At 39.2% G+C, this 245,197-nt stretch overlaps 1 long non-coding RNA gene across 1 annotated transcript; it reads right to left on the bottom strand.

The window, feature by feature from the left end:
- Positions 1–64,324: 64,324 nt before the first annotated feature.
- On the bottom strand, positions 64,325–234,651 carry LOC116665773. Its single transcript, XR_004322439.1, has 3 exons — positions 234,387–234,651; positions 222,482–222,566; positions 64,325–64,374 (listed from the first exon to the last, which is right to left on the bottom strand). It is a non-coding gene; the product is annotated as an uncharacterized LOC116665773 (long non-coding RNA).
- Positions 234,652–245,197: the final 10,546 nt, after the last annotated feature.

The following is a 245,197-nucleotide window of genomic DNA, read 5'->3' as shown; positions in this document are numbered from 1 at the left end:
TATGGCATTTTAAAGTTTGATCAAAGGAAGAGCCGTTCCTTTCCAAACCTTTGTGTTAAAATACGCTTTGGGCCATAGGCTCAGCATGAGGGCAGGGGCAATGGTGGATTTGGAGGGTCAATGCCATTTGATCTGTGAGGATGCCTGCTGGCTCCTGCAGTCCCGTCTCACTGCCTGGGGACTGGGACTTCTGTGAAGGATGCTTCACTTGCTCAGTAGGGCCAAAGGTCAAAACATAGCAATACTTGGGGAAAGAGTTCCCAGGTCACGCCTCGCTGTAAGTGCTTTCCCTCTTTCCCCTAGACACAGGGCACACACTTTCTTTTGGATTGCAGACAATTTTTAGATTTTCTTTTTCTTAATTTTATTGTGGGAGTTTGTTTCAAGCATCTCTTCATATCCTGCTACATACTATTTTTATGACTCAGTCAAAAAGCACACAAAGAGAAATGTTTTGATAAAGTGCTCGCTTCCATATTTCTTTGCATTCAAATCAAATCGTCTGAACACTTCAATGGAATCAATTCTGTGGACAATGTCACTTTGGAAGCTTTCATTGCAGTGAAGAATTGCACACTCTCAATACTTCCATAATTGCAGGTTTTGTTCATTTTTTTATATAGTTTTTGTAATCCAAAGAATATTTTGCTAGATTTGCACAGATCTCCAATTGAATTTGAAGTGAAGAAGTAACTCAAAAGGAATATGAATAGCACTTAAACAAGCATACAGCTGTAAGTTACCCTGTCACTGTGGATGATCCTTCTTTCCTAGGAATGTATTTGGATTAGATTTGACAACTACATTTTCACATTTTTATGTTTAAATTTTTTAAGAAGGCTGTCTACTTTTCAATAGTTAAAAAATACTTGCTTTTTTTCTTTTTATCTTCTCTTTTTTACTTTAAGCCTCTATTGTTTGTAGAACCCTCTCAGAAGCTTGGAAATAAAATGTCTTTCCCGACTAGTGGAGTCCTTTTTCATTTAGAACATGTTGCCTTAAAACCAATCTTAGTTTCAGTGGTCCTTCCTTATTTCCATATAAGATAATCACGACTTTGTGACATCAGTTCAGCTAAAGAAAGGACACTGCTTTGTTCTTCTTGTCCTTTAGTAGTAGGTATTGTTTCATTCTTTCATTCATTCAACAAAGTCTTATTTTGTAGACCCTGTTTCTCAATGATACAGAATGAACTTGTTACCTTCTTTGTATCTTTCAGTCTTTCCAACCCCGTTCCAAAATATCTGTCCTGTTGCCCTGTAATCACCTATTTACCTCTAATGTCCACCCATCTCCCAAGACAATGCAACAGAATGTTTCCTCTCCTTCAGGGTTGAGAGAACAAAATAAAAGACAGAACAGGAGATGGTGCAGTGCTGACTGTCAATGGCAGGTAGGCCAACCATGGCCATTTTGGACAGACCTTGTGTTTAGCTAGGTTGTATCTCAGAGACCAGTATTTCGGGGGATGATGGAGAAAATGCGAGAGCAGATTATCTACATCGCTTGGAGAATTTATGGAAAAATACACCTTGAAGTTGCCCAGAGTATATAGCTCTGTAGGTCAGGTGGGACCTGGTCAGGAGTATTTAAAATTGCTCCTGGGTAACTGTGCAACGTCCTTCACCTCTTTTTGAGAGCCTCTGTAGGACAACGGGGGTGAGTTGGGATCTCTGAGCAGAAGGCTGGCTGAATCTGGTAGGGGGTCCGGAGGACAGATTAGGAGCATATAAACCTGGAAGCATGCCAGGACTTTTATGAAAGTCAAAATGTGATACAGAAGTATCCTAAAATAATTCAGTCTACTGGTGATGGAAGAAGGCCTCCCTGGTTCCTCACAGGCTGGTCTAGTCCACCAACATCATCTCTGACCTGGAGGACTGAAACAGCCTCTTAACCATTCTCTGCCTCCTAGTCTCTTTTCCACAAAGAAGCCAGAGGGATATTAACGCCCAACTCAGACATGATTCCGTAACTTAAACCTCTTCACTGACTTCCCACAGTCTCAGAATAAATTTCAGTTCCCCTACTTTATGCTAAGTGACCAGGGCCCTGCAAACCTCTTCAGCTTCATCTTACTCCATTCTCCCATCAGTGCATTGTGATCCAACCACCCTGACCACCTATTAGCTCCTCATGCAAACAAAATGTGCCCCTTTTCCATCTGAAGTAGCTCACCCTTTGTTGGTTTTCTTTGTATCAATTACAACTCTAGAAACCAAGTTTTGCTTGTTGGCTTTTCCTGTGTCTGTGGGCCTGACCGCCCCACCAGAATGTAAGCCCCAAGGGGACAGAGATCTCATCTTCTTGTTGTATGCCCAGTTCTTTGCACTTTGCCTGAAACATATCTATCAATACTTGAATGAATGATGGGGCACCAATATGGCAGACGGATCAGGATTTGGTGACTGACTGGAGAATGCCAGTGTGAAATTAAGCTTCCTTACCTGAGAAATGGAGTGGACTGTGATCTTGGTATCTGGGATTGTGAATTCAAAAGGGAGAAGTGGTCTTGGCGGCGGGGGTGGGGGGTGGGCAGCGATGTTGAGTTACGTTTGGGTTGGACTTGTAAAATTGGAGGTGCTTGTGTGACCTGACAGCTAGGTGGAACTAGGTAATCAGAAATATGGATCTGCCACTTGCTCACTACAGAAGCAGGGCTGGGCATGTGGGTAAGAGTCATCAGACGGTGGTTGAAGTTTCAGGAGTGACTGTACTTCTAACTGGGTTTCACTGCTCTCTCCCAACTGTAAAGGAGTATTTCATTGGTGATGTGAGTCCCTCTGGTGTTGAAGAGTAATGCTGACTTTAGTTTTACTAATAAGGATAACTAGTAAGCATAAACCTTATCCTTGTATGTCAAATGCTTTGAAAAAAATAAGAAGGGAATATTAATTAATGCACCAATTTTTTTCCTTCAATTAATGAGGCTTTATTTTGAGCCCATACTGTGTGGGAGAATATGTACTAGATACATGACACTGATCTCATTCCTATGAGAAGAAAAAGCATGTGCTACAATCCCCATGTTACTAGACCAGACAGGCTAGGTGTCTCCAACACACACACAGGAAGTGACTGTCAAAGCCGGAGGGAAACACATCTGGTTTCTCCCACCTTGGTAAAGGGCTTTATCTTTCAAACTTAGATTATAAAGCTATCAGCAAGGACTGTTCCTCATAATCAGTGACTTAGCTCAGGCTTGGCAGCAAGAACTTGGGATGGACAGCCCCCAGCCCCTATGGGTTCAGTGAAGCAGCCATTCACCACAGAGTGGGATAGTGCACTCCAGACACACGTCTGCACACCCAGCCTGCCTTCCATGTCCAATGTGATACATGAGGCAGGCTGTGGATTCTTTCTGCTAAGGATTACAGTCTTTCTACAACATGACTGTTGAAAACCAAATACAAAAGAAACTGATTAGGCATTTCATAGTTGTCTGTGTTATGTTTCACAGAGAAGTTTGGTATTTCATCCTCTTCGTGCGACTAAAATTGTGGGGGGATGCGGGGAGAAAAGGTCAATGACGAGAGCCTTTGTCAGGTCCCAGTAGACTGGAAGTGGGAGTTGAATTCTCATTTTGCAGACTAATTCACCTACTCATTTTATGATCAGAGGCTACCATCTTCTTAAAAGGGCCTTCCTCATTCCAGATGTTTTAATACATTTTGACACATGATTTTTCAGTTCTTTGCCACGTTAATCAACTGATGGCCAGCATGTGGTCATCTCTCGTAGGCTAACAGAGGCAACTCTAGTCTAAGGCTCAAACCTCACAAACCTCAAATCTTCAGCTCAAGACTGAAAGCAATATACTCCCCCTTGTTGGATGTAGCATTCAATTCATCCCTGTGTGTAAAGCCTGGCTCCGACACTTACTAGCTGTGTGACTTTGGCCAGGTACCTTGACCTCTCTGACTTCATTTCCCACAAACGTGCAATGCAGATAACATCGCCAGTGTTGGTAACGAATAAATGAGCTCATGTTTCTAGAGCCACTAAAAGTTCCTAGAACAGGACAAACCCTTAAAATAAGGCAGCAATTATACTGTTACTGTCAGTATTCTTCTCCCAGTGCCAGGTGGCAGAACAGTGTAAGGGAAGCATTGACCACCTCATGATTCTCTTTTCCTTTTCAGAATCAGTTCACTCTCTCATCTCTCTCTACTGAGCCAACAACAGAACATAGCCTGGTGCACCATAGTTTGGGATAGGCAAAGAGATGACCAACAATTTCCTGCCACCAAGAAAAAATTTTTTTGTTAATAACACTAATCATCTGATGAACTAATTCACCTGTTTGGCTACAATGTGTAGCAAGATATTGGCAAAGCGCTGGATAAAACAGCTTCCAAATGTTCCATTAGAAGACAATAAATAAATTCATATGATTATGAATTACATTTAACTGGGTAGAAACTATGTGTCAAGTGATAGGGGGAATCTGGATGAGCTTGTCAAGAACTGCACACACTTTGGCATTTTTAATATAAGGAATTTCATACTTGATATATCTTTGCTCATTTGTTCAAACAATGGTACTTCTTTTTAACAGACATAATTCTCTTGGAAATATTTAGATTTGAAGACATATAATTTCATGAGAATGCTTTTTTTAAAATAACAATCCCAATGAGTTTAATTTAAGCACAATTTTTACTTCATTTAGCACTCCGGAAGTTGGAAATTATTTTATGCTATGGTAATTTTCTCCTTTTTTTTCAAACACTAACTGGGATATGAATGAAGCAGTAGTGCTTGGAAATATAATTTTCAAATTACTTTCTCTTACGAATTAGTAAGGAGGTGGTCAGTTTGATGATGGTGACCTAGCAAACTAGACCAGTGAGGCACTCACTCTTTCTTATTTTATCTCTTTCGATTCCCAGCACAAAATAGGTGCTGAGTAAATATGTGGGGCAGGAATATAGGGATGGATAGATAAAGGAAAATAAATCCTTCATTTTATGGTCTAGGTTATCATAGCTTTCTACACTACTGGAAATGTACATGTGAGAATTCACCCAAGTATCTTCCCTCACTCCCCACTCCCAGGTTTTGATAGGACCATTATAGTGATTTGGAATTAGATTTGACATGACTGGATATTCACCCAACACACACTCAGATCAGACTGGGCCCTGATGCACTGAGCAGATCAGTGAAGTACCATCTTATAATCTATGTGACTTGCCCTGGAAAGTCCACTTAATGTCTGTGGGTCTCATTTTCTTTATACAGTGAGGGCATGTAATCTCTGTCTGGCATGCCTCCTAGAACTCTAGGAAAGATTGACCTAGAATAAGAAAATAACTAAATGTGTAACTTGCTGCACAAATGATTTTATTGTTGTTTTTGCTGTTCTTTGGGTTGTTTCCGACCATAAACCAGATTTTATAGCACCTACAGAAGATAATCTCAGATCCAAAAGTGAAGGCAAGGGAGCTTTGGCTTCTCTTTTGAAGACTTTGATCCAGCAGCCCCAGGGCAGGCTTTAAACTGCTTCTGAGAGACGAATACTGCATTTTGTTGTGTAAGGATTGTGGCCCCAGGGGCTCTCCCAGATCACCTCTCCACTTTGCTGCGGATACTCAAGTCCCTTATATAAAATGGCATATTATCTGCACATCCTCCTGTCTACTTTAAATCATCTCTAGATGACTGGTACCTAATACAATGTCAATGCTATGTAAATAGTTGTAAATACAATGTAAAAACTATGTAAATAGTGGCTGGCCTGCAGCAAATTCAAGGTTTACTTTTTGGAGCTTTCTGGAATTAAAAAAAAAAAATGTTTTTTTTTTTTTTCCCATCCACGTTTAGTTGAATCTGCAGATGCAGAGCACACCAATGCAGAAGGTCAACTGTGGTGATTTTTAGGGGTATCCTGGGAGTCTGGGCAACATCGATGATGTCCAACCAGCCCATTTATGGATAAGAGAACTGGGGTCCTAGAGGATAAATCATCTTGCTTCAAGAATCAGAGGACCAAGAAGAGGATCTGGAAAGAAAACATGGATCTCTTGCTTACGACCTTACCCTCAGTTCTAAGAAAACTGAACTCCAGAGTTACCAGGAGTTAGTTACCGTCGAGTTAGTTTTTTCTTTTTTCTTTTCTTTTTCTTTTTTCCTGCCGTGTGTCTCTTCCTATCTAGATACAGACTTTCTCCTTACATCCACCACTGCTCTGGTTGCATGTCACCTTCTCAGGCCCCCGTGGATCCATCACCTTATATAAAATGACATCCCTTCTCTCTGAGTCCCTTTCTAAGCCCCTTATCTCATTTCTTTCCCTGCAATTAGCACTACCTGACATTCTAACTGATACCTATGTATTTGTTTTTTGTTTGTGTCCCTGCCCCAATGTAATGAAAATTCCATGAAAACAGTGGCTTTGTGTTGTTCTTCCCTGCACACACAGACTCTAGAAGAACAGTCCCTGGCATATATGGGGGCTCAAGAAATCACTGTTGAATGAGTGAATAACAAGAAGCATTATTAACCCTAGGTTCTTAATTTATAGATTGAGTGAGACTTCCTTCAACCTGTTCTTTTAGTCCTAATTATTAACAGCACTGAGGTTGTCACCCAGATGAGGATCAGAGAAGATGCAGTGTAACTGCACTCACTCCTTGAATACAGACGTTTCAGATACTCAGAGCAGTGATCGATCAGCATTTTGTAAACTCCTTATTGGGGTTTTCCCTCTAGCTTTCCCAAAATCCAAAAATCTAGAGCACCAGAAAGCTAGGCATCCCTGGTGCTAAAAGAAGAGACTCCAGGTGAAATGAATGCAGCTCTGTGTGAATGTACAAAGGGCTCTTCTGGCCATTTTTGCTCAGGTCCCCAGTGTTTAAGTGAGAGGAAGCTTCAAAATCCCATTCTAATGACCCCCAAGGATGTAGAGAGCTTTGCCAGGAAGTGAGTCTTTAGTTAATGAGATAGATTTTTGTTTAAACTAAGAAGCATTATTAAATCCAGACTAGTTGGTAGGATGAAACTGGCTGCTAGTCACTCTGCGAAATGCTGAACACCTGCTCTTACTTCTCATGATTCCCGCACGTGATTCCCACCCTCAAAAATCAAATGGACAATTTATTGGCCGCCTACACTGTTCTAGAGATTAGATTCATTCAACATTCATGGTCCTTCCCTTTCAATTGTTCAGCATTATCCTAGAACTCCAAATGGAATAGAATACATTCTAGATAATACTCAGTATGTGGGAATTTTTTTTTTTTAATTTCCAGCCAGATCATTGAAGTCCTGAAGATCCAAACATCCCATAGCCATATTTTTGGTTTATTTATTAGAAGCGAGTAGGGACAGGCTACTTCTTATGGGTACACTAGTTCTCCCAGAGACAGTCCTAGGTCTTGTCTGTGGTTCTAGAGTAATTTTTTGAGTGCCCCTTTCATTCTCCAAAATGACCCATTATAGATAATCAGTTATGTGGTCATCCTACCAATAATTCATCCTACAATGTATTGACAGTGTTAATGGGTTTTCAGTGGCCCACAGAGACTTTTCCTACAACTGCAGAAAGGTGATCAGCCTACTGTAGGGAAGGAGAGAAAAGGAAAGGGACATGAGCCTCAATCTCATTAATCTCAGAGAAATACTCCAACATACCAACCTCTCCCTTCTTTGCAGGCTTACATGTTAAGACTGATTCTTAAAATGTAACCTTAGCCCTCTTCCCCAGGATAGAGAAACTGAAAATTAAAAAAGAGAATATTGGGTTCATGTTGTTTATATAGTTTGATGTCCCATATGTTTCACTTAACATAAGAGCAGTATTCAATATCAAAAAAGGGGTTTTTTTAACCCTTACTTCAATTACTTCACAATACTATACTGTGTGGATGAACCATCACTGACTTGTTCATTAAAATAGCAAATATTTATTAAACACCTTATTATAAGCTGGACACTCATCAGGGCCCAGGGAAAACAAAGGTAGCAAAACAGATCAAGTGCCTGCCTTCTTGAGGATTAAGTCACTGGGGATGTTCAGACGGTAATTAAGTATTGACACGGGCATACAACTTGACAGGACAAATGGCCTGATTCCTCCAGCTACTAAACAGTAACAAACGTGATGGAGGAGGAACCAAGACTTAGGGGATAGAACAACTGAACAAAATAGCTTGGATCCTTATTTAGTCTTACTTGGATCTTTATTCAAATAAACAAAATGCTGGGGGAAAAAAAGACAAAAAAAAGTTGAACACTGACTTGATATTTGATGTTATTTAATATTTGAAAATAATTTGACATTATGCTATTGCTATTGTGATTCGATTTTTAAAGTTTTTTTTTGCAATACATAGTGAAATGTATATATTGTATGTATTTATATATATAAATACATACATACATATATATGTGTGTGTGTGTATATATATATATATATATATATATATATAATGATGTCTGAAATTTACCTCGTGCTCTCTTTGGCAGCATATATACTAAAATTGAAATTTACCTCATGTAAGTTGGGGCTGGGATGGGGTGGGGAATGGTAGGATGTATGGATGAAACACGGCTGTCCATGTATATGGGTAATTTTTGATGCTCTCTGATGTGCGCTCACTATAGTCTTTTTTTTTTCTACTTTTGTTTTATATTTTCCATAATAAAAAGAAAGAAAGAAAGAAAATATTCATCTGGCTTTACTGCTGTTGTTGTTCTTGATAAATTAGTGGAGCAAAATCTGCCATCCCAAAACATGTTTCTTTGGCATAAGGATCAATGTAGGCTGACCCTTTGTAAAGCCCAAAAGACTTAGGAAGAAATTCTGGCCTTCTCCCAAACCACCTAGAGTGTGCCAGGAAGGGAGCCATCACCATGGATAACTACAGGGTGAACTAGGTGTGTAGACAGAGGAACCTAGCAAAGTCTGTTGTTAAAATTCCTGTCTGTGCCCCACAGTCTCAGCAGGCAAACATTTGTTTTTCCATCTGTATGTGAATTGCCTTCCTCCCCATGAAGGACCAAACCACTAGCCCCAACATCCTCCTTTGTCTTTAGCTCAAGACAGTACTTAAGGTGAGGGCTTCAGCCATTCTGGCAAGTTACTCAGTTTTCCTGGGTCTCCCCTATGTATACATGTTATTACATTTTGTTTGATTTTCTCCTGTTAATCTGTCTCCTGTCAATTTAATTCTTAGCCCAGCCAGAAGAACACAGAAGGGTAGAGGAAAATTTCACACACACCCCCGACAATGTCTTGCCCTCATCCCAGACCAACTGATTCTGAATAGGGTGGTACTTACACATCTGTATTTTTTTAAAGCTGTATCTTATCTGGCAATACTGGAGCCAGAAGAAAAGGGAAAAATTAGTAATACCAATACTGTTTTTATTGAAAGAGTTGATACTTTCTTTGTTATGTATTTTTTGCATTAATTTTGATTTTCAAAAACAAATTTTTTGCACTAAATTTTGTTCATCTGGATAATTGAATTTTCAGAATTCCCTTACATTTTGCACCCAAGGGCCTCACCCCTGGGATTCTAATGCCTGTCGGGTGGGGGCTGAAAAGCCTTCTCCAGTGACTAGTCTAGGCCAGCTCTTCTCAAAATTGAAAGTGCATGTGAACCAGCTGGGGATCCTGTTGAAAACTGACTCAGTGGGTCTGGAATGGAGCCTGGGATTATACATCTTTAACAAGCTTCTAGCTGACGCTGACGCTTCTGGTCCACAGACCATATTTTCTGCAACAAAGTTCGGAGCTGTTCTGAAAGGTATGAGGTAAAACGCTAGAGCAAAGACAACTGAGCTAGAAAGGCAAAGAGAGAGAAGGGGAAATACCTACGTGAAATATGGCAGGTAAAGGGATCCTATCTTTAATATCCAATTGGCTCATATAAATCAATAACGTCCTAACAGATAGTAAACATTATGAACAAAGTACAAATGAGTAACTGTTCTGACTAGCAACAGCCCGGAAAAATCATGTATGTCTCGTCACTGACTAGTTATCAAATCAATACATACTAAGGTAGCACTTAAACTGCTGTATTTCAATGAAACCAAGATAAAAACAAATAAAAGCAGCTAAAATTATGCTTGTCCTGGCAAGAATTCAGAGAAACAAACACGCTCGTGTTTTGATGGCAGAAGTGTAAACTGGTATACTATTTTGGAAAATCAACTCGGCAATCTGAATCATAAGCCAAGATGTCACAAGAGCAGTCATACTGCCTCTGAGAATCTACTCAGGGATGTCACCCAAGTACGGAACAATATGTGCATGTGTACATTCACAAGAGTGTTGGTGGCATCAGAAGGAAATTAAATGTCCAGCAACGTGATATGAGCCAGGTAATTAAGGTGCAGTCTCTCAATGGATTATGATGTAGTGATCAAAAGGGATGACTCAAATATGACTAAGTAACATGGTGACATGGTAAATGCTTACGACATGTTAAATCGAAGTGGGTGGAGTCTCTGCAGAGCATTATATGTGTATCTTGATTATACAGTTTAAGTGTATAAACTATTTTCACGTGTGTACATGTCCGTGTTCCCATGTTTGTTTGTGTTTTATTCTTCCTCCACGTGGAAGAAATTATGACCTCTATATCAGTTAGAGTTGTGCACAGAAACAGGCTGTGTGTGTGTGAGACACCTGTATGGAGAGAGGGAGTGAGAGAGAGAGAAAGGGTAAGAGAGAAGAGAGAGGTTTATTGGCTGACGTGATTGTGGCGTCTCGGCAAGTCCAAAGTCTGCAGGGGAGGCCGGCAGACCGGAGGCCCAGGGAAGAAGAGCTGCAGCTTGAGTCCAGAGGCAGCAAGCTGACAGAATTCCCTCTCCTTCCAGGGACATCAGTCTTCTGCTAGGAAGGTTTTCAACAGATTGGATGAGGCTCACCACATTCTGGAGGGTGATGTACATTGCTCAAAGTCTACTGACTTAAATGTGAATCTCATTTTTAAAAATACCTCCATAGAAACATCTAGAATAATGTTTGATAAAATATCTGGGTGGCCTAGACCAGTTGACACATAATATTAAGCATCAGTCTGCAATAGCTCCAGGTTTACATCATGCTTCTGGTTCATAACACCAAGGAATAAAAAGAACACCTCCTCCTTGTTGGTTCCAGCAAAACCCAAGAGGAGACTGGGCTGGCCTGGAGTACGTGGAAGTCCTTGACCCAGTCCCAGTGGCAGGCACCTGGGTCTCACGGTTGGACAAGCCTCCATCACACAGTGGGCAGGAAGAGAGGCAGTCTCACTTGCAACATCGGGGATGGGTTTCTTGGAGAAAAGGGGCACAAGAGGAAGGAGGACAAGATAGGCGTGTTGAGCAGACACAAGTGCTGATGTTCTGACTAGAGTTGATGGCAGAGATCATCCCAGCCAACCGGCTTGGACCCTTCAATATGGCATTAATATTGTCTCTTTAAAATCACTTCATTTTCCAGATACAGTCCTTTGTTTGTTGAAAGGAATAAGGGGGACGATAACAGATGTCTGTCCTCCCTGGTCACATCACAACTATGGAATTGTTTCTAGACCTGAAACCCCAGGTGTCAAAAAACACTAACAAATTGACATCTATCCTAAGATCTTGAAACCACTTAATAAGGATAAGGGCCAGAGGTCAAAGTCCTGGAAGCCTAGAAAATAGACCTGTCTGGATAGGTGTGGGGCTGGAAATGCTCCCAAGGATTATCCTGTGGGATGGGGTTAGACTCCCTTCAGGTGGGGTAGTGGGTGGGGGTAATAATAAAAATTATCCTCAGTGTAAGGAATTCATGTATTTGGAAAATAATAAGCTCCCCATTACTGGTGGTATTTAAGGGGATGCTACAGAATCACTGATTAGGGACACTGCTTATACATTGATTGTTGGAGACTTAGACTAAAATCTAAAAGCCCTTCATTTATGTATTTTTTTTTCCAGTTCCAAATACTCTGACTAAACCCAGGAATGTTAGAATTGTGTGTGGGTATTATAGGCCTAAACACCTATATTTATCAATGTTACAATGCTTATTTTGATGGAGCTCCATTGTAAGAAAACCTAGCTTTTTCCCCTCCACTAAAAAAATAACTGCATAGAACTTTAATATCAAAATATTTAGTGCTTTGCCCTTTTGTTTCTCTTGAAGAACATATTTTTTTATTCAACCTTTCATTTTCAGAAGGTATTCCTCATTTTTACGAATTGCTAAAAAGGGTAACATTTGAAAACTAATTTCAGATTGTTTTTCAAAAAGGCCTGGACCTATAGCTACTCAGTGACTTCCTCTTCTAGTGATTTATGGGCAGAAGTGTATCGCTGGTGTTGTCCAACTAAATGACAGTGTCCTGTGTTTAGTTCTGTATTTTTTCAAAACGTGTACCTTTAAGCCTTAACATTTGTTAAGTATTAAAATCATGTTACTCTTAGATTGAGAACTCTGAGGCAAATAAGACACTGAGGGAAATGCAAAACAATTCATCTTACAACATACATTAAGAACAATTAAACATCAATTTAATAAGTGGGGACCTACCAGTTTAAAAATTTCTTTTTTAATAGGTCAAAATAGCTACATATTGGCAGTTTCTGTGTAATAACAACAAGAAGAGACAAAGATAAAGAAGAAAAAGATAAGAAAAATAAGAATAAAGTTAAATATTAAGTAATAAATTAAATGATAAATATTTATCAACGTATGAATTAAAAATATGAGCAACCCAATAATGATCAAGACTTCAATTGTGATGAAAATATTCATAACCAAAAACAAAACAAAAAAAGAGCCTAGATCTAGCCTTCATACTTTATACCAAAATTAACTCAAAATGGCTAATAGACCTAAATGTTAAGACCTGAAACTATAAATGTCAAGAGGAAAAAACTTGTGACCTTGGCTTAGAGAAAGATTTTTTTTTAGTCCAATCCATAAAGGAAAAAAACCTGATGGATTTTACTATCAAAATTAGAAACTTCTGATGTTAATAAAAGGATGTGTCACAGACTGGGAAAAATATTCACACTCAGATATTTTGTGTATTGTATCCAGAAAACCTAAACACATCTTAAAATTCAATAATTAGAAAACAAACAATTAGATTTTTTTAAATGGACAAAAGTTCTGAACAGATACTTCGCTAAAAAAGACGTATGGATGACAAATAAACACATGAGAAGACGCTAGACAGTATTAATCACTAAGGAAACACAAACTGAAGCCACAGTAAAATCACTACTAGACACCTCTCAGAGTCAGTAACATAAAACAAACAACAACAAAAATATCAAGTGTTGGTGAGAACATGGACCAACTGGAATTCTCATACCTTGCTCGTTGTGTGCGAAAGATTATAACCGATGTAGAAAGCTTTTCAGCAATTTTTCATAAAGCGAGGCATACCTACTCTGCAGTATTGAACCAAGTGAAATAAAAACCTATGTTCACACAAAACCCTATATATTAATGTTTATAGTGATTTTATTCATAATCACTAAAAACTGGAAAGAGTTTACAATGCTCAACAACTGGGGGACAGATAGACTGTGGTACCTCCAATAAAAAGAATGAACTATAGACACAGTTAACAACATGGATGGATTTCAAAAGCATTTATGCTCAGTGAAAGACACCAACCTCAAAAGGCTACATACTGCATGCTTCCATTCGTATGACCTTTTGAAGACAAAACTATGGGAACAGTAAGCAGACCAGTATCTGCCAAGAGTTGGGGGTGGGGGAGAAGTCGGCTACAAAGAAGGATGGGGGATTTTCTAGATCTTAATTATGGTGGCATTTGTCAAGACTAGCAGAACTCTGTACTTAAAAGTGTGCATTTTACTGCATATAACTTTCACCTTAGAAAAAAGAAATGGAAAAAAAAAAAGCATTAGGATACAAAACGCTGGGGCCTTAATAAACAAGAGCACCTTTATCTTGTGCCATCCTCCCAGCAGGCTTCCTGGTCCAGATCCCAAATCCCAGAAGGTGGGGACCCAGCCACTTGGCATACCTATGTGTACTTAACACAGGATGGGCTTTCTGCCCAAACCAGGCAGCTTCTCAAGCTGCCAGGATGTATTCCTCAACTCCCATTAATCCCATTAAGAACAAGCCGATGACTTTAATTTAGATTCCTGACTGAACTATAAACTACATTCCATCTGTTTCGAAGTCTAAGCAACAGATAGGCCAACACTTCTCGGGGAGGAACTTGCTTAAATGCCCAAACTGGGGAATTGGGCAGCTGAAGATGTTTGGTGCCAAACCTCTGGTGATTAGGGAGCTCTCCTTCAGTTCGAGTATGAGATGGGATATTTTCCTGATACGTCCACATTCATCACTGTTAGGCCCATCTGGCATTCGTGGGGGTGCAGAAGGGTTACTGCATCTGTTCATATCGCTGTGTAAGTGTATTTCCATCGTCTGTGTGTGCAGTTCTGCTCCAGGCTAGCAGGCTTGCCCCAAGCAGTCTTGCTCGTTCCCGACGTGGGCAGACAGGAGGGTTTTACAATCAGTGCCTGTGCTCTCACATTTTACTTGCTACTTCACTTAAATTTAAGAAAATACACTTTTCCAGTGGGGCTGGGGACTTTGCTTTGTGACCAAGAGCAGGACTATTCGAGCCTTATCAATTATTGACCAGTTCTAGGGGAGAGGATACAACAGAACTCTGAAGTCCAGGAACCTATGTGATGAAACAAATTATTGAAGTGATTGTCCCGGCTAAATAAATTGTCTTTGCTGCATCACTTTCTTTCCCTCACTCACCCTCCAAGGCAGAGCCTGCCTAGCCCAGCTGGTCATTTGGGGCTTTTAAGACACAAAAGAAGGGGGAGAGCGGGAGTCTGAAAAGAAATGAGGCTCTTATGATGGAACTGGGGGAAACAGGTTTCAGGGAGTGTCGGTCGAGCAGAGAGGTGATGGGGTCATTAACGTGTGCAAAGAAAATGAATGGAAGAGAAAGTAATATTTTAACCTTTTTGCTGTGATCTACATTCAAGATGTGTCAGAAAAAAACCTGAGCTCATTTGCAATTAATTTGGGTTACTCAACTTTTGCTGCTTTTAATTATGTTGTTCCACTCTAAATTTTACCAGCCGTCTGAGCTTGGGTCATGACTAGGATGAACTTTTGCCTTAGACCTGGTAGCCACCTGGCCTTTCTCCTGTTTCTCAGTCCTGTATATGATCACTGAAATTTAGTAAATTTTCCTAAATACACATTTCTTCTTTTAAGTATGTCCTTTAGGACCATTTCCAGATACCTTAAATAATCTGTTTTTGCCTCGTTTTAGTTTTTTATAATTCCCACCAGTTAAGTTGTCCTTTTGCTGGGGAGAGAGTCCACTGACTTCCTTACTCCATCATTTTGGAGGTCCTGGGATGATTTTCTTTCCACACAAGTACATAATATACCAAATCAGGGAGTGAGCGAATGCTCTGGCCACACGTATCTCCACTCGCTTACCTTATTGCTCTGATTTTACCTATATCATCTTCTATCTCTTAAGCTTGGGTTTTTGAAACTCTGTTCCAAATTCACCCCTCCCCACATATACCGAGTCTTCATTTATCTTTCTGCTCCTTCTATGAAAATAAACACAGTTGAGAGTGTTTATCTAGTTCTTTCAAATCCTTGGCTTTATTGCTCTGTAGCAGATTTTTACATGCTTAGTGTATGGAAGGGGCTTAAATGTTGGTCTCCTTCCTTCCTTCTTTCTTTCCTTCCTTCTTTCCTTTCTTCCTCCCTCCCTCCCTCTCTTCCCCTGCATCACTTACCTATTATGCCAAAGTTTAGATACTAACCAAACCTGTATTCTCTCCCTTGCAAGACTATTCCACCTCTGAGGGTAAGCACACTCATTTTTCTTTCCCTGACTTTCCCATAAAGCCAGCACTACACTTTTCAGGTGGTAGGGACTCAATACATGTCTGTTTACTGATTGATTATACACAGCAAAACTGCCCATGCTGGAATTCTTCTGGAGGGAGGGAAAATAGAGAGACAGTGGTAAGAAAGAGACCAGCATCAGATCATGTACGTTTTAGCAGCAGACCGAACTGTGGAGGAGGCCCCTAGGCAATCTCGCTTCCTTACCTGGTCTAAGTCTTGTGCTGGATGATCGGGGTACATGAGAGCTGCAGGCAGTGGAAGACCTGGTGCAACGTTAAATATATCATCACAAAACAAGAAAGAGCCCACTCAACGTGGGAAGAATGCACTGGCCTTGCTAAACACGGATTCCAGGAGTTGGTGAAAATCTTGCCACAAACCTTTGCTGAGATAACAGAGAGCTTGCAGTGCCAGGTGCGGAGACCTTCCAAAAGCAGCTGATTTTGAACCTTGTGGGAAACCAAACTTATGCCAAAGAAAGGAAGCAGATAGGAGTAACAGTTGAATGAAGACCAAAGTTTGTATCACATAAATTAGAAATTTCTCTTTAGCACAACGCAGGGGTCAGGAGCACCAGACAAGTTACGGAAATACGTATGTTTATTACATATTAAAGTAGCCAGACTCTCTGTGCTCTGTGGGTGGGCTGGAAATGACCCTGACCAGGGAGGAAGTGCGCCGGCCTCTGTGTCTGATGTTGCGTGTGGGCTGAGAAGCCTCAAACATGAAATTTATGAGGCCCCAAGTTTGATAATGAAAGCAGGCAGATGGCGACATCTGGGCTGTGTGCTTGTGCACCAAACATTGCCCCAGCAAGGACAAGAGAAACTTTTTGATGAGAAGGTGTCTTTAAAAAATCTACTGCAAATATTATACATTAAAAAAAAATGCTTGTCCATCCAAGAGTACTCAGAATATTCAGTAATGTACAAAGAAAAGTTGAACACAATCCATATAGAAACTACTGTCAATATTTCAGTCCTTTTTCTCTCCTTCACTCTGCTGCTTTTGCTTCTAGCCTATTTCCCATGCAGGTTTTACACAGTCATGATCATATTCCATGCACATTTCTGCACCTTGCATCTCTCTCCTAACAATATATCATATGCATTTTTTATGTTACCAATTTTCCACAAGCACCATTTTAATGGCTGCATAACAGTCCATCATATGGACATGTTATCATTTAATAATTTCTTTCATTATCTATTTAAGGTTTTTTATTATATCAACAGAATGGGAAACTATGGTATGATAAACATATTTCTGCAAATATATTTAGGCATGTTTATTTTCCCCTATGTCTTAGGTTATTTCATTTGGATGGATTTCTAGAAGCAGAACTGCTGGCTCATAATAACCTTGTATGAACATTTTTAAGACTCTTGATCCATTAATGCCAAATTGCTTTGCAAGACTTCCGCATCAATTTACATTTCCATGCTGTGTGTGGGAGTTCTTAGAAAGATAAATATTAAGACAGAGAGAGAGAGAGTATGCCAGAGTCTCTAGGTAAGAATTAATGGAATGAGCTGCTGGGCTTCACCCAAAAGATGAAAGGAAATATCATCCTATCAATGATGTACAAATAAGAGAGTATTCCTGGCATATACCTGAATAATAAGTGGGTGCTTGTTCTTGGATAATCACCTTTATTCAAGAGCCTACTTCTATACCACTTCTATGGCATCTTCCCACATAACTCCAGTCAAAACAGGTTACTCTCTTCCTCGAAGATATTCTTTCAGGATCTTTCCTCTGATCCTTCTTCTTTAAGTTAGTTCTAACCACAGTGCTGACTCAAGGTCAGGTTCATCCCAGGTACTCCCGCAATGTTTGCTGAAATTAATTTGTATGTCCAAAGTCTATGGCAATATGAAAGGAATGGAAGCAGGAAGAAAGATGAGCTGCAGATAATTATGAGGAGACAGGATGAAGTTAGTGAATCAGTTTGTTGTGCAAGGTTAGCTTTTTCTTTGGTCATGATGAGAAAACTACTGGCATCAAGATTTTCTGAAGCAGTTGGGGAGGAGAGACTAAAGAGAATGGGTGTAGGCGGGGGTCATCCCGCATGCGGGGAAATAGAAGACTGAGTAAGTCATACCTTGAGAAATGTGCTGGAGTTGGTGTCTTGCGATACAGTCTCAAGGGGGTCCCCTGTAGGGGGTGCTGGGGATGGAGGTGAGGAGAGTGTTTCTTAAAGGGGATGGGGTCTCCAGCTATCAATGACCCTGGGATGAAGCCATCTTGAGTAGGAAAGAACCAGGGTGAGAAAATCTCCTGATTTCTGTAGAGACAGTCGGTGTGGCCTGTGTTTCAAGCAAGGGAGGAGTAGGCTGTACTTCCTTCCGCTGTAATCAGATCCTCAACACAACCTTCATGTCCCTCGCTGGCCATATCTCTGCAGCCCTATGTGGATCTCAGGGAGGATCTTACCCTAGGATGGGAGGAGAGGAAAGGAGAGGAGCACAGAGTGGGGGCATGCATAGAGTTGCCATCAATGCACAGCTTTGCCCAGGCAAATGGGGACTTTTTCAGGGCCACTGCCAGAGAGTGAGCTGAGGTCAGCTAAGTGAGGAGGTGCAGAAAAGGCCAGAGGACCTGCTCCTAAGCACGCCTGAAGCATCACCCTAGGGACCAGTTAAGATGAGCTCATGGTTGCATTTGGCATGACCAGTTTCCAAACACAAAGTGTGGAAGGAGCTGTGGTCACTGTAACTTGTGTCACACAGCAACGCAACAGGGACAATTGCTCTTGTCGGGTTTTCTCCTCCTCCTGCTACAGGACTTGCACATATGGAGACTTAGTAATTACTTTTACTTTATAAAGTCAATGGATATTCATGCATTTCTCAAGAGATGACATATATAATTTATATTAAACATATGTATTAAATTCTGGGTCAGGAAAATCAGATTCTGGCCATCTATAAAGAAATGTTCAAAGAAAAGAAGAAGAAAAAAGCTTAAACAGGGAAAAATTGATCCTTTGCTTTCCCGAAAAAAAGTAAAGCATAAAACCTATGAAATCAATTAACCAAGATGCTGAAGACGTAGAGGTGCTGCAGATCTGAACACATTTACAAAGTGAAGGGCAGGCATTTTACTAGAAGTTTTATGAAAAAGACTTTGGTTGGCGAGATATGATTATAAGTGACTGAGTCATTTTCTTTAGTGTCGATTTGATACATTTACTGCTAATTAAACATGTTTGAAATTAAAGCAAGTTAGCTGGGAATGGAAAGACAGAGGCAAACTTGGAGAACAAAGACTTTTCAAGGCACCAGAAAAACTGACATCATTTAAGTGTGTGTGGGGGTGGGCGCGGGAGTGGATGCGATACACTCAGAGTGCAAAACCCACCTTAGGGAGATGAGAAGGAGAGAACCTGAAGGAAAAACAAAGCTCCCAAAATACAGGGGTCATAGCTATTGTATAGCTTATACTGTTGAGAGAAGAATCTTACATGTGCAATATAAAAGTAGCCTACTTAAATAAAAACATTACAGGATGCAACTAAATGCCATAAAAGTACACAAAAATTATAAAATTAGAGAAGCTTCTATCACTATTAGTATCATTTGGTAAACGACTACTATTCCGTCAGGAGACCATCCTTCATCTCTGCATGTACAAATGCCACCAATCTCTGTTACATTTCAAATCAAAGACTCTTTCCCCCTTCCCTGGTCAACAGTGCTTTGTATTCCTATGTCACTTAATTATGATGATTTCTTTTAGACAGAGTCAGTGTCTCCTCTGGAGATCCCTACTTCAGAGTTTTTAATGTTTAGTGGGTGTTTGGTAAACACAGGTCAAATGTATGCAGGAGAAAACCTTGTCATTTTAAAGTGTTCATGAATTTTAGTTTCAGTAATGTATTAGTTGTGAAAGTAAAGTCCCATTTAAGGTAGAATTACCTTGGTCCCCTTCAATGTCAATATTTGATAGCCCTGTGAATCAAAGGGAAAATAAACAGCCCCACTGGTGAGCTTTGATTGACACAGCCCATCTGTTCTGGGTAAAGATCTGAGCTCAGCATGGGGATGGCTCAATCAATAGACCACTGGAGCCTCAAACCCATCTTGGAGATGTCTGAATGCCCGAATGGAAATGTTGACCTTTCCTTGTTGGAAACTCACTCCCCCATTTAATGAAGTTGCAGCTGCAAAGAAAAGTGCATGGTCAGCTGGAGTCAGAAAATAATTTCATACTGATTGGATGTTGATCATTCCTGACATCAAATCCCCTACCCTGATGCTGTTACTCCAGACCCTCATTAGAGGGCATAACCTGGAATGGCCTGGTGTCTAGCTCCTCTCTGATGCAGAGCCAAGAGAAATGAGATTTCAGAAAGACCAGCAAAGGGACAAATCACCCATCCATTCTCCGAGGGACTCAAAGGTGGATCAAACAAGACACTGAAAAGCTGTCACCTGAGAGGTTGCAAAGGAGATAGAAGAACACTAATGTAAAATTCTGGCTTCCCTCCACTTTCTAGGAAGAGGAAAGGTGACATGTTCCTAGACCACACAGATCTTAGAAATGGATGTTGAGGACACAGCTTTCCTGGGGCTCACGTTGAGGTCCAGGGATTTTTCACTGAAAGCTTTGACAGCTGGGGGAAAGCCAGGTTTGTTCAGTACTCGTAGGATGAAGGATACATATTTTGAAAGAGAGATACCGGAACAGGTGCCGGATTCTCTGTCTCATAAATGCTGAGTCTGTCACTCAGTGAGAGTGATCGCTCCCTGTGATGTCTCTGAGTAGTATCTTAACAGAACAATATGAACTTTTCTCTCTGACCTTAGGAGATTGAAATAGAACCTAAGGTCAGAAAGGGTCAAGAAACTGGATGTAGTTTGTTTGTTTGCTTTTAAACGGTCAGACCAGAGTCATCCCAGCATGGACTCAGCCCCCTTTGGAGGGAAAGGCATGAGCTCACATCATCAGAGGTGTCCAGACTTGTTTTTAACGAGACTTCTCTGCAATGTTAGCAAGAATCGAAGACACTTGTGAGCGAGGAATGGACAGGGCAGTGGTTTGGGTGTCCTTCAAGGCTCACTTCAATCCCCAGAATCTGAATCTTAATTTAATCACCTGTAATATGGGAATTTAGAAACATCCTTCGCTCACAGAGAGTTCATGAGAATTGAACATGCCTAACACTGCATGCCTATGGCAGGACCTTAATTAGCGGTGGTTCTCTTCTAGACAATCCAGCTTCCTGGAGTTGTGACTAACATTTTAAATACATGTTGTACTCCAAGGTGTCCACCTGCAGTGTCTCGGGAAGGAGAAATTTTAATAAGTGCATACGCTTACAATGGTGATATGCTGACATTTAAAAGCAATAATATTTGAACTGAGCAAGGAAAAGGGCGGCACCCCATCGTGACTGCCCTGTGCAATCACCTCGACCCTTCTCTTGTTATAAGGCAAGATTATGCACCCAAGCCCAGAATGGCACTGCTTGCTTTGTTTGCAGGTGAGATCTAAGTTCAATGCCAGTCACTGATTTTTTATGGTCTTGTTTCTTTAATGCTGCCACCAGAAAATAGAAATGAAAATCTCATGATTTTTCTCCATAACACTCATACTCAGAACTCTGCAAAGTATGAAACTCAGTCCTAGGAGAGCAGTGTCAAAATAAAGTCCTCAGTAGAGACACAAGGAAATCATCTTTTTCTTTGATTCCTAAGGGATGCCTGTGAGTATTATGAAATTTCACTAAGTGTTCAAAAAAACCATTTGCTTAACATATCTTCAGTCTGCAAGTTAATGCATATATTTCTTCTAATTGTAAATAAAATATCAAAAAGAAGTGCCCTGCAACAAAATAAGATTATGATAAAATATATTTGCCACATACACATCAACTAATGGCTTAAAGGAGCAGCATGCTAGCACTTTTGGGTATAAAACTATATTACACAGCAGCAAAAATTAACACAGCATGGTTCAAAGTCAGAGAAATGAATCAATGACACAGAAGGAAAAACCCATATATGTAGGTACCATATGACTATAACATATCACTGTATAAGTGAAAGGAAGGGACCATTTTATAAATGACATTTGTAAAATTAGCTAACTTTTGAGGAAATGAAAATTTCCAAGAATCTTTTGTATTTATATACTAGTATAGATTCTTAATGGATAAAGGACTTAGATTTAATACAATAAAGCAAAGAAAATGAAAATAAAATCAATACTTTATAGATCTTTTGAGGAGAGAATACTTATAAATTTTGAAGTGATATAAAGTCTTAAAGGAAATTCCAACAGTTTTATCTCCTATAAAGTGAAAATGTTCTCTACAGTAAAGTAAAACCAAAAAAATTTTAAAATTTAGATTTGGATTCAGAAAACAAAAAAGGCATGAAATCATCAGTGAAGGTGATGATATTTTAAAAAATCTGTAGGGTTTATATATATTTATAATAAAAACAATGCAGATTATAATAGATATATTAGTACAGAAAAATTCTCATGGAAGAACAAATTGCAATCAGAAATCAGAAAACAGACGGGACATTTTCATCTGCTATATAACCAAAAACAGAAAAATGGAGCAATCTGGTGTTTTAAACTTGTGATGAACTGGTAACTTGTTATGCTATGGGGGAACAATGAGAATCAATAGAAACCTTTTGGATATTAACACACAAAACATCGAGTCATGAAAATATTCAAGCCCTCTGAAAGCTTGATTATTAATATTAAGAATTAATATTAAGGAAGTTATTCAGTGGCAAACCACCTGTTTAAAAAAGTGTTAATATCCAAAATATATAAAAAACTCCTCAACTCAATGACAAAAGAATAAGAGTATCTGAGTAAGAAATGGGTAGAGAAACAGAATAGACATTTTCCCAAAGAAGACAAATAAACGGCCAACAGGCACAGGAAAAGATGCTCAACATCACTTATCCTCAGGGAAATGCAAATCAAAACCCCAATGGGCTGAAGCTCACACCTGTCAGATGGCTTTCATCAAGAAGACATGAGATAAGTAGTGCTGGGGAGGATATGAAGAAGAGAGAACCCTTGTGTACGGTCGATGGGAATGTAAATTGGTCCCAGACACTATGAAAAACAGAATGGAGTTTCCCCCTAAAATTAAAAGTAGAATTATCACGTAGTTCAGTAATCGCACTTCTGGGGATATACCCAAAGGTATGAAAACAGGATATCAAAAAGATGTCTGCACCCTCATGTTCATTACAGCATCACTCACCATAGCCAAGATACGGAAACTACCTACATGTTTGTCCATGGACGAATGGACAAAGAAGATATGATATACACACACATACACACCGCACACCTGAATTCACAGGTCAAGGAAACAGCTGTAAGTTTTTCACTGGATTTTATCCCCTATCCTCTTTTTATGCATGAGTTTGTATGAATTTTTTACAGATAAGATTATACTATGTATGAAGTTTTAACAGTACATTTTCCTATCAATCTTGTATTTTTGGTTGTTCCCATATTAATTAAAAAATCCCAAGATGTAATTTGCATTGTTTTTAATTGTTTGCTAGATTGTTTTAGTTAAAAAATTATAATTACATGAAGAGGGATAGGGATAGTGAAGTTGCCTGGCTTGTACACGGTTCCATACAAAGTATGATGATTATATTTAATCAGATCTGCCCTCAGAGAAGTTGTAAGGCTCAAATGAGATGAAGCATGTAAATTCTAGCATAATCTCTGTCATTCAGTAGCAGGTAAATAAGTGATTAGAGTGATAGGGGCATCTTTTGTCATATTACTTGGTTTTAGTTCTGGGTTCCTGGAATAACTTTAGAAACATAAAGGTGAAATGGGTGTCTGATTTGCATACAATTGTAGGATGCCTGGCTGATGTCTGAGAATTATTTGGTATGGGGAACTCTCCACACATTTGGTGACCAGAAGTGTCAGAAGTGCTCTGGACATAGGGTGTGAGAGTAAAGAAGAAACCTTCTTCTTCAGGGTATTTACTCAATGATTTCTTTAGCATAAATTCCTAGGGGTGATAGGCACAGAGCACGTGTTAAAATTTTTCAAACATGTCATTAACATGTCATTAACAAGTAAGGTGGTACTAGGCTCTGCTCCTATATAGCACACTGAGGGTACCAGTTTCCAAAACTCTTACCAGCACTGGGTATCGTGCCTCTTAGTCATTCATTCATTCATTCATTCATTCATTCATATTTGCCAAACTGATAGTCAAATAATACCTTTTTAATTTTCATGCACATGACTACAAGGAAGCTGAGACTAATTTACAGGCTTATTGGCCAATGTGTTTTTCTTTCATGTTCAGAGTGTCTGTGCTTCTCCCAACCAAAGCATGTTGCTTTCCAAAATCTTAACTTCTCGTTTCCATCGCTGTGTTGCCACCAGGATTTCAGACTCTGTATTCATAATGACAAGGACAGCAGAAGGCTCTCAGTTGTACCTTTGGAAGGAGTGACAAGCATCTAAGTATCCTGTGAGGCAGCGTGGGGCCCTGGGGCAGCCAAGTGTCTGATTCATGTCTTTGCATTTCCTGTCTTGGAATCCCTTTTGCTGGTGAGCCTCAGTCCCCTGGGAAGAGAAAGCTTGTCTGCTATGTTTCCTGTCTGGTGGCTATGTGGGTGTTGGCTCAGCTTCCCCCAGAACTCCCCCAGAAATCAGGACTCCTCCTCTCTTAGATAGTTCCTACTTCCAGGGGAGGAGAGGCTGGGATGGGAAGAACCGGGCTGTCTTCTGCTTCAGTCGTACCAGGTGAGTGAGGAAAGAATGAGTCTGGGTCTTCAGGACTTATCAGGGGTGAACAGGCGAGAAAGTCATCGAGACCATTCAAGACAGACTGGCATCTTCACAGAGAGAAAGCTGGGCTACCAGTTATCAAACTTCCAATTCTCTGCAGGAGGTGATGGTAGGTTTTATATATGCCATCATTTCACCTTTGTACCTGGTGGGCAAGAGGTGTGCATTATAGTTACCATTTATAGATCATGAAACTAAGCGTTGAGCTTCAGCTGTTTCTTTTTGTCATGACTCTGATTCCGTCTGGCTTTTGACTGTTTTGTCTCTCCAAATCCTAGCAGATTAAGAGTCGCATAAGGAATTCACCGGCATCTTCCTCTCATGTGTGAGGCAGCACCTGCCTCCCCACCCACACTTTCACCCCATAGGGGTGGGAGCCGGGGGTCCTTCTCAAGCCACAAGCAGCAGGATCACAGGATGGCTTGGCTGTGGTCTGTGCCACTTCTCCTGTAAGATGCACCAGAAGTGCCCTCACCACCTTCCCCTACAGTGGAGCTCAATGGTACAGTAAAAAACTAAACACTTGTTTCCTTAAGCTTTTACATCATCCCTTGTGTGTTCCTAAGAAGTTTTCTTACTGTCTCTGGTCCTCTCACCAGGGAGCTTGGAACACTCAAAATACAGCTAGCTTTGCTATTGTCACAAGACTGTCTGGAGCTGAGCTCAGCTGGGATGGTGACCACTCAGCCAAAATAAGAGAATTATTCAAAAGCAAGATCAAGAGACATCTAGTTGTTTGGTATAAACTATCTGCTGCTACAATTTCTAAAGTATCTGTTTTCTTTGAGCAAAACCACATCCCAGTATCAATCCCTGCTTTTCTGTATCTCATTTGGCATCTATGAGAGAGTATGTTCTGCTCGGAGCCAAACAGTAAGTATTCTGAGTACCTCTCTGCTACAAAAACTATCCCATTGTATTGAAATCTGCCCCCATCTACTTGTCAGACTCCTCCAATAAACTTTTAGCCTCTTGGGCAGATACTAAAGTGTTTTGATCATTGTAACTCCAGCCTCTCATGCAGCACCTAATCTGTACATGAATAATTATTGAATGATGAATGAATGAATGAATGAATGAGTGAATGGATAGACGTTGCCTGTAGTTCCCATCCTCTGACAATAAAGTTAAGGGTCAACATTTTCTCCTTCTGCCAAATATGTAATCTCAAACAGACAAAATGTTGGAGACATTTGTAGCTAGGAGGGACCTTTAAGAAATCCTATTATCAGGGACCTTTTTATTTTCTAGATGTCTAAGAATTATGGCCAAAAGGGTCTAAAGCCACAGGGTACACTAGAGTGATAGTCAGACAGCTAGGAAGCTAGACAGATACTGTCTCTCTCTGTATCTAAATCAACACACATATCTATACATCTAAGCACACACATGTACTTATGCACATCTGTTTATTCACGTGCACATGTACATTTGTATATATACACACTCACATATATTTTATTTAAACTGGTTCACTTTTAAAGAATGCTCATTGAATGCTAACCTTCCCCCCTGCCCCACCATTCACACACACGCACACGCACACACACACACACACACACTGTACTAAACTCTGAGGATCCCTGATTTAAGACACTAGCTTGAGGATATTACGACAGATGTCACGGCGGCCAACCAGAGGCCCACTGTGATAATCCAGGCCGAGAGGGACAAAGCCCCAGGCTAAGGCAGCATGGAGAAAAGGGCTGTGATTGGGGGCCGGGGGGCAGTGTGTACTCAGGAGAGGAAATCACGGGGGCAGCACTCTTGCTCCTCCTCTTCTGGGAGCTGATGGTGCCCTGAGTTTGTCTGTGACAGCCTGAGACATTCTCTTCCAATGAGAGACCAGAGGGGCCTTCCTTGGTGAGAACACGTACCAGGGAGAGTATTGTTTCCAGCTCTTGAAAACTTAGAGCTGCAATTTATCAAAAAGTCCTAAAATCTGAAGTGTTCCTGCACTGAGCAGATGCCCCTCCCTCCACCCTCCTCCAAGGGAGCCGACCCAGAGGCCGGTGACACAAAGCAGTCCTTCCTCTGGGAACTGAAATCATGTGTCCCGAACAGATCCCCAGGCGCCTCTGCTTCACTTGTCTGTGGAGTTTCCTCTGGCCTCTGGCCTCCCCTTTCACTCCATCCGTCTTGTCCGCCTCTGAGTGCCAGAGGATGAGCTCTTGCTCTCATCCTGGCCTCTGCAGGCCAGCACGCTGCCCCAGAGGAGACTCTGGCCTCGCGCTTTGCTGCGGACTTGCCGATGTTTTTGACCTTGACCTCGCTCCCTCTGAAGCGGGGCTTTCTGGCAGCCCTGTCTAGGCTTATCTCTCCCGTCCCTGCAGGGGTGTCAGAATATCCGGGGAATCATTAATCAAGGGCCCCAGCCTGACATCAGCTCTTTAGAAGCCCTCGGGGCCTTGAGTGCATCTGGAGGTCCAGACAGACCTCACTCGGGGGCTTTTATCCACAGATCCTTCCCAGAGCAGCAAGCTGATGGATGGCATCATGAAGAATTAAACATTTATGTGTGGAAGACCAGAAAGGCACGGGAAGAAAGGAGTTTTAAGTGTGTGTGCTTACTGGAGGAACATAACTGTATCAGCTCGGTGGCTCCTCTAGATAATGCCAATTTCCTCCCATTACTACGTGCCGGTAAGGAAAACCACCCCCATGTACCCTCAGTCCCTGGGCTGTAGGAACTTAAGCTGCTTCTCCATCCAAACAACCGCAAAGGACCCAGGATCCCTATATCGTCCTCTTTGTTGAAGCACTATGCTTTCCAGTTTGCTCCCCAACCACGTCTCCCTGCCTAACCCTGCAGTGCCTCTCTTGTCCCAGACACAGTTAGAAGCAGCCACCTCACTTCAGGGAACACTCTGGGGGTTAGGAGCGGGACAGTGATGGCCCCTTTGTCTCATCCACTGTGTGTCATGATCAAGACACGATAGTTTAGAATCAATACTCTGTATTTTAGGCTCAAATCTCTTACCATGATGGCAACTGTTTCCTTCACAGAATCTTGACGAACGGCCCCATTATGGGACACAATTCTTCTAAAATTTAGAGCAGTATTTTTGCTTCCATTCCTCAAATGAAGTCCAAAAGTAGGTCTGTGGGGTCAGATACCTAATTCTTCATGTTTCTAAAGTGGTTTAGAAAAGTTACCTGCAAACTTGAGTAGCTGCATTGTTCTAAGTAGAGAGGTGAACTGCCTACTTTTTTATGATTGGAGAGTTCTTAAGCATGAGAAGAACTTTCCTAATGCAATGCCAGCCTTCTCCGTATGGTGGTAGAGAGTGAGGACACCTTCAGGGCCCCGGGTGCCTCTACCCACCCCACCTCTTTGTCTCACTGTCTGTTTCTGTCTGTCTCTCTCTCTCTGTCTCTCTCTCTCTCTCTCTCTCTGTTAAACTGGATCATCCCCCTGAATGTGTGATGTCCTGAGTACCTGGCACAGCCCAGGATGCTATGAGAGGAACCGCCCAGAGAATAGGTAAGTTATTGGGGAAGCATTAGGGATTTGGAGCCACACAATATTTGAGCGCAGGCTTTGAAGTCTGCTAACAAGATTTAATTGTGGTTTGATCTCTGTAGCTCTGAATCTGAATTAATGAATACCTCATTAATAAAATGGAAGTAATACTACCTATTGCTTTCAACAGATCAACACTGATAGATACCAATAGATTCTTGAGACAGGATGGGTAAGTACTGATTTACTATTAATTATTAAGATAATAACTATCATAAAAAGAACCACAGATGATATTTTTTCAAGTAAAGTGTCCATCAGTTTTACAGATCTGACAGAGGGGTGAGAAATGTCATAGTGGAATTTATGAAACTGCTGTACAGAGACGTAGCAAGGAGTCCCGTATTCAGGAACAGCAGTTTCTGAAGCTCAGTAATTCTCAGTGGTGGACATGGTGACCCGGTGACATAATTAGGTCCAAGCTATAAGGCTGAACGGGATTTCTTTTGATAGACGTTGATTTTTGCATATTTACAGTGTCAGCAGGGTTGGAAGACACTGAAGAGCTTAGCTCTCTCTGGAGAAAGATCTACTCTCATGGGCTTAGTTTCACCATGTGGCCAAATGGCCTCAGAGGTTGAGGGACGCTGGGCAAGAAGGTGAAGGAAGCCACACTGGTCATACACTGTACACCAGGCACTCTGCTCGGGGCTTAAACATGATTCCTTGTGTCTTTACAGCAACTTGAGAAGTAGATGCTGTTTTGGTGAAGCTTTTCCTATTTTCCAGAAGCATCATATTTTAAAGCAAAGAATGTTCTCAAAATTAATAGCTATTTTGTGACATACACCTTCCTTTTACCTGCCCTGAAATACTTCCATTGCGTAACCTGGTCTTGATCTATTCAAGTTCAGTTCCGTTCCTGCCAAAGCCTTCGGGACTCCAGGGTCTTTGATCTTACCTCCTTTTATCCTTTGGGGTTTAAGATAAACTTTATCATTCTTATCAGATTATCTGCACAAACACACACATTGTAGAACTAATCACACTGCATCCTAACTGTCCACTGATGGGTCTTCCTACTTCCTGAGAGTAGGAATAAGGCCTTAACCATCTTTGTACCCCCAGCTCTTAGCATAGTTATTATATAGAGGATGTATTCAAATTGCTGAATGGGTGAATTGATAAGTGGCATAGATAGCCCTGGGTGAAGAACAGCAGGATTATGAGGTCCACCCTTCCACACCAGGGTGATGATCTGTTTGATTTGTTTTAGAATCTTCTTTTAAGGAAGCAATTTTAGATCAATGGGATGCTTCCCTGACAACTTGTATACATCACAAAAGAAATCAGAATAATTTACAAAAATTTCACTTCAGCTCTCACCAGTCATTTTAAATGCAATCTAACATGAAGGCATTCCTTGATGATAATGAGCATGGGTGAAGAGGGAAAACCGGTTTTCTGTAACTCAGGCTTTCTACAGGATAAAGTAGCATCACCCTTCTCGGAAACTACATCAGCATTATTATTATGGGGGCCCCCTTGAGATACTAGCCCCACCCACACACATGCATTATGGAGGGTCTACTCCACCCTGCTGTCAGATGGGATCCTGGTTAGCCATTTCGGTCTTCGTGAAAACAACTCTGGTGTGTGATCTCATACATAAATGGATATTTATACAGGGCTCTCCTCTACCCCAACCCATCAAACTACACTCCTTAGAGATTTCTCTTTGGGTTTTAATGTACTATCAAAGCGCACATTATCACGTGGTGAAGGTATTTTCCTCCACATGCTGCTGTCTGTCATAATATATAGTGTTTCCTTTATTACATACCAAGCTACTCAGATATGTATGACTGCATTATATCAGCACTTGTCTTCCTTGAAGAGTTCTGAAACAAAGGATACATTCGGAGGAGAATTTTTTTTCTCTCTTTTTAGAAAAAGCCTGTGAATTCAAATGAGGATAACAGGAATGACCAGGAGTTTGGCTTCTTCTCTTCTCTTGCTGGAATTTCTAATCAAAGAGACCACATTGGACATGTCTGTTTCAGAATCACAAATGTGGTCCTATTCATATTAGGATAATTCGGAAAGGTGGGAAGCTTTGCAATCCTGATCAGTCCTGGTATTCGATCTTGACAATATCTTCAGTTTCAACAGTGACTCCTATATAGTATTTTGAATAGGTAATAAACAACATTATCACTGTTGTCAGGCCAGTTCAAGGTTTGGTGACATGGCCATGAGTCTCCGCCATTCCATACTCCTCCTGCCTTACATACTAGCCCCTCCTGGATGATTGACTTTACTCTATCTACTCTATCTATCTGCACTATCTGCTGCGGGGCTGGAGCTGAGCTCTTTGAACTCATGTTTCATGTTACAATGCAAAGGGTGCTTTATGTTCCATGGCTCCTGCCTATCTCTTCAGTCTCTGCTATCACTTTTCCCTTCTTCTACTTTGTATACCACCCTTGAGAACTACCTAGAGACAGAATGATCTTAGACAATGTACTTAACTTCTCTGGCAGTGATCACGGTACCTACCACCTAAGGGTTGTTGGAAGACTAGGTGAATTTATGCACACAAAGTACTTCTGAGCATTTCAAGCCTATCTACAGTGCAGAAAGGTTGACTGGACCAAAAGGAGAGTCCAGATAGGAGTAAATTATAATAGAAGTAATGAGAGCCCAGACTGGAGGAGTAGCAGCAATGAAAACACCTAACATGTGTTGGCAGTTTACATGTCAGGTACAGAACCAAGCCTTTTACCTGAATTGACACCCTTCATCCTTGGGAGAACCCTGAGATGTAGGTATCCCTATTTTGAACACGAGGAGCCCATGGTTCAGAGAGAGAAAAACAAAGTAAACAAAATAAAGATTTCTTTTGACTGGTAGAACCAGGATTTGATCACCATTTATGTGAAGCAAAAGTATCAGTCTGTTTTTGAAACAGAGAAGTAACAGCTTGCATCGTGTTCACTGCTTATAAAATGCTCTCATTTTGTCTAACACACTTCCAAATCATACAGCAAAATCACAAAGAACCATATTTAAAGTCTGATATAAACAGGGATCTTATGATTTAAAGAGAAAGAACTGAAAATTAGGGGAACCGGCTCATTCATGAAATGAAAGACCATGCAACCATTTAAGGACTAGGCGAAGTGTATTTTGACGTTAGAAATTGTGCAGGGCACGTTGTTGAGTGATACAGCAGTTTAGGGAGCAGCCCGCATGGTGTGATGCCACGTTTATGAACTGAGCACGCATTCTCCCATAACCAGAAAAAAAAAATGTAACTACTTAAATTTGAAAATCAAAATAAACTCCTTTCCCCATGCTGGCCAAAACACCACCAAAGCCCACATTCTGTTAGTTTCTAATGACTGTCTCCTGTCCTTGCCCAGTAGACTCTATGAGGGCCCTGGTCATGCCTCTGTATCACTTTATCCCATCCCTTAGCACAGGGACTGCCATAGGGCGTATTTTCAAAAGGAAAAGGTTTTGTTTCTTTGTGTTAATAATGAATGTGTGCATATATAATGTCATACCTAGTCATTTAGACTCATCTGTCCTCAGTTTTCCTAGCTGTGAAGTGCCAGGATAAGAGATTTTCATTCACTAGTCTGTAGTCAGTGGAAACCTTTGCTCATCTGATAATCTTTTACTTTTGGAGTTTCTTCTTAAGACAATTAAACAACAGAAATTACCCATGTGTCCTGAGTTCCCATCTACTCCACCCCCATCACAGAGAATAAGCCTTGCTGTTGCTATGCCACCGGAGAAGCCAGAGCTGAAGGTCCCAGCTCTCGGGGCCAGGGGTATCACACTGTCCCTTTGCTTCCCACCTGTGATGAGAGGACCCCATCCTAGCTGTCTGCTAAGCCTCCCTTCCTTACCCACTCACTTGATCCACCTCCCATTTCCCAAGAGGATGTGAATGGACTGTATTGTAACTAGTCCTTGGGCAAATTCATTCTCTGATCAACAAACAGGAAAAATTCCTTCGAAGGGATGTACAAAGATACGAGGAAACAAGCAGGGCAGGGGCTTACCCAGGACAACTAAAGGCAGTGGAACTCAGTGGAATTCAAACCTTAGTCCAGAAGTGCAAGAAGAGATCATAGCAGAATATAGCACTGAGAAAAAGAAAATTGTTAATAAGACCACACACACATACCATCAAATGATGGGAAGAATGAGAAAGGTTTGGAAATATCGTGTGGGTTAAGCCAAGAGACATCAGTTAAAACAAAACTATGTAGCAGGCACCAGGGGAGGTCTCATATTTGACGCTGTCAGTAGCAGACTCGATAAAGCATTCAGAATAAACAAAAAGAGTTAAGTGCGAGGAAAACCTTTTGTGGCAAATTCTTTGTGGCGGACACACCCTTCTTCCCAAATCTGTTTTGAATATTTAACGCAGAGGCTTAAATATTGGTGTCCAGCTTTCATATCCTGTTCCATCCTTGTCCGGATTTCAAAAGGAAAAAGAAAAAAGAAAAAAGACAATGTGGGGCAGGGGAAGTCTACCAGAATTCTTCTAAGATAGATAGATAGATATTTTTTTTTCTTCTAAGACACTTTTAACTTTCTTTTATGTTTTCAATTCACCATCTTTAAGATTCACACCATTTTTTTTTTCTCTTGAGCTCCAAGTCTTGCAGAAATGGCGCACACACAGGTGTTCTGCCTTTGCCTTCACTTCATTTGTGTTCAGCTTTGCTAAGCTTGCAGATACCAGTGTGGGGACACTTGGAGGGAATGCAAATGGCCACCAGCATTTTTATTGATCAGAAGGAACATGTTTAAACAATCCTCAACAGATTCACAAATTAGAGGAGTCCCCACATTAGAATTTCATTCCGTGAGCACTTCCTCCCCTGTAATTGCGTGCTTGCTCCTTCACAGCGCGGACATTCTCCGGCGATCTTTAAATGCTGCAGCTGTTTTTCCCTGTGTTTGTCTCTTTTAGAGTAAACCATTAACTTGCCATTTCAATCTTCTAAAAATGCTTATGATTGACAAAACTTTATGAAACAGTGGCAAATTGGAAGAAAATGAGTGCCACGAACAAGGAACAGCTAAGTAGGACTCAGAGAGAAATTTGCCTTTGTGGGCTAACAGTGTAATTGACTGGTTAAATATATTAGAAACAGGTTCAGTTTATACTCCCACTCCTCTCTCTTTTTTTCTTTCTTTTTTGTTCCCCTGAGACTTAAAGTTGTACATTCTCATGTCATTTGGCTTTGCAAGGGTTTCCCAACTTTTTTCCAAGAACTTGAGGCATTTTTGTTTGGTTCCTTTAAAAATCCATGCCCTGAATACAGACGGTCTGGTAGGATAATCATCTTTGTCAACAGGAAGTGGCACAAAACCTGTAGCTTTCTGTTTCCTCACTAGCAATGAGGGGCTCTCTTAATCAGTAGATGCCATGTTAAAATACCCAAGCAAACCAGGAATCTAGGTGAACTGAACTTTTGTCTTCCTAATACTTGTGTGTTTTAAACTGAGGAATAATTGACATACAGTAAATACACACACTTTATTGTAGAGTTGAGTGACTTCTGACACGTGTATATATACTGCTATCTTGAAGGAAGTCAGACTTTTTAAAAGTAGACTTTGAAGCATTCGTTTTATAGCTCCTTTAATCCTTTGTAAAGAATCCATGATTCTAAATCTAAAATAAGTCTTGTCCAGAAGAACGGAATTTTGAAACTGTAGCTGGGTAAGTGACTGAAGGAAAATTCAATGGGGTATGATGACCAGGGTTAAAAATCAGCCACTTTTTCCTGGACTGAAATTTAAGTTACATAAGAGGTGCCAATTTTAGTTTTTCCATGACGACCCTTGGAGCCCCGTTCACAACTCTGTGTTCTGAAATAGAACACTAGCATCAGACAGAGCTAGCAAATCATTTGTGTACTTACTTATTCATTTATTTCTTTATTTTCCTTGGGTCTGCAGCAGCTAAATGCTGGTATAACCGCTAATTAAAACAGCTTTTAGACATTATATTTTTCAATTAAGATGCAATTCTCTAAAACAATCAATTATAGGTTATTACAAAATCTCAACGGGGACTTAAAATGCAATAGCACAAAATTAAGAAACTATAATTTGCTCAAAAGGGCCACCTTTATTTTGAAGTGTCGACTGGTGAACAGCATATGATCTTCAAAAAGTGTGGTGATTATATCTACTCCTTACCCGTGTCTGACTAATAAAGTATTAAAATAAACTAAAAGGGCAATTTAGCAATGTGCCTCTGATGTTATTAAATCAGGGCCAAAGAATCACACTCCTTATGCCAACTTGCCATAATTTATATTGCCCTGGTGATAAACACAGTCTGGGATGGTGACCATCAACTTTTGGAAAAGAAGCACGTGCTATGATGAAGGCCTGTCTTCCTCCGGATTTGCTAACACACCCCTGTCTGTACCCACATGTGGACACATGCATCATTCTGGTGCATTTTTCTCCTGACAGAAGCTCGTAGTGGGAAAATTTTCATTAGGCAAAAGCAGTGGGTGTCATTAAAAAAGAACAAGATTGGTATTGACTGTGGGAAGCAAAGTTCAGAGAGGGGCCTGCCTTTCCCATTACTGCTCTTTTTCATACGTATCTAATCATTTCAGGTCCTGACGAGTCCTTTGTATGCGGAATTCCTGCTTTAAATGTTGTAATACATCACTCCAAGGTTCATCTCAAAGAATGTGCTTCGAAGGCTGTTCCAATTTTGCTGCCGTAAATTTATTATTTAAAGAAAATGCTGTGACATACAATATTTTAGTATCTTAAAAATGCAGGAGGGCTAACACAGAGGGCAAAGACGGAAAGAGAAGATGAGCAATAACCTTCACGGGTTGTTACTGGAGCTGGATTTCCCAGGGTGGCCAGAGAGATCAAAAGCAGTGGAGGATCCAGAAATAACAGAGGAGATCAGAGGAGAAGGCCTTCTTTTGGCACTGCCCTGCTCCTAGGGCGATGTCTGAGGCAGAGGCCCCAGGGGGCAGGAGCTGCAGCCCGAGGCCTGGTCCAGAGCCCATTTCTCCTCTCAGATTGCCAGCAGTGCTGCCTTAGCATCTCACTGCCCCTCCTCCTGCCAGGCTCTGTGCCTAGAAATGCACACCCAGGGGTCTCAGGCTATGTCTCACGCCCACCTCCTGTCTTATCAGCAGGACAGAGAGTGGCTGGTTATTGTCTCTGGTCACTTCCCAAATACCCAAGAAATTAAAAACCAGTGCAGTCGGCTCGGGCCAAGTCCTGCAGTGGCAGGGCATCGCCTCCCCAAGAAGAAATCTGTGGCCCCGAGAAGCCATCGGTGATGTCAGCCAGCCTGGGTGTCTGTCCTCCGAGTCATGCACTCGGAGAAAATCTTACTCTCTGTGCTTCAGTGGCCTCATCTGTAAAATCACAGACCTGCTTCATGATGTCTGGACAAATCCACCACATATCAAAGGCAATATGCCTGGCACAGGGCCTGTCACAAAGCGAGGACCCAGTGTGTTACGTCTTTCTCCCCGTCCTCCAATCATCTCCCAGTATCTTATCTGTCTTTACTGTCCTACAGCCCCAGACAATTTGCTGACGCATCAATATACCCTTGGGGAGGGAGATTGGTTTCTTTTGCCCGAATCTTAAGGGTTTTGATGCAGGAGGCTTGCAGCTCTAACCAACTTTGACAAGCACACATTTTAGCACAGGGGTAGAGATGTGGATGTGACTGATATCCACAGCTATTTGCACATCCACACCTGTATCTACATCTGTATCTATATGTCCCTTTCTTGTTCTAAACTTCCCAGGGATCATATCCTGGATTGGCCTGTATATTTCATAGTGAGTAGAAGGGAAGGGGACACTGAGCATGGATTTTGGGGGGAAACAAAGAATCCAAAGTGAATTCTGCTATCTTTGTGAGATGGAGGAAGGGTTATATTCCCAGGGCTGGTGTTAAAGTTAACAGACTGGATCGTAAAGGAATTAGATGGATAACAAAATAAAAACATGTAAAAAGCCCTCTCTCCAATATGCAGCATACTCTCATCCTTACAGTGAAAATATCCCCACCTGAACGTATAAGTAGAATGCTCTGGTATTTGAAAGTGTGATGTGCAGAAGTGTCAGGAACTCTCCAGTGTTTAAATACATTTCTAACTCATCTTATTCCCACTTCATGGATGAGGGAATTGAGGCTGAGAGAACAAAGTGTCAGCCAGAAGGAAAGTGGTGGATCCAGCTGGGGGTCAAGATAATCCTTCTGGAATTCAGTCCGTAAGACAACTGCTCTCCTAAGGAGTCTTCACTCTGTCAGGCTTAGTGCTAAGCTCCTGGGCCCCAGAATCAATTAGATGCTGGTTCTGATCCCAATTTCCTCTTACCGTCATACAGCCTGCTAAGCTCTGCCGCCCTGGGGACTTCCGCTTCTCCATCTGGAGAGCAGAAATGACACTGTTTGCCCCATGAGGCTTTTGTGAGCATGAGATTAGAGAGCATTTGTAAGAATGTGTTTTGCCAAGTTTGGCGCATGCTTCGTGCTTTTAACAAATGCTGCTTTCATCTGCTTTCCCTTTGGACAGTGCTTTGGATAAATAAAGTAAACCTTACCCCATTTCTCAGATTAGGGTGCCTGGGCCACAGCTGCCGACAGCTTGCATGGCTTTCTGTTCGATAAAAGAGGCACGTGGGAGATTTATCACCCACATGTGACAAATGGGCCCTTTCCCTTTTCATTAGCTTGTGGCAGGCCAACAGACTGAAATTACAACCTGTCATCTCTCTGGATGACCTCTGAGCTATGGATCCTTGCCATTTTCTTAAATGAATATTCCACCTGTAGGACATGTACCTGCCAATTTCAGAGATCAATACTGTCCTTTTTGGTGGTCATTACAGGAACTAGTAACATCACCCCTCAAACAGCTGCTTGAGTCAGAGGGAAGCAATTCATTCTGTCCAGTGCAAACACACCTTGGCATTTTTGTTGGGAAATACAACAATCTCAGGGAATCACTTTCTCTGAAGAGCATTTCCTAGTGGAAGGACTATACACTCAAGGCAAGTTTGAGTCAGTAATTCGTATGGTCACTGAACTTTTAAAAAAATTTTTTTTAACCACCCATGGTGTGTCAGACTCGGTACTAAGCACAATAACTACAGTCAGCGCTACCTGGGATGGGCACACACAGGCACACACTTACATTATGTGCACACACACACAGGTGTGCATGCATCTCTCGCTACGTGTGGTAGAACCGCCGATTTGCACAGATGACATGCACATAAAGAGCTACTAGATGACCAAGTGTGTTATATGTCAAGAGGGAGAGAGAGGAATAAGCTATGAAAATCTAGAAGAGAAGAGAAAACACCACTTCCACATCGGATATACCAGAGATGCCTTCATAGACTGTAAAGTTTGGGAAGAATGTGGACAAATGCACATGAGGAAACAGAGGGTGTTGAAGAGAGAAGAAAAAGCGTAAGAGCGAAACGTGACTATGCAACAGTGGGCAGACTGGCTTTGGTACAAACAAGAGCAGGGGCTTGTCTCCCTTATCTTTGTTTCCTGGCACCTTTTGGCAGCACATAGTAGGTGCTCATTAAAGGCTTGCTGAATGAGAGTAGCTGTGGATAGACCAAACAAGGCTTGGGGACAATTTTTTTTATAATGACTTAAGAGTTACAGATCTGATCCCTGGGAAGTTCAGAACAAGAAGGGGAGATACTGGCTATGGATAATGGATCTAGATGTCAGTCACATACAAATTTCTCCCCCATGCTGAAATACGTGCCTATCAAGCACATATTTAGAAGTATATAGTATTTGAATGACAAGGTTACTTCATTTCATTTAAAATGTGGTCCAAAGTTCAACCTTATATTGCAGAAGGGAAACTGCCCAGAAGGTCTACCTTCTTCAGTAGGAAGATGCCCCTTTCTGAGCTGTCAATCCAACTCGTGGTTTGAATCTCAGTGTTTTGGAAGAGTCTTCATTCATTTCCGGCTGTTCTTTGAATGTGTGAAGGCCTTTGTGCTGGAAGACACTGAGATTCTCTAAGGCTGACCCCATCATCAGTGAGCATAGAGCAGGCCCCTGAAGCAATCCCCATCTGGTGTGCTTGGGAAGTGGGATGCATGCAGCCTGGAGGTGAGGCGGAGTGAAGGGCAGCACCCTCGTGGGCACTCAGCCTTTGACCTATGTCCCCATAAAACTGCACTGGTGGCAGCCTGATCTTTGGAGCTGGTCATGACTTTGTTGAAAGAAGGACTTTGAAAGAAGGCATGAAAAAAGTCTTCCACAGCAGCATGTAAATCAGTGAAGTTAGAACACTCTCTCACACCATACACAAAAATAAACTCAAAATGGCTTAAAGACTTAAATATAAGACAAGACACGATAAATCTCCTAGAAGAGAACATAGGCAAAACATTCTCTGACATAAATTTTAGCAATGTTCTAGGGCAGTCTACCCAGGCAATAGAAAGGAAAGCCTAATTAAACTTATAAGCTTTTGCACAGCAAAGGAAATCACAGGAAAAAAAACCAACCACCTATGGAATGGGAGAAAATATTTGCAAATGATGTGACTGACAAAGGCTTAATTTCCAGAATATATAAACAGCTCATGCAACTTAATAACAACAACAGAAAAAACCAAACAACCCAATCTAAAAATGGACCGAAGAACTAAACAAGCAATTTTCCAATGAAGACATACAAATGGCCAATAGGCTCATGAAAAAATGTTCAGTATCTCTGATTATCAGAGAAATGCAAATCAAAACTACAATGAGGCCTCACCTCACACCAGTCAGAATGGTCATCATTAAAATGTCCACAAATAATAAATGCTGGAGAGGGTGTGGAGAAAAGGAAACCCTCCCACACTGTTGGTGGGAATGTCGCTTGGTGCAGCCATTACAGAAAACAGCATGGAGATTCCTCAATAAAACTAAAAATAGATTTACCATATGATCCAGGAATCCCACTCCTGGGTATACATCCAGAGAGAACTCTAATTCAAAAAGATACATGCACCCCAATGTTCATAGCAGCACTATTCACAATAGCCAAGACATGGAAACAACCTATATGTCCATCGACAGATGACTGGATAAAGAAGTTGTGGTATATTTATACAATGGAATACTATTTAGCCATGAAAAAGAATAAAATAATGCCATTTACAGCAACATGGATGGACCTGGAGATGGTCATTCTAAGTGAAGTAAGCCAGAAAGAGAAAGAAAAATACCATATGACATCATTTACATGTGGAATCTAAAAAAAAGAGACACAAATGAACTTATTTACAAAATAGAAACAGACTCACAGACATAGAAAACAAAACTTATGGTTACCAGGGGGGAAAAAGGGTGGGTAGGGATAAATTGGGAGATTGAGATTTGCAGACACTAACTACTATATTTAAAATAGACAGACAACAAGTTTATACTGTATAGCACAGGGAACTATATTCAATATCTTGTAATAACCTATAATGAAAAAGAATATGAAAATGAATATATGTATGTAGATATATGACTGAAACATTATGCTCTATACCAGAAATTGACACAACACTGTAAACTGACTATACTTCAACTAAAAAAATAAGTAAATAAATAACTCTAAAATTAAAAAAAAAAGTCAGTGGCAAGTAGAAGAAATCTGACTCAAACTAACCTGGGGGGCGGGGGAAGGTTAAGGAGTATTTACTTTCTCACATAATGAGAAAGTCTGAGGTTGGAGCCAAATGTCTCCAGTGACTTTAAGAACACTGTCATCTCCCTCTCTTCTCCTCCATGTCTCTTCTCCTTCTTCCTCTCCCTTTCTCCCTGTCTTGGCTTTGATTTTCTCAGAGGGGTGCCCCCTGTCTTTCTCCCATAGTTAGGCATTCTCCTTGTCACTGGAAAAGACAGACACAGGCATACCCAGCTCCAGGCTTCCGTTAGCTTAGCTTCCTGAGCCTGGAGGACATGGAGAACATACTTTATCTGCACACAGTCCAGGCTGGTGACAGACTCATCATTGTGCACTCACTGAGGACACTGAGATGGGGTAGCCTGACTGTCCAGACCTGGGTCACACGTCCATACTCTGGCAAACAAGATACTATGACTGGCTGCCGGAGCAGAAGGACAGGTCCCAAAAAAGATGTCAGGAGTGGGAGGCTGTTACTAAACACAAGATGAGAAATGGGGGAAAGACTCTGGTAGCCAGCTGACTATGGTGAACAGTGAAGTAAAAAACATTTTCAGAGTCCTTGCTAATTTGGTAAGGATAGCAGGTTAGAAATAGAGCTAGAAAAACAAAGCTCTGGGCATAACCACAATATTCCAGCATGTGGCAGGTTTGCCTGATTCTGCAGCAAAGTCAAATCAGGATCTTCTGAAATGTGCAGTCCATATTCAACATCAACATTTTTTAAAACCACACTTAATTGGTACAGCTTTTGCTACAGGCATAGTCTTGTGTTCATGACGTAAATAGTAATGATGATGATGATATTCTCAGGTCAAAAATATACCGTAAGTCAGATGGGCTTAATCATAATGGCTGTGCATCCTCAAACCCTATTATGGTCCATAGAAGGAGACAGGAAATGAGGCTTGATAGGACAGGATCAGGGTGGAAGGAACTGACTTGGCTTTTAGCAATGACACTCAAGATACTGAGCATCAATGCTATGCCAAACCTTGTCCATGTCTTTTTATATTAAGTTCTTTTTTAATCCTTCAGAACTTCCACCAGGGAGAGGCTTTTATCACTTCTGAAGAGAAGACTGAAATGCAAAGAAGATTTTCCTGTATAAGGTCTAGGAGTAACCAGGTTAAAACCTATTTTGCCACAAGCAAACAAAAGCTAGCAGCAAGAGCACAGGATGTCATGACACATCCTTCCAATGCAGTCAGCATTATTAGAATGGGAAGACAAGGTGCTTTAGGAACACAAAGGAGTGAGCAAAAAATGCTGCTGGTCTTGAAGGGTATATAATATTAGCAGGAGTGAGCAGAGGAAAAGGAAAGCTACACATGGGGAATGACATCGCAAAGCCCAAGGTTTTGATCAGATATTCCCTTGTGAGCATCTGACCCCAAAGGTACTTGGGAAATGCACATTAAAGGAGTAAGTGAATGGTGAATGAATGAATGAATGAATACTTATTCATTCAGCATTTCTTACTTATAAACCTTCATTATTAATTCACATGATATATTATTTCTGCTTGAGTCGTTGATAGTTGAACAGAGCAATATGCTCCTCATCTCATTTCCACAAAGCTTTCCACAAGACTGAAGTCGAGAGTGTGTGTGTGTGTGGGGGGGGGGGGTGGTCTCACCCCTGCCCCTCCATAGCTCCTCCTAAGGGGTTTGTAAATCTCTGCCTATGCACCAAAATCCTTGTGTCTGACAAAGGAAAACTTCCTGTGAATTATAATTTGGATATTTTTTCAATATAGGGCAGTCAGAATGAAGCTTTGTGGTGGCCGCTTAATTTGGAGGGCATTAATTTTAGCCCTGCAAAGGACCAGTGGCACGAAAACAATTAGGATCTTTTGTCAAGTTAATTAAATTTTACTAAGTGTAGTAATCTCAGTGGGCTTCTTACACCAGAGGTAAAACTAATTAAAACGCAAATTCTTCCTAGTCTAATAAGGAGTTCTAACTCGGGTAGCTGAGGAGTGTTGTGCATACTGATATTCAAAACTCATTTATAATAAGATGAGGGCAAACCCTTAAATGGCTCAGTTCTGTTGAAGGCTCACTGGAGAATGCCAATAAATATGTTAAATTGGAGGCGGCCACTTAAAGAAAGGAAGGCAGATTGGCAAACATTGCCGGGCTCAGAAGAAAGACGGATCCTGCTTAGATAAGTTAGGATGGGAAAGCCCATGGAAATGAAGTATCCAGGTTGTATCTAAAAAGTGCCACTTTCCCTCCCAGGTTCCTTCTTTTCATTAAGGGCAGGCTGAGCTAATGGCAATTGCTTTTCCTGCAGTACTCTTTTCTTGGAAAATTACACGGAGCAAGAACGTTTAGCTCACAACGATTCAAATCAGTAGTTAATCCATTCCAAGTCTTCCATTGCACTGACAGACCCATTTTCAAGATGAGGCCATTGAAAAAGGCTTAAAAAAATCACTCTATTCCAGAAATTAGCAGAGTATTAAGATGGCAGTCCAAAATGGCTCTGTCTTAGCCTTTTCTTTAGAACCCACCGGCACCAATTTTTACCTCCTGTCACATGTGTATGAATATTTGCAGTTGAGAAATTCGAAATGATTGTTGAATCACAATGGGCAACCTTCACATAAACGTGGGCACACTTCAATTGACATGCTATTACTCTCCCATTGATTGAAAGTGGCAGATACCTGCTGACAATTTTCCTCATTTCTCTGTCTCATTTCACACCCTGTGGTCTGGCTCTGGCCCTCATATCCCACCGACTTTGGCACGTGCTGCCCTCCTAATCACCAAATCTAATGGCTTTTCTTGGTTGCTCCCACCTTCAAGCACGTTGGGTCATTTGTCACATGGACCACCCCCTTCCTCCTGACCTACACTGCTTTATTTAGTTCTGCGACACTGCTGCGAACACAGCAGGACCTGCTGGGAACAAGCAATAGTAAAGTCTCTTTCTGAGAAGGGGGGCTTCTTGCTTAGTTTTGCTCAGCAGGTACACCAAGATCTGCCTGACAATGACAAGTGATACTTGATAGCTACAATAAAACTGGAATATTTCCTTGTCCCATATCATTTTAGTATTTGCATTATGTAAGTAATACCTGCCCATTTTAAAACAACTAGGAAGAGCAGAAAAACAAAAGGAAAAGAAAAGGTGCATAGAACTAAACCATAACTTCATTATTTCCTTCTTTTCTTCCTTCTATCTTTCCTTCATGGTCTTAATGCGACACACATATCTATAATCATCTCTGTCATGTAAGACCTAGCCTGAGCATTTTTTCATGTCACTAAATGTATTATACGCAATTCAATAATGTGGAAAGAACGTGGACTTTTTCATTTGGCACATTTGGTTTTAAATTCCAGATCTACCTAATTATGTAATGCTAGGCATGACTTTATTTTTTTTTTTTTTTGGTCTAGATTCTTTGTAAACTAGGGATGATGAGGACTATATCTTAAACTTGATAATAGGATGACAATGGTTAATGTTTAAAACTTGTGTTGCTGTGTTGCTGGTATTATCATCACCATTTGGAATAAAAAAATACACTGTCCAATGGTTCACAATATTTCATATTGATATTCCATAATTTATTTGCATTCATCACTACTGTTAAACCTTTAATTTCTTCATTAGTTTCTCATACTAATAATTCTGGAGTGAATATGTTCATATTTTCATTGTTAAAAATTTTTACACAAAGAATATACAAGTTACTCCCTAGGAAGTCTGCACCAATTTCTCCTCCTGCCAGCTGTGCCCGGGTGTATTTAATCTCCTCTTAGCACTTCTGGCTACCTTGGTGCCTTCCGTAGGAAAAGGGAGGGCCACGCTAGCACTATAGCCATAATAAAGAACCAACGGTCCCACCAGAAGTCTTCCAGTCAAGGCTTCTGTGCAAGACTCAAAAACTTTTACTCCAACCAAGGTTGACTTACCAGCCTATACCTTTTAAGGAAACACGACTTTTTACAAGATTCTACCAGTGACTCTGATTAACTGCTCCCAGTTCTTCAACGTCACTTCTCTCTCCTTGCTCTGACATATAAGGAGGCCAAATGCTCTATCCTGTGTGCTCATCAGTTCTATTCAACGAGCATGACCGAGATGAAATGCCCCGCACCCTGTCCTCGTCTCTGGGGATACAAAGTAAGTATGTACAGCATTTTCCTTTGAAACACTCGCTATCTGATTGGGTGGGGATCCACAGAAATAGGCTCATCACTAATGACACTCCAAAGTGACAAGTGATATGACAAGTGGGGAGGCACTGGGACATTGAAGGTGAGAGGTAAGAAGAAGTAAAAAAGGTGATTAGATAGGAATGCTTTTCACTTGAGCTGGGTCTTTAGTGTTGAGGGTAGCATTGAGGGTAGATTTTATCCTGAGTAGACTAGGAAACCCAGCGTTAGAAACAGTTTAGATCCCTCCCATGCTGGGGAATGAATCTCTTACAGTTTGTGTGGCTGGATTGGACCCGGTTTGGAGGAGATGTGATGAGAAATGAGGCTGAACCAGTAGGGATATCATACCAAAGGGCAGCGCTGAAATGCCACTCTAAAGGGTCTGTATTTTATTATCTCTGTGTTGGAGAAACATTGTAGATTTTGATGGAATTTGTCTTGTCCATCAGTGGCTTAAATGGACTGAGATGTTTCTCTCAGCCATGGTGATTTTGGTGAAGCTAAGAGAGTTGGTTCACTCATCTAAAGCTAAGGGGAGGGTGCTGCTGCCTGTATGAATTCACAGTTTGGTGGGAGAATCGTGTGGCTTTACCATAAAATAAGCAAAAGCAAAGCTACGTATAAGGTAACACTTTCTTCCAGGAGCGTTACAAAAAGGGAAGATCCTAGGGGGACTGCCATCATAGACTTTTAATGATTGCAGGGCAGTAAGCTAATTACTGTGTTTTATCTTCTTCCTTCATAGAGCTCCAAGCTGAATGAGTAAACATAGGAAATTAATTTAGGGCCACGAACAAACAAAGCTACCAAAAGAAAAGATATATTAGGGTGCTCAAAGTTTGCATGTTAAATTTGGCTTTCCTTCCCAAACCCAAAGGCCTTTTATTTGTGCTCATGGGTTACAAGGAAAGCCAGTGTGGGGAAACCCTGCTCAGAGTCAGCGTTCTAATACGGTCAACATTTCTCCAATACAAACATTCTAATCCTGCCTCTATGACCTTGGCAAGTTATTTGGCCTCCTTAAGACTCAGTTTTTCCCCTCTGGTTTTGATGGCTTGGATTCAATTCTAGGGTCCAACAGTCAACCCATTAGCCACTGTAGACTATCCAATGCAGTAAAAACTTGAACCCTATTGATCCAATGCCTCTTTTTATAGCACATAGTTTATAAAATTCCCTTTATCATCCTGAAATGACATTCATAAATAAACTATCTACATACATAATTTTTGTAAACCAGCACAATGTCTTAATTGTGATAGAGAAGAGAAATTAAAGAAAATAGGTTATAACAAAGTAATAACTATTCCCCACAAGTTATTATTGTTAAAGATTAATAACTATTTCCCATAAGTTATAATGTCTGACATGACATCATAAGATATAATGAGGTAGTAAGATACGTCCATACATAAAATCGCCATGAATGAGACAGCCAAAAATGCAGACTGAAACAGATATATTACACCCGCAGCATAAACACCAATAGGGGGTATTTCTGTACCTAACATGACTTTCCAAAAAGTAAAGAATTCTGTCTTTTTTTTTTAATTGAGGTATAATTGACTTGGTACAATTTAAAAAATCTATCTTCCCCAATATACACAGAAGTGGTATTCCTGAGAAGTTCAGTAGATTTTAAAGCAATGAGATAAACTCCACAGGTTTATATATAAAATGGACTTGAATCTAGGTACCAAAAGTTATAAAGAGGTTTTACTCTACCTAACTACCTGGTGGACTTTCAAAAGTCACGAGGAATGCACAGTAATTTTTCATTGCACAGGACTGTTCTTGCATCGTACCTCGACCCCCACCCATTCAAATATCCGTACCCCTCATCATCATAAAACACACACACTGCGGTGCTCTCTCAGCTGAGTACCACAAGTCCAGGGTCTTGCTCAAACCATTACTTAAATCAGCATTTCTGAGGTTGAGTGTCCTAAATTCTGTAACATTAAGCATTCTGAAGGATTCCTGACTCCCAGGGAATTGGTTTGTCTAAGACCTGCTATTATGGGCTGAATTGTGCCCCCTCCGGAATTTATATATTGCAATTCCAACCTCCAGTACCTCAGAAAGTGACTGTACTTGGAGAAAGGGCTGTTAAAGGGGTAGTTATGTTAAAATGAGGTCATTAGGGCAGGCCCTAATCCAGCAGGAGGGGTGTTCTTATAAGAGGAGATTAGGACAGAAACGCAGAGGGTAGACCAGGTGAAGACACGGGGAGAGGAAGGCCATCTACAAGGCGAGGCGAGAGGTCTCAGAGGAAGCCCACCCTGCTTAGCCCTTGCTCGCAGACATCCACAGTATCCAGAATTGTGAGAAAACACATTTTTGTTGTTAAAGCCTCCCGGCCTATGGTTCTTTGCTGTTGTGGCCCTTGCAGATGAACACACCTACTTTTCTACTACTACTACGATTACTATCGCAACTTTAATTATTACTACTCCACACCCACCACTGTGACCCCCACCCCCACATCACTCTCAGTACTATTTACTGAACTTTACCAACAGTGTTTTGTTTGTTTGTTTTTAATAGTACTAACTGTCCTCGTAGCAAGCAGCTAAGGAAGCCAAGCCTCTGCCTGGACCACTCAGCTACCAAGTGACAAAACTGGGGTTAGACCCAAATACAGCCCGACCCCACAGCCCATGTCCTCTACTTCTGTACTGTATTTTCCCTCGTGTTCAACTGAACCATGCTTGAGGTACATCAAATATTTGGAATCAAAAGTCTGAAACCTCTTGGGCCACTGTTAGGGATTTCACCTATGAATATTCTGATTGTGAGGAGTTTTTTCAGAGATCTTGGCCAACTCTGCAACAGATAATCCTGAGATGGCAGGCACTTATCAATCATTTATAACATATTATAAGCGGTATTGACTGATTTCAAGGTCAAGTTCCCTGGGATCAAATTCCAGTTCTTTCATTTACAAACTTCTCTTGACCTCTCTGAGGCTCAGTTTCCTCATCTGTAAGATGAAAGTTCCCATCTCATAGGGTGATTTTGTGGTTAAAATTAATTAATTCATAAAGAGTTTAAAACAGGGTTACAAAATGAGAGGTGAGTACAAACTACCTAGGGACGTTACAAATGCCATCTCATTAGTCCTTACAGCAATTGAGAGAATTCTGCCCTCGCTGACGTTCAAATCAAAGTTCAGAGAAGTTTTGTAATTTTCTCAATGTCGCACAGCTAGTAAATGGAATATCTGTGTGACCCCTCAGTCCTCGCCCTTTCCAAATGCTCTATTCCTTTTCTCAAATATTTCCAAAGATCTTCTACATATTATAAAGAAGTAACACTGTCCCTCTCCCTCCCCTGCCCTACAAATAACCTCTGTTCTTTCTGATAAATGATGTATCTAGCTTTTTCATGGCAAGGTGAGATATGATATAAAGCTCCGAGGTTGTGTGGTGTGTGGCTGTTTTCTATTTTGCTGCAGAAAACACTCATGGGTTAGTTTATTCATTCAAATCAGAAATAGATCCCTGCAGCACAGCGTTTCATATGCCCCACAAAAATGTGTAGATGTAAAAGGGAAAATGTAATCTATCACCTGGATTTTTCTTTTGCTGTCTGGTGCCAAGTACTTGAAGATATTGAAACATCTATATGCTCAACAAAGAAAAAAATGTTTGGAAAAAGCACCATATTTTTCACTTTCCATTCAGATGTTACAACAGCATGTGCACATAGCCAGGTCTTTAAAGGACTTAAAACCTTCTTACCTTAATCTGAAGGTCACGTTGCACATGGAACTTGGCTGTGTCCACACCAGAGCACCGGAAATCACCGTATTTTGGTTGCATGAGAGAATTGTCTCCATCCCCCGCCCCCTGCCCCCCACCAGGCAGTGTAGGAATGTTTTCACCACCAGATTAAAACCAACATCAATTTGAATCTTGGCTCTACTGCGCTCTAAGTTCTGTGAATATTAATGGAAATTTCTTTGTTGGATGGTTGGCTGCTTAAATTCATCTGCCCTTTTTCGGTTGGAGTCATTCAGGCAATTAATGCTAAGCATGTGCTCACTCAAATAGGGGCCAGGTGTAGGGCACAGGCGTGCAGGCAGTGTTGTGTGTCTGAAGGTCAGACTTTGGAAATCCAGGACAGGAAGGATGGTAAGGCATCACACCAAGATCAGTAATTCTGAATATATTTTAGGTGCCAAGTGATACCAAGGCAGCAGACTTTTTATTTTTGAATGATAACCTTCAAATCCTAGGTCTAAAAACACCTGCCTCTGGGGTTTCACCTACTGCTTTTATGCTGCCAGTGCAGTCCAGGTGGCTCTTGTGGACTGCATCATTGCATCCACAGTGCGATGTAAGGTGTTGCCAGGAACACCAGTGGAGCAGGGAATAAGCATAAAGATCTGGGTGAGAAATTCAATTATCCCACACAATCACTGCGCAGCCACAGACCAATTTCTCAACCTCCATGTGCCTCTGTGTCCTCACTGTAAGATGTAAATAATAATGGTTCCTACCTTGTGGGGATGTCTGAGGTTTAGATGTCTTCTTAGAAGTGAAGTTCTTGGGAAAAATGCCTGGAACAGCATAAACACAGTTGCTGGTTACTATTTTCAGAGAGAGTTGGACCAAATAAACCACTTCAAAACAATGTCAAAATCAGAAGGATTAAAAATATTTACTTTCTAAGTCCACCTATCCAAATTAATTTGCCTGTTGCCACAGTACCTTTTGAGACAAAGAAGATGATCACAGGGGTCAGGCTGGGTTTGAATCCAGGCTTAGTGGTTCACTAGTGGATGGTTTTGGGGGGAACTGAACCTCTCTGAATTTCTTTGAACCTGTTTTCTCACCTAATATGACAATGATAACACTTGCCCATGGTATAAGACTTCAACAAGAACTTAAAAAGCAAAATATATTGCACTTTATAAATAGCAATTTAAATAAAGGATGCAGATCAACCCTCTCAGCCACTTTTCTCATCAGCCCCTGAGAGGCAGAATATTTCTTCACATACATAACTAATTCTCAGAAAGTTCCTGTCCTTCTATCCTGCAGCACCTTCACACACATGGTCAATTTTCTGCAGCGCCTTTCCCCTAGCTTCCTGTCCAGCACAGCCTACTCCCTCTTTGATACTGTAGTTTGCTTTTGAGAGAAGAATGGAGAAGCAAAGCTATGAAGAATGCCCTGCTTTTCGGTCAGATCCAGGGGGGATTACAGCTGTGGGGACCGGAACACCAGTAGAGCGGCTAAGAAAACAGGCTGGAAGCTGAGCAAAGAGGAGTCATCACAGGCAGAAGGCCTGTCCCGGCCTAAACAGCTTAGGGCCCAGGCCATTCCCTCAACTGCCTATCACTGAACAGCGCAAATGTCCTCTTGTGACACACACACTGCACACCAGCTGTGGGGAATGTAAACTGGTACGACTTTCCTGGAAAGACATTTGGCGATAGGCAGCAGCAGCCTTAAAAATGTTTGTGACATTTGACACGTGATTCCACTGACAAATATCAATGCATAAACAAACATGTGGACTGATAAATGGGGGCAAGATAGTCATTGAAATATTATGTGTTTCAGACCTAAATTCAAAACCCAACAATACAAAATTCATTAGTTACATTACATCTGTGAAATGGCCTTTTTCAGGCATTCAAAATTACAGTGTAAAAACATTTTTAATGATACGGTGTAATAATTGTGATGCAATCTTAAGTAAAAAAAAAAAAACAAAAAAGGAATCTTTATATGAATGCAACCCAAATTACGTGCAAAACTGAGAGAAAAAAAAAGTGTGCGTAATAGGGGAAAAAATAAAAACTACCCCTGAAAATAACAGTGGCTCTGTTGTGGAATGTCGGTTTTGTTTTTCGGTTTAGTTTTTGTATTTCATTTGTTCCCTAAAATTAACTTACATGAGCAGCAAAAATATTCCAAATGTTATTTTGTTATTCCTTTGCTTTAGTTCGGTAGCTCCCTGAGGGGTGTGGGTGGACTGGGTTACCAGCACCACCCCGGAAACCTCACATGTTGCTGTTTAATCTGAATCTCAGCATCCCTGCCCTGTCATTAGTAGTGGCTTTCGGATGGACCCTTGGGTGGTCACGGACACCCACCCCACCCTAGCATGAAAGGGAGCCAGGCGTAACATCTGGGTGTGGTTTTGGCTGCAGCAGGCACACTCGTTCGCATGTATGTGAATGTTTCTGGCTAAAGGCCACTCTTTACGAGGTGTCTGTGCGGGTAGTGTAGTAGGTGCCTTAAATGTCTTGATTCATACAATTCTGAAACTCCAAGACAGAGCCAGCCTGAGGGTGAGGTAAGACTCCTAAGGTGCAAAATTCAAAGAGGCTCTCAAAAGTTATGTGTGCCTCCTCGCATTTTACACCCTAGGTGCCTCTCTGACACCACCTTAATCCCGGCCCTGCTCAGAGAGGCAAAATAACTTGCTCAAAGTCATGGAATTGACAGTAGGTTGAGTTTAGGATCAGTTCCAAATTCAACTGATTCTGAACCCCACATCTTTTTTTTTTATTATATCCATCTGTAGATTTTTAGAAGTGCAGTGTAAGTACATAGAGCACTTATATTTGTGTGTGTGTGTGTGTACACCACGATGCAGATTTATTCCTATTTAAAGGCATAAAAAGATTGTCTATTTGATCAAATGGCAAGCACAGCGATCCAATATGAGCCATCTCCCCCATTCTGAAGGTGAGCACTGCTGTCAGGAATAGCCCAAGCTCCAGCCAGAAACTGACACACATGCAGAGGAGCCACATGGCCAAAGAAATATGACACACAAATGGTTCTCCCAGCAGTTCATGGATTCCGCCATTCTGTCCTTGGCACTCAAGACTAATGTAATGAGACATTGCGTCTTCCTCAGCTGAGCTAAGTTCTGGGTTCACAGAACAGTCCGGGACCCTAGGCCATCAGTTAGCAGCTCACTCATGGGCTAAACCACAGTGTGGCAGGAAGGAATTTAAAAAGAAACTTCTAGTCAATTTCATTTTATGGTGGAAATATAATGGGTGTGGACAAATCTCCCAGTACCCGAGAAAGGAGTGGCATCTCCTCCCTGCATGGGATGCTGTTCCAACACCTGGCAAAACAGAGCCCAGCCTTCCCATTCCACTTCAGAATCCTTGATGCAATTTTATAGTAATGGGTTCATTTTGCTGCACCCAAGGAATAGATAGGTTCTGTTTTAGGCAGGTCTCCAAGCAGAGAAATACCAAAGTATCTGTGTAGAAACAGAGAGTCACCAGAAGAAAAATTTTTTTAAAATCCCACAGTGTTTTTAAAGCCATCCGTGCATTTAGGAAACATGTATTAAGCACTCGTGTGCCAGGAACTAGGTGCAGTATGACTTCATCTACTCTTTCCTGTACACAATGAGATCATTATTTATTATCCTCCTTTTCCTGATGAGGAAACTGAGACTTGTGGAGGTTATATGTTTCACCTAACATTATAGTCAGGAAGTAATGAAACCATGATTCAAAACTGCATCTGGTGTTCTTTCCCCTTTCTGCCTTCCAAATACTTATAAAAGTGAACTGAATTTAATTGAATTATGGTGCTGTGCACACAAGTGATTAATACATGCTGGCCGAATGAATAGGTTAGTGACTATATTTATACCTTGTATCCATAAATTTAATATATGTTGTGCTGAGGGAGATGCCTCAATGGGAAGATGACAGTTAACAAGGTCATTTTCTGATATGGAAAATACATAAATGTGTACGTGCCTCCTGCATTTAATTTCCCCACTGCTTCTGAAATGGATATTTGCCAGTCAGCTGAGAGCTGTTACTCTTTGTTATCTGAAGGTACCGTACCATCTTGGTTGCATACGGTGCAGAATGAAGAGGGGAGATTAATCCCCCTGGAAATTTGCTCACATCTCCCTAGAAATGTAAAATGCTAAGGCAGTCAGAGGAGAACCCACTCCTGACTCCCACTTGCTCTCTGAATTCTGATAACTCACTTCCTGACCCTCAGTTTCCTTGCTAGTAAGGGGAAAGGCTACATGCAAGCTTTTCTCATCATTTCCACTCCTGAAATTACATGCAATCTTTTATACCCAGAATATTTGGAGACTGGTAGTAAGTATTGTGGCCTTAATCCAGCCTTTTTTTTTTTTTTTTTTTTTTTTTTTTACCAAGAGACTAGGTCCTTGTTAAAAAAAAAAAAAAAAAAAAAAAAGGTTGATTTTTGGTCTGGTATTGCTTATTTTAGTTGAGAAAAAAGTGGAGACATCACTTGCTACCTTCAGAGGGTCCCAGCTCGGTAGGGTCTTTTTGAAATTGCCAGTCTACCGCATAGTCACGTCACCCTTTCTCTGCCTAAGCTGTTATAACCCTCTAGTCACCTCCCGCTGATTTTTAGAGATACGATTTAGAAATCCTAATGGCTGAGGGGACCTGTTATGGTCTGACCCCCACCCAGTTCTCCAGCCTCAGCTCTTAATCACATCACAGAGCCTTTGTACCATCTGCCTCTCTGGCCTAGAACATGCTGATCCACACACACTATATATACATGGTTAACGCCTATTCATTCTTCAGATCACCACTAACTTGTACTTATTGGCTTCTTAGACACGTCTTCTCTGAGCCTTTGGGCAGCTTCTCACCTGACTTCTTTCTATATTCAGGCTTTGGGTTGCTTAATATTACATGCCCCGTTAGACTGTGACAGCGTTTGCTCAATATGGCATTCCAGTGCCTAGCACTGTCCTGAGCACCGAGTGGTCACTTAGGCGTTTGCTTAGTAAATGCATAAGCGATACGTAGCGCTATGGTCCAGCAGTAGGTCAAGTGATCAGACTTCTGGAGCTCTCTGTGGGCAGCTGTGGTATAACGTCGTGGCTCTAGACTTACAAAGATGAGCGTGCTGTGAGTCAAAGCTCTTCCACTGTCAGAGTCTAACTAGGCAGTCAGTGTAAATCTCTGGTCCTCTTGCTTTCCTCTCTGGAGAGGAAAAATTGCCACTGCTCCTGGTGTTTTTGTGACGATGAACGAAACAGTGGACTCTTAAAAACATGGAAGCACTATAGGCATCTCAGGAAATGCTCCCTTTTTTTATTTCCTAAGGGTAAGTGTGATCCTGATTGGCTTTGAAGAACAATTCATGCAGGGCATCCTGTTGGACTAGAGACAATGATGACCTTATTAATATATTAAGTGTTTACCAGGTTACTGAGTGCTCCAAACCACTATAGTCATGTAATTATGGAGCCCCGTTTCCTACGTTCCGTAAGTACTTTAATTTCTTTTGGAATTTAATTTCTAAGTTTCTAGAGTGCTATGCAGTTCTGTCCCAGAGGTGGAAAAAAAATAGTTTCCCTTATAAATGGATGATTGGTTGCCACGTACTTAGAAAGCTAAAAATGACATTCATAGTAATGTGAAGTTTCTCTGCATTTTGAAAGAATAGGAAATGCAATTCTACTTCAAATCAAAGCAAAGATTTTACCAGTGTTACCTTGTTAACTGATAACACTGGTACTGACACTAGAAGAATGCATGCATGAATTCATCACTTTACAATTTTCCCTCCATGGCTAATTTGAATGGGCATTTAAGAAGAAGAATATCAGGCTGTCTTGTTTTGAAAGCAAACATCATGCACCCACATGTGCACACACGCTCAGAAACAATAAATTTACTGAGAAAAAGATGTATCAACTATCAGTAAAATAGGAATATTAGTAGTCCAATGGATTATAGTTTTTGATTTAAGAAGAGAGGCAGGGTTGATAAACTTCACAGGAATTTCTTTAGGGGATTGACTTTCTATCAGATTCTGGCTGTACATATCACTAGGTGTGTGTGTGTTGTGTTTTTTCAAGCTTCTTTCGTGTGTTCCTTCACTGAGAAGGATTATGCCTGAAAAGTGGGTATTGAATTCCTAAACCTAAGGTTTAACTCCTAGATCTTCCCATTTTCAGGTCTATAACCAGGGACATATTACATAATGCCACCCAAATTTAGTACCCACATCTGAAAATCAGGATAAAATTAGGATCAAACCTCATGGGTATTTTGAGATGGTAGCTAATTAAACCCCTGGCACCGTATTTGGGACACAGTAGGGACTTGATGCATGTTGATTCCCTTCAACTAAACATTGCATCACTCTCTAAAAGCACTGTGGGAGATTAGAGAAGGTTTTAGACATTTCCGATTCTCATTCTCTTGGCTCCACTTAAAATCATGATTTTTACTTTTTTTTTTTTTTTTTTTTTTTGGTGGATGACCTTTCCGTAAACTATTTTATTGCTGGCAAGAAATGGTTTAATTAAAAATGAAAGTCAGAAAAGTTTCTCCTGGGATTCAAAGTGCTCCTGGCCTCCCTCAACGTCAAGTGTTGGCTTTTAGACAAGAGTACTGATGAAAAGAATTTTTTCTTACTGCTAGAACAACCCAGTTAGGGCAATTCTTCAAGAGGTGAGCTGTCTAGCCTTTTATTCGTGATTAGATATTTTAGTTTCAAAGTTCCTACTTTGAAATACACAGGTTGGACTTACAAAAAAAAAAAAAGAGAGAGAGGAAGAGAGAGATCATTTAGGGATTTAGAGACCTTTCTATTTCCTTGGAATATGTTATCTGAATGCATTTGAAGGAGGCCACTGAATTCTACCTAGAATTGCTGCTCTAATCACCCCCACCCCTTGGCCCAAATCTTAAAAAAGCAGTGGCCAACCGAGGCCCCTCCCAATCCAGACATCTTTGCACAGACATCTTCACATCTGGACCAGTCTTCACCCGCTGCCAGCATGTGTCTGTGACTCGCACTGTCCAGGTCTCCATGGCAGATCACTTCCTCCCATCTGTTGGATGGGCATGTTCTGCCTTTGGATAACTTCTTTCTTTCAACCATCACCATCAAGTAGTGGTGTCCAGGATGTTTCAGGACACCCATGAGCCCCTCAGAGAAGTGAGTCCAGCTTCCCTCTCAGAATGCTAGCTCATTTAATTCATTTACTGATTTGGGAGTATCTCTGCACAGTCCCCAAGAACTAGTAACAGATAGCATGCCTAATTTATGAATCCTTACTTATCAGGCTTTGATTTCCAGGATCTTTCAGGCCCCACACCACCTCTTCTGAGCTCAGAGACAAATGAAGGTGCAAAGCTTCTCCTCCTGACTTTGCCACGTGCTGTGGGGCCTGTGTGAGAAGCAGCAGCTCCACACATGCCAGGCAGTGGGTCCTAAAGTCTGGCTGTTGACCCATCAACACAAGAGAGCACTGGCTTCCTTTCTTAACCTAACACCTGCCGCCTAGGTAGCATTATTATTAATTCCTCCCACCTATAAATTGACCTTCAGCCTCTGAATGAGATCTTCTCAGCAGAGTTTTCTCAGGTCTTTATCTTTTAATAGTGTCAGGACAAAGACTGTTAAGAGAATTGCATCTAGAGAGAGAACTGTAGAAAAATACTCAGTTTTCTGAGCACTTCTTCATGGCTTAGGACAGCTGCACTCCTTAAAAGTTTGCAGAAACATTTACAGTTTCAGATTTACATAAGTAAGATGCCTTTATGGAAGCATGTTTTTGTTTAATTTTCAACAGGGTAGATATTGTACCCTTTGGATGGAAATGAAGTTTCATTTTATGTGGCAAAACTCTACTTTGTTAGTCATGGTTACGAAAGCCCTGTGTTGAGAAAGATCCTGAGGCTAAACTTGGGTTCAGTGGAACAGAGGGCTACATGTAATCAGAGCAGTGTGAAATGAATAGACATGGGCAGTTTCACAAATGGCCAGCCTGTGCTGGCAAATACACTTTCATTAAATTATAGAATCTTCATCCTTTTTGTATCTTGACTCTGCTCATGCTCTTTTGTATGGTTTTTTAAACATCCAGCTTTCAATTGGCACAGATATTATAGATATAAGATCTAAATAATATGTAAGAACTGCTCTTCATGAAAACTTATTCCATTAAATGTAGCATTTAATCCTCCCAAATTCTTTATATGGTATTTATAAACTAATGAGTCATTTATCAATTATTATAAATATTAATGATAAGAAACTATTTCATAGATACCTTGCTATTTAGAAGAAAAACCTACAGACTCTTAAAAATAATTTAAAAGAGTAGCTTGCATAATTTCTTAATCTCATATCAGAAACCCAAGGTTCCAAATTCTTGAATCACTATATTCAAAGTGGAAGTTTGAAGTAGAAATAAAATTAACACCACCTTTCCTCACTTTGTTTCCCCTTTACCGTCACAGCTCCTAAGGTTAGCAAACTCGTTTCTAGCCATACCCTACGTCTGAGTTCACAATGGTTAATTATTCCTTGACAAGCGATTTTTTTGATGCAAGATTTTTTATGGGAAATTACTTGGTTTTATCCCTAAATAGTAATGCACATAATAGTACCCACTTCACAAAACTGTTGCAAGGATTAAACATGTAAACCCATGTAAAATACTATAACAGTTATGTCACATAAATTTTTGGCTATAAAATCATGCCTAGTGCTCAAAATTCAGTTTGGCTTTTGACTACAAGTGTAATATACAGGTAACTTCCACATCTCCAAATCTGTATTGGTAGTTCTATTTGGGCCAATAATCAAACATTTCTTGAACAATATGGCAGAATCTTCCTTTCTTCCTTACTTCTGTATTTTTTTAAACTATGGTCAGGTTCCACATGGCCATCAGTAAGAATGAGGGTGGCCTGAAACACTTTGGTTTCAGCAGGCTTCTCCTAACTTCCATGTGAATATGTTTTCACAGGGATCACACCACCCTGAAGAATTACTGATAAGAGTTGGGAGGACGAGATGACGCAGAAGAGAGTGAAGTTCCTGTTTATCTATCCAGTTGTTTCTGTAGCATGCCTGAAACCCCCAGCCCCATGATCTATTATCCCGTAAGTCCAATAGTGTTTGCTCCTTAATAAATTTCAAGTTCCTTGTTTTCTCAATCCACTGTCTGGTCTGAGCTTTTGCAAAATTTCTCCCTACTGATTTTCCTATATTCATTCTTTCTACTCTCTAAGCTATCTTATCTAACCCGTCTTGTCCACTGGCTAATCACCAGAGTGATATTTCTAAGACACATATTGGATCACATCAATGCTTAGAGTCCTCTACTGTTTACCCATAGCTAACATTTATGAAATGATGTGGAAAAACCCTGGCGCCAGCTGCTGTCTGTCATTCTTACCTCAGATGTCCCCATATACATCTGCGTGACCAGATATAAAGAACTCTTTAGGGTCTTTCAAACACATCAAGCATTTCAAACACAGGCTCTTTCCCTATCGGAAGATTAGGTCTGGTTTCACATCTTCTGCATGCTCGTATCTCAGAAAGTTTAACTGCCAGTAAAGTAGGCAGAGCAATACTCTAGAGACTGCAATCATATAAAATGAAACAGGAGGGCACATCACACATCTGTGTTTAGTAGGGGGAAAAAAACTAAAAGAATAGGTGGTGATAAATAATGCTTGATAAGATGTGAAAAATCGCTCCAGTTTTCCTTGTTTCTTTGGCCATTTATAATTTCTAGTACTTGCTTTTCAGAATGTCAGTTACATGGCCATTAAAAAAATAAGAACAAGAAAAAGAGAAACTGACAACTTGTCTGCAGGTTAGCACAAAAGTACAATGGCACGTTAGCTATTTTGAGATGAGGAATTTAATGGATTATTTCACACGTTGTGTGAGAATTTGTCGTTCCCACCAAGTGATTAAGTTTAGAATGGAGCATTAATTAATTTGAATGGATGTTTGCTAGTGTGCCTTCAAAAAATATTGTTTCTGTATGTTGTATGAATGTGAGCTTTCATACAACCAACACACACACACAAACGCACACACAATAATCACATCAGAAAATTTTATAACCTGCTTTATATTCAACTTCACAAAAATCTTTCCTCCCCAACTCTCAGGAACTCTCAATACTTTCGGCTCTGCATTGACCACATCACCTGACCCTTTATTTGTTTGTTGGGGGCACCCTGGAAATGCTTGGTGAACTGACTTGCTCATAGATTATCCCAAAATCACAAAACAGGAGAGGCAGCAATAATAGGTGGTGGGTGCCACTGGACAAACCCTGCAGTGCCTGCATACACAACCTATGTGTGTGTAATTGAATGTGGAAATAAAAATGCATATCCCTGAGCTATTTGTTCTGGCTAGAAACGTGTCCTTTGTATCATCTTAAGGGCATATTATTCCAAAATCTTAATCCTATTCACTTGTCATCTTCATCTAGAAGGTAGAAGTGCATTTTAATGGCAGAAGCAATTATAGGAAGCAAACTAATATAGCTATTATTAAACATTTATTAAGGTCCCACTGTGGGGGGAGCCACTGATGCATTTAAAAAATAACTTTCTCACCATAACATTTGCACTCTAACATAACTTACTTTGCACTTATTTTTTTAAATGTTTATAGGAAATTATAATAGTTAAGTTTCTGCAATTCCAATGGTGGCCAGGGCAGAAGGAAATGTAAAAAAAAAAAAGTCATATTTTATTACCTTAAGGAGTAATGCTCTGTTTGGTCATGCTGACAACCAAAAGGCAATATGAAGTGCACACCAGGCTCCTCCTAACTTTGTGGGTTTAGAATGTAATCTGGGGTTCCCAAAGCCCGAGATACGTAGGGAATTGGTGTGCCAGGCTTGTATTACCTGGTTAGTGAAGGAAAGGAGGACAGTTGCTGTTCCTAAGTTGTTGAGGATTGTTAGGTGCAGACGTTCTTCTTGGTCATAGGGAGCACATAGTAGGAATAGCAGATACACATAGTAGGTGCTTTCAGGGGGGTTTCTGTTATTCTGTCTGTCCTGCTCCAGCAAGGTCTGTGCTGGACCACCCCATTTGGCTCTTGAGGGATTATCTTGCATGTTCCTTCTTGCACACATGCTGTCTCACATCATTTGCCTGTCCACAGAGTTTAATACCAATGGTGAACACTGGACTTGAGTTTCTGCCCTCTATTCTTTCCTTAGAGGAAGTTAGGAACCTCTGTGGGGATACAAGGGTGTCTCTTCCTTTTACATTATAAACTTGAGGACATGGGTTTGTTGCTGGCAACATCCACTTTTCTAGCTCTAGGAAGAAACAGGAGAGAATCAGACTGATGGGTAAACAGAAGTAGAGCTACAGAGAGAAAAGTAATAGGAAAGATAGATGGGAGGGGAGAGAGGGAGAGGAAAAGATGGGAAGAGAGAGAAAAGGAGAGAGAGGAAAGTGACATGAGAGGGTGGAGAGGGTGATGAGAGGATGATGGGCGTGCCAGCATCTCTTCATCTTCTGTGCCCCAATTCACCTACACCCACAACCTCCCTGGGTACGGGAACCAGTAACGACCTTACTTGTTTAAGCTAAACTGCTGTTTCCATTGCTTACAACCAAGGATCCCAACTGATACAGTCTTCAGTGATTTTAAATCGAAAAAGCATTATTATTTAACATTATTATTGACGAGGAATAACACCAAACTCAGTGCCAGGTCCTAGGTAACTAAAGTTAATTCATTTAATTACTCCATGACCTCATGCGTTAGAATGATTACTATTATCACCATGTCAGAGATGTGAGGCAGAGGAACAGGATGGTGAAGAGACTTGTCCAGAAGCATTCAGATACAAAGGGATAGCTCATCAGAACTTGAACTCTTGTGGGCATGCAAAACCCCAGGGCCGGGCTGTGTTCCTGGAACTCTCTGGCTTAAAGCAGTAACACCCCAAGGGGTGTGGCTCTTCAGAACTCTGAGAGAATAAATCTCAGAACTTAAAATATTACAGGAAAACCGAGTAAACAAAGTTGAGGGGAAATAGTTTAAACAAATACATTGTATATGCATTTTACAAACACTGAATTAATAATAATATTTGATGCTATATTATAAATTTCTTTCTTCTGTCCTATGCTCACTGAGGACTTTTAAGATCTTCTTTCTCCCTGGCCCCAGCTAAATATCCCTAAATATCCCTAAATGTATCTTGTTTTATTACAGGTAACATACGCACTAAAAAGCATTTTGGATCTCCATTCAAACATTTAATTCATTTCTGGTTTTCTGTGCCAGCTGATGGAGTTCTGATACCTATATCATCTCCCATTTTTATCCACCACTGAGGCTTTCAAAGCTAAAATGTGTTGAATTTTCTATTTTTCTACCCCTTTTCTATGCTCAAACTCCAGTTTTCTAAGCTAGAATTACTCAAATAGAACTCATGTTTGGAGAGGAATTCCAGTGCATTTTTTTACGTAGGGAAAATTAGTGATTTCATGTATCAAATGGCCTATGAAAGTTTTTTTTTTAACCTGAATTCTTTTTTAAAATTATCTTTTCATTGTTACTCTTAGATTTTTAGATTTTTTTGGCAGGAGGTATATGGTCTATTTATAATTATTATTTTTTTGATAGAGGTACTAGGGATTGAACCCAGGACCTTGTGTATGCTAAGTGCACACTCTACCACTGAGCTATACTTTCCCCTCCTTAAAAGAAAGTTTTGATAACTGCCCAGTATCCTAGTGGAAGGTACGGCAAATCAGGCAGAGGGGAATGGCTGGATGGCGGGAGAGGATCCTGACAGTTCAGCCCTAATTAAGTGAGCTGGTTATCTGCGTTGACTGGAACCAGACACTGCACGCAACACCACTGGCTTCATTCAAGGCACTTTCCTATCTGCCTACTCTGTGCCAGTCACCATTTGCACTAAGATTAGATCAGTGAGCAACAACAAAATCTGTGTCCTTTTGGAAGTCACACAGACACACACACTCACACACACACTCCTATGCTGCAGGATTGTTATTTTCTATAAAAATGGTCGAGAATGCATCTCTGATAAGGTAACCTCAAAGCAGAGATCTGAAAGACACGAGGAAGCTGGTTGTGCTGACGCACACGGGAGGAGTTTTCTAGGCAGAAGGATCACAAGCGAGCCGTGAGGGAGGCCGCAAGCCGACTGAGGCGGGTGTATTCAGGGAAAGGGATCACTTGGTGCATCCAGTTTCCTGAGTCTTCCACCCCTCATCAACTCTGCAGATGGGAATGTGCATATAGTGAATATTGTTCATAATCAGATGTGTGTAATTATGAATATGACCATAGTACTTGCCAGCTATCTTCAAATACTTTTGTTATACTTACGGAGCCCCACAGTTTTTAAATAGTTGATGTAGGGAAATATATGTTGGACAAATGTACAGATGACTTGGTGGCTGATGTCTGGGTAGGTGGAAAGAGAGTAATTGGCTGTTACTGGGTTCTTCTATCATGATTACTGTTAGAGTAAGCAAAGCCAAATAAACAACCTTCCCAAAATGTTGCTTTAATAACTGGTTCTATCAGGTAACTCTATGATTACACTTTCTCATCTATCTATCTCATTGAAACCTATGAGATGCACTTGCCTGAATTCTTCTCTATTATAGCCAAGTAACCAAGGCTCAGTGAGACCTAGAGTCTAGGTTAGTTTTTACAGTCACTGACAGATCAGGTGTGTGGACCCTGGTTTTCACTAACAATGAACCTCTAACCCTGTGCTATGAAATATATCTCATTCACAAATTCTGGGACAGAAGTGTTGTATATGGTATTTTATTCTTTTTCACTGTCTCTTATCATTTCTTTTTTTTTTTCTTTGCTTTACTTTTCTCTGTAAAATCTCTCATCTTCTCTCCCCTCCCTGTCTATTTAATTTATTTCTAGACTATTTCATGATCACTGTTCAAGGGCTACAAGTAAGGCAGAGAGGAGAGAACTTTGACAGGGTTTTTTGGTTTTTTTCCCCCATATGATATATGTATACTTTTCCACCCAACTGAGGTCCAGTCTGTTAACATGAGTTGCTTTGGCTAATGTAATATGAATAGATTTGACACTGGCCACATTGGAGCAGAAAGTTCAAGAACCATCATGGGTTTTACTAGGGCTTTTCCCCTCCACTAGCAGAAAACAGTTCCCAGGTAGAAGGTTGCCCCGGACCCTGGAGTGGAGCAGACACAGAGCGGAGTGACGAGAAACCCACAGACAAGACACACCATGTGTGAGAGATCAAACTGTGCTTACAATCCGTCATGAGTTGAAGGTTCTCTGTTATACCAGCAAACCCCAGCTCATGAATACAAATAGCAAGAGTACTTTTCAGGCTCTTATGAGCTTTCTCATGCCTCATGTCATTTGAGTCCCACGTCAATATTCTAAGCAAGTCAGATCTGTTACTATTCCCACTTTAGAGATGTAGAAGTTCAGGCTTAGATGGTATGTGAAAAAGAACAAAACACCCTCATCCAGAAGTGGGAAACGAAAGTCTTAGTGAAGTTCTCTTGATGTCTTTTCTTCTCCTTTTTTTTTTTTTTTAGCTTTCGGCCCTTAATCACACCCTGCCACATAAATGAACTCAGTCCAGCCATTCCTGGGCTCACTGGAAGCTAAACTAAGCCATTCAGGAATCTAAGTGCACTTATGATGAGGAGGACATGAATCATTAAACATTATCCTAGTGACCTGAAAAGTCATGCAAAAAGGCTTCCTCACACCATACTACTGGTTTATTCCTCCGGGAGGCCTCATCTCAAAGACATGTTAGCCCCCAGTCTTGACACAGAGCATCCTGTGCTGAGGAAGTGGGTAAGGGCCCCTCTGACTGTCAGCCCAGCCACAGATGGGACTGGCGGTGTTGGACGCTGGGGAGAGCAAGGGCGGGTCAGCAAACCCCCGTTTCTATAGAGAAAGAGCAGAATCAGAGAAATGATAGTGGTGGGTCCTGAGCTGATTCAGGCGGGGACGAGCCCACATTTGGGCAGAGGGACACTTGAGAATAGAGTCCTGGGAATCGGTGAAGAGCTGAGCCTGGGGTGAGATGGGGAGATCCATTACCAAGGAAACTGAGAGCTATCTAGAGGAACAAAGAGCATAACCTCCAGCCCCATGCGCTTTGTGATTCCTCTTTATGCGTCCATATTCTGGTGAGAAGATTGGACTGTGGAGCCACATTTTAGATGTTTTATTTAAGCTGTAATTTCCTCTCTTTGCTTTTTATAAAAAAAAAATTCTTTTTTTTTTTTTTGCATTCTGTTCATGTTACCTCAGAATAACCACTTCTCTTTCTCTCTCTTGAATGAGATACTATGACTACTTGCCAGAAATACCAAATTAATGCCCAAGTCGGCTCGATGTTCTGATTTCTCTTCCATGCTGACTCCGAGTAACAGAGCCATACATTAAGGAACAAAGCTCGCTGCCGGGGTATTTATAACCTTGTCTTTTAAAACATTTGGCAGACGTTCAGACCCTCCATATGTTCACAGTATTAAACTTTACCATAAAAGGAACATAAGAGTTACATTTGAAGAAAGCTGGTATTGTATGGTCTGAAAGTCTGGCGGTTAAAAAAAAATAATCAAGTCCAACTTAAAATAACAGACGTTCTGTGATCCTTCTGAAAGTTTAAATGCCACACAACAAAGTTCGGCTCTCCCTAACACTGCAGATGTCATATTTCAGGAGCATTTTTAGTGACTCAGAGCAGACGCACTGAGATTCTGAGCCTGGTTTAATAAGGATGCATTCCTGAGCGGTGAGGACTAGAAAGGAAGGCGACGGGTGGGGGCTGCACCAGCCCCAGTGGCACTAAGACTCCCTCCCAGCTCCACGAAAGCCTACAGAATCCAGGGAAGCCTCTGATGGGGGCAGAATCCCACCAGTGAGTCAAGCAAATCTATGGAGATATGGGAAGAAAATACTGGAATCCATTTTTATATTCAGATACAGGCATACCTCATTTTATTGTGCTTCATTTTGTGTGTTTTTTTTTTTTAACAAATTGAAGATTTGTGGCAACTCTGCATTGAACAAGTCTATCAGTATCATTTTTCCAACAGTATTTGCTCCCTTCATGTCTCTGTGTCACACGCTGGTAGTTCGCACAATATTTCAAACTTTTTCATTATTATTGTATTTGTTGCAGTCATCTCTGATCAGCGATCTTTGATGTTCCTACTACAAGTTGCTGAAGGCTCAGAAGATGGTCAGCATTTTTTAGACATAATGCTACTGCAGCATAGTGTAAATATAACTTTTATGTTCTCTGGGAAACCAAAAGAATTTGTGTGACTGGCTTTATTGTGAAATTTGCTTTATTGCAAATTTCCAGTATCTCTAAGGTATGCCTGTATCTGAACAGAACTTACATCTACTTATCTAAAAATGAGGAAAATATTCTTTTTCTGACACTCACGCATTGATTGAAGCTGGTGCTATAAGCTGCTCCATCCATCAGAGGATCCCAAGTCTTGAACAATGTCTGACATATCCTGTGAAAGGGTGAGAATTCCATAACTTAACAAGATTGGCAATTGTTCTACTGCCATTATGTTATGAAGCCCAGTAGTTTAGGGTGGTTCAGTTAAGTAGATTTATGGATTATTTAATCTGGGTTCAACTAAATTAACCCACTTAAAAAGAATTGGATTTTTTAAGTTCCTGAAAAGACAATATTGATTGAAGATAACACTAATAAGGCATGCAGAAGCAGATCACAGGACAAGAGAAGACACTGTTACTCTGAGGATGGGCCTTCATCAGCCACAGTTGAAGTTAACAATAATCGACTCAAATCAATGAAGAATTAGACAAACCAAAAGAAAGACTAAATGCAATGCAGTATTTGGATTCTGCAGTAATTGGATTCTGAAGCAGAAATAAGACTTCAGTGGAAAAACTGGTGAAATCCAGATAAAGTCTATAGTTTGATTAATAGTATTGTATCAATGTAAACGTCTTAGTTTTGATAAATGGTTGTATACATAATTAACATTAAGAGAAACTAGGTGAAGTATATAACATGAACAATCTGTACTGTCTCTGCAAATTTTCTGTAAATTCAAATCACTCCAAAGAGAAACCTTATTAAAATAATTCCAGACAAACTGTTGATAAAATAAACTAAAAATCCTGGAAATGAGAAAAAATGCCCATTAACTCTAAAGATGTTCAAAATTCTAACTAAAGAAAATGATTCAATTTATTTGCACTTTTTACTGATTTTATTTTTCTTCTGTTAAAGATCTCAATTATATACTCATAGAAATGTTTGGCAAAATATTTTAGATCTACTTTTATTTCCAGCTTTACGAAGGTAAAATTCACAAATATAATTGTAAGATATTTAAAGTGCATATGATGTTTTGATATACTCATACACTGTGAAAGAATTCTCCCCATCAATTTAATCAACACATCTATCATTTCACATATATACTTTTTTCGGTGTGAGTACATTTAAGTCCTAGTCTCTTAGTAAATTTCAAATTTCAATTATGCAATATTGTATTATAAACTATAGTCACTATGCTGCACATTACATTCAAACCCTATTCTTATCACTGAAAGTTTGTACCCTCTTAACAACCTCTATTTCCCCAGCCCTAACCCTTGGCAACTACTTTTCTACTCTGTTTTTATGAGTTCAACTTCTTAAGAAAGTGGTTTTTTTTTTTACAGACAAATCATTAATCATCTCTTAAATCTATGATAAACCTCATTCTATATATACAATTTATTCATGAAGAAATAGAAATAACATTTTTAAAAGTCACTTATGCAATGAAGAGACTATTTTGAGACTTTTTCTATTGCTATGTGATTTTTCTTGCTAAAAATGATTTACTTTGCCTACAAATCTATCAAATACTCACAGATAAAACATATATTGTTAACAAGTAAAATAGGGATTTATAACCTAAGAAAAAAACAGTTAGCAATAAATCAATAATAACTGATTTATGACCTTGGACTGTTCTGTTTTTCAAATAGGATTCTTTTGCCTAGGACAGCATTGTGATTAGGTGACAATCAGGAGAAAAGGCCAATTCGAACTAGTAAGAAATGTAATTGCTGTGTGACCAGCTCTTCCTTCATTAACCAAGCAACTCTTCCCCTTGTTTTCAAACTCTGAAAATCCACAACATCACTAAGCTGCAACAGTATTTTTAGAAACCCTTTCCAAAGCTTGGAAAAAGATGTTATGATGAAGACATGTCCATACTAGGAAAACCATTTCTAGGAATTCATTACAGATGACAACCAGAGATCCATTCTTTTGTAAATAAGGATGTTTATCATAGCATTATTTACAGTACCAGAAAAAAAAAAAAAAAGGAGTGATTTAAATACCTCCAGAATACATGACATTACAGCCATTTGAGTGATTATTACTCGAGTCTCATAATCCTGTTCCAAATATTATATAAGGATGTGGAAATGCATTCAGGATATTAAAAAAAAAAAGTCTAATGTATACATGCAAGGTGACTTAAATAGAATAACACAAAACCCAACAAAATGTGAACTTATTCCAAATCTTACTTTCCTCATTTGGAAATTGGAGATAATGATACTGCCCACCTCATAGGATAGTATGACAAGTGCATGAGGAAATACCTGCAAAATGCTTAGGAAGCCAGTCTGATTCAGCATCTTGCACAGAATAGGTGCATGTTGACTGAGGATGACGTTAATTGCCTTTTGAAAAATCTGGGCAGAGTCTGGCTGCTCGATGGACTCTGGGTATGTTATTTCAGTGAAAGAATTGGAGCTGGTCAATGCTTACAGGAAAGACTTATGCTTAATATGGATGCAGGGTCCCCCAAATGTATGTCATTTCCAAAGCAAAGCCTGCCACTGAAGTGTCTGCCTCTTGGAGTTATCTGAGTCAAGTCCATCTCCTAGCACACTGACCTGCATTTGCAAAGAGAGTTCAGAAGGTAAAATTACTTTGCCCCAGTTGTTCATCTCGGGTTCCATCCGTCATCCTTTCTTACCCCTCTTCTTCCTTTTCTTACCCCTTCTTCCTTCTTCTCATCTCCAGTACAACTGCCTTAGGTCTGCCCTCTCTCTCTGTCTCTTACAGTAACACTCATGTTTATATCCCTATCTCAATGCTATTTCTGCCCCACACAATATCAAATCTCCCCTCTTACTGCCAAATGCATCTTCTAAAATTCAAATCTGAGTAATCCAGTTCTTTTTTTAAAATCTTTTTTTTTTTTTTGGCTTCCTTTTTTCCACAGGGTAAAACTGATTGGTGCAGCATAAATACATTTATCATTGAATCTCAATATGCTTCTCAGATGCATTTCAAACCAACCTAGCCAGTCCATGATTTGCTTCTAGCACAGAAAAACCTGCTCTTTCTTGAGCACACTATTAGTTATGCCTTGCCTGAGGAACAAGCCGATTCTGTCTCTAGAAAGCACTAACTCTATTTTCCTGTCTTGTGAACTCTTGCTTTATTTTCCATCGTCAGAGATAGTCTCTTCCCGGAAAATTTCCTTCTCCTCCTCCCCCCCAGGAAACACGATTTCTCCTTTTTTTGCCTTAAAAACAAAAACAAAAACAAAAAAACAAAACAAAAAAACCCCTATGACTAAACTTCATATTATCTCATGTGGCATTGTAATTGACTGCTGTGTGCTCATCTCTCCCACTGGACTTTGAGCTTCCTGAGGGGTCTTCTGTTATTTATCTACATTCCCTTGCCAAGATCAACATTTCATACAGAGCAGGCCTAGAACTGATGGCTGATGATGTGACTGACAAATGCTTTCTGAATGGCTGCTGTGTGTGCAAACCGTCCACCATTCATACGCATACGAAAGTGCCTTCAGAAAGTCTCGGATAAAATGCAAATGTTACTTAAGTAGCATTCATTCTATTCGTGTGAAGTATAGATCAAGTTTGAATTTTCTTGGTTAATTTACCTATGGCATATAGAGATGTTAACTGGCCTCAGGCACAGATAGACACGGGTATTTAAAAAGTCATCAAAACTCTTTTGTGTCTGCTTTAGTTGAATTCATTCTTAGGCAAGCCCTCCCCACGTGGTGGTACCTGTAGACCACCAGGGGCAATGGCCCCTGTAGACCTACATCCTCCCACATAACAAGTCCTGAGAAAATCCTTATGTTCTGACAACTAATGAATGCAAACATTACAGGTGTGATTCTTAGTTTGTCCAGCGTAGGTCACGCCTCAATCTCTAAGTGAATCAATGTCTTTGCTCTGAGTTACTAGGCAGAAGTTAAAGACAAATAAAACCTCTGACCTGAGATAAGAGGGATTTTTTTTTAAAGGGGAATTTTTATTAAAATAGGAAACAGAGAGAGAGAGAGAGAGAGAGAGAGAGAGAGAGAGAGAGAGAGACGAGAACTATGGTATGTTGGACAAACAAACAAAAAAATAGTTGCCCAGACAGATTAACCTAAAAAAGATATTTCTTCAACACTGTAAGTTCATAAGAGGTTCCTTTTTTCCCATGTGTCTGCAAGACCCATCTCATGTACAACCTCCTTTGTGAAGTCTTCCACCAGAAGCCTGAGTCCTTGGCACCCGTGTTCCCCAATTCCTGGCCATGCATACACGCCTGCACAAGTACGTCCCACTGCAACTGTTTGCTCGCCATTGTCTTCCCCAGCGGACTGAGCACTCCTCAGGGGAGGGAGGGCCGGTCTACATATTCCTCTTCTTCTTGGGTACCATCAATCCCTTTTTGAACATACAGGAGCCTCTTTGGAAATGCTGTGGCTCACTGTAAGCGTGGATATACAAGGGGACACAACTTGAGGGGAACAGTAGGGGTTGTTTAAGAGGTGCTATGCCCTGGGCGGGTCTACCTACCTCACAAGACTAAGGCCATCAACGGGGATTAGTTTTTCTGACCACCTACTCTCTTCCCCCACCATGCAATGATATAGTAAAGAATCTACTGGGTATAATTCAGGTAAATCTGATTAAAATGACTGATCTGGACACTCATTAGCTGAGCAAGTTATTTACCTTTTCTGAGCCTCCAGTCCATCATAGTTGAAGCAGGGATTACCCGATTCATAAAAATGGCAATTTAAACATAAAATGATTCCTAGATCTCCACACAATCTCCCTACAAAGTCCTTTTTGAAAGTGCAGCCATCTCCCAGGCTAGCTTATTTTCTACGCCAGGCTATCACTTCGTGACACGGTTTTGCCTGCATAGTCTCTCTCTTGACTTTCTCCTGATCCCTGTGATTCGCTTCGTACGTGGTAACGTTATTCTTTCATTTGTTCAACCTGTATTTGTTAACATTTCTTCTGCACACATCTTCCCAGTGGGTATAATGAACATGTTTCTTCTTCCACTTTGCTGGAAACAGAAACTGGTGAGTGTTCTGGCTGCAGAATTCTGGGATGAAATCATGCACCCGATCCATTCGGAAATCTCAGCTATAGGAAGGATTTGGGTAACCCACAGGTTTTCATGGAGATATAAGTTTTCAACTCATTTGAGTAAATACGCAGCAGCATGATGGTTGAATCATATGGTAAGTCTATGTTTAGTCTTCTTCGAAACTGCCAAACTGTCTTCCAAGGTGGCTGTACCACTTTGCATTCCCACCAGCAATGAATGGGACCTCCTTTTGCTCCACATTCTCCCAGCATTTGGTGTTGTCAGTGTTTTGGACTTTATTTTATTTTGATAGGTGTGTAGCAGTCTATCCTTCCTATTCAAAGTTTTCTCATGGTGTCATCTGCTGCGACTTACCCTTTTTTTCCATGAGCCACAGTTATCACCTGTGACCTGGCTGAATGGCCTCCTCATCCAAAATCGTGAATCTCACATTAGAATCATGCAGGACCCTGGGCTGCATGCCATTCTTACTTCCCTAAATGTCCTGAGAGGCCTTGGGATCTGCACAGCTCGCAAGCTCCCCTGTGATTCTTAGGTATGTGGAAGTTTGAGGACCAGTATTGGGTTTCTTGTTTTGAACACATTAGCCACATCTCCTGCTGATGGGCTTTTCCAGAGGAGCCCCCCATTCTTATCACTGTGTCCTGACCCATGTCAGTCCTACTGGACACAGAGATATTTTGAAGCCATAACTTCAAGACCCTGGGCTTCCGGTTCCTTGTTTGAACAATCACACCGATGCTGTCTACCCCCAAGAGCATCTAAGAAGACTGAATAAAACAGCTGGTATAGGGAGCTCCTTGGGCCAAAGACCGACAGAAGCAGCTGCTCATTCAACTGCTGCCTTCCTTCCCAGTGACTTGGTTTCTACATATATCTGTTTGTGCAACTGCCCACACTATTACCTAATTCCAATAAATACATGACCAGCCTGGACCAATGTGTCTAAAACCCTTCTGAATCCATACCCCTTACCTGTCAGTTCCAAGATTAACCAAGTAAAATGGCAAGGGTGAAAGGCTGAGAACTCATCACAGCTGATGTATGCTAAATGTACTTAGTTGTTCTACAATTTCTACTTGCTTCAGAGAAAGAAATTAAGGGGGCTGAAGGGTTAAAAACCACATGGAGACTCTTTCTATCACAGAGGAGACTTTTACGTCTGTGTTAACAATGTTTGTGTGTCAAGTACATCTGAGACGAAGCTTATAGAAGAGAGACCCGGACTTAAACTTTTAGTTCACGTGATGTTCTCAGCTAGAAAGGACCAGGAGGATGACCCATTTCAGTTTGGCCATACTAGTTATGAGAAAACTGAAGTCCAGAGAAAAGAAGCAAGTTCATACTGCTATTAACGCAGAGCCGGGGGCTAAAACTCCTTGATTTGAAGAAGTTGTTAAAAAAAAAAAAAGAATAAAATAAAACCTGCCCTGGCTTCCCATCATGGGCTTAGCTCCAGGTTCAGCATCTGAGGTCTCTTGCTTCCACTTGACTATGTTGGTTCTTGGTGTCCCTGTTGTCTTGTGCCACTTCGACCCCAATCCCTTTGCTTGAAGAATCAACTGTGACACTTGAGGTTTACATCTCTGCTTCCTGGCTTCTCATCTGTCTCCCTTGGCTTCCCCAAGGCCTGATGATGGTCAATGTATTGCCCCAGTGGTGTGACCCTAATGTTAGAGCAGGCAGATAGCTAGATATGAGCAGAGAAAGGGAGACACAGACCAAATAGCAGGAATTGGGCAGAAAGGAGGGCCACACACCAAATGCAGGAAACCATACATCATGTAAGCATCAGGGGTTCCTGGGCAGAGAAAGAAAAGCAGGAACCTCTGGGCTGATAAGTGGTCACACCTTTGGGGGTGATAAGCGGCCCCAGAGGCGAACAAAGACAAGTGAGAAAAGGTGGGAATCTCCAGTGTCTGAATGTAACCTTTTGCTAATTATTCCCTCATTTCAACAAAATTAGCCTTGCAGATTAGAAGTACCCATCATGCACCGACACCATGACAATTCCGAACCAGACTAAATAAGGACAAAAGTCCCTCCTCCCTTTGGGAAGGTGGAGTTGGGATGAAAATCAGGGAATACAACCCTAGACTTTTCTCTCCCTAGTGAATATTTCCCCATTCATTTTTACACCCTATGTAACCAACTTGACAAAGAAACTCAGGGCCGCTGCTCACCTGAGCCTGCCCGCTCTCCCCTGAGAGTGTACTACCCATTACTTAATAAAACCTCACTTTACTTGTTTAATCTCGGTGTCCTGTCTCTAAATTCTTTCTGGGATGGAACAAGAACCTGGACACTGGCTACATCTACCGGCAACACTAACACATCTGTGCACTTCTATCCATCAAGACACTGGGCTCCCTGAGTCCCAGCCACACATTCTCTTTCCCCATCGTGTTGCCTTAGAACAAAGCACACCGTCTTCCAGCTAAGAGAATGATTTCTTACCTCTGCTTTCTTCTGAAAGGATTCACTTAAATATTTTTTTTACATTTATGCATAATAAAATGTAACCTTTTGGGTGGACAGCTCAATGTGCTTTGACAAATGCACAGACACATGTGACCACTACCACCATCAGAAGAGAACACTGAGGACTCATTTGTAAACTAACTGTTTGTTCAATGACATTTAATTCAATTCTTATTTCTTATTTCTAGGACTTATCTTATCTCTGTGATCACACGTATCTTAAACTGTGATCAAATCACAGTTTTTGATCTGGGTGAGAGATCCAGTGTAATTAACATAATTTGTTAAAATTTTTCCAATAGTAAAGAGGTGTAGAATTTTAATTGCCTCGGGCAGCCTGACTGCCCATAAGATATCACTCTTTTTCAGGCCTTTTAAAATAATGGAAGGACCTCATGGATCCCTCGTACTACCTTCAGTGGAGTCTAGACTCAGGTCTTAGGGTTATGAGTGTGTCTGGCCTAGAACTAGGTGAAAATGCTTTCCTTAAACCCTCTGAAGTTAGTCCAGGGGATCCCTCTGTGGGAGCATCCGGAAACTGTTACAAAGTTTAGAGCATGAATCTCTGACATATGAGGTTATTATTCCTGGCACAGTATCAGAGAGTTTCTTCTATCAAGTCATTTTGACGGCTAAGTCAGTATTGATCCTTGCATTCTCAAATACCAAAACCAACTTGTCAACGATAAAAAGAAAGTGGCCAGAGAACTCCCAGGAATTTCCTGCTAGGAGAAAAAAAAATCCTTGCTCTTTACTGTCCAAATGCTCAGCATGTTAAACCTCACTTTGAATCAGGCTCTCACACAAATAATGAGGTGGTAACACAATGCAGGACTGTAATAGAAATGGACTGAGTGAAAAAGAATTTCTCAGGATATGAACCGAGGTATGTATACAAAAACAGGCAGCAATCATTAATAAAGCTCATTTTTTGGTCTCATTTTCAATCTGTCTTTCCTGCCTGGTTGGAAACCGGGATTTTTTAGAAGGGAATAACACATCAAACAACACATCTGTGTGTTTAATGAAGGTGTCAGACTGAAGTTGGGTTTTAAAATGGAAATCCTTTGGCAAACTGCAGTAAGGAGATAAGATGCTTTTTATGGATTGCAAGAATTTAAATACTTTGAGTTGCTTTCACAGAATGTCCTTAAGTTTTAATAATATCCAGACATTCTTATTTTGCAGTGAATGATTAAGAAGAAATGTGTCATACACTGCCATAATTACAGAGAGACTGGCTATTTTGAAAATAAAGTAATGGGATCATAGACTTTTTTTTTCATTAATAGAAATGAAAGGAAATTTGGAGCCAACCTCATTCTACTTTTTCATTCTACAGATGAGAAAACAAGAGGTGAATTTCCTGCGCTCCCTAGATAATTAAATAATGACAAAGACTAGCATGGAACCAGGGTATTTGGGGACCACAACTTAAAGTCATGTTGAAGAAGTGGTCCTGCATGTACCACACAGGTGACCCATGGGTTAGAGGACTGACTTTTTTTTTTCAAACATCTCTGTTTTGCCCTGAATGCAATAAGAAGGTTAAACTTCTAGGGGAACTGGAGATGGTTTAAATCATAGTGGTGGTCAGGAAATAAGACTTTAAATGAAACCATAAATTGGTGAGGCTGTTTTGCCTAAAGAAATCAGCCGACAATTATAATCATACCAATAAAGGAAAACAGTTCGCAACGCAGGTTCTAACACCATGTCCAGTATCCTTTGTACTAGATGGACAATCCTGGGCTATGTCAGTCTCTTTTTAGGGTTCATTATATATATGTGTGTGTGTATATATATATATATATATATGTATGTATGTGTGTGTGTGTATAAAAGAAGGGAGATGTCTATTGCATACCATACCCCCCAAAATCAATTCTGGTCATAATGCCCACCTCGATGTAAAAAGTTAAACAAAAAAGCCTTTGGGTAAAAACGCAGGAAGGTATCTTCACGAATTTGAAGTAGGCAAGTAATCCTTAGGAAAGACACAGAAAATTATAAGCAATAAACTGGACTACACTACATTTAGGAATTTCTGTTCAAAAATAACCCTTTAGAGAGTGAAAAAACAATCCAAAGGATTGGAGACTACATTCACAACACACACACATATACATCTCTCCAACAATGGACTCGAATCCAGAATGCCAAAAGCACTGCTACAATAAGCAAAGGGCAGATGATGACCCAATTTTTTTAAATGGGTGAAAGGCTTGAATAAGCACTTCATGCAAGTGGATACTGAAATAGCCAATAAACATAGGAAACAGTGCTTGACTATCATTAGGGAAATCCAGTGAAAACTACCATGTAATACTGGTACACCCCAACAATGATGGGTAAAACACAATGGACCACAATGAAAAAGACAGATGGCACCAAGTGAGGCAGTGAAAAATGTGGAGCAACCGGCTAATCATACCCTGCTGGCTGGTGTTTAATATGCAGTCATTCTGAAAAAAATACAAACAACAACAATAATCCCTAAAGCTGATCAAAAGCACGCCTTATGATTCAGCAATTTTATCCCTAGGCATATAGGAATGTGTACATACGTGGGCCAAAAGAAATATAGAAAAAGCAGTCATAGCAGCAGTATTTGGAACCACCCAAACCATCCCAAATGTTTATGCACAGTAGATAGGATAGCTAAGTTGTACATCCATGCAGCAGAATACTGCACAGCAAAAAGAGGGGACAGACTTCAACTTCACAACGGTGTAAATGAATCTCATCAAATCATGCTGAGTGAAAGAAGCCAGTCCCCACAAAGTACACATTCTTTAATTTCACTTATATAAAGTTCAAAAACAGGTGAAACAAGTGAATGTTGCAAGTCGGAAGAGGGATTATCCTCCACGAGGATAGTGGCGAGAAAGGCGTCCAAGGGGCCTTCTGGGGTTCTGCTTGTTGATAGAGGTGCTGCTTCTACAGATGTGTTCATTTAAAAATTCATGAATTTGTGTTCTTTTCTGTATATTAATAAAATTTGAAAAAAAAGTGAGGGTGTCAGAGTTGAGAATTTCTGAGATAGGCTTTACTAGTCTAATAAATACTAATAAATACACTAATTATAAAAAAATTACTAGACCCTAATAAATAAACTAATTACAAACAATAATCCTGGGAAGCTTGCTAAAAATCACAGATTTCAGAACTCTATATCCAGAGAAAACTACTCTTAGGACCAGAGAGAGGTCTATTTTAAAATAAACTACCTAAGTAATTCTAACTCAAATAGGTACTTGGACTACATTTTCTAAAATGTTGTGATAAGGAGTCTTTCAATTTTAATAGTTTGAAGCCATGTGGCCAGCTAGCAGGTCAAGCTACTCATAAAGCTATGATGGTATCTTCAATAAGATTTTTGATGGAAGAAGTTAGCATGAAAATACATTGTCATGATGCCAGCTGCTGGGTTTGCTGTTTTCAAGAGTGTCATCTTTCTTGGGATGTTTTCCATTTAATAAATAGCTTTATAGGGATCCCAGAAGTAGAGGTGGGATGCAGAGGGGTTCTGAAAATGGGTCCAGAGCCCTTCTCACGCTCAGGTCATCACTTCCATTCTGGTGGCTGACAAAAGTGCACCTAAGTTATTACACTACAAGTACTTTTTACAGTATCCCAAGGAATGAGTTTAAGACCGGTGGAATACAAGAGGGGTTGTTCACATCACTGGCATTGTTTCCACTTAGAAAGACGCCAGAAGCTAGAAGTGGGACGATCTACCTGACTTCAGTACAGAGACCTGCTTCCTGGAACATGTCTCCATGGCTCCTGTGTGATCGCCAGTAATGAGAATCTTCTACAGTCCAGTGGTAATGGTGGAGAACACTGAATTTTGTGTAATTCTCCTGAGACAATCAACAAGAAGACATGCAATATCTTTTACAGTAAAACATTTATGCAGTAAACGTTTGTCTCATAAACTAATTTGTTTCATGTAATTCCATAATATGCACATCATGGAAACCACTGGTTTAATAGATGTAACTATGAAACAATTTCCTGGTTCAACATTGGTTCAAGACTATCATCGTTGGCAGAAATGATGGAGACATGGAAGGTGAGCGAAGCAATAAGGGAAGTGGCTTCATTCATTCACAGGACACTGGGAATACTTCTCCTTTGGCTGGAATTCTATCAAATTGGTGAGAAAACATTGCTCATGTTACTGTTTTTTGTTTTTTATTTTGATTTTGTGTAGTAACCAAGATCTTTGACTAGTAATATATGCACTGAATTAATTTTAAAAGGAAAATGATTTTAAGATGTTTAAATGAATTCAACAAATTTATGTGCATCTATACTTATCTCTAAGTCTGTCTTGTTTCAAGACAAGAATGAAGTTTCTTTCCACCATGATTCATCTGTCCACTGTAGTTTCCACTGTATTTTCTCTTGGCCCTTGAGTGATCTTGCTTCATTAATAAAATCTCTTTTTTCTCTATTTTCAATCTTTGTCTATTTTGGGGGCTCTTTGTTATCAGCATAAACACATCAAGTATTTTTAATTTTAAAAAAGTCTTACTTCTTTCCATTCCTTTGTTCACCTTTGTATACCCTTCCCTGCTAAACTGTTTGAAAGAACTGTCCAGTCACGTTGGTATCACTTCCTCACTGTTCAATCTCCAAGTCACTGGAGTCTGGTTAATACCTACATTATATCTCTGAAGCTGCTCGTTAAAACTCATCAAAGCCCTCCTCATTGGTGAATCCAGTAACTAATTTTCAATCACTCTCTTAATGTGAGGTTTCTGGAACATTTAATCTTATTGATCTTTCCCTCTTACTGAAGTTCATTTTTTTTCTTTGGATTCAACCACACCAGTTTTCCAGTCTCCTTAGTTACTTTCAGGAAGGAATTAATTTTTCAGACCATAACTTTCAATAGAGGGAAGGTGTTAGCCCCTCTATTCCTTTGAAGATGGTGTGGTGAGAGTGAACATTAAATGCTCCCCCTTCTCCATGACTGACTCCTTCACAAGAAGACATGAGACATGCTTGACAAATCTATTCACCTTGGGGTTGACTTACTTGATTGGTGAGATGGCTCAGACCCTGGATTTGTTTACCAGAGCATAAAGGAAATCCCTGGCTCTTTCTTTTTCTGCACACAGATATGACTGACTCAACTTACGCTCCTAGTCTTCAGGTGGGAAAGAGACCTGTTCCCTCCACATCCTTCTCCCAGTTTCTCACTTTTCCACTGATACATATGACAGGTCAGGCCTTTTAAAAATCATCTAAATGTACCCTTTTGTTATTTGGGGGTTACTGTCTGAGACAGAGGGCTAGTAGGAGGCCATTACATTTTTGGCTTTAGTTTCCAGGTATGTTTTTCAAACATATGAGTCAATATCACATTAAGTTAAGAGAATAGAGACTACTCTAGGGAATTCAAAATTTAATACAGGTTGGTATCTACAGACTTAAGGGTTACACAAGTGATGAGAGAGCTGAACAGTCAAGTAAGGCATGATGAAAAGTCAAAAAACAAGAGATTTCAGCAACATTGGGAAGCTTCTGTCATTCCTAGGGATGAAGGGACAAAGAGAGGACAAAGAGGTGTTAAAAGAACCCAGGAGCTGCATCTATCTGGTGAAAGCTAGAATCAGAGAGAGGGCTGCTTCCCTCCATGGAGAAAGGGATACTCAGAAGCTACCCGATTGAGGATACTCAGCCATTATCTTAAAATGCCCTCAACTATAGAGAAGGAGGAAGAAAATTCTGCTTCTTTCTTTCTTCCCACCTGCTCAGTTTTTCCACCAGTATTACACATTGACCAAATACACCCAGAAGCCCATTGGCATGGTGGCATGGGCAATACAGCTTGCAGGATACAGTCAGTGGTAGGGTTTTAGGAAAACCCAATTTTCTTAGGAGTAGTGTGTTTCAAGAGTTATTGGAACATAAATAATGCTATCTATTGATCCCCAGATGGCTCCTTGTGTCTTTCTCTATTGGTTATAATCTGGAGAGGTCAAAAGGTGAGTAAACTGCACTCTAAACTTCAACAGCGTCTTATAAACTTTGAGTGAGTAAACTGCTACTTCTGCGTCTACCCAAATATTGACATAAGCGATCCCCTCTTTGTCACTTCAATTGCCATTCTAAGCTGACACCCAATATCTATTTGCCCAGCTTTGATCTACTGCCTGAATTTCAGTTCTAAAACTTCAACAGTCTGATTAACTAATTTCCAAAATATCTCACTTGTGGGAAAAGCTGGTCCATTCAACTGAACACATCCCTGATAGAAAGCATCTCATTTTCTAATTTGTTTCTTTTCCTTTATTGCTTATCTTAATGAATGGCACCCACATCCTCCCAGTTGTGCAATCCAGGATCCCGGAAGTCCCTTTTACTCATCTTTTATATAAATCATTCAGTTACTTAAAAAGCTGCCAATTATGTCATCTCTCAAGCTCTGACCACTTTGCATCTGGTTGTCTCCTCCTGTCTCTGCTGCTGGTGTTCTTCCTCAGCCTCTTCTTTCATCAGGGTTATTGCAGCATCTCTAATGATACTTCTGGTCTCCTGTGTTTCATTCCCTTAGTCCATCTTTGATATGAGCTGTCAGCTTATCTTTTCAAAACAAAATTCTAATTATTTTACTTTCTTGCTTGAAAACTTCAAAGGCTTCCCACTATTTTTCAAGAGAAAAAGACCCAGTCATTTACTACATCATAAAAAGCTCCCTCTGCTCTGCTCCCTCCCACATTAGTTTCATTTCTCCTGCTGACTCATACTGATATACTAACAAGTGTGCTGGAAGCAGCACGAACAAGCACAAGAGCACTAGGCAATGCGGTCACACAAATAATGGAAGGTCGATCGTTTGGGCCTCGTGGGCCATGGGAAGGGTTTTAACGTGTGCTCTTTGTGAAATGGGAAGCCAATGCCAAATTTTGACCAAGTCACCACTCTAGTTAATGTATTTGGAGTAGATTAAAGGCAATCAAGGAAAGGACGAGGGAGACCCATATTAATCCAGGTGAGAGAGATCGGTGCCCCAGACTAAGGTGATGATGTTGGATGTGGTGAGAGGTGGCTAGATTGCTGCCATGTTTGGAAGGTAGAGCCAACGTGACTTCATGAAGGGTTTGGATGTGGAATATGCAAGAATGTTGGGAGTCAGGAGTCATTCCAAAGATTTTAGCCTGAGAAACTGGCAGGCAAAGTCATCATCACTGGGATGAGGAAGGGGAAGGGGAAGGGATTCAATCTGAACATGTGAAGCTTGAGGTATCTGTTCAATATTTGTGCAGAGATGGTGGTGACATTGCATAGGGTCTTGTCCTTCAAGACTCAGCTGAACTGTCACCTCCTCTCAGAAACTGTAAGCTGAAATGGGTTATTTTTCTCTCCGAAATGGATTTATTTTCTATATAAAATGAGTTCACAAATTTAAGGTTTTTGAATCAATGACTAGATGAATGAAAAGGAAACTAATGTGAGGACTAAATGAGACACAACAACCAACCTAATGTCCACTGAGAGCTTCTTTGCCCATGGTCCTGGGATGGCTCACATCCAGTGTCTCATTGAAGTGGGAACAGAAAGGCTAGACTATTTCAGACCAACGTAGGACACATCTGATGGGCCATTTTAACTACGGAAAATTCAATAAGATTGGTCAAGGTAGTCACTGAGCCAGTATTTTTCGCCTTATTCTCCCTTTGCCAACCCTGTTTCCTTCCTCTCTTTTTCACAGGTGTTGGTGCCAAGAGAACTCCCTAACAAAAATCAGCTACCCGGAGAAACAAACCTGCAAAATTGGTGCCAGTAGTGATCTGAGATAGCAGTTGATAAGGTGGTATTTTGGATCTAGATCCCTAGCTGCCTGGCTAGCAATGAGCACTTACAGGTGGTAAGCAGAATGCAGACAGTCCCTGGCACAAAGTGATGGACCAATTGTTAAACTTTTACTCATGGTGAACTGGGATTGTATACCAGCAGAAAAGAATGCATTAGCTCCTGCAGTGTGTTGGCCCTTTGATTAAAATGGGGGATAGAATAACCACAAGGACAATGGAAGAGAGTAGGTTCCTTTCTCTTTCTAAACAAATACAGCAGAGGCTGAGAGTGATTAATGGGTAATTGAAAGTCTGTTTGAAAGGATGGGCAGAGGGCATCCTTGGCAGCATACAAAGAGGATCTCATCTCCTGTAGCAAAACAGCAGAGCTAAGTAACATATAAGGGGACCAGGATTTATTTAGTAGGTTTACTTAAAATCAGCCCAATGGAAAAAAAGATAGCCTTCAGTGGTGCTGGAACAACTGGACATCCACAAAAAAAAAAAAAAAAAAAAAAGAATTTAGACACAGAATTCACACCCTCCATAAAAAGTAACTCAAAATGAACCATAGACCTAAATGTAAGATACAAAATGGCAAAATTCCTAGAAGATAGGAAAAAAACCTAGATGACCTTGGGTATGGTGATGACTTTAAGATACAATACCAAATACATGATCCTTGAAAGAAATAGTTGACAAGCTAGGCTTCATTAAAAATAAAATTCTATGCTCTGCAAAGGCAATGTCAAGAGAATAAGATAAGACATGGATTACAATAAAATATTTTTGCAAAAAAATGTGATAAAGGACTGTTAACCAAAATATACAAAATAACAAAACCAAAAACCCAGCTCTTAAAACTCAACAGTAAGAACAGAAACAACCTGATTAAAAAATGGGCCAAAGATCTTAACAGATACTTCACCAAAGAAGATTCACATAGAGCAAATAAGGATATGAAGAAATGCTCCACATCATATATACTAAGGAACTGAAAATTAGAACAAAGAGATAACTACTATACACGTATTAGAGTGGTCAATAGTATAAAACAGTGTTAATACCAGAGGTTAACAAGGATGCGGAACAACAGGAACTCTCATTCATTGGCTGGTGCAAAACTGTGGAGACAGTAAAAGATCAGTGGTTGCCAGGGGCCAGGGATCAAGGGACATAAATAGGCAGAGCACAGAGGATTTTTAAGATAGTGAAATTATTCTGTCCAATACTATAATGATGGATATATGTCATTGTACATTTGACCAAAACCATATAATGTACAACAACAAGAGTGAACCCTAATGCAAACTATGGTCTTAGGGTGATAATGACCTGTCAGTATAGCTTCCTCAGGTGTAGCAAATGCACCACTCTGGTGGGGGCTGTTGATGAGGAGAAAATATGCATGTCTTGGGGTAACAAGCATATGCAAAATCTCTGTACCTTTCTCTTAAATTTTGTTGTGAACCTAAAACTGCTTTAAAATATAAATTCTTTTTAAAAAAGACAAATCTGCTATGGAAAAATCAGAACCCTGGCTGGAAAAAGAATCAGACAGGAACATGTAGGTTGATAAATTCGAAAATCTTAATTTCCTACATTTCTCTGAACCATCTGAATTTGCAGAAGTGACCCATCCCTCCCTATTTAAAAGCTAACACGCTCTCCTTCCTTGAAGGCAATTCAGAGAACTCACCTCCAGAAGACAGCAACAGTCCCTCAGGATTTTTGTCATTGTTCCTAGGAGACACTCCTAGGGACACTCCTAGACAACAGACCTGTAGGTGCCTCTCCTAGACATCAGACCTTTAACTAGGGTTAAGTCACATCATAGCACAGCTTTAGATGTGCTGAACCTGGTAAGAGAGGCAAAAGACCATTCCCTCAAGAAAAGCCAAGCATAGAGTAATAGCAGGAGTTGGGGCAGAATGTGTAGAATTGGTTTCTGAGTTTGCTTGATTAGAGAGGTTGTTCACCTTAGCTCCAGAGCTCTTTGTAAGATGAGTTTTGTACCAGCATCACACCTTGACTTCTCCTTCTACCCTGTTCTTCCCTACTCTTCCACAGGTGTTGATTCCAAGGACATTCTCTAAGAGACATCCTGCACCCTAACTCACATCTCTGGGCCACTTCTTTAGAGAACACAACCTGTTCACACACAATATAATGTCTTTGTGAATGACTGCAAACAACTCCCTGAAGTACAGAATGTACACTGTAGTGACACCTATCGTTGTCCAAACCAGGAAAGGCCTCCTGAGGCCTGTCTGAAAATTGAATTGATAGCCTCACCAGTAGAGGGAGTCCTATCACTTGAATGAGACCTGCAGAGGTGAGATAACCGTGTGGAGGGGATGTGACACAAGAATTCTAAATTTTAAAAAAATGACCTCCTTTAGTAGCACAACTAGCTTTCAAACTCTGTAAAAGGAGCTGCTCCAGTTGAAGCAGGTCAAAAGTCTTGAAATTTCATTTACTTGGCCTTCTTTTTCCTCTTAGTGGCTCCCTTGAATCATTCTTGGGGAACTCTAGGGTTCTAAGGAGAACACTTTGAAAATTTCTGGAGTAAATGCTCTCACTGCTTCCTTCCAGTCCAGTGATTATATGGATTTATAATTTAGTGGGAAGCAAGTCGTCCAAAAGATCTGAAACAGAAAGATGTTCCTGGAGTGTGTCTGCTATGCCCTAAGCATTAGAGTTCTCTTAATTAGTAATTCATATATTCAGTATATGAACTATGATATAATCACGCTTAAATATGCAATCATTTCCCAACTTGATTGTAATAACTTGTGTATAATAAAAACAGGTCCTCCTTCATTGCTATGTTGAGTAAATGTTAAATTAATCATGGACCTATGCCAAATCTGCTTTTTTTCAAAAAAAAAAAAAGCAAATAAATTGCTTTTCCAAGACTGAATCATGCTGCCTGTCTTCCAAGAGCATTTTTGTAATTACTTCTTTGATTACCTGAGTGATAATATCAATATGGATTCTTAACCTTTAAACCAAGCCTTTGTTGCAAATACATTGGAAAAGATGGCCAATGATTTCATACTCCATGCAAGGGGCCAACTCTAAGCACTGCCCCAGTTCTATAACAGACTGAATGGAGCCTCTGATGAAAAGATGAGATAACAAAGGGAGAAATCTTGGCAGGAAAATTACTTTGCTTTGAATTCTGATGGCAAGATATCTTGAAAAAGCCAAGATTTCACATAGAGGTTGTTTTGAATGTGAAGAGATTCAAAAGTAATACAAAATTCACTGCATCATGTAGCTATAAGGTAATAAAGTATACAGATGTACACTATATGCAAGAAAACTCATTAGAATCACACTGTTTGGGGTACTTTGCAAATTTTCAAACATTCCTCAAGGAAGTCCTTTAATCTCTTAGAGAAATAGAGTTGTGGGTTTGGGAGGAAGGAGGGAACTTTCATGTAATTGAGTCTATGTACCTTTTTTTTTTTTTTTTTAAACAGATGAGGAAACAATTTCATGGAGAAGTCAAGTGACATATCCATGGTCTTATATCAAGAGTAGCAGAATCATGCACTGTCATTTTTTTTTAAACATAGTATAACCTATGTTTTATATTTCTATTTTGATTTAAAGTTGGTTTAAATATATTATTTTGAAATTAAAGACATTTTTACTTTGCCTTTCATTTCAAAATCTTTCTTCAGCTCTTCTTTCTCTGGAGACTTCCAAGTTTTTCACAATTGGATTCATTCAAGAAGGGTGCTCAGGATGAGGAAAGAATGAACTGAAATCCCTGGGATGAGGAACTCACCTTTTAGGATGAAAAGTCAGACATCAGTAATTTCATTACTGTGGCTTGAGAACTGAACACAGATGAGGGAGAAATATTTTTATCTGCCTTGTGTTTTAGAAGGAGTATAGAAGGAGGTGCTGAAGACTGGGGACAATCCAAGAATCTCTTTCCACGCAATGAGTGATGAGATTCTTTGAATCTCTGAGTATCAATATCAATTCAGAGTCTTTGCCCATCTGTCCTTGAAAAGTCTGGGCAGTCCCATTTCCCCAGTCTATGGTCACTTCAGTAAAGGCTCATAGGTTTCTCTGGGGGAAATTATTACAGTATATACTTGTCATCTTGTTACAGGGTATTTCCTTCTGGAGATCTGGCTGTTTCTTCAGTCAATGGTTTCCAAGTGTAAAAACTTGCCAGATAAACCTATGAGCAAAGAATCATCATAATTTCTCTGTTTAAAAGTGAGGTCATTTGGGGATCAAGTAACAAATAGAGTCTCGTCCAAAATGTGGCTTATGGTAGGCAGTGGTCCATTGATTTTGGACCCATGCAGTGGTCATTTTTCCAGTCCTCTAGTGTATAATGAGATTGGCATTCTTGTACGTTTCAGCAGCCCACACGTTATGGCCTCAGACTGTGAGATAAAAGCTGCCGTAGTGTAAAAGTTCAAGTGAAAGACTCTAAAATGGCCCCTGGTCCAGCCAGGATATCAAATCAAAACAGTATTTTTTGGCAAGGAGGTGATATGGCAGATCACGGAGATTAGTGCAATTCTTAAAGAGCTCCACTTAATGGCCATCTGGCCCCTGTGGAAAGTGTATGGATCCTGAAGAATGACTGCAGGCAACTCAACCAAGTAAACTGAAACCACTGTGCTGGATGAGGCATCTTCCAGGACAGAGCAATATAGCTTCAAAGCATGTGGCCATTGATTTGGTGAATGCATTTCCTATCCTAATTGGAAAAGAGGATGAACAAAAGTTCTCATTTATGTGGAATGGATGAAAATATACATTTATTATCTTGCCCCAGGGCTGAGTCAAATGTCCTATCCACTATTATACTATAGCCCAAAGAGATCTTGGTCATCTGGCTCTCCAAGAAAATATACCATGTTGATTTATTGTTCATAACATCATGCTAACTGGGCAAGATTAGCAAGTGGTGGGTGAGGGGTAGAGATAAACCTTACTAATATTCAGGGACAAGCTAAGGTCACTTCAATAAAGTTTTTAACAGTCCAGATGTCAGGGATATGCCAAAAAGTCTCCTCCAAGATAAAAGATAAATTGCTATATCCTAATTCAGAGAAGGAATCACAAAATCTAGTAGCCCTGTTTTGATTGTGAAGGGAATAAACTTAACACCATGGACAGTGGTGGTGTCTATATCCTGGATGAAATAAAAGGCTATTAGCTTTGAGTAGGGTGAGGAGCAAGAAAAGGTTCTGGTAGGTTCAGGCTATGCCGAATACAGGACTGCCACCCGGGCCATACGGTCTGGAAGACTCTGTGATACTGTATATGCAAGTGGCGGGGAAAGATGTAATATGGAGCTTATATCAAGCCTCAGGGGAAGAACTACATTGTAGGTTCTCAGAATTCCAGAGACGGTCACTCCACCTAGAGTACAGAATTAGACTCCTTTTGAAATACAAGTTCCTGGAATGCTACAGAGCCCTGGTAGAAACAGAATGTTTGATTGTGCAACACCAAGTAATCATGGATCCAGAATCAAGAGGTGGCCCAGCAAGAGGCCGTAAAGGTGGCCTGGTCCAGAACCAGTCCATCATGAGGTGGATATGCATCAATGGTGTGTTGGGGACCAAACATGAGTATGAACAGAAGCACAAGCAAACTGTATGAGAGGTAACCCAGACTCCTATGTCACCCACCACTGCCGCACCACCTGCTTCACCTCAAACATACTGTCATCTCCATTATGGATGGGTTGGCTTGATGGATGGCAGTTGCATTATAGCCTTATTCAGAGGTGGCCTTGAAAGACAGGGACAAGGGAAGATCTCCTGGATGGAGCTTTGGGTGGTGACCCTGGTGATGCACATTGTGGAGGAAGAGAAGTGATGCAAGGTAAAAATATATGTGGATTCATGAGCAATGGAAGGACGTATGGGAGTAAGCACAAAGTGTGAACATCTTCACATCCCACTGAAAAGGCACCAATCAAAGCAACAACATGATCTAGCCAGTTGGTGTTACCCAGCTTTTGTCAGCTGCCACCTCAATACTGCCATGATGGGCATATAAGTAAAGCAACTACAGCATCAGAAATGGAGGTTATGTATGGGCCCAACTGCACAGATTCCCACTTGCCAGGTTGACCTACTGTTGCCTCTGAATAGTTAACCCACCAGCAACAGAGACCAATGCCGAACCCTTGGCATAGTGCTGTTTCTTAAGGAGGCTAATTGGCCACTTGATGGAAAGTTGTCTACATTGCGCCTTTCTATCCTAGAAGTTTCATTCATTTATTCTAACAAGACAGATACATATTCTGGATTATGAGTTCGCTTTTTCTACCCATAGAGCCTCACTCAGCCAGCACCATTTTCCCAGGGCTTGTGGAGGCCCGATCCACAGGTAGGGAATTCTACACAATAGAGCATTTGCCTGGAGGGAAGGCACTTTACAAGTGAAGGGAATGCAAAAGTGATTCCACATACTTGGGATGCACTGGTCACGTCAGAGAGCACCTTCGAGAAGCAGCTGGACCACTGAAATGATGTTAACGAAGCTTTTGCTAAAGTGCCAGCTCAAAAAATACTCCTCATGCTGCAATAAGTAATGCTTAAAAAAGAATACTCTGCAAAGATGGATTGCCTTCCTCCAAAATGTACTGTATCCATTGAATTGAAATCACTTATATTATGCTGTGTTCTCTATATGGGCTTGGGAACAAGGGCTACTTAACCATCATTCCCAATGACCCACTGGGGGATTCTGTGCTCTCATCTCTGAAACCCAGAGCTCTACAAAGTCAGAGGTCCTGGTCACAAAAGGGAGTTCCTTTCACCAGAGACACAGCAAGTATCACATTGCACTACAAGTATGGCTGTTTATCTTCTAGGCACTTCGGGCTAATTGTGTCCAGGGACCATCGGGCGATAAAAAATATCGTCTTGTCGGGGTAACTGATTCTCATCAGCAGTAGCAGGCAGGCTGCCTGCTGATCCACAGTGTGGGTAGGAGGGTGTCTGTGGCACTTGATGGCCTGCTTGGGTGCCTCTTGCTTCTCTCTTGCCTGTTTGTGACTGAGAATGGACAGGACCAATGACTGCCTGAGAAGAGTGTGATCACCAAGAGCTCAGATTCCTCAGTAATGAGACAAAGTATCAGGGGGCTGAGGAAGCAGAGGAATTCAGAATGGATAGCTGAGGAGGAAGAAAATGAGTATTTACTCCTGAGACTGACTACAGCAACAAAGACTGCAGCTCATCCCACTAACCTCTATCTTCTAAGTTTCTTCTCAGGAAGAGGGGCCTCCCCAGATCCTTGGATATTCACGTAGAAGTGGGTCCATGAAGCACTGGGGTGTCCAGTGGGAACCATAGAAACGCACTGCTCTCCTGTCCCTTTAAGAAAGGACCTGATACGCAGCTAGGAGGAGCATGGTTAGCTGACATCCCTGATACGTTAACTTCTGCGCTTGAGCTGAAGTCATGTTCTCCAGGTAAGGACGGAGCTGGCAGTGGTAACAATGGCTTAGCCATTCCCATCCAATGCAAGACTCCTCTAATTAGCAATCTTTGTTCTAGACCCTCTCTTTGAACTGTTAGGTCTGTATCTCAGTTTGAGGGCTCCTCCTGCCTAATCCTGCTTTCACCCCTTTGCAATCACAGGTGCTGCTTCTTAACAAACCTTTTGCATTCCTAGTTCTGCTTCAGTGCCTGCTTCCTACCATAGTGGGTAAGTAGTCTCTCTCTGTTTCACTCTCTCTGTCTAAACCCCTGGTTGAGTAAGTTAGGTATGGACCTACTCTGCAAAACTAAATGTTCTTGAGTCAAGAGGGGAGAGTGTAGGAGACCTCAAACCACATCATCCAACACACTTTTCTCCAGAGCTCTGTCCTGGAGAACATTAGGCACCAACTCAACCATCACTAAAGCAATACTTTATTTTCCTCTGCCTTCTCTTGCTTAAGCTTTCATGGTAGGAGACTCCAGATTAAATATGAGACAAGATATATGTAGTAAGACAGTAGCTCTGAAACCAAATCAGAACCAGTGGTAAACATTTCAAATAACTATTATAGGAGCAGAGAGTATACAGCGGAAGCTGTAAGATGTGGTCAGAAAATGAGGTGGACAAGGATCACGGAGGGCTTTAAATGATGAAACGCTAAAATGATCTTCTTACCCAGAAGAGGTGAACTGAGCCCAGGGAGACTACTTCCTGGAAATTAAACCAGGTAATAAACTGTGGGTGCCTGATGAGAGAGTGGCAGCGGGAATAAAGAGAAAACGTAAAATATGAGAAATATTGAAGAGGCAACTCAGCAAAACGCATGGCCAGTTGGATGTGGTGGGAGGGAGCAGGGTGGGAGTGAGAAGTAAGAGTGCATATCAGGTTCAGGTTTGGGGTATGCTGAGGTGCTACTTGCTGTGATGAGGAATACAACCAGAGAAGCTTGATTAGAGCAGATATTCAGTTGGGTTTCACCATGGTGATTTTGAGGGGTCCCTGTTCTGTCTTGGCAGAGATAGCCAATGGACAGAGTGGATACACAGCTAGGTTCTTGCAGGCCTTTTTGTGTGTGGTATTCTTTGGGTGCATGCTAGCTATAGTTGTAATACGTGTGGTCCTCTCCCCGACAGTTAGATAAGCATTGATACTCTGTGTATATATGTGTTTTCCCCATGACTTGGAATACATTTCTCAGCCTTTAATAGAAGCTTAATAAAATATGATGAAATGAAGCAGCTCACAGAAGTGGGAGTAGGAATAAATGTATTTCATTTATAAGGAGGCCCAAATGCCTCCTTAGAATTAAGGCCAAATTTTCCATGCATTTTAATTTAATGAACCATTCCAAATGTTGGCATATGGACATCTGCCTCTCAATTAGATGTGCTCACATGTGCTTTTAAAATTGAACTGGACTTTACAGACACCTGAAGAGAAGTTGGGTTTTTCGTAGATGGAATCACATTTAATTTAAAAGTTTTCTAAATGTGTCCTTTCATCCAGGTTAAGGATCTCTTGAACATCATTGTTTATAGCTGTTTACCCAAATTCTATTGAGCACTTCTATTAAAATTTCCCACTGCAAAGGGCAGCCTATTTCACTGGACAGATACAATTGTTACAAAGGTTTCCTTATGTTGAACCAGGATTTCCATCTCCTGCTATGTTTAATGCTTGTTCAAACTTCTTTCCTCCTACATATAACCTTGTGTCTGATATTTGAAGGCTGTCCACCTCTTTCCTTGAAGCATCTATTTTCAAGGTGAAACATCTCTCATTTCTTCATTATTGCCTTTGTTAACTGACTTCCAATTCCCAACAATTTTGTCCTCCAATTAGCCAGTCTTCATTTTTTAATGCCTAAGTGTTCCTAGTTTTAATCATAAATCCCATTCCTTATTCTTTTAATCAAATTTATTGAGACATACTGTCTTCATTTAATTGTACATTCCAGTGAGTTTTGACAAGTATACACACCCACGTCAGCACAACCACAATAAAAAATGTAGAAGATGGCTCTCATCCTAAGAAGCTCCCGTAGGGCCCCGTTGCAGTCAGCCCTAACCTCTAGCCAAAGTAATGACTGACCTGCCTTCTGTTCCAATAGGTTAGTTTTGCCTGTGCTTGAATTTCACACAAAAGGAATCAATCATTCATTATATACGCTTTTGTGCTTTGCTTCTTTAGCTCAACATGTTCCTCAGATGCATCTATGCTGTTACATGTATCAATGGTTCTCTCCTTTTATTTTTCTTAATAGTATTCCATTGAATTGTAACACAACATGTTAAATATTTCACCCATTAGTGGATATTTGCAAATATTTGGGTGGTTTCCAGTTTGAGGCTATTATGAATAAAGCTGTTATGAGCATTTATGTACAAGTTTTTGTGTTAACATATGCTTGTATTTCTCTTATTTAAATACCTAGAAGTGAAATTGCAGGGTCATCCTTGGATTTTTGAAATACAGAAACAAAAGGCCACTAAATTACACCTTTCCTACGTACAGAACAATCCTCCTCTCACCAAGAGATGTCTAAAATTATTTCTTCCATAGACATGTGATAGGACTGCCTGTGTATACTATATTCAATAAAAGCACAACATTTTGGTATCAGGCAGACATGAATTTGAGGCTCAACTCTCATACTGATTAGGTGTGATATTTGGCAAGTTACTTAATTTCTCTAAACCTTAGTTTTTCTCATCTGCAAAATGGGGAGAACAGAAATACTTGCTTCATAGTTTATTATGAGCACCTAGTGAGATCTGAAAGATAAATGAAAAGCATTCATCCAGTGCTTACAGGTAAATGCTAAACAGGTAAATATACACAGTACAGTAAGTCTTAGAATGGCTTACAAAATGAGTTGTCTATAGGGCAGTGATGTGAAAAGTAGAGTGCTGCCTCAACACAAAAGAATGGCATGAACTATTAAAAAAAAAAAAACTATCTTTTTCAAAGGCAAAACAGGAGAGGGTGTAGTGGCATTTATTCAATGAAACCTTAATGTTTACAAATGTAGCAAGGTTTTCTTTCCTCTCAAGAAACCTCACTCCCACCCCACTGGAAGATTCATACTTGAGTCCCAACAAAACATCTCACAGTACAGAGCACTTTCTCAACTACTGTAGCTTGAACAAAGTACCGCACATTAGCCCGAAAGGACCTCAATCAATAGCTAGTTTGGGTTGCTTAAAGAGGTCACTCTTTAACTTGTAAGAATCAGTTAAAAATCAGGAAAAAAAAAAAAGAAAGAAAGAGAATTTAACACAATTTAACAATGATTACTGGGGCTCTTACCTTATAATTGCAAGCTTAGATGCTATTGTAAACAAGGCTCTTAAAGATGACTTTTAAAAAGAAAGAGAGTAAGTAGTTACATTTTGGAGGTCAGAAATACATGCTAATAGGAGGAACGGAAAAAGCACAAGCAACAGAGGAGTGTCTTATAGGAGTGACTACTGGGAGCAAGTGACAGCCTCATACAGGGGCTCAAATCTCTGACATTTGGATGACTTTGATGCAAGTGAAAATTACGTGCTCTAAAGATTCTGTCTAAACAACACAAAAGACACTGATCCTGAAGAAAGGTGAGAAGAGTTTGAGGTTTCATCTAAACGATTAGGGAATCTGTAACTACCTTAACGGGTTGATGCTTGACATATTTTTGGATTTTCACAGCGGGAAAACAGAAGATCGACTTATATTTGGGCAAATACTGTATTTGCTGCCCCTACTCTATGGAAACTAAATGTATTAAAACCTCATTCGATACAAGCCTGTGAATCAGAGACCACGGAGTCTTTTTTCAAAGGGATGGGAGCTGTCTGTCCACGGGCTGTGACTTTGATCATATAGAGACCATGGCCAATTGAAGTGAGCAATGCCAGACAGTTTGTTTTCTAGTTTAAAGAAAGTATCCATTTTGTTAGCAGTAGGAAGGAAAGCATGGGAAATGACTCACGAACAATTAAAAAAAAATTTTTTTACAGCGCAGGGCAGAAGTAGTGGATAAAGTGGGGATTAAGTTGCCAGCAGCACCATTTCAAAATTTTAGAAATTATCTCAGTATTTTGATAATACATTCAAAATGTAAACCACTGCATATATCAAAGGGGTCCCCCACCCTGCTGGGGGTGTGTGTGTATACATTTGTGTGTATGTTTGCATGTGTATTCATAGGCATATGTTTTTCATTATAGTCTTTAAGATTAGAAACAGGGAAAGAGCACAAGATCAGCGTAATTCAAAGCATTATGCATCATAACTTGGAATCATAAGCTGAAACAGGTTTGCCCAGCAATGGATTTTTTAAACTAATAACATATCCCAAACTGGTAATTGTCTCCCAGTCAAGAGTATATAGTGTTTTGATAAAGTCATTAAAATTATTGCCAAACATGAACATGAGTGCCAAAAGCAATTCTGGTAGAATCTAAATTTAAGAACCTTAGTTAGGTTAATCTTGAAAATATCTGCCAGATACTGTGTTAGGTGATTGAGATATATTATCTCAATCCTGAGAGATGATGGTCAGAGGGTCCAGAGTTGGTACCACAATGGCACCTCCAGTATACACTTGACAGCACGTGGAAAAAGTCATCTAATTTACAGCCATGTTTCATGTCTACATGGTTCCACCAAATAGTACATTGAACCTGGTTAAGAACTTGATCTCAAGATATAATCTGACCTTCTCCTCTGGATATGTTTTTTTTTTTTTTTTTTTTTGTATTTTCAAGCAGAGATGACGGGGGCATATGTGGCCAGGGGAAAGTGGATGTGAGGATAGGGCACCAGGTTGGTCTGGAATTCTGTCAGATCAACATTCAGGGCTCCATCAAACAGCTCAGAAAGACAGTCATACACTAACATGGTTTTCTTTCTGATTTGGCAAAGCAACAATAGACCTTATCTCTCTAAAGCCTTTGCTCCTTCAGTGTGATTCAGCTCATTCATTCAACAATCTTTTATGAAATGCATCCTCTGTCTTGTGTGTTGGTAGAAAGGAGGACATCTCCTAATCTGTGGGCATAGTTCCACGAAGCATATGCTCAACTGACTTATGCCAGGTTCAGTGTGACACTAAAACAACTGTATTTCTCCCCTGAGTCAACCCAATGCCTAAGGAACTAACTTAAAAATACACTGCAACATTTTGGAACAGAAAATGTGAATCTTAAGGTTTTTCATGTCAGACTGCCTGGGTTCAAATCTCAGAACTGCCTTTTATCAGCTGTGATGCATGAAACAGGTTACCAGACACCACCCTGCCTCAGTTTCCATTTGTAAACTGTAAACTAGAGGTAATCACTTTCTCACATAGATGGCGTGAGAATTGAGTGAGATCATCTGTGCAATGGGTATAATGCAGTTCCTAGTCTATATTCAGCCTTCAGCGTGTACTCAGGATGGCATCTGTCCTTCACTGGGTAACTTTACACTGGGTCTCAGTATTCTCAAGGCGAGTCTTGAGTCAGACCTCACCGTCTTCCATTTGCACCCTCTTCTGGTGTCATTCCTACACTTGGTTTCAGTTCTCTAAGCTTTTCATGCCAACAGCTAACCTTTTTTTTGGTGTCATCTTCAATTTTCCTCTTCTCAGCTTTACATACCACCCCACAAGAGGTAAATATTCTGGGCAAACGACTGGTAAGTGAGCATGGTTCATCAGATGGCAACTCCTCGGATTTGGGCATATCTGAGCTGGAGCAAAGTGAGGCTGGATGTTGTGGAGTCTGGGGCAGAGGGCTAAAGGCCTTTTGATTTCAGATACAGCTTGTGCAGTGTCTCTGATCACAGCTTCTGGAGCCTGCAACCACATACTCTTGCCCCTATTTAAATTCCATCTCTGCTGCTTACTGGTTCTATTATCTTTGGGAAGCTGCCCAACCTCTCCAAGCCTTGGTCTCTCTTATATAAAACAGGTGTAAGAATCATACCGTCCACTTGAGAATGTTGTGCAGGTTGACACCTGCAAAGTGCTTAGCACTGTGCCTGGCACATCCTAGGCATTTTCATCGTTCATGTGTATCTGATGCCCTGCCACACCACCTCGGCTCCTTAACCAGTCCCACAGGGGTGTGTGTGGTGCCAACAGCAGATATCTATTCAGCTGTGGACTCAGCTGTGGCTGCCTGGCTGGCAGTGTCTGGGAGTGCTGGAGAGCGAGGTGGCTTCTGTGTGGGGATCGGCAGCATCTGCACCTGGGAGAGTCGCCCTCCATGCCCTCTGGCATGCGCCCCACTCGTAAATTCTCCCAGAAACGGGGACACAGCTGAGCCCCGCTGCTTGTGGAAGCAGGCACACTCCCCCCCCCCACCTCCGCCTCTGCTTTATCTGTTTGGAGCTGGGGCCACAGCACCACTTGGCTCGAGGAGCAGCCACTGACTTATGATGGCTTTCCCAGCGGAGTCCCTGCAAGCATCGCGGCCATAGTTCCTCAAGGAGAAGGAGGCCTATTGCTAAGAGAGAGCCAAAGAGAAAGGAATGCTTATTTAAACAAATTTAGGGTCATTTAATGTGCCTCTTCAGAAATGTTCAAGAACTCCCATGGTAGGCAGAACGGCTTACCAAAGGTGTCCATGACCTAATCCCTGGAACCTGCGAATATGTTACGTTCCATAGCACAAAGGACTCTGCTGATATAATTAAGATTACAGACTTTAAAACGGTGAGGTAACGGATTATCCAGATGGCCCCAACCTAATTACTTAAGTCTTTAAAAGCAGAGAACTTTCTCTGGCTGGAACTAGAGGGTTGTGCCAGAAGGAGAAATCAGAGTGAGTCAAAGCATGGGAGGGACTCAGCCTCTTGTGGCTGGAGGTGGGCACTTGGACAGAATGAGAAAACATGTGGGCATCTGCGAGGAGCCACGACAAGCTGACAGCACCAGTGAAACAGGGATCCAGCTTCTACAATCACAAAGAATCGGATTCAGCCAACAACCTTAAGAGGCTTGGAAACAGATCACTCTCCACAGTCTCTGAGTAGGAACCCAGCCCAGGCGACACCATGTCTTGGCCTCGCAAAACTCTAAGTGGAGGACCCAACTGAGACCACCTGGACTTCTGACCTACAGAAGTGTGGGATAATTTGGGCTGTTCCAGGCTGTTAACTTTGAGGTAATTTGTTATGGCACCAATGGAAAACTAATAAAACATCTAAAGATGAATTTTCAATTATTTAAGGTTGATGTTAAGAAGGTGTGTCTGGGTCCAGTCCTGGTTTTCCTCTAGTCCTTTACTCCATACTACTCCCTGCAATGTCAAATCTCCCTCAGACACCACCACCACCGACTGCGTTTCTCCAGTGCAGGCTTTTCCAGCGGGGGCATTAGTCAAATCTGGGGCAGGAAATTCCTCATTGGACAGGACATACTCCCATGCATTGCAAGACTTTTGGCATCCTTGACTCCTTGGGTCCTAGATGCCAGTGGAGTTGCCCATTCATTGTGACAACAATAAATGAAATCTCCAGGAGTGTTAACTTTGAGCATCACTGTAACCAGTGTGTACATATTCAACCAGTATGTTTTGAACAACTATTAAGCACTAGGAAGTCTGGTAATACTGGACAATCTGAGTGAACAAAACAGAGTTTCTGCTTTGAAGGGAGTTACCACCTCAAGGTTAAAAGAAAAAAAAAATTCCAAGCAGAAGGACAAGCAAGTTCAAAGCCCTCTGAGTCAGGGAGAGCTTGGGGTTTTCAGAGGCCAAGAAGGTCAGTGGCTCTGGAACAGAGTAACCAGTAAGGAGAGAGGAGCATAAAGTGGCATGAGAAGATGGTCAAGGCCAGATCACACATGATACTGTGGGCTATGGGTGGACATCAGTATTTAATTCTGGTTTCAATGGCAATCTATCAGTAGGTTTTTTAAACAATTTTTTTCTGTGGACTTAATTTTTCAAAGTTAAGTTGTTAACATAATAAGTTCCCCTGTGTTAATATAACTAATCACTCAGATTTTAAAGCCAGTCTTGTCTATGCCTATTCTTCTCCACTGTCTTCACCCCAGATTACTCTGAAGCAAATCCCAGGTGTAATAAAATAAAATGTCACCTCTAAATAGCTCGATTTTAAATATTATAAAAACAACACCTCTTTTTTTAGGTATACCATTAATGTCATTATTAAACCTAAGAGGAACAAAAATTGTGTAATACCATCCACTGTGCTGCAGGATTTGGAAGCAGGGGAATCAGCTCGTCTGGTTTAGCTATTAGGAACCTCGCCTTGGAATCCTACGGAGGGTAGTGTGTGGGGCAGGAGGGTGGATGAGGAGGTGGGGAAACCTGTTCGGACGCTGTGTAGTCTTGGGAGGTGAGGACTGATTGCGGGTTAGCCGGAGTGTTAGTGATGGGTGGTGATGGCTTAGATGTGGGCTGGAAGGGAAAAGATGAGTTAAGGATGATTCTTGTGGTTTAGATCTGAGTGACTGGGGAGAGTACTGTGACATTCATGGACCAGGGATGGTGTTTGGGGAGAGGGATGTCAATAATATTACCAGCCCTATCCATACAGGCTTTTATGCTAGTGTCATGCACTTCTTGCCTTTAATCATCACTGTGACCGTCGCCCACACCATCACTTAAATTCTCCTTGGCAATCTAGGCTGTGCTCAACATGCTTCCTCTTCCTTTGAGGTCTTCTAGATTCTCCATTTAATAGTTTCTGCTGTTTCTGTGTGTAATTTTTAAAAATCTTAATAAATGCTTGTAGTTAAAAATCTTACTGGTGAAAGACTTGTCACAGAAAACAGCTGTGTCCTCTGCTGGCTCTGCCGTGAGCTAGCCCTCTGACCTGGGGGTGGGGGGCGAGTTTACTCCACTCTCTGGGCATCTCTCTCTGCTACAAAACAAGGTCATTCTAGCTGCCTTATTGGGTGGTTGGATGATAGGACATCTAATTAACACTGACCTTTTTCATACTTAGTTAGCACTAGTCAAAGACAGTGGGTTGCCACTGTCATCACTGTAGCTGACATCATTGTCCCTGAACATTCTCACCAAAGAGGAGAGAGTGATGGCATTCAATTAGGATTGTGCCATTTTTTTGCCGGGATCTGAGGGCAGTACATCAGACTCAGCCATTAGAGTGAGATGGCACCAAGAGAAATAAAACCACCAAGCTCCGCACACTGTGAATGGCTCTTCAATGATGCTGGGAGGAAGGCTTGAACTTAATACACTTCAGGTCTTAATTAATAAAGAGCAGGCATGACTTGAAACTGTATCCTTTCATATTAGCCTAATTTGTGTGAACTGCCTGCCTCTTCTGACACACACACACACACTCCTGCAATGTGGATGTGTATCTGACCTATCGCTTCAGTCATTAAAGCTTTGCCTGACCATTATTTAAGAGTTCAAGAGAAATCTCAGGATTTTGCTATGCAGAGATTTTATCGCAGCCACCCATAAATCCCAATTAGGTAGCTTGTAGCAGTCACAAGAAGAAGCACGGTTTCTGTTTGCTTCCAAGGGCTCATTAATGACGTGCCTTCACAATGGGTTACAGATGGAGGTGATGTCTCCAAACAGGACTGTTAGCAGATGGGTGGAGAGGGGTCAAAGGCTACTCTTTTCTCTGCTGCAAAGGTATGTAAGGGAAGCTCATGACCAACAGAAGACCGGAAGTTAGGACATGCACAATTCAGCTCACATCACCTCTCTCAACATTGATTTCTGACTCAAACCTGAATTTGTATCCAGCTTTTCATACTGACTAATTCAGAATCCTGGAAACACCTCTGAATATCTCCAAGCCTTCAGGATTTTTTTCTTATGCAAAAAGTGAGGAAGGACAATGCATTCCATGTGAGATTGCTGTAAAGTGCCTAGTACTGTGTCTATAATACCATTTTGTAATCAAAAGTAAATATATATATTCTTCTTTCTGTAGCCCTCCATTTCCTTGTCTATAAACAAAGGAACCTGCTTCCTGCAGAATATTTTTTGACAATAAAACCTGTAGTATGAACAAATGAAATTACACACACACACACTTAAATTCTCCTCCTGAAACCAAGTTTTCTCTTTTGCAATTTAGAAGTCAGTCTAGAACACTGACTTTCAGAGACACAGACGTACAAAATCTGTCAAGTGAGTACCAATGAATCAATTTAGAAGCTAAAAATCAAAGACGGAGGCAGTGAAAAAAGACAGTAAACCATATCCTAAATTGAATATAAACTTGAAAATAACGTTCTAGTAGAATACCCTAAACTCCTACTATCTGACAAATAGTTTATCTCTGTTATCTTGTAATAGTCTCACTAACCCTTCCACAGTTAGTTTGCATAGGAGGACATTAAGAGTCCAAGGGTATAAACAACTCACTTGAGGTCACATGGATAAAGAGGTAAGGGAGGCTTGTGACCCAGGTATGACTGATTCAAGAGACCACTTTCCCATGTAAAGCTGCCTCCCTTTTAATGATGTGCTATTTTGTATTAATTGCCAGTTATTTTCCTTAGTTTGAGTCTTTTATATCTCTGATTATTAATTAACTAATTAGGCAACAATTAACTAATTCTATAAATTCTGACTTCTAAGGATGAGTTGAATGCTTCCATGCCTTTCAGGGGCTCATAGTAGAATAAACTGACTCAAATCGAGACACAACACTCTAATGCACTGATGCTGGGGAGTGGACAGGTGAGAGGACCTCATGGTGTCTGGGAAGCAGAGTTCTGCAGTGGTTTTAGGAAGAGGTTATGCTTTTTAGGATATTTAGAGAGGGATGAGTTGTCAATCAATGAGCAGTGGAAGAAATAGATTTCTTCTAATTTTCCTGGAGAGACTCAGAAACTTAATAGTCTTGGGAAAGGAAATTTCTGTGAAAGGTTTATTACCTTTTTGGGGGACATTTTCACTATTACTTAAAAAACTTATTTAATGAGATACATTGAAGTATACTTGACATATTAGTTGCTGGTGTAAAACAATAATTTGATATTTTTACATATTGCAAAATGATCACCATCACAAGTCTAGTTAGCATGTATCACCATACATAACTACAAAAATTTAATCACCTTTTACACTGGAACTTCTGGTGTTAATAGTATTATTTCCCTAAATAAGATACTTGTACAAAAAATTTAGAGGGGGACAAAAAAGAAAAAATAATTCTTTAATTCCACTTCCTAGTAATAGCCACCAATAACATTCTGGTGATTTTTTAAAAATTTATGGTTTTCTTTCTATATACATTTGTTTATAGATCTGTATACTCTACATGTCATCCACTTTATACAAAATTAGGCTCACTTACTATCCAACTTTACCACCATTCTTTTTCATGGGTCTTTAATCATCATTATTTAAATATTCCCCCAAATCATGCTTGCAGATGTCCTCATTATAACGTTATTGACAGTTAATTAACATTTCCCACTGCTAACTTAACAGTGTGTCCCCAGTCCCACGAGGCACTGCATTCTGAGCCAGCAAGGACCACACTCCCATCGACCCATTCACCATCACACCCCAGCACCTCACCTAGGCTCTTGCACCCAGTGGGCACCTGGTAAACGTGTGCTGATGACTCACTGACATCACTGGATATTTATATTATCATCATTTTATTTTTGTTTACATATCCACACAGAACTCTAGTGAAAATTTCTCAACCCAAATTTTAGTCTCTTTGCTTCTTAATTTTTTAAATTTACTAGTTCTGGATTCGTTGGGTCAAAGGCCAAGGTAAATCTGTGATACTTTGATACATGTTGCCAAATTTGTATTGCCCTGAGGCTGTAAACATTTTTCTTTTCCCTCCCACAACTAATGTATGACAAAGTCCTTTCCCTGTACTCCTGCCAACAGTGGGTATTATTTATTTTTAATCCTGGCTAATTAGAGAGGCAGGAAATGCTATCTTATTTCATTAATGAGTAGTAAGGCTGAACATTTGCTTATGGGTTTGTAGTCATTTGTAGCTCCTTATGAATTCTGTTCTTTTCTTTGTTTTTAACATGACTTTGAGTTCTAGATTATGAATATTAATTTGTACAGAACTGTTCCTGATATATAGTTATGCTTTATACATAAATACATATTTAGTTATATGTATATGTGTGTATATTGATTGATCGATCTCTAGATAGATACCTATAAGCTAGTAGATATTTTAGTTATTGGGAAGAGCCAAGTTTGAGAATCATTGCATGTGTTTTAAATAAGGATACAGTGAAATGCTGTATGTAAGTACAATAATCCTTGAAATTTTTATTTTTAATTGTGAGTGATAAATTATATACAGGGCTGGGAGGCATAAAGGATTACAATTAAGAGCATGGACTCTGGATCAAGACTTCCTGGGTTTAAGTCCTGGCCCCTCTCCTTAGTTCTGAAGTGTTGGGAAGTAAACCAAATTCAATCTCAGTTTCTTGACCTAGTAAGGAGGGCTAATTATGCCACCTACTTCATGCTGGTGTAATGAAGATCAAAGTTTTTGGTAACTGTCAATACATAGAAATTGGCTGTTGTTCAGTTAATTTTAGCTAGTCTAAAAAAGTAAACAGATTAATTAAGCATACCTAGTGATGATTATGCAGAGGAGGGGCACAGAGCTGTGTGACAGAGAATACATGACGGTGTGGTGGGGATTGAAAGAAAGGTGGTGATCTACAGAAGATGGCTAAGGAAGAGCTCTTTGAGTCAGTGGCCAGATAAGGAGAAAGCCAGACAAATAATGGGGAAAGGAACATTCAGACCTAGGGAACAGCAGGAGCAAAAGCCCTGCAGTGGAAGGAAGTGAAAGGAGGCAAGTATTCCTAAGTGGGGGTAAATGAGCAGGAAAGTGGGGCAACATTAGTAGAAAAAGTGGGCTGAGGCCAGACTATTCAGGGCCTTATGGACCATCAGAAAAGACTTAATTCAATGTTACCTAGTAAGAGAATAACATTAATCCTTTAAATAAGAAAGGATTTTAGGTGAAATATATAGGAGATGCTTCAAATTGCATTTATTATACATATTTGCAGCAACATAAAAGATTGCATTTTAACACCAATGCCCATGAATGCCTTTAGGTCTTAATAGACCTACAGTTGTGGCTTTGACCTCTCTTTGCAGAGAAAATATTCAGCCATTATAATCCAGTGGGAATCCTCCCAGCTTCTTATCCTATAGAAGAATGTACTGTGTGCTGCCAATGTTCCCTCCAGGCTACAGGGTGTTCTTGTCTTGCTCCCCCATGGCATTAAGACTGTAACTTTTTCATACCCTTGTCCATGACTTGGCCCAGCTTTTTATCCTCTCTCTTCACATAGTTTAGCCATTGGGATCACATCTCTTTCATGTTGGTTGTTTTACATCTTTAGATCCCAAAGGCAGCAGCAAGAATGCTGGGTCATCATCAAGGTTAATAAACAATAATAGAAAGGAGACAGAACAAAACAAAAACATTGTTTGGTAACAGATGTCTGTATGAGGAGAATCAACCCTAACCAGCTTCCTCTGCTAAACCCTTATTTCGTTAAGCCTGGAGGGATGGCTTCTCATTCCTTCTTTAATCTAATTTATTGTGCTGCCCAGCAAGTGGATAATATAATACTTTCATCTTTATCCCAGGATTTGAGGGGGGTATTAATCAGTATATTTCTTCTTCAATCCTGGAACATCTGTGTAACGAAGATGTTAATTGACATACACTGAAACACTTGCTATTCCAACAATACATCCAACAACAGATGCAATACTGCTATTGCCAATGTCATGTTAAAAAAAAAATGAACAGCCTAAGAGATATGTAGACTACATACTTCATTGACCGTAACACTGATGTCATATGTTAATATGTAAATGACACTTCACAGTCATTTATAAAATATTTCACTATAAAATTTAAGAAGTCAGTACTGCAAACATGGAGAACAACAGAAAGAGCTCAGACTTATCACTCAGATCCACATGGGTTTGAAACCTAGCTTTGCCACTTGCTAGCTGCAAAGATTTTGAATAAGTCTCACTCTTTTTTCTCATTGTCTCACTGGTCTCCTTATATATTATGAAATAAAGGCATTGTTGGTGCCTCATTGTTTTTGTTGCTCTAGGAATTAGATAATGCTGTGCTAGTATTTATTGAGTGGGGACTGCTTATACTTTTATTATTCAAACCTCACAATATTCCTAGGATATTGGTTTTACAAAACCTGTTTTCAAGAAAGAAAACTAGTATTAGATGATTGGCCCAAAAGAAACAGGATTGAACTCAGGTCTAACTAGATCCAAATTTCATAAACTTTCCAATCCAAAGCATTGATATACATATGTAACAGTCCTTCTGTGATGCCTGGAAATTCCATCCTGCCTTCCCTAAGACCAGAACTCAAACTCAAGCAAACTGGGATAACCGGTTACAAAGAAATGTTTAGTCCCAAATGCCTTCCCCTTGAGACAACACCACTCAGATTTTATAATCCTAAAAGGTGGGTATTGAATTCAACTTTGCCTCCTTCTTTCCAGTGCTGCCTAGGTCTAAGGAACTGCAAAGTCCTTGGCACATCTGTCTCTGGTGTCATGTTTCTTACCATTTCCCCTTACAATGTCTGCTGCCATATCTATTAAATTCATGCTCATATAATCTCTAGTACAGATGAATAACCCCCCCTATTGTCAATGTTCTCCCCTCAGGACCCTCAGTATCACTACTGCCAGGGTGGGTGACTTCTGTAAATACAGAGCTGGTGTGTCACCTCTTACAAAGCTTGACTTACTTACAATGATTCCAAAGCCTCAACATGGAGACCTCGTCTTCTGTCCTCTGGCCCCTCCCTTGTCAGGTCTTCCTCCTTCCTCACTTGCATATACTAAGAGTCACAGCCTGCTGTTCCCCACTCCACTCACCAGACTTGTTCAGTCGATGTAGATGTGTCTTCCCATAACCTCTAAATCCTACCCGGGCTGATGGCTTGGTTTGAACTTGTATGTTCTGCTGTCCACACTTTCCCCAAATAGAAGAATGAATGGTACTTGATCATTTTACATCATTAAAGTTATTAAAGACATGCATGTTTTTTCTTTCTTGTTAGACTACAAGTTCCCTTAGGAAGAATCCTTGCCATTTCTCCAGAGATCGATCATGGTGCTCAGCACCTGAATCCACACACAGAACATGTGTACACGCACACACACATACACACGCATAGAGTGACCCTGAATGATTGAATCCATGCCCTCTTTAAGGGCAAGGGTTCCTGTTTTAGAGCTTCTAGCACAAGTCTTGAACTTCTTCTGATACCTAAGATCCATTTAGCCTCATAACTACTTCACCTCACTCTGAGAGTAAGGATCTCCATCCTTACTCCAGTATCTTTATGTGAGGTTCCATCGACCCACATCATCACGTTGCATAGTTACAGTGATTCTGGGACTGGTTCAGGAATGAGCAGTCACTCAACCAAAATGCCAGTGATTCCCAGAGAGAATCAAAGATTCTTATGCCCTAACAGGGATGTAATGGTAATTCCTGCATCTCTTCAGGGAGGTCACCTTCTAGAGTGGATTCAACACAGGAGAACCAGAGCTGAAACACTGAGGGAGAGGCATCCCATACTGATTATATCATTGTGCCCAGTGAGATCCAAGCCTGAACCTAGTCAGTTACACACCTCAAGCTTAATTTACGTGAAAAAACAGATTAAACCAGTTTGAGTCTAGTTTTCTGTCAGTTGCCACCAACTGAGTCTTATGTGTTAAGTGGTTACTGGTTAATTTCTTGAAGAGATTATTAAGGCAGTAAACAAAGCTGCCATTGATGGCTCGTGGAAGAGCCCTTAACAAGGAGGCTTTGATATTGGAGAGAGGATCTGAATATTAATTCCTGTTCTCTAGTGAGGGCAGTGAATCTTGGTCTGACCTTAAGTAAAAGCTAAACAAACAAGACTCTATCAACTCCTCACAAGTTCCTGTCAAACAGCATGAAAAGCACAACACTGCATAGCAACTGATGTGAAGATCTCTTACAGTGTAGAACTGCTTCCTGATGATATAGTTAGGACACCATGGGGTAAAGGTCAGGATGAGGAGTACAAGGTTAGAGGGTCAGGTCATTTAAATAGTATAGGGAGATGGTTGACAAGGACTTAGTGGACCTATGACAATGAGACATTACTTTCTCCCTGGTTCTCTGTTTTTAGTCAGTTGGGCTCTGTGGATCAAATCCTTTCGAATCTTGTCTATACCACTGTACCTCAGCCTCAGTATTTCCATCTATAAAATGGGACTAGTACAAATACATGTAAACTTTTAGCAAATTGTCTGGCACTCTAGGTTCCCTAATTCAATGATTCTCAAACTTTTTTTTTTTTTTTGACTTCAGCACACAGTAAGAAATAGATTGAACATCTCAATACAGGACACACCCACCCACACCTACACCTGAAACAGAAGTTTTAGAAAACAATCCTTATTCTTACGATGTCTAATACATCCTAGTATTTTTCATTCAAAATGTGATATTCTATTATCAAGTTAACAGTCAAAGTAAAATATTCTATTATGCCTTTTTATTTTAGAATGGCCATGATCTACAAAACTGATTTCAAGCCCATCAATGGGTTTTGATCAGCAGATTGAAAAACATTACCTTAGATCAATATATGGTGCAAAATGCATTCCAGGTAAATGTCTATTACATCTAAGCAGAGCTTTCGTCCTAAATCCTTGTAGATTCTCTTAACGGTAATGAACAAGGCTGCACACAGTGTCTTTTAAGTTCTCTTATGGGCCTAGACCTAGACCAGGAGTCGATGGAACCAGTATTTCATACCCTCTATCCCCTGGAAAACACCTCTGATTTTCACTCTGCTTCCCAAGGTGTTTCTTCCCACCTGTTTTGCTATGTTTTGGACTCATCTAAGATAAAACTGCAGGAGAATGAGAGGCTGGGGTTCTCATACTTCAGTTTGTGTAAGCATCTCTCAGGGAGTTCAGAAATACTTTAGGATGCTCAAAGATTGTATTTCAGTAGGTTTGGCAGGGGTTCTGGAGTCTGAGTGTTTAACAAGCACCTGGGGGTTTCTGATAAAAAGGGAGGGGCATAGGATGCTTGGATAAACACTACCACTCACGGAGCACAAGGTTACCCTAAACGCCACTGGCAGCAGAAGGTGAGGAATCATGCCATTCATGGCCAGCAGGAAAAAATTTCCTCAAAACCGAGGGTTGAGGATGTGGAGGGAGAGGCAGCAGGTTGCTTGCGTCTTCAGCATAATCTGAGAGTGGAGTGTGAAAGACCACACACAGGCAGTTCCCCGTCCCTCCTCAGCCCAGCTGGCTTACTTCATTAAGCCTAACAGGTGGCTGTGTTTATTAAATGATAAGAGGACTTAGGGATGTGAAGGGGTGGCAGGGATGGGGGCAGTAAAAGCAATACACAATCTCCAATCTCGTTATTTTTAAATGTGGGTGTTCCACATGTCGGATCCCAGCAGGCAGCAGCTTCCCTGTACCCAGGGGAACTGTGTTCCAGACTTTGCACTAGCGGGAGAGGCTTGCCGTGCCTTCGTTATTTCTCCCAACTCCTGCAGCTCTATTCAAGTGACAGCCTGTTGAGCATTTGCTAGAGTCACGTTTGGAGAAATCACTTGAATAGTCAGAGCTGTAGCTCAGTCACTGGAAAACTGGAGAGAGGACCTGGCTTCTCGTCCTTCATTCTCTGACAGAAACGGTCACTTAAGCACAGTTGACTGTGTGACGTCCTTTGGACCAGATGGCTTCCAAGGTCCCTTACAACTCTAAAGTGTCTAGAAATCTGTGAGTTATTGGGATACACATGTACTTTAGTTCAAAGCCTTCAGTAAGAGGTTGAGGAATAACAGAAATAGGTTGGAAATAAAATTTGACCAATGAATCCCAATGGTTCAGGTTTCTGTGAGTCAGCCTGGGAGGAAGCAACAGTTTGAAAAAAAAGAAGTTGTGGTGGGGGGAGAAAATTCAACTTGGAGCCAGGGCTAATGGAGATAAAACACAAATTCTCTAAACTCTTAGCTACCTAGCCTCCGGCAAGCCAATAAACATCTCTAAGTCTGTTTTATTATCTGTAAAATGGGAATAACACAGTTGCAAGGTGAAAAGTGTATGTGTTCCTCCAGCTAACTATCCATTCATGCATCCACCCACTGAGCAAAATTAAGTACCTACTGTGGCTGGTTTCTGAACCATTATTTGATCAAATGAGGGAAGGCAGAGTAGCACATGGAGCTGACTAGAATATCTGATAAATTATTGGCTGTGCTCTATCTGCACAGTTCCCCTTCCTCAGTAGCCTACCTTGTAATGTTCCCTCATTCATACTCCATGTGTCCTATCATATCCTCTATAAAAGAAATCCATCAGTTAGCATTCCTAGTCTTATACCCTCCTCCTCCTCCTAAGAATCCCACTTTTCTTTGAGAAACTATTCTGCCATCATTCCAGGTGGCCCTGGTGAAGCTGTCAGTCACACACCACAGAACTAGGAAAATGACCCAGGCTGTTCAATCTGAGTACTCATCTCTCCTGGCCATAGCAATTGGTCCAGGGAGGACACCTGACCCAAGCAGAGCCAATTATACCCTTCTCTAATGTTTACCATATGAATTCTGGCAGAGAAAGACTCCCTTTTCTTTTGGATGTTGAACCATAAAGTTTTGAGCTTCAGTATGCCACAGTTTTCCTTATACAAAGAGGAATTTAGAACTCAGAAACAAAGATGTCAGAGCCCTTAAAAGGTCATTTGATACGAAAACTGAATATACATATATATATGCATGACTGGGACATTGTGCTGTACACCAGAAATTGACACAGTATAACTGATGGAACTTCAGCTTAAAAAAAAAAAAAAAAAGAATACTTCAAAGACCAAAAAAAAAAAAAAAAAGAAAAGAAAAGAAAAAGGTCATTTGAGCAGGCAACTGGATCCCATTGTGCCTAAAGCCAGAGCGCAGACCTCCCAGTTCTGTTACTCAATGTATTCCCTTTCTGGCTTAACTTAGTTGAAGTTCAGTTTCTCTCACTTGCAAGTCAAAGAGCCCTGAATACGCCATCCTTCAAAGTCTGCCTCAATTTCTACTTCCTCATGTCATCTCCTTTGATCTCCTTCACCAGAGGTCACCAGCAGAATACATTTTCTTCCCCTTCTGTTGAAATTTTCCCTCTTACTGTTTTTATGGTTAATTGCACGCACATCTGTGCCCTCCTTGCATCCATCATTAAATCATCTACTTTCAAAGGAAATAATCTTAAATATTTATCATCAATATTGTTGTAATTAATAATAATTAAACAGTATTAATAGGAACTATTATGTGCCAGGACTTGTGCAAACTAATTTACATGTAGTATCTTATTCAATTATTAAAATATTGCTATGAGGTGGGTTTTATTATTCCCTTTTACAGATTAGACAATAAACAGGTTCAGGGAAAGTCAGTGATTTCTCCAAGTTTTTTCAGCAAGTGAGCAGAAAGCAGGGTTAGATCCAGGTCTGTCTTACTCAGTTGTGTCCTTAATCGTGTATGTGCACGTATGTGTGTGTGAGTGTGTATGTAACTCTTCGCCAATATTACAGTGGCCTGTATTCCACAGTGTTGTCCTATACCCTACACTCTCTCCCATTTTGGAGACCCTGGGGATATGCCTAGTGAAATTTGTGAATGAATGGATTGATGACATGAAACTGACAACCAGAGTGGCTAAATGACATGCAAAGGGCCTCACATGGGCCATTCATGGCAAAATATAGAGCCAAGTGTAGACGGCATCATGATCTTTCTGATCTCACCACTTAGGGCTTGGTACAAACCCTCAAAGCTATGAGTTTCTGAAAGATAAGCCCATTATAGAGAACAAGCCTGATGGATGTACAGTCCCAAAAAATGCATGAGGAAGGATAGAAACATTGCTATGCATGATTTTTTTAATAACTACAAAAAAATCCCATGTATGGGATTTCTGCATGTGAAAATTGATTGCGTTGCCAATGCTGCTCATCTCTTTAAACAAGCAAACTCGTCTTCCCTGGTGCTGCTACATCAGTAATAAATTGGCTCCTCAGACAGATCTGCTTGCAGGTTAGAGCTGAGATTGAATAGATAATAACTTTTGGGGTAGCAACGCCTGCCATGACAAATAATAAAGAAATTCATGACCTGCAAAGTGCAGGGTGATCGTGTTCCAAAAATATATTTCACCTGGTCCCCAAGCAGGTTCATTAGGTATCCAGGAAGCTGCAAAATAATATTCAGTACATATAGGAGAGGGGACTCAAAAAGAATGCTCTCAAGTGCAGATGAGCCTGTAGTTATGAAAACAGGTAGGTCAACGAGGGGCTTGCTGCTAAGTGCTGGCCCTTTGTCTGGGGACATGCCCATCTCCACAAGGGAAATTAAGCTGGATTTTTCTGGTAACCTTACACAGTGTGTCAGCTTTTGCAAATATCACAATGGATGCAGGTCACTTTGATAGGGCTTCAGTAAGTGGATACTCTGTTTTAGTTGATCATTTTTCTTCCTTAGAAAAATAATTGGGTGTCAACAGTGAGCTGAGTCTGCCAACTTTGTGTAAACATAAGTAAACTGAAAGAAGGAGGTGGTAAACAGAAGAAATTCCACAGAAAGGTGACAGTGTGGAGAGGAAGGAAGTTTCCTTTAGGAGCTGAGGTCAGCATTCATGTTCTGGGTTTAACATCATTGGCTGTGGGACCCAGATCATGTCACTCAACTGCTCTGGAATGTAGTTTTTCATCTTTTAAATCAGGAGGTTATATGCCAGCTAGTGCCTTTGAGTCTCTGCAAAATGGTGATTAAGATCTTACAAGTTGGGGAGGACCCTGGAGTGGAAAAGGAGTGTAATCACTATGATGATGCAGCACTGGACTGAGCTGGATTTTTTTAACCAGCTAGGCTGTGGGCCTTCTCAGTGAATATAAAAATGTACTAAGGCAACAGCAGATATTACACCTATACAAGGCATGTTAGATGCATCTCCAAAACTGGTAGGTAGTTTTTCCATTGAGTGCTCCCTCTGGGATCCCACAACCAAGCCCTAAGCCCTGTCCCATGCCTGTTATTAAAATATTACTGATCAGGACAGGAGGTATGTGAGCAAATTCTATCCCATCAGGGCATGGTCCTTGGTATCAGCATTTTTTGTCTCCGATTTTTTTTCCCCCAATGCACCTGAGATAGACTGGATAATGGTGGGCTTAGAACACTGTTGTGGCTCCCCAAGAGGTTGGCTCCTGCTCTCTACAACACTGGCTCGGTCAACACAACCCTTGGATCAGCAACTGAGTTCTTTCTGTTGTATTGACTAGTCCTGTCCTCTGCTCTTGTTTTGCCAGAAACTGGGCCCTTCACCCACTTCCTGTTAGCTCCCTGGCCCTAGTCTGGACCCAGTGCTTGGACAACTCAATCTGAACTCTGCTTTTCCCAGCTGACTTTGGGAGTGGCCCAGCATATCTGTAATGTCTTCACTGATGAGCTCCTTCCTTCAAGTTGTGCATCTGCGCTACATTTCCCTGACTTTCCCATATCGGACGCTGGACATTGGAACAGCTCAGTGGCTCTGTCCAGACTCCATCCTTGGGGAGGAGTGGGTCTGCTTCCCCAACCCTCTCCCCTAGGTTTCACATCTCTCCTGAATACCGTCAACCATCTTGCTAAGTCATAGGAAGGCTCAGGTTTGAATTTCCTTGATTGTACACAGGGGTATACAAGTGCTTACTTTAATAAATGTGTTAAGGACTCTACCAAAGTGATAAACACAGAAGCCTCTTAGCACAACTATCTGAACCTCTGAACTCCTCTCATGTATATAGGATGAGTTTTTAAAAGCCTGATGTCCATGTGCAAATATACAAGAATAAACACATTCAAATTGTTAAATTTAACATCTTGTTAAATTGGCACACTCTGGACCCAGAGGATTTCTCCTTTGCTGACAAAAATATGCTCATATTTTCATCCATATGAGGACTGTGGTACATACAATCCTACAACAAAGATACACAGTATACAACAAAATAGAGTTAACACTGCTGTTATTTTTTAAGAGAGTTATTAAGAGATTGTTTTGTAAAAAGTACTTTAATGATTAAAAGATGAAATAAGCACCTTCTGGGTCCATGTGCTAAATGGCTTGAAAAGTGTCCTGTAATTGGTATTATTTAATGGAAAACCCAAATGCTCAAGCTTTAGGTTTTATTTTCATCCATGTTTATACTGTAGACATTAAGAAAAAAAACAACAAACAAAACCTCAGCAGATGCAGACCTCAGAGTAACTTAATATTCTCCCTTTCCCTTATTTTAGAACAGGGATGTGAGGTGAGAACTCACCACAAAGTAACCTTATTCATTACATATTAAGCAATGTGGATGGGAGAAGAAAAAAACAAAAGGAAGTGAAACAAAACATAAACTGGGAAATCTGTGGTTTATCTACTTGATTTTCTTTTAAAATATTTTAAAAATTAGTTTTAATTACAAAAAGAAACGAAGAAAGAAATACACGTGCAGGTCATTCCCTTCAATCCTTTCTTTGTAATTCTAACCCTGTCCCAGGAGGTAACTTCTATTTTCAATTTGATATGTGTCCTTTCAATCTATTATATGCCATATATATCTGTAAAGTTATGTTTTGTGTATGTACTGAAACTTTGTTTTTTGTTTTATTTAATACTACTATATGATACGTATTATAATATTTATATTCTTATGGAACATGATACATATTAAATTGTATATATTTCTTTACAAACGTATACAAAACTAAATGTATATTATTCATTAATACATTAATAACAGACATTTATATATTAATCCACATGTAATTCCTATGGAATATAATACACTAAAGCAGTAAAAGAAAATATGGTAGATACTATATGGAGCACACCACAAATTCCTTTCCTGCTTATTGTGTTCAGTTGAAAGTAAACACTGGAGTTGGTATGACAGCCCACTAATGCTGGCCATTCAAGTTGTTTCCAAACTATGTCACAAGTAATGCAGCAATCAGCATGTGAATAGATATTTCAGCAGGTTATTGTGCTTACAAGAAACTGAAGTTCAATCAAGTCATTCCTCATAATAGGTGGAGGAGTTCAATTCAATACACAGGTATCACGGAACCCAGGAAGAGCTGAACAATCAGGTCCCAGATAGTATAGGCCCCCGATGGCCCTTGGTTCACCTGGATTCCAGAGGACTGAAGGGTGGGATATGCCACCCCAAGCTGGGCCTCTTTGACATAACGATTATTTTGAGAAACTACAGACACAGGAGAAGCTCTAAGACCAGAGTGGAAGTTACCCTTTCTGTATAGTAGAAAGGGGGCCCGTACCAGGAAGAGAGCTCTTTCCAGAGGCCACTTGTTCACTTGAGAGACTTATCTTGGCAACAGAGCAACCTTTGTTTACAAACATTCTCTCTTCTCACCACCCTGAGAGTTGCCTCTTTGAAGCCCCAGATCCTTATCCCTTTCCTTAGCTCAAGATGGCACATAAACCTCAATCACAGGGCTGTCTTTTGAGTCTCATATGTTTGTGGGGCACACATAAGTACAGATGTATGTAATTAAGATTGTTTTTTTTTTTTTCTCCTTTTAATCTTTTTATTACAGGGGGGTCTCAGCCAAGAACCTAGAAGGGTATTAGGAAAATTATTTTACCTCCCCTGCAGGATCATTGCGTCACACTCCCCATGTGCGTGGTGTGGACAGTTACCAGTGGTGCTTGGCTACGATCCAGATGCCTGATCCAGCTGCTGCGTGCGCTCTGGGTTTTATATTGTGATGTGTGAAATGAATCCAGTAACACACACATTACACACGTGAGGATTAAATGAGATAATGTCTGAAACAGTCTTTGAAAACTATAAAGCACTATTTTGCCAACATGGGAAGCTAGCTCTAAGGAAAACAAAGTAAATCGATAACCAGAACCTTTTACTGTTCTCGGCACCATGGTTGTTAGGAGGGCTTCACCAAATGTGGTCATTTGACCACGACTCTTCTTAGCTAAGTGTTAAGTTTAAGGGGGTGAACAGAAGAGGCTCAGTTTCTGTTTGGAAGCTCTTCTAGTTTGGAAAATCCAATTTGATAATTAATTAAGTATAAGTGGTTTTATCACCATCATGGCAAATGCCAAAAAGGAGACAGGAAGGGTGACCTGAAAGTTCTCTGTCTCAGGGACACCAGAGCACCTCGTTCTTACTCAGACTCCCCTGCTTCCAACGGACTCCTCTCTGCTTGTCAAAACCCGGCCCTTCCTTCAAGACTTAAATTTAAACCTGACTCAGCTAATACCACATTGGTAGAAGAGTGAGGCTCAGAAAAGCTTTCTGTTTGTTTATACAGAACAGCCTTTGTGGGCCAAAGTTCCCTGGAAAAACTTTAACACCATTAAGAAACCTATTAACATAATAGAATTACATCATAGAGTTTGAGGGGTTTTTACTTGTTTACTAAACAATTTAACTTTTGTCAAAAGTTTTACTTGTAGGCACTGGATAGCCTCATGAATATCAGGAAATGTGGACAAAGCCATAAAATAAATAAATAGCCTTGGAAAACTCATTTAATCCTATCCCAGTCCTTATTTCATGGTTTCCTCAAGAGCTCCATGAGCACAAAGGATTAACATTTCTGTCTGGTAGGCAGGAGCTTCGGGAAGGCTCAGTAACTTACCCAAGGCCACGGAGCTAACAATAACTGGTTACCTGTACTCAAAGCCAGGTGTGTCACCCCCCACTCCCACCAATTGCTTCTTCTTAGGCTGAGTCCTGTACCTTGATTTATGAGCCCTGCATTAGGTGAGCTGAAATCCTGCAAGCATCAGCTGCTAGGTAGAACCTGAGCTTTTAGAAACCCTTTCTGTTCATTAAACAGTGCCATTTATAACCTTTCATTAGAGGGGAACAGGAGAAAACTGTTTAAATGGCGTTCCGAAAGTAATACAAGGGGCAATCACCTCGCCAAGCCTGACTTCCAGGCAAAATTAGGACCTTTTCACATGATAAAGTAAAAAAAAAATAAAACTGGCAACAACTTAAATGTCTACCAATAGGGGATTGATGATATAATTCATGTTATATTCATGCCATGGAATCTTGTGTAATTAACTAAAGTGGTGGGGTAGACATGTATTAACTGGCTTGGAATGTAATTAATACCACCTACAACTTTCCAAAAGTAGGTCTCCAAATACTTTATAGAATATAATTCATATGCATAACAAAATGTATATATGCATATTAAATAGACAGCGATAAAGTTACACGCAATTTTTAAATTTATATAAACAAAGAGTTTTTTATTTTTAAATAAAACTCTTCCACCTATCCTAAGACAAAGGAGAATCTAGTTGAGTCTGAACTTATCACGTAATCTTTCTCTTAGGTACTAGTAGGCGAACAAAGGGTAATCCTAATACCTGTGACAGAAGGGACTTGCCTGTCTCTTGTCAGACTCTCACATGGGCATCACCTATCTTTTTAAACGAATGCTAATACATTTTTGCGTTGGTCCCCAAACTAAATATGTGAAAGGCTTATCCGATTATCTCCATACTTTCCACCCAAGTCCAGTCTAGATGCGTCTGTTCTTACTTCCACCCAGGTCCTTATCACTATTATATTTATGCCTCTCCCCATATGGCCTCGTAAGATTTCCTTCTGTCTCTCTGACTGCTTAGATTAAGTTCTCAGTAGGGAGAACCCAGCAAATGCTCTGAAATATAAATTGTTGTAACCTGGCTGGTGCCATAGAGACAGAAATGAATAAGATGCATCAAATTAGCGTGTGCGTTACAGATCAATGAACAAAAGTGTCGGATGAGGTTTTAGAAGAGAAAGAAAAAAGGAGGGGGCGGCGGGGGGGGGGGAAGATGGCAGAGCACCTGCAGGTGCAGCCTCAAGGATTTCAGAGGAGGACTTCTGCCCAAGGATGCAGCGGTCGGCTCACCCCCTGAAAGGACGCTTTAGTTCTTCAGTCATTTTATTTAGCTCTTCATTCACTCATTCGACAATTACTGAGCACTGGACTTCAGGATCAAGGAAGCTGGACTGGAAATCACACCTACTGGTCACAAATAAGCAATCTTGAGTGAATGGATCAATGTTATACTGCACGGAGTGCAAGAGTTTCAAGCCCAAATGCAGGCAAAGCCATCCCACTATGTGAACACCATCCTACAAGCACGGGAGAGTCTGTAGGCCCTTCTCCAAAGTCTGCCTTTATCAGGGAAGAAGCAGCACCATGTGCTCTGACTCAACTATGAGTACCCTTGTAGTAGTAGTCTCTATTTCTGAAAGGGGGATAAAGCTAATTTTATGTGTGTACAATGTGTGTGCTCATGAAGAAGCTGGCTGGAGGCCATGAATCAAGGATTTTGAATACTCGTATGTCTTCTTCCCCAGAGAACATCTCCTCTGGTTTCACTTCTAAAGTTGGACCCAGGAGAGCCATGTAAAATTGGCCTAATGAGGGTATTTGCAGAGGCCATGACTGACATAAAGTGAGCCTTGCCTTTTAAAGACACCTAGGTTAATCCTGTCACTTGTGTATACTTTTGGTTACAAGATACTTTTTTTTTTTTTTTTGTAAATGATATGCCATCAGGAAGAAGTCCACTCACCTAGGGCATCATCTCTTAGTTGTTGGAAGGGGGCAAAAAGGGACCTATGATTCTGAGTAATGCAAACAGACTCAACATTTGCAAAGTTGTTTTTCACATCTGATACGTTGTTCACACTTTTTCTGAGCTAGATTTTCCCTCTCTTAATCTAGAACCTCCATGAAAATTTACCTCTTTTAAAATTCTCCTGAGATTGATTTCACGATGATATTCTAATCCAATCTCTATTTTCCTACAGCATCTGTACCATCTGGGATACTATCTTGTGCAATACTTGTCAAATTTCAATTCCATTTTCTTTCCATTTTGTATGGTTTATTGTTTTCTCTATTTAACTCTTTCTTCCATCTGGATCGTTACAAGCACACTGGAATTCTACTATCCTTGTATGCAATAAATTATACATTAATAGGATGGTTATGGCTTGTGAGAAGAAGTTATTTGTGATTTGCACTAAGAGAAATTTTAATCAAGTTTACCATTCTCAAAAAGTCTGTTTTGCATATAAATAAGGACCCCTAAAATCGATCTGTTTTGCTCAATTATAAAATGCTTCATTTAGAAGCCTAAGGGTAATTTATTATACTGAATCGAGTGGAAAGGAAGATGTATTGCATTATGCTTAATCTTATCAAATGGCTGCTATATTTAATGACAATGTCTGTTTATCATAATTATTATAAGTTTTCTAGGTTAATAAAATCAGAAGACCTATGTGCGATTTTCAAGTGCTAAATTTGTTACTGACGTACTGCCTCAGACACCAGCTGTCCCCCACGGATATGCAGTCATCCCATGAGTCTGGTTTCTGCTGAGGTTGCTAGGGAACTTTGTGTCTGTCAGACAAAGTAGACTATAAAGCCAGGCCCTTAGAAACTTCTACAATTAAGTATGTGGAAGATAAAAATATAGAAAAGGAAGTAAGTAACACATGCCACTTTTCAGGTATTTGATAAGTGTTTTACAGATTCATTTCTTCCATCACTGAAGATATCCTTTCCAGACATGGCAGATTCAGCAGGAACCAAAGCAAAATCCCTGCTCCCTCACAATTTTGTAAGTAATGGAGTGTGTGTGAGTGTGTGTGTGTGTAGGAAAGAGGGGTGGGGGCGGTATACAGTCATATATCTTACTCTGACTCCAGAAGTATCTTGTGATGTCTGCATCTTTTTCCAAATTTAAAAGTGAGGAAACTGAGGCTCTGAGAGGTAAGGAGCTCAAAGTCTCACGGATGGAGGAGCCCTATTTCAGTATCATCTCTCTGATTTCAAAGCTGAACTGTCCCCACAATGGGATATGCTATAGTCTGAATGTTTGTGTCCCCCCATCCTCTACACCTAAATCATACGTTGAACTCATAATGCCCAGGGTGATGGTGCTAGGAGGTGGAGCATTGGGGTGTGATTTGATCATGAAGGCAGAGACCTCATAGATGAGACTAATGCTCTTATAAAAGAGAGCCCAGAGAGTTCCCTTTCTCCTCGCACCACGTGAAGACATCATGGAAAGTCTGGCACCCAAGAGAGGATGCTCTGCAGACCAGGCTGGCTCCCTGATCTCAAACTTTCAGCCTCCAAAGCTGTAAGATATACATATGTATTGTTCATAAGCTGTCCATCGGTGGTATTGTTATATAGCCCAAATGGGCTAAAACAAGCCACTGATGACATTAACGGTGAAGGTGATGGGGCACGTAGAGAAAAGATTTTAGGACTTAGAATCTGAACCTGTGGTTTGGTTCTCGGCTTCCCAGCTTTGTGATGCTGGATAAGCCAAAGCTCTGTCAACACTCAAGAAAGACAACCATCTCTACTGTCTGCCTCATGGGTTTATTGTGAGGGTGGAAGTTGACAGTTTTACTACAATATCAGAATTGAATTTCATGTTATGTCTACCTAAACTCATTACTTGTGGGGGAAAAATCATTAAATTATCATTGATGAAATGAGAAAATCAAGGTCCATTTTTGTAATGTCAAAGTCACAATTACAAGATGACACAGGTCCATTATGTTTTTTCCTATACCTTTACCTTAGTAATCATCAATTTAAGAAAAGGGGAACTCTGTTCACTCTTGGATACTCAGAACTCCCTTTAGAGACATCATCCTCTGAGTTGGCAAGCTCCCCACTCCCTAGAAACAATGTTGGCCTGTGCTTGGTGTTTGGCAGCTGACATCTTGACAAATGGAGGTATTAAACCATGCATTAAATTTCACTAAGGACTTTACCTGCCATTTTTTCCCCCCAGATGTAGATGTACTTTAAAATAGAAATGGAAAAAAAAAATCACCACAGTAGCTTCACTTTTATGTCAATGCTCTCTTTGCCAAAAGTGCTTGGGTATTTGCCATAAAAAATATAACTGGTTTTACACTGGAAGGAAAATTCTATGACATGTTACTCAAGACCTTGGTATTAAAATGACTGCTCTGGGGAAGTGACTGGGCCTAGAATACAGGAAGGCAATGTCTTGCTCAATTTGTATCTGATTCGTAGAACTCGTCCAGGGAAACATTACGGAACTGAAAAGAGGGGAAAGCTAAATGAGGTATGGCCAAGACAGGGACTTGGGGATTCTGTTGGTTTCCTCTGAGTCATTTGTGCAACACTTTCAATCTGAAATCTCATTCTGTAAGCCCTACTTCTTTGACATTCCTCTCATAATCCATTCATCCCCATTTCCACTTAAAACTACGGAGTTCAGTATTCTCCACCTTGCCAGGACTCTTGCCAAAACCTTCTGATCACTCTCCTTGCTTTCAGTTGGTCCAGTCCAACCCAACCTTGAACCCAGATGCCAGACCATCTTGACTAATAGCAAATAAGATGCTGTCATTTGTCAATAATCACACATCACTGAGTATCGGAATCACTGTGAAAGCTTTAAAAAATACTGAGGACCAGGGCTCATCTCGAGACCCCAACTCCATTAACTTGGAGTAGGGCTCAGGTGTTTAGAGCTCCCCAGGTGACTCTAATATGAGGGCTGAGCAAACGCCTATAGAACTCCCTGCAAATGATCCTTTAGTATCTGCCACCAATGTTAGCCAACAAGGATTTCTCAGATACAGCCCCTGCCTACCTCTTCCTTATCTTCTTTCTCTTCTTTGCTGCTTTTCTCTGATTTCTCTTCATTCTATGACTTTGTTTCTGCTGCTACTTCTGGGACTATTTCTGTCATCTGCTATATCAACTTACACACCTTTAAATGCTCAAGTATATGGAAGCTTCTCTGACCTTCCCCCACATCTGCTGTCTCTCTCACCAATGCCTTATTTATACTTCATAGTGCTGGTATATAAATATTTGTGTATACCACGTAAGTGTGTCTTTAGATGATACTTTTTAAAAACCAAATCTCTCTCATGTTTATTTTCTCAGTGCCCAACACTGTGCATAATCAACATTCAAAATAATTTGATAAAAGGATAATCAACAAATGATTCATGATAATTTATACTTGTAATTTAACTTAATAACTTAGGATAATTTAATGAATGTCCATTCAGACAGTGAGGCACACACTTGCGAGTTATTAGGAAAGAGATTATATGATGAAAGACTAAAAAAGCATTGGTTATCTCTTAGAAACAATGGTGGACTAGGACTCATTTCAAAGAAATATGCCAAGTATTAGCAACACCAACTATGTTAGGTCAATTTAAGACATAGGTTTAATAATGCAATAGAACTGTATTTTTGGCATTTATGAGTCATTTCATTTTTCACTAACCTTGCTTCTTTCTCCTCCTCTGAAGTAGCTCTCTTGTTGCCTTCCTCCAGAACTGTCGTCATTGGGTCTGATTTTAGAAGCTTTTTAGAATCAGGGTTCCATGTGAGCATCAGTATTTAAGGATATGATTTTCAAAATGTGGTGCCTGGACCCACAGTACCAGCAGAACCCACAGTACCGGCAGTACCGGCAGCACGGGTAGCACCCACGGAACCCGCAGCAGCACCCGCAGCACCGGGGCACCTACTGGAAATGAAAACTCTCAGACCCTGACTCAGACCTGCTAAATCAGAAACCCCGAGGGCGGGGCCCAGCAAGCAGTAGTTTAACAAGCCCTCCAGGTGATTCTGATGTATGTTCAAGTTTAAGAACCACCTGCCTCAAATGATCACAGTCAAAGATCTGGTCCTCAGAACTGCAGGTCCAGTGCCGGCGTGCCCAGATGAGAAACACCTGAAGAGAGTTAAAAAATTCAGGTCCCAGGGAATCCCTCTTAGTTATTCACGCTTTCAGTGGGTTTAGAACCGGGCTTTGTAACCTGGATTTTACATTAACTTTGGTTAATCCGACCTGCACAAACATGCGAGTGAAGGGGCTGGATAGTCTCTGAGCGGCTTGTCAATTGAAAACGATGTTGTCCTTGTGCAATCATGGCAGATCCTTACTCCCTCCCTTCCCACTTAACTTCCACTGGAGGCAGCAGCATCTCAAACAGGTCCCAGCCCTGCTCAGAGTGAGTAAATCATGTTTGGAGGGGAGGGGCCAAGTATTGGTATTTTTTAAAAGCTCCCCAAGCGATGCTAACGTCAGCAAAGAGAAGCTAAGCAGGAGACAGGTAATGTGTACAGCATGCCATCTGTGAGCCACAGTTGAGGGTGAGACGTGTTAAGAATTTGGGCCAGAGGCCATGGCTCTGCTAATCCCAAACCACAGTCTTCAGTCTCAGACGCAGAGGCCCCTGCCCACCAAGCTCAGCCAATCAGATTGTCCCTTTTGGGAACTGACTGTGTCAGCAGAGACTCCCTGTGGCTGTGTTTTGGAGAGAAGGTCCATCAACTACTGTTCCTCCGGCCACACGGGATTCTTCCCACCTAAGTTTTGGCGGTTAGCCTTTCTTTGGATTCTGTGGGCTACTTTTAGTATCCTTCCAATGAGTCCTCATTTCTTCTTGAGTAAGTTAAATTTTGTTTTTAGCGTCCTGCCCAAAGAACTTGTGTTAACGTATTTTGCCACTAATTGATGATTTGACCTTGGGCAAGACCTCTTGCATCTTTAGGCCTCAGTTTCCTTCAGCTGTTAAATGAGGCCAGGGATCCAGATCCACATTTTTAACCACTTATAAAACAAAACTTTTTCTTTAAAAAAAAATGGGTTGCAGGAAACTTAAATAAATAAAATGAATGAAAGGAATAAATGGTTTTTCTAGTTCAAATCTTTATTCTCTGATAAAACTTGTTTCATTCTGAGTGAGCCTCAGGAAACCTCTGAGAAGGACTACATTTCCTCACAGCACAGATGATCTTAAAGTGCTACATTTCCGTAGTTTTGTGATTCTTGATTCAGAGTCTTGAGCCCAGAAACAACTGGAGTTTTCTGTTTTAGAGCCATATATTGCTGGATGTAAAAGGCCTCATAATGATACTTAATGGAACATACAAAGTGGTAAATGTCATGCAAACTCAAATGTAAAAACTGCTTCTCCAAAAGGTCTTTTTAAAGAAAACTGATTGAATCATTTTTTTTAAGTTATAGAAAATTCTATCTAAAAATAGGAATCCTATTATTCTGGAATGTTTGGTCACCTGTCGAGTGTTGTCTCAGAAGTCTTTTAGGGCACAGAGTTAAACCCCATGAAAAGGTCAAGACAGCTCTCAATTTCCAAATTAGATTGCTTAGAAACACACTTCAGTAGGAAGTTGGGTTTTGGGAGGCCTGCTGTGAAAGTTAGCAAATGAAATGCAAAATGTGTGAAGTTTTCAGTTTTGGAAAAAGTACTGATTTTAAAAGATTGTGGCATTTTTGCTTTACCAAATGAACCTCTTTTGGTGGACTTAAATATATCTCTTGCATATACGTGCAAGAGAAGCTAACATGAAAAATCTGAGGCTTACATGAAAAAAAAATCTTCAAAATATCATTCCATTAAAATCAGTCCCCACTGATAAAAAGTTACAGGTCACAGTTTAGGTTATTTCTAGCAGCAACTCTACATGAAATTTCTGTGTGCTAATCTAGGCTCAGGCTCCACTGCAAAAGGGAATATGAATAAACATAATAACACTTACGGTGAAAACGCTACATGTAAAAAGCATCTGCTGGGTGGCCTTATAATTTTAGCTAATACCCCACAGGTCTCCCCTGCAAACCTATTCACCACCTACTGCAATGTCACTGTTCTCCAGTTCTCTTCTAGAACTGCTCTTGGAGCAAATAGGAAATGATCTTCTAATAATCTACCCAAAGGACATGATGTTCTTTTCTTTTCTTTTTTGGTTACAAAAATTTATTGTTTCAAATAAATTAAAAAATATACAATAAGCTTCCAAATCAGTAAATAAAAGAAAGGAGAATTTTTTAAAGTTTCACTAATCCAAATAATAACAAAATCAAATGAGATAAAATTTTGAAAAGAGCAAGCTATAAAAGATGACACAAATTAAGATGGTCAAGTTAAATCCAAAACAGTAATTGCAATAAATGTGAAAGGAATATCCGTAAGTAGTGAGAGAGTAAAAGATTGGAGGGAGCAGAAATACAATGCATCCCCACAGAGGTGGAACAAAAAAAAATGTTACTTTTTGTATGGAAACACAAAAGACCCCAAATAGCCAAAACAATCTTCAAAAAGAAGAATGGAGCTTGGAGAATCACATTCCCTGACTTCACACTGTACTACAAAGCTACAGTAATCAAAACAGTATGGTACTGGAACAAAAACAGACACAAAGATCAATGGAACAGGATACAAAGTCCAGAAAGAAACAAACCCACATACTTATGGTCAATTAATCTATGACAAAGGAGGCAAGAATATACGATGGAGAAAAAACAGTCTCTTCATAAGTGTTGCTGGAAAAACTGGACAGCTGCTGTAAAAGACTGAAATTAGAACATTCTCTAACATCATACACAAAAATAAACTCAAAATGGATTAAAGACTTAAATGTAAGACCAGATACTATAAAACTCCCAGAGGAAAACATAAGCAGAACACTCTTAGACGTAAGTCACAGCAATATATTTTTGAACCATCTCCTGGAGTAATGGAAATAAAAGCAAAATTAAACAAATGGGATCTAATTAAACTTAAAAGCTTTTGCACAGCTAAGGATACTACAAATGGTAAATGCTAGAGAGGGTGTGGAGAAAAAGGAACCTTCCTACACTGTTGGTGGGAACGTAAACTGGTGCAGCCACTATGGAGGGCAGAATGAAGAATTCCTTAAAAAACTGAAAAGACTTAACATATAATCCCGCAATCCCACTCCTGGGCATATACCCATAGAACAATGTAATTCAAAAATACACATGCACCCCAATGGTCATAGCAGCATTATTTACAATAGCCAAGAAATGGAAACAACCCAAGTGTCCATCAACAGATGACTGGATAAAGAAGATGTGGTATGTATCTGGAATGCTACTCCTGCCATAAAACAGAATAAAATAATGCCATTTGCAGCAACATGGATGGACCTGGAGATCATCATTCTAGGTGAAGTAAGCCAGAAAGAGTAAGAAAAATGCCATATGGTATCACTTATATGTGGAGTATAATGAAAAGAAAAGGACATGGTGTTCTTTTCTTACAACTGACTTCTCTGCTGTATGCTGTGTGCTGCTGTATGCATTGATGTTGCTTGTTTTCTGTTTCTTGACACTATCTACCACCCTTGACATTGGTTACTCTGCATCCTCTGACTCCTCTTCCTCTTCTATGAATGTTATTTCTCTATCTCATTACTATAGCCTCTCTTCTCAGCCCTTCTTATAAATGTTGGTATTTCCTAGCATTCTATCTGTGAACCACGGCTTTAACATACTCTTGCTCCCTGGAGAACTCTACTAAATGCCAAACCCATCCCTCTTGAATTTCACAATTCCACATCCAACAGATTTCTGGACATCTCCACCTAAATGGGCATAGGCATCTCAAAATCAGCATGCCAAAAGGAAAGGTGATGTTCATTAACAAAGTGGTCTCTGGCATCAGAATGGGCATAAATCTCCACTCAGGACTTATAATAGACAGGACCTTTGGCAAGTTTCTTAACATTCCTGGATCTTATTTTCCTTGTCTCTAAAAAGTTTCAAGGATTAAATGGAACAGCATATGGAAAAGAATTTAGCAAGTACATGGCTCATCTAACCCTTAAATAAAACCTAGCTATAATTAAGCATGATTTGAACCCGATAATCCTTCTATATTACAAATCTTTTGAACCTGATAATTTGAACCTGATAATTCTTCTTTTTACAAATCTTTTTCTCACATTTTCTCACCTGATGACAACTAATCATCTAACTCTATTAATTTTAAATGTAAATGTTTTCAAATCTGTTTTCTTTCTGACACTATCAACATTGCCTTGGTTCATGTCTTTTTGTGGTTCCATCTGCTTGCTCTCTCTCTCTTATCTCTCTCTCATCTCTCTCTCTCTCTCATCTCTCTCTCTCTCTCTCTCTGAATGTGGCTTAGCCTTAGAAAACTGGGAGCTTAAGGGGAGAGAGAGAGAAAGATGAACTGAAGAAAAAAAGGAGAGAGGAGGAGAGGGATGTTTCTCACCTGGACATGGTGCCAGTACTCAAGGGAGCTGGCAAGCCAATGCTAATTGAAAAGAACCACAGAACTCTACTGTTGATGTGACTGTTAAAATAACCTTTCCTTCCTCTAGGACTGTTTAATAAAAATGCAGTGTTTTTATGTACATCCTAAATGTTGCTTTATTGAGGAACTTAAAGGCAAGTTAATGACAGTATTCTTAGGGTTTAGGTGGAAGGCTACAATAATGGCATATTTGAAAAGAAAAATCACATAGTAAATCCAGTCACACGCTGGAGGTGATTTTACAGATCAGATTTTGAATTCTAAGCAATCAAATGCTGGCAGTGCTCAAGGTTACACTATCTAGTAAAGTTTAATGAACACAAAGAAACATTCAAACAAATTATATCTTTAACATTTTAACCATTGTGCGGCTACGTTCTTGCATTTTCCTGACACATATACCAATCAGAAATAAATACTGTTCTTTTAAAGATTAAGAAGGTTTAAAATCATACTTGAAAAATGGGATGAAAAATAAAATAAAATATATGAATTTTCTTATAGGCTATGTTTTTCTAAAATGAAAACTGGAGACTATACTCACATTTTGCAGCTTCTACACACTTTCTCTTTCTCATATTATCAACTCAATTAGAGATATGAAAGATAGTTCTAGCTTTTTAATTTGGTATCTTTACCTGAGTTGTATTAGTATAAAATCCTCTGGGTGACCTTCAGTATTGCAACCAAGTTGCTATATAGGAATATCATAAATCACACTTTAAAAAGGTAAAATGTCTTGCAACATTTATCACAATCTTTTAGTGACCACACATAGAATACATGATCAATCCCTTTATGGCTATAAGTAATACAAAATGCAGCTCCCAAATTGTGACCTGCATACAACAAATTAAGATTAAATGCTGAACATGATATGTGGTACTCAACAATAATTTATGATTTTTAAGATCATTTTTCTACTTTGGAGTTTAAATAAAAATTTTTTTTAACCTCACTCTCTTTTGTTCATTGTTGCCTAATCTTAGAGTAGCCTTTCCCAATGCATAGCACTAAAATAGATTTGTTAATTTTCAACCAAATCATCCATTTGTCTATAAGAATGACACATTAAATCAGAGTTTCAGTTGTAAATTTACAATTTAATGTAGTCTTGCTTTATATTTTAAGAAGGGCTGAATTAAGTGGGATGGGTATTATGTTTTTTATCCTCCTTGCTGACGAATGAATAGGACTAAAGGGAGAGTTCAAATAAAATATAAATACAATGATAAAATTCTTAAAGCCAAGAATTTATGAAACTAACTAGCAAAGAATAATATAACATGTCCCACTTCTGGAATGGATTTTAACTGGATTAGAAAAAAGGCCCTACCAAGACATAAGTGTTTCTAAGTGTGTGACAGGTATGGATATGCAGTAATCTATGCTGACAGTAGGCCCTTGAAACACAAACAATGAACTCAGTTTGAAGTATTTTCCATGGCTGAGTTTGAATCTCACCTGTAAAGTCATTATAAGAAGTTAAAATATGGTGAGAGATGGACGTTTTCTTGCTAAGGTCAGGAACAAGGCAAGGATGTCTCCACTTGGCATACCTTTTCCACATCTTACTGGAAGTTCTAGTTAGTGTGATAAGATAAGAAAAAGAAATGAAAGGGATACAGATTAGGAAGAAAGAAAACTGTCTCTGTTTGCAAATGACATAATTGTCTACATAGATGATCCAAAAGAAACAACAACAACAACAAAAACCCCCTGTAACTAACAAACAAGAAGAGCAAGGTTGCAGACACAAGGTCTACATACCGCAGACCATTGCTTTCCTATATACCTGCAATAAACATGTGGAATTTGAAATAAAAAAAAACACAGTACTGTTTATATTAGTGCCCATCCCAAAATGAAATGCTTAGGAATAAATCTAACAAAATACGCTCAATATCTATGTGAGGAAAACTACAAAATTCTGATAAAAGAAATGAAAGGAGGATGAAATAAATGAGATATTCCAGAGCTATTAAGACTCAATATTGTCAAGATATCAATTCTTCCCAGGTTAATCATAAGAATCAATGCAGCCTCTAGCAAGGTATTTTGTGGTTACTGACGCCCAAGTGTATATGAAAAGCTAAAAGACCTCTTACACGGGAGGTAAAAAATTCACAATACAGTTTTGAAGAAGGACTGACACTACTTGACCTCAAGACTTACCATAAAGTTACAGTAATTAAGATAGTGTGGTATTGGCAAAAGAATACACATATAGATCATGGAAAAGAACAGAGAACCCATAAATATAGACCATGATTGTAATCAACTGATCTTTGACCAAAACCAAGGCAATATAATGAAGAAAATGTCTTTTCAACAAATAGTACTGAAACACATGCAGAAAAATGGATCTAGACGCAGGCTTTATGATCTGTATTAGTCATATGGGCTGTCATAACTGACCTACACAGACAGGGTGGCTGCAGGTCCAAGACCAAGGTGTTGGCAGATTTAAGTTCTCTGATGGCCTCTCTCCTTGCCTTGCTGAGCACTGCCTTTTTGCTGTGTCTTCACCTGACCCTTTCTCTGTGAGAACACATCTCTTCTTTCTCTGTGAGTGGCACCATTTCTAAGTTGGATTAGAGTCCTGCCTTTATGACTTCCTTTAACCTTAATTACCTTTTTGAAGAACTTCTATCTAAATACAGCCACCTGCGAGGTTAGGGTTTCAACCTACACATCTTGGGAAGACATGATTCACTCAAAATAAATCATCAACCTAAATTTTAATGCAAAACTGTAAAACTTCTAGAAGATAACAGAAGAAAATCCAGGTGACCTTGGGTATGGAAATGACATTTTAGACATAACACCCAAGGTATGTTTATTTAAGAAATAAATGATAAGCAGGACTTCATTAAAGTTAAACATTTCTCCTCTGCAAAAGACAATGTCAAGAGAATTGGACAATGTCAAGTGAAAAGAATACAAGCCACAGACTTAGAGAAATGTTTGCAAAAGATATATCTGATAAAGAACTGATATTCAAAATAAACAAAGAACTCTTAAAACTTAGCAGTAAGAAAATTAACAATCTGATTTTAAAAATGGGCAAAAGAACTGAAGAGACACCTCATCAAAGAAGATCTACATATGGTGAATAGCATATGAAAATATTCTCAATATTATATGTCATTAGAGAGTTTCAAATTAAAACACCAATTAGATACCATTACACACGCATCACAATGGCTACAAGTACAAAATGCTGACAACACAAAATGCTGACAGTATGTGGAGCAACAGGAACTCTCATTCATTGCTGGTGGGATGGCAAAATGGCACAGCCACTTTAGAAGACAATTTGGTGGCTTCCTACATACCTAAATATATTCTTACGATATGATCCAACAATTGTGCTCCCTGGTATTTTACCAAAATGAGTTCAAAATTTATAACCACACAAAAACATACACAGGAATGTAGCAGCTTAATTAGTCACTGCCAAAACTTGGAAGCAATCAAGATGTCCTTCAGTAAGTGAATGGACAGATACTCTGTTACACCTAGACAGTGGAATATTACTCAGCGCTTAAAGATGTGAACTCTCAAGCCATGAAAAGACAAGGAGGAGCCCTAAATGATTATTACTATGTGAATTAAACCAATCTGAAAAGGTTGCAGGTTGTATGATTCCAGCCATATTCTGGAAAAGGAAAACCTATGGACACAGTAAAAAGATCAGTGGATAGCAAGGGTTGGGGAGAAGGAGCAATAAATAGAAGGGAAACTGAGGATTTGGGACAGTGAAACTATCCTGTATATTATAATGGTGGACACATGTCATTATACATCTGTCAAAACCCACAGAATGTACTACACCAAGAGTTATCCCTAATGCAAATTACGGACTTAGGGGGATCATGATGTGTCAGCATTGATTCATCAATTACAACAAAGGGACCACTCTGGTGCAGGATGTTGATAGCAGGGAAGTGAATATGTGGAGACTGTCTGTACCTTCCACTCAGTTTTGCTGTGAACCTAAAACTGTTCTAACAAAACTGTCTATTTTTGAAAAATGCCATGGAAATAGTCCTTTCTTCAGCAAACACTGAACACTTACAATATGCCAGATTCTGCAATTATACGAGACTAGACTATATCTTTATCTTCAAGGAATTCAAACTCTGTTAGGTAAAAGAAAAAAGAAGCCAACCAAAGGTTACCACATCAAGTGAAAGTCCAGTAATGGACGCTCTTACAAGGTCACTAGTAGTGGGTAGAAAGGCAATGGCATAAATCAGTCTGCCAGGGTAAGTGATAATTATTTGTCAACCATTTCCACTCGTCCACTGCTTCTTATGTATTTAAAATAAATCTTCAAAGTTGATGAGTATCTGCAAGGCTACCATTGAAGTCTGAAGGTCTTTCAGAAAGAGGAAATAGTATGCTCTAAAACTTAAGGCCAGAAACAATATTAAACATATTTTAATAATTATTATTTCCATGGACATAATTTGGATGTACAAGTAATACTGATGAAGATAATAGCGATAGCAATAATAATTCACCATGTCAAATTCTTTCTGTGTGTCAAGCATCATGGTTTGAACTTTTTAAATTCTCACTTCTCATACCAGCCCTACAAAAATTATATCATTTTTATCACTAAGGAACTCAGTGCAGAGAGTTTATATGGCTTTCCCAAGTTCATATAGTTACTATGTCATGTAGCTGGAATTTGACCTCGGGTCCCTCTAAATTCGAAGTCTGTGCTCTTCCCATGTACCTTTGCTGCAGAGCACTCAGTGGTCAGGATGTCATGGTCTTAAACCTGTTTTGTGGAATTTGATTTTCCCTTTGTATCAATGCAAGAGTGTTCCACTGTTCTGTCTTTCTACTGAAGAATCAGACCAGGAATACCAATTCACAATAAAATAAGCTCTCACTGAACAGGAGATACAGTACCCTAAATGCAAACTATTCATCAAAGATGTCTGAAATTGCTGAAAAATGAAGAGAAGTATCAGGAAATGGCTACCTGTGTGGTGTGAACACAAAAAATAAACCTATATTTAAACAAGTTGCGACTGGATGTTAATGAGTGGCTAAATGACAAGTTGTGGAAGTTATTGAACCTCACGATTCAATACTTTGCAAACATTTTTTTTTCCTGTTAAATTAAACGGTAACTTTGGTGATACTACAGGGAAATGGCATGGTTTCTTTGCCACAAAGTTGGTTGTGAAACATCCATCCCCCTTCAGACAAGAAATATGTAAAATGCACCTCTTGTGTTTCTCAAATAGCAGGAAAACAGACCAAACTCATCAGGGTCAAACAAGAAGTACTAACTGAGCTTGTGAAGATGACTTCCTTGCAGTGATTGATTTAGTAGTGTCAAGGATAAGATGGTTTTTATGGCCACAAGAAGACTGTAATCTAATTTTGCAGAAATTCTTATCTCATTGGCACTATGTTATCACTTTTAATCTTAGTGCTTTCATTTAAATTAGCTTAGGAAAATTCAATGGCCTGCTTTGCTGACAGCTCAACTCACAGAGTGGTCTTCTGCACTAAATTTTCTGGTGCCAACATTACATTTCAAATCACGTTATCATTACTTTCAACAGTCAATTAAGGAGTTATTTTTGCAGACTATTATAGGCTGGAATTGCTGGGTATAATTTCTTCCACATAGTAAGAAGAAATTCTACTATTCCTTTTAACAACAGACACTGTAAACTTAATTAGACTGGCATGGCTGCTTCCATGATGAACTTCAGCAAAGGACTGTTTTCAAGTGTCAATCTTTGAAAAAGAAGACTTAACTTTTTTTTTTTTTTCCTCTCTCTTGTATATGTCACATGGCCAGCTAGACTCCAAATTATGAACTGATTTCCCCAAAGCCTGCAACTGCTTAGTCTCTTTAATTTTGAGGTCTGAAATACTTTTAAAACAATGGAAACCAATAGCAGTGCGCTGGCTGGCCCTGCGGTAATAGCTGCGGGAGTGTGGAGTAGAAAACGCGTCATGCACCCTCCCCTCTTCAAAGCCGTGGCTTAGCTTCGATAAATGTTTCAACTGGCCGGGGAACAAGTCCATGGACATCAACCCCTGTCATTCTTGATTCCACCTCACCTACTTTTTAGACCAGACTGCAGTCACAGCAGTTTAGAAAAGGAAACAAGGAAATTAGGTGCTACCTTCTGAGAATTCCGTAGTATTTTAGCTACCTGCCCCTCCCAGGGGGCTCGCTCATGTGTTGTTCTTCTTCCTGCCTGTGACTGTTCAGGTGTTGCATCCACACCAGCAAACGGTTCTCAGAATCAGCCTGTGAGCAACTGCCTCTAAGTTTCTAAGAAATAATCCCTGGAAACCCTTTATGATCAGCCTGCTCTCTGCACAGTCAGAGGAAACTGAAGGGCCATCAATCATGGTTCTTTACCCCGGGGTCATATTCGGCATCCTATATAGAGGTACACAGATGTTGAAACTTAGATAAAAGAGAGCATCTCCAACACTGGTAAAACCACCACCTGATGGATGAGTTCAGTTATCTGTAGAAAGTAACTTAAAGAGACACAGCGATCCGGCAGGAACAGCAAGAGAGTGACTCTCAACTCTGGCCTAATTGATTTTATTCACATCTCCATTAAGACTGTGACAAGAGAAGAGGGATGGTCTGTGCAGAAAACAGAGAAGTAGAGGCTTACTAGTTGCGGAATTGGGAGTGTCATTCCTCTCCCAGGTAGGAGGAAGCCTGACCAGAGTACTTTTTCTCTCTGTGAAAATGGAGGCCTGAGTTCGCAAGCCTTTCGTAGTTGAGGAAAAGTCACCTGACCGCTCTTACTTTACTCAACAGTAAACCTATGGTTCACACAGCACTGTGTCATGCACTACTTTTTGTCCAACTGCACAGATGCACTTTTACAATAATTTGTGTAGTTTCTGATGTACATTTATCTCTTCCACTACTCACAAAGAAGCCCAAGGCTGATACCTATTTTTGTTAAAATTGTATGCTAAGTGCAAAGTTGTCTTAAGCGAATGCAAAAGTGTATTAATTAATACACCTATGGTTTATTATTTACAAGTATTACCATAAACAGTGAATTTACTGACTCAAAAAGACTCCTTGGTAGTTATCATGCTCACTTTTAGTTAATACAACGAAATATTTTTGTCTGTCAGGGCTGTAGTCACTTGGTTCATGGGAGAAACAGTCCCCTGAGTCTGATTATATATGAGTGCACTGCTAAGATGGGGTTATGCCAACTTCAGAGTGAGAAGGTGACATTAGACTTATATTGACTTCACCAATATCCCTATCTGGGGTCCTGTTTTAGGGTCCAACCTGCCCCAGATGGTTTTTATCTCGTTCCTTCCTTTCAAGGCAACAGCATGTATAGTATGCACCTTTCAGAATGACAGTTAATACTATTCAAATCACATGCAGACATCTATAAATATCTGCCTTGGACAGCCCATGGTGAATGTAAAGTTAAATATGCAATTCTTTCAATACTTTCCTCTTTAAGTGAATCAATATAGAATTCTATCCAGTTTCCTTATGTCTCCAACAAGAAGAAATACGTTTCCTACATTTAAAGTATACACTTTAGAAGATACGCATCTATATGTATATATTAAGTGCTTGCTAGCAAAATAAAGACATTGCAAAGCATAATGTAAACTGTCTCAGGGAAAACACATGAGAAAAAAAGTATTCAGATTTAGTTAGATATAAAAGCCACAGACTAAAGGTTCTGAATATCTCTTTCTTTCTTGCCAAATTCAGTTTCAGATTCAGATTAACATTTCCTCAGTACCTGCTATGCACTTGGCTCTAAATAAATAACTGTATATATATATCATTTGTTTAAAACCTAGACACTTCACAGAGGTAGAAACAGAAGCCAGAGACATTGTTAAACTGGTGAAGGTCAGAAAATAGGTAGAAGAGACAGGATTTGAAACCAGGGATTTTTCAATCCAGGTTAGAGTATGCAATCTCTTAGCTTCCTTATCTTTAAATGAGTTGATATTAGTATCTACTCCATTGATACTTTTGAGAAATTTGAAGGATTAAGTGATAGTAGTTAATAAATGTACACAAAGCACTTAGAATGGCCCCTAGCACATAATCAGTACGAAATAAGTAGAAGCTCTTCATTTTTTTTTTTTTTACTATTATAGTCCTGAGCCTATGAGTCCATTCACCTAATGTGCTAAACCCTGATCTTCACTTCTTTAATTTTAAATACATGATTGAATGTTATTTGCTAGTAACCCACTCAATGTATTATTAATGGTTGATAACAGTAGGAATGCCTCATAAAGGTTAGTATTTCCTGAGGACTATTCAGTAATTTTTAATGAAATTGACTAACCTGCAGTTCTTTGCAAGTTCTAAACTCCCCTTGTGCATACTTAGAAATAGATTTTGGGAATTTCACAGTTTGATCAGAAAAGCTTTATCCCTGATGTAACATCAGTTTCACCTAGAATTGGTGATAGAATGCACGTTGTTGTTGCTTTTCACTGCAAATTACTGTAAGTTTACTTTCTTTATTAGCAATTAGGTTTATTGTGTTCAGTTGTCCTTAGAGGGAGTGTAATGCCTATTTGTAAAAAAATTCTCATAACAGCCTTTAGTTGGACTTTAAAATTTGTCAAAACTGCAGTTTAAATATATTTCTATCCATACCCACTTCTGAAACAGATACATATGGTTACCCCAAATATTCATGTACAGTGATTCTTGATTGCTAAAGAACTACATTTGAACTGTTACTATTCAAATAATTTATCATATGATTGATAAAGATAACTGGTTATTTTGATGTTGTATTTGAAAACATATAAAAACTATATATATATATGTATCTTATGATAGAAATTAGAAACAATGTAGGGGTATTTCTCTCCAATTGCTTTTTGTAACTAAGATCTTTCAAATAGGGGTGAGTTTGGTAAGCAGGGTTAGGGATTTTTGCCCTACTGAGTGCACTGTGGTCAGAAAGTTTGGAGGCTACTTCTCCACTCCTTTCTAAGTTCCTAATGGTAAATGCTGCCTATGACTCTTTAGTGTACAAATCCTGAAAGTCCCTGTCCCATAGCTCCTGCTTAGTAATGGACATCCTGTATTTCCCTTTTTTTTAAAAATTGACTTATAGTCAGTTTACAATGTTGTGTTAATTTCTGGTGTACAGCACAATGCTTCAGTCATACACAAATATACATATATTCATTTTTATATTCTTTTTCACCATAAGCTACTACAAGATACTGAATATAGTTCCCTGTGCTATACAGTATAAACTTGTTTATCTATTTTATATACTAGTCAGTATCTGCAAATCTCGAACTCCCAGTTTATCCCTTTCCACCCATTTCCCCCGGTAACCATAAGTTTGTTTTCCATGTCTGTGAGTCTGTTTGTGTTTTGTAAATAAGCTCATTTGCCTTTTTTTTTTTTTTTAATTCCACATATTCGTGATATCATACAGTATTTTTCTTTCTCTTTCTGACTTACTTGACTTAGAATGACATTCTCTAATGAACCTTCTCAGTTTATTATTTTCTGTGTAGTCCTCCACTAGGAATTCACAAAATACAGGGAGTGTGTGTGCATCGGGCTTATTGTAAACCTATTCATTTTCCTTTAATTTTATAGAGTATTTCAATCTCTTTCCTGAACCCAAATCCTACTTGGACTTAGGTTTGACATTATGTTTTCATTTGAGCTTTGGATCCTTAATCTTATTACTTCCTGTTTTCCTAAAACTGGAGTGAATAAGCTACTTATAAGAGCATAAGCTGAATCTGTTCAAAGCCGTTTAACGGTATTTACTCTGCTCTCTGGTTGATCCTGCTCCCCCAGTTCCTCATCTTGTAAAAGTTTCAGGGAAATTACAAAGTCCAAAAACACAGTACTGATTGGGGCATCTTTTGCTGGGAGAGCCTACTCAAAGCTACTCAACTTCATTTGTCTTTTCTGAATGTCAGAGTCAGAGGCAGTCATAGGCAGTCATCAGTCTGGTGTTCCAGCTTGTTGCTTTGTAAATATTTTCACTTCATACTTGCAAGGATCCTGAGAGAAATTATTGCTCCCATTATAAGCCCTGGTCCAAAAGCACAGAGCTAGTCAGTGGAAGAGGTTGGATTCAAATCCAGATCTGATTGAGTCCGAAGTTCATCTTTTTTGGCCATTAAGCACACTGCCTCCTGCTTTCACAAGCTCATACATGGCCTGGGTGTCCCAGTCATTCACAAAGCACAGGTGTGTGTTCTGTGCTCCTAAAGAAAGCCTTTGCTTTGGCACAGGTGGTGTTACCTTTGGCTGGGCCATTGGTTCAGTGGAAGTTGTGGGATTCAAGCGGTCCTGGAGGTGGTGTGTGATGGAGGGCTGTGTCCAGGGAGTGCTGGAGGGTCCTGGACAGTTGTGCTGAAGGCATGAACATCCCCTGTATGCTGACTTTCTCTGCTGCCCAACCCACACCTGCCAAAGTTCTTTATTGCAAAGGCATTAAAGCCAATAGATTGCTCTCTGTTTCTAAAGAACCCACATTAATGTAATCTCTTTGTTTTGCAATTGCTCATTCAGTAAGCCATTGTTCATCAGACTCCTGGGAGTTTGCAACCCTGGAACAATTGTTTCTCTGCTGATCAGGTCTCATTTGTCATTTTGCAGACAGGCAAGTTTATTTGCTTATAACACAACCAAAATAATTAGCTGTTTACCTGGCAGGTTGGCCATGATTATGTACGACTAATGACCATAAATGAATAAATTCAAGCGTTGTTGAAAGAAAAGGACTGGGCCATTAGGCATGACTTTAATCATTTATTTTCCCCTGAGGCTGACAGTCTGAAACTAAGCTTATCTTTCTATGATTATAGGGTATTTGCCTGGTTCCCTCTGTGCAGTGCCTTGGCAGAATCACACAAACCAGGATTCAATTCCCCTGCCATTTGTAACTGCCAATGATTTGTGGCAAGTTTCTCAAACTCTGTGAAATTCAATTTCCTAATTTACAAAATGGATGTGATGTCAGTCAAGTCATGGGTTGTTCTGATGATCACATGAAACAACACCTACAGAAGAACCAGCACATATTAGCTTCCCAACCTATAGCAAGTAATCTCCACACTGTTCATGTTTAAATTGCAAGTACTTGACGATGAGCACTCATTTCTGACATTCACCTTATCTGTCTATGTGTGCATAATATTCACCTTAAATGGGTCCTGTGAAGATTAAATAGGATAGTATGCTAGCTATGTCTAACACATAGTAAGTACTAGCTTATTGTTATTTGAATAGTTTTATATATTTTGGGGGAAAAAATCAATAGATGGTTTGTACCGATGTTGACAATGATGACAGCAGCAGTGATGATAAAATATGCCCTGAAATTATCCATTAACTTTTCCGCAGTGTGTTTCAGGAAACTTTCTGTAGCTTCTCTTTCCCCTTTCCCATATTCAATTATCCTAGTGAAGTAACCACAGAACAGTTTTCATATTCTTCCTCTCATCTCCTCAAATGTATTTGAGCTCCAATCCAAACATTTCCCTCACTCTTCCTTTTAGGAGCCGGAGTTGTAATTCTTCATCCCTGACTGGTGATTACAGTCAATTCTTGATATCCATAATTGCCTTGTTTTCTGCTCTACTGCAAATGCAGAAACGTTTTCCACTCATTTCCTAACGAGATTTTTTTTAAATTAAATATAATGTTCAACAGCACAGTCTAGTTCATTTCTATTCTCCACTAATGCCTGTAATAATCATTATCCTGTTTTAACAGAGGAGGAGAGAACATTTACAAAACTCCTACTATGTGCCAGGCACTCTAACAAGGACTTTGAAAACATGATTGCATTGTTCCTACAATAGGCCTGGGATGTAATCAGCATCATACCTCTTATTTATTATACTTCTCTGTCAAGTCCTCGAACTCTAAGTTCATTACAGTGATGACCATGCCCCACTACCTCTCTGAGGATGACTGGACAGAGACAAGACAATATAAGCACATGTAAGATGTTCTGACAAAAAGAGAACTACACTTTGCATGCCAGGGCAGCGACAACCATCTTTCCAGTAGTGACAGAAGAAAAATTATATCCAAACCAAATTAAAAGTTACCTCCCTCTTTCTCCCCTTTTCCATTATGTGTGAGGAAGACAAATAGAAGCTGCAGCTCCAGGGAACACCGAATAGAACCAAGCTTTACATCACAGGAGAAGCCTGTGGATCTTCGCACTTTCCGTACTGGGATTTCCAATAGGTTCTCCTCAGCCTGGAAGCCTGTCACATTTCAGGGGAATCTGAGTCAGTTGGAAACACCATAATGATTTAAATAAATGTGACTTGCAGCATCTGGGGCCTGAATTTGAATTCTGGCTTTGCCTCTGACTCGTCATGTGATGTTGGGCAAGTTACTTCCCGCAGATGAGCCGTAAATTCCACATCTGAAACACAGGGAAAATTATACCTCTGTCCCCCGGGGTAAGGATGTAATGGGAAGACAGCCACAATAACACACAGGGCGCTCAACACAGTGCTGGGTATGTTGTGAGCATCCCACACTTGGTATTTCTTATCAGTAGTACTTGGGTAGGCTTATTTTATTTTTCAAAAGTAAACTTTTTGTCTCCTCTTCTCCTTGTAACTGAAGACGACTTATCACTCTCTTCCCTACCGCCTCTCTCTCTCTCTCTCTCTCATTAAAATAGAGGCAATGCAAAGAAAGGATGGTTCATGACTGGAAATTGTATTATTTCAAAATGTCAGTCAGTGATATTTTCTCGGGAGAAATGAGTCTTCCAAATACTCCCCGAAGAACGTTATCTGGGAGGAAAAACAACTGCAGGATGAGTTCAGAGTTTTGAGCTGGTATGTCTGATGATGAGGCTCATCTTCCCTCTGTGTGTGTGACTCGGGGTGAGCTCTGCAGACAGGCCAGGCATTCCTGGACCTGGGAGTAGGAGACAGCTCTCCGTCATTTTCTGTGATGCTCTAACTTTCACACACTCTAAAATTTTGTTCCTTAGGAAGTGATTATCTGAGATTTTATATGAAGACACTGTAGACTTATTTGAGATTTTATATGAAGACATTGTAGACTTATTTGACACATTTTTACATCTTTGCCAGAAACAATTTTGGACACAGATTGTATATTCATTTGATTCCACAAAGAGTTACTGGGGGCACTGACTGGGCCATTGGAAGTGACACCTCTCCTGAAGGTAACAGGTATCCCTGAGCACCAGATGAGGAGTCCAGCTACTCTGTGTGCCTCCTGTCTGAGCAATCACTTCAACCTGGAGCTTCCCCTTCCTCGGGCAGGTGACTATCCCTCTCTTTGTGCACGCACTGACCCTTCTTAATTCCTGCACTGTGAAATGAACTGTGCGTTTGTTTCCTATCCTCCCGCTGCAAGGCTGCTTCTTACCACCTATTAACAACAGGAAACACATTCTGAGCATTTACTCAGAATAGATCTGATATGGCGGAACTCACCTAATGTTATTTCTTCAATGTCTCAGGCTTTTACATCTCATAAAAATGCATTTTACAGGTGAGGAAACAGAGGCACCGCAAGGTTAAGCACCAGCTCAGTGTCACATGAAAAGGATGTGAACTCAGGCAGTGTGCTTTTATTCCCAGCGCATCTCTGAATAACCTTTATGTCACATGACTCCTGGCTGTAAGGGAGGTCTTCAGTAAATATGTATAAAACTAATGCGTGAATCCAAGACTTCTCTGAATCTTGATGGTCTCATTTGTAAAATGGAGATAGCTATCCCAACTACTCTGGTCATTTTGAGCATGAAATGAGTTCAGGTAACTGAAGAGGGTTAGTGAAGGGCCAGACATATAATAGATGGTGTATAAATATTTGTTCAATCTTATCAACAGGACACCTTTTTTTTTAAAAAAAAAAAGAAAGATATGGGCGTGTTGTGTAGCCCTGAAGAGGGTTAGTGAAGGGCCAGACATATAATAGATGGTGTATAAATATTTGTTCAATCTTATCAACAGGACACCTTTTTTTAAAAAAAAAAAAGAAAGATATGGGCGTGTTGTGTAGCCCTGAGTCTGTCTTTTTAGGTTATGATCACTGGACGCCACCAAAGGGTGGTGCAAGAAGGGAGTTTAGCATTGTGGAAGGCGTGTGACACAGAATTGCACTCTGGGGAAATGGGGCCAGGTTTCTGGGGCTGTTAGAGGAACAGTTCTAATCTGGGAGCACTCATTCAGTCCTGAGGATTGGCCCAGCTTGAACCTCTTTGTGGGTTATTTCCGCAACTTCATCAATGTGTGAAAGAAGAGACAGCACGAAAAGAGGAATTTTTACTTAAGAAAAATCCCTGCAAGTGAGGAAAATATACTTAAAGCAGGCCATCCGAGGGTATCACTGAGTGTACACAAGATGAGTTTAAGAGTATATACTAGATGAATTGGATTAGCAGGTTTTAATGTTAATATATTTATTTAAATGCATATTAAAACAGGACAAAGCAGCACAAACCCTGCAATTTTATGGAAATTATTTTTAGAACAAGGCTAAAACCACTGAAGTAAGAATAAGTGTTGATTGAAATAAAATTATTGAAACTCTTGGGTGGGCAACCAAATTGGGTTGACCCGAAGTGTAATCCATCGTGTTGAAGGAGGCAGAACCAAAATCAATGTTGGTTTGATATAAATGAGTTATTAAATTTAGAGTTCAAAGAGAGCTTGGGAACTAATAACAGAAAAAGAAGAATTCGGAGGAGGAAGAGGAGGAGGGGAAGGAAAGGGGAGGAGGAGAGAAGAAAACAAGGGAAAGAGAAGTTACTAATATTTGCACTCTTGCCACCAAGAGCAAGAGCTGAGATTAAAAACATGGTTGGTGTCTATGTTCATGTGGCAACGAGCTCTCAGCAGAAACCAAGCAGAGCTGTGCCCTTCCTGGTTTCCCAGGCAACAGCCACCCTCCTCCATTATGCTAATGATATAATGATAAAAAATAAAAATGTGTGTGATGGAAACTGTAACAGAAGGGAAGCCACTCTGGATCTCGCTTGCTCCACTTGAAGTGGGTGCTTAAGGAGGGGTTTTGGAGGTAACTGGGCAGCAATGTACGATGCATGTAATCTCAGGGGGAAAAGGCCATGTTGTGCATCAATGAGTTAATGGGGACTGCATGCTTGGGAATTTGGGATACCGTCTATGGGGCAGATTCACTTACTGTTTGTTGTCATTGCAAGTGATATTAATGAACAAGAGCATATATTTAGTCTGAAGCAAGGAGCTGCCATCAAGACCTGTCAACGGGAAATAGGCTCTGAAAATAAAAGGTGTCTGCTGGACCCGATTCTTGGCTTCATCACTTCTAGGCAGACAGCCCCATCCTCCTCTTTGACTTGAGAAAATGTTCTGCCTGATGGGACCCCAGGGCAGGGAAAGTGAGGGTCTGGGCATTTCAGGTACTTTGTCTCCTCATCCACCTCCAGGAGCAATTACCCAGATGAAAACAAATAACCATAGGGAAAGATCAATAATTTTCTCAACTTCTTTCCTGTGTGTAGATAGTATTGAAGTGGGTGAGTTTCCAATGCTTTTTGCAATCTATTCTCAACTGTGCATTTTAGTCCGTGTCTATTTCTTTACACAACCTATGTTTTAAAGCTGCATTAGCTATTCCAACTATGCGTTGAATCCCCTCACCCCTTATTGGAATGTGAGCTCTGTGGGGACAAAGATTCATTTTTCATACAACTAGAGCACAATTCTGACATTAAGCACATTTCAGTAAATGAGCATTTAGTAAACTCATTTCTTACAAAACATTTAGAATCTTCTCGGTGTCAGACCAATTGGTTAAGCAATTGGATGACTCAGTAAATGCTTGACATGAGTTTATGAACTATGAAGATTCATTAAACATATAATAAAAGGATTTTAGTGTCATTAGCATACGTGTGCTAAGTCAGAAGAATGAATAAAATTATCTAGGGAGAGAAAATTATGGAGGGGGTAAGGAGAGAAGGTGAAAAAAAATAAGAAAATAGGGCCCTGTGGGATACAATTTTAAGGGGAGTATCTTGGAAAAGTACAAGAGAGTGGCCAGAGATTTAAAAGAAAAAGAAAGATAGGAGAAAAGATTGAAGCGGGGGGATGGATGACTGTCTTTTCGTAAGAATGTGAACTCCGCAAAGATGTACAAGCTCCAGAAAGTCAGGACCAACTCACACATTACTTACTGGTGAATGCTTTTCTAGAACCTAGCACAGTTTCTTACATGTGGTAAGCCCTTGATAAATGCTTATTTGTATTTGGTACCTAGCACCAAGCGCAATGCCTGGCATCACATAGATGCTTTTTCATTGCTCATGAAGTGAAGAAGTAGTCAATTATTTTCGGAATCGGAAATTGTCTCCTGACAATTCTGCATTTGTCACCTCCTTGAGAAATCTCAATTTCTAATACGAGTGTGGTTTCTCTTCTTTCTGTGTGTTTGCATTTTTGAGGAGCTGCATGGCTCCATCAAATGAAAGGACCTTGGGAAACATAAAGGGTGGCAGCCCTAGAAATAATTTCTGTTACAGCAGCATTTTTCAAACATGTGGGTTTTGGAACAAGAGTCATACGAGATAATTTAAAAAATAAAGCCATGGTCCGTTCTGTTTGGGAAACCATAGCTACTGGGGTGTGATGTGGAATAAATCAGACAGGATCCTCCCTCGTATGGTGCTTAGAATTTTGTAGGAAAGACAAAACTAGCCTTTTATTCTCACACAAAAAAAATATTAAATTGCAATAAATTAATTTAAGTACTAAATTGTAACTGTGAGGCTAGGAAAAATATAGCAGACGTGGTCTAGTAATTCTGAATCTTCCTTGGGCTTTTAAAATGTACTCTAGCCCACTAACGGCACTGGCGCTAAGCATCCTTGCAATGCAAGTACACCTTACGTATCCCCACCAGCAGAGCGTCTCCACCACAATGTGGAACTCGGCTCTGACTTGATTCTCGAACACATGGAGAGCCCGAAGATCACACCTGTGCAGGGCTCCTCCCGGAACAAAGAAACCATAATCTCTGAGAGAGGAACCCAGATGATTCACATGTGCCTCCAGGGTGAGAAACCTCTTCGCAGTCTTACTGGAGACTGGCACTGGGATTGCCCTCCTTAAATTCATGTGGAAGTAACACCTGCACAGCTCTGCTCTCCCTGCTGGGGCTTACTATCTGCCCCTTCCCTGTGTTGTTTTCAGTGCCCATCAGCATGTTTTTTTGTCTGCTATGTCTCCATGGTGGGGACACCCTGAATATCTGCTAAATAAAAAAGTAGGATTTTTGTTATTCCTAATAAGGAAAACAATGTATTTACTAACACAACTTTTGAAATTGTGGACAGTATCGTAAAATATGATGCACAAATACAGTACAAAGAAGGAAAATGTCATGCAGTACAGATGTCGTGTCTTACAGATTATTTGCACACAGTCCAAAGAATTAAACAGAACATACTGAATGACATTAATATTAGGCCTCTTTTCTTAAAAAACAAATCTGAAATTGAAATGAGTCTTACCATCATGTGTCTACTTAATGTGGTTATATTTTAAGTTGTTATTCAATCAATGGTGTATTTTACAATAAAAGCTATCTTAGGTTTTAGTAAAATGTCACTCAAATCAGATAATGCTTATCATACTGGCTGACTGAAAATATAAATACAATCAATTGCTTTTCCGTAAAAAGCAGTAATCTGTTAGATGATAGAAACAAAAAGTTAAATCCCATTTTCAACACTGAAAACAAAGTAACTTTTATAGTAAACATAACACAAAATGTTTGTGATCTATTTAGAATAAGATCTATAAAAGGCATCTTACATAAATGAATCCCTCTATGTTTCTGCATGAGAAAATGGAACAATATAAAAATTGCTTCTCCGGGTTAATTTTGAGATGTAGATGGGGTTGACTCAAATGTATTGATTGGTTTATCCATTTATGAAGTATTTTTGAGCCCTTAATAGGTGCCCTATTCTATGCTGAGGGCTGGGGATGCAATGGGAGTAAATCCAGGTAGGTCCTCATAGAGCTTAAAATCTGCAATCTTTTAAATTTATAATAATAAAATAATAGATGCATCATGTAATTTTTAAATACTTACACATATAGTTAAACAATAACTAAAAATACAAGAGGTTTATTCTCCTGGAAGAATCCACAAGTAATGTCTATCAAGTACTGTTTTGATAAAGAATTCTCCAGCAGAATGTCTTCGCTGATAGTAATAAAAAGTAGGGGCGTGCTTCCCCTTTCGACAAACACAAGAATCTAGACCAAAGCAACAGAAGAAAAGTCCAAGGAAAACATCTGGCAACATATATGGAATTGCATAGCAATAGGATAGAGAATAAACATTTAACAAATGATGCAGGGGAAACTGGTTAGCTACTGAAAAATAAAAATTAATTTATACCTACATCTTATAGTATAGGCCAAAATAACAATAAATGTATTTGTTAAGTATGTGTATGTATACACACTCCCACTCATACATTTGTAATAAAATAAAATGAAAGTAGTTAGATCTTATGAAGGCTAACAACATCCTAAGCTTTAAATCAATAGGGAAAAATCCGACAGGAAGAGATACATTCGATATTGTACAAATTTTAAACATTCTTATGTTGGAAAATACAATGATGGAAAACTAAAAATATAAAGCAAGAAAAAACACTGACACCAAATATAACTGACACAATGTGACTTTTATATCTGATGAAGAACTACCTCACACAACTTGATGAAGTGTCACATCTCCGACAGAAATAGAAATAAAAGGCAAAATTCACATGAAAGGAAACACATTTAGGTTTAACAGATGTATTCTGTTCAGATCGTCATAGAAATGTATCATAAAGCCTTTAATGCATAATCTATATATATATATTAATAGAAACCAGGACATTACTGTGAAATAGCCATCCTTAAAATGTGGTGGTTTCAGTGTAATTGAAAAACCATTTGACAAGACCTATTAACCACTGCCCTCTTTCACCTGACCCACAGCTTACATTCTTAAGGCACTGTTAATGCTGCTTCCAAAATACATCTTGGACCTGACCAACTCTCTCCATTTCTACTTCTGTCGCCTTAGTTTTAAGCCGCATCAACTCTTGCTTGAAAGGCTGTGCAAGTATCCTCCTGAACACCCCATTTTGGGTCTTTCTTATTTTGCACCCTGAAGACAGCGGGATCATTATAAAACACAAACTGCGCTAAGTTACTCTTCTGCATAAAGGGCTCCACTGGCTTCTTCTTATATCTAGAACCAACTTCAGACTCTTAACTGTGACCCACAAGCTGTGGCATAATCTGGCTCCCACTAGCCTTCAGCCTCATTCCCTGCCCCTCCTCTTCCCTTATGTTGCCTCGCCACTCTTCCAATTTCCTTTCCAGCAGCACCACCTCCTTGGAACATGCTGTTCCCTCTGCCCTGGACGCCAGTCTCTCTTTTCCTGCCCAGACTCACTGCTCATCCTGGAGACCTTGCATGGCATGCCCTCCCTTGGGCTGGGGGCTCTGTAACACCATGTCTACCTCAAACCACCTACTTCCACTTCAACCCCACTCCCATCCTTTACCACCCTCTTCTTGGCAGCCCACTTTTTTCTTGTCAACCTCCTCACTAAATTCCAAGTTTCATGAGTGCAAAGGCCATTTCATTCTCCATCCTTAGAACCATGCACAGAGCCGTGTATACGAATTCATTAGCATGTGATAACTATTTGGAGACTGGATGAATGAATATAGAAATGAATGAATGAGTGAAATCTCTCTGCCTTCAGTACTCTCAGCTTTCCACTTTCACACTGGCTTTCCAGCCAGAGTTATCTTTGCAATAGGACTATGTTCTTTTTTATTTTAAGCATGTCAGTGGTTGCTTGTTGCAAGTCAAGATAAAGTGCAAATCCTTTAACAGGTATGTTAGTTTCTTAGGGCTTCTGTGACAAATTATATGGCAAGGCTGAAAATATCCTGTAACATATTTTGTGCATAAAAAAATCAAAATTATATCCACATTATGACTTCAACTATGCAAAATGTGCTTGGCTATAGTGAAGGGCTCAAGTGAAAAATGGAAAGATAGAAACTTCAAATGCCAAAGTAAGGGAATTAGAGCAGTAATACTGTAGATTTTTTTCTCCTATTTCTTGTAATGTTGTCCTAATGTTATTTGTATAATAGATGCATTTGGGAGCAAAGCCTTCATGAGACGAGGAACTCGCCAACTTGAATCTCACCAAAATACAAACAGTGCCTCTTAGCCATTTTCTGGCTATTAGAAATGAAAATATCTGTCTTTGGCTTTGCCCTGGGATGATGATGATGATGATGATGATGATGATGGTAATGCTGCCAAGAGAAAAGAGTACAAATAAAGCAATCCAGGTGATTTTAATTTTGGAAGACCTTGGCCAAATTCATTTACTCTATCATGTCCTTACTTTCATCTTCTATAAAATACAGAAAGTTGGACCAAAAAATTGTTTTTTTCTCCTCACAGAATCCCATGAACATATCTATTGCTCCATACGTAACTCACTGATTTGTTTCCTGTCTTCAGTCCATTGGCTGGTGGACCAGGCTTCAAAGCCTCCTGGTCTCTTAGCTTTATCTGGAGAGCTCTGAAAAGTGCTCATGCCCAGTCCCTCCCCACCCCTTGTTTTTATGATATAATTGACTAGGGGGTGGAGCCAGCTGTCAATGTTTTAAAGTTCCCTGGCAGTCAGGGTTGAGACCTACTCTCCCGCAGGGAACGATCTGCTCCTGGACCACCACTCTCTGTGCTTATTTCTCAAGGGGAAATGGGGGATGTGCAGGTCTGCATTCGCTTGGCTTAAACCTGCAGGTGCTGAAGAGGCCTGTTCCTGGAGTGGATGTCAAGCACCTGCATTTGGGGAGCTGTATCATCTTTCAGGTCTCAGTCAAAATTTACTACCTGTAAGATAAACTTCTCCCACCACTTCCTCTAAAGTCCAACCTCATTTCTCTCTGTCACAGAGTCCTCTTTGTCACATGCCTAACAAGTTTTTGTAATAAGGACCTACTGCAGCAGTAGAGTCAAAATGGGAGAAGGAACACCGGGACTCTTCCTTCCTGAGGGTGGAAATAAGTCAGACCACCCATTTACGCTAAGAGACCCTCAGGTGACACAGGGAGGACGGTATTGGTGTGACACTGCATTTCCTACCAATTCATTAAATGTGAACTTATAAATTAACATTTGTAACTAGCAGAGGTTATACTGTATTCAATTAACAGACACGTAAGAGAAAGATGTCAGAGATATGAATGTTGCTTTTAATTAAAGAGGGATTCTTTTTTCCTTCTTCATAGATTTTAGGTGTTTTTCTCAGTTTACTGAGTACACATTACTTTAATATACAGCAAAATAACATTAGTAATAATAGTATGTTTTTCTTCAGGAAAAAAATGCTGATGTGAGTCACAAGTGGGTTTGGCTTTTAAAAGCAACTGTGAAGATGGCCTTGGGGGGAGAGCAGAGTGGTTGCTCTTATCCATCCCCCAAGTTCCTTTTAAAATCTAACATCAATAGTCTAACACTCCTAAACATTTGCATTTGCAATTTTATTGCTTTCACCCAATAAACTCAGTTTCTATAACTTCTCGGTTCTGCAGAATTTAAAATGTGTTTCCCTCTTTTAGCCGAAATCAGGTCAATTTTATTGGCTCTTAAAATAGGTAGTTAGTTGGTTAGCAAGAGTATGAAAAGGTATCAAATGACTCCAGGTTTATGGAAATAGCTTTAAATAGATTCCAAGTTTATGGAAAGATTGAACCTCAACCATGCTGACTGCAGCAGAAAGTGGAAATTAAGTCTTCCCTGAGGATGGGTGGCTGTTTAATGTAATTTTTAATGATGAAACATCTTTAAATTAGGAGGAGTGCAGCTATTTTGACCAGAGAGGGAAATATATAATGTAAATCCCTGAAAGAATGAAGAATGAAAGCGAACTGAATAAGGAAAGATGAGAAACAAAACAGCGTCTCAAATCCTAAGATGATAAAAGTCTGTCCTCTGGGGACCCGTTTTCAAAAGTGTCCTCTACAATAACACCCATCCCTGAACAGCAGTGGTGTTTGCAAATAGGTCCCAATTACATGACTTGATTACAGATTCAACCGTGTCTTATGCACTGACTAGACGCGAAGCCCTTTCTCCTATGTCCCTGTCCTTGAAGCCCTGGATAAAGGGCAGCTTCACAGAATTGCAAATACTTATCTCTTGGGCAGGAAAATAGGAGAAACACGTCTGCAAAGTGATAAATGTTACAGGGAGTGTCCAAGGGAGTGAAATTTGCTGCTTCCTCATCTCTCTTGAGTGAGACAGCTGCTGACAATTATGAGAGAGTGTGTGTGTGTGTTTGGTTTACTTTTTGCAGTTTTACCTAAATGCATATATATCCAGAAAGCATTATAGGCACATTATTTGTAATATATAGTGAAGGCCAGGATTTGCTTTTGTTCTTCCAGAGCACAACTGACCTTTTCAGCAACAGTATATAAAACAATACACCCTTTAAAGGAGAGGAAATTAAACCACAGAATTTAGAGTCCTTGTTTGTAAAAACAAGCAAACTAACAGGCCAGTCTCCTGATTCCTAAGATTCCTAAATTGGTGCTCTTCCATTAAATGGTGCTTCTTAAACACTAACATGCAAAGGGATCACATGGGGTTTGCTTTAAATGCCGATTCTGGCTAAGCAGACCTGGAGTGAACCCTGAGAGTCCACATTTCTAAGAAGCTCTGATGCTGCAGGACCAGGCCCCGCACTTGGGGAAGGCAGGCATTAAATCACAGCAGCCAATGTCACAGCACGTTGCTTAATCATACGTTGGCCTGAACACGCTGCAGTGAGCTAAGTTTTTTCCAGGATGATTTTTCTTTCTTCTGGTGAGAGGGTCCTAATTAAGGTAAGGAGAGAATAAGAATTGGGAGAAAGTTAAGGTCTCTGAAGTACTTAATATGTGCCACGTAACATGTGGGGCAGGAAGAAAACCTCCCTCTACCCTTTTAGGTTGGTTCTTCTGGCTGGTCTAAGAATTAAGTTGATATGAGACAGACAAGCAGGAGACAGTCAAATTTAATTTCATACGTATGGGACTCTCACATACATAAGAAGGTCAGAAACCCCACATATGTGAGAGGTTCAGAGACAGAAAGGTAAATGAGGTCTATACGCCATCCCCAGCTAAGGAACGGGCTGGGGGCCTGGGGCTGCCAAGGACAGAAGGGTTATTCACAGGATGAAAAGAAGAAGAACAGATGTTTGGAAATTAGATGTTTGCCCTGCCATATAGATGGGGCCACTCAGATAAAATTTATCTCTGATAATAACTCTTTTCTGGGAAAAATCCCCAATTTAAGTTCATCTAGATAGTGAAGGGAAGGGCAGTAGTTTCTCTTGAAAATACAGGCTCTCAATTGCCTTTAGACCAAAATAATCCTCTGCAATTATGCAAAAGTGGTGCATTTTGGAGAAGCTCGTCGTCCTGAGCCCCTGCAGTTGTGCCAGGTACTGTGACCGACATCGGCCTGTCCGTCACACAGTTCTCACTGAAACAAAGTGTTGTTTTCTCTTTTATATCCACTGTGAAATATCCTCAGTGAGATCACGGGGCTTCCCCAAGGTAACCAACAAAAATAACAGAACAGGGGTCCGACCTAGTTCTTCTGACCTAGAATTCAACCTGTGGTTTGTATTACAGTATAGTAAAGGTGGCCTCTTTGAATTAATTAAAATGCTCCTGGTGTCCTTGTTTATTTATTTACTTTTTTAATGGATTTTTATATTTCCAAGACTGAAGGTGTGTGATGCTCATAGCAGCTGCTTCACCGGTGGCTTCTGATCCTGACACAGGAGTTCTCAGCTTGGAGGAGGCACGGGGACAGTTTGCAAAGCTGTCCTAAGATACAATTTTGGATGGATACCAAAATAACTTTTACTTTCATCCCTTCTCTGTGGAAGATGACAATCTTTGAAAAACTGGAGCCCAAAGAAATGTAAATACGGCTTATTCAGGCCTGACATTTCAAAAGAGGTCACCCCCACCAGCAGTTGCAGCCCTGGTCTATTATCAGGTTTTCTGTCACTCATGTTGATTAAGGTTGATAAACAGTGCTAAGCACTGGGGGTGGACGAGAGGGCACACAGAGCAATGTAGCTGACTTGAAAAGGACTGCATTTCCCGAGACTAGAGAAGCCTATCCTCTCTCTATACTTTTGCTTCCAAAGAGGAGATACTGTTCTTTCAGAGAGAGAACAAGCATCTCGCAGAGTTTTGCTAGAATGTCAACGGTGGGGACATTTAAGCAAGCCACGGAGCCTGCTGGGTGGAAGAGCAGCCACTTGCCTCGTCTGGCTCCCACTGTGATCCCCATTCCATTCTCTCGGACTGGCTTAGGTGGGTTGAAGTTAGTGCAAAAGGAGACAGTGATGCACCAAAGCTTTTGTGGGGTGAAGGAAGCATTTTTGCTGGTGCTGTCTCATCTCCTTTCCTACCAGTGCACCATCATGTCCCAGTATAATTCTGACACCAGTTACAGTGTGTGAGGGTTTTCTCCCACCAACAAGCAATTCTCCAGCATCAGCTGGGTGCCCTACAGTTCAACACAATGCTGATACTATCTACCTGGACACAGCACCAAATCTCACAGGCTAAAGATTCAATCCTATAAGACTGACCCCCTGCCCCCAACTTTAGATACTAATTCCAAGTCTGGATTGTCACCTGTGCTTCAGATGGACTGGCTATAAATTGGAGGTTCCAATGACCCCCTCCTTGGGTTTGATTAATTTGCTAGAGTGACTCACAGAACTGAGAAACATTTTAATAGACTCCTGGTTTATTATAAAAGGATATAACTCAGGAACAGCCAGGGGAAGGAGATGCACAGAGCAAAATATGGGGAGAGGGCGAGGAGCCTTTGTGCCCTCTCCGGGCACGCCGCTCTCCCCACATCTCCCAGTATTCACCAACTTGGAAGCTCTCTGAATCTAATCTTTTGGTTTCAAGGAGGCTTCACTACACTTGGCATGATTGATTACATCATCAGCCATCAGGGAGTGATTCAGCCTCCCTCTCCCTTCCCCAGAGTTCAGGGGAGTGAGATGGGAAGTTCTGACCTTTAAATCACTTGTTTGGTTCTCCTTACCACCAGCCCCTATTCTTAGGTGGGGCCCAAAAGCCATCTCACTCATATAACAAAAGTCCCCTTTGTTGCTTTCTTCACTTAGAAAATTCCAAGGGTTTGGGGAACTCTGTGCCAGAAAAGAGAACAAAGACCAAATGTATATTTCCTATTATAAATCACGTATCACATCCAGCACCGGAGACAATCCCACGGGCCAGCACACTCCTTCCCCTGCCTGCAGGAGGGAGCAGTCTGCTTCCTTTTAGGTCCAGCGCTCTGTTGCCTCCTCGCTGACTGTGAGGCAAGGGCCTCCCATGAAAGCCCAGGGCCCTGTGGGTTGGAGGCCAGTCCCTGCCTCTTTTTGATTTTGGTCTTCTCCCCTCTCTTTCCTCCCTGCTTTCCCTGTAAAACACACAGCAGTTTCTTTTCAGTATTTAGGACTAGACTTTGGATTCAAACGATCGTTTCAGGTCTTACAAAATCTCCAAGTCAGAAAAATAAAAAGGAAAGTGAATCCACAGGGAGGACATACTCAAGTGTGCGTCTCAATAAATTATAACAGTAATTAATTCTCTTTTAGTTTGCTTGTTTCCTCCAAGAAGCACACTTATGAAATATGGTAAAAGACACCAGATACAAACAGGGTGAGGTTCAATGTCCCAAAATGTAACAGAACAGCTGTGTGAATTAGGGCAAACCTCAGTCTCCTCTGTGGCAAAATAAGTCTCATCATCCTCACCCCATCAGGTTGGCATAAGGATTATGCCAAAGGTTTTAACACTGCACTGTCTCAGAGTACACAATAAACTGGATCTTCATAGCCTAGTATGTGCTTAATCAAACCAGAATGATAATCTACTCCAGAGAAATAATGCTATTTATACCTACCACATTCAGAGAGGTTTGAAGGCGAATTTTATATCAATCTGAAATAATCCTCAAGCTGTAACATTCTAAAGTGAGATTAACCCTCAGTCTGGTATCTACCAATTCTCATGGTTTAAAAAAAGAAAGAAGGAAGAAGAAGAAAAAACATTGTAATAGAATTCATGGTTACATTAATTTTTGAGTTGTTTCTTCTATATATAAAGAAGTTCGATTCCATCATATAAAATATAGACTTTATTCCCCAGTAATTTCCATATTATGATAAACACAGGACATAATCATGTTTGCACAAGACTCTGGATTAAATGGATCAGATTGCCTGCGATAGAAAGCAACAGACCTGAGGGCCGAGATAGCCCTGTGTCTCTTAGGCAGCTCTTAAGGACGGGCAGAATCAATCTTCTGGCCTAACTGCAACCTATTCAGGAATACCAGAGGCCAGAAATTGGGGAACTCTGAGCTAAAACATAGAAGGTGATTTTCACACAGATATATAATTGGAAGAATATAGCTATATTCAGGAGTGAAATATAAATTGGAATTAAATAATAAATCGATCAATACAGCCATTGAGTCATTTAGTGATCATAAAGTACCTTCAGATCTACTCACTGGTTCTATGGAAAAGGATGAGACCCAATTCTTGCTTTTGAGGGGCTTATGGTTTAGAATAGCCCTGTCCAACAGAAATAAAATGCAAGCTTTAAATGAGAGCCAAAACAATTTGTAGGAAGGTAAAAAGAAACAGATGATATGAATTTTAATATATTTTAATCAACCCAGTATATCCAAAATTGTATCATTCCAACATGTAATTAATACGTGTCGTTAATGTATTCTGCATCCTGTTTTTTTGTACTAGGTTTTTGAAATCCAGTATTCACATCTCAGTTTTGGACTCACTGTACTTCTAATGTTCCACATGCAACATGTAGCTAATAGCTATGGTATTAAATAGTTCAGGTCCAGAAAGATAAGACAGGCATGGAAACAGATATAAGCAATAGAAAGGTGGACAGAGCTGAGAGAAGAAACAAAGGAAAAAAGAAACAAAACCATCTTTCAAGAGCACTCAGAAGAAAAGCATGTAGATTTTTATCTCCTGTGATACTTAAGAATAGGTCCACTTTATTTATTTACGTAAGAAGACATTGAACTAAAGGTTCCTTTCAATTGCCCTAGTGATTATGAGAAAACAATAATTTTACGTAAAATGCAACACTCTATGTTTATGTGCTATCTACAGATTGCCAAGTGCATTTTGATAATCACATATGAATTAAAGGTGCAGCATTTTTCATCACCTTTCCTCTCCCACCCAGTCTATCAGGCTGTGGCAGCTTACTGCCCAATGTGTATCCCTGATCTGATCTGACTGTGTAAAATCAGGCAACAAAAATATGGGCCCCAGTGAGCTGGAAGATTGATTGAGGGGAAGAAGGATGGGGAAAGAGAGAAAGAAAGAGAGGAAGGAAGGAAGGAAGAAATTTATGTTGGCAAGAGCTTCCATTTTAATAAGTATAATTGAGATGGCTTTAAAACCATTAAGCCCCAAATTCCAGTCATTTAAATTTCAAGTGATTTGGAGCTGTTGCCTAGTCTGGGAAAAAAGTGACTTACTTATGGTCTTTAAGAAGGGACACAGCCTCTAGAACCAGACTAGGCAGTAAAATGAAGCGTAATTGACTAAGTGGCTCAAAGGAAGGGAAGAAGTGTAATTCAGTAAGAAAAAGTACTAAAGAGATATACAAAATTCATGGGTTTCCTATGCCTGGCATTTTAGGATAAGACTGCTCCTTATTTTAAAATTGGACTCTAGCAGGATTACTCAGTATCAGTTGCATTGATTTGGATTCATAATTTAAGGTGTAAATTAAGGTGACCTCAACTATGATGAAATGCCTTTAAAGAAGCTGAGATATAAACTATGAGCCATTTTCAGGAAATGGAAGACAATTGGGAGCTGTTGAAAACAGACCAACAAAAGTGAAAAGGGGAAATAGAGAAACAGATTACAGGACAAAAGTCTGAGCACCTAATTTAAAACAAAAATGGTTTCCTATGGTTTATGATGAGTGATAAACAGAGTCCACTGTGTGGCCATAAAAATATATCTTTAGCTCAGAAAATATGAGTCTCACTGTCAGCTTAATGTAGTGATTTAGGCTCATAGCCTTTCTCCTTGAAAGAGTTACAAGGCTGAAGTTACCAATCATTCCAAATGACGTGCATTTGGAAATTATGAACTATGACCCAGAGACACTAGTTTTTAGTGTAACTTGATCATGAATTTACCTATTTCAGGTTATTGTTTAGTTACATATTTCTTAGAGCGGCAAGAATGGTGGTGTATTAATAGCTATAAAACTTCATTAAACTGGCATTAGACTTCTGAGAAAAACCCATAAAACTCAAAAGAAAGCCCAGCACTGGAGTTCTGCCTCCTCTGGCTCCAAGTCAACCTTGTTATAATAAAGTCGTTCAAAAGACTCAACAAGGAGCCAAGAGTGTCTATTGAGAAACCTCGTGGTGTTATAACAGGAAATCTCTGATTCACCTAGAAGACTAATGAGCATAAAAACCATAGGAAATTCTGAGATAAAGCTTCCTAAGAAACTTTAAAATGGTGAATGAGAATGTGAGAATGTTGACTCTATTAGCATATGAAGACAAAGCAAAAAAAAAGAAAAAAAAAAAAAGAGAAAGAAAAAGAGAAAAACAGCTAAGGATAAAATGGCCATTCACAGTTCTTCCGTAGAAAGCCTGCTCCCTGTGTCTGGGCAGCAGAGTCTTCAATCCCAAGGTCATTGTTTTATAAACATGCTTGGTAAAGAGAAGAATCACAAATCACTGAATGTCAAGTAGAGTTAAACGAAGTGCAGGAGCCACGATATTTTACACAAGGAATAAACTGAGAACTCATCAAACTGGAGACTGGGGACAAATACAAAAATCCATTCCTGTCTCCTAGAAATGTCTAAAGGGAGGCGAAGGAAGCAGAGACCAGGAATGGACGTTTCTCAGTGCATGTTAACAATGGCTAATATTAGATGCTCTGCAGCCTTGTTAGTCAAGCTGTGGTCCAGGGCCTGTGGCATTGGCCTCCCCTGGGACCTTGTTAGAAATGCAGAATCAAGGCCCTCCTTCTTTGGACCACGTGCCCTTGCACCAGATTCCAGGTGATTTTTACGCACGTGAAGGACTGGTTGAGAAGCGAAGCTTTGCGTCACTACTATTTAAGACTGAAATTCTACCAGTTGTTGCTCTCACTTCAGAGGCAGGAAAACAGAAGCTGTAAGAACTGTCCAAAGTGGCCCTGCTAGCCAACTTGAAAAATGCAATTCCAACTTACATCATTTAAATTGTTCTAAAAACAAAACTAAATCATTTTTTCTTTGCTTTGCAATATATTCATCTGTTATACATGTAGTATATTCATCAGTAAACGGAAACAACCAACCAAAGATTCTTTAGACTGTTTCTTCTGTTCCCATTTGATTTTCTCATTTGCAGAAAGTGCCTAACAGATGCTTAATAAAGTATTGACGGATTAAGAGTTTATTTGTGGAGTGCCTGTTCTGTGTCCAGTGCTCTGTAAAATATATCCCAGTCTCCTAGGATGATGGACAAACAGATGGCTTGAAATCTAAAATCAACATGAGACTAACATTTTGAAAAAAAGGTTTCCTTCAAAATCAGTGAAAAAAAAATCACCAAAACAATTTTCTGTTTACAGAGTCATGGGAAAAAAAGTTATTTTCCAAAGCAATCTCTCAATCTAAAAATGGAGGAGGGAATTTCAAAGAGGGTGAAAACTATAATACATTTCCCCTATAAAAGTTTCTAATCTCTTTTTTATTTTAGGCAAGGAATTTACTTATTGATTTTCCTAAAGCAGCCTGATTGCTAAGAGTTAAGCAAATGCAACTTCCCACTGTAGGCTATTAGAATAATAGCTGTCTAATCAAACACCGTTTCTTTTGCTGAAAATTCTAGCACTTGTCATAGAAGCTTGAGGTGACACAAGTTTGCTAGTGGAGCTTGTAAAGAATCAGTATGTCCTGGTGTGGTAGATGAAAGATGGATGTAGACACCTTGTGGCTCCTGCCTTTGTGGTTGAGGTTTACTTTCCCTCACCTGGAGTCTGAGATGACTTTAGCTGTTTGCTTGACCAGTAGCAAGAAATGATCTGGGACGTTGACAGTAGGGTTATAAGGACGGTTGCAGCTTCTAGCCAGGCCCATTGGAACCCTCAGAGAGCCCTGAGTGGCCAAATAAGAAGTCTGCCTGCTTAATACTGCCTGCTGGAGAGGCCACGTTGTAGGTGCTCTGGTTGACAGGCCCAGCTGAGCTCAGCCTTCCTGTCCCAACCCATCCCTGAGCCCACCCAAAGCACCAGACACTTGAACGGTCCATCTGCTGGCTGAATACCAGTAAGTGACCTTGGCCATTTCTACCCAATTTCAATCCCTGATCCACAAAGTTATGAAGCATCATCTCATGGTGGTTGTTTCAAGCCAATTAGCTTGGGAGTAGTGTTTTATGAAGCAGTAGGTAAAACCATAACAGCTGGTGTAACCACATCTATTCATGGGGAAGCTTTTACTCTAGATCCAGTGTCATCACCATGCTCATAGCAAAAATCAAATAAATTCACCAAGGAATAGATTTCCTTTGCAAACATGTCAGAGAATTTCAGAAATGTGTGAATTGATTATGCAGTAAACAACCAGTCAAGAATCCCAACCTTTGTTCATTGCCAAGTGTGCATTTCAAGTGAGAGATTATGGCCTTTCCTACCCCAAAATGGAGCAAAGCAAGATTTGATGCAAGAATTGAAAGCACTTAAAGCCTCCAACACATCCTTTATGCAAAGAGCACCTTGAGTGTTCCAAAGCAATTACTGCAAAGATAACTGCAGATGAAATGAAGCAGAATGTCGGATTTATCTTCATGTACAGTTTTCCACGTAGTAAAATGTGTCCCATTTGTCTCTGCTTCTTTGACATTAGATTGATCAGTTAACTAGCTTTAGAAGCAAAAGATCAACCAGCTGACAAATTGTTCCTCTTGACTTCAAAGCACATTGAGGCCTAAATTTTAGGCCTAATGATTTTAAATCACCCTTCTTGTTATAACAAAATGCATGATGCGACTTAATCAGATCTCTAAGCGGTTTGTAAAACATGGTTTGTTTGTGTGTGTTGAAGGCATTAGGGTAATAAATGGACGTGGAGTGGACAGGGTCAGAGCGTCTTGTCTGTGTACCACGTGCAGGATTCTATTGAATTAAACAGACATCCCCCTTAACTAAGAGACCACATAAATGGACTGAGCTGTAAATTAAGCAGACCTCATTAGTGAGCCTTTCTGGGGGAAATGAGTTCCTCTTTGTGGATCGCAGTGAAATAAGATCTCAAGGGCTCCTGTAATAAGAAGAAATTAGAACATTCTATCCGGTAAAAGCAAAGCACCCAATGATTTAAATGCAATTCATCCACCAATTCTGGCTCATATTCAAGGACTTGGGTGTTAATAATCATAATAATGTAATTTTTTTGTAGTGAAATATTAGTAATGTTACTGTGTTTATAATTATTATTATTAATGCCAGCAATTACAGCTTCTACTTATGTCAGTTTTCTTAAAATAATCGGGAACACAGACAACTTTGAGAATCTAATAATAGTTAGGGACCTTTTCCCAGAGAAAGGAACGCTTCCATGCAGAAGAACGCTCGGACTATCAAACGGTTTATGCATGCCTGAAGTTCATCCAGGAACCCCCAAAGCCCGTCCCAGGGGGTTTTTGGTTTCTTGGATAAGAATAGCAGGGTAAGTGCATAATCTAGACTTTAATATACAGTCTATTTCATTGATCAACTCAACAACTCCACATGTTGGATGTTACGATCTTCACTTTAGTGTTGGGAAAACTGAGTCTCTAGTGGTAAATAAGTGAAGGAATTGGGTTTGAATGTCATGTTTGTCTGCTTTCAAAACCCTTGGTCGGTGGAATAATGTAGATTAGTTTGACACAGCCATCTTCCTTTGACTAATTGCTTTATGGGAATTCAAACCCTTTAATTTTATTGAGATAGAGAATACACACACACACACACACACTCCTATCTTAATACATATGTATGGTCAGTAGGCTCTTGGTAGACAGCTAGAATCTATCAATTACTTGTTTGTAGTGGCTAAGATGTTTCCTTTTTCTATAGATCTTACTTTTCTCATCTATAAAACAGAGGGTGTTAAATATTTCAAGCCCTGTGCAGTTGTGAAACTGCAAGACCTTTGAAATATAAATTGGGGCACAGGGGTGGGGAAGTAAGGAGGAAAGGAGGCTGTGAGAGAGAGACAGAAAAGATGAGAATGCACAAGAAAGAGAAAGAGACTTAACAGGGAAGACAGTGAGATTCATCCTGGGTTCACGCTGTGTGCTTTCGTTCAGACAAAATGCCTAGTCTCAGGCATTTTTAGCACCATCACAAGCATCCGTGTTAAATGGACAAGGCTGAGTCCACTCTGAACAACAGAAGATATGGTCGATCTTTTTAAAAATAAATCTTTTTTAAAAACATACTTTCTTCTATATGTTGCAATCACATTATTAGCACATAGAAATCTGTATGTTGGTGAATCTCATGATGAATTAATCCTCTTTACCCTGGACTTTGCTGAAGAAGTGATACGATGTGGTTCCTTTCAGGGTTTTAGAATACATTTGCTTTGTCTAAGTTCTTTTCTAAAACTAGTTTTTGTTATGATTACTGTAACAATTACAGATACTTGTGGAGAAATGCAAATGCTTCAGAATGAAAATCGATTAATAATTTAAGTCAATCTATCAATACCTTATACCAGTTTCTGCTTCCAGAAGCACCGCTATTGAGACTATCTTGCACATACAAGCCCACTGTCTGTCTGTCTGTCATCATTTATATATATCAACAATGATTTATTATAAGCAAATGTATTAAAAAGTAAACATATATATATATATTCTAAAGCATTTTAAATCATATACTTTAAATAATTTCCCTTATACACGGTCTAATCCATTCTTTTTACTTGCTAAGTACAATTCCATTACGTATACTGCCATCATCCATTTGGTCCACTATTAATGAACACTTTAAAAATTTTTTTCCTAGAACTTTACCATTAGAACAAAAACTTCAATACGCATCCTTTTACATATACTTTTGTACACTTGAGTAAAGTACAGAATGTAGTGTACAGACTTATAATAAAATTGGCTGGGTCAAAAATATATATATTTGAAATGTTGACAGATATTGCTAAATTGCCTTGCAAGACAGTTGCACCAATTTTCATTTCACCTAACCATGTAGAGCAGTGTCTGTCTCCCTACTTGGCCAAAATGTAACGTTGCAAATTATTCTTTTTGGTACATAGCCAATGATATTAGTAAATTATGGCATCTTAATAATTTCTAGTGTTTCTTCACATAAATTATTAATGCATCCCCCATTCCCTCACTTCCTTCATAATTGTCAAATATCTCTGTTTTTACTTTCAAATCATTGTTTTTGGACAATGCATTACTTCGGGTTATATTTGCTGATTGCAATTTACACAGGAAGAATTATCCTTTCGGATCTTAAAATTTCCGTATTACTCTCTCTTGTCTCCCATTTATTTATGCTGGTGCTTGCTAATATATTCATTTATATTCCATCCATTTCCAAGGCTGATTTGAAGTGGCATATGATAAAATAGCATGCATAAAGAAAAACAGCATTGAAATGGAAGGAAAAATATCCTTAAAAATTTAATATTGTGACTTTAGCAGTAAATTTAGTTCTGGGCTCCCTACATATCAAGGCCAAAAGGCAGTCAATGCTTTGATTAATGCATATTCTATAGAAAGAGAAAACATATTAGTTCATACGGAGATAAACTTTTTTTTTTGACGTTCAATTATTTAATGAATGTTTCAAGTAGACATTAACAATAGAACATACTGTGTCCTCAAAAAATTATTGGCCATATAAAGCATAAATAAAAAAGAGAGAAATATAACCTGAAAAACCATTCACGAAAGACACTGCTTGTAAGACAGAAGAAACTTAGCTATTGCTGTTAGATATCAACTTGAATATAAATCATTTTTTACTATATTTAATATAAATCATTTTTTACTATATTTAATATATTCCCTACATGCACAGGCTCACTGCTATTGTTGAATTGAATTTTAGGTCTAAAGAGGAAAAAAAAAGGTGAAATATATTTAATTGGCTGAGCAAAGGAATACTGATGATAATTATGATGAAGGTAATCATGACTTATCCTCATATAAATCGTAGCTGTCCTTTTCTCACTTGCACCCAGTATCAATTTTTCCCCCTCACAGTAACACAAGAGCTTCTGGTAAACCAACTGAGAGAAATCTGGGAACATAAATAACATTTCGCAGCATTAATTCAGTCCTATCCCATCTACCACTGAACGACATCGCCACACCAATTCACCAGTCTCTTTGTATTATTTTTATGAGACAGAGCTCATGTTCCCTAATCACATAGGTTTCCATGTTCTCTGATGAATGCCCTGAGCCTTTTTTTTCAATATATTTATCTTCTGATACTTTTCCATGTGCTGGTAGAAGAAAATAGTAACTGTAGGAAAAAACTGGGCAGAAAGCCTAATTAAATTGAATTCAACCATTTGACAAAGTAACTTTTTTCCCAAGCTACGTCAGTCTGAACCCATCGTACCCATTGTATAGATTCCAAACTCTAATCCACCCCTTTGCTTTTATTCATTACCATCCCCCTATAGCACTTCCAGTCATTCTGAACTATCTGTCTTTTAAAAACGCATGACAATCCCTGCCTTCTAGATTTTCCTCCTATTACTTTTGGGAGAATTTCCTTTGAATGAATTACCATTGCCTTAAGCCCTTCTGTGCTCATCAACACCTTGTAATTTTTATTGTATGCATCATGGTTGAAAAATTCTATTGACTTGATCATATTAATTCAATATTAAATACATATTTATGTATATATACTCAAGTATATATACATATATATAATGTAAGAGTGTATTCATATCTGTGTGTGCAAGCATCAAATCCCTCAAGTCTAGAAAGCACTAAATAAACATTTCTTAAGCCAATGAACTCATATTTCTTAAACAAATAAATTATAAAACCTTTTCAGACACTCATCAAGCATTTGTTCCTAATTGCTTTGTACCATGCATCAGGTGAGGGGTTACACACAAAACCTGCCTCAAGAAGCCTGCAGTGCAGTGGGGAGGTCTGTCCACATACTCAGAGTAGGGAGCACCTGCATCTTCCTGGGTGTTCAGGAAAGGCTCCACAGAGGAAGCCACCAGGAAGGATGGATAGGAATCTGAAGGCTGAACATAGACAGACCTTTACACGAGACAGAGGTAATAATGTAGCCATTCACAGGAAGCCTTTAGTCTCTATTAGGAGAAATCACACTCACATATTTTCACTTACAGGAAAGAAAAACAAATCTACCTAAATCTGTTAGTGGTAGATGTATGTTACCCCTTGTAAAGGTACTTGTATATATGCAGGAAAGACAAATCTGAAATAGAAATACATCCTGGACATAAAGACAGACTGTACAATACTAATCAGACACTCAGATACTAAAAATAATTTATATTTGAACTGTTTACTCAAAAAATAATTGAAGAGAGAGCCAACTAGAGAAAAGACCAATGGTCAAGTAAATGTGAGAGCCCTTCACTGTGTGGAATTAATCAAGTTTCTCCTTGGAGAATGAAGTCCTTTCAGAATCTACCCACTTCTCCTCGCCTCCACTGTTACACACTTAGCCCAAAGCCCAGCTGTGTCACAACTGGAGAAGTATGGCCACTTCTGAACTCACCTCCTGCCTCCCTGCCATGGGGAAGCCGCATTCAGTGATGCCTTTAAGATGCTAGTCAGATTATGTCACTCTTCTTCTAAGAGCCCTCCAGCCACAGCTTCCTGAGCCACACAAAATTAATCCCAACAATCTTTACGCTGCCCTCTGAAACAACAGACAGTCTGGCCTCTTGCTACCTCACTAAAGCTCCAGGCACACAAAGGCAACTTTTGTTCCCTTTTAAACCTACGAACCCTACTCCCATTTCAGGACTGCTGTTTGGCTCCTTTATAATATATCCACATGCTGCCCACTCTCTTCATTTAGGGTTTTGTTCAAATACCAGTTTTTCAGAGATGTTTCTCTAATGGTCCTTTATGGAACAGCATGCTCCCCAGTGATTTAGCTCCTTGCCTGTTTTATGTCTTCATAGTATTTATTTAGTGTCTGGTTCCTCCCCCAATCAAAGTGCAGGCTTCATGAGAGCAGGCACTATTTCCTATATAACAATCTTTCCTGCACTTAAAACAGTGCCGCATACAAGTAGACACTCAATAGATACTCATAGAGGCAACAAATAAGTGCCTTTCAGATCCCTTACCCTGTAATATGCTTTATAAAAAAATAAGTCATAAAAATCCAGGAGAAGGATATGATGTGTGGTGCTTCTCAACAGTTTGGACATGGAGCTATTTTGCACTATTATCTCACATTTATCCATCTCTTCAGCAACTATTAACCTGCCTATCATGTTCCTACCAACTTGCCAAGGAACCTACCACATTCTGAACACACACTGGGAATTATTGTTCCAATAGACACCAAGGGAGGAGAACTCTCCCTACTTTGAAGCCTGCAGTGAGTCAGATCAAAAGAGAGTGGAAGTGGTCTGCAGGGCTGCATTAGTGACAATCTAGCATTGAGGGGTTGCAGGGACTCTGGACTCTGAGACCGACAGAGAAACAACAGAAAATCTGACTGAAGCTACTGAACAGACTCTCAGAAAACAAGTGGTAAGATTATTAAAAAGAACAATGGTCAAACTGCTAAATTGGAAGTTGTGATAGTTAATTTTATGTGTCAACTTGGCTGGACCAGAGGGTGCCCAGATATTTGGTTTAAACATGATTTCTGGGTGTGTCTGTGACAGTGTTTCTGGATGAGACTGACATTTGAATCGGTGGCTGGAGTAAAGCAGATTGCTCTCCACAACAGGGATGGGCCTCGAACAATCCCTTGAAAGCCTCCCTAGAATGAAAGGCTGAGTGAGTGAGACTTCTTTCTCTTTGCCTGACTGTCTTTGAGCCTTCTCCTACCTTTGAACTTGGACTTGGAGTGGAACTTACACCCTCAGTTCTACTGTTCTCAGGCCTTCAGATTCAGATTGGAACTACATCATTGGCTTTTCTGGGTCTCCAGCTTGCTGACTACAGATTTTGGGACCTCTTAGCCTCCTTTATCACATGAGCCAATTCTTTATAATAAATCTCTCTCTCTCTCTGTGTGTGTGTGTAAACAGACAGAGAGAGAGATAGATAAATAGATACATAGAAATCAATATATTCTGTTTTTTATATATATATTTTGTTGTTGTTTTTGTTCCTCTGGAGAAGCTAGACTAATACAAAAGTTGAACAAAGGAGAAACTATAGGATAAAGGAATCCAGACAGACAATTGACGGAACCTGCAGTTCTAGATAAAGACTTTATTTAGTTCTGTGACCAGTTAGAAGCCGAAAATTTCCATAAAGTCTCTGGAGCCCATTACTTCTCCCGCCAGGCGGAAGTGACTCCTGTGGCTTCAACAGTACGCTCTGGACTACGGTCAGAGGGGAAACACTCACGAGAAAGGGAGAGTCCAGAGACTGTTAAGGAAGAAGAAGGGGAGGGGGAAAAAAGAGGGAGGAAGAAAAGGAAGAGGGAGGGAAGACGCAGCCACAGCACCAAGGGGTGGGTATTCTACTCACTTCCCTCCTGGCAGCGTCTGAGCTTGCGTTTCAGCAAGAATGGGCTATTCTCAAAATTCTGTACTTTTTCTTTCCTGCTTCAGGAGACTCAAATAAAACTGCAGGGTTGGGGAGAGGGGGTTGCCACTTAGTTTCCATGGAAACACCTCTCATTCCATAGTGGCACCACTATCATCTCTTAATCAGCATGTTGCTAATGAGATAATTTGATGCTGAATTATACATATGAGCGATGAGAGAAACGCAGATTTGGTGGTGGTAGACGTGTGGGGAAGGCACTCGGCCTCAGAGGAGAGCAGGAACCAGCTCGGCCTGGATGGATCATGTCCCAGGCTTAGCGCCGCCCCGCTGCTCAGTGGAGTTCGATGCCCAGAGCAGGGGCGCCAGGTTGCAACAGATCAGGCTTTGGATCTGGGCTCTGCCAAATAGCTCTGTGTTCTTGGGACATTCCCCATACTCTCTGGGCTTCATATTTTATTTAAGCTTTGAGACGAGGATAATCATGCCTCCTATTTACAATGCGCCCTGACTGTTAAATGGTGTTACGAACACGAGGTGTCTGGCGTGTGGACCCTATTTGGTACTCAATAAATGTTGATTCATCCTTCCTTTCCTGAGAGGCTATTTTCTTTCACTTGTTCAATTATTAATTTATTCACAAATATTTACTGACCAATTTTAGAATGTCAGGCACTGGGCTGAGCACTGAGGATAAAATGAGAGAGAAAGAGGAAAAACAACAGGTGAAATCTAGTTGTTTATGACAGAGTTGTTGCTATCACTATTATTATTATTATTATTATTATTATTATTATTATTACTACTACTACTACTACTACTATTATTATTACTACCACTACTACTATTATTATTACTACCACTACTACTATTATTATTACTACTACTACTACTACTACTACTACTACTATTATTATTATTATTATTATTATTATTATTATTATTATTATTATTGTTACAGTTTCCATTTCTGGAATTGTGGAAGCTCCTGATGCCCTGACATTAGAAGATGGTCACTTCACTTTGATAAAGAGAAATGGGTACCCTTATAATGTTGCTTCTTCCATCTAAAATACTTTCTCCACCCTTACTTTCCCTAAAAGTTCTCCAGAGTTCTTTTGAGGCTCATTACGTATACCAGTGTTTGACACTGAGATTGCAGCATAGAACTAAAAAGATTTGGTCTCTGCTCCCGGAGGCTTACAATCTACTTTTATGGCCCTGCCCTAATACCTAGAACCTAACACGGGACTAACAGTGCATGCTTACTGAGAGAGTGAAAGAATGGATGGATGTCGTCAGGGAACTGAGGGATCCAAGTAATCCCCATCAGCACTACTGGATTAAAGGTGCTGAATCAGCCATTTGGATGTCTGCAGAGAAGGGGGAGTAAGGTAGTGGTTCACAGCCCTGGGCATCACTGGCATTATCTGAGGAGCTTAAAAATTTACTGACTGGATTGCCAGGAGTTTTAGGAACTCACTAGATGATTCTTATGTGTAGCCTAAGTGGAGAATGTTTGGTGCAGCCATTATGGAAAGCAGTATGGAGATTCCTCAAAAACCTAAAAATAGACTTACCATATGATCTAGCAATCCTACTTCTGGGTATATATCCAGAGGGAACTCTAATTCGAAAAGATACATGCACCCCAATGTTCATATCAGCACTATATACAATAGCCAACACATGGAAGCAACCTAAATGTCCATTGACAGATGACTGGATAAAGAAGTTGTGGTATATTTATACAATGGAATACTACTCTGCCATAAAAAAGAATGGAATAATGCCATTTGCAGCAATATGGATGGACCTAGAACCTGTCATTCTAAGTGAAGTAAGCCAGAAAGAGAAAGAAAACTACCATATGCTATCACTCATATGTGGAATCTAATAAAAAAAAAAGTACACTATGAACACATCTACAAAACAGAAACAGACTCACAGACATAGTAAACAATCTTATGGTTACTGGGGAAATGGAGTGGGAGGGGATATATTTGGGAGTTTGAGATTTACAAATGCTGGCCACTATACATAAAAATAGGTTTAAAAAACATTTCTTTTGTATAGCACAGGGAACTATGTTCAATATTTTGTAATAACCTTTAATGGAAATAAATATGAAAACAAATATGTGTGTGTATATGCATGACTGGGACATTTTGCTATACACCAGAGATTGACACATTGTAATTGACTGTACTTTAATAAAATAATAAATAAAAATAAAAAAGATAACTGCCAAAACATTTTTCAAGGTTGTTGTATCAATTTATTCTTCTGTTAGCAAGGCAAGAAGGTTCTTCTTGCTCTGTAACTCACCAGTACTTGTAATCATCAGTCTTTATTGTTTTAGCCATTGTAACTTGTTTGTATCTATAGCTTATTGTGGTCTAACTTTGCATTTCCACAAAGGTGGATAAAGCTGAGCATGTTTTCATATGTTGATTGTCCATTTGCACAGCTTTGTTTATGAAGCATACATTCAAGTCTTTTGCACATTCAAGTCTTGCCCCAGTGGGTTGTCTTGTCCTTTTCTTGTTGATTTGTTGGAGTTGGATATTGAAAATATCTTTTTCCCACTCTGTAGATGGTCTTTTCACAGTTTTAATGATATCTTCTGATAAATTGAAGTTCTTGATTTTAATAAGATCCAATTTATCTTGTTTGATCCAATATGACTAGCAATTTTTGGTTTATGTTTAAGAAACTGTTGCTCACTCCAAGCTCAGGACATATTTGAGACAAATTTGGGTGCTATGATATTTTAGGACAAATGACATAAACTAAGTTGTCCCAAGCATCCCAAGACATCCATTCACTCTAAGCATGTTTTCTTCACTCTGAATTGCACCAGAATTGAATTGCATCTGGTGGCACATTAAAATTATCTAAGAAGCTTCTAGGATGCCAGGAGCATCACTTGAGACCAGTGAATCATGATGGCAGATATGGGTGATTTTTGTTTTTAATTAAGGGCTACCCAGGTGACTCTGTGACCATTAAGTATGAAGAATCACCACTGTAGCCTAATGCCTCTTAAATTATGAGCATATGAATCTGTTGGAGTCTTATCTAAAGATTTTGATTCAATCCTGGGGGCCAAGTGACATACTGCACTTCTATTCAGCTTTCAGGTGATGATGATGCTGCTGGTCCATGGACCATCATCTGAGCAGAAGGGCTCTCAATCAGATATCTCCACCTGGGCAGTGTTGACATCTTGGATCAGGTCATTCTTTGTTGTAAGGGGCTGTCCTATGCATTGTGAGATGTTAACCAGCATTCTTGGCATTACCCATTAGATGCTAACTGCATCCCCAAGATGTCACAACCAAAGGTGTTCCCAGGCATTGCCAAAAATCACTCGGTGGAGAAGTCACTCTTGGCTGAGAATGGTTTGTCTAAACCTTTTAAAGTCAGCACCAAATGACTGAGAAACCCAGGAAGCAGCATGGTGGATCTATCACATTAATAAATAGTGGATTAGATCAAATACTATATAAATATTGTATAATATATCATTGTTATGATTATATTACAATCTTGATTCAAAAAGACAAATCAAACTAAAAACAAAAAGAAAGGGCACAAATGAACTTGTTCAAAACAGAAACAGACTCACAGACATAGAAAACAAACTTACGGTTACCAAAGGGGAAGCAGGGGGAGGGATAAGTTAGGAGTTTGGCATTTGCAGATACAAAGTACTATATATAAAACAGATAAACAAGAATATCCTACTATATAGCGCAAGGGACTATATTCAATATCTTGTAAAAACCTATAATGAAAACGAATATATATACATATAACTGAATCACTATGCTGTACACAGGAAACTAACACACCATTGTAAATCAACAATACTTCAATTAAAAAAAAAAAAAAGCCAAACCGAGTGTGCCACAAGTGAATTGGCTGAGTTGCTCAGGTATTACTTTATTTCCTCTAAGGTAACAAAACATGGCACCTGGTCTGTGGGTTCTTCTCCATTTGGACCCCAGCTATAGTAGACACCCTTAAGGAGTATGGTGGAGGAAGAGAGATAAGGGCGAGGATAACCATTCCTTTCCAAAGCTTCAAAGCAGGCAGACAACCCTCACCCCCAACCTCCCCAAAAATCTCTAAACATCTGTTCCAAAAATACAAACTGCCTCTCTTAGGTGTCTTCTTTGACACATAATCACTTTGAAAATTATCAGAGCTAAGACTCCAGAAACCATTTCTTAGTATATTTAGTAAAGTCCTAGAGATTTAAAAAAAACACACAAAAAAACAAATCACTGCTCTGTTCTGTGGGCTAGGGAAGACTTACGCATGCATATTTCTTCCACCACTGAAACTGTACACTCTATGGGTCATATCATGACTGTTTCCAAAGCCACTTTTCCTTCTCCATCTCCCTGTGACATCATAGCTGGCTCCTCTTTCTCACCCACATTTGAAAACAGGATGCTCTGGTGTACTGAGGAATAATAACCCAAATTCCTTGCCTCCTTGTATTTTAATTTTCTAGGGATAAAAATTCAAGGAAATTCCAAATGATGTAGCACATTGGACATCTTAATGGCAATTATTATCATTAGACACCCACTATCTTTTTTTCTCCTTCTAAGAGTGCATCTTGCTACATTTATTTTACTTTTTTAAAAGAAAGAAATAGTGTGTCAGATAGAATAGAAATAATCAGAATTCTGAATGCCAAATGGTATTCAAAATACCTATGAATAATCTCGGCTTAATACGCTCTTAGCTTTGGCTTAGATAAGAAATCCCGGCCATAAAATAGCACAAGAAAATTGATGTAAAGAAATTGTTCAAAGGGTAAAGCCTGTATCTTTTGCATTCGCAAGCCTTCAATTACCCATACCCTGGTAGCTTCCAAAGATACAATCTATTTTTGAAAGATGGAGAAAAGGTCTAAAGAAAAGTCACCGCAATGAAAACACCTCTGAAATTTCAAACACCAAATGCACCAAGAACATCAATTGCTTTGTCTGAGTTTTCTCTACACATTACTCAATTTAATTCAACCAAAATTGTCGAGCACCCATTATGTGCCATTCAACATGCTGAAGAGGCAGGAACATCAAGAAACACTCAGTTCATTCTCTAAGAACTTTACCTTTTAATACTGACACAAGACATGCACCTAAATTATCACTTATCATGATCAGCATCACTATCATCATCATTGCCACAGAAATAATGATGTTCATGTATTACAGAAGTGCAAAAATGAAAGGATGAAAGGGGCACTTTAAGAATTGTTAAAAAAAATTGTGGGGGGAGGTAGGCATGAAGATTTGTTATGGCCAGAACACAGCATTGTAAGGAAACAGTGGCTGAGGCAGGAGTGGGACGAAAGGTATAAGGTGGCTTTGTGCAGTTACTTAGGTCCTTGACTGTCAGGATACATGCAGAGTTTTACACGATAGTCCCCATGAATGCTACGCAACCTGAAGTACACAGATGCCCTGGTACACATGCAGAAAGTATCTAACTTGAAACCCAGTCCGTCAGTCACTGTGTTTCTCTGAGCTGCGTGGTCTCACCAGAGCTCCCCCTAATAAGCTCTTGTCAGAAAAGCTTCTCTTGCCACTTCCCTGAAAGGCAGTAAATTAGACTCTCATATTTGACAGGAAAAGATTCTGGGGCATAGAAGGACATCAAGTCGGAGAGAGCAGAAGCTTGGCAGAAACCAGGCTACCCACCGGCATGGGCAAACTGCTGGGGGAGCCTAGGTGAAGTAATTGAAAGGGCTGCATTTCCCTTGGAGAATATCTTTGGTACATCAGGATGGAATGCAGAGCTGTCATCATTTCTGTTCTCTCTTTCTCAATTTTTCTTATTCCTTTTCAAACAAGCAATTGAAAACAGAGGCTATTTTTAGTCCGCTGGCTGAGGGTGAGTGATAGGGTACATTAGTGCATTGGTGGGGCTGGAGGTAAACCTAAGGGGGAGCCTTGAGTTCATAGCCCCACAAAGCTGGCTAGGGGCGGGAGATTGGCAGCAACATTACAGCAACAAACAAGATCCAACCGAAATCCTCAGGGACCGTAATTTCAAGAGCTGCAGCTAGTAGACTCTATACAAACAGAGGAAGGGAGAAGAGGGAGAAAACCAAGCTCTAGGACTGATTCCTTTCTGATTTGAATGTTCAAGGGACAGCGTGGACTTTAAGTCAATTTTGTAGGCACTCAAGGTCCCAGATGGTGGCCCCAAGCAGTCTTGAAGTTGGTGGGTATTTTACTGGGTTAGCTTGTATACATCAGTCTCAAGAATTTTAAAAATTAATTTTATCCATTTACCTATCCATCTGCTTATCACCTATCTACCAATTTTGTTATTTTGTTTTTTTAACATCAGCTGGCAGAACTGACTTAAACCTAAGGTCACATTACCTCTGACCCAAGGACATTTTACCTTTTCCTTTTCCACAGTGAAGAATAATGACAATAGTGATTCTTTTAATCAGGTATTTACTGGGGATCTGATTCCACACAGAAATAATATAATCTAATGACACATATGTATGTGTATATATACAGGTTAATATTCAGTGAAATTCTGCAATGTTGAAAATTTTCCTTATTTGTAGATGAGTGATGTGAGACTCCCAGAAGCTATGAGACTTGCCTCAGTTTCTATGATGTAAAAAGAGCAAGGAGCTGAGCTGGAATTTGACCCAGATCTGTTTGCCCACACACCCCATCTTTTTTGCACTGCCCTGTCTGCTCATTGTGTGTATGTGTCTGTGTGTGTGTGGGGTGGGGTGGGCGGTGTGAAACAACAGCAAGGCTTGCTGATAAATCAAGGTTCACAGAATTGATGGGAGGGGAGTCATGGTTTGGTAAAGAAAACTGAAAACAATTCTTTATAATGGTTTGAACAACAGCTATTAAATGAGAATCACTTCACATTTTTTAAAAAATGCACCAACCCCAGATGAAAGTGGGTAATGGAAAATGAAAACTGGTGGAATCTGATCAATTAACTGTTGAGACACTAAACTCAGCTAACAGCCTTCTGGGCATGAGCTCCAAAGGAGGTGAGTGCATCCAGTAGGCCAGTAATTATGGAATAATACAATTCCTTTAATTAGAGATCCAAATTGTTCCAGGGTAATTTATAGAGGGGAGGAGGGGCAAAGAAGGAGGAGGAACCAGAGCTTCCTGCTGTCAAGTGGAGGATTTTTGGACACACAGATCTGAAGACCCATAACTGCAAAGTGGTCCCTGATTTGCAGTTAAATGTGTGAAGAGAAGACAGTCCGTGAAGATAAGTGGGGCTGGTGTGAGACCTTATACTGCTTAGAGAAACATGTGAAACTTAACTCAGGAATGGGATGTCAGTCAAAAATGTCAGGAAGGAAACCAGATGCCAGTCAGTGTGGCTAGACTGAAGCCTGAGGAACGTCCATTGCCCATCATCAAGCTACACAGCAATGCCTGGCTAACCCGGGATCAGGCCACCAGCACAAGGCAGGAGTGGTGAACCAGCAGCCAGGTTTTGGTGTGATCAGAGAGAGAGATGTTTGGGGAAGGTGGTGGTTTACAGAAGGCTCCTGCTGAAAGCCTTGAGGTTCTGCCCTGAAGGCAAATTTTCAAAAGCCTTCATAACACTCATTTAACTTTGCTTTGCAGCAGTTCTCCAGCTGAAAAATAAATAATCTTATAAAAATTATATCCCCTTAATGTCCCTTGACCCCCCCACACACATAATGCACACCTAAGATATATTAAAAATTTAATCCTACAGATGCTATAGGTTGCAGCCAAGGCAATCTTGAGATATAGTACAGAGCTATCATATGCAAATAAATATTTGTGGAATGAATGCATAAATGACTGGGGTAAAAAAAGCCCTGGGTCTGCAGCTGTTTGTGTGTGCATGCGCATTTGTACCTTCCCGAAGAAATGTCTTAAAACCTATAGAAACCAGAAGGACTTGGAATAGCCTCTTTTAGTTGTGGGACTATATAAAAGTTGGGATAAACAAGCTTACATTTCCTGAAGAAAAAGAAGGAAAGTACAAATATTTAGGAAAATCTCCAAGTTTAAATTCATAGTTAGGATGAAACGGTCCCTATTCTGGAAATAGAAAAAAAATTGTAACAATACCACTACCAAGTATTAAAGCAATGATAGTAACAGCAGTTACTGAGTTCTTATTTTGTATCAAGTGCTGTGTGATGCACTTGACAATATCACACAAAGCAGGTACTGTTATAATCCCTTTTTACTGATGAGGAAATTAAGGTACAGTTAAGTGACACAAGGTCACTTAAACTAATACATGGTGAAGCTGGGTTTCCATACCCTTCATTCTGATCTCAGAATCCAGACGAACTGGGAGCAGAATAAGACCCATATCAGAACCATTCTTATTCTGATTTCTCTACTTTGTGCATAGGTAGGATAGGCAGAATTTTTTTTTTTTTGAGGAAAATTCTGCTCTGCCCTTCAGTGGTTTATTGGGCACATCTATCCATGCTCATTAAACCATGCTGAACATGTGTGTGGAACATCTGGATGTGAGCAGACTGTTGGATTAAGTAAACGCTTACCACTTCCGGGTACTATCATGTCATTTGTGATTAGTACCCCTCCTCCCTCCCTGTTTCTCAGAGTGCAGTTTTTCTGCATAAACCCAAGGTTCCATTCCCACAGATTCCATGCGGGAAATGGAATTTACCTTTGCCTGGCTAAATGCCTTGCAGGCTATCGAGAGTCTTACAAGTTGAGAAGGAGACATTAGGGTTGGACCCTCCTTTCACAGTCAGGATGTGCTTTTCCAATCAAAGGAAATTCCAGATGTGTACAGTTGGACAGGAATGCACCATTCTGTTCAGACTACAGGAATCCTGCACAGAAAATTAGGTTTCTCTCCTTGCTCACTTCATTCTGGCATTTTCAACACCTTCAACCATTACTGGAGATGGTGGAGAATATGGAACCAATAGAAGTGAATTCTAAATTTAGGCTTAAGTGGTCACTTTTGGGCTCTCATTAGAATCGGGAAGTTAATATCCCAGAAATTTGGGTATGTGTACAAATTAAAGTATGTCCCCTGGATGAATTTTAGATCTAAAAATTTGGACTAATGCCTTCTTTTTTTGAATGGACTAATGCCTTCTTTTTTTGAGTGATGAATTCTCCCCAGAAGCAGCCACAAAAGATTGCTCTATTTTGACTCTGAAAATTACAATGAATTGTTTTGCATTTTATCTTAATAAGAAAGAAAAATACCCTAAAGTTTATATTTCTTCCATATCCACCCACAGCAGGGACTCATAAATGCCTGCTAATGAAATTAAGAACTATGCACTCAGGCACTATTAGCCCTAAGCACTGGAAAATAATTAAATTAAATACTTAATGAGAGGCATTCTTTTTTAGCTTGGTTCAGAAATGTTTAGGTTATGGGAACATTTTGAGCTTACTATATCTACTTAACTTGGGCTGAAACTTTTTGCATTATATTTGCTCAATAAATGTTGGATCATGATGAAAGCCAAATAGTTTTGAATATTTTAACAACAGTAACCAACAACAATGAAAGACTTTGGCACATTCTAGTTTTTCTAGACATTCAATACCCTTGAACTACTATCCCACAAAATCAGCAATGCTAACTCTGTCCAATAGAGAAGAAACAGAGATTGCTTGGAAACTTTTGAAGCGCGGGTAAATTTTCAAACAATTAAAATCAATTTTTACATGAGTTTTCAAGACATAAGTATTTTATTAATCCCTCTGTAAATTGCAGAGGAAAATAGTTGGGGCTTTTCCTATGAAGTCTTCCACAACCAGATATCAACCTTCAGCTCCAGTGTAATCACTGTTTTCCACAATTACTATTCCCTAAATTTCATTTGTAACAAGAGTGAGATAGTTACACGTCAACAGCCCACAGTCTAAATCTAATGAGTTGAAGTGTTTTGTTTGACCTATTTGGTGTCTGAAAATTGGGATGTTTTACTGAAAAAGCTAAAACTTTGGAAACAATCTGAAAATATGAAAAGATCTGGAAACATTGGGTTCATATTTCTGCATGGCAGTAATTAGCTAGAACTAAGTGATGGCTGAAGTGTGTAGAGGAGGAAGGGATTCACTTGTTTGCCCAGTCCCCATTCCTCCCAATTGTCTTATTTCTGGGTGCCTTTTACTAACTACAATATAGACTTGGTCATTACAGACATTTGAATTTGCCATCATGTCTTTATCTACTTCCTTGTCTTTGACCTTCCTTCCTGCTTTTCTCTTTTTTGCCTTTTTGATGAATGCCTTCTCAGCCTTTTTCAAAGGTTAACTCTTTTTTTTTTTTGTATCTTTTTCTGATACTTATAGCCTGTGCACAGAATTGATTATACCCTCAGCTGTCTTCATTCATTCAGCAAACATTCAGGGAGCAAAGGCTGTAAGTAGGCACTCTGCCAAGCATTGGAACTTTAGTGGTAGGTGATTGCAGTTGACCTGCATGTATCTGGGATGTGTTCCGGGTGTCATTTGATCACATCACTGTTAAAGAGGTCTACTTAGGCTAACAGATGTGAGAACTAATTGATAAGTCAGTGTGGCTCCTCCAACAATAGCAGTTTTGTTCCAAGCAAAGGGAAGAACTGTAGGTCCCTCCCTCACTGCTGGTAGGTATTTTGAGGAGTGAAGTGTGAGCAGTATCACTTTTTCAGGGGAACACAGTGGTAAATGATTCACCACACTGTCTCTTTTCTTCTGCTAAAGTGACCAGCAGGACTGGTGGTTCCTCCAATCACCTAGGTCCTAGGATAGGATTTAGAGCAGAGTCAGGTGACCCATGATAGATATGAGTTCTGAACGAGAAATAAAATTTGTTTTTTTAGTTTCCTTAGGAAAACTAGGATAGATCCTAGTCTATCCTCACTGCTACATTTAGTGCTTCTCAAACTGGGGACCAAAAGACTCATAAGATTAAAAAAAAATTAGTAATAATCTAAATAATGCATTTTACAATTTAGGATGATAAAATTTCTTTTTGCTGTGGTTCCAGCAACAGAAAACAGGTTTACTGCACTTTGAATATTATATTCTTAAATATCACTCACACTAGTTTTCTGGATAAAGTGAATCCTTAGGTCTTTATTTAAATAGAAATATTTTTCCTTTTGTAAAATGATCCATCTAATACCTAAACTCAAGAAATACTCTCCTGGGTGAATACGGCCTCTGCAACAATCTTTAATTCTATTTTTGAGGCAAACTTCAATGAAATATAAATATATATGCAGAAAATTGCACAAATCATAAGTCAGTGAATTTTCATAAAACGAACACAACTGGGTAATTATCAAGATCAAGAAACAGCATTATCAGCATCTTCTCCCCCACCAAATGCTTCTCTTCTACTCCCTTTCAATCAATACCCTCCCTGTCCAAGATCAAAATTAACCCCTATTATTTATTGTCTGCAAGTCTGTTTCTGTTTTGTGGGGAAAGGGGGTATGAAGGGATAAATTTAGGAGTTTGAGATTTGAAAATGTTAACCACTATATATAAAAAGAGATAAAAAAACAAGTTTCTTCTGTGTAGCACAGGGAACTATATTCAATATCTTGTAATAACCTTTAATGAAAAAGGATACGAAAACAAATATATGTATATATATGCATGACTGAGACATTGTGCTGTACACCAGAAATTGACACATTGTAACTGACTGTACTTTAATTAAAAAAAAAAAAGATTCACCTTTATTGGGACTTCCAATATCACTGATTAGTTTTGCTGAGTTCTGAATTTTATATAAATGGCATCAGACTGTATCTACTCTTTGGTGTTGAATTGCTTTTGCTCAATCTTTGTAAGATTCATTCACCTTGTGTTGTATAGCTGAAGTTCCTTCATTTTTATTATATTGTGATCCACTGTGTGGATACACCACAATCTTTTTATCTGCTGTACTGAAGGTGGACATTTAGATTATTTTCAGCTTTTTACTATGAAAAGCAGTGTTGGTATGAACTTTCTTGAAAATGTATATTCTGCACACATGTTTTGGTGAACACCTGGATAGTCTTAGGAGTACGTAAGGGTCGAACTGCTTATGGTAGAATTGCTGGGTACGAAGGTATAAGAAGTTCTGCCAAGTGGTTTTTCAAAGTGGTTGCACCACATTATATTTCTGGTTTCTCTCAGTCCTTCTCAACACTTGGCACTATTCGTTTTTCTTCCCCTTCCCTCTTTTCTTCCCTCCCTCTCTGTCTTCCTCTCTCCTTCCCTCTCTCCCTCCCTTCCCCTTTCTCCTGCTCTCTTTTTCCTTTCCTATTGTTTTGGGTGTGTTGTGTTATTACATTCTTGTTTTAACTTTGCTTCTTTGATTGCTAGTGAATGTGAGTATCTGTTCGTGTGTTTTGCAATTTAAAAATATTTTTTCCTGTTTTCTTTCTGATTTGTAGGAGTTCTTTATATACTGTAAATAAGAATCATTGGTTACATTAGATATATGCCTTTCAAGCTAGTGAAGAAAAAAAAATCTTACTGGGTACACTTTACTCAGATTCCTCAAATATTAATGCTTTGCTACATATGCTTGTTTCTTCTCCCATCCCTCCATCTAAGTGGATGTTTCTTTGTTTGCTTGTTTTTGGTCTGTATATACGGTTAGAGCTTTTGATGTCTTGTTTAAGAAAGCTTTGCCCTCAAAGCCCTGGATACACACTGCTTATCTTTATTCTGCATCCATTTAAAAGACCTTGCTGTGTAGATTCCTGGACACCTACTATGTGGCAATGTGGATATTAGGTAAGTACATGGACAGAATTATGGGCATATTCATTACACCCTTCAGGGTTAAACACTCCTCTCTGATTCTATTCCTTGGTTCTATGCTTTTGTTACATTTTGGTTCTTGTTATTGTTATTTTAGATTTACTAAAGTAGTAAGTGCCAAGAGGCAAGTTTGAATTTAAAGAAAAGTACTGTTCAAAATATCAAGCCATAGCAAAATAATTCTCCATATAACCCAGCTCCACTGACTAAGTTTAAGGCCAAAGGCAGCTATGTGAAAAGCAATATTTTGCCTGCCTTTGACCTCTTTGTGTCTATGTCACCCTCACACATTGGGGAGGCATTACGGCCAGATGACCTCAGTGCGTAGCTATTTCTACATTGTATGGACCAAGTACCGTTAGTAAGCCTCCTACCCTCAAGTCCTCATGGATATATATTTAATCGATCCAGTGAATTTTCTGATAAATAATGAAGAAGCAATAAGAAAAAGGAAAATCACGATTGGTTTGATTCACTCAGGAATGAACTTTATGGGAGAACTAGAGGAAGACAGGGAGCAAGGGCATACCTTTTTGGTATAATTATTTATTAATAAAACATATGGAAATTAAATGAGCTAGACTAAACAGTCTTCTCTTTAAAACATATCTCATGAGTAACTGTATTTCCTTGCGTCAGGATAAAGCCTTCCTACAGTATGCCCAAATATTTACTTTCACATTACAAACACTTGAACTCTTTTGACATTTTCTACAAACCTCAGAGCATCCATTTAAACCCGGCTGCTCACTTCTGCCTTTTAATTTCTTCATGCTGTAATTTAACACTAGAGTTACTTTTCTAATGTATTTGGTATGAATAAATTACATTCTACAAATGTTTCAAATGTTCAATAGGCTCTAACCAGTCATCATTTATCTATGAGTACCCTTTAGAAAAGAACAAAATGATCTTCATTTTTTTGATTTGTACAATTTAAATCTAAGAAATGTGTAGTTATGTAAGTGCAAGATTAAGGACTTCTCTCGTTGCAAATTTCTAATCCTCCTGCTGGGGGATTATAAACTCCCATGCTGTTATAAAGTTTCTCTATACACCAGGGTTTTATAACTGACTTGAAGATTGAAGGTGGGCTTTTTTTTTTTTTCAATTTAAATATGTTTGAATCATGAGGTCCATTAGAAAAATACAGCTTCATTGGAATTAGGAGAAAATAAACCCTTTGTTCAACATTTAATATTGAATTTCCAATTCACATATAATTGTTTATATGGTTTTCAATCTCCCACAACCCTAATAAAAAAGGTTTTATACTCTATAGCTGTAAATTTCAAAAGACAACATCTAAACATCCAGTAGAACAGAACTTTCTTATCACTCCCAGCAGACTCTCAGCTCCAGCATGGCATGGGGAGAGAAGGGCTTAATTGTAACAGTTTCCTATTACAGTACCCTACTTGGTTACCACATGTTGCAAAGTTAACAGACATGAAAAAATGTGGATCTTGTTTCTCTCTGTTTATTTTTCCAAGATATTTGGGGAGGGGAGTTGCCTTTGGGGCACCCCTTAGTGATCACTAAATTTACATTAAAATGAACTATAATAAGATTTAAATAGGCTCCATCCTGTGTGTGCCTGCAGTTAGGGGTTAGTCAGTACATCTCAAGTTTTCATCTAAATCAAGACATATGTGTTTGTGTGGTGGGGGTAGGGGTGGGTATTGTGCTGACTCTGAACTTAAATCTGGTGGTGAAACTAGGAGGAGGGGAGGAGCAGCCTCCTCCCTTTCTTGTTGACTTAACGGAGGGGAGAGAGGTAGGAGGAGAGTCGGTGGAATGCATAATGAGGGCCTGGATATTTGGCCATGGAAATAGCCCTGCTACTTGGGTTTGTCCCATCAACTACAGTGTATTAAAAAACAAAAATAAGAGAGAGAGAGGGTGAGGGAGAGAGAGACAGAGAGAGAGAGAGAGAGAGAGAGAGAGAGAGAGAGAGAGAGAGAGGGAGAGAGAGAGAGAGAGAGAAAGAGAGAGAATGGACGGAACAAAGAAAGAAAAAGTGCTGGTATCCTCCCACAGTGACACTTAGCACTCCAGTCAAGAACACCTGCATCTGGATCTGTGTCACAATGTATCATAATGTGAAGCCTTAGTCAAATCACTTCCATTCTCTGGATCTTAGCTTAATCATTACTAAAAAGTGGGGAGGAAGGGTGGTGATTCTGTCTCTGAGGTTCCTTCCAGCCATGTTGCTGGTAATAATATAAGAATCCAGAGGAAGCTGGGCCCCTGACAGCAAAGGTGATGGCTGAACCAGGATGGTGTCTACTATCCAGACATGGATGGTCCATGTTAGTAACAAGACCCAGAGAAAATGCTGGGTGTAAAGGGATGTTCCCTGAGCAGGAGTCACTGCCGAAGGTAATTTTATATTCGATAGTCTATAAAGATGTGACTGGGCCAGAAACCAAAAATTAGAAGATTGGCACCTGATCCTAGGGGCGGCCAAGAGGACCCATGACTGAAGCCGATTTAGAGGCAAAAAGTACTGTCGGTTGAAAGCACTTGTTCCCAATCTTGATGCAGTGTTGTAGATGTGCTAACCTCATCAAGGGGGCTGACATCAACTGCTGGCAAGCAAATCACCTTCATTCCCCAGCTGTGCCTTATATGGGCTCTGCTAAAAGTGAGCTGGTGATTGCAGTGCCCAAGGTCAGCGTCTCCACTGCCTGTGTTTAATAGGGTCGGTGAAAACATCAGGTCTAAGGATAAGAAAAGCTTCCCCCACAACTTCTGAAATGTGAATCCAGCATCCAACCACATAATGATCTGAATTACATCTTTAAAGAAGGTGAAAAAGATGGAAGGAAAGAGGAGGGGAGGAAGGAGTCTGGTGCCATAAAGGGAACAGCTCTGAACTTGGCTTTAGAAGATTTGCATCAATTCCCAGAATCTCTTCTTTCTTCCACATTTCTGTCTCATCTCCTTCCTTTGATTTCCCCCCAACATACACTCATGTTTATTCTCCTATTATTTTATCTGTTACCTGTGCCGGGTCCGATCACATGCAAAATCAGGGCAAATGGGAAACAAGAGGGACATGTCCCTGCTTCCATAGGATTTACTTATTAGTGGTGGAGACAGGAAGTAATGAGGCCCTTAGAAATGATCACATGATAACTAAGCTGACAGATGCCTTGAGAGAGAAGCATAGAGTCACAGAAAACCAATGATATGAAGGAGAAGTATGGGTTTTAGAAACCCATATACAGGGGGACTGCAGGTATACCTTACTTTATTGTACTTCTCAGATACTGTGTTTTTACAAATTGAAGGTTTGTGGCAACTTTGTGTCGAACAAGTCTATCGGCATCATTTTTTTTTTTTTTTCTGAAAGCATTTGCTCACTCTGTGTCTCTGGGTCAAGTTTTGGTAATTCTTGCAATAGTCCAAACACTCCATCAACAAAAGATGATGTTTAGCATTTTTTAGCAATAAAGTGTTTTTAAATTAAGATATGTACATTTTTTTGACATGTTGCTATTATGTACATTTAATAGGCTACAGTATAGTGTAAATGTAATTTTTATATTTAACGGGAAACCAAAAAACTTATTGTGCCTTGCTTTATTGCGGTATTCAATTTAATTGCAGTGGTCTGGAAGTTTACCTGCAATATCTCTGAGGTATGCCTGTAATCTATTCAAGGAGATCAGGAAGCCTTCTGTGAAGAAGCTACACTGAAAGGAAGACCCACTGCATAAGCAGGAGTTAGGATCAGATTTCCCAGTTCCTCAGAATCAGAGACAAAATTCAAACTAGCTACTTTTTATGTTTCTTTTTCTCATTCACCTATGCGCATTATATTTGTGTAGCCAGCACATATAACTGGATACTATTCCTGATACATTTTAAACTCCTTGTTTTCTTCTCTCACTGGTGGTGGTTGAGACTATTACTTCTACAACACTCTTTAAGACGCTCTGTTCTTAAATTCACAGCCAAAGGAAGCTAATAATACTCTTGCTTTCTGTAACTGGAAATGTTCATTTTTGCAAAGCATCAGAAGACCCACAATTGTGTATTTTGGCTGTCTGATGCTAGGTACTGTATTGAGCATTTAAAACGTATGGTCTCCTTTAATGTCTGCACAACCAGGTAACTATTTTACAGATGATAAAACTAAGTTACAGAGAGATGACATAGCTAGTCTACAAACTAGTGATATACTGAACCTGGAATTTGCAACCAGAAAGTTCTGAAGCTGACATCTGCATATTTCATTTTATTCATTACATGCCTCTTCAGTTTAATCAGCTTTTGCTTTTCTTGAAGCCCAAGGAAGGGAAATTGACTTGCCTAATATGGTATAACTTTGTGAGAATAGTGTCCTTAGATCACCAGTATCCAGTATGGGAAGGAGAAAACATAATTTAAGATGCAAATTCTCTCTCTCTATATCTCTCATCTAGGTAAATAGATATATGATGATAGATGTTTATTTTAGATATATTTATATTTATTATTTGGATATCTCTGCATAGATTTAATGATATATATAATTTTATCATAGTCCAGTTGATTTTTCTTCCATTATGGTCAGAACTTTGGTTTTGGGATTAGAATCCAGGTTCCAATGCTTTCTACCTGTGTGATTTTTGGTAAAGCATCTTCATGTCTCTACACTGTATCTCCCCATCTAAAAATGAAGTTAATTACAGAATGTGTCTATCATGAAGGCTGGTAGTTGATGGAATGCACATTTAGTGGCATCCTCAGTGGTCAGAAGATAGTAGACATCAATAATGGATTAATTAAGGCACAGTGAACACATAAGACAGGCTTAAAAGAAAGGAAAGCATGTGAGGGCAGTCTGAGTAAATGTGTGGCTGGAGGGAGGTGGAGAACAGAAGGTATAACATCTTTATTTCTTTTTTATTTAACTAGCTGCTCTGTACTTTTTCATAAAGATTCCTAAGGTGGGGGTATATTGCATGTACTCTAACAATGTGAGAGCCTCCAAATTATGAGCTAATTTTCTTCAAGTTAAGTAAGCTGAAGATGCCTGATCGCCTCTGAAATCTGTCTCTTCACTGACTCTCAGTACCAATTTATCTGCACTGCTCTTTCAAAATGTATCTCTTCCAATTTTTGTGACTAAGGTCTGCTCTCCCATAATAGAATGTGAGTCCCTTTAAGACAGAGTCAGTGTAATCATTTTCCCCCCTCACTGCCCTTAGCTCCAGGGTTATGCTTTTACACAAAGGAGGGAATAATGCTAACTAACTGCACATAGAGCAATTTCTTCCCCTACTTTTCTTTCTCTTCTCTGCCTTTGGCTTTGAGTCACCGTTACAAGCACTTTTTTTCCCTGTTTCCCAGCTTTCTTTACCTCTAGGTCATGATGACTTTGCTTACAGATTTTATATTCAGGTTTCCAAGCATTCGACTGACTATGATTTGAGATTTGTAATAACCTTCCTCTGGGTTTAGACTTTGTGACAAGTCTAGCTGCAGGGCCTTTGACAAGCCACAGCCCCTCTCTGGGCGTTGTCATCTGCAAAATGAGGTAGCAGGCTCGCTGATTTCCAAGACCCTCACTTATCTAAATAAACTCCATGATTTGGCAGCCATCCTCATCCCAGAAGTAAGCAAGCTCTGAAATAAATTGTCAAGCGGAAAGCTTCCTTGTGAACAGGAGATGCTCATAGATGCTCATGAGGTTTATCAAGAGGCATGAGAAAGCAGAGCATTTTCCTGAGTCTGTCCTGTGTCTGGATCTTGCCTGGTTCTTTGGCTGTCGTCGTCCTTCCACAGATGACAACACAGCGTCAGCTGAGTGCTGCTGTGTGCCAGATTACCTCTTCTCTTCCTTCTAAAAAATGAAATCATGCTCTCAGATACACTTTAAGGTGTGAAATGCACATGCTAAGTAGGCACTTCCCTTTCCAGGGAAAACAAAAGTTTGGAAAGATTTAAAGAAAGATTCTTCAGTGTATATCCATTCCATTCTTAACTTTATATGACATTATCTTCAACAAAGAAAACTAAAGTGCAGGTAGGAGAAAAAAAATTTCTGATCCTTGGGACTTTTCTTATAGTTGGTTCCAGTTCTGCCGCTGAATTAAGGTGATACTTTAAACAATTGGTTTAACATTCCTTTGCCACATCTATCTTTGTGTAAAATGGAATGATTCTTTGCTTTGTTCCTGAGAACATTGCTACATAGGAGAACGAGATGGAAAGGACCTGATTTTGGAATATGCTTATGACTAGGTGTAGTGATAAAGCCCTTAATTTGTCGTGGTAAATCCCTTAACTTTTCTGAACCTCCTTAAGATGATGATAAAATCTCTCATGGGATTTTTGTGAGAACTAAAGGACTGTAGCTGACTTCCTGGCATTTAGTAAGTGTTTGACAGATGGTAGTAGCAGTAGTGCTTTGAGATCACACCCAGCCTAATATTTGTGTCAAGTTCTAGATGCAGAGCAAGACAACTGTGGCTACAGAACTCATGTTGGAGGATGTGTGGTGTGGCCCAGTTGTTCCCTGTTCTGAGGTCTGGAAGAAGACATACAACACACATAGAATCCCCTCTGGCTGGGCCCGAACTGCTTTGTGATCTTTTGAAAATCATTTCTCATTCTCTCAGCCTCTTCTGTTCTTGCCTGTCATTCAGGGAGTTTCAATTAGGTATTGTCAATATTTCTTCAGGCTTACCAATGTTAGGGGTGAGAGATTGAGCTTTTCTCTTCTCAGGAACAGTCAGTATGGATTTGATGGTTTCAAAATTCAAATAAATTGTAGTTGTGCCCTGGAGGTACAATGGGGGAACTTCAGGAGTGTTAAATTCATTGTATGGTGGGGAAACCTTAGTTTCAAGGATGCCGGCAGCAATATCCGGTTTGTAGTTTTAGTAGCTCATGCATTCTTGGCCAGTATATTCACCAAGACTCAGAAATATTTATGCCATTCTTTGTTCTGTTTGAAGACCAAAAGACTTAGCTTTTCAGAACTACATGTGATTTTTTTTTTTTTTACATCAAGGCTTGATAAACAACAGGGCATGTTAATAATAATCATTATGAGGATTTTTTTTTATGATAAAAGTATATCTATGCCAAATTCTCTAGGCACCTAAGAATGCCAAACTGAAAATATTGCCTAATAAAAGAGCAGCCCAGCTCTATAAATCTCAAGCATAGTGAAGAAAAATTCTCCATAACCACCACCAACTGCATAATAAATAAAGCAACTATTCACCCATGTAAAACAAAGGAAAGAGGGAGCTTTAAAAAGCACCAACGTTTTGTATCTGAGAACTTTAAAGCAGAAGCTGAAAACCTAGGAAGGTGGTGTTACATGCTGAAATGGTCTACTTAAACCAAACCTCTTCTTAGGTAATGGCTATGCCAACTAGCCACTAGACGACTTTACAGCAGCTGGAACAGTTAGAATGGGAGGTGTGTGCTGAGGTAACGCACACTCTCAAAGTTTCAGTGGCTTAACTCATCAGATGGAACCTCATATACCTGAAGTTAAGTCCTATGAGGATTTGAGGTTTGTAACCCTCATCCACATTAAGTCAGAGATCCATGCTGGATCTTAGCTGCTTCACTCTAGTGACCTCAAAATTTTGGTGTTCACTGCCCGCCACGCACATGAGGGAAAGAGATAAGGAAGTGTAAAAGACTCATGTCCTTTCTATTCACCTTGGACTGAGAATAACACTTGCCAATTCTGCTCACAACCCACTGCCCAGAACTAGCCGCATGGCCTTAACTTTACATGAGAGAGACTGAAATAAGGAGGGCTGCGTGGTGAACAATACGATTTTGCTATGCAGCAGATCTCTTTTATCCGTGAGAGTGGATCTTGCCCATGTCACTTCCCTTGTTGCGTGACCTTCAAAGGGTTGCATCCCCACCTGGACTACAGTATAGTCAAGAGCGAACACACAAAAATCTTTTTTTTTTTTTCCAAGTGGGAGGATTGTGACAAAGACCAAGCGGAATAACGACTGAGAAGGTGTGGAGTCTGCCACAAAGATGAGCTACTGTACACCATGAAGATTATGGTACTGATGCCATTGTATCTCTGCTCAGATTCTGATGTCAACAGTTCTTAAAAACTACTTTTTGTCGAGATACTCAATTTTCTTTTTGGTTCTGGTTTTCAATGATATAAATGGAATTATACTTGCCTCAAAACTATCAGAGGTGAGTTATAAGTTTTTGTTAGATGACACATGTGGAAGTGTGGTCAAAATCCTTATGTACTTACCAAGGGTAATATGTTGATAGATTGATTGAGTTGAGGGGGTTAGACCCCTACAGACCCTCTTGAAGCCAGATAGAATGCTTTCAGGAGCAAGTAACAGATAACCTGACCTAAAACAGGATTAAACACCAGGGACACTCATTATCTTCCATAATGGCAAGTCCAGGAAAAGGTAAATATGGCAGATCTTTAATGACTCAAGTTTGTGTCATGTCTCCACATTAGTGTCTTTCATGCTATGTTCATCCTCACTCCACTAACAAGGAGATTGCAGAAATTCCCGGTGTGATACTCAGACAAAACAATAAAGAACAAGAAAGAAAGATCATTATTCATTAGTTCTCTTTCTTCAGCCTGAAGAAACTTTCACATAAATTCTACCTTTGCCTCCATTCCTTCCTAGCAAGAATTTCCCCAAAGCTTATTTGCTAGAATTGTGTTGCATGCCTATACCTACATTAATAATTGGCAAAGGGAATAGAAGCACATAATGGGCCTGATCATGTTGCATCAAATTTAGGATGTTCGGGAATTGACAAGAATAATATCCAGGCTTGCTTTGTGTTCAATTCCTGGAGCAGCATTTCCTTCTTGAAGAAAGGTTTCCTTTTCCTGATAGCATCTGTATTATGTTCTCTTGGAATCTGACAAAGAATCGTAGCTCTGCTGTAGCTGTCAAGAGATCTTACTTGACACCTACTTGGTCAGACAGACCAAGACTGGGCTGGCCACCTGGCCTGAAAAAAACAAGGGCATTATGGGCAGTCAAATTTAGGTTAAAATCCTGACTCTGCCACTAGTGACTTGAACTTTGAAACATGCTTACATCTTTTATGCTTCATTTCCTCTATTTAAAACAGGATATTAACAGCCACCTCATGAGTTTTTTGAGATGACTTAATTAATTAATACAGCATTTCTGGCACACAGTAGACACTCAGTAAGTGTTATTATTCGTAATATCAGAATTGTTCGTAAGTCAGAATAATGAAGAATTAGAAAAAGAAAAACTATTCTTGGTATCTTATCCCATACCCCTTTTCTCCCGGTCATGTTGGGCATATATTACCCTATTTCCTTTCCCACAAACCCTCTGTCAAAATGAATACTTCTCATGTTTTTATGCACATACAGCTTAAAAAATATTTGTCCTTAGTGTTCAAAAAATGGGGCATGGTTAAGTAAATTGGGGAAAGACTGCATGACGGAAAGTTAATCAACCATTAAAAATGATGCTTGTGTAGCATTTTTAATAATATGGAGAATGACTTATGTTACAATATTAAAATGTGTTCCAAAGTGTGTGTATATATATATAATCTCAACTATGTAAAAGAGAAATATTCAGAGGGAAAAAGCTTGGAGGGAAAAGCATCACAATGAACAAATTTTGTTTCCCATCAGAGAGCTTCTGTGCAATATTTTTTTTTATCCTTTAATTCCATATTATCCAGGTTGTCTTTTTTGAGCATGTATTAATTATGTATTTAAATGAAACTAATTGAATACAGAGTTATCAATATAGACACTTAGATAGACTGGATATGTAGATATTATCATTTGTTGTAGATATTATCATTTATTGAGCTCATACCTGGCCTTGAGTTAAACTCATTATATAGGTATTACCTCATAAATTTCCTGCTAAAAACCCAGGGAGTAGGTACAATTATTTCCATCACTTCCATGTGATGAAATTGGATCTTAGAGGAGGAAGTAAATTACCGAGATGCTTATGAGGAAGCAAGGATTGGAAACCCTGGGTGTTAGACCCCAACACCCACGATTTGAACCACTCTAAATAGCTCTCTTTTCACAAAGCAGAGACTTAGAGATGAATTACTTGTTGGGAATATTATAGTGGTAACTTAAGTACAGAGCCAGGTGACCTGAAAGGTCCCGTCCAATGTAGGGACTCTTTGATTCCATGAAAGAGTAAAGTGAGATGTATGTCTTGGATTTGTGAGTGCTCAGCAGAAAATAATGCACAAGTAGGTGAGAAATCCCTGGTTTTGGTAGAGATGAAATGGGGGAGAGGAGGATGAAAGACATGAGAAACAGTAAGTGGCATTTTGGTCTTTCCGATTACAATGCTGCATTGCCATGGTAGACGTTGGCTATTTCTGATGGAGGCTGTTGTATGCTAACTGCCCAGTTCATAGCTTCCTGTTCACACAATCAAGGGGCATGAATACATTTGAATTTCAGCCTATGGAACAAGAGCAGAAGCTATTCTTTCTGGGAATAGGAGGCACATGTAATTTGTTTAAAAGTCAAATCATTAAACATATAAATTAAGCTGAGGCAGCAGCATGAGACATACAACCCACCAGTCTATCAAGACAAATTTGCGCCAGCATTTCTAGCACCTTGGTGACTCTAGTGAGGGTTCTGTTATGAGCGAGTGGAAGGAAGTTGCCTGAGCCAATTTATATAGTCAGAGTGAAATCCTGTCTTCCACATTTCTGTGGTTTTATTTTATTTTTTTTGATGTGCACTAATATGATGATTTGCTGTGCAAATTCTTCCTCTGAATTCAGTTAGACTTTTAACTGTATATGTTGGAAAGAGAGCACTTGTACAACAAAGCCCCATGTCATTTCTGCTACTACCTGTGGTTTCTCGTCTGTGTCACGTTGAAGAAATACAAGTGAAAAGGCTCTGCTTGCTTATAGTGGATATACTCATATAAGATGGACAGAACTCCATGACTGCTGTGTACACTGTGCAACACGTTATTTTTAAATGTCTATCTCAAACCACAGATGCTGCCTGAACCGAAATGGGATGTGGAGGTAAAGCTGGATATGACATTAACGCATGGAAACCTACCAGATCATGACATGATGGCAGCAGAACCTTGGGGACATTTGGGACTTGACCACTAAGGAGGTCCTTAGGGGGAAGTATATGGTTAATATTACATAGAATATTGATGTTTCTACCTGCTCAGCATTCAACCCTCTTTCTTCCAGTAAGACCACTCAGGTTCTGGGGACAACATCTTTAGTCTTTCTGGGTATAGTGAAGAAGATGACTCTGCTTTTAGCGCCTGGAGTTGAGTATGTAACCAGGTTTGACCAACCAGAGTCTCACATCTCTCAGCCTCAAAGCTGGATTCAAGGATAGAGAGATGGCCCGGACCAAACCAATCTGAGTCCACACTGCCTGACAACCTTTTTTATTAATTTTAGGAGAAGGCACAATTTCCCAATTAACTTAAAGATCAGAGAAGATATGTCTTCAGCTGCTGGGGGGTCAGGGAGGTAGACAAAAGGTAAAGACAATCTTTCTTATGTTGAAAATAACACAGAAGCAAACAGAGAGAGAGAGTAGAATAATGAAGAAAAGACTTATTCTGAATACACAGAGTGAGCCCCTGGATCCAGCCAAGTCTGAACTCATACCTGTAACTGGATTTCTTAATTATGTTAGCTGATACAGTCATTTTTTTAAATTTCAGTTCGAGTTGAGTCCCTTTCATGCAAACATAAGAATCTACGTTAGTACCAGGTTTTATGTACATAAAATTGCCACATTTTAAGTTTCTTTTTCATGGATGTTTTCACTCTGGATATTTGTAATATATATACATAAATATTATACATAAGGGAGTTTTATTAGAGTTGAATAATTGAACTCGTAAGTGGTGAAAATAGTGTTGTAACTGTACATCAAAAACAAGGAAACAAGAGCAAAAAACTTCCCTTTGTTCCACCGTCAAGTGAAATGTTTTAAAATTAATAAAAGGAGCTGGTATCTCTTGTAACAGGTTATAGGAAATGGCAAGATTTGTCCCTTGAATGTGGGTATTCAACCCGACGAGTGAATGGCAGCTGTAACTGCATTCAGTCATCCGTGTTTGCGGTGTCCGTAAAAAAGAAGTGACCACAGACAAACACAGCTTGTGTTATGAACCACTGCATTTAAAAAGAAAAGACAATGATGTGTTCAAGCTTATCAAAGACTTCTGTTAGAAGCATAAAAACACATAGCCACATATGGATTGATCCACACCCATGACATTCCCTGCTAAGCTTGGGTAAATTCCAGAATTGTTCCCTAAGAAGAGCATACTTCACAGCTTCACTGCAGATTTGTATGTTGCATAATTATAAAAAGGCTGCAAAACCCATTCATCACAATCAAAGGATGCTTTGCTTACTGCAGTGAACACAGTCAAGTTCAAGGGAGGATGTGTTCTCAATTATCATTGATTCTATTTCTTTTGTTAATAAATTGGTAGAGAGCACTGCTTTTATTCTCCTGGAAGAAGTGAGGTGACTTTTTTGGTAGGTAGATAATTACCCATATTTTTATTCGAAGGTGCAAAATAAAAATGTTTCTTTAAAACTGAGACAATAGTTTAGTTGACTTAGAAATAATTGTGTGTAGCAGAAACACTCAAATACTTAAATGTACTAAATGCACATTAGTCTGAACCAGAATAAACACCATAATGGCTAGAATGAAGTTCCAGCCTTTTATGAGGAAATGTTATGTGGCTCAAAGGACTTGGATCACATAGTTACTTCACTACCATTTTTGTCTGTTTGCTTAACAAAGAGTTGTTGTGAAGAAAGAAAGAATGCCCCACCACTACCACATGTGAAGTGACCATGCATTTGCCACATTTGAAGTCTCCTTTATGTGGATATTTTAACTCTGGAGATATTAGCATGGAAAACAAAAAGTGCTGGACCCTGTCCTGATATTGATACATTGGAAGCAGCACATTTAGTGTATGCTTTCACTTACACTGTTGTATCCCAAGTATTAACACGTGGAACAGTGCATGGCATGTGATAGGAGGTGAAGAATATTTTCTGATAGAAAGGATGAAGGAAGAGCCAGTTGTTACAAATGAAGAGAAGGATACTGAAGTTTGAGATTGTCTGACGTGCTTGAGTGTCATTTTTTCCCACAACTTGCAAAGACAGCGCTGCAGACCTGGGTGCCAGACAGTGTTATCATCACTTTGCACATCCAGGCAAGGGACCTGGAACCACTTAAATGTGAGTGATGATGTGCACGTGTCTATTTCAGCAAGGTTCCTCATGTTTTCTCAAAGTCATCGACAAAAGTCCTAACAGAGGAGTGACCGACCTAGCAGAAAATAAAATAATACTTAAGAAAGAATAAACAAGAAACAGTAAGTTCGACACTGTTCCATGTGCTCTTAGGATTCTTTCGAAAATAAAAATAAAATATAATGATGAGCCTTTCATTGTTTGCTTGTGCTATACCTAAAATTTTAATAACTAGCCTCTCAGGTGGTTTTTAATAAGAGGTATGGGGACTTATTTTGAGACCAGAGGGCAAGGGTCTGGGGAAGGCTGTAGTGAGGTTAAGTATCATTGATGTGGACGAAGCGAGCACACTGGTCTTCACAGAAGCTGTCAGAAAGAAAAAGACCAGTCCCAGGTTGTCATGCAATCCTTCTGTATAGCCCTTGGCCTCGCAAAGTCAATCTGCAGCAAGCAGGAGACTCTGCCCTGCTCATTGCCGTCTTCTTCTTGCTGTGCCAAGACCTCAGTTAACCCTGCACTGTCATTCTCAGGACTCCTGTGGGGCAAGTTATTACGGGGTTGCTAATCCACTTGCCTGGTGCTGCAGAAGCCAGGCAGCAGCCATGCCAGGGTGTTCACATTTGAGAATGAAGCTCTCCAAGAGAGTGGGAGACGGAGAGCACCATGTCAGGACAGGCAAGCATGCAATTGCAGAAAAATAAAAGGTTTCAAGTACTTGTTAACTCCAACCTCATAGTCCCATTTAGCCATAGAGACAAACAAGTATCACCTTCAGCCAGCTATAGGTGGAGGAGAAATCTTCTGTGTATCCACGCTATTTCTCCATCCTTCTCATGGGCAATACAGAGTCTATAACCCTAATGGACAGACATGGCCTTAGTTTGCCCATGAAAACATCATGTTAGTGTACAGACAAGGGTGCTCCAGCTCCTCTAAGTCTCAGCTCCCTTTCCCATGAGATTCCAGGAGCTGCTCCTTTGGCCTCCTTGCACTAGGGTTTATTTTAATCCTCAAGACTGCACTGCAAGAACCAAATGTCTTTCTGTTGTGCTGTTCATTTCACATGGCACTTCTCTTCTCACCTGCCAAATCTCTCATTCTAAATAACTCCCTAAAAGCATGATGGATGGCCAGTTCATGGGTGATCAGACTATGGCTTTGTGAACGGTGTTAAGAGACAAATGATGTCTGAAGTGGGGAGATCAAGCTTCTACTCTGTGACAGTGGCCATCCTACACTTGGGATGTTGGTTTCCCTTCTGGGTGTTACACTATCTGAACTTAGACAAATGAATGGTGTTCAGAGGGAATTGGCAAGAAGGGGAAAGCAGCTGAAAATACTCTTTGTGGAAAAATTGAGGAACTGGAGCCCAGAGAAAGAAAGAAATAAGAGGATACGAGGCTAGGATTGAAGGATTTGAAGAAGCATCTTGTGAAAGTAGAACCTTTTCATTTTTCTAGAAATTCAAATATGTGTTTAGTTCAATAAATCCAGATTGCTTTGTAAAGGTCAGATTCATCCTCAAATTAAAAAAGGAAAAAAAAAAAAAAAGCTTTATAGGACATAGTGAGTCAATAGAGGGTCCAAAGAGGTCTTGGAAAAGTATTTGCATCGGATGTTGTAAAAAAGTCAGCGAACTAAGAGCCCTGGGCCAAGTCCAGTCTGCTGTCATTTTTACCAGGATTCACCTCACCCTTTTCTTTACAGATCATCAATGCCTGTTTTACCTCTAGGAAGCAGAGTTAAATGGTTGTAATAGACACTCTATGGCCCAAACAATCTACAATATATACTATCTGGACCTTAAAAGAAAAAAATTTGCTAATCCCCACCATACAAGAAACTCAGGTGTATAAGTTGAGACCCTGAGAGGTTAAATTTTCCAACTCTGCCCTGCTGACTTTTTAAATGAGAGAAATCCCTATTTGGAAGCAATGGAGAAGAAAATGATTTAATTTTCAAAACTATTTTGTAGAAACACACCCTTATAAATAAGTGCTACAAAGGGAATTACAGCTTGATGGAGAATTTATGGATTACCTCATTAAAATAATCATGAGTGGGAGGCATTAATATTCCAAGTTTAACAGTTCATAATAGCTACCGCAGAGTCATTTTCATGATCATCAACAAAATATTATTACCTAGGTCTTTTTGAAATACATGGAAGAATTTGAGATTTCATCTCTGCAATGTATGCATACAAAGCACATTGGAGGAGGAAGCGAGTCACTGAAAGAATACACCTTTTCAGAAGTAAATGATAAATCTCTATATAATAAAGCATACTCCAACTTTTATAGAGCCTTATTCATGGTCTTGGAATACGTTTTAAAGGTTCAGGCATGTTTTTACTGTACCTGAAGTCAAGTAAGTCTTTTAATTGCAAACATTATGTTCATTTCCATATGCTCATAACTTCGAAGATGGTGAATTGCAGACATTTTGCAAGATTTATTGGAGTGTTATTTCCTGTAGGCATGCGTTTGGTGAGTTTTTATGTGATGAATGCATTTCTAATTGGGGTTATTTACATAGGCATCTGGGACCGGGTTAGGAATGGGAAAGGGGGGGCAGGGAGACTCAGTTTAGTTGATTTTACATTTGATTTAACATTTTCCAGAGGGGAGGAGGGTTCACAATGTCATTTCTACCGCAGGTTTGGAGTGATGTAGGTAGCTTTTATGATTCCTTCCAGCTCTTATTGTCCATAAGTCCATATCCCAACAAAATTTATCTTTACAACCCCCTGGATATATGTTAAGCGGCAAAAGAGGAGGAGATAAAGAGGACACAAACCACTAGCTTAGACTGAAGATTTGTTGATTTTTGTCAGTTGGGTTAGGCTGGGGAAGACAAGTCTAAGTCTACTATGAAGACTCGAGAATCTCTTCTTCAAATGCTGGCTGTGTGCCCATCCTCATGGGGTCTATGAATAAAGTGAAGATTTTTTTTTAAGTTCATAAATAGATTTTTCTGGAAACTATTTTTGAACATTCGTAATTTGGGCATCCCTCATCTAAGACAGCTATTAGAACAAATTATTTTTCAAAAACCACTGTGAGGCTAGTTATCCATCTTGCTTTAAAACAGCTGGGCAATTCAGCCTTAAGAGCAAAAGCGAGAATAACAATAACAAAAACTGCTTTCTATACGTCTAAGTCTGCAACGGGCTCACTCTGGGTTTTTAGTGGCAAATAGCTCACAGGAAAGTAACACAAATGTCTGACAGGAGGGATGGGGGACTGGTTGGGAAGAGATACGTGAAGATGGGGACAGGTCACACACGGCCTGTAGAAGCTGGAGCTATCCGTTCTGGTGAGTGTGCATTTAGGAGAAGTTACAGTTAAGACAGGAGGTCGTTTAACCATGGCAGAAAAGTAAGCATATACCAAATGTTGTGTGTGTCACCTCAAGAGAGAGAGGACTCTCATCTCACAATTGTGCAATTGTTTTAACCCTGGGGCTCTCCCGTTTTCCGATGTCCCTGCACAGTCTAAGCTGAAAGGCAGTAGAATGTCACAAATGCATGGCCTGCCCTGGATTCTTCCCTGTTGTGTGAGAAACTGTGTGTATTTTGCTTACCTATTGCTGCATAGTGAACAACCCCCAAACCCAGTGGCTTAAAACAAGGACAGTTCATTACTTCTCCCGAGGCTGAGGTTTGCCTGAGGGGCCCTTGAGTTGCTGGCTCCGGCGGCTGCTGTGGTTTGTCCTGCTGAGAGCTTGCAGAACTGGAGAGTTCTGGGTTGGGCCCCTGGTTCTGACTGTTCGTGGTGAACCTTGTTTCCCTTGATGTGGCTCTCTTTCTGGGCCCTCCTTATTCTATAGCCTGGATCCAAGTCGTTTTATGAGAAAGTAGAAGTTGACACCATCCAGACCTTGTAAGGGCTAGTCCCAGACCTGAAACAATGCTGTTTCTGCCACATTTTATTAGATTACATAAGGCCGAGGTGAACAGACTCAATCACCTGATGGGAGGAGATGCCAGCACCTACAGCCTCCTGAATTATCTGCAGTCTTGTCTGGAGATCATCTACCACATCCTGACTGATAGAAGTGTTCAGCAAACATCAAACTGCTATCGTACACAACTATTCTCAATGTTTATGTCCTATGCAGAAGGTAGGTGAAAGACAATCTGATATATAGGCAGAATACCAAAGCAGAAACTTGGTTGTGTGGGGTTTGAATAATGACTCTGGGGAAAGTACAAAAAGCTCCCTGCAGTCATAGACATTTGGAAAACCCTACGGGAAACTGGCTCAAGCAACTTTCCTTACTTCTCAGACTTGCAGGACTTCTCAGAGCTTTTAATGTGCTAATACGCATTGTTGTTCTCAAAATAATAAAAGAGTTGTGAAGCATTCCTAAATGGATTTTATTACAGATTTCTCTTTTTTCATGGAACGCTTTAAAGAAGAAATGCTCTGTGGAATACATTTTGGGAAACACTAAGGCAAAATGAGAGAGGGCCAGATAAATAATGGTGCATATGTCATGCCCTCTGACACCATGAGAAATAAAGAAACAGGGGGAAAGCCCGCAAAGCATAATAGGATGTAGAAGAAAATGCCCAGAATTTGGAGTCAGAATACCTGCCTGTCATTTCCAGCTCTGTTGAGTGTACCTGAGCAAATGATTTCATATGATCTACAGAATGGAAAGAACAGTGTTACTTTCTCACAGAATGGTGCAAGGCTTCAGCTGAGATACAAATTACAATTTTGTGAGAGGCAGTTTCCAAGTTTTTCATTATGGATGCACTGTTTTTTTTGTTGTGTTGTTTGTTTTTTGTTTTTTAATTTTCCTATCAATCCCATGATCTAAGTTTGCTTACCAAACAATGGTCTAGGAAAGATACAGGGTAAACTTGGCCCACTGTAGGTATTTATACACCTACTAGTTAGTTTAATTTTTATTAATAACTATTTAGGCAAATTTCATCTTTGGTCTCTCTGGTGGCAGCTCTATCACGGGATTTTACTATGTGGATTTGGAGGAGGGCCATCAGATCTGTCAGCCATCTCTTTTATCTCTCAGTTTTGAAATCTGTTGTTCTGTTCATTTTCATTCCTGCCACTGCTTAACCACAAAAAAGCATAAAGAGGAAGGAAGAAGGGATAATTGTCAGCTCAGATACAATAATCTTGAGGCATGCTTTCAAAATGGTGCAGAGAAAAATTTTAAGAACTATGAATTATTGGCTTCCAGGCAATTGTACCTGTCACAGAGATTTTGCCTTCCATATTTCCACCAGAAAACATGAGTAGTTGCCTCTATTTCCTTTCTCTCTCTTCTCTCCCTTCCTTCCTTCCTTCCTTCGTCCCTCCCTCCTTTACTTCCTTCCACCCATCCATCCATCACACCTCTGTTAAATCTTCAAGAATATATCCACCCTATTTTGCCCCTTAAGATCAAGTGCCTTAATATTCTGTATCAAGCAACTTCCAAACTTTGAATAGTTATCTTAGCATCATCTGCCATAACAGAACCAGGCAACCCCCCCACCCCGCCCTTTTATTAACAGCTTGTTCTATTATAAAATCTAGAAGTTAAAGGCACATTAAAGCTGAATTCAGGTCATGAGATATTTCAAATCCAGTCTTGGCATATAATAGGTATATTATATATATAATATAAATATATAATAGGTATAATATAGCTTGACATATTTTGTGGGGTTTGCTGGTATCACTGTTGCTCTACAGAAGAATGTGGGGATCTAATTATTTGTCCTACAATGTGGTAGGAAAAAAATCCCATGGTATAATATATTGGGGAAACACTGCATTTTCCTTAGAGAGTTATAACATATATTAACATCTTCAAGTCTCTGACAAGTCCTAGTGCCAAGAAACATTCATCTTTCTTTAGCTCAAAATTTTCAAACGTATTTGAAGATAGAATTAAAAAAAAATAATACCCACAAATATCCAGGAATGAGTATGAGGGGCAATGCAGAGGGCCATTGGGAAATCTGCTCTAAATATTCTCAGAATTCTTCAGTTTATCAACTCTACAGTTACAAATTTGCAGGGTCTCTTCATGAATAATCTGGAGGTCCTTACAAAAATACTTATTTTTTGTTTAATATTTTCTGCAAATTTTGTCACCAAAAAAATAAAATTAAATTCCTGGCCTGCTTGGATCTAGTAATTGGGATATCATTTATAATTTTGTGTGAGGTAGTTTTCAAGTTTCATGATCAAATTATTGTTTTTATTACTTTTCTGTCAGCACCATGATCTGAGTTTGCTTATCAAACAAACGGTATTTATTCATAGCTTGTTTTCCTAGGATTATTCATCAGAGACATACCTTTCAATCAGAATGTCTTACCAGCATGAGCTAACCACAATGACTTTATAACACTTCAACCAAAAAAAAAAAAAAAAAAAAGAAAAAGAAAGAAAGAAAGAAAGGTGTTACTGTATTTAAACTGTAGTCTAATTAGGAGTAGGATTTTTTTTTTTTTAACGTGGAAAATAACTCACAAACCCCGAATACTACTATTGAAATAATCAAGGCTTTAGGGCACTGGTTCTCAACTTTGCCCATCAGCCGCCTAGAGACTTGAAAAAGAAAGTGCCCATGCTTAATTAAGCCTCATCCCGAAGTATTTAAATCTGACTCTCTGAGATATGCCTCCAGTAGTTTTGTGAGGCCCGCCAGACTTTTCTCATGTACAGCGAAGACTGAGACTCTCGCCGCCTGGTAACACTGCTTTGGTTAAATCCTACAGGTGGGATACAGATTTTCGTAGAGATGGAGCTACTTGTTTTGAGACAGAAAATAAAAGGCGCCACCTAAAAATGAGTTAGCTCATTCAGGGTCATTGTTCTCTTTGAAAAGAAAGGTTCTTGGGTTTTATCCTATCTCCTATGTTGTTTTGTAATCTTGATCATAAATTAAATCTGAAGCTATCGTGTGGGACCTACGTGGATGTTAGATTGTAGACTTTGGGTAAGAACCCAGAAGCTCATTCCTCTTAGCTCATTACTTAGGGTGATTTATTGAGCTCCAATCTCTCTAACCTTCAGTTTCTTTATTTTCATTCCAATAAAAATATCTGTGTTGTAGGCTTCCATAATATTTAAACAACAAAATACAAATCAAAACCTCCAGCACAGTTTTAGGTACAAAGTCAGTGCTCAATTAATGGGGGTTGATACTAGATCATTAATTCCAATATACCTTTAAAAATTTTTTTAGGATAAGCACCATTGAAATGCTTCAAAATTAACCAAGGAAGAAAGCAAGTAGAAAACTTGCTTTTAATTAGAACCCTGAAATTGAGGCAATATATTTTGATAAATCCGTAACATCTCACTCTACCCTACTGAATATTTTCAGTGAAATCCATTGATTATTTATTTCTGACTTTTTTTTTTTCAATGGAAACATTGACATCATTCAGTCTAAAAAAACTAGCATTTTAAAATGCCAGTGGCTCCTCATAACTTTGGATTAGTAGGAAAAACATAAGGGATCTTCCTTTTTATATTTAGTACGAATTTGAAGAAGGACACAAGGCTGACTGAATATGTGCATAATCTAGAAAGATGAAGAAAACACTTCCTTAGTGATGTATTAATACATGTAAATCTTTAATCTTCAGCTCAGTTTGTCTTTGAGTTAATTTTTATTTTTTTCAATATTTGAAAACTTTTCAATTTTCTAGAGTCAAATCTTTCAATCCTTTCTTATGTTATTTTATTGCTTAGTGGGTAGTAGAAAGATCCTACCCCTCCATAATGCACTAGATAGTTACCTATATTTTCTTCCTATTTTTAAAATGTCTTTTTGAATTTTATATTGAATAATTAAATCTAGTTGGAATTAATTTTATATATATATACACACACACACATATATACGATACAAAGAATATTGATTTGTAATAGTGATATTAAGAAAATATTTGGTACATAAAAGTAATTTTGATTTTTTTCATTATGTATATGCCATCTTACTACTATATTTAAAGGAGATTAATGAACATAATATAAAACTCAACTTGGCACACCAGGTCTCTCAACATTCAGCCCTTGCTCCCTTCCCTGATCTGCATCCCACTCCTCTCCATTGGCTTTTAGCTCCTAGAAAGCATACTCATAGATTACAGGGAACATGCAGCTGATCCTTGATCCTGCTACATCCTTTAATTCACACCCTGGTGCAGGTACACCCACTCATGTCTCCTCTTCAAAGGTAAATTTATAAAGAAGAGGAAGGAAAAGTAAGTAATGTTTGTCAGCCATTTCCTGTATGCCTGGCAATATTCGTAATTATGCCTGTATCTTTTTATCCTCACAAAATTTTTGAATGGAAAGTTCTTCCCATTTTAACATCAGACACGTCACGTCTGAAATTGTAAGATATTATGAATCTGCCCAACATCACACAACAGGCAAGCGGCCAAAATGGGATTTTATAATGTAGCTCTGTCTTAAGCCAAAGCCCACTTCCTTCTACTCAATACTATTTTGCTTCTCATTTTAGCAACTTTATGCAGTCTGCTTGCCAGCTGAGACTTCCCTAGTCAACCACACTTCAACATATGTATATTCCTATGCATCACTTGTAGATCGTGTATAATACTGTTGGTGTTGATGTTTGTGCCCATTCACTTATGATCTTATGACCTCCTTGAGGAAACATGGAGAATTAATGTTTGTGTCTTCATCAGTCAGCACAAGGCTGAACACAAATTAGATATGATAATAATAAACGTTTAATGGATGGATGGGCAGCTGCAATTTGATCACACAATGCTGTCTAGTCTTTTATTTTGCTTTCTATTTTAGTTATATTGTACCTTTCAGTATAAAATTCCATTATAATGTATGTATCATCCAAAATGGTTTAGAGGGGCTTTTATTTTAATTGAAGATACAGTGTTACAGTTGTGTGAGTGATATCATATCTCTGTAAGAGGCAAAATCTATTCTTTTTAAATATATACTGAAGAGTTTGCATAGGAATTGTTTCCAAGCTATGAAATTATTTACTGCTGCAGTGAAGACAAAACAAAATCAATTTCCCTCAAAAAATTTATGAGTGGTCTAGATAGAGCTTTAGGCAATATATCTCAAGGAGATCTTTTGATAGACCCTTGCTGCTGCTGTATTTCTTTTGAACTACACTCTACATTTCCTAATCAGCTATATCCAGACATTAAAGTAAAATTTATGATAAAAATAGAAAAGAATAAAGTCCTTGAATTCCATTGGTTTGAATACAACACTAGATGAGAAAATTGTTCAAAAGCTGATTTTTTTCCATTAACCATCTATTTCAATATTTTTGTAAGTCAGAGAATTAGAAGTGGATTTTCCACATTTTATTCTGTCAAGTCTAAGGCAAGGAACGTTTCCAGCATAACTAGCACCAGAAAGAAATAAGCAACAAAAGAATCTCGTTGTCAGTAACCTTCATTTTCAGCACATTCATTTTAGTACATATGAAATTTTGAAATTAGGAAAAAGGAAGAAGAATTTATTTTATCATCACCAAGGCTCTATTACTAGGAATTTGGTCTGGATTACATCTTTGACACTGGTAGGTTAGATATGTCAGTGTAAACTGTTTCTATCTTTTATTGCATATATGGAGAATATACTGAAAGGAACGGAACTGTAAGAGTTGATTCAGAATTGATATATTTCATAATTGAAAATACTCAATGGCATGGCCATTTTGTCCTGGATGAGATTAGCATTTGACATGATGGATTTAGTAAAGTAGTCTTCTATCCACAGGGTGGGTGGGCATCATCCATTCCCTTGAGGGCCTGATTGGAACCAAAAGTTGGAGGAAGAAAGAATTTATTTTTTTTCCTGCCTGATTGCTTGAGCTGGGACATCCATCTTTCCTGCCCTTGGTGTTCCTGGTTCTCAAGCCTTCAGACTAGGTTTAAATTACACCACTGGCTTTCCTGGGTTTCCATTTTGTAAACTGCAGACTGTGGGACTCTGAGGCCTACATAATTATGTACTCTGATTCCTTGTAATAAATCTCTTCATATATATATGAAGAGGATATATATATAGATATATATCCTATTGTTTCTATTTCTCTAGAGAACTCTGACTAGTACAAGACTCATTCTTATGCAGACGACCACAATGTAAAACAGATGAATACCAAACTGCCACGTTTGAAGCAAGAATGGGGGTTGAAGATCTACCCAATGACCTCTCTCCCAAATCCAACCCTAGAAGCCCTTCGATTCCACAGATTACAGTTTAAAACCACCAATTAATTCTCATCACTTCCTTCTGAGGTGCACTGATCATGGATGTGGACCCTGAGAGAAGTTAATGTACCAGCCCAAAATAAGGGACTTACATAACAGCCAAGTCAAGTTTGTATAATTTAGTTTCCAATCTGAGTACTTTGAAAATGAAAATTAAAGTACCATTGTTAACAGAAAGGAAGTAGAAGCCTGGAAGTTACACAACTGTGTAGTAACTTCACAATTTTGGGAAAAGAAGTGAGGTCACATTTGTTTTGACCTTCTAAGTCTCAGTACAGATAACTTCCCTTACTACGGAGAATAAAGACAGTCTCATGTTCTATTCCAAGCCACAAACCATAGGATACTTTAATATGCCCTAAGTCATTTGTGAAAAATGGTTAAAGGGATAAGAAGTATCATTTTTAAACCATCTGAGTGAGGCTGTCTGTTCCTGTCCATGGCTGTTCTTGGTGTGAATGTACACATAATAGAGTCTATTTGCTCCAACAAGTCACTTTAAGAAAGAGAAGACTGCTCTTCCTCTCAAGAGCTCTTCAGGATACTACTCTATTTTCTTCATTCTTGCATATCTGTGCAGAAGCCCCAAAGTGTTTTATGTCCATTGCTGTGCTTTTGTTTTTGGCCCTTGACAATTAACAGAGCATATGTATTTATTTTGACCTCTTTGTTCCTTGGAGTGCTGGTCAGCCTCTCTTTCAAAGTCCATGGGACTCTCTCCCTGTTTGTTGCAGGGTTCAAATTTGCTATATAAGAAGTGATTATTTCCTGTCTCCAGTGTGCCTGGTTCTCTACTGCTCTGAGTGGTTGGAGAGGATGGAAATTTACAGCTGGATGTCCTGTTGCAAGAGCTCTTTTTCCCAAAACCCTGACACGGCTTTCACTTATCATGACTTGTTTCTATCTCCAGGAGTGCAATTGCCCACCATTTTCTTTTACTTCCTGCCCAATTGTCTTCTTGGAGTTTCACACTATGATGTTAAAAAGGAAAATTCCTATGGAGGAGGAGGATTAAAAGTAGCAGCATATGGGGAAGCATATACACACATACACACACACACAATCGAATGATGACAAACTGGCATTCAATGTTGGGGGTGAGGTAGGTAACAGCTGGTCCAACAGTGACACATTGCAGAATATGAACTTGCAAAATAAGGACCAAACAGCGGTGAGAGCATTAGGGGTTGTCCTGCTTACTTTCTGGGGAAACAAGTATACACTAGATCTCTTCTTCTTTCCAATTTCTTGCCTTCAGCATTGAGGTGAATTCACTTCAAGAGCAGAAATTTCTCTCAAATTCTTGTAGTAAAATTGACAGTCACGCAGAGTTTTAAGCAAAGTGATTTCTCACCTCTGTTGGTGTCTTCCTAGGTGTGTTGGCAGAGCGATGGGAAAGATGCCATCCAGAGAGCTGCTCCCCAAATGCCATTCTAAACCATCATCACAACTCTCTTTCAACAAAGGATGGGTAGAAGAGGAATGTTCTGTACTCGCTCTGGAAGATTTTATTTCCCTTTTATGTCAGAATAAGAGTTTGTATAAAATTAATGTGTTATATATGCCAAGACTAAATGACTTAATTTTGGATATATAGACATTTTCAATGATTAAATATTAGTATGTAGAAGTTGAAGGGCCTCTCAGGAATGACAGAGCTCCCAACTCTCCTTTATGTTTTGTCTAAAGCAGGATTTAAAGGTTTTTAATAGACTTGAGAAGGGCTAGAAATCTCCATATAGACAGCCTCGCCTGCCCTGATTTATTGGTGGATTTCCTGCAGAATTTTTATGCGACACTTGATTTCCCCTGCGGGGCTTGTTAACTCCTGATTGGGTAATGTAAATTTCCAGCCAAGATTAAGCACAAAGAAAGCCAAAACTCATTTATTTTAATAAGGGAAATTGAGGTTCTGAAGGTCTGGTGTTTCCCATTTCAAATAAACTAGTATGTCAGGTGATTCTTTTTAAAATCTTTGGTGGGGATGAAGGAAAAAAATAAATTCAATGTTCTAATTTCTTGGTTATTCATTAGAGTCTGAAATGAGAACTGGTCCCGTGTGCAAGTATTCTGTTTGAGTCTCTCCCTTTCCCTCCCCTTTTTTGGCTCATAGGGTAAACTGCTGGGGAGAAGCATGTCTACATTTCCTTAGGCTTGAGTACTCACCATCTCAAATGCCTTGCTAGACTCATTATCAACAGAGAGACGGCATTTCTACTGGCCTTTAGGAGATGAATATGAATTTTCTAGCCAGAGAAAAAAACGAATAATATATTTGTACGGGAAACTGTACAAGCTCCTTACATATTTTTTCTATTATTTATTTCTTACACACAAAAAAGTGACCATTGTAATGGAAAGACTTTCCTAAGAGTAGTGAACACATGACAGAGAAGAGAGCATTGCCTGGAGAGACATTCAGGAGACAGACGTGATGGTGGGAGAAGGCTGATTGGGAATGGGATTGGAGAAGAAGGAAGACATTATTCCAGATTTCCAGGCTTGATGACAGATTTACAGATGGGAAAGACATGAAGAGGAGAAGACTGTTGCTTGAAAGGTGAGAAAGTTAATAAACTAGTATTTGGATCTGTTGAGTTTAAGATACCTTGGGGACGGCTAAGAGGTCATGCTGACATTTTGAAATATGTATCTGGAGTATGGAAGACATTCTGAGGAGACAGTTACACATTTTGGAAGAGTTTGCAGAAAAGTTCCTTAGAAATTTTGGATATCAAGGATGTAATGTACATTTTATCTCATTTTCTGCTATAATCCTGGCACATAAATGACCATACAACTCAATATGTATTTCTGAATAAATGAATACAAAAAAGCGAATTGGTGAATGAACTGAAATAACATTATTAGATGGAGAAGGAGTTACTCTGGATAACATAAGTTATTATATATCTGCTTGCCATTTACCCAAATTCACTCATTTAGCAAGTTCAAGTTTTTAAAAATAGTTTCAGCTCTTTAACTTTTCTGACAATTCTATATTAGTCAGAAGTTGCCACAATGCTGCATAGCAAACCACTCCAAAACTCAGTGTCTCAAAACAATAATTACTAACTCATTTTTGCTCACAGGACTTTACACTGGCTGGGGTTCAGCTGACCTAGATTAGACTCATGTGGGCTTGGCTTTGGGTTTCAGGATGAATCCAGGTTTTTTTTCCTCACGAGTCCCTCATCCTCCTTCAGAACAGCAAGAAGCATAGGAGGCAAAGCCCCACCTTTCAAGCATATTTTCAAACTCCTTGCATCTTATCTAACATTATCTTAAAGCACTACATGCCTGGGTTCAAAATTAAGGGGCAGACAAGTCCATTCCCTTCATAAAACCATGGAAAGGGAGTGAGTAATGCTCAACAACAGTCCTGTCTACCACATTTGTAAATATCAGTATCTGAAGTTTCATGGTCTTGCTAACGTATCAGGTCAGTAAACTGCCTACTGGATCACTTTAGAATGAGTACCGGTAAGGCTTTTCTGAAGAGCTATATTTGAGCTAATATTTGAATGGTAAGGAACTGACAAATATGCATAAATCAGTGGGAAGAAGATTCTAGGCAAAAGCTGTACCAAATATATAAAAATGAACATTTTAAGCAGGGAGACCAGCTGGTGCAGAGACCATGGGATGGCAGGAATGACTCTGGCAGGGCTGAGAAACAGGAATAAGGCCAGTGTGGCTGAAGCATGGAGGGAAAAAAAAGAGATGGGTTGATGAATGATATTGAAAATAGAGAGAAAAAAAAAAAGTTTAAGAGCTTGAGGCCAAGAAAACAAGATTTAGATTCCCTTCTAAGAGTGATGGAAAGTCGTTGAAGACTTTTAGATGGTGATCTAGTATTTTTTTTAAAAAAGCACTTTGGCTATGTTTTGGAGAATTGATTGGTCAGAAGTAGTCAAGATTGAAAAAAGAAATCAAAATTATATGAACTAGGTAGCAGTGCAAACCAAAAAAAAGAGAAAAAAAAAAGATTGTTTTGTTTTGCCTTGCCTTGCCTTGTTTTATTTTGTGAAGGGGTAAAATCAATAGCTCTGTTTAGATATATTAAACTTGAACTGTTTAATTAGACATCCAAGTGGAGCTGTCAAATAGTTGAATACAAAGATCTGGAAATCTGTCAAGAGATTAGGGCTATAAATTATAATTTTATCAATCACACAAATATTGTGTTATGGTTTCATCTCAAGGTACGAGGGCGTTTTGGATTAAGTGAGGCTCTGTAACTTGTTCAGTCACAAGTATGTGAAAATGCAACAACTAGTCCCTAGATAATTAACTTCCAACTAGTGCAGAGCTCTTGACCAGCCTCCTCCTGTGCTTAACATAGAGTAGGTAGTTAATACAGTCACTTTTTTTTTTTTTTAACTAAATAAGGCAAGGAGCAATTGTCTGCAAAGCTTAACAGTTCTCCTGGCCATACGCTACTTGACCAAACGATTCCCTACTTCTGCTCAACCCAAATTAGCCTTTCTGGGTAATCAAATCTCCTTCTGACCTTGGTGGCTTTTTTCACACCCAACTAAATTCTCCTACTTTTTCTTTTACATAAAATCCTATTTCTTCTCTTCTCAGTGTCTTTCAATTTCATTCATTCTTTAGGGTCTTAAGCATGTTAGTTCATGAAACCTTTAATTTCCCCAAGCGCACATTGATATCTCACCCCATTTTATTTCTTTATCATAAAATTTGACACTCTTATGTTGTCTGTGTCTATTTAATTATCCTTGAGTTCTCAAGTGGTTTTTATTCCCAGCCAGACCGTACCCTCTTTGTGGGTTCTCAGGCCCTGTTTATGAAAATATATTAATGAGAAAAATACAAGCTTTGGAATTTGATCTAAGCTCACCTTCCAGCTCAATGCTTTATCAAATTTGGACCTTGGGCTAATTATTTAGTGTCTCTAAGCTCTTAATTTCCTTATGAAATATTACATATTGGTTCTACTTCATTAAGGATGTTGTAGGCATGATACGAAATGTAATATGGCAAAAAAAAATCTCTTACAATGATTTGTACATTGCAAATTCTCAATAAATATTAGATTCCCTATTTTCTTCTCCTTAGCACCTTAGCATCTATCCAAGTATTGGGATCACAACAGGAGCTACCACTGGCCATATGGACAAAAGAAGAAAAAATGTAATTTGTTATTAAGTTCTATACAAAAGATTTGTGTTTGTTTCTTCATTTGCAATACCCTACTGCGACTCACTTGATTTTCTGAAATGTCCTTCTTAATCAGAGTGCTGCGTGGCCTGCAATTTTGCGCATTGAAGGGGATTAAAATTAGTTTTGTCAGAGAATTTCATGACACCCTAAGCCCCCACCTGGGAATAATTGGAGACACCCTGGGGTTTCACAGACCTGGGCTCAGGAATCACCCCTCTCTATGTTGCCTCACTGGTGTTTTTATGAGAACTAAATTGACAGCAGCAGTTCATTAGGGGAGCGTGATTGAATGTGCATGGTTTGCTGATAAACTTGTAAGCACTTGGGGGACCATGAAAAATGCCTTCTCTTCTCCCAAAGAGGTTGAGCAGAAAAAGGTCAAAGTGTAGAAGAGCGTGAGTGTATGTGTGTTTCATTTAAGAAAAATTAGAAATAAGATGCTTAGACATCTAATAAGAAGTCAGTCAATATCGGGATAGGCTTTTAGAGATCTATTCAGTACTTTTCACTGCTTATCATGCAAAATCACACCTTCACTGTATGTCTGGTGCCTATAGGTTGTACATAATTCAAAAGAAGGAAGAAATAAAAAAAATGGAAGGGGGAGGGAGCAAGTGAGTCTCCCACATCAGGAAGTGTTTACTTACAGAGCTCCATGAATTAAGGAGAAAACTCCTCCCCAGTGTCAGTCTGCTGAGGGCAGGACAAAGAAAGAGGCAATTAGCCCTGAGTTGGACCAATGCCCATCATGGATTTCTGAGGAAGAGCACATATGAAGGGTAGAATCCCACAGTGTTTATTAATAACACCTGTCTACTAGAATTTGTGCCTAGCACCATTGCCTTTTTCAGGACTTGAAGTTTTGAAATGGATCTCTCTTTCTCAGCACACTGAGTCAAGGAAGGCAGTCACTAGAATTTCTCCACATTCTTAGAGCATTTAAAAGGTTCTTCTATGGCTGTGGTCATGTTCATTAGCAAATGATCTGCACACTAATTCCTCTGCCCAGAGGGCTCATAACAAGGAGGGATCTCATTAGGAAGTCCTTTGACATTCCCCTCCTCTCTCCTTTTCATCTGTTCACTTCATCCTGAGAAAAGCATGTGTACCCTCCAGATCTGCCTCCTTTGGCCAGCGGCCTAAACTCATGGAAGCCAGCCACACAGGAAATGTGGATTCGGGGGAAGAAGTCTCCTTTCAAGCCCCCAGGGATGCTTTCAGAACTAATTACAGCAAATGTCTGAGGCAGGCATCAAGTCCTGGAGCCAGTGATGGTGGGTCAAGGACCAAAGCTACAGGGGCCTCCCTCTTGAGTTTTCTGAAATATTTTTGATCTTAATTCTTTTTTAATCTCCTCTTCTCCATGAGGACCTTCATGCAAGTCAGAACATGAGGATAAAATATGATTTGAAAAAACCTGTCACTGTACAAATGCATATACTATAATAGCTTATCTATTGATATCATTAGGAGCTAATATTTACAGATTGCTGAAACATGGGAAGGCACTTTATCTGTATTCTTTAATTTGATCTTCATGGCAATCCATATGTGTTACTGGTGCCATTTTAAGTTAACAAAATTGTGACTCATGATAGATAATAAGTAACTTGTCCAAAACCAGGAAGTGTTAGAGTCAGGTTCTAAATCCCAATCTGTATTATGTCATAGTCTGTGCCCTTCTCACCATTCTAGGCTGCTAATGGATAGACAGACAGATGTATGTATGTTTATAAGTACAAGGGCACCCATTAAGGTTGGCTTTCAAAGATCCCTGCCATTGAGGAGAAGATCTTATTTGCTGAAAGCTTTCCCATAAATCAGATGTTTGGGGGTTGTTTTCACCCTGGTCATTCCTATTGTGGATCAACTTTCCACCTGACCCTCAGGATAAAGCATATTGATAACGTTGACACCAGCAATAAGCTATGAATTGGTTCCCATCTGATATGCATCCTTTGATAGTGATTTATTCTTTCCTTAGTATTCATTGGCTTTGGTCTGCTTTCCTTTTAGTAAGCAAAATGTAATTAAACTTGGCGGTATTGCTTGAATTCCATTCCCCAGTGTCCCAAACTTTCTCTTCCAAATCAATCTAATCACAGAAAATGTCAAAGTTAAAATAGATCCAGAAGGGGGAAAAAAAGAAACACAGAACAAGAGGATTGGATTCCAACATATTCTGGGTGGTCTTTTGCAAGGTCAAAGAGCTGACAATGTGTGAGAGGTTGTGGTGTGGATAGAATAGAGTAGATGGAATTAAAAAATGAGTGTGTGGCTCTAAGCAGGGAGGTCAGGTTTGGAATTTCACAGGAGATAGACTGCTTTCACCCCTTGAGCCCCTTTAAACGTTCCTAGGTAGAAGCCCTACGATCGGAAAAGTCAAACTGCCTCCCAGTTGCAGGTGACGTTCTCCAGTGAACACCTATTGGCTATTTTGGTCAATATTGCCTTCTGAGCTGTTCTTACTTCCTTCTCCCAAACCAGATGTCATGCAGGTGTTGTGGCCATTGGTTTCCTCACTTGTCTGAATTTTAGTATTTGTGGTGATTCTTCGTCACTTATTTTTGTTGTAAATGTTATTTACTCATTTGAAAAATTTTGGGGGGGTAATCAGGTTTGTTTGTTGTTTGTTTGTTTATGGAGGTACTGGGTATTGAACCCAGGACCTTGCGCATGCTAAGCACACACTCTACCACTGAGCTGTTCCCATCCTGTCTATTCATTTTGGTTTTGTAATCTCATTCTGTCTGTTTTTCATGTGGCATTTGGAGAGTTTGAACTTTTTTTCCCCCATCCCATGATTCCCATAGGACCTTTAAGTGGCATGAAACTCCTTGTGTTTCACTGCTAATCCAGACCATTTATTTTCCCTATAACCTGAGTTCCTTTGACACACATAAGAGCAGATCATTCTACTCACTGTCCCTTCATTACCTTTCTGATCACTTCCTCTCATTCATTTTAACCATTACATTCTCACATAATATTCACCACTGTTCCTTATTATTCTTGGAAAATTCAACTTCTACATAAACCATATATTCAACACCCTGGTCTTATGAGCCCTTGAATTCATTCTAATATTATTAGTCTACTATTTCCCACCTTAGAGACACATTCTCATGGTCATAACTGAGACATTGCTAATAACTGCATCATTTGTAAAATCTTAATTTCAAGCATAGCACTCTCCTCTAACCATCTTTCTCTCTCACTACTCTTTTACACCAATCCAAAAGTTCTTTGATCTTATTGAGACCTCCAATCCATTTACTACAATGTTTTCTCATTGAACACACCATTCATACTTTTATTATCCTCCTTAATTATTCTCCTTAATTAATTTAGAGGACATAGCCCGTCATTAGTTCACTTCCTTGAATATATCATTGCTGGAATACAGTAAAAATTGTATAAAGATCAAGCCACATATTGCCCATCATTTTTAGAGAGAATTGCATAGTCAAAGGCCAGAGGTAGAAGAAGGAGACACGTTTAGGAGAATAAGGACTGATATTGTAAAGATCAAACCTTGCAGAAAAGTGTTAGGTTCAACAAGTACACAGAGACCAGGTAATAAGAGCTCTTTCAAAGCCGAATCAAGGAACTTTTTCGTTTTCTGTTTTTGTAGGCAATAAGGTATTATTGGAAGTTGATGAGTTGTTTGTGGCATTCTGTGTTGTCTTAGTTTGCTAGAGCTGCTGTAATAAAGAACCACAAACTAAGTAGCTTAAACAACAGACATTTACTGTTCTAGAGGCTAGAAGTCTGAAATCAAGGTTAGCAGGACCATGCTCCCTGTGCAAATATCAGGGAAAGATTTATTCAAAGACTCTCTCCTAGTGTCTGGTAGTCCCTTAACTTTTGGCAGAATAACTCCAATTTTCACATGATATTTTCCTAGTGTTCCTGTCTCTGTCTTCAAATTTCTTTTTATAAAGATGCCAATTATATTGGATTAGGGGCCCACACTACTCCAGCGTGAAATCACCTTGACTCATTCCATTTGCAACGATCCTATTTCCAAACAAAGTCATGTCCTGAGGTATTAGCTTAAGGATTTTAACATATGAAATTTTAGGGGACAAAACTCAACCCATAATACGGATGTTCATCAAAAAACATTTTTGACATCATATGGCAATTCAAATACCACCTCACCAAAAAGGACCCTATTTTCCCCTACCATTAGGAAATAAGTTGGCTGTTGAATGGATGGTAAAAACTCAACAAGGGGCCCTATGTGGATCTTCTCTTTCTGCAAATGGCCTGGCTAAGAGTTGGAGCAAGGATTATAACGTAATGTGCAGTCAGCACTCACTGCTAATGCAGGGGAGACAGGAGACAGGAGAGGGAGACCAGAGCGGAACACAGAGATGGAGGCCGTGCCTCTTTCTTTCCATGGGTGATGGCAGAAAGGCCCCATTTTCATGTCTGGTAGCATTCGCCAAAGTTAGGCCAAGAGAAGTCAAAGTAATTTAGATTCAATCTTCTCTCAGAAATGAAATGAACAGAAGTTTTATTAAAAGGAAATGAAGGGGAAATTGAACTTTCATATTTCATTGTGCAATTGCGATGACAAAGAACAATATTCGTGAACAGAAGTTTGAAAGATTGTTATTTATATGTCTTTTCTCCTCCCTTGTGTTCACCTACACTCACTTGCTTTTGTCAAAATAAGGGGCAGGGCAATTTTTTCCCCTTAAAACCTAAGTCACTATAACAGCATTATATGCCTAAGCTAATGTGTTCTGTATTATTATTTTTTATTAATTTACATTTTCAATATAGAAAAAATTTACCTCAAGTATTTAATAGTGGAATGTGGAATAAAAGTCAGTAATTTTTTTTTATCATTATTAGCTACAACAATTTCAGCCTTTTTTTATCTTTTTGGGACAAGAGTATATTAGAATATGGCTAAAGTAAGTGAAATCATAAGGGGATTAGAAATTACTTTAGCAAATTTTCCTATTGAGAAATCAGAACGTGTATTCTAGGATTCCATTTCTACTTTGCTGTGTCATTCTATTTAAAGACGAAATGCCTGGAATAATGCTTGCTATGACTGCATATTTAAGAGAAAAGGGGGTCTTGCTTCCCTCATCTGAGCCAATGTAGGCACTGAAGTGTTGACAGCAGCGATCAGGAGGGGCCCTCAAGGTGAGGAATCTTGATTAGGACCTCAAGGATTCCTTAATGTAAGACTTTATGAATGTGTAATGGGGTCTCCTGAGAATAGCTGAAGGCACAATTAGAAATAGCCACTGGAAACTGCTTTGTCCCTATACCTAAAGATCAGCCCCCCAGCCCAGCAAAGAAGGAGGGACACTGGAGATTTCTGCATAATATGCTGCTGTCCCAGCTCCCAAATGGCACACATCAGTTTTGATCATGTGGGTGGGCAGGAATTAGTCATATGCAACTAATAAACTTCAAGAAGCTTGGAAACCTTGGAGCTATTTCATGAGGAGTAACATGGGTCCAGGTCTTATTGTACATCAGGGCTCACCTCACACTGCCCTCTGTCTCTATAGCCTGAGCTTTATGAACTATGGTGTTGCTGGTGGGTGGGTTTTCTTGTAGTGTCTGGTGATGCTCAGAGGAGTGAATGGAAGCTCAGTAAAGCTGGACCCCCACGTGGGTGAGGTCGGAGGTTGAGGAAGAAAGGATGAAGAAGAGCACACAATCTGAAACGGTTATGACTGGGGAAGTTATCTAGGAGTCAGACCCTTTCCTTGAGGCTTCTAGTCCTAAATGTATTACATCTTCAACTCTCTGTCCTTTTTATTAAAATATTCAAATCCATAGACTCAGTATCCATAATAAGAAAATTAGGACACCAAGGTGGGACAGCCAAAGAGCTAATATTTAGAGAACTGTGACAGGTGACATTCCTGGTCTTCTAACTAATGAAAGAGTTGTTTCTGGTAAGTGTGCTGCCTGAGGAGGGGCTCATGAGGAAAGTCCAAGGAGAAGCTGGAAAAGGGGAACAGCTTTGCGTTAAACCAGGAGGGATGGGGGTCTTAAGTAGAGGAGCTTCTGCCCTGGAATATGATAATGACTGAAACTAGTTAGCAATGGAAAGGGGTGGAGGGACATCTATTCACAGAGAGCAGAGGTCCTGACATTTAGAGCTGGGTTTGTCCTTACACGCCATCTAGTCCATCTCCTTAATTTTACTGCTGAAATGCAAACACTCGAATATATTTCATAGAATCTTAATAGGTATTCCTGGAAAATAGTGTTCAGTGAATAATTAAGTTTGGGAAATGCTGCTTAAACAAAGTTAAGGAGATGGGTGTGACACCTGGCTATTTAATGTGATAATGTGCACAGTTACTCTCCAAGAGGGGATTGTTAAGGAACATTTCCTCCAGGTTGGACCATGCTATATGATTTTGGTCAAAATAATCCCTGTGGCAAAATGTGTGTGTGTGTGTGTGTGTGTGTGTGTGTGTGTGTGTGTGTGTGTGTAAATACTGGAATAAACAGTCGTTTCTTCTTGAGGATTTAAATGCTGATGCTTTGGTTAGAAAGAAGATGCACTCATAATCCTTTCTATCCCTTGACTTCCTCAGTGTCAGCAGTTCAACTATCAGGCCCAGAAGTAGTTTTCTTAGTGGTAATCTTGCATTTATCATTTATCAGCTGTCTGCTTTCTTGGTCTTGGCGTTCACAGTGGGAATTTAAACCTTGCTGAAAATGAAACGTTCAGCCTAGCCTTTTGGGATTGTCCGCCCTGAGATCCTTCCAGTCTGCACATGTGCTTGGGAGGGGGGGGTGTGACTGTTCTCACTGGCTCCTGCATCATTCAGTTGCTGGCGGATTCCATTTACACAAGGATGGTCTGATATTTAGGCAAAACTAAGCTGAGGATAAGCATGCAAACATCCCTCAGAAAGTCCTTTGCTGTATTACTTAGCCTGGAAGACTTATATTTTCCCGCTTCTGGAGCAGTGGTAGATTAGAATCTCAGAAAAAAAAAAAAAAGTGCATCTGCTCTGGGTGGAGCCTCTGGCTCTTATCCATTTACCTGATGTTTGCAAACAATCATGATCCCAAAATGCAAATAAACAAACACACAGGTAGGGCTTTGTATATGTAGGATAATATCTTTGGTTTAAATGCCCCACTTTTCTGCATCACAATTCCTCACTGGTACATGCTGACTACTCATGGCCCTGACAGAAGACACTGAATGGACACAGAGCGACCTGACATTTTCAGGTTAGAATACACAGACTCAGAACGAGCATCCTTATAGCTCCCAGACGGTGGTTTATTTTCTCTGATCACTTTGAGAAGTAGAAAACTGCAATAAGACCTGCTGCTCTCACTTGCTCACTCAGTGAATTTGTTTTTTGTTTTTTTTCTTGAGCCATGAAAAGCATTAAAGATTTTAGCTAAAATTAAAATTCAATAAAGGTCAGTTCTCTAGGCTATGAAAGAGACATCAGAGCATGAGAACAGCTGAGTGCATCCCACCCAGCCGACCTGCAGCAGTTAATAATAATGATTTCCAAGGCAGGGTGAGAGGAAACGAACGACTTTTGTGAACAAGATGGTGACGCCGTTTAGAAAAAGGGGGAATACGGAAAAATGAATATCCTTTGTTAACATAATTAAGTATCTTTCTTGCTGGGATCATTGCTGGAGTAATTGTCCATAGTGCTTCCATTTTTATTAAAGGAACCTAGCTTTTATTCGTGGTAAGTTAGATTATATTAATGGCATTAGGGACTGTCAAGTATATTTCAGTAACACTTTTTGCAGGAATGGTTTTTTGAATCCATTTTGAGAACTGAAATAACCATAAAAATTTTGCATTTATTGAAAAGTTGGAAATCTGACTGGAATGTGGAGTGTCAACACATCTTACTGGCATCTCTTAGGATATGTTGATAAAAAAATCTCTAAATCACTTTACATGTTATTGAGGTAATGGGCTGCAGGAAGTGGATTTTTGTTCTTCCATTTTGATTGTGACTGCAGGGAGATGGCATAAAAGATCTCTACGTACAAGTCCATGGGAGACAAATTTGTGGTATGAAACAGAATGAGTTTAAGTCTCCTGGATATTTCCTTGTGAAAGTCATTTTGACCTCATCTGTATACACTATTTTGAGATATAGTGAAAAGGTAACAAGTTAGTTATATTTTTAAGGGCAAATATAGTTTTAAGAAATTGGAATACCCTTAGGAATGTTGAAAATCATGATAATACTAATAAAACCCCCATTTTCTCATTCCAATCCTTATCATGTTTCTACAAAGTGAGCATTATTACATCCTTTTGCAAATTAAAAAAATGAGGCATCACTTAAACTTTCTTTGCAAATTCGTAAAAATCTACCAAGCCTTTAAATCTGCATTGTGGATACAATTTTTCATTGCATGGGTGAGTCAAGGAATAAATACCATACACAGCGAAGCTGACGACAGCTTCCTGTTTAGATGGAAAATGGGTGCTCTAACATAACGCGGCATTCGCGGTGATGCAGGTTAGTTCCTGCACCCAGCAGAGGAGTGCCTGTTCAATGCTTTCTTGTATGTAATGTGCGCAGATTCCTTTTACTACTTGGCTAAATTGCCATTTATTTTGCCACATGAAGCAGGAGCCCACACAACAGAGCTAGGTGTGTCTTCCCTTGGCTGGCAGAGAGCCTAAAGGCACCATTCAGCTGCTGACAATTCTGTCTATTCTCAGTGGGTCTTAGAACTCAGAGAAACACGAATTATTGCTGCAACAGAGCCCCTTACCCTTTAGTTTTCCTCCATAACCCTAGCATTTATGGGGAGCTAGACCCTTCTGCATTCCAGAGCCAAACTGAGGGTCAGCTTTACCAGGAAGGCACATGTCCTAGAGGATCAGCTCTACCTCTGGCTTTGCAGTGCCCTGAAATCCCAGTGCCCTGCATGTGGAGTCCTCCACCTGCTCCCATGGGCATTTTCCTGATCCCACCGGAAGGTAAATTCCATGGAGACAGGGCTTGCTTTGCTTGTTTGTTTGTTTTTCACTCCTAAATCCCTAATACAAGACTGCTTGATACAGGCTGGAGACTCAATGAGTTCCAGCCAAGTGAAGAAATCATCTCCTCAGTAGATACAACTCTGGCCAGGTCCAAACTCCCTCATGTGGAGCACATCAGAATTTACCAGGGCTTTCTGATCTGTTCCATCATTCCCCTCACCCAGATTTTAGCTGCTTCCTACATAACAAATAGAAACAGAGTCCTTTTACCTTTCCCAAGTGTGAATTTTAAAATTATAGTACTCCCACCAAGGTATATAATTTAACTTTTTTTCCATTCTCACACCATAATTCTTCTTTTTCTAATTTGTATCCGTAAGAAAAGCCTGAACAAATTAAATTTCTTCTTTCAAAATCATTGTTGCAATTTTAGCTTGAAATAGTGAGCAAAACCAAAGACAAATATATTCCTGTATTTTTCATGTTTATTTTCCCTCCTCATAAAAGTGATATACGTATCACAGAAATTATAGGTAGTAGAAAGATATGCACCCCATGTAATTATATCTTTCAGGGATTTTGTATGACTATGCTTTATATCCTTTTCTGTCTTGCCAACACACACACACAGACATACACACACACAAAGATACACAGCATACATAGGCCACTGCATATGCCTTTTTGTAATTGCTTTTTTTTTCACCCCACAAAATATTTTTTTGTACAAATTTTTTTCTGGGAGTTCCACATCATGCTATAATAAGAGGTTGTGATATGAACTAGCCTATTCCAAACACAACAAAACATTGGACGTGATATTGTAATACTAGGTCAATGCCAACCAGAGGGGTAAATCTGTAAGCAGACAAGTAGAAGAGGGAGCAATGAGGCTGAGGGAGGTGGACAGTCCAGATCAGAACCATGGAGACCAGAGTCTGGCATTTCAGTGTCCCCTACAGGGACAGGGGGCATATCTTTGGGCTCTCATGAGTTAGTGCCATGGAGGGAAGGCCCCTGCAGAGGGGGTGCACATGAAAAGGATACAGTCTTTGTGAATGGAGGACTATAAATGTCATGCAATGGTCCAGATAAGTCATAAGGAAACTGTTTCTGCCCAAGTCTCTGTGAAGACATATATTTAAAAAAAAATTCCCTACAAAGATTTGGAAGTTCTAAGCTTGTACCATATACTGGTATGAGGCCTAAGTTATCCAGACTCACGAGATGTCAATACTCCTTGACAATATACTTACATAAAGAAAGATGCCAGAGCTAAGCAAACATGAGTTGTATTCTTAGGAAACTTATTTCATCTCTAACACAGGGTGCCAGAGGCTTCCATGGAAGACACCACACTGTCTTCAAGGAAGCTTAAAGTCCCTAATTATAGACCCAAAGAAGAAACAGTATTCTTTGAAAGACAGCCAGCACATACAACTAAAAGGAAACAAGGATTGTATCTAACACATTTGACACAGAATGCGTCTTTTTTATCTTTCTTTTTCTTTTTTTTTTCCAGACCCTTCTTCTTTACTCAACTATTCTCAATGATAGTCATGAAATGTCATGATAATTAATAATTACTTTTGTACATATTCTCCTAATGTTGGATTTTTATTTAGGTTCTTAGTTTCTTGCTATTATAAAACTTTTATAATGGACATAGATGAATATCTATTCAGCACTGCTAATATCCTCCCCAGAATATGTTCAAAGGAGTAGAACTAATAAGTCAAAGAGTGTGATGGTTTTTAAGGAATCTGATTCATATTGTTTTATACTATTCATTGAAACCTTCTGATTTGTGCTCCTGTCAGCAATGACTTATCCATCTCACTGCAGTCACATGAGCTTGAGAACTCAAATATTCTTTTTCTTATCTAATTTGATGAGTAAATATGGTATCTATTGTTTTTAATTTAATTTGATTTCTAACATGATTTTGCTTCTTAATGACACTCATTTTCATCTTTTATATTTCTTTATACATTTATTTTCTTCTCATTTCATTTGTCCATTTTTTTAGGTAAAGTATTAACACTTTATTCTATTGATAGAAGCATTTATTTATATAGTAAATGTTTTTATCTGTTGTCTTATTTGTTACTAATATTACAAGTCACTGCTTGGCAGTTTAATTGTTTAATGTTTATACTTGTTTTATTCATTTTGTGATTATTTTAATCACTTCTATGCTTTAACAAAACTTTAATATCTTGAGATCAGTTACGTATCGACTCAATTACTTTTCTTTTTTATAATGTTTTGGTTGTGTACCTTTATCTATTTAATCAATAAAATTCATACTTAGGTATAAGTGAAGTGATAGAAATGGGTTAATTTTAACAATGGGCTTTATTTTTATTGCATTTAAAATGATCATCAAAGCATTTTCTATTTTATATATATGACACATCTGTCAAATTACTCTTACATATAATATTTTTTGATGGCCTTGTTTCATTTCTTCAAGAAATCATGTAATTTTTAAATTTCATCCAATCACATGAAGAATTCTTAAATCTGGCACGATTTTATCCATTTTGCATTACTTGGTGGCCACAAATCTCTCAGAACTTAATGTGCCATAGAAATATACTATAAATTCAAAGTGTGTTTTCTTGTATGGAAAGGTGAACTCACAGCTGTTATGAATTGGTGGGTGAAGATCGAATGTTCTTGATTACTTTTGAAAATCTTTCAGGGTCATTCTCCATAATTTCATGCTAAATAATGCCTGCTTTCAGTCCATTTTACATTGATAAAGATTTCATAATAAACAATCATTTCCCCTTCCATTTATGTGAGAATAACTGCTTTTCTGAGGGCTTTGCTTTGTTTAGGGAAGCTCATATGTGTATGACCATAATGGATGGTACTGATTATGGAATTAGGGGCAGGCTTTACAGGTGGAAGATTGGTTGGAAAAGAAAAATTACTGGCCATTTAAAGCCTTAGTTAACAAGTGAAAACAGCATTCAGTGCCACCATTGGAGGCAACTTGAGAATCTTTTCCTTAAGGATCTGTTTCTTTCAGGGGGTCAGAAACAGTATTATCAGGTTGTTATTACCACCGGCATCGGGACTGGTCAGACCTGGCTAGATCCTGCCCATCACCTAAGTGCTCTGTAAGTGCTTACACAAAGCCTGCATGTGTCAAGGGCACAGTAGGTATTAGGAAGTGGTAATAATCAGAATTCCTATCTGCCGCATCAGTGTTTTCCCAACTCACAGCTGTTTTCTGTGGTCATGTCTTTGATCTCCCTCCACACCCTTAGCCACCTAACATTCTGGCAGAATCTTTGTTTCCCTCATGGGGTTTTTTTTTTGGCTTGTATTTCTGAGCCTGACGTTTTACTCATTTCTGTGTTTGCTCATTCATTTATTCATTAACTCACTCATTTTACCATCACAAGTTTAATAGGGTTTTACTCTGCTCAGGATACTGGTGGTTTGGGAAAACCACAAAAGAAATTGTTGCCTTCTTAAAACCTACAGTAGTCACACAGTTGCATTGTATGGGTTAGGATAGTGAGCTTTGGGGACATTCTGAGAACACTTGTGAAAGGCACCTATGGCGGTCTTGGTAGTCATAGGATGCTTCCTGGAGGAAATGACTAAAGGGAGTCCTGAAGATGAACAAGAGTTGGACAAAGAGGGTGTGTGTGTGGAGGGGTTATGGTGGTGAAAATATTATTGCAAGATGGAACAGCATGTACAGAGACATTGTATTAGTTAGGGGTGTGGGGTTTGACAAGTCTGAACTATGCAGGGTAGGCTAAGCAAGCTGGAAGTTCAGGTCAGAGTTAATTTTGCAGTCTCGAATCCAAATTCCGCAGGGTAGCCGGCTGGAAGCCCAGGCAGAGTTTCTAACATTACAGTCTTGAGAAGAATTCCTTCATGATTGGACAACCTCTGTCTTTACTCTTCAGGCCTTCATCCGATTGGAAAACCCACAGGAGGGAGGGTAATCTGCTTTACATAAGGTCAACTGACTGTAAATATTAATGCATCTAAAAAAATACCTTCACCACAACATCTCAACCAGTGTTTGACGAAACATCTGGGTGCCGTACTCCAGCCAAGCGTTCACGTAAAATTAACTAACGCAGACATCAAGAGAGTGTCACAGTCTGAGGTCTTGAAAGAGGTCCAGGGCCATTGTAGAGGAACGGGCCAGGCCAGCTACACCCACAGAGACTCCGAGTGCAGAAACAGCCAGTGCTGAGACAGCTAGGGCTTTACCCTCAATCTTAGCTGTCTGGGCTTTAATACTCACCCTACACAAGGGAACGCAGCTGAACAGTTCAGAGTGTACGGCAATGGCCCTCCGGCTCCATTGTATTCCTTTCATCAGCCCTTCTTCTCCCCACATTTTCTCCCTTAAAGGACATCATCCGACTTGTTCTCACCTACAGTGACATTGCACTTAAATGCAGCTAGACTTCAGTAGTACTAAAATAACCAAACTAAGTATTTTTATATGTCTATATTTCCCAAGATGTACGATTACCTTTGACTCTGAAATCACGGTGGGGAGGTAAAATGAACTATTTCCCCCCCTGGCCTCTGCTCCACTTAGCTGGGTTAGTTGCCAGACGGTGTTGATCTTTCTGCTGCTCCATTACCAAGTTTCTAACTGATATTAGCTCTCTGGAGCCAGTGTGATTCTGACCACCTGATGCCTTCCCTGTGCATTATTTAAGGTTGGCTGCTTCACTGGCTGTCTCACGTTCAACTGCTACATGATCATGCCAGAGGATATGACAGAGAATCTAGAGTTTTCTATGAAGGCCAAGTTCCAACATCTCGATAAATTGTAAAATTACTCTTTCATCCTCATATGTTTTTGCCACCTTTTTTTCCTTCTCAGTTCCTTTTGATGTGACAACTTGTTTAAATCAATAATCTGTGGATATGGGATTCTAGCTCATTTGAAAAAAAATGTTTCAGGAGCACCCCCATCAAGCCGGATTGCGGGAGATCTGTCTGCTTCAGTGCCATCCATAGGACCTCCTGTCGTGAGGGGTTCTGTGTCTCCGTGGTGCAAGTCTGCATGGCGCAGTATGGTAGCCACTGGCCACTTGTAGCTAGTGAGTGCTTGGAATACGGCTACAAAGACTGAGAAAATAAATTTTTAATTTTATTTAATCTTAATTTAAATTTAAAAGTGCCACACATTGCTAGTGGCTCCTGTACTTGACCGAAGTCTTAGATCCTGCACAGGGCTTTGGTATCAGAGAATCTCACTTTATCAGTGCTCCCCTTTATGAGAAGAGTCTGAAGGCTCAGGGGACACTCCTTCCTGAAGCCCATCCTCTTCCCCTTCTAGACCACCCTCCCAGAATCCCATGCCCAGATGGGGCCACGTACTTCTGGGACCTATGTTGGTTATTTCCTCAAGCCTGCCCCCTGGGGGGAAATTCTTGCATTATGAGTTGGGGGGTGTGTGGCTACAACTTCTGAGTGTGCTTTTGGTCACATATAGATATGTAGGAGACCAGGAGAGAGGTCGAGTAGTGCCTGAGATAGAAAGAGAAGGGGGTGAGCCAAGGATCTGCTCTCTCTGTGCCACTAATGAGAATTTAAAATCTGAACCTGGATTTTCTGCATCAGGTTCCTAAAAGGGATGCAGAAGTTAGCCCCGAATGGTCAGATGTGTCCTGGCTTAGACGGGGTCCACGGAGAAGAAACCCAACAGGAATGGGGGAGAGAATATTGTCAGGTGGCCAGTAGCTAACCTTGGACAGAGTTACATGAGTCTCCCTTTCCCCTCCAAAGGAAAAAGAGGAAAGCTGGAACTTAGTCCTATGAATTTTCTAACTGATTGGAAGAGAAGATTGAGAGAGCAAAAAGCAAGTCAGCAAGTATTTGTCCTATTTTTGTTATGATTGTACATTTGTCAAGTTTCAATATTTTATTAAATGGTTGCTAGCTAGATTTGTTAAATATTTAAGTATTTAGATTTAGATCTTAAATATTTAAAAAACAAGGTACATGGGCCTCCATGTGTACTCTTGCTTCAGGTCCCACAAACTTTACGGCTGAGCCTGGTGCCTAGACTGGAACCTCCCCATCACAGTACTCATTAGGCTGTCTCATTATTAAGCTATGGCTTTTTAAAAAAAATGCTCTCTTACTAGATTGTGAAATAATCTATTCTCCCATGACTGTCATTAATTGGCAAATAGTAAATCCTTAATAGATGAGAGTTGAAGGAAAGAATAAATAAAATGTCATATAAAAAGGAATCATTCCTTCCTCAGCATCAGCAGATATGAAGTGCCCCAGTTCTAGGATGATTATATCACCAAATATAATATATTTTTAATCATAAAACCTAGATATTCTCACACTGACATTCTCACATCCTCCTCTATCAGCCTAATTAGTAAATGGAAGCACATCTTTCCACATTCTCTGAAAAATACCTTTACATGAAAGAAAGAAAAAGGAAGAGAAGAAAGACAGGGAGGATGCCAATTGCTATAAGCACATATTCTCCAAGAATCCATCTATCTCTTTTCCGTGATACAACTTTTAAGATCAGACTGTGCTTTGACACTTTTGGAATAGACATTTTCCCTAATTGGATGGGAAAGTCCGTCAGTTGGAGGAAGTATATCGCTACCTATTTGGTGAAGTCTGTTCTGTCTTACAAAGTTGTTGGGTTGGTCGTGATCTGGAAGATGAGTACATTCAAATAAACACGTGCTATTAAAAACCCAGTAACTGGAACAACATTTGTTTCATCTGACACTACTGGTTTCTCGATCACACACTCTGCAGGTCAGTGCTGCCTATTAACTGAACCTAGAGGGTGACTGAGGGATGGGCTAGAAGGGCAAATAAAACACTGTTGGACTAAATCTGAAATATAGTGTCAATTGATTCAGTATTCTATACACAACTCCAATATAATGGATGAAAAATAAATTGGCTCTATCTCTTTCAGTGCATAAAATAAGTCTTTTAAAATATTTTGAAGCTTAGTCAAGAAAAAAAAAGGCATTTGTCATTTTTAATTCCCATTCTCTTTTAAGAAAGGCAGATCTTGGAAGCTAAAGATTCCTTGCTTTGCTGATCACAAACTCATTATCTTCTGGGTAATGGTTTATGCCACACTTGAAATCTTTTAAAATTGTGGGTGGAAGCAGGCAAGTTTGGCTATAGAAACGAGGACAGAGTTAACTCTGTTCTGCATGTGAGAGGAATGGGAGCTGGTAGGGAATTTCCCAATGAGGGGGCAGAAGCAAGGAAGGCTAAATCCTAGAAGACAATATGTTGGGGGGCATAGTGGCTTAGAAGAAGTGGCATACAGAGAAGACAGATGTGGCTAAAGGTTTTCTTTTTAAGGGAAATGCTATACACTGGGGAATATGAACTTCATCTTCTTTTTGTAGTCCTATTTTGTAATGATGCCTTCTTCCTTAATATTCTTGGGCAAATGACATCTGGGGAAAGGTGGCTGAAGAAGAAGGTGAATGAATTACAAACATACTGAAAGAGGTAAAGTCCTATAAATAGAAACATAAGTATTTATGTGCTCATGTATCTGTATGTTTTCCAACCCAGCAGTAAAATTATTAACCTGTCAGGGCACTTACTTGTCTTGGTTTGGCTCTAGGTGAGCCTAAGACTGAGTTTGATGGAAGAATATATTTAACAGTAAGCATTTCTTAAACATCAACCGTATGTTAGACTTTGAGTTACACAATACGTTTCCTGTCTCTCCTCTCCTATAGTTCTAGTCTTTTGTTCATTCAAGTGTTTGTAGAGAGCCCTTCTAGAAGTGTCTCCTTCCAGAGGCACACATATACCTCCTACAGAGTAGGAATTAGGGCTCTCTATCATGTCAGTGATGAATAACATTGTTATAAGGAGGGAAGTTTTGGATTTGACACATCATATTTCAATAAAAATAAACATAAATGAAATGCGTTTCAGAAATATATGTATATAATTCTGAATTCTCAGTTTCTATACATCCTATAGAAAGGTACTAAGTTTACATTATCTTAGAAAAGAATGGAATAAATAATGGCTCCCTAATTTATTCAATACTGGAATTTCAGTTATCATTCCATATTTCAACAGCCTCTTATCAAACAACATTTATGGGTTCCTGCTGCTTATTAGTCACCTTCCCTCTGACATCTCAAACTCAGCGTGTCTAAAATGGTCTAAAAAGTTACACACATTTCTTCAAAAATGGCATTTGCTTTGATTTCTGAGATCTTCTCTATAGACTGAAGACTCGTCCATAAGACCCTGAAATTCTCTACAAATCTACACTTTCTCTTTCTCTCCAACTCTGTCACCAGATTTTTCTCATTGCTCCTTCCAAAAACAATCATTTATCTAATTTCTTATTGCTAGCTCAGAGCCTAAGCAGGTAATAACCGAACTATTCGAAGGGCATCTTTATTTTTGGCACCTTTACTCTCTGTCCGTATTACCGTGTTAGATATAGATTCCAGAAGAGTCCTAAAATACTGCTCTGATTCCACCACTCTCAAGCCCCCAAAAACATACTTGTTCTCCTCTCGCCCCAACCATAATCCCCCAAAATGTATTTCTCCTTGTATCCTATCACATTTTTACCGGAAACTTGTCCTCCACTTAAACTGCTTTTCCACCACAGCCTGTCTTTCTGCTCCCCTACCTTGACTGATTGGATTTCTTCCACCTGAAATACTCTTTCTTACTATTCTTGCTTCTTAAAATTGTACTCAGTTTTAAAACTCAGAACATGTGCTTTCAGCATGTTCATACTTTACTTGTTTTTATTCATTCATTTAATGTTTTTCAAATACTAAATGAGTATCTGCTTTGTTTCAGTATATATTAACTAGTCTCTGGTGTTCAGATAAGAGAAACTCAACCTAACTCCTTTATGAGAGGTATTTATTTAGACCACATGGTTGGGATGCAGTGAGGAAAAGCAGTAAATTACTTTACATAAGCTGACACTTTTGGCTTGTTCAACACCATGGTAGACTCAGGTTTTCAAAAAAAAAAAAAACCTGCAGAATATTTGTAAAATAAATAATTTAAAGGTTTTTTCTGTAAATGTCCTTAAATGTCCCAGAGAGCCTAAAGGCAAGATCACAGTTTAATTTCAGGAAAACCTGGATCCTTGGATAGAAACATCATCAGGTCAGGTTTCTACTCATCATTATTTTACTGTTTTACACACACATCCTCTTCGAGATCTTCCACCCACCTACTGAAGCCTTTATTTCCCCTTTACTCAATCCACATGTTAGGACACAGCAAACAAAGTTCCCAAGATGACAGCTCCCCAGTGGTATGGCCACACTGAGTTGGTATTTTCATCCATTTCAAGTACCCAGGAAGGTATCTGATTAGTTCAACTTGGATTATTTGCTGACCTTTGAACTAGGGCTTGGGGCTACAAGGTACCAGTATGGTAGGGAAAGTGGATGCTTCTAGAAAATGAAGAAATGTGGGCACATAATATCACAGGTGCCCACTCCAGAGGGTTATAAAGATAAAGAAGACCAAATCCTGATTCTAGGAGGTCAGGGTGGGTTGGACAGACGAGATGATTCTTTCTGGACACATTTAAAGCCACTTTCAGATTCAATAAGATATTTTATCTAATCTCAACTTTTCATGAATTTTTCATTAATTTGTGGTTTTACATTTTAAATATTAATCCCAATTTTATCATTTTGGGGTAATTACATTTAATGCAAATTTCCTAACAGCTATACTAGTGGGGAAAAGAAAGATCAGATTAGTCTTTAACATATTTTTCAGGTAATTGAATTGCATTGGCATGCTTTCACTCCTCCCATCCAAACTGACTTCTCTTTGTGACTTCTGAAGCATTCTCCGTTTAATGGGATTGCTCCAATTAAATTTTCCAAAGCCCTGTGAATGTCACCATCCAGGTATAGGAAAAGATATGGAACAGATCTGAAATTTTACTGGGGAAACGAATCCAGCAGTGCTTTCTCACAGTACCCATTTCCGTTTTTCTGTTACACCTGGGCTATTTTATTTATCTGGCAGAGTCTTTTGCTGCCAAAAATATATTTAGCACATTTATTCCTCTAATTACCGCAGCACAGAGAATCTCCTCAGAAAAACCTGGAGAGTGGTTCCCACACAAAGAGCCAAAATCAAGACAGGAGTGAGCTTATTACCCAGAAATTAGTGGAGAAGAAATGTGTAAGCTGGGGGTAGGCAGATGCCTGAGAAAGTTCTGGGGCAGTGATGGTGTGAGTGTTGGGTATGCCAGTGTCAAAAGATCAGAGAATGTAGGAAAAAGCATAATCATAACAACTGGGTGATGTTTTTAGACCCATTTTAACATTTTCTGTTTCAGAGAAAGAAGAGGTACGAATGGAAAGCATAATTATTACCATATTTATCAAGTTCTTCCCATATTTCCCTTTCCAAGGCATTAAACAGTTTATTGACACACTTTCATTAAAACAATTTACCATTGGTCTATTAGAGACAAGTTCACTTGGGAGTGACTCACCTTCATGTAGGATCCTTCATTGTATTACCTTATCCCTTGGTCTTACTGATCACCACTTCCAGACAACATTATGGATGGTTATCTCTCACAATTAATTTCAAGTTTCTTAATCTCTTACTATGTTTAGAGAATATATGAACATTCTTTTTATAGAAAAAAGAATGCAAGAATTTAAATACTATAAATAGCTTGCTTTATTTAACAACATCAAAAAAGTTCAGATTCTTGAAAAGTTAAAACAATTTAAATGTGAAGTTTATATGTGGTTATAATTCTTCAGGAGAAAGAATCATATAAACATTTTTTTAGATGCAACATCAAGTAAATCAGAGTTTGCTAAAAAAAAATACTATGTTGATCCCTAACTTTTGTTGTTGTTACTGACCACCAATGGATTAATTCATAAATTTCCCATGACTTTTGTCTTCAGTATTGTATTTAAATCTCCTTTAGTTCAGTGTTTGTAACTTATTCTGATTCACCTTTGGTTATTTTATACACTCATGTGCATGCCAATACACTTTTTGTGACAACTGCATTTTTGTTTCTTGTATCTTCTAAAACTCTTACATTGATAGTACCACTTTAAGAAACATAGAAGAACACAGGGCTTTTGTTTGTCTTTCATTTGTAACTAAATCTTTGATTTTATTCTTTTCTTTGGTTGAATTATATACCATTTAAAATTAAAGAATTGCTCTCTAAGATCAGCTGGAGGTTTTTACAGCAACAGGAGTGTAAGATCTTCACGCTACATAGGTTTCTCAAACCAGCTTCTCTTAGCTTTAAAGTCTGTGACCTATTCTGAGAGCTCTGACTGTTTCAAAATTCTCCCATCACATGCCTGACATGTGACAGGAACCGATCTTTTCCCACAATGATTGTTGCTTCAATCTTGCATCATGATATAATCTGGTGAAATCATTTTAAGGGACAATTAAAAAATTAAGTTCAAATTAAAATGCATCCTCATGGGGCACCACTACACAAATGCCTCATCTTGCTTCAGTCATGCAGATGATTACATAATGAGACATCTGTATACAACACTAAGCTTGTTTGTGGGCTGTTGGCTTCAACTGCTCACGCCTCAGTGTTGTTTTTTACATCTATGGAAAGTTTTTCTCATTTCAAAGGTGTTAAACAGAAAAAAAAGTATCAGAATAAAAAAAATCAGCAAATGTAGATTTTCAAAGCAGAAAATAAACCATTAAAACCATATAGACTCACCATCTAATTTCTTAGATGAACTGAGGCCCAGGTGTATCCAAAGAGGTTATTAGATACCAAATATGACACAGCAATGTAGGAGAACCTACAACAGAAATAGCTTATTTTACTTCTCAGTTGGGTCTTCTTTCTACCACAACTATCTGCTGTGCAAGTATAAATGAATGTGCCAATTGAAGAAATGAAAGAAAAAACAATCCAGAGGCAAATACACCAGGGATTCGTCCTCACTGGGTCTTTCTATTTATTTGGGGTGGGAGGGCATTGATCTCAGAGGTAAAATAATGAGAGCTGAAATGAAATGCTAGACAGTACCAGGGGGAAAATGTTACATTTTGTCAGCTCAGCAATTCTAGGAAAAGAAGAAACTGGGATTTTTCTGAGATTAATCAGGTTCCAAAAGTTTAAGAGGATGATGGATTATGTTCCATAAACCACTAGTTAATCTAGGCAATAAATGTTTTAGTGATAATCAAATTTCATCTAACATATATTCAATTGGCAAACTTTAAACAATTAATATCTGCTTGGTGAAGATGCTGTATTAAAGTCAAATTACCTTATTGGCAAGCAGTTTGACTTACAAAATCAAAAATACCTTGACCCAGTGAATTAAATTCTGGGAAAGAATACTAAAAATAACTGCAAAAGAAGTAATACAATACACACATTAAAATTTATTTTCATAAAATTTACATTTCATAATTATAATCATGAAACATAGAAATGGCTAAAATGCCTAAGAGCAGAGGACTCCTTAAATAAATTACTGTTTGTCTTCAAAAGAGAAAATAATGTAGCCATTCACTATGGTAACTGTGAAGGCAGGAAAACCAAGAACAATTCTTTTTGTATAATGGTAAGCCCAAAGGTCAGAATGCAAAATCATCATGATGTTAAACATGTTTTTATGTTGAGAAACATTAGAAGAAATGCTTATAAATGCAAATGCTGACTTTAAGATCTGGGGATTACAAGTGAGTATCTTTCTCTCTCTCTTACTGTCTCTTCAAATTTCTAAGAATGTCAATAAATGCAATGCAAATCCTCCGACTTATTCCCATTTCAGTAGTTTAGCCCACTCTCAAAAACCTCCACTGGTATTCTGGGAAATATCCAGAGTGCCATAAAGTCCTCTGCAAAGCAGAGGGATTGTCTTCCTCTTTTCTAGATGACCTTGGCTGCCTATCAAAAGAAGAATCAGAGTCATCTTTGACATTGCTGCTGCTGTCTGTACCCTTCCAAGAGAGCACTGCCTCTCCCAGGAACTAAATCCTTGTTGGCTACAAAGCTGCAAGACTCTTAGGTAGTAAACTAGGTCCTCTATCTCCTGGAGTATGAAGATCCTCTGGTTTCTGTGCAAACACTGAAAGACCTTTAGGAAACAGCCAAGAGTATTGTCTCTTCTGGAGTTCTGCATTCTTCCCCCAGGTCCACAGAACGCCCTTCTTGACAGTCTCCTCCCACTATGCACTCTTTCATCCTCCACAACAAATGCACAAGGGACAGGAACCACCACTTTTTTATTCACTGATTATGTCTAGAGTGTATGGCAGAATCAGGAATTCAATAGATGCTCAACAAATTTTGGTTGAATGAATGAAAGAAAGCCCGAATGCATACAGACTAGCTACCAGCTCACCAGGACGTCAGTCACAATCAGAGTTAATGAATGAGTTAAGATTTGACTAGGTCAAGGTGTGCATTTCAGCCTTGTATGGATGGCCATCACCATTCAAAGTACAATTGGCATATTTTTAATCACATAGGGTAACTCAGTCCACAAAGCTCTGAAACATCCCCAGCTCCCTTTCTCCTCCTTCATGTTCTTAAGAGGCTTGTGGTTCACTGATCTGTTGTTAAAGAGTCTTGTACTCTGTTCTCCTACCACAGGGAAACTCTCTTGGGTCTTCATCTTGCATAGCTCTCCCTATCACATCTGCACTTGGTTGCATGCTGTTTAGTCTTCTTGTGGAAGACCCTCATTTAGCACCTAAAACACAGCAGAGACTCAATAAAAATTATTAATAAGTCAACTACATCTCTGCTGTTTGGGGACGTGGAAAAATAATTCCATGACCCTTTTCTTACATTTAGGACACTCTCCTGAACATCAGGCTTCCATTTCTCCTTATACAAAAATATTTCAACTTCTCAGTTCACGGGAAACATTTAAAACTGTGCTCTCCAGTTATCTTCCCCTCATCTTTAGAAAGATATAAACACTTAGAAAAAAATGAATTAAAAAAAGTCTTATGTAGAACACAACCTGTTTTATCTTATAATTATTGTTCATATAATTATAGTTCTTCTTTACATTTCCACATTTTCTTTTACATTAAAAAAGTCCTTTCAAATATACTATTACTTTTGCTCTTTCTTTTTTTATTCATTTATTTAGACAACAAATAATTATTGAACACAATAAATGCCAGGCATTTTATTAGTGACAGGGGATTCAAAATGCACCAAATAAATGTGTCCCTAAAGACAGGGGCAAGATCAGTGGCCAGGAGTAAACATGTATGGTGATGTAAATAAATATCATCATGGCCACATGAGTGCTACAGAAGGAAAGTTCAGGGCGCAATGAAACTCTAAGGAAGGCCTTGTACATTCATACTCCCTCAGCTGAAACTTAAAGGACGATTAGGAGTAATCTAGATGAAGAGTATGATTTAAGTCCCCTCTGCAGAATAATGAAACATGAAAGCCCCAGAAGTATAAATAACTTTGTCCAGTTGAAGAAACAAAGGGAAAGGCAACACAGGTGGCATCTAGTACGGGAGAGTAGAGTAACTACAAGAGACACTGGTATGAAAAGTAGGTTCCAGATTATTCAGAGCCATATAACCCAGATGAATGATTTTAAACTTTATTCTCAAAGCAATGAGATGACATCAAAGACTTTTAAGCCAGAAGATGACATCATCAGGCTTGCACTTTTTAAATGGTCTGTCTGGCCACTGTAGCAATTAAAGAGAGATGTCAAGAGCTGTCAGAAAGCCACTGTAGAGCCTGCCCCAGTAGATCATTGTGACACGAGGATGGAGAGGAGGAAAAAAAACTGATACTCATTTTGGATGCAGAACCTACAACAATGGCGATTTCTGACACTAGCAAACTAAGAATTATTAATCTCATCTCAAAGAAGGGAAAATTTGTCCACAGAAAAATATGCTCTAAGGGTTCATAAATCTGAGTCTCCACCATTTGGCAGTCATTTTAGCTAAAATTAAATTTATATTTTGAAAACCCTTTAAGAGAGATAGCTGATTCAGCAGTAGTCTTCATTTAATAATTATAGTTCTCCCAAGCACACATGGGGCATTTCCCTCCTAATGCTACATTTGCTACATTTGGTTCTGTACTTTGCTTTGGCCAAGGAAATAGAAGCATAAAAGCCACCTGCCACTTCTGGGTTGAAGCTTTACGAGCAAGCATATTATGTAGCTTGTTCTATTTCCCTGTAATAAGTCTAGGTGGAGGCTGTTCCACCAACCTGACTTTCAGAATGAAGACAACATGGAACAGATTCTCAGCCAACCTGTGATGGGCATGTAGCAGGAACAAGTGATTACCATTTGTTATTCTAAGCCTTGAGGATTTTAGAATTGTTTGTTACTGTAGTAAAACCAATCCAATTCTTACTATTTAAATATATATCATTATTCTCATCTCATGTTTTAGACATTGAGGGTTCCGAGGAGGTTCAATACATCACAGAGAGGGAAGTAAAACCCAAGTCTCTCTGACACCAGATACAATGCTTTCCCTACCATCATTATAAGAGCCTTCTGAAAATACTGAAGATATAAGAACCAGAAATGAACACAATGAATACATAAGACCTAGATGTCAATGCAAAAAAAATTTTTTTTAAATGTGAGCTGAAGGAAGAGATATTTCAATGCTTTGAGAAGCTACTGCATGGATTGTGTGTAACTGAGAAGGGAGAAAGAAATTGAAAGTACTTAATAGGAATAAGGGATTATATCTGTGTTACAACTCATTATATTGAAAACTTACTAAAGCTTGGGATGTATTTTAACATTGGAGTTAATAAAAGGGTGTCAGAATGTAAGCATATAAAGTTTGAGATAGACACAATCAGATGAAAAAAATTTTTTTTATTTTGGATGTTTTTGTTTTTTGTTTTGTTTGTTTTGCTTTTTTTGGGGGGGGTCAAGAGATTTAGTTAGGTGTACATAATAATGTATTCTGGGAACAATAGCCATTGGAATTGTAAAAATTACTCTAAGACTTGTCAAAACAATTCCATCATTTCAGAAAGGAATCCTACAACATACGTCAGTGTCATCTGTGTGGCAGTAAAGCATCCAGTTTCAGTGCAAGTGGGTTTAGATGGCTTCTGCCCACCCCCCTTAGCTCTCCTTGCCTTAGGATGGTTGTTAGAAAAGATCAACATATGGCAAATTTGGCAGTAAAACATCATTAGTGAAAAACACCCACAACTGCAGAAAGTTGAAAGAATTCTGAAAATTACAAAGAAACTTGAGGGCTGTGATGGTATATGTGGTTTGGAAATGCTGCTATTTTCTTCTATGCCTATGGGGATATTATTTGGCTCCCTCATCAGCATTCATTCTTCTGTTGGTGTAACTATAACCCCCTACGGGGATTGGTTCAGGGTGAATCTATGACTTACAACCATCAAATCAGGTTTACTGGCACTCCCAGAAAAGAGTCTTTCTTCACCAGATTTCCAGTTTCTAGAACATAAGATTGGACCTTCTCTAGCCATCTTTTCACAATGAAAAGAGAATATAGCCAACTTGAAAAACAGTAACTGGAGACAAAAAGAAACTGGATTTGATGATGCTATAAGAAGCCCTGCACAGGGTCACCTCCTCAACCTGGGCTCATCTGCTTTGTGAGCCAATAAAAAATTCTTTTTTCTTAAGCGTATCTGGGTGACTTTGTTGTTATTGCAATTGAATTAGTAGTATTTTTCTTTTTTTGGTCACTAGTGACTAAAAGAGTCATAACTGATAAAGTACTCTCAAAGTTGACTATCTCTAAGAAGATATTGTATTCAAATACTCAAAATCTAAACTATCAATGAAAATATATTTAATCACTTATTCTATAAACATTTTTAGAATCTCTTCTTGCTTAAGGGAATGTAGTTGGTGACAGTTATACACAGACCTAGCCCTGAAAAAGGAAAATAAATACATAATTGTATTTTGAGGCAGTGAGGGCAGATGTAGTGTATTCCCTGAAAGCAAAGAGGTGCAACAATTCAGCAATCCTGCTAAAATCTCATATAGGTACACATTACAAAAAAGAGATAGGGAAAAAAAGGAATAAACCTAGAAAATATAATTTTATTTCAATAAATATTTCCAAAATTCATTAGGTTTTTAATCAACTATTGATTGATTTTGCTTGATAAATAAAACATATCTTAAAAGTAATTAAACACATACAAACACATTTGTTCTCACCAAAAATGTTACTATGGAAGTGGTATTACATAATTATCTGTATAAATATATTTATAATATTATATTAATATTTTATTCAGACAACAACTTTTATCTTGTTAATTAAGTAGTATCTTTATCTGATTGCATTCTGGATTGTTTTATACTGTATTTTATATTATAGTGTGTAAATATATACATATATTCTTCATAAATAAATAGATATACATGTATTTGTGTTAGCATTTTTAAAGTCTTGCTCTTCAGTGTGTGATTAAAAATAAAAGATTAGAACCACTGTGTTAGATTGTAAGCTGCGTGAAGGCAAAAATCCTTAATGTCTTATTCATTGTTTCATCTCAAGAATTTAGTAGCAATTCTGGTACATTCTAAATGCCTATAAATAGTTAATAAGCAATGAATAAATGGAAGAAATCATTATTTTTCGGCAACATTATTTTCTAGTGTTACCTACAAATATTACCTAGAAATACCATTATAGAAAATCATTATTTATCTGGTTAATATTTTGATACTTAGTATCTGTGTTATCTTTTTGTTTGTTTGCATGTCTGTATCACCATGCAGACTCTTATCTTCCGTTACTTTTGAAGCACTAAAATGTTGTTTGAGGAATGAATAAATGAACAAGTAAAGTATGGGCACTAGTATACTTATGCTCACGTTTTCTGTACAACAGACAAAACATCACTTTATAATATACACCTTTGTTGTCTACCACAAATGCCAGAGATGTGATTTCTCTGTTGTATTTTTGCCATGCAGAGTTGTCAGATTTTCTCATTATTTTTGTATCAGGTATGGATTTGGAAAGCTTAGCAGTTTGAAGAAACCTCATTACCAGAATTTGTTAAAGGGCAGAGAAAATTTTAATCTAGTAAAAAAAAATCATTTATGATGTATACGTAACTGCAGTGCTCCAGAATTTCAATCACAGACCGGTGGGAGTAGAAGTAAAAAATGCTTCTGGAATCCAGGGGACAAAGAACAAGGCTGAGTGAGGTATTGGGTCCATTTGGTAATGGAGAACATTTGACTAAGATGTATGGCACGCTTTTTTATTTATTTGCAGTGGCTCAGAGGTAAATGCACAAATTCAAGGCTAGTTTTTAATGCGAAGCATTAAATTAAAAGCTCCCCTGGGGGACTTTAAATGGATGTCTAAGAGAATAGTAACTCTTAGATCTTTTATGATGATTTTTCTTCCTTTTAAATTGTTTTAGATGGGATGGAATTTTTGCACGGTATTTTAAAAATTATCACACAGCTCAGACGGATATTTTATAACGTGGGTTGCACTGATACACTTAAAACAAAGTCACGAGATTCTTTCTATGAGGAGTTAACAGTATAAATCATTTTAAAATAACTGATCTTCTACTTAGGATTATTTTTATGTTGAGCATAGCAAGGAATAAGTTCTTCAATACAGTGGAGGGATTTTATATGTGGAATCTGTATGTTGTTGGGGGTGAGGAATGTTTATTTTCTCTCCTGTAGTGTAAAAGACAGACCTTCCCTAAACACTCCTATCCCTTTGCTCTGTTATTCCTCCTTAAGAGACAAGGAATCATCCTGCTGGTAGATGTAGTACTGGTTTACCTTTCTCTGTAGTGGAGATAATCAATTCCAAATCACCAAAGCAGGGAATTTGGTTTACAGTGATGCTCTTCTCGTGAAAACTGGGAGACAGAGATCCTGGGCTTTCTGCTATATATTCCAAACAGTGCAAAAGCCTAGATTTATGTGAGCCTGTGCATGTGTGTTGTGAGGTGGGGTGTCCAGGTGGTGATAAAAGTAGAAGAAATAATAAAATGCCCAAAGCTGAATTTATAATTTATGTCTTCCAATCCAGCATTTACTGGATTATGAAGCTAACATGTAAGGATCCACCTAAATGTATTTCTTGCCCATCTTAGTGGTTGCTGTTGTCTAACTAGATATTGTCTAATATCTTAGCTGTTGTCTAATTAAAGTGGGAGAAAAAGGGTATCATTTATTGATTACATAAAACATCATTTGGCTTTCTTAACCTTAGCCCACATAATTTCTGTTCTGAAACTAAACCAAAATATTTGCAACTTGTTTGTACATTCCAATCTTTCATAATCTTGTTCCTGTGCATAAATTGAAACCCCATTCTCCTTTCTGTGGACTGAAAAATGTTTATCTTTCAGAAATGTGTGCATATATGTTCTAGAACAGTCCGGATCTGGTGGCCCAGTTTTTCTTGAAATGTCATGCAAACTTGTACCCAAATTTCTGTAAGACAAGGTTCTATGAAGTACTTTCTACAGGTCAAATCTGGCCCACCACATGTTTTGTCAATAAAGTATGACTGGAACATAGCCACAATCTTCATTTACATATTATCTATGGCTGCTTTTATGGTATGATGGCAGAGTTGAGGAGCTGTAATAGAGACATATCACCCACAAAATATTTACTGTCTAGCCCTTTAAAGAAAGTGCTTATCAATCTCTACTTAAGGCAACAATTAGTTGAAATCAAGTAACAAGTTTTCCTTTGATATGGAGACAATGTTCTCTAGTTTACCACAAGCCCTATCAGTACTTACCATGTTGTACCCTGAGTATGTCATTCATTTATATTCTCAGCCTTGTTCCTATGGGCATTTGAGTATATGGGATTCTTCTTAAAGATTTATTTGATGCTCAAAATCTGGGATTGGCATAGTTCTAGAATATTTGTTCAGTTCCTTTTTAATCATTTATATTTTTCTGCAAATATTTCCTATCTTTTCAATCATTATAGACATATTTTCCTTTACTTTCTTGAACCTAGTTATAATAATTCCTATAAAGTCCTTATCTGCTAACTCTAACATCCAGATCATCTCAGGTCCAGTCTCCACTGATTCTTTTCTCTTGAAAGGTGGTTTTATTTTTCTTTCTCTTTATGTGTTGTGTAACTTGGGATTGCATCCCAAACATTGTGAATGATACTTTGTAGAAGTCTTTGAAGAATATTGTTTTATATTTTTAGTAGGTAATTAATTTGAATTAACTCAAACTGACAAACTTATTTTTCCTGCAGGAGAGGGATAGTTAAAATTTTAGTTCAGTTCTTTTAACTATACCTTAGGGGTCATCTAGACATTTATCTTCAGTTTTTCTATTCAACTTTTGCTCACCCAGCAAGTTGCAGACCAAGGTATGCTATCAGTATTAAAAGTCACAAAAATTAAAAATGAATTAAGTGGTATTCTCTTTTTTGAAATATCAACTGTCCTTCATTATCTTCCTGCTTCTGTTTGTGCTCTAGTGCCTTCAATGAATTGGCATTATTTATTTTGTCCAGGGTTTACTTTTATTTGAAGGAACGCTGGTTTGACTGGAGCCATTTGGATATTACCAGTAGTAGAACTACTGAAGAACAGTTCTTTGTTGTTTCATTTCATTCTGTTTTGTTTTCTCTTTGGGAGGCCCTGTATTAGAATCTTTTACAAACATCAGCATCTACAAACATCATCATCCTTAATCCTCACAATCACCAGTTCAGCTTCACTGTACTCATTTTACAGATTAAGAAACTGAAGATCAGAGAGAAAAAGACACCAGCCAAAGTTTCATAGAACATAAGATATGCAGAAACAGAATTCAAATCCAGATCTGACTGAGAGTTGTCCTGTAATAATGGGGGCTCCACTGCATAGCCAGTCAGTCTATGGATTAAGCTTCTGGCATTTCAAGGTTAAGCTAAGCTCCATATATAAGGTGCTCTGCTCTGATGTTAGGGTGAATTATTGAGGAACAACAATAACAAAAAAGAAAACAAAGGTGAATGTAAACTCCCTGATTTAATCTTGTACTTTAATGTTATATGTACTTTGTTATATGTTTTCCCCTTAATCATCAGGCAATCTTTCCTTGATAAGGGTGGTATAAAAGATTCGTATTTCCGCCAAACTGCTTTCCCACTGTTTATCCAAATCTAATTGCTAAGGGTATGATATCCTTATGTTTATTCTTATGCATAAAATGCTGAACCTTCTAAAATATGCTGAGAATAAAGTAACCATTGGGATGTGGTCATTAATTTTCATTTTCCATTAGCAGTGAGTTTAGATGTACTAGCTCCCTTCACACGAGAAGAACAGATTTTCCTCAGCATTTAATCTGTGTCATGGTGACTTCTATACTTATTTGCCTACCATACTTCCCTGACTTTCTTCCCTGTCAGACAGATACACTGCACTATCCACAGGGACAGAAATATGACCCCAAGTGGGCCAATTATGTACTCTCAGAAACTTGGAACTGGAATAAAGATGCACAGGGATTGAAAAAGCAGTTGGAGCTTAGCAACTGGAGAAGTAACCGTAGAACCTGGAGATTCTCAGTGCAGTCCTGGTAACTTTTCCTTGTAAAAGTTGCTTTTATAGCTATACTTTTTATTTTTTAAGTAACTTCAGCTTCTTTATATTAAATTTATCTGTATTCCCACAAGATGTTCCTTTTTGGTTTGTTTGATACAAATAACCAAAAAACCATATGTAATGACTTACTGACATTAATGGTCATGTACACATACACATGTTCACAGAAGGAGGCCATTGTGAATTATTTAGATACAAAATAATGGTAAACTGAAAGTATTTTTTACATCATCTCAATTGCCTCAGTTTCTCCAATTTATATTCTGAAGATGAAAAGATTAGAACAAGTAAAGGTATTATGAGTTGCCAGATTCAGTAAATAAATTTAACAAAATTCCCAGTTAAATTTGAATTTCAGATAAATGACAAATGACATTTTAGAATTTCCCATGCAGATATGGACCGTATACACTTATATTGAAAATATTAATTTTTGTTACCTGAAATTCAAATTTTACTAGGTGTCCTGAATGTTATTGGGCAACTATATATTGGCCAGTACAGCCCATTATATTTTCAAAATAAAGTTGGATTACTCAGGAAATAGGAAGTGATCAAATAATATTTTATCAACACACTCTTGGCTTTCATGGAACCTTCACTGATATATAAAAACTGTATTTATGAATAATGTATGGCAGAGGACGAAAGAACATTAAACAACACTCCAACTGGATGCCATCAAACCACTTTACCCTATGCTTTTTCCTACCTAAGAGTTGGGAGTTCAGTTTTCTTCAATCTCTGTATAATATGATACTGCAAATAACCCTCCTTTATAGTAGGCCATACCTTCAATCATGGCTGTGTCTATGGAGATTGGGTTATCCATTAAGTTTTGTTATGAAGAAAAAAAAAAGAGAAGAAAATCTCTGGAAAGGTATTTTATATAATTTTAAGACCTCACGTACTTGGCACTCTAGGAACATTACACACATACAAACATAAGCATGCACACTCACACAAACATAGTTTCAGGGAAGCTTTCCTGATAAGAGTAAATAAACAGGAAGAAAGAGCTATGTCAGTATAGTCAAGGATTTATCATCTTAGAAGTAAGAGTAAAGAAAGATCCAACATACAAGAGAAGGACAGAAACAGAACAACAAGGAAAGTTGATGCTGGGATATCAAGAGTACCATGGGATATGGCTTAATATTCGGTTCAAATGTTGATTGACAGTAGGTTCAATCAAATATTGATGTCTATCATAGGAGAGAATCAGTAGTTTAGGAAACAATGGAAGATAATATATAACACTCACCATTCTCTAGTCCCTTCTTTATAGACATACCCATGAGGAGCTATGTGTGTTAAAATTCATGAGATACCTCAAGGGACTAGAACTATTTGTCTCAATCCAAAATAAATAGGTCTAATATTTACTGACAATATTTTTCTTGGTTAAGCTTCTTTTTTCTAATGTTATGTGAAGAAGGATTATAAGTGGGGTGCATCCAATCGTCTCAGGGAAAGGATGTCGCTATTCTCTTAGGGAGGGAAACTCAATGAAGCTTTATATTTCCAATAAAGTTACCTGTATCCTTCCTGCCAGAAGAAACTCCAACATACGGGCAATATATCACTGCTGCAAGTTTTCTTCAAGCACAGACGTACAAGGAGGGGTGAGGGGGATGAATATTCTTCTGGACTAAATTTAACATTATGATTCCTGCAAAACTGACCATAAGTAAGACACATGGAAAGTACTCCAGGCTGTAAAACTGAGGAAGAATTTGCTGAGCAATGGCTGTAGATACTGCTTATGCAACTGGCATCTGCTTGAAAAACTGGATAAAGATAAAAGCTACAGAAAATTGCAGAGTCTGAAGTTTATGACGGCTAGAAATTGAATACATTGCCAACATCAGACTACACTCCTAGGAAATTAAAAAGATCTAGAAAAGCATCACCCCTTTGATATCACAAATGGATGAGACAATGGTAAAAATAAATAAATAAATAAATAAATAAATAAATAAATAAATAAATAAATAAATAAATAAAGACAATTAAGCCAATGTTTAGTTCTTACCTTTAAAAATTGGGTTGTAGAGAAATAAATTTGATATTTTGTGCTAGATGAAGCTGTCTTCTAGAATATGACTTGAAGCATTTACCCCACATTGCATGCCTGAGAACAAATCATTTACTACGGCTGATCTTCAATGTTCTTACCTGTAAAATAACAGTAAGCCTTGGATTAGCATGAGGCTTAGATGAGATAATGAATAAAAAGCAAGTGACAGGTAAGCAGCTTAAGTAAATATTTGTTTTTTTTCTTTCAACGCATTCATATTAGAGCTGAAATATTTTTAAATGTTGTTAATTAACTGATCAATTAATACACCCACCCTACAGATAGTTATTTACTAATCTCTCTAATAGGCAATGGAATTTTATATTTACTTTACCATTTTATAACACAATTTAATAACTTCTGGATATTGGAAGAGATAATCTTGAAGAATTTTCTCATTTAGATTCTCCATGCTGCCTTTACGTCTGACTGACAGGTAAGTTAGAGACATTAGTCCTTTTTTGGTCACACTCATTTTTCATTGGATTCTGATTTGGTAAAATCAGAAGCAACCTATAAATTTAGCACTTGGCATATAAGTTTGTCAACTTAGAAGCTTATATAATTATTTTCCTTGCAACAAGGACTGTAAATAGAACATGTTCTTTGGCTTTCTAATTTCACTCAGGATTTGGGGAATCCTTGTTGATTTCCAATCATCTTCTTAATTTTAATTTTTAAGTTTTCTAAAAATAGATTTGATTGTAACTTCTTTCCCAGCTCTCCACCCATTTAACAGACAAGGAAATTGAGGTCTGTGAGTTGACTGTGAATTTACAATAATTAACATTCTAGCTAAGAATGCCACAGGTCTTCTGGTCACTAGGTAAAAGATGACTTCCTTTACAGTATGTTGTTATGTCCTTTCCTTTCTGCAAACTTGGAGGAAAATTCTCTTTATTTCCTCTTTGCTATTGTTATTTTTTTTTAGTGCACAGATGATTCGAATGCAAAGGTAGTTTCTATGCTAGGGATTCCATCAGAGGCCTCCATGTGGCCATAATCCCATAATCTTGCTCTTATGGGGGTGTGTATCTATCCTCTTGTGTTTATATGTATGTATGTATGTGTAGGTATATATACATATATAATATAACTCATGAACAATATAACTATTTTTAAAGTCATATGTTCTCCTGTGTGTGTATTATTCTATGCAATTCTATTCCTTACAAGGAGTTGTATTTGTGGGGTTGCAAAGTGTCTCTAAGAAAATTTGTTTATAATCTCAGGAAGAGTTTGGCAGTTACCATTTTTATTTAGGAGAGTTAATATCAATATCCCGTTAAAATGTGTGTCATTTACAAACTAGTATAGAATGTTGGTCCAAGTGGATTTCAGTTTAAAGAATCTTGACAATCAGAAAATGGGTTGCTTAAACAAATTATCAGTTACAGTGAAAAGAAAACACATGTCTTAGTATGAAATTTTATCATTTATAAGGCAGAGAATTCAATTTAGTAACTCATTTACATGAAATTTTAGTTTCAAACTAGAGTTCACAGTATTTTTGTTTTTGTTTTTGTTTTTGTTTTTTAAATCTGTCTCATGGGGCAGGTAGGACATACATTATCATTTCCATGGAAGAGAAATCTGGGATTCAGATGAACTAAGTAATTCATCTAAGGCTATGCAGTAGAAGGCTGTGGGAGGGTTCGGGTGGGGAGAGTGTCTGAGATCAAACCCATCACCTTTCTCAGTTTAGTAGGCTTTTCCGTTTTACTATTATTTCTTATTCTTTTGACACTAAAATACTGTGGGGAAAAAAAGGAGAAAGTCTTCATTTATAACACCAAGGACATAACGACTCAAGCAGCAGTTATAATACCCCTCCAATACATAATTCAAAAGGAAATTTGTTGTGGAAGTTAGGAAAAAAAGTGATTGATTTTGCTGAGAGATCGTTTATGTCAAAGCAGAGGGACGATGTAATGATGGGGGTTTGGACACTAAAGCTCTAAGGGTATGGGCGTTTTCAACAAAAAAAAGAATTAAATAAAAGCAGAACTAGGATTGCTTTTGAATTGAAACATGTGAGAAAACTGAAGATGTGACAAGTTGCTTCATGGGAGTATGAAATCCACAAGTTGCTTAGGGAGTGGAAAACCATATTGATGCTATGACTCTTTAACAGAGCCCACAGGAGATAAAAGCGTGACTGCAGGAATGACAAATTGTTTGTAACTTGATACAGGAAAGTGGAAATCAAAGTAGCATTTTGGTTAAAAAAAATAAAAATAAAAACAAAACCTCTACAGAAGGAGGTTAGTTATACAGAGGGGAGTGCCCCCTCAGTAGACAGTGTGAGAAACTGGATAAATATGACCTCTGAATCAGACAGATCCAGTTTTCCATCCTAGCTCCATGAACTGTTACATGGATCAGACTAGACATGTCTTAAGACTCCATTTCCAATGGGAATTCTAACACTAGCTTTACAAGGGTTGAGGTGGCTATTACATGACACAAATGCCTATCAACAGTCCTGTCACAGTGCCATTGCTAGCAATCCATAAATGGTCGTTGTAATATTTTATCATTATCACCATCATCATCATCACCACCACCACCATCAGCAGCACCATCATCTGGTAAAGATGGACTCTATGAAGTTGTCCTTCATCCTTCAAGATGGAAAACAAAGTTAAACTCAGACATACAGACAAAAATTCATCTCTTCCCCTTTCCATTAATAAGATGGAATACCTATTTCTTAATGAATCATGTTTCTTAAACCATTTAAGAAGAGGACCACACTATTCTCATAAGACATAGCCAAAAAAAGAGTTTTTTTCTCAAAAGAGTTTTTTTCAGTCATCTTAATTACAATCTTCTTTTGATGCATAGTTTTTAAACAATATTTAATATTCTGCATGTAATATTTAATCAAGTTTTTCAAAGAATTTATTCAATCCACTTCAAATATACATAGATATCAAATCTATCTATATATATCTTAATTATTTGCCTCCTTTCTCTTTTTGGCAGCCATGGCTTCTTCCTCCAGCCTACCTGCAGCACACCTGTTAAACCCTAAGATATTCAAGACCTTTTCTCAGTTGTGGGTGCACAGCACTGACCAAGCCACAATCCCTATCTCAAACTAATCAAAGTCTACTGGGAGAAACATCTCTGTAAAAATAATTCCAACAAGTGAGAAAATGTTTCCTCACAGAGGAATGTTCTGTCAATGCCGCAGGCAGTCTTGTCTGGGAGCTGTTTAAAAAAGCTTAAAAAATTAGATGACCAAGGTTAAGACTGGTTAAGTGGAATTTCTCACTAGTGGTTATCTTTTCCTTCTCTTCCAGTCTTCTTTCTTTTCCTTTCTTTGTTTTAAAAATAACATATATGTTTTTGTAATTATAAAGGTTAATATGTGCAGGGAATTAAAAAAAATAGAGCAAAGCAGATAAAAGAAAGGCAAATAGTAACTATGACATTTTCCTCCTCCCTTCCCCTCTTCTACACTGCTTTTCCTTCTTTCCTTCACTTTCCCTTCCCTTTAACTTTTCCCTCTTTTTCTCTCATCCTTTTGGTTTTCTTTTACTGCTCCTCTCCCCAGCCTCTTTTCCTCTCTCTTCTCTCTGTGTCTCATTCTTTTTTCCTTTCCTTTCTGTTAGATAATTGTAGGTTCCTCTGTATCCTTGGAATCCTCAGAAGGAGGAGTGAGGTCTTTCACCCTCTGGCTTTCAATAGATCCTTTCATCCTGAAGAGTAATGGGTTTCTTCAGCTCAATAAATTTTTCTTCTATAGTATTATTCTTTTTTTTCCTTATTATGAGAAAACATTTCCTTGAGACTCAGCAATTGTTCCAGTTTGTTCTCCTTATAATGTCAGTGAACTTGCATTTAATGTATTTTATTACATTTTTGATAGACTTTCTCAACCACAGCAGTACAATAGACATTTTATAGGGGTACAATTTCCCTTCACTTCATTTAAATGTAACCTAATTTACCTAGTTTATGAAGACAGTTCAAAGAGAATTGTTTATGACTGGTAGCTGTTTTTCCTAGGATATAAAAATCGTCTATTTTCTCTACAACATGTTGAGCAACATGCATTTCCTCTACTAGATAAAACTTCAGTTGTGAGTAATCAACAAAGTAAAATATTTTTGAATTAGGTATTAAATTTTTTATCTCATGGCACAGAGATATAGGCATAGCACAATTAGGGATTTATTTTTAGTAAAGTCTATAGAATGATGAACACGTCAATTTAATTACCTAAAGCAAACCATAAAGAGGCACTTTAAAACATGATGGCTGTTTTTCACCATCAGAGTTTCTGATCCAATTGTTCAAAAACACTGTGTGGGTGTCAGAACTTTGAAAAGAAATCCCCAAATGAGGTAAGGATAACAGCTACCGCCACAGACCAAAGGCTACAGGAAATCAGAGTAAGATGAGACTGGTTTGGGCTGAAGAGTCAGGGAAAGCTTTAGTGGAGAAAGATAACTTGATGGGAGTTAGAAGGACGATTATGACAAGAGGACAGAGAGAAAAATAATTTTCTTTGGTTGAGTCCAGCAAAGTTAGTATCTTCTAGTTTTTGAATGGATTACTGTATTAATCTGCTGACGCTGTCATATCAAAATACCACTTTCTGAGTGTTTTAAGCAACAGATTTTTGTTTCTCCAAGTTTTGCAGGCTGGAACAATGACCAACAAAGATGTGTGATGACTTACACTGACACCTACACTTCTCTTCTTTTTTCACCCTTTCTATTACCTTCATTTCCTCTGTTTCTTTTTTTTTCTTCCTTTCTCTGTTTCTTTCTCTTCTTCAAATACCCATTGAACACTTACTCCAGTACAGATGTTGTTCTTAGTACTAGGAATTCTGAGATAAGACAAGACTTCACTGCACTCAAGGCATTTATTGTGTAGTGGTGAAATATATCTAGGCACAGTCTCTACAGCACCTGTGTCTCATCTGTGTCTCCTGTAGCCTCTCTATGCATCACATCCAAAGAGCATGACAACCTTTTAACTTCCTCCTTAATAGCAAAATCCAATGGCTATATCAAATTTTAATTATAAAGCTTGCTCACCCATGGTGGCTTCGTCTTCCTGTGTGTTTCTGGCTCTAAAATGGCAATTTTGGGGGTAATGCCATGGAGAATCTTGTTAGGGTGCTTACAGAACCATCGTAAGACTCCACCGAGGCATCTAACCAGAATTAAGGTCCCCTAATCAAGGGACCCTCAGTAACAGGAAGGATGATTCAAATCAATCCTTTTATTAGTCAAGGGCAAGAAAATTCCCAGGGATCATGACAGTCAGAGCCTGGGAGAGCAAACAACACCAATAAGATCACCAAATACAAACTACTAATTTTAGAGTAAGGATTCTAGTGCTGGCTATGGGAATACAGGAAGGCATCCCATATTAGGGTCACCATGCTTACTAGCAATGAAGCCAAGACATGAATCTGGGTATTCTACTACTCAGTCTAATGCTGTTTGACTATATCAAGAGAATTTGTGATTAAAAAAATTATTCAAAGGAAAGGAGAAAAAAGATCAAAAGAGAATGTCCTGCACTTATGCATCTGTTAAGTTTGTGAGTGACCTGAAACAGAACACAGTATTAATTTGAGAAAACCATTTCCATCACTCCTTTAATACTGTGCTTTGCTTTTATAAAAATCATTTCATGGTAGTGGTTAAAAATAGAAAAATAAACCAACAGAAAAGCCATTTTTTCTCTTTCTTCCTATTATTCCTATTGATCACCAATTCCTGATCATGCCAATTGTGCATATATATGGGGAGATTTCCCCCTGACACCATCAAGCAATCCTCTGGACACCAGCTGAGTGTCCTACAATTCAACTAAATTTTGACACTGTCTACCTGGAGACAGCATCAGATTACACAGGTTACAGATTCAGTTCCATAAGACTCCCCCTACTCCCCTGACAACTTCAAATGACAGTCACAAATTCAAGTTATTACTTGTGCTTCTGACTGCTTGGCTAGAGTTTTAGGTTCCCACAACACCATTCTTGGGTTCCTTTAACTTACTAGAGTGGCTCCCAGATACCAGAAGAACTTTTTACTTTCTAGATTGCTGGCTTATTATGAAAGGATATAACTCAGGAACTGCCAGGTGGAAGACACGTAAGGTATGAGGAAAGGGCAACGAATTTCCATGTTTTCTCCAGGGCGCCATTTTCTCAGCACCTGTTCCACATGCTCACCAACTCAGAAGCTCTTTGAACCTTGTCCTTTGGGGTTTTATGGAGGCTTCATTACACAGGTCGGGCCGATTAGATCATTGGCCACTGGGGAATGAGTTGACCTCCAATCCCTCTCTCCTCTGCAGACATCAGGGGAGTGAAACTGAAAATTCCAACTCTCTAATCACATGGTTGGTTCCTGTGGTGACTGGTTCTGTCCTTAGGTGATGGAGGGGCATTCCAAAAGTCATCTCGTCAACATAACAAACAGCAACTTTACTCTCATCACCCAAGAAAATTCAAGTGTTTTAGAAGCTCTATGCCAGAAATGGGAATGAAGACCCGTATTTCTTATAATGAATCACAGTATCACACTTTCAACTTACATGAAGGAAAACTGAGGCCACAAGCAGAAAATAGAGAACCTGAATCATTTTTAGTGGTGTTTTTATTTTGTTTCCTCAGTCATTGACAAGGTTAATTCCCATAAGCTCTATGTGCTCAGGTAATTTGGAACAGCTCAACAGTTCTAGTTGTCAACAGCCAGGCTTCCCTATTTCTATAATTAATGTGGTGACTCCCCTTATAACATGAGTAATAGGGACAACGAATTTCTCTCTGACCATCTGACTATAACCTTGATACCAAGTTACACATACAGTCACTCCCAGAATAAACTCAGTAAGTCTCCCAAATCCAGGATTTCCTCTCTTACTCATAAGCATTTCAAAAAATTATGGCAGCCTGGCTCTGTTTTTTTGGCTGAATTATCCACATAATTGCCTCAATTCTTCACATGATGAGTGTGAAATATTACCTTGTAATTCTTACATTAACCTGTCTCATTGCTGAACTAACATTCAAATACTTCTTAAAGTGTAAGGTAGACAGTGTGGCATTAGCAGGTTAAATTAAAATGCAATTAAAACAGTAATAATTCTCATTCTGACAGGAGCAGTGTAATACAGATGGTACCACATGAGAGCATTAATTTTTAAGGGAATTCAAAAAAAGAAAGACTCCTACTTCTCTAGCAATCCTACTGCATTAGTCTTTACCACTTTGCTAAACATTGCTTTAGCTTCCCACTTTAATAGTGGCAAACTCTGAGGTCTGACATGAAATAGGCTATTTCATCTGAGATGGTTTAAGCTGGCCCAAGGAGTGACAGGAGAATATAGCAAGCAGTCAGTGCTAATGACAGCATACCATTTTTATAGACTAAAGGTCGAGCAATGAATTTCAATTATAGAGTGTCAGGATGCCCAAATGCAGGTACCTGATAACGAGTCAGAAGCTCACAGTTTCTGTAAGCCTTCTGTAGAATTTCAATAAAGCTCTTAGCCCTTAGCACAGCCTTTTTTTATGCTTTTTTTTTTCTTTGCCAGAAGCCAAGAGATGTAATCTTTTCCGAGCAACTCCATCTATAGCACCCTTCAGCCATCATGTTGCAATGGCTAAATGAAGCATGCCTTTCTAACATATGGGCCTCCCCTGTGTCTCATCTTCCAACGTGTTTGGAAGTGACATCGAGAGTAGGCATAGATTTTCATCTGCAACGTTTAAATGGAGTTTTCCAAAAATATATTATTAGTTCAGCAGTAGTGGAGGCTCCATGATGACCTGATAAGGCCATTTTCCTGCCAAATATTTGAATAGGTTGGAGGAAAAAAGTAATTCTAAGGGACCACACTACTCATTTGAAATTGAGCAAGTGAAGATTTATGCTCAAAAAGAAGTAAATATCACTGATTCTATTAAATTCACTTCCTATATGGCTTGAGGGAATGGTTAGGAAAGGCAAAATGAGAGCAATCAATGTACTTCATCTTTTTATGTTGAAATAAATGACAAATGGTTGAGTTCAGCATCCATTTCCCTTTCGATGTTATCCATTTAAATAAATGATAAATGGACTGAGTTTACCATCTGTTTCACTTGGTGTGTGTGTGTGTGTGTTTTTTAATTATAACATGCCCAAAAGACAACTTTTGATTTTCCTCCTCTAACTTGCTTTACCTGTGGTGGTTCTTAACTTGGATGTAGGCAGCTCCTTTCAGATGCTAATGCCAAAGGAACTGGATTCCTTCTTGACTCATTTTTTTTCTCTCATACTTCTGTAGATGACACAGCAGGAAATCCTTTCGGCCACGGGCCTCAGAGAATAACCAGAACCAATTTTCCTCAGCCTGACTGTCACTTTTATGGTACCGACCACCTGGTTTAGATACAGTAACCACTATACAGACCTCTGCTGGTCCTGTCCCATCCTACACAGCATGTGTAGTTAATTCCAAAGGGAGGGTTAGTCCAAGTCAAGGTACTCCTTCATGGCCAGCCCTGGACACCCAGCTCTTCTTGACTTTATTCTCCTAGATATTATTATTTTCTGCCTCTCTGTTTCAATGGCTTTTACTGTTCATGCCCCCCTGTGCTTTTCCCACCCCAATTTAGAAACCATGCTTATTCAAGAAGTTAGGAATCAAATCTGTTTTATAGACTTTCGTTGTTTTTGTTGGTTATACCTTTCTGCCTTATTAACTCTTTAAGTTCAGACCTTTCCATTGTCTTAACAACTCACATTCTATAACAATTAAAATTTATGATGACTTATGAGAGTATTGGCAATGAAACTATGAACTTTTCTCTAAATTCGTAAACAACAACAACAACTGTTTTCACTGCATCTCATCTACTGATCTTTCCTCTTTATTTGAGATCCTTGACATGCCAGTAAGAAAGGAGAAAGTGTTGCAGAGCCATAATCCATGTCAGGGAGGTTTAAAATATTTACAGGCATGAAATTTTCTGACCTAGTATTTCCAAACCTAACTGTGTCCATTTCTTCCCAGTTAAAAGTTTTTTCAACAATGTTAGTTTATTTTCAGATAAGCAAGTTAAGTTACAACATAAAACAAAACAAAGCAAAGCAAAAACTAATGTCCTCATCTCAATGTTGTCCTTTCTTTTTTGTTCATTGAAAAGGATCTTTTTATGGAATTCTGCTTGCTGCCTCATCTTTTCTGTATTATCTGCAGATTTTAATATCTAACCCCTACTGGACATCCAATAGCAAATTTCAATGAGTCTCTCACTGTGTAATCAATTTGCATGTGTTTCTAATTTCATCATAATATCAATGTTTTGAATCTCACCATGACTCACATTTCTCCAGAGTCCCATGTTCTTAAACGCAGATTATAAATATGATTACTAAGAGTTTCAGGAGGTATAGCTCTGCCATGTTTCCTATATTATTTTTTTTAAAAGTTCAAAGCCCTACTCTGTATTCAAATGAAACAACTATTCTCGGTCTAAATATCTGGTATAAATATTTCCCCTTCTTCTCAAGGTATTACATAACTCTCCCTCTTTGACACTTATTTAGAATATGCATTGATAATGCATTTTAATGAGAATTTAATTCATGATAGCTTTTGTGAACTAAAGTATATGCAATAATAAATAAGTACAAAAATTAATAATTTAAAACCTTAAAATTCCAAAGCATTTGAAAATGTTGTTATGAAACTTGCTACTTAATTTTGTGGATGGCCAAATACAAATGGTGCCCATTATATGCTGCTCTGACCTTGTGCAGAAATGCAATAATCATCTGGGAATACTGTACCCAAAGTAATTATTAACTAGTAGCTCTTGCCTTTTCCCCAGTTTCTGCCTGACTTGGTTATTCATATTTTCCTTTGCAATTTGTCTTGCTTCATATCCCCTGGAAACTGGTATTTTGTTCTTTCATTTCCATAATTTCAATCTAGCTTGCATGTTCCCCAAAATGCATGCTTGTAATTTGTGTGTGCATATCTATTTTGAAACTTTCAGTGTTTTCACTCTTAAATAATTTCAAAGGGACCGTAGGTTAATTCTTTTTTTTTTTTCTACATTGTTTACTTTAAATGTCTTCAGGTAAAGTGGTCTTTAAGCTTAAACATTTTCAACGAATAATCTCAGATATATAGAACATCTGAATATTTGTCTTTAATGTGCAACAATTCAAATTTGTCAGTTTAGGTGGCTATATATCTTTCTAGAGAACCATAGTAAGCTTGGATAAAAAGCTGTACTCTAAAAAAAATCTAGTATTTTCCTCAGAATTTTGACAAATAATATTGACAGATACGGTTGACATGGCTTGTATTGCTTATACCTTGGATTTGGGAATTTGATTCATTTTTTGTGCAAGGACTGGCAAAAATATTATAGATGTGGTCTGCTAGACAGCATAAACATAGTTCTATGTACATGAGCCAATATATGAGCCTCCTTATTAATGGGGAACTTTTATGAACATGTTTATCTGAGAAAGGCCAGAGACTTTAACGAGAAGAATCCCTGCTATCTGCTACCAAAAAAAATTTGGAAGATTTGCTGGAAACTTTAATGTTTCATTTAAATGAAGATTGTCTGGTCTGTGACGATTCATTGAAAACTAAAGTATCTTGACTAGAACTCTCTACCTGAAGTCCTATAATTAAAATTAGGGAAATAATTCCACTGTGTTCCAGGCAGGATGTACCATTCATGATCACATCAAAGGGAACTGTATTGCTTTGTTTTTTCT

This window comes from Camelus ferus, chromosome 9 (genome assembly GCF_009834535.1).
Source record: "Camelus ferus isolate YT-003-E chromosome 9, BCGSAC_Cfer_1.0, whole genome shotgun sequence".
NCBI classification, from domain to species: domain Eukaryota; kingdom Metazoa; phylum Chordata; class Mammalia; order Artiodactyla; family Camelidae; genus Camelus; species Camelus ferus.
This window is presented reverse-complemented; position numbering and strand designations above follow the sequence as displayed.